The following is a 265900-nucleotide window of genomic DNA, read 5'->3' on the forward strand; positions in this document are numbered from 1 at the left end:
TAGTCAGTCAGTCACCAGTCAGTAGTACTGGCTGCGTGCAGCCAGGCATGAGGTGCTATGGGGAGAGGAGAGGATGGGGTCTTGAGAAAATCCTCTTCTTGGCATCAGGGAGTCTCATTCCAATTAGGGTCCCCTCCCTTTGTCCCTCCAGAGGTCCTGATTCATCTCTGGCCACTCCCTGACAAGGACCTGGAGTTCTCTGTTCTGGGAACACAACCCAAATCTAATCCTAATCACCTGCGACGGAGCCCCGGAAGGAGCCCAGTGGCAGGGTGGTCAGCGGTTCAAAACCACCAGCTGCTCTGGGGAGTAAGATGAGGCTTCCTCCTCCCGTCAAGAGTTACAGTCTCAGAAACCCACAGGGGCCGTTTTACCCAGTCCTATGGGGTCGCTGTGAGTTGGAATCAACTCAAGGGCAATGAGTTTGGTCTTGGAGTTTTGATGGAGCCCCTGAGAGCTCACAGTACCCTGAGTCCGCCTCACTTCATACACACTGAGAGGCTTGGGTGACAGGAATCACTGCCATCTCTGTGTTCCCAACAAATTGAGGTCCCAAGAACTGGGCGGCAGCTAACACATGCAGATACTTGACTTTAGACTCAACACATCCTGTGTGCTTCCCAATCCAGCTTGTGTCCTTCTGGGAACACTAGTGTGCTGCTCCTTCTCCGCCCCCCCCCCCCCCCCCCGCGCTGCTGCTCTCTGGAATACCTTCCGAAAGACCCATCTGCTTTATGGGCTAGATCTATCCTCCTTAGCAGTTTCCATTTCTCAGCATGAGCCTGCAGCATCATGCCCTCAGCAAACGGGCAATGACAAAGGGAGCTTCTTGGGAAATTGATAAATGCATGATGCACACACAGAGATAAAGCTCACCAACAGGCAGAAGTTAGCCATATGTTCTTAAAAATAAATTTAATAAGTATGTGTTAGTCTGGGTAGACTAGAGAAACAAATCCATGGACACATATATGTGTATAAGAAAGAGGTTTATGTACAAGAACAATTGTACATTAATAAAACATCCCAACCCAGTCCAGTCCAAGACCATAAATCTGATATTAGCCCATATGTCCGATACCAATCTATAAGGTCCTCTTCAGACTCACGAAACACATGCGATGATACCAAATGCAGAATGATCACAAGCCAGTGAGTAGAAAGTCTTTGGATCCAGTGGCGTTGTAAGCATCTCAGTCTCTGCGAGGCTTCTCCGGCGTCAGAGGTCTGGTTGCATCAGGGTAGGTTCATGTGGCTTCTCCAAATGAGGGCACTAGCGTAGTCCCATGTGTCTGGTCAGCTGCAGTGTCTTCCAGGGAGTGGCAGAGAGAGAGAAGTGTTTCCCACCCAAGGAGGACGTAACGGGCTTCCCAGAATTCTCAGGAGAAGGCCATGCCCACACAGAGGCCTCACTGGCTATGATCTGATTGGCAAGCTAGACTCCACCCCTACACTCTCAATCCTCAAATTGACAAACGATTCTTATCTACCATAGCCATCTTATTTTAAAAACAATTATATTTTATCTGGTCCAGGAATCTTTGCTATAAAATAGATAGCATTCTGATGTAAGTTTATCTGATGGAAACCAGAAAAACACTCAACCAATTTCACAGCAAAGATTTCTGGAGGCCGTTCTGGGCGTGACAATCAGAATAAACAGTTGCGTTGTTATAGTCTGCGCATATGTACAGGAATGTATTTAGAGATGCTTCATGTTAAAAACACAGAGAATGTCATGCCTGTGTTTCGTGCTGAGTAATTATTCAATATATTCTTCTCCGCAGTTTAACTCAACATTTGCCAGTATTAAAGATGAATATGGGCAGACTGTAATTATTGAAGTCAGGTAAGTTTGCTGTGGACTGATAAGGTATTTTGGAGGCGGATGTGTGTTTGCCTAATTGAAGAGAGAACTGGGAAGGAGGCAGCTGAGGGAGGGCTAGGAATTCTTTCAGGGTATTAGGTTTGATTTAGTGAACAATAGAGAGTTTATGAATACAAGGTGAGGATTAAAAACAACAATAGCGAAGTATGTGAGAATCAGCCACATCGGGTTTGAATCAGGGCGTCCAACTGGTTCCATCCAGTTCAACCATTGATGTTGTAAGCTAGGACCACGTACAGCCACCAAAGCCTTCGTTTGATATTTTCACTCAGGAAACAAATAGCAGTTCCCCTGCCAATAATTCGCCCCCCTCCCATGGGGGCTCCTGAGCGTTTAGGGAGGAAAGATGGGGGCAGGACTTTTGGTCATCCACATTATGGGCAAGGCTCTGGAGACACATTCAAAGCAAGAGTGAGCACCGTCTTTCATCAGCACACAGCTGTCTGTGACCCACATGGGTTAAAATGCCCCTGGCAACAGCTGGGGTTGCTATGGTATCGAGATGTGGTCCTTGTTTCTAATGGCAATGACTGGGCTCCTTTGAATTGACTCCAAGTCCTGGTTTGAACCAAGGTTTCCAACTGGTTCTTCCCAGCTCAGTCATAACGCACAGAGTGAAACCAGAAGGGACCCAAGTTTATAAAAGGTGCACGTACTGGAATAATAGCTGGAATGGGAAACAATATGGATGGATAATCTGCTGAAACTGAATTTCCGTCTTAGAAAACAAGGGCAGCGTGCCCACTCTGTAACAACCAAATAACTCGACAGAGTCAGAAGCCATCATGTCCCCCTCATAGACAGTAGCCCATCATGCCGTTTGAAGGTGTGCCTGTCGTCACTCTCCACAACCTTGGCGAAGCCCCTCCTGCCTCGGGCTCCTGAAAGAGCTCACGGGGTCTCTTCCCGTTCTCCCAGTTCAAGTCTTTGGTCCAGCACCTTTCCCGTTCCAGTACTGGTACATCTCACATACCCAGCTTTGTCCCAATGTTGCCATCACCCGCCATGAACAGACCCGTTGAAACCAGTCAGACAAAATAATAATTGACAAATTATAAAGGGCTCATGAGGGAGGGGGGCCCAGAGAGCGAGGGGAAAAAATGAGGACCTGATGCAAAAGGCTTAAGTGGAGAGCAAATGGTTTGAGAATGATGAGGGCAATGAATGTACAAATGTGCTTTACACAATTGATGTATGTATGGATTGTGATAAGAGTTGTATGAGCCCCTAATAAAACGATGAAAAAGAAAAAAAAAAAAGGAAAGATAGAAACCAGTCAGAAACCCTGGTCTGTAAGCTGGCTTGGCTCACTGCATGATGGGGCAAGCGTCCTAACATTTTTGAACCTTGGCTACTGTGAAAGCACGACACACGTGAGGAGTAAGGAGATGATATGAAAGGGTTCATGAGGTGGGGGGAGTGGGGAGGGAGGAGGAAATGAGCAACAGATATTAAGGGCTCAGGTAGAAGGTAAATGTTTTGAGAATTATGATGGCAACAAATGTATATTTGTTCTTGACACAATGGATGGATGGATGGATGGATTGTGATAAGAATTGTATGAGCCCCCCAATAAAATGACTTTAAAAAAAAGAGTAAGGAGATGATGCTGAAAGATTTCCCCTGCCCAGTGCCCAGCACATAGTAGGTTTCGACGTGTTAGTTTTGATTTCCCAAGTAGGTTGTGGGACCACAGAGTCATTTGGGGGTTCCCTGAAACTGTGGCACTCCTGTAATTCTTCAGGAGTTACTCAAAGGGAACCAGGAGTGCTTGAAGCACACTGTAGCCTGTGATCTCCGGGATACAGAAGCGAACTAACCCCTCCTCTTGGGACGCACGCAGTAGAGCACAAGTTGCCTGTGGCTCACCCAGAAGGCTTGCCGACAGCTCACAATGCTGTCTCTCTCCTCTGAATGCCCAAGCCCTTCGACGACGGTGCAGAGGTCGGAAATGCAAAGAATTTCTCATCTCCAAACTTCTCTTTGAATCAGGACATCCAGCTGGCTCATTCCAGTCTGACTCTCTGCTGAGAATTTCCACACAGATGTCCTAAATCAGAATCTGCATTTTAGCGGGCTACATAGGCTTAAGTGGGGAGATTTCAAAAACTTCCTGGGAAAGTTCCACGATCATTAAATTCATTTTGTCCGTGAACTTTTTGAAGCCCTCTCCTATTCTTGTGTCTATACGTAAGAAGCACCTGGCGGCCTATCAGAATCACAAGGGGATTTGTGACACCGGAGTCTCTGATTCAGCACATCTGGGTGGAAATGCAAGCTCACAGGAGGAGGTCCAACTGCAATGAACCAGTGCAGAATTATGCCTTAGACTTCTGGCCATTGCCAACCTGGCCAGAAATGAGCATTTCAACCCACGGTCATTTCAACCTGCATAAAGTACTCCTGTCTCACTCCCGTGTATATTTCATTCCCTCCCACCCCATTCCATCAGGGCAGAAAGCAATTTGCAAAAACCTTTCTTCTAAAAGCCTTTTGAGTTGAGAGGAGTCCTGGAGACATAGCGATGTACATATTCAGCTGTTAAATCTTAGGCTTGTTGTTTGAGAGACAGAGGTGACTGTTTGGTGCACATGCAGGCAGGAGGGCTGCCCCTCTGTCTCAGAGATGTAACCGCCCAAAAGCTATGGGACCAGGGACCACGAGCTATTTCAAATGTTGCTTGCTCTCATCCTGGCTACCTCCAGACTCTTGGCTCCTAAAAATGATGGCCCGCAATTCTCCTAAGTAGTAGGATCCCCAAAGGTCAGCAGTTCAAAACCATCAGCCACTCCACAGTAGAATGATGAGACTTTCCATTCCGGGGGAAGAGCTACCATCTCAGAAACTCGTCCGTCCAGTTCTACCTGTCCTGTAGGGTCCCTGTGAGTCAGGAACAACGGAATGGCAGCGAGAGGGAAGTTGTACTCAGGAGTGCTCTCGTCGTTTTAATCGATGAGACATGTTCCAAGCTGATACTTTGGCATCACTATGAAGAGCGACAATATGCATTTAAAGTAAAAGCCAAACCAAACCCTAAAAATAAAGAAGAGGGAGAGAGAGAGAGGGAGAGAGGGAAAGAGGGAGGGAGGGAGAGAGAGAGAGAGAGAGAGAGAGAGAGAGAGAGAGAGAGAGAGAGAGAGAGAGAGAAAGAGAGAGAGAAATATTTGGGGACTGTACAGATTATTTCAGGACAGTTTGTAGTTGACAGCTTGGGACCTTATTATCTAGGAACAGTGCGAAAGCCGAACTGTAGCAGAGTCGTCCTGCTCCACTATAGTTATGGAAATACATCGGGGCATCAGGCAGTTGATTTTTCAGTGTAACTTCCAATAGGTTGCCGTTTGAGTTATAGATTTCTTCTGAGAGAGCATCGAACAGCCACCTCAGGGCCCATGTGTATCTGATTACAACCCCGTGTCCCACGTGGGGGTCCCAATTGTGGAGGCGGAGCAGGGGGACAGGACCCCGAGTAGGAGATCTGGGTGCCTGGGAAGTTAGGAGGCCTGTGTGTTGATCCTTTGACTCTATTCCCCAAGTGACACCGATTCATTTCCTCTTCAGAACCCCTTCTTCCACAAGATCTGGAGTGCGTGCTGCCACGACTGTTGATGTGTCCATAGTAAACATTTTGATAAAAAATACGAACCAGAATGAGATATCTGTGTCTAAAATGATTGACCAAGGAGTGGCCATCAGTCAAGGTGCCATGGAAGGATACACTTGTAAGCATCATAGAATTTTATTCCAAATTTACCACGAGACCTACCTTCCTTTCTGAGAACTGGATCATTACATGTGAGAAGTGGGGGGCGAAGTGCTGTAGGATTGTACCCAGAGATGTCTCCTGATTATCTTTTAGCCAATCGGTTCTTCACTTTCTTCTCCGTTGGCTTCGATACCTTCTTTCCTGCCATCTCTCCAATGAGCAAATTTCCTGGCTTGTACTCTTCTTGGGAAAAATAGAAATGACCAGGAAAATAGCCCATGGACAGAAGAAAATGAAGGGAGGAGGGAAAAGAAAACCGGTTGCCAAGTTCGCGCTTCCCGAACGATGATGGGGTGTCTCACCTGCACGGCTGCCCTTCAGGCTGACACAGAAGCCCCGAGAGCACCGTCACAATCGGCATTTGCTTTGCTACCAGCCACCCCAAACTCAGTAACTGAGGAGTGCCCATGGCAGCTCCATCATTCTGGGGGTCAGAACTCATCCTGGCCGCAGCTGGACTATTCTCTCTTGAACTCACTTCAGCTGCTGGAACGTCTGGGGGATGACTGATCAAGGATGGCTCAGCGGGATGCGTTGGCTCTGCTCCACATGGTCTCGCACCCTCCAGCAGGACAGGCAGACAGCGTTTCAAGAGTAGCGAGGGGGATGTCAAAACGCACAGGTCTATGTGTCCCTCATGCTGGCCTGTTGCAAGGGCCCAAACCAGCCACAGGACCGAGCACAGGGTCCATCCAAAAGGCAGGGCACTGGGAAAGGTGAAGAAGTTGGAGGGAGGCAGACGTCATGAGTTCATCCTGAGGCACCTAGTCAGGCCAGCCTCAGTGGAGGCTTGGTGTCGCCGTTCGCAGCCCGGGCTCCCAAATCCAAATCAGCCGGTTGTTGAGCTGACTTCTCGGTGTCACTTGAATGGTCTCCCTCTGTCCTGAAATCCCCTTCTCCCGGGGGCTGTCTACCACTCTCCTCATCTCCACCCCGACTCCTCCCCCCACCTCCACCGTGCCCCCCCTCCTCGTTTGCGTTTTTAAATGATGGTGACCTCCCAGGCCTGGCGTGTGGAAGCTCGGGCTCTTTTCCCAAATGTCATCCTGCCCCTTGACAGCTGCCCCACCTGTTCGCTCTTTCTTCACCCTCTCACTAAGATGCTCAGCATTGCCTTTTCTCACCTGGGAGGGAAAGGCTCTGCGACTGAGAAAACAACCGAACCCCACAAACCCTGCAGACAATTCTGCCAAAGCAGGGTGGGGGGCTCCCCTGCCCTGTGAGCCCCTCCTCAGACTCCACCCCTCCAGGCAGTGTCCATCAGTTCTTCCTGGCAGAGATGACGTGGGAAATGCCCATCGTGCTTCAAGTGTGGACCTCGCAGCCTCGCGCTGGATGCGGAGTGGTCCGTGCGGGGATTCTCTCTAGGTTCAAATATGAGTCGACACCGTTTCATTGCACTGATTGAATTCATTTGGGTCCAAGGACGGAAGGAAATAGCCCTAGGGAGCTGGATTTTAGAATCCCAGCTATTCACTGGAGAAATCCCTAAACGTATTAAGAAGCAAATTGGGGTGCTTTCACAAAACAATCAGTCTATGCACCTTGCTGGGAGGCCCCTGGTGGCATAGTGGTTACAAATCAGGCTACTTACCACAAGGTCAGCAGTTCCAAACCACCAGCAGCTCTTTGGAAAATGACAAGGCTTCTTCTTTTTTTTCTTTTTTTCATTTTACTGGGTGCTCTTATAACATTCCACACATCAATTGGATCAAGCATCTTTGTACATAGGCTGTCATCATTTCCAAGACATTTTCTGAATGAGCTCTTCATATAAGCTCCTCTTTTCACCCCCTCCCTCCCACTCTCCTGTATCCTTGATCAATTATATATTGCTATTGTTACTTTGTATCTTACGCTGGCCTTTGTCTCCCTTTACCCACATTTCCGTTATTCGTCCATTTCAAGGGGGAAGAGGACTATGCGGCTTTCTATTCTAGTGAAGAGGTACCCTCTCAGAAATGTTGCTAGGACTGGAGCATACGCTCACTGGCGGTGGGTTTGAGTCTGTGTCTTGCTAACTGAGTTTTTGCCTTGTCTGTGCCTCCCACTTAGTTCAGCCTCGGTGTGACTTTTACGGCTGTAAAGAAACCAGTAAAGATGCCTGCAACAGCGGGGTACAGTGTGAGTGCAAAGATGGATACCAAAGACCCAAACCTCAGATGGATTTCTGTATTAGTAAGTGTTCTACCTGCTGAAACGCCTTTCCCTTCAGATGCCCGCCCCTTAGCTCTCCTACGAGGATTTTGCTTGAGGGCGCAAGACCTTGAGCTTATTTCTGAGTCTGCTGGAGCCCCGGGAAAGAGGCCTTAGACATTGGCTGCCGGCTGGGGGCTTCAGCTAGGGGCTTCCTTGGGCAGCCCTGGGCAGTTACCGGGGAGCATGTTCTGTGAGCGTTTTCACCTAGAAAGGGGAATATGAGAAAAGATGCATTTTGTGACCTGGGACTTTGGGGGCTGAAAAGGTTTGTCTGGAAGTGACTTGGAAACCAATCTGTTTGTTTAGAATATCCCGACTGTCCCAACTGCAACCCGGAGGACAACAAGCAGTGTTTGCTGCAGGCAGACGGCAGGACCTCGGAGTGTGTGTGTCTCTCGGGCTATCAGTGGACAGACGACAGGAAATGTGTCGAGTAAGAGCACTCACTCATCTTTGTCATTGGGCAGTAGCTGGAGATAGGTAGGCAGGCTCGTGCTTGCCGGTGTACGTAGAGTGAGGATGTTGGTAAAGCGCCGCAACCTGGCAGGTAAAGAGCATCGTCCTCATCATCAGTGGCTGTGAGCAGCCTCTGTGCTAATGGAGTCCTGTCAGCAGTCCACTGATAACCAGAAGGTGCGTGGTTCGAACCCATCAGCCACTTCACCAAAGGAAGCATGGCCGTTTGCTTCCATCAAGATTTCCAGCCTGGAAACCCTAAGGCAGCAGTTCTCAACTTGTGGGTCGCGACCCCAAAGGGGGTCAAACAACCCTCTCAGAGGGGTCACCTAAGATCGAATTTCCGATGGTCTTAGGAACTGAGACACCGCTCCTCTATCGTCTCCGGGCAATCCGCCCCATGCAGAGACACCCACATATGGGGTCACCACCACATGAGAAACTACATTAAAGCGTCGCGGCATTAGGAAGGTGGAGAACCACTGTCCTATGGGGCAGTTCCCCGCTACAGTTGCCGAGTTGTAGTCACCTGGACAACAGTGGGTTTGTTCCGATTTGGGTCCATGTGCTTAGGGACCCACACTAATCATACCCATCTCACGATGTCCCCCACCCCCACCAGGACTGTGTTAGCTCCCCAGCTTCAGGGGAGGGGGCTTAAATCACATGCCTAAGCTCTCGGGGCTGCAAGCGGCAGAGCCCGCGTGGGCTCACAGCCTGGTGTCCCCGTGTGCTCCGGGCCTCCTGCCCTCAGCTTTGCCCGACTGCAGAGCACCTTCCCGGGCATTCAGTCATGGGGAGAATATCCCAAGGGCCTGCACACCACCTGAGCCCCATGGAAGGGACCCCCCCAGAAGAAAGGGGGTGATACGCAAGAGTAGTTGGCGCAGATGCTTGAGGGCTCTGCTAGCTGACAGGTTGGCAGTCGGAGGCCATGTAGCGTCTCCCCAGAAGACGGGCCTGGTGGTCAGTTTTCCAAAGGCCACAGCTTTGAAAACTCGATGGCACAGTTCGGCTCTGCACGCCCGGGGTCTTCATGGGTTGGCGTCAAGGCCACAAAAACGAGGAAGAAGAGAGCAGAGAGAAGGCTCCGGGGTGGGGGGTGAGGTGGGGGGATGGAATCAGGGACAAACCCTGGCTGCACATTTAGTTCACTCATGGCGGTCCCATGTGCTCAGAGACCTCAGAGCGGAACTGCCCCACAAGGGGCTCCTGGCTGTCATCTTGACAGTAGCAGGCCACCGCCAGCTGGGCTCACACTGCCAACATACAGCTTAGCACTTGATCATAAGTCCTATGTGCCACCCAGGGGCCTAACTGAAGGACAGGACAGACAGAATGGAGAGGGGGTATGGGTGTGTGTGTGGGGGGGGGTTGTCTCTGACCTGATCCCCTAAGGAAGCCCACTCACATTGCTTCCTCTTTATGTGTTCAAGGTGCCCGTTTGGCTACAGTGGAGTCAATTGCACAGACCGTGAGTATAAAATCTGACTTTCTCATCGAAGCATCTGAGATGCGAATGTTAGCTGTATTAAAAACTTTGTCCAGGCCCCTAAAGTCTCGGGCTCTCTTCATGAAAAGAGGGGAAAGTCTGTCCAGAGTCTGTCTTCTGATCCAGGCTATCCGCTGCCCGCCCTCCCCAGCCCAGCCCAGGTCACGGGCAGCAGCAGCACCTCTGACGGAGGACATAACAGAACCCAGCCCAAGGGCTGGCCTGGTGCTTCTGAACTTGCCCCGGACCAGAGGGGAATACCCCTTGATATTCTCTAACAGTATGTTTATTTCCTGTATGAGGTTAAATCTATTTCATTTTTCTGAAACAAGGGGGGCTGAAAAAGAGCAACACATACCACACATGTAACTCCTCCCGACTCGCCCTTGTCGCAGAGCGGTGGGCTGGTTTGGAATGTATCAGCCCACAGACAAAGTTGACTTTGTTCTCTCCCTGCCCCCAGCCCCCAGCCCCAGCCCCAACTGACTGGAACAATAACTCACTCTAACTCACTGCCATCGAGTCTGTGATGACTCATAGCAACCCTATCAGACAGGAATCGAAGTGCCCCTGTGGGTTTCCAAGACTGTCACTCTTGGCAGGAGTAGCAAGTCCTCTTCCTCCCAAAGAGCACCTGGTGGTTTCGAACTGCTGACCCTGCGGATCGCAGCCCAATGTGTAAGCACTCTGCCACCAGGGCTCCTTGGGTGGAACAATAGTGGCTGTATATTGCGATGTGGACATGATAATCTAAAGGTGACTGGTTCAAGAGGAAGGCGCACACTGTGTCTCTGCTGGCCTCCCAGCAAGCCAAACGTTAACCAGGAGAAGGGACCTCCAGTCTTAGTGTAGTTTGTTGCCAGGGTAAATCTGGGGACTCATGGCTTCCTCTTGGCCCTCCACTTTCCAATACCTAGGAAATGAGAGCTGTGGGTCAGATGCCTTTAGAGGTCGTTTCCAGACTAAGTGGCTGTGCACCGTCCAGCCAGTCATGAGCCATAGCCGCCCCACCTGGCAGGGTCCAACACCCCATAGCACCTCCAAGTTTGCGCTCGTTACAAGGGCAAGCTGCCAGGCCCTCTCTCCAGGGAGCCCCTGGTTTGAACAGCTGACCCTAGGACGAGCTGCTGAGCACACGTCACCAGGGCTCCTTTCCTGTGGCCTCTTTAAAAAATAAAAATGTCGTTGAGTCCATTGGGACCATAGCGACCGATAGGGCAGAGTAGATCTAGTCGATAAAGGAGGCGGCTGGCGAGTCTGACCTGCCAGCCTTTCTGTTAGAGCCAAGTGCTTAACTGCTGTGCCGCCCGGGCTCCTACCTGATGATCGCTGGCACCCCGTACCCAGGTCGGAGGTGGCTTAGGTGGCTGTCCCATAGCAAAAAAAGACACCGCGAGGGGTCTGGTGGCGTGCAGCCTTGGGAGCCCTGCGAAACAGTTCGACTCAGACGTGGTTGCTCACTAGGAGTCGGAAAGGACTTGAGAGCAGTGGGTTTGCTTTGTCGTGACAAGGGGGGTGCTCCTTTACCTGCCAAGGCTGTCTTTCCTGACTGAATTCTGGAGGAGACAGAGAGGGCAGAAGGAGACAAGTCACCCAGCAGCCTGGCCCTGGAGGAGGGGAGCGAGGCCGACACCCGATGCTCCTCCCAGCCAGGATGCGTGGGAATGAACGAACGCACGCAGACCTGTGCTTAGACAGCCGGGAGCTGCTCGTTGAGGGCCATTTCCACCCGTCTCTTCCCTTTCAGAATTCCAGCTGATCCTCACCATTGTGGGCAGCATTGCTGGTATCATCATCCTCGGCATGGTGATCGCCTTCATCGTCACAAGGTACGGATGCAGTCGGGTGTCCTTTCCCGGCGCTGGGCGCCAGCAGCCCTGCACTCTGCTTGGCAAACCTCTGCCTTCCCCACACAAGCCAGGGGGCCTTGGGAAGCCTCTCTCCTGCCCAAGGACCCCTGGTGGCGTTGCAGGGACATGCCGGGCGGCTCACCGCAAGGTCAGCAGTCTGGGCCCACCAGCAACTCCAAGGAAGGAAAATGAGAGTCTGCTCCAGGACAGATGTGCAGGCTCAGAGACCCGCGGGGCAGGGCAGTGCCACCTGCTACCTGGGGTCACTGGGCATTGGCGTAGATTCGATGGCAGTGAGTTTGGTTTCTGAGTTTTCTCTGATGCCGCCGGCTTCTTTTCTTCCTCTTTCATTCTCTTTTGATGGCATGAGGGAGAATTGAACATTGAAAACAAAACAAAACACACCCTAGAAAATATAGAAACATGTAAACAATTAGAAACTAAAATTCTCCACAAGTTTGGGTATAGATTCCTCTAGGTTGTTTTCTGTTTCTGAAAACGATACGGCAGATGCGCGTCCCACAGTCTCTTCTGTGAGACAAACAGCCACCCGCCCACCGCTGCGCGGCCCATCCACACTCACGTTGACTGTGACCGCAAAGAGCCAGGTAGAGCTGCCTGTGGGTCTCCAAGGACAGGCTTTGCCTGTTGCTCAACCAGGTCTCAGATCGCTGTGAAATGTGACCAGGATGCTGTGCAAACACTATACTACATATAAAAGACAGACAGGATGGTCAAGGGACATGACCTTTAAGTTCACCTAGCCCCTCCCACCATTCCTCACCTCCTCCCGCCCTCCCTCTCCCTCTCCCTGTCCCTGCTCTCCTCCCCCTTCTCCCTCTGCCATCCTACCAATGCTCCAAGGTAGGCAGGGCGCCAGGGGCTGAGTGGGACAGCGATGTTGGTGACTCCAACAGTGTCTGAGGGACCCCTACCTGAGTGGAGAGCAGTGGGACAGCCAGGGATGGCCGTCAGGAGCCCCTCCCCCTTCCACCCGGAGTTAGGGCCAGGGAGGACTACAGATGTGGAGAGCCAGCAGCAGATCTGATTCCCTTACCCAGCCAAGCCCACCTGTTGTGTCTTTGGTAACCTTCTGGAGAAAAACTGGGCTTTCTCAGAAATCAGTGAAGGACTGTGAAGCCCGCAGGGGGTCACAATGAGTCAGTATTGATTCGAGAACAGTGAATGAAGAGTTGGTTCAACCGTGGTGCAGTTGTTAAGGCACTCTGCTGGCTGCTCACAGAGAGGCCCTCAGCCAGCACCCAGCTGCCCGGCAGGAGGAGGATGTCCCCGTCTGCTTCCATAAAAACCACAGCCCTGGGAAATCTCTAGGGCAGTTCTCTGTCCCATGGGGTTGCTATGAGTTGGAATTGTCCCCACAGCAGTGGTTTGTTTTATTAGACTATATTATTGGATCGTGGATGTGTGTACCAAAGAGTGCGCACAGATGTTAAGCAACACACACACGCACATATATACTTGGTTTTGTTTACTTTGTGTTTGGGCAAGGTTTGGTTCTTTATGCTTAAGATATGTATGTTGGGACATAGGCTGCGTTTCCTCGTGGTATTAAAAAAAGACTTTAACAATATTGAACTGCACTTATATTGTCAAACTTGATTTCCATCAAACTATTCATTCTCTTGCTCAGGACCCAGCAGCAAGCGATCTAAAATCAACCTTAATTAAGGCTCTCGTTTTAAAATAAGGAGAAACGTCATCTCTACATGGTCATTTCTTAGCATGGTGTCTGAAGATTTCTTCTCATAAGGGAAGGGGATTTGTGTCCAATTATTTATTCATTACTAATTTTAATTGATCAGCACATTTCATTAAACATGTATTCCCATTTAAAGCTACCTGTGGCCACTGAGTTGCCGCTCACTCCTGGTGACCAACCCCAGGCGCGTCGAAGCAGAACCATGCTCCACAAGGTTTCCATGGCGGGTTTGGGCGGTGGTTGATAGCCAGGTCTTTCCACTGAGCCCCCTCTTGGTGGACTCAGACTGCCCACCTTCCAGCCCGCACCACCCAAGGTCTCCCTGACCTTCGTCCCACTGCCCATGTGCCAGGATCTTGCCTTTGATTTTTGAAAAAACAGCTCCTTTTAAAAATATCTAGCTAGAACTTATGTTTGGCCAAAGAGGTACAGAATTTTCCCACCATTATGTAAGCAAATAAGCATATGCTTGACTCCCAGAGAGTTTTGTTTCTTTTGGTTTTCTACCTTTTTATTCACTCTTCTCCCAGGACACAAAGCTGGGAAGCAGAAACAAAGCACCACGATTTCTATTTCAGTCTTGGGCTCTGAGCGTGAGCTCTTCTTTGAGGGGCCGCAACAGAACCTGGGAAACTCCTGTTTCTTCTTTAACACCTTTCTTACCTGGACTTGCTCCTTCCACCCACCGTGGGGCTACTGTAGACCTTGACTTTCCTCTTTTCTCTTTGACTTCGACTCCTTGCCTCACATAATTGAAAGGCACACTTGAGAATGTTCACATTTGTGTTAGTCCAGGTAGACTAGAGAAACAAAATTTATAGACACTCATACATGTACAGGAATGAGCTTTAAATATTGAAAAAATATCCCCACCCAGTCCAGATCAAGTCCATAAGTCCAATATTAGCCCATATGTCCAATACCAATCTATAAAGTCCTCTTTAGACTCACAAAACATGTGCAATGATGCTAAATCCAGGAAGATCACAGGCCAATGGGTGAAAAGTCTTGTGGATCCAGTAGCAGTAGAGTAAGGTGACCAGACATCCCGCTTTTGCCGGGACAGTCCCGATTTTTAACAATTTGTCGCCTGTCCCGTGGCGTTTTTAAAAAGTTCCAATTTTTGTAAAGAATGCATGACAAGCTAGGATATGCGGTTTTCAGCTGCAATGTGTCTATTTTGGAATGGATATGAGTTTTATCAATGGTGTCCCACTTTACCAATGTTAAAATCTGGTCACCTTACAAGAGGCATCGCAGCATTGGTAGGGGTCTCTACATGGTTCATCCAGCTCACTAATGTAGTTCCATGTGTCTTCTCAGTTTCAATGTCTCCCACCTCCATGGAGGAATACTCAGGAGAAGGTCATGCCCACACAGAGGCCTCACTGGCTACCTATGGACAGGCTAGACTCCACCCCTTCACTCTGAAGCCTCTCAAATTGACAAATGATTACATAATGACCACAACATTACTGGCAAATTTTGACTGGCGGCCAGTGGAATTATATGGTCATATCGGGTTCATGTCAAAATCCTGATTGTGATGGTCACACAGTGCTTATTGAGTAGACTACCCTATGTTTAGAAACTGCAAGAAGTGCTGCAGGTAATGGGCTTCATGAGCTCTGTAAACCCAAAACCAAACTCACTGCCATCAAGTCAATTCTGACTTCAGGGCGGGGTCGGACTGCCCCTGTGAGCTTCCGAGACTGTATAACCCCGTACGCTGGTTTCGAACTACTGACCTTGCAGGTTACAGTCTGCAACGTATTCTCAAATGGTCCAGAAATGTCAACAGTTGGGGAATCTGAGTGATAGGTGCATGGGAGCTCTCTGTAGACATTTTTGTAATTTCTGTGTAAATTTTAAATGATTTTAAAATTCAAACTATAATTTTAAACATGAACATTTATTCCCAAGGATGCTCTGCCCCTGTCAGATCCTAATTCTCATTGCCGATTTCAGAATAAAGAGAAAAAGCAAGGATGATGAAGAGGAAAACTTGATTGAGAAAAACTCTCCACGATTAAAACTGCAGCAGACAGAATTTATCAACTTCGGAGCCAACAACAGTGGGGCCATCTTCCCCAAAATCAAGACTGTGTCCAATCAGCCACAAAATCCTTACGTGAGCCAGGGAAGGCTGCCCCACCCTGACTACTAGGTAAGAGTCCTTTCGGCTACCTGACTTTTAGGCAGGTGAGGCTTTCGAAAGCCATAGGGTTGGCCCTGCGATTGTCAGTAAAGCCTTGGGACCCCGCAGAGGGATAGAGCTGCCCTACAGGATTTCCAAAGCTCAATCCTAAGAGAAGCTGACCCCCCCTTAACCCCTCCCACCCCACCCCACCCCACCACCACCACATCTTTCTCTGTTGCCGATGAGTTCAAACTGCTGGCTTTGGGGCAGGCAGCTGGATGCAACCATGTGACTTGGTATGGGTCCGTTAATTTCTCTTGTCTTTTATTTCCTTGTCAATACGTGTAAAAAGCTTCATCTAGGTGGTGAGATAGGGTAAGCGCCAGATGGCTAACTGCAAAGTCGGCAGTTTGAATCTACCAGTCACTAGAGCGTTGAGGCTGTCTGCTCCCATACAGATTTACAGCCTCCAAAACCCTATATAGCAACCCCTTTGGGGGTCGAATGGCCATCTTTCCAATGGTCTTAGGAAATGAGACACCGCTCCTCTGTCTCCAGGCGGGTCCGCCCACATACAGATACGCCCACCTATGAGTACCCGATGTGAAGATTGTTACCTATGTTACACCATGCTTCAAGACAAAATTTCATGTATTTGTCAACAGAAATAAATATTTCACAATATGTAAGGACATTACTTTTGTGATGAATCACTATGCATTACTTATGTTCAACTTGTAATGTTGAAAATACATCCTGCATATCAGCTACGTACATGAGGATCCATAACAGTAGCGATATGAGAGTTATGAACGACAATAATGTTGTGGTTGGGGGGTCACCACCACATGAGCGACTGTATGAAAGGGTCGCCGCATGAGGAAGGTGGAGACCTACTGCTATGTAGGGTTTTGCCATGAGTGGGTGTTGGTTTGACGGCAGTGGGTTTGTCTTGCGTTTTGGTAAGGTCCCTTTAAGAGTCCCTGAGTGGTGCAGACAGTTAACGCACTTGGCTGCCAGTCCAAAGGTTAGAGGTTTGAGCCTGTCCAGAGCTACCTCATCAGGAAGACTTGGCAATCTCTTTAAAATTAAAAAAAATAAAAATCGGTCATTGAAAATCCTATGGGGAAGCAGTTCTGTCTACTTGGACACACAAAGGACCGCCATGAGTCTGAACTGATTTGGCGAATGGTTAAATCCATCGATGTGGAGCTGATGCTGACTCATGGCTCCGGCTGGGCATGTCTCTCTCCTGGGAGGACTTTTGAGGAGAGTAGCTTGTGTGGGTTAGGTATTTATGGGAACGGTAGCGAGCATGACTGAATGAAATGTTGTAAGCAGGCAACCTACGAGAGATGACTCTGGAGAATGTGATGGTGGGAAAGGGGCCTAAGGTGGAATGGGGGAACAATGGGGATGGAGGAAGGGGACCAAAGAGAGATAAGGAAGAGACACAATGGGGAGTGGCTTAGACGGGGTTGACTAGAAAAACAAATCCAGTAACAGTCATATATGTGTAAGGAAGGGCTTTCTATCTAGAAGTAATTATATATCAGGAAAACATCCCAGCCCAGTCCATCTCAAGTCCATTACGTCCGATACTAGTCCATCAGTCCCTCTTCAGACTCACACAGCCACATGCAATGATGCAGAATGCAGGAAGGTCACAGGCCGGTGCATGAAAAGTCTTGTGGATCCAACATCAGTGGAAGCATCACAAGGCTCTCACAGGCTCAGTGTGGCTTGTCAACAGGAAGGTGAAAGCAGGAAGAGGGGGTGTTCCCATGACCCTCCTTATGAGAAGGCCAAGGCCACAAGGAGGCATCATCAGGCTGTAACCTGATTGGCAGGTTAGAATCCACCCCTACGCTTTATCAAGTTGACATGAAACTTTCTAACTACCAGAGGGAGAAATGAAAATTTTTTTTGAATAAATTAAATATGAGTAGGGAGAAGGGAGAAAGAAGGTGGGGCAGGAGTAGTGCAGACGCGGTACAGCAGAGAAACAAAGAGAGTAAGAGAGCCGGGACGGGTACAGTGAGAGGCTGGTACAGGGAGCCTGAGAGAGGGGTAGAGGCTCTGGGGACTGCTGAGCAAGGCTCTCACTTCCACTGACCTTTGAGGATCTCGGCACTTTATTGTGTTTTCCGTGAACACAGCATATTAGGTCCCCATTTGGCAATCCCTACCCAAGACGTTCAGCGGCATTAGTTCCGTTTCTCACAGTGTGTCAATATTCTCAAAACTGTGTTCTGGTTGTTCTGTTTCCAGAATGCTAGTGTCCCTGTCCCCGCTCCATCCGTCTTTGCTTTAGAGCCCTTGTCGATATTTGGTCTCATAGAGATGTGTTTTTAAATGGAGCCTCGCCTTTGAGATGTTTATTTTGAGGTCTCCTGGCTTGTCTGGGACATAAAATTTCCTTCGGCCATAGAAGTCTAACTGTTTAGTGTGTGTACAAAGAGAGGATCTGCACAAAAGACACCAGCTGGCTCAGACACAGCAGGGTATGTGGGGGGACGCGCGCTCTAGGAGAGGGCCTCCTGGCCCCACCTATGGTGAAGCTTAAAGATCAAGCTCAGCAGAAATTTCCTTTCCTTCTTGTCAGTGAATGGGCAGTCACTTCACCTGCTTTAACATAGAGCTGTTAGAAAGAATCTCTTCAATAGTCGATGAAATGTGGACTTCAGAGTCAAATCTAGGGTCAACTCCTATTCCTTCTGTCATGGGCTGGGTGACCTTGGACAGCAGGCTTCACCTCCCTGGGTCTGATGTCTCACCTGACAAAGGGACACACGAGTGAAGCCTGTTCCATAGGATAAAGGTAAAGTAAGTTAATATGTGTAAACAGTCTTCAAATAATGTTCATATTTTATTCATCTAAAGCTTCACATATATATTGGAACACATCATTTCTAAGAGTCTTACCTTTCTCTCTCTCTTTTAATTTCTGTTCTAAATGGGTAAAGCTTCAGGACCATCCAGGACTCTCAAGCCATTGAGTATTTAGAAAGATTGATGGAGCAGTGGACATGTATGAAGACCTAGACGAAGACCTGGGCACTGGCATTTCTCTTCCATCCAATACATTCCCGGCTCTCCGAGTGGACATTGTGGACAGATCCTGTTTGCCAACCAAGCACCTAAGAACAGTCCCTGGCTTACCGATGTCTGGCACAGGGACAACTTGGACTTACTTTTTAATGTCATGAAAATTTGCCCTCACTTGGAAAGTTGACCCAGTCCCTCATGGCGTCAAATTCGTCACAGTCACCTGCGTGTGCTGTCAGAGCCACTGTCAAATCATCGAAACGGCTCTTTGACTTCTTGCTCTAACAGTAAGGCTATTTAAATAAGAACCTTAAGCACCTGTTTTGACTTACCTACAAGTCCGACTGACAGGCACGCTGCGGAGTAGACCTGGGAGCTCCCTGGCATTGCTTGCACAGAGTCTATTAGTCCCCGTAAGATCATTGGCTTTCTCAAATTTGTCCCAAGTTCTAAGTCAAGGGCTCGTATTTGTGTTCTTAGTGGGGCTTTAGGAGTTAATTCTAATCTAAAAGAAAGCTCCCCAGCGTTGTCCACTCCTGAGAAACTGGCCTCTTGAATTGAGAGATACAGATGGTGACCACTTCGTCTGGGACCATCCTTGGACTTCGGTGGTGAAGTTCAAGGGCGAAGAGAAGAGATTTTGTCTTTCTGGGGTCTCAGGTTCACTCTCTGACAAGTTTTAGTGCTTATGTCCTTCAAATTTAGGAATTTTGATTAGCATTCGTTGAATTGCTAAAGGCTTGCAACCCAGCCAAAACATATAAAAGACAGGAGAGAGACATGTATCTCGATATTTTGGGAAAAGGTCTGATGTAGGGGCATCCAGAAACTTTTAGAGGCTCATTAGAAATCTTGGGCTAGAGAGGCCACCATGGGGGTGCATGCTAGAGCTTTTAAATTGTTAATGGGTGTTGTCAAAAGGGGGAGAACTCATGACCAGGAGTATAAAGGGCAAGTAGGGTTGGGAGAATGCCCAAGGGAGAAGGGACCTTCAGTCTTCACTAGAGTCCCCAGCCCGGTGAATGGATGGCTATGTCTTCTAACGTGCACCCCATCCACAATGAGTTGAGTAGGAAACGGTAAAATCAAGATCTTCGGGAGCAAGAACAGGTCGTCTTTTGATTTGCGGGCATTCTGTTTGGCTGAAGGTTCGAGAGCCCAGTGTCCAGCTTCTGATGCAGAATCCAGCCACCTTGCCAGGGCCTCAGCGTCTCTGGGCACAGATGTTTACTGTGACAGCCAGCGCAGCCCCAGCCCAGAAGAGGGCAGCCCAGGGGTTCTTTCATGTTCCTAGTGCCCTTTTTGTGTCTAATGTCAAGTTTTATTGTAACTTTATTTGTTATTATTTTTCATTCTTGTATGAGAACTGCAAGAAGGAATTCAATTAAGTATCTTTGGTAGAACATGTCCTTTCTTGTGTTTGGGGATCTGGGGTCTCACTTTAATGGTCATGACACATGACACATGGCAGACTGCGTTGATTAGCATCTACTGTCTTTATTATGGGCTGTTGGGTTATTCAAGGATTTTTGTTTTCAAAGTGGTACCGGTATTTTTGGCTACTCCCCTGATACACATCCTAATCTCCCATCTTGAAGCAGCCAAGCGTGAGTGGGGCTGGCCCCACTAGACCGAACCAATCAGTGGAATCCCATCTGTCCCTTGCCATGGTGACTGATGTAAGAGCAGCACATACAGGGGTGGATTATCTGGGAAACACGGGTAGCGTGACACAGGATTCTGTGATATGGCTCTTGTAGTCATAGTCTTTGTAAGTCCGACCAAACAACCTTGTCCTGATAGGTCTGAGGAAGGGAAGGTGGGAGAGGATGCTTGAGCTTTGGCCCTTCTAGCCATAGTCCTACCCTTTTGATGTAAATTCTAGCTTCTACACCTGTGGTTATACTCCCATTTTGGAGGGAGCTGTGTTCTGCTAATGAGACAGGATTAAGGTGGGATCTTTTTTGAGTTCCCACCTTACTAGAAGGTGTGAGCAAAGTCACTACATTCGGGGCACGGACTCCAGAAGGCAAAAACCACCCTCCACCAATACCATCTTTGTTATCTCCTGTCCCTGACTGAGCATGTGCAGATTAGTACTGAGTCACCGGTGAGGAACACCAATCAGATGCCAGTTACGACCCAAGAAGACTGCTGGTCCGAGATTCACAGAGCATCTTGATGTGAGGCCCAGCACCCTGGGTGGCCTGGCCATCCAAGTGAGACCAGACATTTCTCTCTCTTGCTCTGGATCTCACGTCTGCTTTGCCTCCTTCTGATCGCTAGATATTGTGATTTGAATTTTGACCTTTTGTCTGACCTGATTTCACTAAATTCCACGGCCTGGTGGGTGAGAAGAATCCTCCAGACGGAGGTCTGAACATATTTGGGCCTTAGCGGCCCTCACAGCCACATGGGCCCTTTCTGGAGTGGTTCGTGAGTTCCGAGAGACATTGCAGCAAGGTGCGCAACCCTGGGACAGGAGGAGATGCACTAAGGGGAGGAGTGTGGGTAGTATCAGGGATACATGGAGTAGCATCATAATTTTGAAAAGTCAAATATTTAGGGGATCTCTTATCTCCACTGCATTGGGACTAATCATGCATTAATCTTTCTAAAATAAATCATTTCACAATGCTGATTATCTGATTCAGTCATGAGTGATGGTGAGCAAGTTAATTGTGGATTGTAAAAAGTTAGAATTCCACCATGAGGATTGGCTGATCGGGCCATCTTCCTCAGTATAAGATGAGCTCTCTGCTGTAGGGATCGGTTATCAGACATCAAAGAACAAAAAACCATATCATTGTGTGATTACCTCCCTGATATGATCACTGAAGACAAATGGGTGCTTAAGCAAATATGGTGAAGAAAGCAGATGGTGCCCAGCTATCAAAAGATATAGCATCTGTGGTAAACAAGTGGCCATCTAGCTCAGAAGCAACAAAGCCCACATCGAAGAAGCACACCAACCTGTGCAATCATGAGGTGTCAAAAGGATGAGGTATCCGGCATCATCAGAACAAAAAAATCATATCATTGTGAATGAGGGGAAGTGCGAGTGGAGACCCAAAGCCCATCTGTAGACAATTGGACATCCCCTTACAGAAGGGTCACGGGGAGGAGACGAGTCAGTCAGGGTGCAGTGTAGCAATGATGAAACATACAACTTTCCTCTAGTTCCTAAATTCTTCTTCCCCTGCCCACTGTCATGATCCCAAATCTACCCTACAAATCTGGCTAGACCAGAGGATGTACACTGGTACAGATAAGAACTGGAAACACAGGGAATCCAGGGTGGATGATCCCTTCAGGACCAGTGGTGAGAGTGGCAATACTGGGAGGGTGGAGCGAAGGTGGGGTGGAAAGGGGGAACCGATTTCAGGGGTCTACATATAACCTCCTCCCTGGGGGATGGACAACAGAAAAGTGGGTGAGGGGAGTCATCAGACAGTGAAAGATATGACAAAATAATAATTTATAAATTATCAATGGTTCATGAGGGAGGGGGAGAGGAAAGGGAGGGGAAAATGAGGAGCTGCTGCCAGGGGCTTAAGTGGAGAGCAACTGTTTTGAGAATGATGAGAGCAATGACTGTACAAATGTGCTTTACACAATGGCTGTATGTGTGGATTGTGATAAGAGTTGTATGAGCCCCTAATGAAATGATTGAAGAAAAGATGTGCTCTCTCAGAAGCAGGCTGAGCCCTCTCACAAGTGGGACTCTCACTACTATCAACAAACAAGAGCCAGGAGTGGAGTATGTCCTTTGGCGCCCGAGATCCTTAGTTCTGAGTCACCTGGATCAGGAGACAGAAAGCTGTGACACCAGGCAGGGGAGAGACCACCTGTGTTAGCCTGGATACTTTCGAGAAACAAATCCACAGAAACTCATGCATAAGAGAGTTTTATATAAAGGTTAAGTGCACATCAAGAAAACATCCAACCAAGTGCTGCCCAATCCCAAAAATCCAACATTAGCCCATTGACCCATATGTCTGACACCAATCCACAAAGTTAGTCCTCCTCCATCTCACAAAACAGATGCAAACATGCCGACTGCAGGAAGAAAGCCGAGTCAGTGAATGTGTAAGCATCCCGGTGCTGGCAGGGGTCTCCACACGGCTGCTCCAGCTCCCAGGGCTGCTTCGGTTAGGTTCATGTGGCTTCTCCTCAGGGATGTCTTGAGGAAGTGAGCCTTGCCATTGGCGAACTTGCTAAAGCAGCTGCACCCTGATCCAACTATCAGCAAGCAAGGGACCCGAGAACTAGAAAGGAGAGGCTCACTGAGCCATGTATCCCTCTACCCTTCAATTAACCCCACATGTGTTTATCAGCCAGGTTGGCACAATAAACTAGCTACCTCACCACCACAGAACCAAGAGCCAAAGCATGAGACAGATCTGTGGGTTAAGCTAAGTGCCTCTGGGCAAGAGGCTCACTCATAGAGTGGGGTGACCTGCAGCCATGCAGAGCAGAGACCATCTGGCCCAGTACTGTATCCCGACCATTTCTGGTGTTGAAATGTAGCCTGTTAACTTCCCTCATAACCTTCTTAACTGTGAGTACTGCCTGTGAGTTCTGTGTAGCCTATGCAATGAGTTTCTGAATCCAGCAGAGACATCAAGTGGTGCAGGACGAGCAGTGAGCAGCAGGCGCTAGAATTGGTAAGGAGGTTGGAGGTTGGAGGCATGTTTGAGCACCGCCTCATAGGAATCAACCGTGGATTAAGATGGAGCTTGATCCTCCAACCCCCTTTTGAAGACAGAGGAAATCATATGCTGGCCCTGCCATGCTTTTCACGGTAGCGTACAGGCTCACATGTTTTTCACCACATCAAACATCAGAGACTCCAGCAGTCATGGCCCTACCCTTTGAGACTGAGACAGCTCTGCTGCCCAAGCTCCTTGTCTCTTCAGCTTCTGTCTCCTTTGTCTCCTCTCCATATCTGTGGACCCATTGTTGCAGAGAGATGTCTAAGGAGATTGACATGCATCTTCCCCTAGGTCTAGTTGGTTCTCAGCACAGGGACCCAGGGTCCAAAGGACATGCTCCACTCCTGGCTCTTCTTTTTCAGTGATCAGCTGTGATGAACCCCCTATGAAATTGTTCATTACAGATTAGTAAGAAATTGTTCACTACAGATTAGTAAGCTGTGTGCTTACCTGGTGTGTTGGGTAATACACTCCTGAGCACATGGCAAAAGGGGATATAACTAGGGAAAAACACTTCTGTAGAGTGTTCTGAGAATGTAAGACCTTGACATGCTTTCACTTTTCTGAGGGCAAAGCTGAGGCACAGAGGAGAGCAGAGGAATGGAGCTGGAACCCAAATCAAACCATACCCGCAGTCTTGTCCTTCCCTGAGAGTCCAGTTTGAGACATTTCCCGCCCACCCATTATATACCATTGAACGCATCCTCCCTAGTGTTCACCCGTATATTCAAGATTAAATCCAACCTACATCAGTGAGTGAATTCTGCCTCAGACTGACCCTATAGGATGGGGTAGAATTGCCCCATCTGGGTTTGTAAGGCTGTAAATATCTACAGGGGCAGAAATCCCCATCTTTCTCCCTTGAAGTGACTGGTGAGTTTGAACTGCTGACTTTGCAGTTCGTATCCAATGAGAAATCCACTACACCACCAGGGCTCCTTCAAGGCTAGACAGTGAATAGATTAAGAGACGTATACCCTTATGAGCTATTAAAACCCACCATATAGGTATTAGTCATCAACCAATCCATTAACAACAGCAGAAATAATTCAGGCATGACTAAAAGTTGGCTGACCACTGTAGTTGATCATTAGACTTTAATTCTTTTTTTTACATTTTATTAGGGGCTCATACAACTCTTATCACAATCCATGCTTATACATACATCAATTGTGTAAAGCACATCTGTACATTCTTTGCCCTAATCATTTTCCTTTTTTTTCCTTTAGACTTTAATTCTTACCCGTATGTTATACTGTGCTATGGTTGGAGCATTCTCTTGGGTTACCCTTCTTTGAAATGGGCACACATCTGGAGCTCTTCCAGTCGGTTGGCCAAGTAGCTCGCTTCCAAATTTCCTGGCACAGACGCGTGAGTGCTTCCAGCGCTTCACCGGCTTGTTGAAAGGCTTCCATTGGTGTTCCATCAATGCCGGGAGCCTCGCTTTGGGTTGATGCTTTCTGTGCATTCTGATCTTCTTCCTCCAGCGCTGTTGGGTTTTGCTCACGTGCTACCTCCTGCAGTGGTGGACTGCCCACTTGTTCTGTTTGCAACAGTGACTCCATGTAATCTGTCCATCTTCCTGCACCGTTTAATATTTTGTCCATACAAGCTTTCAAGATTACACCTGTCTTTAGTTCTTTCCATTACTCTATGATTAAGAGTGAAGTTTCGGAGCCGCTTCTGACTTCCGCTTTGATCGTCTCTTTCTTTCTGTCTTTTTAATGACTTTTGGCTTTCTTTATGAATGATGGTCTTCTGTCATTCGAGTTCAATGCAGCAAAGCTGTTCTTGAGATGTGAGATATATTCAAGCTCTCATAGACTTCTTTTCATTTTCTTCAGCTTCAATCTGAACTTAGATATGAGCAATTGATGGTCTGCTTCACAGGCAGCTCTGGCCTGGTTTTTGCTGCTGACATCGAGCTTCTCCATCCTCTCTTCCCACAGATGTAGTCATTGTGGTTTCTGTGTATTCCATCTGGAACACTCCATGTGTATAGTTGCTATTTGTTGCTGAAAAAGGTATTTGCTGTGAACAAGTTGTTGGTCTTGCAAAACTCTACCATAGGACCCCCAGCTTTATTTTTTATCCCTAAGACCATATTTTCCAATCACTGTTCCTTCCTCTTTGTTTCCAATTTTCATATTCCAATCACTGATAAAATTTTTAATGCATCTTGACTGCATGTTTGATCAGTTTTGACTGATGTTGTTAGAATTCTTCAATGTCTGCATCATAGCTTTCACGGTTGGTGTATAAATTTGAGCAATAATTGTTTTGATTGGATTTCCTTGAAGGTGGGTAGATATGATCCTATCACAGACAACATTGCACTTGAAGATAAACCTCGAAACATCCTTTTTAACAATGAATGCAATGTGTCTTGATAGTGTCATGCCCAGCCTAGAAAAGCATATGATTTCCCTGGCCAGTACAAGTCCATTTCAGCTAACTAATACCTGTGATATTGCTCTTTATGCATTCGTTTCATTTTGGATGACTTCCAACTTTCCTAGATTCATACTTCATGCACTTCCAGTTCTGATTATTAGTGGATTCTTGCAGTCGTCTCTTCTCATTCTGAGTTGTGCCCCATCGGCAAATGAAGATTCTGAAGGCTTTCTTCCCACGCAGTGAACTCCATCCCCATCACCTTGGCCGACTCTACGTTGAGAAAGCGGCTCCTCCTCAGTCACATGTCCAGTGCCTTCTGACCTGAAGGGCCCATCCTCTGCACTAACTCGGACACTGTTCTGCTCCCGTTCAGTAGGGGGCTATCTGACAATGTTTCGATGCCACGCATAAGGTTTTCGGTGGCACCTTCCTCGGAAGTAGACAGCCAATCCCTTCTTCGTTGTCTGTTCTTAGTCTGGATGCTCCGCTGCAGCCTGTTCGCTTTGGGTGACCCTGCTGGCATGTGAAAGACAGTGACATCGCTTCCAGCATCTCAGCAACACGCCAGCCACCACTGCAAGACAAATGGACAGACCAGGGGTGACGCCCAACATAACAACCTGCATACGTACAGCACAGTGGCTTTTGCATTCAAAATTGATTTATATATCGCATTCAACTAATTGATAATTCAGTCCATGGGCAGAATTGTTGCTCGCTGGAATTTCGGAAAAGTTTGCTGATTGTCCATGCTTGGAGGCCTGTCAGAAAACCCGTTCTATGTGAAATCTGATCTTGATACTCCCTGGCTTCGGGGACGTTCCCTAAATTGTATTCAGGGGGATGGAAGTCGTGAGGATCCCACGCATGTCAGAGCGGTAACGTGCTGCATCGGGTCTCAACAGCTGATTTGTCAGAAGCGTATTGTCAGACATTTTCCCCAAGGCTCCTCTGGGTGGACCCGATCCTCGAACCTTTTGGTTAGCACTTCTGTTGTTATTTTGTGTCGTGCGTCAGTTTTGACAGAAGGCAATCTGATGGGCCAGAGTAAAATTGTTCCATCCATAGGGTTTGAAAGACGCCACTTATGGGAACAAGTTGCCCAGTCTTATCTCTCATGGAGGAGCTGGTGGCTCCCACCGGGGACGTTGGTTCGCTGCTGCTGCTTAGCCGTTCATGTCACCAGGGCCCCTTAGTATCGCCCGAGCTTTCAGCTTTTCCTATTTCTTCCCTATTGGAGTTTACACGCTGTGCAAGTTACAGAATTTCCCACAGGCCGCCAAAGAGCAAAGCAATCTGTCGCAGAAGCAGTGCAGCCAGAGCGTTCCGGAAAGGCAAGATGGCGAGAGTTGGTCTCACACACTTGGGACATGTGATTGGGAGGGACCAGTCCCTGGAAAAGAACATCCTGCCTGGCAAGGTAAAGGGACAGGGAAAACGGTGAAGACATGCCGCAGTGGCTGCTGTGCCAATGGGCTCAAACATAAACAATAATTGTGGGGATGGCACAGTGCTGGGTGGTGCTGCGTTCTGTACTAGGGGTTGACACTGACTCCTATCAACGTACCATAACCAGGAGGTCCTGGTGGCATAGTGGATTATGCATTGGACTGCTAACTGCAAGGCTAACAGTTCCAGTCCACCAGGTTCTGCTTTTAAGTATCCAAACAAACAACTCCCCCTCACTACCATTGAGTCAATTCTGACTCAAAGCGAGCCTATGAGAAAAGTGGACTAAATCTCGAGTGCAGCAGACAGCCTCAGCTTTCTCCTGGGGAGCAGCTGGTGGCTTCAAACCACTGACCTTGTAATAAGCAGCTCCATGCACAACCCACGATGCCAGCGGAGCTCCTTGCCTAAGAAGCTGGAATTATTAAACTAGTAAGAAGCTGGAATCGGTCCAAAGCAGGTAAGGGCAGTTGCAGTGTCTCCTAACACCTGGTACTCAACATATAACATAGAGGAATCTAAAAATAAATTCTACTGAGTAGAAGAAGCCAGAACCCAACGAATGTACAAAGGTGCTTGACACCACGGGTGTATGCATGGGTTGTGATCAGAGTTGTACGAGCCCCCAATAAAATGATTAAAAAGAAGGGAACCTTCACCCCTTCCTCACCCACCCCCCACCGCGCAAGCAAGTCCGTGTGCAGGGCGCCGCTTGCGTGCAGTCCTAGGACGCGCGAACCCCACTGTCTGTCGTGGCGCACAGCGGGGAGCCCAGCGGGGTGGGGGTGGGAGGGGTCATGGGCTGGAGGAAAACTGAGAAGCGCTGCGGCTGTTTGGTGTCTTCAGGTTGTTTACTGTTTCATAGGTGTCGTGTATGCCCAGATTTCAAAGAGGGACACTTTATAAACCACGACTCAACAACGATGCAGAAGAAAGGACGAGGGCAGGGATGACGGCCGGACACGCATGGTCACACGAGTGGGTTTCACACGGGGCTGGGAGGGGGGCGACACAGAGGAGCGCGGGCCCTGTGACACCAGCCATCAGTGACTCTGGACAACTCCGACTGGCAATGGGACACAGGGGCTGCGGCTTGGGGCTGGGGGGCTGCGGCGGGGGGTGCTGGGGGGCTCCAGCGGGTACTGAGGGGCTGCAGAGGGGAGGGCTGGGAGAATCAGGGCCTTCAGGTACTGCGCTGGTGGAGTGGGCGGGGGTGGGGCCTGCGGCTGGGAGCGGGGAGTCCAGGGACTGCAGGGGCTGGTGCTAGGGAGGGGGCCTCGGGGTGACCAGGATGGCTTCACAGGCGTGTACGCTTATCGGAACGCACAGGTTGACACTTCAAAGAAACACATCTCGCTGACGGACATTAGACCCCAATCCAGTGCTTTCTGGGTTTTGTTTGGAAGTCCTGGGTTTAAAGCTCTGTGGCCCGAGTCTTTCTCCCTGAGAATAACTCAGCGCGATATGGCGGTCCCTGGCGAGTCTGGATCTGTGAAGAACACCTGCAAACCCCAGAGCTTAGTCCTTCACGGAGACTTTGAGGACAGCTTTCACACAACTTGTACATTAACACACACACACACAAACACCCCAAAGACACACACACCCCAAAGACACGCAAACGCACACACACACACCCAAACACACACACCCAAGCGCGCACACACACCCCCAAACACACATACACACACACAAACACACCCAAAACACACACAAACACAACACACACACCAAACACACATACACACATACACAAACACACCCCAAACACACACAAACACAACACACACCCAAACACACACAACAAACGCACACACACACAAACACACCAAACAAATCAATTTATTTTCATGACAGTCAAAATCAAAAGGCTGGCCCAAATTAGTAAAACGTCCCTGATTTTCAAAAAAATCTCTTTGGTTGAGCTTCATCAGAGAGAGACTTTCAGGAGGGGGAAGTGAGTGAAGACCCTCATGTCCGGCGGGGAGACCAGAGCTGCAAGCACAGGGGATCCAGGACAGTTAATCCCTTAGGGATCAAGAATGAGAGTAGCCTCACCTGGAGGGGAAGGGGAAGGTGGGGGAGAAAGGGGGAAGTGATCATAATGATCTCATAAACCCCCTCCCAGGGGGATGGACAACAGACCAGGGGGGTGGGGGGAGACATTGGACAGTGCAAGACATGAAAAAATAATAATAATTTATAAATTATCAAGGGTGCGTGAGAGGGGGCAGGGAGGGAAGGGGGAAATGAGGAGCTGACACCAAGGGCTCAAGCAGGGGAAAAATGTTTTGAAAAAAATGGTGGCAACAAATGTACAAATGTGCTTGACACAATGGATGGATGGATGGATTGTGAAAAGAGTTGCATGAGCCTAGATTCAATGGAGTACTACTCATTGCTAAAAAGCAGTGATGATGAGGGGCCAGGGAGGTGGTGCTGAACAACCAAGGGACAGGGGAGAATAAGTGATCCAAAATCAGTAGCAAGGAGGGTGTGAGTGGCCTGGTAGGGAGTCAGCTAGGGCAAGGTAACCGAGAGGAATTACTGAAACCCCAATGAAGGCTGAGCATGACAGTGGGACAAGAGGAAAGCAAAAGGAAATAGAGGAAAGAACTAGGTGACAAAGGGTATTTATAGAAGTCCAAAGACTGGAAAGTACATATGTAAATATATTTATATGAGTGTGGGGAAACAGATCTATGTGCATATATTTAGATGTTTAGTATTAAGGCAGCAGATGGACATTGGGCCTCCACTCAAGCACTTACTCAATGAGAGAAACACTTTGTTCTAATAAATTGGCCTTCCATGATGCACACCTTCCCGACACAATTGCTGAAGACAAAGTGGGTACATAAGCAAATGTGGTGAAGAAAGCTGACAGTGCTCAACTACCAAAAGATATACCGTCTGGGGTCTTAAAAGCTTGAAGATAAACAAGCGGCCATCTAGCTGAGAAGTATCAAAGCCCACATGGAAGAAGCACACCAGCTTAGCTGAACACGAGGTGTAGAAGAGACCTGTTGTCAGACATCAAAGAGCTAAAAATCATATCAGTGGGTGCTCACCTTTCTGACACAACCACTGAAGACAAATGTGTGCATAAGCAAATGTGGTAAAGAAAGCTGATGGTGCCCGGCTATCAAAAGACACAGCACGTAGGGTCTTAAAAGCTTGAAGATGAACAAGTGGCCATCTAACTGAGCAGCATCAAAGCCCACAAGGAAGAAGAACATGAACCTGTCTGACCACATGGTGCAGAAGGGACCAAGTTATCAGACATCAAAGAGCTAAAAACCATATCAGTGGGTGCCCACCTCCCTGATACAATCAATGAAGCCAAACATGTGCATAAGCAAATGTGGTAAAGAAAGATGATGGTGCCCAGCTATCAAAAGATATAGGGTCTGGGGTCTTAAAGGCTCAAAGATAAACAAGTGGCCATCTAGCTCAGAAGCAACAAAGCCACATGGAAGAAACACACCAGCCTGTGTGGCCACAAGGTATCGAAGAGATCAGGTATCAAGCATCAAGAAACATAAAATCATATCATTGAAAATGTGGGTGAGTGCAGAGTGGAGACTCAAAGTCCAAGGCTAGTCAACCGGACACCCCTTGCTGAGGGGTTGTGGGGAAGAGATGAACCAGGCAGGTTGCAGGGTAGCAACAATGAAACATATAACTTTCCTCTGGTTCTTGAATGCTTCCTCCCCCTCACTATCATGATCCCAATTCTACCTTACAAATCTGGCTAGACCAGAGGATGTACACTGGTACAGATAGGAACTGGAAACACAGGGAATCCAGGACAGGTGAACCCTTCAGGATCAGTGGTGAGAGTGGCGATACCAGGAGAGTGGAGGGTAGTAAAGGGGAACTGATTACAAGCATCTACATATAACTTCCTCCCTGAGGGACGGACAACAGAAAGGTGGGTGAAGGGAGATGTTGGACAGTGTAAGACAAAATAATAATAATTATCAATTAAATAATAATAATTTATCAATTATCAAGGGTTCATGAAGGAGGGGGAAAATGAGGAGTTGATATTAAGGGCTCAAGTAGAAAGCAAATGTTTTGAGAATGATGATGGCAACAGGTGTACAAAGGAACTTGACACAATGGATGGATGTTTGGATTGTGATAAAGTGGTACGAGCCCCCAATATAATGATTAAAAAAGAAGAAGACCTTCATCTAAGGGACATCACGGGCTCCTAACACTGAGGTCGGGGTGGGAGCTGAAGCGCACAGTGGTGCGTGGGAGGGACCTGGGAGGTGGGACACCTGGCCGCAGACCCGCCAGGCCAGAGGAGCTCCAAGGGCCTGCTCGGCACTCATTCTCTTGCAGCAGTAGGATGTGTGGTCCCCTCTTTGACAGGTCGTCCTGGTGCCTTCAGTGAGGTTAGCCTAATGTTATCATTTCAGCATCACGAGAGCTGGGCACAGTCATGGGTGTGGCGGTGGGCACTCCTGTCCAGGTTACTGGCACGGATCAAGCCGTGGAAACTTGGGGATGTGATTTACAAATTGCCTGATAAGAGGTGACATCAGAGAAGTCCAGAGAAGCTGGTCAAAAGTGAACGATGACAAGAAGCGGTGACAGCTGCTGGGGGTTGGGGTGGGGGGGGCTGCTGGGTATAACTATCCCTCAGCGGTTCTCAGAATGACAGCAGGGGGAGGGGGGAGAAGGGGGGGAGACTGGATCTCCTGTACTACAACAGGGCACGCCACACGAGAGGGTTCCCGAATGGGAACACGGAAGGACAAGATTGAGGGATTTTCCTGCAGGCATTTTGGAAGATCCACTGCCATGACTGTCAAGTGTGATTCGTGGCCAGCCTGGCATCTCTCAGAGGGGCACTGCGCTCTAGAGATGGTCAGCCGCTGATGTTTTGGAATTTGTTCCCTGGGGCTTTTCCCTGCCCCTGTGGAGGAACTCGGCCCTCTGGCCTTTCAGTTAGCCACTGGGCGCATTCAGGGCTAGTCCACGGACCATTTTCGCTGGGCGTTGAAAGGGATGGCGAACTCCCAGAAGGTGGTCGCTTGCAAAAATGACAAAGAAAATAGCCAAACTTGTCCACCAGCCTCCCGGGGAGGGAGAGCAGGTTCCCGAGTGAGGGAGGACTTTGAGTCAGCCTCATAATCTTCAACTCTGAAGCCAGGGGAAATATCTCAGCAGAGACCTGTGCAGTGTGACCACACCCTGGGTCCCAATTGCCTGTGGCAGGTTGACGTCAGCTAATGACCAGACTTTGTACCTGGAAGACAGTTAAAACTAAAGGGAGTTGGGAGAAAGCTCATTTCTCCAGTGCCTCCCGAGCAAGAGCATCTAAAATGAAAGGCCTCATTCTTCTCGGTCTCCTCGCCCTCTGTTTGGCAGTCCCTGGTAAGGCGTTTTAATTTATTTCAATTCTTCTAATCAGGTCTGACAGGAATCCTGGCTGCACAGTGAATCTACACTGGGCAGCTAACTGCAGGGTCCGCAGTTTGAAATCACCAGCAGCTCCTCTAGAGAACGATGAAGCTTTCGACCCCCGGAGAGAGAGTTCCTGTCTCAGGAAACCAGTGAGGCAGGTTGACCCTGCCCTGAAGGGGTGCTGCGTCGGCATAGACTTGACGACAGCGAGGTTTTTTAAAATCATGTCAAGCCTACAGCTACCGATTCGCACAGTCCAAGAGGACAGGTTATTTTGTCCTTAGGGCTTCCTCTTGGCCTTGGCTCATGCCCAAAGGCCTGTCCTGGGAGTGGCCCTTTTTCCACAAACAGACTTGACTGCGAGATTATTAGACCAGCAGAAATCATGGCAGTGTCGATTGGACTTGAGAAATAGGCTTTTCTCACGTGTTAAAGCAAGCTTACAATCACGGAGTAAATCACCGCTCCTAACCACCCTATAGGGCAGAGTAGAGCTGTCCTTGGGGGTTCGGAGACTGTACATCTTTGTGGGCGCTATTAGCCTCATTTTTCGCCTGTGGTGTGGCTGTTGGGTTTGAACCACCAACCTTGTGGTTTGCAGCCCAATACTTAACTCACCGTGCCACCAGAGAGCCCCCTGCATGAAGAAGGTTTATTGCATGTGGGTGAGAAGGTTGTTTGTTTGTATACCAGGTAAAGACGTTTGAAATAAAATATCATGTCAACCCTATATTAGAAATGGATTGGTTTATTTACTACATGATTTGCAAATCTGAGTGATATATGAATGAAAGTAAAGTGTTCTGAGGATGAGGGACCAAAGACTCACATCCCTGGACTGCAGAGTGACGGAGAAGGTTAAAGGGGACCAAGATGCAGGGCACACCACCGGACGCAGAGCAAGGGCTCAGTAGATGCTTGAGGGCAAACTTCTTTGGCGCGCAAGCAGGAGGCTCTCGACGCCGTGCCCGTCAGCTGGCCGGACGGCCTGGCAGGACTGAAAAGGACGACTCGTCCGCATACGCTGTGTACTCATTTACTGACTCCCTTTCTGGAAGGGTACGGGGCAGCGGGTGGGAAGGAAAAGCAGACAGAGGGATTTCTTTGCAAGTCCCTGGCCCTCCACCCAGAGGAGGGAAGGGACTCCTGGTGTTGGAGCCAAGGGTGAAACCAGGTTCCTACAGGACAGTAGGATCTGAGGGACACTTGGGGAGGTCAGTGTGGCTTGTCCCAGCAGAGGATGGCCAAGGGAAAGTTCCCAGGTGAGAGTTGGGGTGAAGAAGATGTGCAGTTTGAAGAGGGGACAAATAAAGTCCCCAAACAATAAAATCTCACCGCCATCCAGTGGCTGTTGACTCATAGCAATCCTCTAGAAGAGGGCAGAGCTACCTTGGGGAGGTGGGGGGGACAAGTTATAATTAACCTACAGTAGTTGAGCCTACAGATGTAGATTTCATCTTTCTCCTGTGGAGTGGCTGCTGGCTTCAAACTGCTGACCTTGTGATTAGCAACCTAACGTGTCACCACCTGCAGTGAGGGCTTTCTATGGAAAGCACTGGCTTTTGAATTCTGGATTTTGAATTAGAGGCATTTTGATTGCATGCAGAGCCTAGGGCCCAGAAGAGGCGCCGGAAACTGTGTCCACGGGACACTCTGGCCAATGGTTTTAGTTTTCTTTGCACTTGAATCCAAATGTGACGCTTTGGTTTCTATCTGATCAAGATGTGCATCCATTCCCGCTGTCCTCTAAAACATTCACGAGTAGCATGGACCCAGAGGAGGCCTGGTGGGGGCAGGTGTGTGTGTGTGTGTGTTCCGCGTTGGGCTGCCATCTGCATGGTTGGCAGTTCTAAACCATCAGCAGCTCCTTGGGAGAAAGCCTGGGCTCTCTACTCCCGTACGCAGATAGATTCTTGGACCCCCACAGGGCCTCGCTATAGATGGCGGTGGCTTTGGTTTGGGTGTTTAACCGGAGAGCTTCTGCACCGAGTCTAAATAATGCAGGAGTGTATGACCGGTCCCCTCGTCCATCTCACCCCAATCCCAGCAGCTCATTCCCGGCTACTGCTACTATGGACAGGTGGGTGGGTGTTAAGGTTTATTTGAGAGAGAGACAAAAATCCCCCTCTTCCCTGCCCTCCCCCATCTCCCCTCACACCATAGAATGCTAAATAGTAAGCAGGTGTGTGAGGGGGGTGCTTATTTCAAGATGAAGTTCCCTCTCTGACCAGGGCATGAGGTGGCCCCTGGGCACCTTCCCGTGCTCTCAGCGCCTCCCCTGGGACTCCCTGCAGGGCCCGCGGCTGAGTATGTACTGTTGAAAATGACAAAGAGGTGGTGACATTCAAGCCTCCTCTGACAGGCCACACTCAGCAGGCTGTTCCGCGTTCTCTGAGATGCCCTTGCTGTGACTCGCTGCTTTCCAACAGCTGCAGCTCAGGGCAACCCGATACACGCCCCCAAGATCAGACCAGGAAGATCAGACCAGGGGCTCCCCAGGGTGGTGTTTGTAAATTTCCATCGTAGTGAAAATATGTCTATCAAATCACACGCGCTCATGGCACTCCCTACACGGACAATCCACGGACATTGGTTATCTTCTTCAAGTTGTTCATCCATTCTCTGTGTTCTTTTCGCAGTTAGTTTACCACCGTTAACGAAAACACTAGGCCCCCTGAGCAAATGCGTCCCCTCCCCCTCCCCTGCCACCCTGCTAACAGCTAACATGCATTGATCTCCAGATGTATCTTTATTTCATATCGTGGAGACCGTATTATAGTTGTCCTTTTGCAACTGATTTATTTCCTTCAGCATGATGTGTTCAAGGTTCATCCAAGCTGTGGCATGTGGCAGGACTTTGTGTCTCTTTATGGCTGCTAGTATTAGCATTCGTGTGTGTGTGTGTGTGTGTGTGTGTGTGTGTGTGTGACATCTCCTTTCTCCATTCATCTGCTGCTGGACAGGTGGGTTGTTTCCATCTCTTGGCTATTATGAAACGTGCTGCAATGGGTACTGGTTTTCATGGGCTAACTTTCAGAAGAAGACCGCCAGGCCTTTCTTCCGTGTTGTCTTAGTCTGAAGCTCCACGAAAACCCATCTAGAACCTTAGCAACACACAAGCCTCCACTGATGGCAGGGGGTGACTGCACATGAGTGACGTCAGTCAGGAACTCACCCAGGTCTCCCACGTGGAGAATTCTACCATTGACCTGCCAGCGCCGGATCTTCCTGCATGCCGTCAAGTCAATTCTGACTCAGAAAGATTCCATGCGGCACAGTGGAACTGCTCTGCAGACCTTCCTGACTGCAGCTTTTTTTACTTCATTTAGGAACCCACGTTTCATGAAACTGAAGAACAAGTGTCTAGGGGAAAGGCATTTTGTTGCCATTGCTGTTATTAAAACTTCAGCCAGCTCTGCCTAGAGCAGCCACAGATGCACCCTGGACTGGGGTGGTGAGTGTGGTGTATTCTCTATGAAGGGACTGGGTCAGAGAATATTTTCCATTCAAGTGTCTGGGTTGCACTTCATGGACATTGCGCTTTTACAAAGCTGTTTAGAAGCTATACATTCTGAGTAAATAAAAAGATTGAATCTACTTGCACTCTGCTGATGTCTTGATATATTTCTATAACTATAGTTGAGGACAACAGACTATATCACAGTTCCTCTTGGGTGTTGTTACTGCATAATAAACTCCCAAGCTGTCAGTTCCACACCGTCTTTCTCAAAAACTGTATAATCCCCAAATCTGTAACACACACGCTTCTTTATTTTAGGGGTTTGTTTTTTTAATTCACATACATATTGTCACTCTGCACAGGGATGCATAAGAGCCGGTGTGGAACATGTCTCATTGATTAAAGCTCCTGAGTACAACCTCCCCGGGAAACAGAAATTTGAGAGCAAAGGGAATAAATCGCTGTGTCCCACATTCCTTGCTCTCATCTATCTCTAAGACCCCTTCCCGGCTGCCATGGGGTTGACAGAGTAGAGCTGCCCTGGGAGGGTCTGAGTCTTACCATCGTCACGGGAGCAGACGCCCTCTTCTGTCTCCCACAGGGCTGCTGATGGGTTTGAACCACCCCCCTTGTGGTTAGCAGCTCAACTTGTAACCAACTAAGCCACCAGGGGCCTGGGAAGCCCTCCTAGGAAGTTCCCATTAATTTGGGGCATTTCTACAGTTAGGTTCACCCCCTCAGTCTCTCACTGCTGCTCCGGCGACAGGGGGCGCCATAGAGGTGGCATCTACGTCCCCTGCTCCCCGACTGACACAGAGTTCGCCCTCTTCTCCTCTCTGGGGTTGCCTCTCTCAAATTCTTGGCTTTTTCATCAAATGAAACACAACTCCCTGAGATGTGGTCACTAAGGAGTTCTGACTGTGGCTTTGGGCAGGCCACGTCTTCCCCATGAGTGTATGTGTGTGTGTGTGTGTGTGTGTGTGTGTGTATTGAGGGGGGACTCCATCAATGTGGATACTTGGATGTACCCCACCCCCACTGTCTGGAACGTGGCTGTCCCTTGATAAATGAAAGAGTGGCAGTAACAGCAATCACGGTCAACGTCACCGGCCGATCGCCCTTTCCTGGCCCCTAGGAAACCAATTGTGGATTCCTTTAACACTCACTCACTGCCCCGAGTTCATGCTGACTCACGGTGACCCTACAGGACAGGGTACAACTGCCCCTTATGAGTTTGCAAGGCTGTAACTCTATGGGAGTAGAAAGCCTCATCTTTCTCCCTGGGAGCGGTTGGTGGTTTCAAACACCAGATCTTGCAGTTAGCAGTTGCAGTTAGTAACCACTGTGCCACTAGACCTCCTTCAACGCGTAAGAGAGAGATTTACCGCCAAGCCGTATTCAAGGTGGAGAGCCAGGCTGTGCCTTCGAGGGCCTCACAGGTGCAGGGGAGAATCAGGAACAGGGGGAGCCGAGAGCCATATCAAAGGACGTCGGGACTGCTTCCTCACGAAAATGTTTTGCTTTGTTAATTATTCCTGTGTATACTCTTGTCCGTGTTGGAGTTTTTAGAGACCATCGAGGATTCCAGCAGGCTGCACACTGGTGATGAACACTTCACTGCCCCAGTGCGCACACGGACGCCAAGAGGAGGGCTCCTCTATGGGCCCCCGAGCCCCTACAGCCAGGATCACTCCTTCTTCTTGTCTCTGAAAGCTCATCTGACTAGGAATTCTAGCAAAACACATCGTTTTTGTTACCAGGTGCCACCAAACGGGTTCTGACTCACAGCGACCCTCTGAAGGAAACACGCCCCAGGCCGTTCCATTCGCACCATGGTTGTTACATTTACGCCCAGGGTTGCCTCTGCGTCGACAATCCACCTCTTGAGTGCTGGTCCTCCGCTTGACGGGGCAGCCGTGCTTCTAAGGAGCATGCTGGTTATACTTCTGCCAAGACAGATCTGCTTCCTCTCCGGGCTGCCATGGCTCTTTCCGTATGCCTCCCTGTCACCATAATTCAAATGCACCAATACATTCCGAAAGAGTTTAACTTTGATTCCACCATCTAAAAAGAAATCCTTTCCTTAATGTTTAGCCACAGAGAAAATGCATGAAAGGACAACCGCATTAAAGAGCGTAAGTGGGTTACACACCTGGCTGCTAACCATAAGGTCAGCAGTTCGAGCCCACCAGGCACGCTGCAGGGTAAAGATGAGGCTTTCTGCTCTCAGAAAGACTTGCAGCCTTGGAAACCCAGAGGATTTGGTTGGGTTGGGTTTAGCGTCAAGGCTAGAAAGTCTATTCCCAGGTAGAAACAGCGCCACCTGGCGGCATTTCAACTCGCCGCCCAGGGAAATACGAACCCCAGGGGAAGAGTTTTACACTAAAAACATCAAAAAACAAACTCACTACACGGTGTCAGTTTCAGCTCACAGCGACAGGCCGTAACGGCCCATTCGAGTTTTTGAGAAAAGAGTAGAAAGCCGCATCTTCCTCCGTGTGTCTGTTGGTTCCGAACTGCCGACACTGTGATAGATGAGAAGCCCACTTTGCCACCAGGAATCTTCAATTAAATGCATAAGTGACATTGATGCGATATAATATGTAATATGAGATGAGAAATAACAACTAAAGGCATAAGTGATAATATTTCTCATCTGCTATTGTGTATTATATGCACATTTAATAAATATTAATTCCTTATTTGAGATGGTTTTAAATAACATACCTCCAACTTTCCCTGGACATTTTCAAAATTTCATTTATTGTGTCTTTTGTGCTTATAAGTAGTCACGTGCTTTCTTTTTTAAAAAAAATATAACAAATACACAAAACTGAGTTTATTAACTTTCTCAAACTCAAGGCCCTTGAACCCATGCTGACTCCTTTAGAGGCCCTCGTGGGTTTCCGAGACAGTCACTGTTGATGGGAGCAGAAAACCCAGTCTTTCTCCCGTGGAGCTGCTGGTGGTTTCGAACTGCGGGCCCTGCAGACCATGCAGATCAAAGCGCAGCCACTGCCTAGCTTTTCCATGACCAGAGCCATCGTATTTTGAAATATCCCATCTAGCGTTGTGCTACACCAGCGGTGCTCAACCTGTGGATCACGACCCCTTTTGGGGTCCTATGACCCTTTCACAGGGGTCGCCCGATTCATCACAGTGGCAAAATGGCAGTTATGAAATAGCAACAAAAATAATGTTATGGTTGAGGGGTCACCACCACATGAGGAACTGTATGAAAGGGTCATGGCATTAGGAAGGCTGAGAACCGCTGTGCTCGATGATTCACACCACAACTACTCTGTTTGGCACTGAAAGGTTCCTTAATTTTCCGAAGTCAACTATTTGGTGAATTCATCGTTGATGTTAGTGGTTAGGAGGGAGGGGTTAAGATAGTTATACAAGAGGCCTTGAACAAGTTTGGGGAAAATAGAATGAAAATGTCCTGTTTTCCATGGACTTTTTGAAGCGCCCTCATATAAGAATTGAAAACGGTATAGGACAAAGTCTGTGTCGCCCAGGTCTGCATACGATATATTGAAACAAGAAAGAGTCTTGGTGAGACCCAGTACTGATCAGTTGTACTGGGGCAATTTAAATGGCTATCAACTGATGTGTGTGAGAGCCACGTGGGTGTGTATATTTACTGTGGGTGAACGTGTATGTAACAATTACTTGCCATTTCCACATGTACAATTCAGTGACATTGTGTTCATCATGTGCAAACATAGTATTTATTCATAAATTTTTCCTCCACCCTTAACAGAAGCTCAGTGTTGTCTTAAGCACTGGCTGCCCTGCTTGCTTTCTTCCCTATCAGCACCTGCAGGCCATGGACACGTAAGGCCTAGAATAGACAAAGGGGGTCGGTGGCCTAGTGGTTATTCATTGGGCTGCTCACTGCTGGTCAGTATTTCTAAACCACCAGCTGCTCTGGGGGAGAAAATGGGGCTGTCTACTCCTGGAAAGATGTCGCAGTGGCAGTTCTACCCTGTCCTATGGGGTGCCCCTGAGTCAGAACCCCCTCAATGGCACGGAATTTGAGAGTGGGCAAGTATATGCAGATCGAAGATTATTAGTATTCTCATTTTAATGCTGTTTTACATGTATTTTTTAAAAGAATGAGCTGTTAGTATTAAGTCATAGTTACTGCCGTCGTTTAGTCAATGTGTTGTTTTCTGAAACTTGTTTTCTTTACTCATCTAGTCATCAGCAACTCAACAACCGCAGCTACAATCACAGTTACAACCCCGGCTACAAACTCGGCTACAAAATTGACTACAAACTCGACTACAACTCCGACTACAAACTCGACTACAAACTCAACTACAAACTCGACTACAAACTCAACTAAAACCCTGACTACAACCCCGACTACAACCTCAGCTACAACCACGACTACAACCCCGACTACAACCACGACTATAACCACGACTACAACCACGACTACAACCACGACTGCAACCTCAGCTACAACCTCAGCTACAACCACGACTACAACCCCAACTACAACCACGACTACAACCCCAACTACAACCCCCACTACAACCACGACTACAACCACAACTACAACCCCAGCTACAACCCCGACTACAACCACGACTACAACTCCGACTGCAACCTCAGCTACAACCCCAACTACAACCACGACTACAACTCCAACTACAACCCTGACTACAACCATGACTACAACCACGACTACAATCACGACTGCAACCTCAGCTACAACCCCGACCACAACCTCAGCTACAACCCCGACTACAACCACGACTACAACCCCAACTACAACCATGACTACAACCACGACTACAACCCCGACTGCAACCTCAGCTAGAACCCCAACTACAACCCCGACTACAACCTCAGCTACAACCCAGACTACAACCTCAGCTACAACCCCTACTACAACCACGACTACAACCCCAACTACAACCTCAGCTACAACCATGACTACAACCACGACTACAACTCCGACTGCAACCTCAGCTACAACCCCAACTACAACCACGACTACAACCCCGACTACAACCTCAGCTACAACCCCGACTACAACCACAACTACAACCCCAACTACAACCACGACTACAACCACAACTACAACCACGACTGCAACTTCAGCTCCAACCCCGACTACAACCACGACTACAACCCCGACTGCAACCCCGGCTACAATCCCGACTACAACCCCGACTACAAACCCGGCTGCAACCTCAGCTACAACCCCAACTACAACCACGACTACAACCCCTACTACAACCACGACTACAACCCCAACTACAACCACGATTACAACCACGACTACAACCCCGACTACAACCCCAACTACAACCACGACTACAACCCCAACTACAACCACGACTACAACCCCGACTACAACCACGACTACAACCATGACTACAACCCCGACTACAAACTCGACTACAACCCGAGCTACAAATGCAGTTACAACGGCAGCTACAAACACAACTACAGCCGATGCTCCAAACACAACCAAAACTCCCACTCCAATTCCAAACTCAATGAGCCCTTCAGAAACTCTACCTCCTACAAGCACCCCTGGTACAGGTACAGGTAAGAGCAGTTCCCTCCAAGACTTCTTAGTGGGCGTGCATAGCATTGTGGAAGGTGAGGAGTCAGTGTGGTCTGGTGGGGTAGGGAAATGGGTACGAGGAGACTCAGTTTCCTGAGATGTGAACCATGGACTTAAAAGCTGAGTCACAGCGGCTAATAGAGATGGCAAAGACCCTGAAAGATCAGCTGCGGTTCCATCCTGTTCTCCTCCTGCCCTTCCTCCCCTCACCGCCTCCTCTCATCCCCCTCCCCCTCCCACACACACCACGTACACCTGCCCGTGCTATCTCGACCTAGTTGCCCAACGTGGAATGCTTTTATGAGCTTGAGTTTCTGAGGCCGGCCTCTCTAGCTTTCCCACCACAGTGTCTACTGCAAATGCTTCCACGACAACTTGGGGGATTTGAGAACTCGCCTCAGCTTCTCTACGAAGGCCAGGTCCATATAAGTATTGGCTCTCTAGCTAGGCCTGCTGGTCCACCTCCTTGATCTACCTAAGGAAGGGGTCCGTGGTACCCAAAGTTATGGTGACAGATCGCCTTCTGGAATTTGAACTAAGTGTTGAGCTTTGAGCCTGAGGAATCAAAAATCAAAGCAAAACCGGACTCCGACAGGCCTCCGTCCAAGCTGCACCAGCATCAAAATGATGGCTAGCTGGTGGTTAGTGTCTGAAACAGAAAGATGGGGCTCAAACAGAAATGACTGGAACAGAAACCTCATTTCTCAAAGCTTGCTCTATCACAGAGACCAAAAAAAGGTTATCTGTATAGGGCCAGAGAATACATGTTGGATCACACATGGTCTGCGTTACAAGACATGGTAGCACGAAAACAACTACATGAAGGGGCCTCACTGGGCCCAGTTTGCAAGTCTTATGTGCAAAAATAGAAGGTGGGACAGTGAGGGCCCACGAGCCACAGTTCAACAATTTTGGTCCAGAAGATCTCTCAAACTTTAGAGCTTGAAGTTCTTGGCTTGAGCTTAGTCATCTGTAAAAAACAAGCCAACAAAGCTCACTGCCATCGAGTCCGTGCCAACTCCCAGCGACCCTCGAGGACAGGGTGGAACAGCCCCTGTGAGTTTCTGAGATTGGAGTAGAAAGCTCTGTCTTTCTCCCCCAGTGCGGTTTCAAACTGCTGACTTTGCAGTTAGCAGCCCAACGCGTAGCCAACACGCCGTGAGGAACTTCCATCTGTAACAAGGGGAGCTACATTACACAGGCACCGAAGTCCTGGCCCACCGCAAACGCTGACTAGCATGTCCCTTGCCTTTGGAGAGAAAACCCACGAGCGGTTATTTGCCGGAGATCTCCAGAGGTGCCCTCCATGTGTTCCCTGAACTTTCCACGTCATGCTCAGGACTGAAGTTTTTGAAAGCCCAATGGGTTTGCTCAGAGTCCTGGTTCACGGTTTGTCTGGGGGGTGTGATGGGGAGGGCATATTGCCTCCCTCTCAGACAGGGTAGAACTGCCAAAAATCTATTTTATTGTTTAATAAAAGTAAAAGAGGCTCGTGGTTATGATCCAAGTACCTCAAAGGGTACAAAGTACATATGGTAAAAAAGTAACTCTAGTGAATCTGTGTAAACTCTCACTCGAAACATAATCAAAGAATATTTAAGGGGGGGGGGGAATTAAAGTCACTTTCCCTTCCAGCCCAGACCCCCAGTCTGCTTCCCCCAAGGCAAATATTGTAGCCATCTTCTTGAGAGGCCCTCCAGAGATCATGTCATGTCGGCAGGGCCAGCATGCATGCTTGTGTGTTGCTGCATACAAGCCTCCCTCCCCGTTGTTTACACAAAAGAGGAGCATGCATGTGCTAACGCTTATAGAAAGAGATGTTGGAAAACCTGCGGCTTTACTTCGAGATCCATTTGGAAGACTCTCTCTCAACAGCCCTGAAGGCTGCCAGACCCTTGAGTTAGTCTGGAACCACAGTCCAGGGTCACGATTCTTTGGCAGGTGCGCAGGGACTAGCCAGCCAACATGACCAGTGGCAGGCTACCGATCCAGCTCCCTTCTTCAGATCAAATCCCTTCTCCGGAGATAGGAAAGATGGTCCAGCCTGCCTGAGCGGGAAGTCCCTGTCAGGGGCCAGAAGGTGTTTGCACCGTGCGCCCACACCCCCTCCTCTCCGTCCCTCTCCTTTCTCTCTGACTGTGGCATGAGGGGGGGGGGTGTTGGGAGCTCCTTGCCCGACCCTCTCTATAAGACAGTGATCATACCTTTCCAAACCTACAGCACTTTATATAAAATGGTTTGGGGAACCCTAAACCCAAACGGATTGCCATCGATTTAATTCTGACTCATTAAAGCAACTCAACAAAACAAAACAAAAACACACTGCCACGGTGTCAGTTCTGACTCATGGCAACCCTAGAAAGGTTTCCGAGGATGCAACCCTTTACGGGAGCAGGCAGCCTCGTCTTTCTCCCACGCAGCAGCTGGTGGGTTTGAACTGCGGACCTTGTGTATGGTTAGCTGTCCAAGGTTGATGGGACAGCGACACCAGGGCTCCCTTCACCTAGGATGAGGCAGAAGAGTTCTGGGCGATCTTCAAGTTTCAGAGATTCTGGACAGCCTCAAAAAGGAGGCCTGCTGTCTCGTTCCCTGAGAAGACCCTTGCCCACTTAGCCCTGGCCTCTCCGGCTGCAACCTCATGGCTCCCGGATTTCAGCAGCTAACTCCCTTGCGATACTAGAAACGGGAACCCCCAAACTCCACATTGTTCTAAGTGTGCACCAAGGAGCGCTGGTGGCCCGTGTTGGGTGGCTAACTGCAAGGGTTGGTGACTCAAGCGCATCCATGGCTCCACAGAAGAAAGATGAGGCTGTCTGCTCACATCAAGGTGCTCTGTCTCTGGAACCCTAAAGAGCAGGCCTTCTCTTCCCTCAGGGGCCCCTAGAGTTAGAAGTGGGAAGAGATATAGGGAGTCACATGGGCAATGAATGAAAAGTACCCAGGAGGGAGGCCTGGAGATTTAAGAATATGTTTCTCTTTCTACTCCATTTAAGAGCCCATCAACTGGTGCCACAAGACGCCCTGTGAAGATGGTGCTTCCTGTATTGCCCTGAACAGCAGCTCTTTCTGCCTGTGCTCCACCAGGTACTACTACAAGGAGGCCAAGTGTCAGGAAGGTGAGTTTGGGGGATGGAGGGCGGCACAGCTCCGAATCTCGGCATAGAAAACTCAAGAGAAATTCCTGAATACAAGTGTGAGACCAGAAAACCTAGAGGCATCAAAAGCCAGCCAAGAAGTGAAGAACAGGCTCCTGCCTGTGTCTCAGGGAGAGAGGAAAAGAGCAGGGGGAGGGGGGTTGTGTGCACACGGCTGTGGGTGTGGCCTTTGACTCGACCTAGTGGGGTCACGGGGACAAAAAGTGAGCGAGATGGGTGAAGCTGTTGAACAAAGATGACAGCAAAAAACAATAGCGCCATCAAGGCCATCTGACTCTTGCCAACTCAAGGGGGGAAGTCCGAGGGGACCAGCGTCCATGGGTGAGTTTTTTGGAAACAGACCTGCCCAGGTCCCTCTGGGTGGATGAGAAACTGCTCGCTCGTCTGTACATAGGCATTGGCACAAGAGACTCACCCACAGTGAGGACAACGTAGGGTCGGAGGCAGCATGAGGGGGGTGATGTGCCTGCCAGCACACCTTCAGACAGGCCCTGGAGCCTGGTCTTCTGGCTCCTATGCCACAGGACGTGCTCCCTCTAGAGGGCTCTCAGCCTCTCAGCTGGAGAGTGGGCTTTCCCAGCAACCCTTTGCATACCCTTTGTAGAATGCTTTCTTTTGGGGGCCAGGGGAGTAGAGGAGGAGTTAGATTACTAGCTGTCACGAAGGTCCAAGGCTAATAGGTAAAACCTGCTCTGTCTCATGAGTGGCCGGAACAGACTGGTTCTGTGGGCTAGGAGCGCGGAGCAGACCGGTTCTGCGGGCTAGGAGCGCAGAGCAGACCGGTTCTGTGGGCTAGGAGCGCGGAGCAGACCGGTTCGGTGGGCTAGGAGCGCATGGTATTGGCCATGAGCGTTAGTTAAGAGATGCATCAACAACCTTAAGAATGCTCATCTCTTTTGCCCTAAGAATCTCATTCCTGGGAATGTGCTTGAGGACATTCCCCCAATTACCCAAAGAAAAGGTTTGTACACAAAGATGGTCATTGCAGCCTGTGTTTAACAGCAGAAGGTTTTAAGTCCTACGACCAAAAACAAAGTGTCAACATCAGTGAACGGTGCACATGCTTCAGAGACTAGGGTGCAACCGGTGAAAAGTCGGCTGTGAGAGGAGGTAGTGACTTCAACAATAAGCTGATTATGTCCTAGGAAGAAGCATTATGGAAACTCAGGAGGGAAACTATGCAAAAATGCACATTAACATGAAAAAGAGCTGGGGGAAAAATCCCCCAATGAAAAAAGTTGTGTAAGGTGGGGCGGGATGATGGGTTACACTGTCAGTGTTTTCAAAGTTCCCGTCCTGTCACTGTACTGTTATTTTTCTGTGTGTGATAATTTTTACTATAAGAAAACCGTCTGCGTGGGGGAAATGGTGACACCGTCAGTGTACACAATGCATCACTAACTGCAAAAACTACTCGGATGAACATATGCTTCATTGGGTATATTTCATCCATTGCTTTTAAGATATTTTGGACACCAAAAATACCTGGTTTGTAACAAAACCAACATGACTCTCTATCCATCAAATCATACAGAAAGGTTCTTTTTGGATTTCAGGAACAATATTCCCTGGAGTCATTAAAATGAAGGAATCAGATATATCTGCTTTGACGGATAAAATGTCTAAGGCCTATGAAAACCTACATGAGAAAATTAATGACTTTGTAAGTATGTGCTTACCTTCTTTTATGTACAAAGGAGCCTCTGCTAGCTCGGGGGTTACACGTTGGGCTGCTAACCTAAGGTCAGCGGTTCAAACTCACCAATTTCTCTGTGGGAGAAAGATGAGGCTCTCTGCACCTATAAAGATGTGCAGCCTCACAAACCCCAGGGAATCGTTCTCCTCAACCCTATAGAGGGGCTGTGAGTTGGCATCAACTCGGTGGCAATGGGTTAGTTTTCTTGGTTTAAGTATGCGTTGTTCTAACACCTGGTTGGCTCATACTGGTCCAGCTGTGTTGGTTGTTCCAATGGGGAAAGGCAGCCTTACTGGTTGGTAAACAACAGCTTCCCTGAGTCCTCTGGATGCACCTGCCCGTCACTGGCCAAGTGTCTTGGATCTCTGAGAAGGTGTGCGTAAGGTTGTGCACCTGAAATAGGAACTTCAGCTGAAGTAACATCTGTTACTTGCCACCCCCACCCACAGCTGCCAAGCAGGATGATAAAAAACAACCGCTTCACTACATTTGGAGAACGATGACGGAGATCGTGTTGGCGTGAAAGGAATTGGTATTCCATTGTGGTCCCACAGGGTTACATGTGGAGGGCCCTCAGAGAGTACCGTGCCCATGGTTCTCAGAGCTGGGGGTTTGGAGAGGCTATACATGCATCTCGAAACCCTTGGTGGAGAAACTCTTTAAAAACTGAAGTCTCAGACTTTGGCTATGTCTTACCATTAAGAATTAGATCATCCACAAAGATTGACGTAGGACACCCCGCCACAACCGTCCCTCACTCCCGAGGGGGATGACCAACAGAAAGGTGGGTGTGCGAAATGAAAGCAATAATAATTTCTAATTTATCAAGGGCTCATAAGGGTGGGGGGAAGGAGGGGAAAAAAGAGGAGCTAATACTAAGGGCTCAAGTAGAAAGAAAGTGTTTTGAAAATGATGATGGCAACGTATGTACAAATGTGCTGGGCATAATGGATGTATGGATTATGATAAGAGCTGTAAGAGCCCCCAATAAAACGATCTATTAAAAAACAGTAACTAGATCATCACTATAGAGTTTGGGGATTGGAGCGAATCCCACTTATTGAATGCTGACGGGAATGGTTTAGGAGATGAACAGAGAACGGGTACTTGCGACTGACGAGGAGGGGTTGGTGCTGTTTGGGGAAAACCCTTTGACGAGCCACATCTGCTTGATGGGCCACTGGCACAGGCTCACCCTCATACCCTGGACCCACACCCAACTATCAGCCTGTCCCTACCTCAGTGAGGACATTGGCAACGTATTTCTCCCTCGAGGAGCTGGGTGGACTCATGTGGTTTTCCTCCTGAGTGCTGGCCTGCTTGCTTTAGGTCTGCGAGTGCCGCCAAAGCCGCACGCCTCTTCCCTGGTCTTCACGGCCTGGCTTAGAGACACGCTCTCTTCAAGGCTTCACGGCCCCAGGACGAGCGCGTCGGAGGGGCTTTGAATCAAAAGGCATAGGCCAGCACCCCCTTGGAATCCCTAAAAGAAAGACGGGAAACTGGAGGCCACTTTCTTTCTGCAAGATCCTCTTAGCAGACCCTTTGACCAGGGCAGAACCAGCTCAGGCCCTGGGAATTCTCCCAAGTTCATTTCTGTTCAGCGGGGGCCAGAGGGACAGTCCCGGTGGGGATTGGGAAATGTCCCATTGCTCCCATTTATAGGGTTCTCTGCCTGGTATTTTACACAACATAATTCCAATGATGAAGACAGCCCTTGGAGCGAGGTAAGACTAGTGGGTCCATTTTACATGTGAAACCATCGAGGCCCAGCCAGGTTAAGGCCCTGGATGAAAGTCAGCCAACTAATAAGTGGGGAGAATAGGATTTGAACTTGAACTCTCTTGAGGTCGGGGCTCCTGGCCTGCTGGTTCTGTGTGTGACAGAGGTGGGCAGGTCCATTTGCATAAGCCCTGCCTTCTTGTCCAACTTAAACCCCTTTAGAGATAGATGTATGTACTGTCTCAACGTCGTCTGGCCTGGAAGAGAGGGGCAAAGGGCGTTGAGATGCTCTATTCTAAACCAGATGTTGGTGTCTTCAGCTCATCTTTGGGATGAAGAGGATTAAATGGACAACGGGCAATAGGGGAACGAGGAGAACTTCCGGAGATCATCCAATAGACTCATTCCTAAGTGGAACTGTTCTTTCTTTTAATTTAATCATCTAACTGGGGACTCAGACAGCTCTTATCACATCCCAGCCATCCATCCATCGTGTCAAGCACATTTGTACATCTGTTGCCATCATCATTTTCAAAACATTTGCTTTCTACTTGACCTCTTGGTATCAGCTCCTCATTTGCCCTCACCTTCCCCACTCTTGGTAATTTATAAATTACTATTGTTATTATTTCATGTCTCACACTGACTGATGGCTCCCTTCACCCATCTCAGTGGAACCTTTCGAACTGTCTCCAGGAACACCAATGCTTTCTCATAGCTAAAGCATGACTAGAAAGGAGTTTAGGTTGACCTGGAGAGAAGGCTGCCCAGACTAGCCAGAGGGTGAGCTGTGTTTGAATTGGACTAGAAGAACACAGGAAGAATCTTACTGCGCCTTTTAAATGCCAGAGATAGCTCTGCTCTTTTACAATGGGAGCTACCATGAGGAGAAAACAGTGAAATATAGTAAAAAGGTTCAACCCTGATCTGGTTCAATAGTCATACCTCCTAAAACAGCCCCCCACCCCCACCCCACCCCCACCGGATCATGCTGATGTCTTGCACCTTAGTCAGTCAGTCACCAGTCAGTAGTACTGGCTGCGTGCAGCCAGGCATGAGGTGCTATGGGGAGAGGAGAGGATGGGGTCTTGAGAAAATCCTCTTCTTGGCATCAGGGAGTCTCATTCCAATTAGGGTCCCCTCCCTTTGTCCCTCCAGAGGTCCTGATTCATCTCTGGCCACTTCCTGACAAGGACTTGGAGTTCTCTGTTCTGGGAACACAACCCAAATCTAATCCTAATCACCTGCGACGGAGCCCCGGAAGGAGCCCAGTGGCAGGGTGGTCAGCGGTTCAAAACCACCAGCTGCTCTGGGGAGTAAGATGAGGCTTCCTCCTCCCGTCAAGAGTTACAGTCTCAGAAACCCACAGGGGCCATTTTACCCAGTCCTATGGGGTCGCTGTGAGTTGGAATCAACTCAAGGGCAATGAGTTTGGTCTTGGAGTTTTGATGGAGCCCCTGAGAGCTCACAGTACCCTGCGTCCGCCTCACAGCATACATACTGAGAGGCTTGGGTGACAGGAATCACTGCCATCTCTGTGTTCCCAACAAATTGAGGTCCCAAGAACTGGGCGGCAGCTAGCACATGCAGATACTTGACTTTAGACTCAACACATCCTGTGTGCTTCCCAATCCAGCTTGTGTCCTTCTGGGAACACTAGTGTGCTGCTCCTTCTCCGCCCCTCCCCCCCCGCGCTGCTGCTCTCTGGAATACCTTCCGAAAGACCCATCTGCTTTATGGGCTAGATCTATCCTCCTTAGCAGTTTCCATTTCTCAGCATGAGCCTGCAGCATCATGCCCTCAGCAAACGGGCAATGACAAAGGGAGCTTCTTGGGAAATTGATAAATGCATGATGCACACACAGAGATAAAGCTCACCAACAGGCAGAAGTTAGCCATATGTTCTTAAAAATAAATTTAATAAGTATGTGTTAGTCTGGGTAGACTAGAGAAACAAATCCATGGACACATATATGTGTATAAGAAAGAGGTTTATGTACAAGAACAATTGTACATTAATAAAACATCCCAACCCAGTCCAGTCCAAGACCATAAGTCTGATATTAGCCCATATGTCCGATACCAATCTATAAGGTCCTCTTCAGACTCACGAAACACATGCGATGATACCAAATGCAGAATGATCACAAGCCAGTGAGTAGAAAGTCTTTGGATCCAGTGGCGTTGTAAGCATCTCAGTCTCTGCGAGGCTTCTCCGGCGTCAGAGGTCTGGTTGCATCAGGGTAGGTTCATGTGGCTTCTCCAAATGAGGGCACTAGCGTAGTCCCATGTGTCTGGTCAGCTGCAGTATCTTCCAGGGAGTGGCAGAGAGAGAGAAGTGTTTCCCACCCAAGGAGGACGTAACGGGCTTCCCAGAATTCTCAGGAGAAGGCCATGCCCACACAGAGGCCTCACTGGCTATGATCTGATTGGCAAGCTAGACTCCACCCCTACACTCTCAATCCTCAAATTGACAAACGATTCTTATCTACCATAGCCATCTTATTTTAAAAACAATTATATTTTATCTGGTCCAGGAATCTTTGCTATAAAATAGATAGCATTCTGATGTAAGTTTATCTGATGGAAACCAGAAAAACACTCAACCAATTTCACAGCAAAGATTTCTGGAGGCCGTTCTGGGTGTGACAATCAGAATAAACAGTTGCGTTGTTATAGTCTGCGCATATGTACAGGAATGTATTTAGAGATGCTTCATGTTAAAAACACAGAGAATGTCATGCCTGTGTTTCGTGCTGAGTAATTATTCAATATATTCTTCTCCGCAGTTTAACTCAACATTTGCCAGTATTAAAGATGAATATGGGCAGACTGTAATTATTGAAGTCAGGTAAGTTTGCTGTGGACTGATAAGGTATTTTGGAGGCGGATGTGTGTTTGCCTAATTGAAGAGAGAACTGGGAAGGAGGCAGCTGAGGGAGGGCTAGGAATTCTTTCAGGGTATTAGGTTTGATTTAGTGAACAATACAGAGTTTATGAATACAAGGTGAGGATTAAAAACAACAATAGCGAAGTATGTGAGAATCAGCCACATCGGGTTTGAATCAGGGCGTCCAACTGGTTCCATCCAGTTCAGCCATTGATGTTGTAAGCTAGGACCACGTACAGCCACCAAAGCCTTCGTTTGATATTTTCACTCAGGAAACAAATAGCAGTTCCCCTGCCAATAATTCGCCCCCCCCCCATGGGGGCTCCTGAGCGTTTAGGGAGGAAAGATGGGGGCAGGTTTTTGGTCATCCACATTATGGGCAAGGCTCTGGAGACACATTCAAAGCAAGAGTGAGCACCGTCTTTCATCAGCACACAGCTGTCTGTGACCCACATGGGTTAAAATGCCCCCGGCAACAGCTGGGGTTGCTATGGTATTGAGATGTGGTCCTTGTTTCTTATGGCAATGACTGGGCTCCTTTGAATTGACTCCAAGTCCTGGTTTGAACCAAGGTTTCCAACTGGTTCTTCCCAGCTCAGTCATAACCCACAGAGTGAAACCAGAAGGGACCCAAGTTTATAAAAGGTGCACATACTGGAATAATAGCTGGAATGGGAAACAATATGGATGGATAATCTGCTAGAAACTGAATTTCCGTCTTAGAAAACAAGGGCAGCGTGCCCACTCTGTAACAACCAAATAACTCAACAGAGTCAGAAGCCATCATGTCCCCCTCATAGACAGTAGCCCATCATGCCGCTTTGAAGGCGTGCCTGTCGTCACTCTCCACAACCTTGGCGAAGCCCCTCCTGCCTCGGGCTCCTGAAAGAGCTCACGGGGTCTCTTCCCGTTCTCCCAGTTCAAGTCTTTGGTCCAGCACCTTTCCCGTTCCAGTACAGGTACATCTCACATACCCAGCTTTGTCCCAATGTTGCCATCACCCGCCATGAGCAGACCCGTTGAAACCAGTCAGACAAAATAATAATTGACAAATTATCAAGGGCTCATGAGGGAGGCGGGCCCAGAGAGCGAGGGGAAAAAATGAGGACCTGATGCAAAGGGCTTAAGTGGAGAGCAAATGGTTTGAGAATGATGAGGGCAATGAATGTACAAATGTGCTTTACACAATTGATGTATGTATGGATTGTGATAAGAGTTGTATGAGCCCCTAATAAAACGATGAAAAAGAAAAAAAAAAGGAAAGATACAAACCAGTCAGAAACCCTGGTCTGTAAGCTGGCTTGGCTCACTGCATGATGGGGCAAGCGTCCTAACATTTTTGAACCTTGGCTACTGTGAAAGCACGACACACGTGAGGAGTAAGGAGATATATGAAAGGGTTCATGAGGTGGGGGGAGTGGGGAGGGAGGAGGAAATGAGCAACAGATATTAAGGGCTCAAGCAGAAGGCAAATGTTTTGAGAATGATGATGGCAACAAATGTATATATGTTCTTGACACAATGGATGGATGGATGGATTGTGATAAGAATTGTATGAGCCCCCAATAAAATGACTTAAAAAAAAAAGAGTAAGGAGATGATGCTTGAAAGATTTCCCCTGCCCAGTGCCCGGCACATAGTAGGTTTCCACGTATTAGTTTTGATTTCCCAAGTAGGTTGTGGGATCACAGAGTCATTTGGGGGTTCCCTGAAACTGTGGCACTCCTGTAATTCTTCAGGAGTTACTCAAAGGGAACCAGGAGTGCTTGAAGCACACTGTAGCCTGCGATCTCCGGGATACAGAAGCGAACTAACCCCTCCTCTTGGGACGCACATAGTAGAGCACAAGTTGCCGGCGTCTCACCCAGAAGGCTTGCCGACAGCTCACAATGCTGTCTCTCTCCTCTGAATGCCCAAGCCCTTCGACGACGGTGCAGAGGTCGGAAATGCAAAGAATTTCTCATCTCCAAACTTCTCTTTGAATCAGGACATCCAGCTGGCTCATTCCAGTCTGACTCTCTGCTGAGAATTTCCACACAGATGTCCTAAATCAGAATCTGCATTTTAGCGGGCTACATAGGCTTAAGTGGAGAGATTTCAAAAAATTCCTGGGAAAGTTCCACGATCATTAAATTCATTTTGTCCGTGAACTTTTTGAAGCCCTCTCCTATTCTTGTGTCTATACGTAAGAAGCACCTGGCGGCCTATCAGAATCACAAGGGGATTTGTGATACCGGAGTCTCTGATTCAGCACATCTGGGTGGAAATGCAAGCTCACAGGAGGAGGTCCAACTGGCATGAACCAGTGCAGAATTATGCCTTAGACTTCTGGTCATTTCCAACCAGGCCAGAAAAGAGCATTTCAACCCACGGTCATTTCAACCTGCATAAAGTACTCCTGTCTCACTCCCGTGTACATTTCATTCCCTCCCACCCCATTCCATCAGGGCAGAAAGCAATTTGCAAAAACCTTTCTTCTAAAAGCCTTTTGAGTTGAGAGGAGTCCTGGTGACATAGCGATGTACATATTCAGCTGTTAAATCTTAGGCTTGTTGTTTGAGAGACAGAGGTGACTGCTTGGTGCACATGCAGGCAGGAGGGCTGCCCCTCTGTCTCAGAGATGTAACCGCCCAAAAGCTATGGGACCAGGGACCACGAGCTATTTCAAATGTTGCTTGCTCTCATCCTGGCTACCTCCAGACTCTTGGCTCCTAAAAATGATGGCCCGCAATTCTCCTAAGTAGTAGGATCCCCAAAGGTCAGCAGTTCAAAACCATCAGCCACTCCACAGTAGAATGATGAGACTTTCCATTCGGGGGGGGGGGGGGGGGGGAGAGCTACCATCTCAGAAACTCGTCCGTCCAGTTCTACCTGTCCTGTAGGGTCCCTGTGAGTCAGGAACAACGGAATGGCAGCGAGAGGGAAGTTGTACTCAGGAGTGCTCTCGTCGTTTTAATCGATGAGACATGGTCCAAGCTGATACTTTGGCATCACTATGAAGAGCGACAATATGCATTTAAAGTAAAAGCCAAACCAAATCCTAAAAATAAAGAAGAGGGAGAGAGAGAGGGAGAGAGGGAAAGAGGGAGGGAGGGAGAGAAAGAGAGAGAGAGAGAGAGAGAGAGAGAGAGAGAGAGAGAGAGAGAGAGAGAGAGAGAGAGAGAGAGAGAGAGAGAGAGATTTGGGGACTGTACAGATTATTTCAGGACAGTTTGTTGTTGACAGCTTGGGACCTTATTATCTAGGAACAGTGTGAAAGCCGAACTGTAGCAGAGTCGTCCTGCTCCACTATAGTTATGGAAATACATCGGGGCATCAGGCAGTTGATTTTTCAGTGTAACTTCCAATAGGTTGCCGTTTGAGTTATAGATTTCTTCTGAGAGAGCATCGAACAGCCACCTCAGGGCCCATGTGTATCTGATTACAACCCCGTGCGCCACGTGGGGGTCCCAATTGTGGAGGCGGAGCAGGGGGACAGGACCCCGAGTAGGAGATCTGGGTGCCTGGGAAGTTAGGAGGCCTGTGTGTTGATCCTTCGACTCTATTCCCCAAGTGACACCGATTCATTTCCTCTTCAGAACCCCTTCTTCCACAAGATCTGGAGTGCGTGCTGCCACGACTGTTGATGTGTCCATAGTAAACATTTTGATAAAAAATACGAACCAGAATGAGATATCTGTGTCTAAAATGATTGACCAAGGAGTGGCCATCAGTCAAGGTGCCATGGAAGGATACACTTGTAAGCATCATAGAATTTTATTCCAAATTTACCACGAGACCTACCTTCCTTTCTGAGAACTGGATCATTACATGTGAGAAGTGGGGGGCGAAGTGCTGTAGGATTGTACCCAGAGATGTCTCCTGATTATCTTTTAGCCAATCGGTTCTTCACTTTCTTCTCCGTTGGCTTCGATACCTTCTTTCCTGCCATCTCTCCAATGAGCAAATTTCCTGGCTTGTACTCTTCTTGGGAAAAATAGAAATGACCAGGAAAATAGCCCATGGACAGAAGAAAATGAAGGGAGGAGGGAAAAAGAAGCCCGGTTGCCAAGTTCGCGCTTCCCGAACGATGATGGGGTGTCTCACCTGTACGGCTGCCCTTCAGGCTGACACAGAAGCCCCGAGAGCACCGTCACAATCGGCATTTGCTCTGCTACCAGCCACCCCAAACTCAGTAACTGAGGAGTGCCCATGGCAGCTCCATCATTCTGGGGGTCAGAACTCATCCTGGCCGCAGCTGGACTATTCTCTCTTGAACTCACTTCAGCTGCTGGGCCGTCTGGGGGATGACTGATCAAGGATGGCTCAGCGGGATGCGTTGGCTCTGCTCCACATGGTCTCACACCCTCCAGCAGGACAGGCAGACAGCGTTTCAAGGGTAGCGAGGGGGATGTCAAAACGCACAGGTGTATGTGTCCCTCATGCTGGCCTGTTGCAAGGGCCCAAACCAGCCACAGGACCGAGCACAGGGTCCATCCAAAAGGCAGGGCACCGGGAAAGGTGAAGAAGTTGGAGGGAGGCAGACATGAGTTCATCCTGAGGCACCTAGTCAGGCCAGCCTCAGTGGAGGCTTGGTGTCGCCGTTCGCAGCCCGGGCTCCCAAATCCAAATCAGCCGGTTGTTGAGCTGCACTGTATCTGACTTCTCGGTGTCACTTGAATGGTCTCCCTCTGTCCTGAAATCCCCTTCTCCCGGGGGCTGTCTACCACTCTCCTCATCTCCACCCCGACTCCTCCCCCCACCTCCACCGTGCCCCCCCTCCTCGTTTGCGTTTTTAAATGATGGTGACCTCCCAGGCCTGGCGTGTGGAAGCCTCGGGCTCTTTTCCCAAATGTTATCCTGCCCCTTGACAGTTGCCCCACCTGTTCGCTCTTTCTTCACCCTCTCACTAAGATGCTCAGCATTGCCTTTTCTCACCTGGGAGGGAAAGGCTCTGCGACTGAGAAAACAACCGAACCCCACAAACCCTGCAGACAATTCTGCCAAAGCAGGGTGGGGGGCTCCCCTGCCCTGTGAGCCCCTCCTCAGATTCCTCCCCTCCAGGCAGTGTCCATCAGTTCTTCCTGGCAGAGATGACGTGGGAAATGCCCATCGTGCTTCAAGTGTGGACCTCGCAGCCTTGCGCTGGATGCGGAGTGGTCCGTGCGGGGATTCTCTCTAGGTTCAAATATGAGTCGACACCGTTTCATTGCACTGATTGAATTCATTTGGGTCCAAGGACGGAAGGAAATAGCCCTAGGGAGCTGGATTTTAGAATCCCAGCTATTCACTGGAGAAATCCCTAAACGTATTAAGAAGCAAATTGGGGTGCTTTCACAAAACAATCAGTCTATGCACCTTGCTGGGAGGCCCCTGGTGGCATAGTGGTTACAAATCAGGCTACTTACCACAAGGTCAGCACTTCCAAACCACCAGCAGCTCTTTGGAAAATGACAAGGCTTCTTCTTTTTTTTTTCTTTTTTTCATTTTACTGGGGGCTCTTATAACATTCCACACATCAATTGGATCAAGCATCTTTGTACATAGGCTGTCATCATTTCCAAGACATTTTCTGAATGAGCCCTTGATATAAGCTCCTCTTTTCACCCCCTCCCTCCCACTCTCCTGTATCCTTGATCAATTATATATTGCTATTGTTACTTTGTATCTTACGCTGGCCTTTGTCTCCCTTTACCCACATTTCCGTTATTCATCCATTTCAAGGGGGAAGGGGACTATGCGGCTTTCTATTCTAGTGAAGAGGTACCCTCTCAGAAATGTTGCTAGGACTGGAGCATACGCTCACTGGCGATGGGTTTGAGTCTGTGTCTTGCTAACTGAGTTTTTGCCTTGTCTGTGCCTCCCACTTAGTTCAGCCTCGGTGTGACTTTTACGGCTGTAAAGAAACCAGTAAAGATGCCTGCAACAGTGGGGTACAGTGTGAGTGCAAAGATGGATACCAAAGACCCAAACCTCAGATGGATTTCTGTATTAGTAAGTGTACTACCTGCTGAAACGCCTTTCCCTTCAGATGCCCGCCCCTTAGCTCTCCTACAAGGATTTTGCTTGAGGGCGCAGGACCTTGAGCTTATTTCTGAGTCTGCTGGAGCCCCGGGAAAGAGGCCTTAGACATTGGCTGCCGGCTGGGGGCTTCAGCTAGGGGCTTCCTTGGGCAGCCCTGGGCAGTTACCGGGGAGCATGTTCTGTGAGCGTTTTCACCTAGAAAGGGGAATATGAGAAAAGATGCATTTTGTGACCTGGGACTTTGGGGGCTGAAAAGGTTTGTCTGGAAGTGACTTGGAAACCAATCTGTTTGTTTAGAATATCCTGACTGTCCCAACTGCAACCCGGAGGACAACAAGCAGTGTTTGCTGCAGGCAGACGGCAGGACCTCGGAGTGTGTGTGTCTCTCGGGCTATCAGTGGACAGACGACAGGAAATGTGTCGAGTAAGAGCACTCACTCATCTTTGTCATTGGGCAGTAGCTGGAGATAGGTAGGCAGGCTCATGCTTGCCGGTGTACGTAGAGTGAGGATGTTGGTAAAGCGCCGCAACCTGGCAGGTAAAGAGCATCATCCTCATCATCAGTGGCTGTGAGCAGCCTCTGTGCTAATGGAGTCCTGTCAGCAGTCCACTGATAACCAGAAGGTCCATGGTTCGAACCCATCAGCCACTTCACCAGAGGAAGCATGGCCGTTTGCGTCCATCAAGATTTCCAGCCTGGAAACCCTAAGGCAGCAGTTCTCAACCTGTGGGTCGCGACCCCAAAGGGGGTCAAACAACCCTCTCAGAGGGGTCACCTAAGATCGAATTTCCGATGGTCTTAGGAACTGAGACACCGCTCCTCTATCGTCTCCGGGCAATCCGCCCCATGCAGAGACACCCACATATGGGGTCACCACCACATGAGAAACTACATTAAAGCGTCGCTGCATTAGGAAGGTGGAGAACCACTGTCCTATGGGGCAGTTCCCCGCTACAGTTGCCGAGTTGTAGTCACCTGGACAACAGTGGGTTTGTTCTGATTTGGTTCCATGTGCTTAGGGACCCACACTAATCATACCCATCTCACGATGTCCCCCACACCCACCAGGACTGTGTTAGCTCCCCATCTTCAGGGGAGGGAGCTTAAATCACATGCCTAAGCTCTCGGGGCTGCAAGCGGCAGAGCCCGCGTGGGCTCACAGCCTGGTGTCCCCGTGTGCTCCGGGCCTCCTGCCCTCAGCTTTGCCCGACTGCAGAGCGCCTTCCCGGGCATTCAGTCATGGGGAGAATATCCCAAGGGCCTGCACACCACCTGAGCCCCATGGAAGGGACCCCCCCGGAAGAAAGGGGGTGATAAGCAAGAGTAGTTGGCGCAGATGCTTGAGGGCTCTGCTAGCTGACAGGTTGGCAGTCGGAGCCCATGTAGCGTCTCCCCAGAAGACGGGCCTGGTGGTCAGTTTTCCAAAGGCCACAGCTTTGAAAACTCGATGGCACAGTTCGGCTCTGCACGCCCGGGGTCTTCATGGGTTGGCGTCAAGGCCACAAAAACGAGGAAGAAGAGAGCAGAGAGAAGGCTCCGGGGTGGGGGGTGAGTTGGGGGGGATGGAATCAGGGACAATCCCTGGCTGCACATTTAGTTCACTCATGGCGGTCCCATGTGCTTAGAGACCTCAGAGCGGAACTGCTCCACAAGGTGCTCCTGGCTGTCATCTTGACAGTAGCAGGCCACCGCCAGCTGGGCTCACACTGCCAACATACAGCTTAGCACTCGATCATAAGTCCTATGTGCCACCCAGGGGCCTAACTGAAGGACAGGACAGACTGAATGGAGATGGGGTATGGGTGTGTGTGGCGGGGGGGGTTGTCTCTGACCTGATCCCCTAAGGAAGCCCACTCACATTGCTTCCTCTTTATGTGTTCAAGGTGCCCGTTTGGCTACAGTGGAGTCAATTGTACAGACCGTGAGTATAAAATCTGACTTTCTCATTGAAGCATCTGAGATGCGAATGTTAGCTGTATTAAAAACTTTGTCCAGGCCCCTAAAGTCTCGGGCTCTCTTCATGAAAAGAGGGGAAAGTCTGTCCAGAGTCTGTCTTCTGAGCCAGGCTATCCACTGCCCGCCCTCCCCAACCCAGCCCAGGTCACGGGCAGCAGCAGCACCTCTGACGGAGGACATAACAGAACCCAGCCCAAGGGCTGGCCTGGCGCTTCTGAACTTGCCCCGGACCAGAGGGGAATACCCCTTGATATTCTCTAACAGTATGTTTATTTCCTGTATGAGGTTAAATCTATTTCATTTTTCTGAAACAAGGGGGGCTGAAAAAGAGCAACACATACCGCACATGTAACTCCTCCCGACTCGCCCTTGTCACAGAGTGGTGGGCTGGTTTGGAATGTGTCAGCCCACAGACAAAGTTGACTTTGTTCTCTCCCTGCCCCCAGCCCCCAGCCCCAGCCCCAACTGATTGGAACAATAACTCACTCTAACTCACTGCCATCGAGTCTGTGATGACTCATAGCAACCCTATCAGACAGGAATCGAAGTGCCCCTGTGGGTTTCCAAGACTGTCACTCTTGGCAGGAGTAGCAAGTCCTCTTCCTCCCAAAGAGCACCTGGTGGTTTCGAACTGCTGACCCTGCGGATCGCAGCCCAATGTGTAAGCACTCTGCCACCAGGGCTCCTTGGGTGGAACAATAGTGGCTGTATATTGCGATGTGGACATGATAATCTAAAGGTGACTGGTTCAAGAGGAAGGCGCACACTGTGTCTCTGCTGGCCTCCCAGCAAGCCAAACGTTAACCAGGAGAAGGGACCTCCAGTCTTAGTGTAGTTTGTTGCCAGGGTAAATCTGGGGACTCATGGCTTCCTCTTGGCCCTCCACTTTCCAACACCTAGGAAATGAGAGCTGTGGGTCAGATGCCTTTAGAGGTCGTTTCCAGACTAAGTGGCTGTGCACTGTCCAGCCAGTCCTGAGCCATAACCGCCCCACCTGGCAGGGTCCAACGCCCCATAGCACCTCCTAGTTTGCGCTCGTTACAAGGGCAAGCTGCCAGGCCCTCTCTCCAGGGAGCCCCTGGTTTGAACAGCTGACCCTAGGACGAGCTGCTGAGCACACGTCACCAGGGCTCCTTTCCTGTGGCCTCTTTAAAAAATAAAAATGTCGTTGAGTCCATTGGGACCATAGCGACCGATAGGGCAGAGTAGATCTAGCCGATAAAGGAGGAAAGGACTTGAGAGCAGTGGGTTTGCTTTGTCGTGACAAGGGGGGTGCTCCTTCACCTGCCAAGGCTGTCTTTCCTGACTGAATTCTGGAGGAGACAGAGAGGGCAGAAGGAGACAAGTCACCCAGCAGCCTGGCCCTGGAGGAGGGGAGCGAGGCCGACACCCGATGCTCCTCCCAGCCAGGAGGCGTGGGAACGAATGAACACACACAGACCTGTGCTTAGACAGCCAGGAGCTGCTCGTTGAGGGCCATTTCCACCCGTCTCTTCCCTTTCAGAATTCCAGCTGATCCTCACCATCGTGGGCAGCATTGCTGGTATCATCATCCTCGGCATGGTGATCGCCTTCATCGTCACAAGGTACGGATGCAGTCGGGTGTCCCTTCCCGGCGCTGGGCGCCAGCAGCCCTGCACTCTGCTTGGCAAACCTCCGCCTTCCCCACACAAGCCAGGGGGCCTTGGGGAGCCTCTCTCCTGCCCAAGGACCCCTGGTGGCGTTGCAGGGACATGCCAGGCGGCTCACCGCAAGGTCAGCAGTCTGGGCCCACCAGCATCTCCAAGGAAGGAAAATGAGAGACTGCTCCAGGACAGATGTGCAGGCTCAGAGACCCGCGGGGCAGGGCAGTGCCACCTGCTACCTGGGGTCACTGGGCATTGGCGTAGATTCGATGGCAGTGAGTTTGGTTGCTGAGTTTTCTCTGATGCCGCCGGCTTCTTTTCTTCCTCTTTCATTCTCTTTTGATGGCATGAGGGAGAATTGAACATTGAAAACAAAACAAAACACACGCTAGAAAATAGAGAAACATGTAAACAATTAGAAACTAAAATTCTCCACAAGTTTGGGTATAGATTCCTCTAGGTTGTTTTCTGTTTCTGAAAACGATACGGCAGGTGTGCGTCCCCCAGTCTCTTCTGTTAGAGAAACAGCCCCCCGCCACCGCTGCGCGGCCCATCCACACTCACGTTGACCGTGACCGCAAAGAGCCAGGTAGAGCTGCCTGTGGGTCTCCAAGGACAGGCTTTGCCTGTGGCTCAACCAGGTCTCAGATCGCTGTGAAATGTGACCAGGATGCTGTGCAAACACTATACTACATATAAGAGACAGACAGGATGGTCAGGGGACATGACCTTTAAGTTCACCTAGCCCCTCCCACCATTCCTCACCTCCTCCCGCCCTCCCTCTCCCTGTCCCTGCTTTCCTCCCCCTTCTCCCTCTGCCACCCTACCAATGCTCCAAGGTAGGCAGGGCCCCAGGAGCTGAGTGGGACAGCGATGTTGGTGACTCCAGCAGTGTCTGAGGGACCCCTACCTGAGTGGAGAGCAGAGGGACAGCCAGGGATGGCCGTCAGGAGCCCCTCCCCCTTCCACCCGGAGTTAGGGCCAGGGAGGACTACAGATGTGGAGAGCCAGCAGCAGATCTGATTCCCTTACCCAGCCAAGCCCACCTGCTGTGTCTTTGGTAACCTTCCAGAGAAAAACTGGGCTTTCTCAGAAATCGGTGAAGGACTCTGAAGCCCGCAGGGGGTCACAATGAGTCAGTATTGATTCGAGAACAGTGAATGAAGAGTTGGTTCAACCATGGTGCAGTTGTTAAGGCACTCTGCTGGCTGCTCCCAGAGAGGCCCTCAGCCAGCGCCCAGCTGCCCGGCAGGAGGAGGATGTCCCCGTCTGCTTCCATAAAAACCACAGCCCTGGGAAATCTCTAGGGCAGTTCTCTGTCCCATGGGGTTGCTATGAGTTGGAATTGTCCCCACAGCAGTGGTTTGTTTTATTAGACTATATTATTGGATCGTGGATGTGTGTACCAAAGAGTGTGCACAGATGTTAAGCAACACACACACACACATATATACTTGGTTTTGTTTACTTTGTGTTTGGGCGAGGTTTGGTTCTTTATGCTTAAGATATGTATGTTGGGACATAGGCTGCGTTTCCTCGTGGTATTAAAAAAAGACTAACAATATTGAACTGCACTTATATTGTCAAACTTGATTTCCATCAAACTATTCATTCTCTTGCTCAGGACCCAGCAGCAAGCGATCTAAAATCAACCTTAATTAAGGCTCTCGTTTTAAAATAAGGAGAAACGTCATCTCTACATGGTCATTTCTTAGCGTGGTGCCTTAAGATTTCTTCTCATAAGGGAAGGGGATTCGTGTCCAATTATTTATTCATTACTAATTTTAATTGATCAGCACATTTCATTAAACATGTATTCCCATTTAAAGCTACCTGTGGCCACTGAGTTGCCGCTGACTCCTGGTGACCAACCCCAGGCGCGTCGGAGCAGAACCGTGCTCCACAAGGTTTCGATGGCGGGTTTGGGGCGGTGGTTGATAGCCAGGTCTTTCCACTGAGCCCCCTCTGGGTGGACTTGGACTGCCCACCTTCCAGTCCGCACCACCCAAGGTCTCCCTGACCTTCGTCCCACTGCCCATGTGCCAGGATCTTGCCTTTGATTTTTGAAAAAACAGCTCCTTTTAAAAATATCTAGCTAGAACTTATGTTTGGCCAAAGAGGTACAGAACTTTCCCACTATAATGTAAGCAAATAAGCATATGCTTGACTCCCAGAGAGTTTTGTTTCTTTTGGTTTTCTACCTTTTTATTCACTCTTCTCCCAGGACACAAAGCTGGGAAGCAGAAACAAAGCACCACGATTTCTATTTCGGTCTTGGACTCTGAGCGTGAGCTCTTCTTTGAGGGGCCGCAACAGAACCTGGGAAACTCCTGTTTCTTCTTTAACACCTTTCTTACCTGGACTTGCTCCGTCCACCCACCGTGGGGCTACTGAAGACCTTGACTTTCCTCTTTTCTCTTTGACTTCGACTCCTTGCCTCACATAATTGAAAGGCACACTTGAGAATGTTCACATTTGTGTTAGTCCAGGTAGACTAGAGAAACAAAATTTATAGACACTCATACATGTACAGGAATGAGCTTTAAATATTGAAAAAATATCCCCACCCAGTCCAGATCAAGTCCATAAGTCCAATATTAGCCCATATGTCCAATACCAATCTATAAAGTCCTCTTCAGACTCACAAAACATGTGCAATGATGCTAAATCCAGGAAGATCACAGGCCAATGGGTGAAAAGTCTTGTGGATCCAGTAGCAGTAGAGTAAGGTGACCAGACATCCCGCTTTTGCCGGGACAGTCCCGATTTTTAACAATTTGTCGCCTGTCCCGTGGCGTTTTTTAAAAGTTCCAATTTTTGCAAAGAATGCATGACAAGCTAGGATATGCGGTTTTCAGCTGCAATGTGTCTATTTTGGCAGGATATGAGTTTTATCAATGGTGTCCCACTTTACCAATGTTAAAATCTGGTCACCTTACAAGAGGCATCGCAGCATTGGTAGGGGTCTCTACATGGTTCATCCAGCTCACTAATGTAGTTCCATGTGTCTTCTCAGTTTCAATGTCTCCCACCTCCATGGAGGAATACTCAGGAGAAGGTCATGCCCACACAGAGGCCTCACTGGCTACCTATGGACAGGCTAGACTCCACCCCTTCACTCTGAAGCCTCTCAAATTGACAAATGATTACATAATGACCACAACATTACTGGCAAATTTTGACTGGCGGCCAGTGGAATTATATGGTCATATCGGGTTCATGTCAAAATCCTGATTGTGATGGTCACACAGTGCTTATTAGTAGACTACCCTATGTTTAGAAACTGCAAGAAGTGCTGCAGGTAATGGGCTTCATGAGCTCTGTAAACCCAAAACCAAACTCACTGCCATCAAGTCAATTCTGACTTCAGGGCGGGGTCGAACTGCCCCTGTGAGCTTCCGAGACTGTATAACCCCGTACGCTGGTTTCGAACTACTGACCTTGCAGGTTACAGTCTGCAACGTATTCTCAAATTGTCCAGAAATGTCAACAGTTGGAGAATCTGAGTGATAGGTGCATGGGAGCTCTCTGTAGACATTTTTGTAATTTCTGTGTAAATTTTAAATGATTTTAAAATTCAAACTATAATTTTAAACATGAACATTTATTACCGAGGATGCTCTGCCCCTGTCAGATCCTAATTCTCATTGCCGATTTCAGAATAAAGAGCAAAAGCAAGGATGATGAAGAGGAAAACTTGATTGAGAAAAACTCTCCACGATTAAAACTGCAGCAGACAGAATTTATCAACATCGGAGCCAACAACAGTGGGGCCATCTTCCCCAAAATCAAGACTGTGTCCAATCAGCCACAAAATCCTTATGTGAGCCAGGGAAGGATGCCCCACCCTGACTACTAGGTAAGAGTCCTTTCGGCTACCTGACTTTTAGGCAGGTGAGGCTTTCGAAAGCCATAGGGTTGGCCCTGCGATTGTCAGTAAAGCCTTGGGAACCCGCAGAGGGATAGAGCTGCCCTACAGGATTTCCAAAGCTCAATCCTAAGAGAAGCTGACCCCCCCCTTAACTCCCCCCACCCCACCCCACCCCACCACCACCACATCTTTCTCTGTTGCCGATGAGTTCAAACTGCTGGCTTTGGGGCAGGCAGCTGGATGCAACCATGTGACTTGGTATGGGTCCGTTAATTTCTCTTGTCTTTTATTTCCTTGTCAATACGTGTAAAAAGCTTCATCTAGGTGGTGAGATAGGGTAAGCGCCAGATGGCTAACTGCAAAGTCGGCAGTTTGAATCTACCAGTCACTAGAGCGTTGAGGCTGTCTGCTCCCATACAGATTTACAGCCTCCAAAACCCTATATAGCAACCCCTTTGGGGGTCGAATGGCCATCTTTCCAATGGTCTTAGGAAATGAGACACCGCTCCTTTGTCTCCAGGCGGGTCCACCCACATACAGATATGCCCACCTACAAGTACCCGATGTGAAGATTGTTAGCTATGTTACACCATGCTTCAAGACAAAATTTCATGTATTTGTCAACAGAAATAAATATTTCACAATATGTAAGGACATTACTTTTGTGATGAATCACTATGCATTACTTATGTTCAACTTGTAATGTTGAAAATACATCCTGTATATCAGCTACGTACATGAGGATCCATAACAGTAGCGATATGAGAGTTATGAAGGACAATAATTTTGTGGTTGGGGGGTCACCACCACATGAGCGACTGTATGAAAGGGTCGCCGCATGAGGAAGGTGGAGACGCACTGCTATGTAGGGTTTTGCCATGAGTGGGTGTTGGTTTGACGGCAGTGGGTGTGTCTTGCGTTTTGGTAAGGTCCCTTTAAGAGTCCCTGAGTGGTGCAGACAGTTAACGCACTTGGCTGCCAGTCCAAAGGTTAGAGGTTTGAGCCCGTCCAGAGCCACCTCATCAGGAAGACTTGGCAATCTCCTTTAAAATTAAAAAAATAATAATAATCGGTCATTGAAAATCCTATGGGGAAGCAGTTCTGTCTACTTGGACACACAAAGGACCGCCATGAGTCTGAATTGATTTGGCGAATGGTTAGATCCATCGATGTGGAGCTGATGCTGACTCATGGCTCCGGCTGGGCATGTCTCTCTCCTGGGAGGACTTTTGAGGAGAATAGCTTGTGTGGGTTAGGTATTTATGGGAACGGTAGCGAGCATGACTGAATGAAATGTTGTAAGCAGGCAACCTACGAGAGATGACTCTGGAGAATGTGATGGTGGGAAAGGGGCCTAAGGTGGAATGGGGGAACAATGGGGATGGAGGAAGGGGACCAAAGAGAGATAAGGAAGAGACACAATGGGGAGTGGCTTAGACGGGGTTGACTAGAAAAACAAATCCAGTAACAGTCATATATGTGTAAGGAAGGGCTTTCTATCTAGAAGTAATTATATATCAGGAAAACATCCCAGCCCAGTCCATCTCAAGTCCATTAAGTCCGATACTAGTCCATCAGTCCCTCTTCAGACTCACACAGCCACGTGCAATGATGCAGAATGCAGGAAGGTCACAGGCCGGTGCATGAAAAGTCTTGTGGATCCAACATCAGTGGAAGCATTACAAGGCTCTCACAGGCTCAGTGTGGCTTGTCAACAGGAAAGTGAAAGCAGGAAGAGGGGGTGTTCCCATGACCCTCCTTATTAGAAGGCCAAGGCCACAAGGAGGCATCATCAGGCTGTGACCTGATTGGCAGGTTAGAATCCACCCCTACGCTTTATCAAGTTGACATGAAACTTTCTAACTACCAGAGGGAGAAATGAAAATTTTTTTGAATAAATTAAATACGAGTAGGGGGAAGGGAGAAAGAAGGTGGGGCAGGAGTAGTGCAGACCCGGTACAGCAGAGAAACAAAGAGAGTAAGAGAGCCGGGACGGGTACAGTGAGAGGCTGGTACAGGGAGCCTGAGAGAGGGGTAGAGGCTCTGGGGACTGCTGAGCAAGGCTCTCACTTCCACTGACCTTTGAGGATCTCGGCACTTTATTGTGTTTTCCGTGAACACAGCATATTAGGTCCCCATTTGGCAATCCCTACCCAAGACGTTCAGCGGCATTAGTTCCGTTTCTCACAGTGTGTCAATATTCTCACTAACTGTGTTCTGGTTGTTCTGTTTCCTGAACGCTAGTGTCCCTGTCCCCGCTCCATCCATCTTTGCTTTAGAGCCCTTGTCGATATTTGGTCTCATAGAGATGTGTTTTTAAATGGAGCCTCGCCTTTGAGATGTTTATTTTGAGATCTCCTGGCTTGTCTGGGACATAAAATTTCCTTCGGCCATAGAAGTCTAACTGTTTGGTGTGTGTACAAAGAGAGGATCTGCACAAAAGACACCAGCTGGCTCAGACACAGCAGGGTATGCGGGGGGAATGTGCACTCCAGGGGAGGGCCTCCTGGCCCCACCTATGGTGAAGCTTAAAGATCAAGCTCAGCAGAAATTTCCTTTCCTTCTTGTCAGTGAATGGGCAGTCACTTCACCTGCTTTAACATAGAGCTGTTAGAAAGAATCTCTTCAATAGTCGATGAAATGTGGACTTCAGAGTCAAATCTAGGGTCAACTCCTATTCCTTCTGTCATGGGCTGGGTGACCTTGGACAGCAGGCTTCACCTCCCTGGGTCTGATGTCTCACCTGACAAAGGGACACACGAGTGAAGCCTGTTCCATAGGATAAAGGTAAAGTAAGTTAATATGTGTAAACAGTCTTCAAATAATGTTCATATTTTATTCATCTAAAGCTTCATATATATATATATATATATATTGGAACACATCATTTCTAAGAGTCTTACCTTTCTCTCTCTCTTTTAATTTCTGTTCTAAATGGGTAAAGCTTCAGGACCATCCAGGACTCTCAAGCCATTGAGTATTTAGAAAGATTGATGGAGCAGTGGACATGTATGAAGACCTAGACGAAGACCTGGGCACTGGCATTTCTCTTCCATCCAATACATTCCCGGCTCTCCGAGTGGACATTGTGGACAGATCCTGTTTGCCAACCAAGCACCTAAGAACAGTCCCTGAGTTACCGATGTCTGGCACAGGGACAACTTGGACTTACTTTTTAATGTCATGAAAATTTGCCCTCACTTGGAAAGTTGACCCAGTCCCTCACGGCGTCAAATTCGTCACAGTCATCTGCGTGTGCTGTCAGGGCCACTGTCAAATCATCGAAACGGCTCTTTGACTTCTTGCTCTAAAAGTAAGGCTATTTAAATAAGAACCTTAAGCACCTGTTTTGACTTACCTACGAGTCCGACTGACAGGCACACTGCGGAGTAGACCTTGGAGCTCCCTGGCATTGCATGCACAGAGTCTATTAGTCCCCGAAAGATCATTGGCTTTCTCAAATTTGTCCCAAGTTCTAAGTCAAGGGCTCGTATTTGTGTTCTTAGTGGGGCTTTAGGAGTTAATTCTAATCTAAAAGAAAGCTCCCCAGCATTGTCCACTCCTGAGAAACTGGCCTCTTGAATTGAGAGATACAGATGGTGACCACTTCGTCTGGGAACATCCTTGGACTTCGGTGGTGAAGTTCGCAGGGCGGAGAGAAGAGATTTTGTCTTTATGGGGTCTCAGGTTCACTCTCTGACAAGTTTTAGTGCTTATGTCCTTCAAATTTAGGAATTTTGATTAGCATTCGTTGAATTGCTAAAGGCTTGCGACCCAGCCAAAACATATAAAAGACAGGAGAGAGACATGTATCTCAATATTTTGGGAAAAGGTCTGATGTAGGGGCATCCAGAAACTTTTAGAGGCACATTAGAAATCTTGGGCTAGAGAGGCCACCATGGGGGTGCATGCTAGAGATTTTAAATTGTTAATGGGGGTTGTCAAAAGGGGGAAAACTCATGACCAGGAGTATAAAGGGCAAGTAGGGTTGGGAGAATGCCCAAGGGAGAAGGTACCTTCAGTCTTCACTAGAGTCCCCAGCCCGGTGAACGGATGGATATGTCTTCTAACGTGCACCCCATCCACAATGAGTTGAGTAGAAAACGGTAAAATCAAGATCTTTGGGAGCAAGAACAGGTCGTCTTTTGATTTGTGGGCATTCTGTTTGGCTGAAGGTTCGAGAGCCCAGTGTCCAGCTTCTGATGCAGAATCCAGCCACCTTGCCAGGGCCTCAGCGTCTCTGGGCACAGATGTTTACTGTGACAGCCAGCGCAGCCCCAGCCCAGAAGAGGGCAGCCCAGGGGTTCTTTCATGTTCCTAGTGCCCTTTTTGTGTCTAATGTCAAGTTTTATTGCAACTTTATTTGTTATTATTTTTCATTCTTGTATGAGAACTGCAAGAAGGAATTCAATTAAGTATCTTTGGTAGAACATGTCCTTTCTTGTGTTTGGGGATCTGGGGTCTCACTTTAATGGTCATGACACATGGCAGACTGCGTTGATTAGCATCTACTGTCCTTATTATGGGCTGTTGGGTTACTCAAGGATTTTTGTTTTCAAAGTGTTACCGGTATTTTTGGCTACTCCCCTAATACACATCCTAATCTCCCATCTTGAAGCAGCCAAGCGTGAGTGGGGCTGGCCCCACTAGACCGAACCAATCAGTGGAATCCCATCTGTCCCTTGCCATGGTGACTGATGTAAGAGCAGCACATACAGGGGTGGATTATCTGGGAAACATGGGAAGCGTGAGCACGGGATTCTGTGATATGGCTCTTGTAGTCATAGTCTTTGTAAGTCCCACCAAACAACCTTGTCCTGATAGGTCTGAGGAAGGGAAGGTGGGGGAGGATGCTTGAGCTTTGGCCCTTCTAGCCATAGTCCTACCCTTTTTTGATGTAAATTCTAGCTTCTACACCTGTGGTTATACTCCCATTTTGGAGGGAGCTGTGTTCTGCTAATGAGACAGGATTAAGGTGGGATCTTTTTTGAGTTCCCACCTTACTAGAAGGTGTGAGCAAAGTCACTACATTCGGGGCACGGACTCCAGAAGGCAAAAACCACCCTCCACCAATACCATCTTTGTTATCTCCTGTCCCTGACTGAGCATGTGCAGATTAGTACTGAGTCACAGGTGAGGAACACCAATCAGATGCCAGTTACGACCCAAGAAGACTGCTGGTCCGAGATTCACAGAGCATCTTGATGTGAGGCCCAGCACCCTGGGTGGCCTGGCCATCCAAGTGAGAGCAGACATTTCTCTCTCTTGCTCTGGATCTCACGTCTGCTTTGCCTCCTTCTGATCGCTAGATATTATGATTTGAATTTTGACCTTTTGTCTGACCTGATTTCACCAAATTCCACGGCCTGGTGGGTGAGAAGAATCCTCCAGACGGAGGTCTGAACGTATTTGGGCCTTAGCGGCCCTCACAGCCACATGGGCCCTTTCTGGAGTGGTTCTTGAGTTCCGAGAGACGTTGCAGCAAGGTGCGCAACCCTGGGACAGGAGAGGATGCACTAAGGGGAGGAGTGTGGGTGGTATCAGGGATACATGGAGTAGCATCATAATTTTGAAAAGTCAAATATTTAGGGGATCTCTTATCTCCACTGCATTGGGACTAATCATGCATTAATCTTTCTAAAATAAATCATTTCACAATGCTGATTATCTGATTCAGTCATGAGTGATGGTGAGCAAGTTAATTGTGGATTGTAAAAAGTTAGAATTCCACCATGAGGATTGGCTGATCGGGCCATCTTCCTCAGTATAAGATGAGCTCTCTGCTGTAGGGATCGGTTATCAGACATCAAAGAACAAAAAACCATATCATTGTGTGCTTACCTCCCTGATATGATCACTGAAGACAAATGGGTGCTTAAGCAAATATGGTGAAGAAAGCAGATGGTGCCCAGCTATCAAAAGATATAGAATCTGTGGTAAACAAGTGGCCATCTAGCTCAGAAGCAACAAAGCCCACATGGAAGAAGCACACCAACCTGTGCAATCATGAGGTGTCAAAAGGATGAGGTATCCGGCATCATCAGAACAAAAAAAAATCATATCATTGTGAATGAGGGGAAGTGCGAGTGGAGACCCAAAGCCCATCTGTAGACAATTGGACATCCCCTTACAGAAGGGTCACAGGGAGGAGACGAGTCAGTCGGGGTGCAGTGTAGCAATGATGAAACATACAACTTTCCTCTAGTTCCTAAATTCTTCTTCCCCTGCCCACTGTCATGATCCCAAATCTACCCTACAAATCTGGCTAGACCAGAGGATGTACACTGGTACAGATAAGAACTGGAAACACAGGGAATCCAGGGTGGATGATCCCTTCAGGACCAGTGGTGAGAGTGGCAATATTGGGAGGGTGGAGCGAAGGTGGGGTGGAAAGGGAGAACCGATTTCAGGGGTCTACATATAACCTCCTCCCTGGGGGATTCAACAGAAAAGTGGGTGAGGGGAGTCGTCAGACAGTGCAAGATATGACAAAATAATAATTTATAAATTATCAATGGTTCATGAGGGAGGGGGAGAGGAGAGGGAGGGGGAAAATGAGGAGCTGCTGCCAGGGGCTTAAGTGGAGAGCAACTGTTTTGAGAATGATGAGAGCAATGACTGTACAAATGTGCTTTACACAATGGCTGTATGTGTGGATTGTGATAAGAGTTGTATGAGCCCCTAATGAAATGATTGAAGAAAAGATGTGCTCTCTCGGAAGCAGGCTGAGCCCTCTCACAAGTGGGACTCTCACTACTATCAACAAACAAGAGCCAGGAGTGGAGTATGTCCTTTGGCGCCCGAGATCCTTAGTTCTGAGTCACCTGGATCGGAGACAGAAAGCTGTGACACCAGGCAGGGGAGTGACCACCTGTGTTACTCTAGGTACTTTCGAGAAACAAATCCACAGAAACTCATGTATAAGAGAGTTTTATATAAAGATTAAGCGCGCATCAAGAAAACATCCCAACCAAGTGCTGCCCACAAAAATCCAACATTAGCCCATTGACCCATATGTCCGACACCAATCCACAATGTTAGTCCTCCTCCATCTCACAAAACAGATGCAAACATGCCGACTGCAGGAAGAAAGCCGAGTCAGTGAATGTGTAAGCATCTCGGTGCTGGCAGGGGTCTCCACACGGCTGCTCCAGCTCCCAGGGCTGCTTCGGGGTAGGTTCGTGTGGCTTCTCCTCAGGGATGTCTTGAGGAAGTGAGCCTTGCCATCGGGGAACTGGCTAAAGCAGCTGCACCCTGATCCAACTATCAGCAAGCAAGGGACCTGAGAACTAGAAAGGCGAGGCTCACTGAGCCATGTATCCCTCTACCCTTTAATTAACCCCACATGTGTTTATCAGCCAGGTTGACACAATAAACTAGCTACCTCACCACCACAGAACCAAGAGCCAAAGCATGAGACAGAACTGTGGGTTAAGCTAAGTGCCTCTGGGCAAGAGGCTCACTCATAGAGTGGGGTGCCTCTAGGGACTCAATTGGGGAACAAGTTTTGCTGACCCAGGGAAGCTAGAGCCAGAGCTTTGAGCTAAGGTTTCTGGTGAAGTAGAATGCCTCTGGGCATTTATCAACAAAGCTAGAAGAGCTTTGCAAAATGCCTGAGCCAAGCAGGGGTCAGGACAAGGTGGTGAGAGCCAGAGAGCGCCTGACCTGCAGCCATGCAGAGCAGAGACCATCTGGCCCAGTACTGTATCCGGACCATTTCTGGTGTTGAAATGTAGCCTGTTAACTTCCCTCATAACCTTCTTAACTGTGAGTACTGCCTGTGAGTTCTGTGTAGCCTATGCAATGAGTTTCTGAATCCAGCAGAGACATCAAGTGGTGCAGGACGAGCAGCGAGCAGCGGGCGCTAGAATTGGTAAGGAGGTTGGAGGTTGGAGGCATGTTTGAGCACCGCCTCATAGGAATCAACCGTGGATTAAGATGGAGCTTGATTCTCCAACCCCCTTTCGAAGACAGAGGAAATCATATGCTGGCCCTGCCATGCTTTTCACGGTAGCGTACAGGCTCACATGTTTTTCACCACATCAAACATCAGAGACTCCAGCAGTCATGGCCCTACCCTTTGAGACTGAGACAGCTCTGCTGCCCAAGCTCCTTGTCTCTTCAGCTTCTGTCTCCTTTGTCTCCTCTCCACATCTGTGGACCCATTGTTGCAGAGAGATGTCTAAGGAGATTGACATGCATCTTCCCCTAGGTCTAGTTGGTTCTCAGCACAGGGACCCAGGGTCCAAAGGACATGCTCCACTCCTGGCTCTTCTTTTTCAGTGATCAGCTGTGATGAACCCCCTATGAAATTGTTCATTACAGATTAGTAAGAAATTGTTCACTACAGATTAGTAAGCTGTGTGCTTACCTGGTGTGTTGGGTAATACACTCCTGAGCACATGGCAAAAGGGGATATAACTAGGGAAAAACACTTCTGTAGAGTGTTCTGGGAATGTAAGACCTTGACATGCTTTCACTTTTCTGAGGGCAAAGCTGAGGCATAGAGGAGAGCAGAGGAATGGAGCTGGAACCCAAATCAAACCATACCCGCAGTCTTGTCCTTCCCTGAGAGTCCAGTTTGAGACATTTCCCGCCCACCCATTATATACCATTGAACGCATCCTCCCTAGTGTTCACCCTTATATTCAAGATTAAGTCCAGCTTACATCAGTGAGTGAATTCTGCCTCAGAGTGACCCTATAGGATGGGGTAGAATTGCCCCATCTGGGTTTGTAAGGCTGTAAATATCTACAGGGGCAGAAATCCCCATCTTTCTCCCTTGAAGTGACTGGTGAGTTTGAACTGCTGACTTTGCAGTTCGTATCCAATGAGAAATCCACTACACCACCAGGGCTCCTTCAAGGCTAGACAGTGAATAGATTAAGAGACGTATACCCTTATGAGCTATTAAAACCCACCATATAGATATTAGTCATCAACCAATCCATTAACAACAGCAGAAATAATTCAGGCATGACTAAAAGTTGGCTGACCACTGTAGTTGATCATTAGACTTTAATTCTTTTTTTAAACATTTTATTAGGGGCTCATACAACTCTTATCACAATCCATGCTTATACATACATCAATTGTGTAAAGCACATCTGTACATTCTTTGCCCTAATCATTTTCTTTTTTTTTTTCCGTTAGACTTTAATTCTTACCCGTATGTTATATTGTGCTATGGTTGGAGCATTCTCTTGGGTCACCCTTCTTTGAAATGGGCACACATCTGGAGCTCTTCCAGTCAGTTGGCCAAGTAGCTCTCTTCCAAATTTCCTGGCACAGACGCGTGAGTGCTTCCAGCGCTTCACTGGCTTGTTGAAAGGCTTCCATTGGTGTTCCATCAATGCCGGGAGCCTCGCTTTGGGTTGATGCTTTCTGTGCATTCTGACTTTCTTCCTCCAGCGCTGTTGGGTTTTCCTCACATGCTACCTCCTGCAGTGTTGGACTGCCCACTAGTTCTGTTTGCAACAGTGACTCCATGTAGTCTGTCCATCTTCCTGCACCGTTTAATATTTTGTCCATACAAGCTTTCAAGATTACAACTGTCTTTAGTTCTTTCCATTACTCTATGATTAAGAGTGAAGTTTCGGAGCCGCTTCTGACTTCCGCTTTGATCGTCTCTTTCTTTCTGTCTTTTTAATGACTTTTGGCTTTCTTTATGAATGATGGTCTTCTGTCATCCGAGTTCAGTGCAGCAAAGCTGTTCTTGAGATGTGAGATATATTCAAGGTCTCATAGACTTCTTTTCATTTTCTTCAGCTTCAATCTGAACTTAGATATGAGCAATTGATGGTCTGCTTCACAGGCAGCTCTGGCCTGGTTTTTGCTGCTGACATCGAGCTTCTCCATCCTCTCTTCCCACAGATGTAGTCAATGTGGTTTCTGTGAATTCCATCTGGAACACTCCATGTGTATAGTTGCTATTTGTTGCTGAAAAAGGTATTTGCTGTGAACAAGTTGTTGGTCTTGCAAAACTCTACCATAGGACCCCCAGTTTTATTTTTTATTACTAAGGCCGTATTTTCCAATCACTGTTCCTTCCTCTTTGTTTCCAACTTTCATATTCCAATCACTGATAAAATTTTTAATGCATCTTGACTGCATGTTTGATCAGTTTTGACTGATGTTGTTAGAATTCTTCAATGTCTGCATCATAGCTTTCACGGTTGGTGTATAAATTTGAGCAATAATTGTTTTGATTGGATTTCCTTGAAGGTGGGTAGATATGATCCTATCACAGACAACATTGCACTTGAAGATAAACCTCGAAACATCCTTTTTAACAATGAATGCAATGTGTCTTGATAGTGTCATGCCCAGCCTAGAAAAGCATATGATTTCCCTGGCCAGTACAAGTCCATTTCAGCTAACTAATACCTGCGATATTGCTCTTTATGCATTCGTTTCATTTTGGATGACTTCCAACTTTCCTAGATTCATACTTCATGCACTTACAGTTCTGATTATTAGTGGATTCTTGCAGCCGTCTCTTCTCATTCTGAGTTGTGCCCCATCGGCAAATGAAGATTCTGAAGGCTTTCTTCCCACGCAGTGAACTCCATCCCCTTCACCATGGCCGACTCTACGTTGAGAAAGCGGCTCCTCCTCAGTCACATGTCCAGTGCCTTCTGACCTGAAGGGCCCATCCTCTGCACTAACTCGGACACTGTTCTGCTCCCGTTCAGTAGGGGGCTATCTGGCAATGTTTCGATGCCACGCATAAGGTTTTCGGTGGCACCTTCCTCGGAAGTAGACAGCCAATCCCTTCTTCGTTGTCTGTTCTTAGTCTGGATGCTCCGCTGCAGCCTGTTCGCTTTGGGTGACCCTGCTGGCATGTGAAAGACAGTGACATCGCTTCCAGCATCTCAGCAACACGCCAGCCACCACTGCAAGACAAATGGACAGACCAGGGGTGACGCCCAACATAACAACCTGCATACGTACAGCACAGTGGCTTTTGCATTCAAAATTGATTTATATATCACATTCAACTAATTGATAATTCAGTCCATGGGCAGAATTCTTGCTCGCTGGAACTTCGGAAAAGTTTGCTGATTGTCCATGCTTGGAGGCCTGTCAGAAAAACCGTGCTATGTGAAATCTGATCTTGATACTCCCTGGCTTCGGGACGTTCCCTAAATTGTATTCAGGGGGATGGAAGTCGTGAGGATCCCATGCATGTCAGAGCGGTAACGTGCTGCATCGGGTCTCAACAGCGGATTTGTCAGAAGCGTATTGTCAGACATTTTCCCCAAGGCTCCTCTGGGTGGACCCGATCCTCGAACCTTTTGGTTAGCACTTCTGTTGTTATTTTGTGTCGTGCGTCAGTTTTGACAGAAGGCAATCTGATGGGCCAGAGTAAAATTGTTCCATCCATAGGGTTTGAAAGACGCCACTTATGGGAACAAGTTGCCCAGTCTTATCTCTCATGGAGGAGCTGGTGGGTCCCACCGGGGACGTTGGTTCGCTGTGCTGCTTAGCCGTTCATGTCACCAGGGCCCCTTAGTATCGCCCGAGCTTTCAGCTTTTCCTATTTCTTCCCTATTGGAGTTTACACGCTGTGCAAGTTACAGAATTTCATGTCAACTTGGAGATCTATCAAAGTGGAGGGGTGGAATTTAGGCTGTCAGTCCCGTCACAGCCTGATGGTGACTCCTTGTGTGCGTGACCTTCTCAAAAGGCATGCCTGGAGAACCTCAGCCCTCTCTCTCTCTCTCAGCCTTCACCTTCCTGCTGCAGAACCACCAGCCTTGGGTCCACATGACTTTACACGCACCAGGCAGTGATCTTCCTGCACTCTGCATCATTGTACGTGGCTGCGTGAGTCTGAAGAGGACTTGTGGACTAGTATTGGACGTGCGGACTTGAGTTGGACTGCGCTGGGATGTTTTTGTGATATGCAATTACTTCTTGATAGAAAACTCTTTCTTACACATATAGGAGAGTTATTGGGTTTGTTTCTCTAGTCAACCCGGTCTAACCCACAAGCCAAGAGTCCAGTGTGTGGGAGCTGCTGCAGATTCTCTACTGAGAAGGTGATCCACCAGGCTTCCAGGGGGCAGCAAGCACCCAGCCTCGGAGTGTTAAAGCTCTCACAGCAGTTTCACCCAGTCTCTGATCCAGTCCGGTCCACTGACCCCCCTGCAGAGAGCATGCATTTCCTCCTCAGATCCCAGGCTTTAGCGCCAGAGCAATGATGACACAGGGCTGGCGGTGTTTCCTTCTGTTGTAAGCGGGTTCACTACCGTCAGAACTGACTCAGCAGCACGCCTCCTCAGGATGAATGAACCCATCTCAACTGTCACCAGAAGCTACGCTTTCCATAAGAATCACCAGGCCGGGGGCGGAGCAAGTCCTAAAAGAATCTTCTGGAGATCTTATTAGAACATAGATTCTGATTCAGTATCGCTGGGCTAGAAGCACACACATCCCTAGCCAGGGGTTGAGCGGGAATGAATTCACCTAGCTAGTGTTTCACCCCTGAACCATGCCTTCTTCCCCTTCCCAGATGCTGTCCAGTAGGTGGTGCTGTGTCCCACAACTTGCAGAAAGTCCCGCCCCCCCCCTCCCCACGTGCTCCTCCCCCATTGAAAAGCACACCAGCTTGTGTGATCAAGAGGTGTTGAAGGGACCAGGTATCAGGCATCAAAGAACAAAAATTCTTATCATTGTGAATGAAGGGGAGTGCGGAGTGGGGAGCCAAAGCCCATCTGTAGGCAACTGGACACCCCCTTACAGAAGGGTCACGGGGTGGAGATGAGCCAGTCAGGGTTCAGTATAGCAACAATGAAACATACAACTTTCCTCTAGTTCCTAAATGCTTCCTCCCCCCACTATCATGATCCCAATTCTACCTTACAAATCTGGCTAGATCAGAGGATGTACACTGGTACAGATAGGAACTGGAAACACGGGCAATTCAGGACAGATCATCCCTTCAGGACCAGTGCTGAGAGTAGCCATACCTGGAGGGTGAAGAGAAGGTGGGGAGAAGGGGGAACCGATTACAAGGATCTACATGTGGCCTCCTCCATGGGGGACGGACAACAGAAAGGTGAGTGAAGGAACAGTGTAAGAGATGACAAAATAATAATAATTTGTAAATTATCAAGGGGTCATGAGGGATGTGGGAGGAGCGGGAAGGGAGGGGGGAAATGAGGAGCTGATGCCAGGGACTTAAGTGAAAAGCAAATGTTTGGAGAGTGATGAGGGAAACAAATGTACAAATGTGCTTGACACAATGGATGGATGTGTGGATTGTGATAAGAGTTGTACAAGCCCCCACTAAGATGATTTAAAAGAAAAGGCTTGTTTTCCAACCACTCAGTTTTTTAATGCACCAATTCTAAATACGATCTCTTGCTTTTTTATGGTCTTTTAATTCCCTACTCTTGTGTTGGGGGACAGTGCCTCTTATTCTGGTCACTCATCTTGAAACCCTCGGGTCATGTTTGCTGGGTCATCACAGATCATACGTTGTTCCCTTTATTGGTTTCATAATACATCTCCTGACCTTTTCAACCAATAGTGAAATCCTATTAATAGCACATACAATTAGTACACTTTTTCAGAGAGTTCACTTTTAATTTAATGGTCATTTCCCAAATTTAAAAAGGGGATAAATCCATTTTCATTGAAGCCAAATGTCACTGGTGGGAAGTTTCTTTCTCTCTTTCATCAGTTTCTTATGAGGTGAGCAAGGTCTGGATGGGTTTTCCCCGAGTATGTCCTTCGGAGTTTCGTTTTTCCATTCATTGAAAACCCACAGCACAAAGGTCAAGGTTAGAGAAGGAGGTTGGGCTCCTGCCCTCTTCTCGAGGCTGTGAAACCTGGGTTGTTTTATCCAGAGACAGATGCTTGGAATAACTCATCAAAGGCCTCATAATTCCTGCGGTTCTGGTACTATAATTTTTAAGTCTACAACCACAACAAGTGGGCGCATAAAGAAATGCCGTGCTGCTTCCAGGGTTAGCTTGACAATGCAAACCTAATGACTTTATTTTGGAGAAAGTCGGTATGAGTTGGAATTGACTCCGCAGCCCTGGGCTTACCTGGCACATGTCCTGGTGCTTTACAGAGATGCACCTTTTAAACTCAAATGATCTCTGTGGAGTGGGCACTATTGTCCCTGCTCAGCCACTGGGGACGTGGCGGCAAACGACTTGCCTGCTTTGGGCTGTGTCCTCTAGAGAAGCACCAGTGGAGCTTATCCATGTGTATCTATGAACCCAAACCAAACTCCCTGCCATCAAGTCCATGCTGACTCAGAGCCACCCCTTCCTGTGGGTTTCCGAGACCATCACTGTTTACGGGAGTAGAAAGCTCAATCCTTCTCCCATGGAGCTGCTGGTGGTTTTGAACTGCCTACCAAACGGGTTGCAGCCCAATTCGTAACCACCACACCACCTCCTTCTGTGTATGTATAGAGAGGTTTATGACAAACAAATGGCTCACAGAGTGGTAGAGTCCAGCATGGCCCAAATCTGTGGGTCAGATGTCAGGCCGGAGGTTTCTTGAGTCAAATAACTAGAGGAGTTGATGATCCCACGATCAGCAGGTCAGAAGACAGGCTATTGGTTGCAGAGGTGAGTGGTAAGATGATGGGCTGCTGATGACTCTAAGTATCAGCAGGCAACGAGGCAGCCGGTTGACTCAAGTCCAAAGAACCAGAGAAGCAAGCAAGCTTTTCCACAGCATCCACTTACATTGGAAGCAAATTATACCCCCGAAGTGATTTCCTTTCAATTGATTGTACCAGGGTTGTGACCCGAGTAAGGGTGTTGTGGGCCGCCCTAACGATTGGCTGCTGATAGCAGACCCCCGGATGGAGGTGATTACATTGTGTTAGATTACATGTTGGGGAATCACGTTAAAACACAGAGAATCCTGAACCAGCTGAATTGGCACAAACCTTAAGTACCATCCTTGCCCAAAGTCATAGTAATTTACTTTGTAAGTCACAGCAAATAGCTAATAAGTGTCACAACTAGGATCTGGACCCAGGCAGTCTAGCTCCAGAGTCTACTTCTCTGTCATTAAGTACCATTATCCTGACATATGTAGAACATCTTAATGGTCAATAGGGACAATGAGACGTAATATTGGAAGTGAGAGTGTCATGTGCAAGGGGACACCTGAGCTCCCCAAGGAACACTCGTCTATTTTATTACTGTGGAATGAGAAGGTACTAAACAAAGGTAGTGAATAAAAGCATAAAGATCCAATTTGGATGAAGTCAAAGTCCAGAGCAAAGAACATCCTGGAATATGTAGGCAAATCAGTAGGATTAGGGCTAAAAGAAATGTCATAGGAGACCTGATGGCTAGTGGGTTATATTTTGGGCTGCTAACCACAGGGTCAGCTGTTTGAAACTGCCAGGAGGTCTGAGGGAGAAAGACAAGGCTTTCTATTCCAAAAAGAGTTGAAGCGGACTTGATGGCAGTGATGTTAACTCTTTTTTAAAAGAATACCAGAAAGATGCAGGCTGGGGTATGACATAAACATCCTGTTCATCAGCCCGAGGTGGTGATGTGGACGACACACTGAGCTGCTAAGCACAGGTCTGAGTCCACTAGCCCAGCAGTTCTCAACCTGTGGGTCACGACCCCTTTAGGGGATCGAATGACTCTTTCACAGGGATCTCCTAAGACCATCAGAAAACACATCTTTCCGATGGTCTTAGGAACCGAGACACCGCTCCTCTATCCGTCTCCAGGTGGGTCCGCCCACATGCAGGTATGCCCACCTAAAAGTACCCATGCTACACCATGCTTCAAGACAAAATTTCATTTATTAGAAATAAATATTTCACAATATATAATTACATATTGTTTTTATGACGAATCTCTATACTTTAATTATGTTCAATTTATCACAATGAAAATACATCCTGCAGATCAGATATGTACATTACAATTCATAACAGTAGCAAAGTGACAGTTATGAAGTAGCAGCAACAACAAGAACAACAAAAAGTAGCAACAAAAATAATTTCATGGTTGTGGGTCACCACAACATGAGGAACTGTATTAAGGGGTCACGGCATGAGGGAGGTTGGGAACCACTGCCCAAGCACCTCCATGGGGGAAAGATGAAGCTGTCAACTCCCATAAAGATTTTTTAAATAACAAAAATTTAGTTGTGCTTGAACAGCATTCTCCTGTGCCCGAAACACATGGGCCTTCCCTACTCCTCTCCCCACCTACACCCCCACTGTGAGACGACCACTGAGTGGCACGGGGTGGTTTGGTGGCTGGTCTGCCCCTTCAGTTCTGGCTGAGGGCTCTCGGGTTGGCAGAAGAAGCCACGAGTCCAGCCACAGAAGAGCTACCCCAGGGGAAAGGCTTGAGCGAATGCCATCATCGGTTCCTCTGACCACTCAGTCCGCCATGGAGACTGAAGATAGTGCTTATTATTATGGAAACCCAACAAGCATTAGCCCTAACAGGCTGTGAAGAAGCTCTAGGACATCGACAGAGCCAAGGTCAACACCTTGATCATGCCTGATGGAGAAAAGCAAAGCCTATGTTCGACCGGTTCCTGACTATGATTCTCTAAATATTGCCAATGCAATTGAGATACTCTAAACTGAGTCCAACTGGCTAATGCTAAACATAAACTTTTCACTACAAATAAAATAGTGTCACCATTAAGTGACATTTGGGCCATCGGCCCTAGTAAATGAATGTTATCATTAAGAGAAGTCTACTCTTGCTCATGGGCGTTCCTGATGAGTCCCTGCTTCTACCAGTGGCAGTACAAAACCTTTCAGCCTATGGTTCTGCTATCTTTAAACAAGGCTCTCAAAATCATTGTTCTCATGGACATAAACCTATGTAAGGCAAAAGAGCGTGGGAAAGCCGTGAAAAAGAGGTTTCTGTGGATCAGGACTGGTCTTCATGTACCTTCTACTTTCCACCGGTGTTGGTCTCAGTTACATAATCACACTTGCAGATCAACTGTCCAGGAAAAAGTGGGAACTAGTGCTTTGTGGACACTCTCCGTTCTCTGGTCTTCCTCCTCCCTTCACCTAACAACGCCTTCTCATCTTCCAAGGCGCAGCATACACATCTCTCTTCTGTCCCTGTCCCTCCAACAGTGTGGACATCGTGGACCTTCCATGAATATGTGTTGAATAAAGGAGTCAGTCCACAAATACTTTTCCAGGGCCTGCTCACACGGGGTGAAAATGAAATCATGGAACTAGAGGTGTCGCACACTAGTCACTTCAGCCACCGCTCTTCTGATGTAGACCAGGCCAGAGGGCTTTGGGCAGATGGGAGAAAGCACTCTCACAATAGTCCTTCTGAAAGGCTTCCAGGACAGGCACCATCAGAGCCGGTGCTGAGAGATGAGTAAGAGCTGACCAATCATATCTGCAGAGAAGCAGCCTGAGCACACGATGGTTAGGTGGGGCTAAACCTTCTAGGTTCCTGCGTGGGCACCTGAAGTGCAGCCATTGGTCTCTCTCTGCCCACTGGAAATATGAGCAATGGTTATCAAAAGGCACATGAAACCAGCTAGTCCGATGGGCTAATGTAAGCAAACTTCCATCTATGCTACTCTGAGAACAGGAGGACTAGACAGTGTGGGGGACCAGCCTCCACAATTGAACGGGCCCAAGGGGCGGTTGTGTGATTGAGGGGAAAAATTAAAGAGACATCAGACAAGATAAAGCATGTGAGTGCTCCCCTCTGGGACGGCCTTGACTTTAGGAGCCAGATCCATGCTGAGAGACAGAATATATTTCCAACCAAGGCTTAGATACACTCTAGGGGTGTACCAGTCCCCCTAATTACAGCTAACCACATGTATAACCGGAAGGTGTTGTCCAATAGGCCTATGCGTGACAGGAGGGGGAAGAGCTAGGGGTGTGCACACATAGGAAGGGGAGGCATCAGAGGCATACATGTGACAGGAAGGCATAGCATAACAAGACAGGGGGCTCTAGAGTCTAGATGGCAGCCCAATCTTGGTCATCCTTGACTTAGGTGTCTTTGGACTCTCCTTCCAAGGGAACAGTCCATTATCCTTATTAGAAGGGAGTGGGCTCTACTTAGGGTGGGACAGACTATAAGGTCTGATTGCTCTAGATGGTTGATAACCTTCAAGCAGTTGACCTCGAGGTGTGTAGTCAGTGATTATATGTTGGCAGACAGCACCTTAGGTTTGGCATTATTCTGGGGGACCGCATGGAGAATAACTTTTCCCAGTTCTGGTTCCTACCATCTGTGCCTAACTACCCTATCACTACCATCTGCTCTGAAAAGGATCACATCAGAAGGTCCTGGATAGAGCGGGAGAAAGGGGTCAAATAACACAATCATGAAGAAGACCAGGTTTCCTGGTGGGTGGATACTGGTAGAACCCCATATCTGTGGTGCTTGGTCCATGTGCAGGTCTGGAAGAGAAATCTCTCCTGCGGCTCGATTTTCAGCCACAGGGTGCAGGTTTATAAGGGGAGGGACAACACTTGCATATACTCCATAAAGTAATCACCCATTGTGAATCCAAGGGGCAGCGTTTACCCAAGGACGACGTTCAGAAGGGTTAGGAAAGAGACAGAAATGAAGATAAGGAATACAGGAAGAAGGTGGGATGAGTGACTTTATATAGAGGGGATTTGCAATTGTGATCGTTACATAATTTCATGTCAATTTGATATATAAACGTGTAGGCGTGGAGTCTATCTTGTCAGTCAAGTCACAGAAGGATGGTACCTTCTTGTGGGGGTGGCCTTCTCATACCACCCCTCTCTCTCTGGCTTCACTTTCCTGTTGGTGAGCCATTCTGGGACCTGCCAAAGCCCTGGAGATGAATCTACCACCATTACATCCACAGGACTTTGCACCCACCAGCCTGTGATGCTCCTGCATTCTGCATCATTGCATATGGTTTCATGAATCTGAAGAGGAACTTATGGACTAGTATCAGACTTATGAACTTGAGTTGGACTGGGATGTCTCCTTGTTGTACAATTACTTATTAAATTACTTATTAAAGCTCTTTCTTACACATATATGAGTGTCACTGGATTTGTTTCTCTAGTCGACACAGCCTAACACAGCAGTAAATGAGATTAAATAGAATGAGTATGAATCATTGAATGTAAAACTGGGGATCTACTCTTGTAGAGCCTCACCCAGTTCACAATAAAAAGTTTTTGTTTTTAAACCATTCAGCTGCATATTAAATTGAAACTACTAGGCAGTAAAATATTTTGACCTGAGTGAAAATTTAATTTTACAATATGACAACTCACTGTGAAAGAGAATTAGTATGGGAACCAAATTTTTAGAAAATGTTTACCTAATCAGAATTTTAAACCAACAGTACAAAACATGACGTTCCCTTGAGTGACACATGCACATCCCCAACAGTCAAGCCCAATCCAATCAGCAGCTTCCTTTAGTTCCAGAAACTCAACCGTGATCAAAGATGGGAGGCTCCCAGGGCAGCCACATAGGAAACTGTCCCGATAGCAATGCAGAAGTATGGCTTTGTCCCTCTTTCATGGGAAGTAAAGGCATTTGAAGGGTTTAATAAAGAGAATGAAGGATTCTGGGGCAGGAAAAATAACTTGGCGCAAAGCAGAAAGCAAATGCCTTGGAGGCATTAGAGAAGGAATCTCTAAACCAGTTTTATAATGGAACCTGGAAGAATGTTGTATTTACTTGGAATTCAGTGACTTAAGGCAGGTCTAGGCAGGAGGGAAGGGTGGGCAACTACCAGGTGGGACAGGAGGTGGGTTACAGAGAATGGGAACAGTGTCAGGTTTCATCTTGCACTTTCCAGTGCACTACAGGTAAATGATGGTCTATGCTGAGTGTGAGAAAAGATAGTTCTGATGATTAAAGTTGTGTGTCAAACCAACCACCTGAGCCCTAATTCCCAGTGGTTTGGCAGGTATAAAAATATGTGGTTTGGTAGTTATGTCATGATACGATTTAAGGGCTATGAAATGATGTAATCATCTTCCATATGGCATCTGATGTAATTACCAAGCAGTTATAAGGAGAGTTTCCTCAGTGGTGAGACCTGGATCCAAATATATGCAGGGTTGGCAAAGCTTTCTCCCTTTCTCTGGTTCTTGCACCTGGCTCATCATAATCTTGCCTGCTGACACGGTATTAGTTGGCCTCCTCAACCAGCCTGTCAGCAGCCTGCTAGCTGACCAGCTGACCTATGAGTCAGAGATGCAGCTATGTGAGTCAAGAGAAACCTCGATGTCTCTTGTTACACATCTTCCAAATCCAGCCTGTGTTTCCTGGTTGAGGTCCTGCTGCAACTGTTTGTGAGCGATCGTCGGTATAATTGTATTTGCACGTGGTAATTACATCGTTTGACAATGTCCACATTCTGTTGGATTGCCCATCATTGGCGTGAGCATGAATGTGGATCTCGTCCCTTTGGCTGGTCAGGTAGCTGTCTTCCAAATTTCTTGGCAGAGACAGTGAACCAGCGCTGTATCCATTTCTTAAAACCTTTCTACTGAGAAGTCTTCTAGATATGTTCCGAGAGCCTTCACTACCGTGATTCTGGAGCATATACGTCTTCTGAAATTGCTGAACACCGGCCAATTCTCCTAGCTGCAGTGATTGTGTGTTTCCTCCACTCTCTTTGGATGCTTCATTCTCCAATATTTCAACGTGAGACATGACTTTTTCTTCACTTCTTTCAACTTGAGAAACGTGTAATGTGTTCTTCCCTTTGGGTTTTCTAATTCTAGGTCTTTGCAGGCAGATTTCATAGTAATATTTACTTTGCTTTCTTGAAATTCCCTTTGAAATCTACTCAGCTTATTAGCTGCACCATCTTTTATTCTTGCTTTAGCTCCTCTACAGTAAAGAGCAAGTTTCAGGGTCTTCCGGCATCTGTTTTGCTTTTTTATTTATTTCCTATGTTTTTAATAACCTTTTGTTTTCTTCATGTCTGCTGTCCTTCATGTCATCCCACAATTCATCTGGTCTTTGATCATTAGTTTTCATTGCAACAAATAAATTCTTGAGGTGGTTTCTAATTTCAGGTTGGACAAACTCAAGGTTATACTTTGGCTCTAGTGCAGTGGTTCACTCTAGTGCAGTGGTTCATGACCCCTTTGGGGTCAAACGACCCTTTCACAGGGGTCACCCAATTCATTACAGTATCAAAATGACAGTGATGAAGTAGCAATGAAAATAATGTTTTGGCTGGGATGAGGGGGTCACCACAACATGACAAACTGTATTAAAGGGGCGCAGCATCAGGAAGGTTGAGAACAACTGCTCTCGTGGATTTGTGATAATTATCGTCAGCTTCAACTCCCATGTGAATTTATTCGATCTGTATTCTGAAGGAATGTGTTAGACCAGGTGGATTAGAGAAACAAATCCAGAGATATTCATATGTGTGTAAGAGAGTACTTTATATCAAGAAGTAATTATGCATCAATAAAACACCCAGTCCAGATTAAGTCCATAAATTCGATATTAGCTGATAAATCTGGTATCAGCCCATGAATTCCTCTTCAAATTCATGCAGCACATGCAATGATGCCAAATGCAGGAAGACCACAGCCTGGTGGGTGCAAAGTCCTGTGGATCCAAGGACAGTGGAAGCATCTCCAGGGCTCTGGCTGCCATGAGCATGACTCCAGGTGGCTTGTCAATAGGAATGTGAAGCAGAGAGAGAGAGTGGGGGCAGGACAGGGGCTAGCCTCCAGTGAGCTATTTATCTCTCTTGAGCCTCCAAATGAGGCCATCAAGCTGTGACCTGAGTGACAGGCTAAAATCCATCCCACTCACTCTTAATACCCTCAAGTTGACAGGCGATTATGTAACCACCACAGACCACCCCATGTCAACTTGACATTTTTACACAACTCTTTAGCCAGACATAATTTTAAAACAAACAATAATAAAGTCATATTTGTACCTAACAGGATAAAAACAAAATGCATACCACTCAAAATGTGTCAGTCTCATTTAAACATAATATTCTATAAGTGAACAAAAAAATTCTATACTTAACAATTATAGTATGTTAACACCTATACCATAATCCTATAATCTATGAATATGTTCCCTCACCTATGAAAGTTTGAACACCAGCCAATTCATGCCTTTCTTCCTCGCCTCCTCCACCATCACCCCCGTCCCCCGCATTTTGGGGTATCCAATTTCTATACTGCTCACTTATATCAACCCAGTGCTGAGAAGACAAGTGTGTTCTTTGATGTGAAAAATCTTCACTATTGTGAGTCTGCATCCATTAGCATAGTCAAATCGGGGTAGGCCGTCCATAAAGTCAGCAGCAATAGCAACAATTCACAGGTTCAAAAATCTTCTCTTCATCTGGTCAGGTTCTGGTCAACTCAATGTGGGCTGCCTCACTTAGCCTCACCAGGATGTCCATTGGTCATCTCACCTTTAGACCATGGACCTCATCACAAATTCTCAACAACCCTAGCCCCCTTGTGCTAGGCCATGCACTTCAGACCAGCCAACCTGCTCTCGTCTTCTCCTCTAGCCCCTGTGAGTCAGGTCCATGGGTGTCAGTGACAGACCACACCACAAGTGGATCCAGGTGGTCACTTATCAAGCATTTCAGGCTGCCTGCAGTCTCCCTCGAAGGACATTAAGTCCTACAAAGGAGAGTTCCTTCAAGGCTCCACATTTTTCCAACCACTAGCTCAAAATTTAAAAAGCCAAAGGATTCATATTTTCTTCTGCTTGTCAACAGCACTCTAGGCAAGTGTCTGCAAGTGCAACTATCCTAAGTATTCCAAAGCACTGGGCGGGACTTATCTTTTCAGGGATGGCTTAACCCATTTAAAGATTCGAATTGATGGCTGAAGGTAAGTAGGCTTTCAAACTCTATTTTTACTTTGCAATCATCATTTCTATCACGCATTTTATCAATAACACTAGTCAGAAGAAAACAGTATAAAGCCAGTTCCTAAACGCAATTCTTAAAAAAAATTTTTTAATTTTAAATCATTTTATTGGGGGTTCAAACAACTCTTTTTTAGTGTATTTAAATGTTTTTTTAAATCGTTTTATTGGGGGCTCAAACAACTCTTTTTTAGTGTATTTAAATGTTTTTTTAAATCGTTTTATTGGGGGCTCATACAACTCTTATCATAATCCATACATACATCAATTTTGTCAAGCACACTTGTACATTCATTACCCTCATCATTCTCAAAACATTTCCTCTCCATTTAAGCCCCTGGCATCAGGTCCTTATTTTTCCCTCTCCCTCCCCATTCCCTCCTCCCCCCTCCCTCATGAACCCTTGGTAATTTATCAATTATTATTTTGTCATATCTTGCCCTCTCCGACGTCTCCCTTTACCACTTTTCTGTTGTCCACCCCCCAGGGAGGAGGTCACATGTAGATCCTTGTAATCGGTTCCCCCTTTCCAACCCACCCTCCCTCTACGTTCCCAGTTCTTATAACCGTCAAGGTCAATCCCTTTCTATCTTAATCCTTATCTAAACTACTCCATTGATACAAAATATGGCCTTAGGCTTCTGACTGCATCAAGCCAGGGGGGGGGGGCTTCCTTCTGTCAGCCATTTTGACCTTCTGTCAGCCATTTTCACTCAGCAGCATGGTCTCTGAGAAATTCAAGGGGTGATTTCTCCCCCTCAGTTCAAAATATAGATTAATCACATTCATTTTTGCCATTTCAAACAGGAATAACCAAACACAACTGCCAAATAAAATCATCCAAACGTTAACATCCCATATTCTTTCCAGAAAACAACCCAGTAAACTGCATGGTCATATCTGACCTCTGGCTAGCCAAAGGAGAAACACTACCACAAGGCAGAGGTCAAACAAGCATCCACTCTCCATCTTTATGATTGGTTTCTCTAGACCCCACTCCAGGGACCAATTTTGCTAGGCAGTGTTCTCCAGAGAAGCAAAACCAGAACACTTACGATTACTGATAGATATACAGACAGGTCTATACAGCAAGAAGAACTATAACAGCTAATTAGTCCACACTGCGGTAGAGAGGGTTCAGTTCAACTAACTTTCCTAGAACAGTTAATATACTGGAAGTCCTTTGACGTGAGTGGGCTGCCAGGTCCAAGGTCAAGGAAGCAGACAGTAGAGTCTTCCCTCAGTCAAAGCAGGCAGAGTCTGCCCGCGGGCAGCAGACAGCATGGTGGGTCAGCAACAAAGAACCTCAAGCTCTAGGAACATGATCCACAGGTTGGCTCGGCCCTCAGGTAGTATAACACACAAGCTGAGGCAGAGAACAAGCTAAAGTAACAGCACAGTGGTCCAATCACCAGGGAGCAAGAGGGAGATGGGATGCTGGCTGCCTTTACTTATTTCGGTCATCCTCCAATGAAGCTGTGACCCAATCAAACTCTGCCCACCTGCTCCCGTTGGCCTAGTTGGCACAATAAATCCAACTATCACAAGGAATAATCTGAAAAGCTGGAGTATATGAAGAAGAATGCAGCATAAGGGTTGGAGGAAGAATCATTAACAATTTATAATACGCAGATGACACAACCTTGTTTGCTGAAGAAGAAATAGATTTGAGGGTCTTATTGATAAAAATCAAAGATTACAGTCTTCAATATGGATCACACCTCAATATAAAGAAAATAAAACCTCTCTGAGATAGTTAAGCTTTATTGTGCCAACCTGCCTGATAAACACATGTGGGATCAATTGAAGGGCAGAGCTATAAATGGCTCAGTGAGCCTCGTCTTTCTAGTTCTTGGGTCTCTTGCTTCCTGATGGTCAGGCCAGGGTACAGCTGCCTTAGCCAGTTCCCTGCTTCCGCTAGCAAGGCTCACTTCCTGCAAGACATCCTTGAGGAGAAGCTACATGGACCTACCTACCCTCATGCAGCCCTGGGTGCTGGAGCAGTCGTGTGGAGACCCCTGCCGCACTAAGATGTTTACACATTCACTGACTCGGCTTTCCTCCTGCAGTCAGCGTCATTGAGTGTGCTTTGTGAGATTGAGGAGGACTTTGCAGATTGGTGTTGGACATACAGGCTAATGGTGGACCTATGGGCTTGGGTAGCACTGGGTTGGGATGCTTTCTTAGTGTACACTTACCCTTTCTATAAAACTCTCTTATACATATGAGTTTCTGTGGATTTGTTTCCCTAGTTTACCCAGACTAACACACTCTCTCAGCGGAACTGAAAACAACATCACCATACACAGAAATGGTCCAAGGACTCCTTGTTACTCGGACTCACAATCAACTCCAACAAAAGCAGTAGTCAAGAAATCAAAGGACACATGGTATTGGGTACATCTTTATAATGCAAAAAAACAAAACATTCCTAAGAGTATTTTCAGTCACAACATATGCATGTGAAAGTTGGACAATGAATAAAGAAGACTGAAGAAAACCGATGTCTTTGAATTTATGGTGTTGGAAAAGAAGATTAAGTATACGATGTACTGCCAAAAGAACGAACACATCTGTGCTGGAAGAAGTCCAGCCAGAATGCTTCTCGGAAGTGAGGATGCTGTGTACTTTGTCCCGTTTGCTTTGGGCATGTTGTCAGGAGGGGCCTGAAGGAGAATGTGGGATCGAGGAAGAACCTAATAAAAAGGAAGAACTTCAATGGAAATGGCTTGACGTAGTGGCTGCAACAAGGGGCTGAAGCAAAGCAGTAATTGTGAGTCTGGCACAAGACTGAACAGTGCTTGCTCTGTCGTCCATCGGGTCACTGTGAAACGGAACTGGTGGGACTGCACCTACAGAAAATAGCAACGGCTTCAGTAGGGTTCATCGGAGCCAACGATAGTAGGGGCAAATTAGTGGTGCTTAATTGACAAAGATAAAATGGTTGTAGCTACCATAATGGACAAGAGAGTTGATGCAGTATTCAGTGTGGTCCGACTTGTATAGATTTCATGGTGTTGCTTACTTATTCATAGTATTCCCAGCAGTGAAATGTATGGGACATCTACTATTGGTCTGTACAAGCAGAGGAATTTTAGGTCAAGAGAATGGCAGTCTAATTCAAATTACTACAATAGTCACAACCGTTCACTCAATTCCCAGACTTGAGCCAGTTCACAGACCTACAGCCCCTTCAATGAAGGGGAGGCCTAGTCCCCTTAAGGAAAGACCTTATTCCTACACTGCATATACATACTATTAATCTCTCATCCTACCCTCAAAGAAATCGCTGGTCTTCCATGAGAGTGACTGTTCACTGGGGCATAGTAAATCATCAGACTTTTCAGGGATTCCTGGACACTAGCTCTAAACGGCCATTAATTCCAGGAGACCCAACACACCACTGCAGCCCACCAGGCAGAGTGGGGGCATATGGAGGTTCGGTTATTAGTAAAGTATTAGCTCAGGTTCATTTACCGGGAACACATCCTAGAATGATTTCCTCAGTTCCACAATGCATAATTGGAACAGACAAACTCGGCAACTAGTAGAACCCCCACAATGCCTCCCTGACCTGTAGAATAAGGTTTATTATGGCAGGAAAAACCAAATGGAAGCTATTAGAACTGTCCTTACCTAGAAAAACAGTGAAACCAAAGCGATGCTGTATTCCTGGAGGGATTACAGAGATTAGGAAGATCACCATCAAGGACATGAAAGATGCAGGCGTGATCATTTCTACCACCTGCCCCTTCAACTTGCCTATTTGGCTCGAACAAGCAGATAGTTCTTGGAGAATGGCAATGGGTTATTGTAAACTAAACCAGGTGGTGACTCCAATTGCAGCTGCTTTTTTACACGTGTTTCCTCTCTTAAACAGATTATTACATCCGCTTGTAACTGGTTTGCAGTTGAGTTAATCAGAGAAATAACAGGTTATATGTAATTCAGGATCAGAAACTATTTAGGATACAGTTCTTCAACCAAGGTAGATGCCTCTCAGTGATTTCTGTAGGCAAGCCTCTCTCTGACCCTCAATCCCTTGACCTGATCTCTAGTCTGACCTCAACCCTGCTTGAACAAGTGTTGCAAAGACTTTTAACTCTGCCAATAAGTTCCCAGAAGCACCAGTAAGCCTCTGCCTGAAGGCACTCAGCCATAGCACTGTGGTCAGCAAACTTGCTCCCTTCATAAACCAAAGACACCCTACTCAGCCAGCAACTTGACGGCACTTAATAATAATCACATGAACTACCAGCGGTTCATTTTCATAGCCCCACACTGTCATTTGAGAGTTTAAAAAACTATATAGCTAGAAGGAAGAACCCAGGATGTAACTTTGAGGATTAAGGGTAGCGTGCTCCAAATCCAGACACTCATATATGTGTTACGGAGAGCTTTACATCAAAGATAATTGCATATTGAGAAAACACCCCAGCCCAGTCCAGATCAAGTCCATTAATCCAATATTAGCCCGTATGTCCGATACAGGTCTATAAATTCCTCTTGAGACTTACACAACACATGCAATGATACCCAATGCAGGAAGATCACAGGCCAGTGGGTGGAAAGTCTTGTGGATCCAGTTGCGGTGGAAGCATCTCAGCGCTGGCAGGGGTCTCCATGTGGTGCCTCCAGCTCCAGGGCTCTGGTTCCATCAGCATAGCTCCGTGTGTCATGTCAACAGGAATGTGTAGCAGAGAGTGTGTCCCACATCTGGGGAGGAAGACAGGAATTCCCAGAATCCTCAGGCCATGCCCACACAGAGGCTTCATTGGCTATAACCTCATTGAGAGGCTAAACTCCGCTCCTTCCTCAAGTTGACAGTAGGTTATGTAACCGTCGCAACCATAGACTGCCAAAAGGACACACAAGCCTGTCTCGGAAGAAGTACAGCCAGAGTGTTCCTTAGAAGCAAGGATGGTGAGACTTTGTCTTATATACTTTGGACATGTTCTCAGGAGACACCAATCCCTGGAGAAGGACATCATGCTTGGTAAAGTAGAAGGGCAGCGAAAAAGAGGGAGACCCTCAAAGATGAGGACAGACGCTGTGGCCACAACAATGAGCTCCGGCATCGGAACAACTGTGAGGATGGCACAGGACAGGGCAGTGTTTCGTTCTGTTGTGCATAAGGCTGCTATTGGTCAGAACCGACTCAACACCTAACAACAGCAGAGCGACCATATTAAGTAATTCACTGTACACCAAACCTAATAAGGAAAAAGTATCGATGACTCCAAGGAGCCCTGGCGGTACTGTGGGTTAGATGTTGGTCCACTAATCTAAAGGTCAACAGTTCAAACCTGCCAGCTTCTCCACAGGAGAGAGAGGAGGGTGTCTGCCCCCATAAAGATTTACAATCTTGAAAACTCTCTAGAGGGCGGCGATAAGTTGGAATCATTTAATGACAGTGGGTTTGGTTTTGATTTGGTAACGATGAGATATATTGGTAAGACAGTTATGTTGTAGAGCAGCAGTTCTCAACCTGTGGGTCGAGACCCCCTTGGGGATCAAATGACCCTTTCACAGGGGTCACCCGATTCATTCAATGGCAAAATGACAGTGATGAAGTAGCAACAAAAATAAATTTATGTTTGGGAATCACCACAACATGACAAGGGTGGCGGCATTAAGAAGATTGAGAACCACTTTCTAGAGCGTATCTGAGGAAATGTCCTAGAAGCCACACCTGACCTTCTCTGGCAATGAAAGGGAGACGGAAAACCCAGTTACACATCGCCCCACCCCGATTTCCACAAGGCAGAGGCCAGGGTTTCTGTTTTAATCACTCGCTGCCATCGAGTACATTCCAACTCCCAGGGGCCTAGAGCACAGGGCAGAACTGCCTTTACAGGTTTCCAAGACTGTCCCTCTTTAGAGGTGTACCAAGTCTCACCTTTCTCCCACAGAGTGGCTGTTGGTTTTGAACTGCTGGCCTTAAGGTTAGCAGCTCAACAGGTAACCAGCCACTCTGCCCCCGTATAGAGCATTCCCCCTTACCTCTTGTAAGGAGAAGGCATCTCCTTCTCTTCCAGGCAGTATGGTCTGTTGAACGACAAAAATCACACTTCCAGCAAAGTCATTCTCAGAGTATACGGGAGCCATTTGGAAGGGGGACAGAGAGAGAGAGAGACACCAGTGGAGTGATTGCATTCATGGTAAATGAAGAAATGCTGGACGTTGTCAAGGACTTCACCTTGCTTGGATGCACATTCAATGCTCGTGGAAGCCGCAGTCCAGAGATCACATGATGCATTTCATTGAGCAAGTCGGCTGCACAAGACCTCTTTAAAGTGCTGATGAGCAAGGATCTCACTTTGATTGCTAACGTTGTATGTTAGTCTGGGTTGGCTAGAGAAACAAATTCATAGACAGTCATATGTGTGTGAGAGAACTTTATATCAAAGAGTAATTAAGAAAACATCCCAGCCCAATCCAAATCAAATCCATAAGTCCAGTATTAGTCCACACGTCCGATACCAAGCTATACATTCTTCTTCAGACTCACGTGACACATGCAATGATTCTGAATGCAGGAAGATCACAGGCCAGTGGGTGGAAAGTCTTGTGGATCCAGTGGCAGTGGAAGCATCTCAGCGCTGATAGGGGTCTCCACATTGCTCCTTCAGCTCCAGGGCTCTAGCGTAGCTCCATGTGTCTTGTCAAGAGGAATGTCTCGCAGGGAGTGTCTCTGTGTGTCCTGCCTCCAGCAAATTATTTATCTCCATGGTTCCTCCAAAATGAGGTCATCAAGCTGTGACCTGATTGGCAGGTTAAACTCCACCCCTTCAAGTTGACACCAGGTTATGTAACTACTACAGTTGTGTTTGACCCAAACCGTGGTATTTTCAATCATCTCATATGCATGTGAAATTGAACAATGAACAGGAAGACCAAAGAAGCTACGCATTGAAATCATGGTTTGGGCAAAGACTATTAAAAGTGCCATGGGCTGTCAGGAGAACAAACAAATCTTGTCTAGTTACAGACTGCCTCCACAACTAGAATGCTCCTTTAAGCAAGCGTGGTGAGACTTCAACGAATGTACTTTGGGGAGACCAGTCCCTGGAAAAGGACATCGTGCTTGGTCAAGCAGAGGGGCAGTGAAAAAGACAAAGGCTCCCAATGAGATGGATTGACACAGTGGTTGTAACAATGGACTCCAACCTAACAACTGTCAGGATGGTACAGGACAGGGCAGTGTTTCGTTTTGTTGTACCAAAAGGGAGCTATGAGACTTGACAGCACCTAACAACTCCATCGATTTTTTAAAAAACATTTTATTGGGGACTTATACAACTCTTTATCACAATCCATACATACATCAATTGTATAAAGCACATCTGTAACAACTCCATCGATTTATCTAAGCTGTTAGCTTTGAGTGGAGCCCAGAGCAAGAGCAGGCTCTGCAATAGGTTTAGGCTACAGTACAAGCCACTCTGCTACTTGGGCCATACGATTCAGCTGATCTACTGGCGTTTGAACTCTCAGTGGCAGAGAGAGAGATGTATCCTATGACATTCTTCCACCAGCATCTGGACTTCACCCAGAGTTTTTCCATTCTCCACCATGCAAAATAGACCCTCTCTTGGTTTATCTTCAAGGTCTTCCCGCCTTTCCTGAAAAGGTTTTAAATTCATCTAAGAGCTGTTGTCTTAGGTGGCCAGCACTCCTCTCTATGCATTGCAAAGCTCCAATAATTTGGGAAGATTTCCACTTGAGTTTTGTTAACAGTTTTATGTTAGCCCTGACCACACAAGAGGATTTTGTTTGTTATAAGTATACTTATATTTGAAGGCACCGAGTGAGATCAAGACAAGTGTATTACTGAGAAAACCTAGCTTCCCATTGCAATTTGTACTCACTGCGCCTCACTCACTGCCACTGAGTTGATGCCAATTCACAGTGACTCTATGGGACAGGGTAGAACTGTCCTTCCAAGTCTCTGAAACTGTAATTCTTTATAGTAGTAGAAAGCCTTGTCTTTCTCCCTCAGAGCAGCTGGTGGTTTTGAACTGGTGAACTTGCAGGGCTGCTAACCACTGTGTCTACCATGCGGATAAGAGTAGCCCCAGGCGACTGCCTTGTAGGACAGGCCAAGTGGCTCCAAGACAAGTATGAGGCAGCTTCTGCAGCACTCAGTTCATGAGAAGTGTTTGGGGACAGGCAGGGCTTCTATCCAAGGACAGACGCTTGGATGTCACAGAAGAGAATGGTATTTGCATGAATGCTTGAGGGCAATGTGGAGCTCGCTATGGCCTACTGCCTCTCCAGGCCCCCTACAACAGGGGGGTGTTTACTTTCTCTAGTACTGACACACCATCGTGGTAGAGTTTGGGGACCGAGATGTTGGGTTAAGATCCAAACCCTGTAAGCAGGGCATTAAGACTGTCCCCTCCTTGCCGTTCTTCCAACTGGTTCCGGACTTTCAATTGTCAGACTGCGTCCACTTTGTTCTCTATTCATTCCTGTTTCTGTTTTTAGGCTAGCCCTTGGAACTTCTGGACAAGACATCTTAGCTACATCACTCCCTCAGGCAAATTAACCCTGCTTCTATTTCATGGGATAAAAACTTTGATTTTGTACTTACAACCCATTATATCTTTGGTAGTTGCTTCTGATGAAATACCCTGATTTCTCTTTCAGAATTAAAAGTTTCATTGGCATCCAATTCACATAGCATTCCTTCCAATCAAGAAGAATTGTGCAGTCATCACCACAATCAATTTCAGAAAGTCTTCTTCTTTCTTGTACTCATTGTGGTCAGCTCTTCATTTTCCCCAACCTCTCCTGCCATGACCCTAGGTAATTATTGATCCAGTCACTGTCTCTATCGAGTTACCTATCGTGGTACTCTATAGAGACACTACAGAGAAGCGTACAAGACAAAAACGAGAAACACACAAACCCAACAACGACAAAATAAAACAGGAAAATCTCAATAGAAAAGAAAGCAGAAAATAGCAAAAACTACCAAATTTAAAATAGGTCAACAGGGAGATAAGGTGCTACATTTTAACCTACTTACATCTGCCACAAGAGTCCTGGCTGCTAACTGTAAAGTGGTTCAAAACTCCTTGGGAGAAAGATAAGGCTTTTTCTTTCCACCAAGAGTTTCATTCTTGGAAACCCAGGGGGCAGTTCCACCCTATCCTATTGGGTCCACATGAGTTGGAATCGACTCAGTGGCAGTGAGTTAGTTGAGTTATATCTGCCATGTACTCTGTCTGACAATGCTCTGTCTGGTAGCTAGGCTATTGGTATTTCTGGACAATGGTCCTAGGGGATTCACTGGTGGCTTAATACACGTGGGGACCCTTCACTTGAATTTTGGGCTTCCACTGTCATCCACAATCTTCTGCAATCCAGGGGTTCACAATTTAAGCTCTGATATCATTCCCTCTTCCAGATTTGAGTTTTATAATTTACAATCCTTGGATCCTCCATCTGAACTTAGTTGCCGCCTCACTTAGATGACTGCTTGGTTTAACATAAACCTTTAAGACCCCAGATGCTATTCGTTCTGATAGCTGGACACCATCTGGTTTCTTCAGCACACTTTGCTATAGCACCCATCTCTTCAGTGACTTCTTAATGGGGACGAGGACCGAATAGGGCCACATCATAAGAACACATTGTTCTTACGTTAAGGCTGTGATGAAGCGGGAGCTCCAAATCCGTTGATACATCTATGGTTTAGATATGTCCCTGGCTCATTTTAGACATCATTAGCGTTTTATTGGGAGACGTTAAAAAAAAACATGCCCATAGAAATCAACCTTCTTTGCCTCAGTTTCTTGATCTGGGTAGCAAGATGGTCGTCTGGATGAAATCAATGTATATGGACACAGACTTTTAGCGTGGTGCCTGCTCCACGGTGTGTTCTATATAAATGTCAGTTACTTTACTGTTTTTATTTCCTTCTGAAAGATGCTAGTTCTACTTAGACATCATTCCAGTTTTAACTCGGTAGTCGTGGCTCAGCCGGGGCCGTCTTTTGAAATATCTGCCCACCCCAGACAACGTCAGGTTCACTTCGGGGGTAAAGGCTTCGATGCCTCATCGCGGGAGCTGCTGGGGAGTCCAGGTGAAGAAACGCCACAGTGGCGTTACGGGGCCGGTCGCAAATCCCTGAAAAGAAACAGCATTCAGGAGTAGGTTTGCGCGCGCCTCCGCGCCCAGGTGCCCCTCTCTTTCCCATCCCAGCAAAGAACCATCGCCTCCACTCCCCCTGAGGGGCGGCTGGCCAAGGGGGGGCGGGGTGTGTGTGATGTCGCTCCAGTCCCACCGAACCGGTTCGCACGACGCCCCGACGACCAGCCGCCCCCTTACCGGCGAGGCAAACTCGGATCGCCCAACGGAGCGTGCCCAAGGGACAGTGGGCTGGCACGGCAGAGAAGACCCAACCCAGCGACCTCGCAGTCCCCCAGGTCCGCGCGTGGGGACTCCACCTGGGTGTCCTCCCGCGCCAGTGTCGCCGCCGGTCCCAGCGCGGGGCGGAGCCGGCCGGCCGGAGCCCGCCCCACCTCGCCCCGCCCCGCCGTAAACTGACCGTGTGGCGGTGGGGGGGAGGGCGGGGACCGGGGGGAGGGGCGGGGCGGAGGGGCAGGAGGAGGGGAGGAAAGTGGAGCCGCGGGCGCAGGGAGGAGGAGGCGCGGGGCGGAGGCGCAGGGCAGAGGGTGCTGAGCGCTGGAGAGCCGCCGCGCGGGGCGCGTCCCGGAGCCTAAGTCGCCGGGGGAACGCGGAGCCGCTCTCCTCTGCCCAGAGCCTCCGGGGGCGTGGGACTGTCCCGGGCGGCGACACTTCGGGGTCGGAGCGCCGTAGAAGGGATGGTGGCGGCGGGGCGCGGGTCTGTGCAGCCTCCAGCGCCCCCCGCCCGTCTCCGGGCACAGTGAAGCCGGGGCTGCGCGCCCGGCATGCGACTGTGCCCCGCGAGCCTACCCCGCCGCGCCTGGGCCGGGCCGCACACCCCCCTGGAAATTGGTCCCTGGCGCGGCCGCTGAGGCCACCATGCCGCGGGCCGCGGCGCCCCTGTACGCCTGCCTGCTCGGGCTCTGCACGCTGGTGCCCAGGCTCCCAGGTAAGCCGCGCGGGGGAGCCGCGCCGCCAACTGTTGGGAAGAAACTTTGTCGGGCAGGGAGCCACCATCCGGCGTCTGGGAGGTGCCCGGTGGGAGGGGTTGTGGGAGGGTGAGGAGAGCCCCCAGGGCACTCCCAGGTGGGCGACGCGGCGCTGCCCCTTTGGAGCTGCTTTAGAACAGCCAGCGCCACCCCGCGCGCGCCGCACACAGCGGCCCGCAGCCCGGCCGCGGAGCCGGGTGTCTGCGGGCTCCCAGCCCTCCCCTCTCCTCCCCTCCCCTCCGCGGCTTAGGAGGAGCCTTCCTCTCCTGTGTAAACAGACTGGCCCGTCTGCTGACCGGGGCGCGGAGCGTCCGCGCCCAGTGCGCAGGCAGGGTGCCGCTGCCAGCCCCTGCGTTTGGACCAGGGCTCTCCATTCCCCGGGCACAAAGCGGCCCTTGTGGCCGGCCGGGGGTAGGCAGGCCTCTGGGCGGCTCGGAGCAACACCGCTGGTGCCCCGGCCCAGAGGAGGCAAAGGGCAACTAGAGGCACGAGATCTGGCGTCTTCCTTGAAGCCAGAAGTTGGGGGGCCACTGTAACCGAGGAGGACTGGTCTCTTGGAATTGCGGGAGTCTGGGGCCACAGAGCGAATTCTCGAGTTTCACTGCTCGTCGGCCAACCGTCTTCCTTTAAAGATGCAATCTCCCTCCCCCTCCCCAAACCGCTGCATACCAAAGAGGGTGGGGGGAGGACTCCGTCCCCAAGTCTGGGCCCACCAGGGACTTTCTGATCGGATTCCTTCTGCCAGGCTTTATCTTGCTATTTAGAAAACTGCGCCCCACGCTGCCCTAACTGTGAAGGACTCTGGGGCAGAGGGCAAGGGGTGTGAAATTGCAGCAGGCAGGCCCTGCGGTGGACCCTGCCGCCGCGTAAAGAGGACACCCCCACCCCCACCCCCAATCCCGCGTTTAAGTTTTTGAGTTGGAAGTTGGGAGGCCCCAAAGGAAAGATATTCAGTTTGGCACTGGAGCTCTCCTGCCCCTCTGCCCAACCCCCAAGCTGGGAGAACGCTCCAAACTTTCTCCTTCCCCAGAGGAAATACTGGGAGTTGAGGTGCTCAATTCACTTCCAAACTTAAGATACAGGATTGCTTTCCGGAGCCCAAGTGGTTGCCTGGTTGCCCGAGGGGCAGACTGTTCCCCGCCCCCCACGGTGGCTCATTTACATGAGGGCTGCTTAGGTTTACGTCGGAGAGAGAGCCGAGGAGGCATCTGGGCAAACAAACACTCCGTTCAGGCCCTCATTCAGATTTAATACTGTAGCGAGGTTTCTTTGATGGGAAAATAATCACTGCAGAGCTTGGAGTGGATCAGTGCTTTCCACACACCCAACTGGCAGCCGGTGCCCCACTGATGTTTTCATCGGTCCCCAGGGAAATGCAGAGAAGGAGCTCCAACTTTTCTCTCTGTCTCTGTGTCTCTCTGCTCCTCTGTCTCTGTCTCTGACACACACACACTCTCACACAAGTGGCCCAGTGCCAATGGCTACTGCTTTCCAGGGACAGGACTTTGACTCGAAATTATATTCCAATAACATGAATGACTTATTTGGGGGGGAGGTAATTTTTATTAATATCTGGTCATCTGCATTAATTCTTCGGTTCCCTCTTTTTCGGACTCTCCTAAATTTTTTTTTATTTAACTTTTTCTTGTGAATTGAGTAAGGTTTTGCACCCGGATTGCAATGTCACAATGTCATATCAGGTATCCCACTTTCTCCCCGTGTTTCCTGTTTACCTTCCTCCTGCCTTCTCCCCAGCCCTTCCAAACAGGGACCTTTTTTCCCTCCGAATCTCCAATGACGGGTTATTCCAAGGTGTGCTACCTGGTTGCAGTTCTTGTTCCCCTTCCAGGCCTGTCTATTGTTTGGTTGAAGGTTGAGCCTGTGGGTGAGTTCCATTCCTGACCTGGACGGTGGTGACAGGCTGTCATCTCAGGGGGGTACCTCCAGCCTTTTGAATGCTTATTTTGGTTTTGTTTTCAGATCTTGGTATCCGGTGAAATCTCAAAGTCTGGGAACTGCAAAAGTAGTTGAATTAGAAGTTCCCCTTCCAGGTTGACATTCCGGGATTCTAATAAAAACTCGAATATTTCCAATTGAAGGGTCTTCTTGAGCCATCATTTCATGCCAACAGTGTGAGTTTTCTTTTGCAAAGTTCATATCCAGGCTCCCAGTGCTCTCCACTTTCCCACCTGGGCCCTAGGGTTCAGTGACTCACCCACGTGGGGAATCAGGGATCGCTTTTGGCCCAGTGCCCATTGCTCCTCAAGCTCACTGCCGTTGAGTCAGTTCTGACCCATAGCGACCTATAGTACAGCGTGCAAGTGCCCCTGTGCATTTCCGAGACTGCAGCTGTTTACTGGAGCAGAAAGCCTCCTCTTTCTCTCACAGAGCCGCTGGTGGGTTCAAACTGCTGCCCCCTACCCCTTGGGGTTCGTAGCCCAGCGTGTCATCAATCCACGAAGCCATTAGGGTTCCTTTCACTTATGGTAGGTGGGAGGAAAGGGCCGTATGAGTTTATCTCCAGCTCCTCCGGGCTTCCTCTTCCCCAGTGCCCGTCTCTGTGACGGCAGGGTTCATCTTCTGCAGTTTGCTGGTTGAGCTCAGCCAGCCTGCAGTGGGTCCGCCACGGGGTGGAAAGAGTGAGTGTGCTGGTCCCTCGCCTGTGGACCTCACCGTCTCCCGCTCCCTTGGTGCCCGGGAGCTCCGTGTGGCTTCCCAGGTCAGAGGCTGGCCCACGTCTGTGTGATTGCTCCTCATTCCTCAGAGTTGTGGAAGCAACTCCAGGAGATTGGCATCTCCTGGCCTACTCCATCCTTCTTCTTTTGGCTTGGCAGGTACTTTCTCCAGAGCTCGCGTCTGTCTCACTGTAGGGAACATGATCTGAAAGACAAACCTCCGTTACCTGGGGAAGGAAAGAGGGTGGCCCCAATGCCTCTTCTATCTGGGCCTTCATCCCAGCCTGTACCTTTTCATCACACTTTCATCTTTGCACTTAACCCAGCAGGAAGCAGACATTTCGTTCAAGGGGTCCCTTTCAATCAGTCTCCCGCAGGCAGAAGAATGCCCCTGTCTCTCATTACCCCATGGCTCAGCGCCTCCTGGACAGGGTCCTGAGTAATGAATGGTCTTCCCACAAAATCCAGGAAGACTCTCTCAGAGTGAAGCCTTTCCAAACGAACCCTGCCTTGAAAATGGAGGAGGGCAGCATTGACATGTCTTTGTGACTAGTCATGTTCGCTCGTGTTAATTTATTTGAAAAACCAATTGTTTGTTTTGCGAACGATTGCGCTAAAACCTAACCCCCCACCCCACTGCCACTGAGTCAATTCCGACTCATCTGTGTGGGAGCAGATCGCCTCATCTTTCTCCTGAGAGGTTGGTGGGTTTGAACTGCTGACCTTGCTGTTAGCAGCCCAGCACTTGACCCTCGGCACCACCAAGCCACCTGAATCCTAAAAACCAAAACCCAGATTCATTGCCATCAAGCTGGTTCAGACGCCGAGAGACCCGACAGGGCAGGTTACAACTGTCCCTGTGGGCTCCCAAGGCAGTCATTCTTCACGGAGTAGAATGTCCCCTCTTTCTCCCGAGGAGCAGCTGGTAGGTTGGAATTGCTGGCCCCGTGGTTGGCAGCCCAGTGTGTGACTTACGGCCGCACCAGGGCTCCTTTCTAAAAAGTGGCCTCAATTTGGAATGTATGCACACACACACGTGCATACACATACACAGACCATCGCACCCCAGGGTCTGCGGTGGGCCTGCTTGGCCTTTGGCATGTCGCCAGACCTCTGTTCAGAAAGGACAGGACAATGTGATGCTAACAGCCGGCATAGTTTGTAGACTGCTGTTTACTGAATGGATTTACCTTTTAACCCTTTATCTTGGGGCTGGGGGGCTTTTTACAAAGAGGACTGAGGCAGAAGAGGGCAGGGTCTAATTAGCTCTAATTAGTATTCCTCTCCTGCTTGTTCTCCATGCTTATTTAGCTTCTGAGGCAACTGGAGAATTAAAATATCTAAGTAGTTTGGCAAAAGGCCCCTTTGTGCCCGCTTGTCCTGGTAACTACTTTGTTTCACATCAGCCTGGCCATGGAGGTAAGCATTCTGAGCGGCCTGAATGCCATCAGGGGGGTGGGACAAGTGCACAGGACTTGAATCCTAGTGTCCCTTGAGGGTGTTGGGGTGCAGCTGGCTTGATGGGAGGGCATGTTTCCTCAGGGGTTCTTGTTGGCTCAGGCTGAGAGCTTTGGAAAGCCCTCTGTAGTGAGTTGTTTTCCATCGTTCCAGTTGGATCAGGATCAATGGCCTTTGTAGGTAGAAAGAAGGGCGCTCTGGTGGTGCAGTGGTTTAGGTGCTGGATTGCCAACCAAAAGGTCTGCAGTTCAAACCCACTATCCACTCTCCAGGGGAAAAGGCCCTGTGCTCTTCTGTATAGATGACAGTCTTGGAAACCCTATGGGACAATTCTACCTTGTCCTATAGGGTCCCAACTCATAGGGACCCTATAGGACAAGGCATTGACTTGACAGCGTGAATTTAATTGTTTTGTTGTTAATATTTTGGTTTAGAGGAGGCATGAAGGAGCCCTGGTGGTGTGTCGTGGTTCAGTGCTTGGCTGCCAACAGAAAGGTCTGTGGTTCAAACCCACCAGCCACTTCACTGGAGAAAGATGCAGCAGCTTGCTTCTGTCAAGGTTTACGGTCTTGGAATCCCTGTGGGGCAGAACTCTTCTGTCGTACGGGGTTGCTATGAGTCGGAATTGGTGCAATGGAAAAGGGTTTAGTAAAAAAGCAGTACTTTATTTACAGGCCCCCAGCCCTGGTGGTGTCCTGGTTAATTGTTAGGCTATGATCCGCATGGTTGGCGATTCAAAACCACCAGCACCTGCTAGGGAGAAAGACTGGGCTTTCTACTCCCATACTCAATTATGTCTTGAAACCCACCTGGGGTCTCAGCGAGTCTTTATTTGTTGTGTGGCTTCTTGTTTGCATTGAATGAAGGGTCTGATTGCCCGGCTGAGTGGTGAAACTATGCCCCAGGACACGCCCCCTGGGGCTGATGCCTTGAGAGGCTCCCTGTGTCACCCCCCTCTCTTTCATTGGGTGCCTGAGCTCCTCCCCACCAAGTTGGCCAGAGCTGGTTGCCCAGCTCTTGTAAAGCCAGGGCCTACTTCCGCCCGTGTCCACATTTCTGGTGTTGGTCCCAACCCTGAATATAACCGAGGGAACTACTGCCCCGCCCTGCCCCAGCTCACTGCTGCAGCTACTGTGCTGCCCGCGAGGGGCCCCTCCCAGCTCTGTGCTGACCCTCTCACTTACCAGGCAGGATGCCCGTCTCCAAGAGGCAGTATCTCAGGATAACGTATCCAGAGGACATGAGATGAAGTCTTTCAGTCGTCACTTCTAAGGAGCCTTCTGGCTGTCAGACAGCTTTGTGCTTCTAGCCGTCCGTGGTCATGTTCAATATGCTTCTTCAACACCGTAATTCAAGCGCATCAACCTTTCTCCCGCTTTTGTACGCATTTGGGTCAAGCCCACTTTGATCTTCAAAGCGACACCTTTGCTTTTTAACACTTTAAAGAGGCCTTTTCCTGGTTGCAGCTTCTACTAGAGTTGATCCTGAGTCCAATGGAAGCGTCGATCACTTGAACCCTTTCTCCATTTATCATATCACTGGCTCAATTGTGAGGCTTTCCGTTTCTGCTGCACCTAGTCTGTAATCTTCATTGGCAAGTGCTTCACGCCCTCTTCACCTTTAGGAAGCAGGGTTGTGTCACCTGCTTATCGCAGGTTGCTAAGGAGTCTACCTCCAATCTTGATGCCATGGTTTCATATGGTCTGGCTTCTTGGATGATTTGCTCAGCGTACGTAAATCTGGGGCAAGGATGCGACCTTGACATGTATTTTCCTGATGCACCCTGTAGCGATTCTCAACGTTCACTTCAGTTAAAATTCAAGTCAGAACATACTGCTGGGCTCAAAACCGTTCAATGTGTCTTTGATACAATTAATGATCCTTCCCACTACCTTGTTATCAACTGGTGTATATAGTTTATTGAGATATCCTTTGTTTTGTCCATATGTCCTCCTGTTCCAGGGCTCCATCCAGATGGCGCATTATGTTTAGTTAGCTGTTGGGTCCTCTTGGGCTTTGGGGGAGGCTCTGTCCTCTCTTTCAGTTCTTGACTAGGGCAGGCTTTCAAAATGCCCTTGCTCTTGATGACCTTGACACTTTGTAGCATGCCCCTCTACTGTGATTTGTCTGATGTTTTTTTGTCACTATTAGAGTGGAAACATGATGCGGTGGTGATTGTTGTTGGATTTCTCCCTTCAGTTTTCTCCCTTTGCTGTTGTTGTGAAAACACTGAACCAAACACACCCCGAGCCCACGGTTCAAGGCGTGCAGTTCAGGGGCATTACCTTCCTGGAGCTGTGCAGGCCTTCCCACACTCCCTCGTTAACGTCAGCTCACTGTCCCCTGGCTGTTGTCTGTTTGATCCCAGATAGTTCTCAAATGAGCAAAGCGATCAAGATAGACCTTAAAACAAACAAAACAAAAAACTAGTTAAATCAAACTTTTGTTCAGTTTTTAAAAGATCTTGAGATATGTGTTGGACTAAGATTTAACAATTCTCATAGAGCAGTCATTTCAGGGATTCATCCCATCTGTATTGCCCCAAGAAGTCGAGTTCAGGAGAACTTGAAATTCTCCCCTGGGATTTCTCACCTTTGATCAGGATTTTTCCATGGCGTCTTTGATCAGAATGTTCCATAGCAGTAACCACCACCATCCAGGTCTGATCTCGTGATGAAGAAGGTATTTCTTTGTGTATGGAAGCCATTCACCACACATTCCATTCTATTCCTGACTCTCCTTCTCCCTCTGTTGTTCCAGGTTTGGGGTTATGGTTTTTTGAGCGGAAGACTGTAGAAGTAATGAATTAAGTGCCTTTTAAGTGAGTTTCGCAATGGGCAACATGTTTGTATAATTACATGTTTGTATAATTTAAAAACAAACAAAATAAAACCAAGGAGGTATCTCATGAGAAATCTCATTTCTGTGCCATCAGTCTTAGAATCTCACGGGGGCGGTTCTACCCTGTCCTGTGGGTTCACTCTGAGTCCGTTGGCATCGACCTTCGATCTCCGCAGACACATTATTCCTGCTGGGTTTTCATGCGTGCAGTGTTTCGATGCACGCTGTTCAAGTATCCTTCCTCCCTTTTCCATTTTCATTCAAAGACAGCACACTAAACACACCGTCCTGCATCCTGCTCTGAACAAGCAGCCGGTTTTCACAAAGCTTGTCTTGTGAAGCCTTCTTCGGATGCCTGATGTTCAGAAAGCCGGTCTTACGTGATCCTGTATGGTGAGAACCACATGAGAGAGAGAGAGAGAGCCTTCAGGCAGCGTGCTTTCATTGAAGGGGCTTTTCTTTTAGACAAGTGGATTTTCTTCTGCTTTTTTTATTGCAAATTGGGTGGATTTACATTTCGGATCATCAGCTTTGTATTCAACAGTTTAGATGCTAGGTATCAACCCCTCAATAGTTTGCCCTCCACCTGCCCCTTGGTTTCTCTTCTCCCCTTAACCTCCCCGCCCCCCCAAGCTGGCGCCCATCTACAGATACGCCCTCTGCTTTCTCTCCCTCCTGCCTCCGCACCCTCGGCAAAGGCTGTGCCCTTTGGGTTGAGTGTCTTGATCTTGTTTGGTTTCCCCCATTGACAGTGGTTTCACGTGATGTGCCTCCTTCTGGGTGACTGACTCGGTCTCCGGGCCATGAAGTGTTTCCTGGTCTCACCACGGCTGTTTAACGATGCGTTGTATTCTTCTGGGAGCATGTGCCAGAGTCTCCTTCTCCGTCCTTCCACGGAGGAGCATTTAGGTTGTTTCTGGCCTCTTGCTGTTGGGATCAGTACTACAGACAAGTGGATCTTTATTTCGTCGCTAGGCTCTGTACCGTAAGTGCTTTGTGTGACGGTGTGCAGCATGCGGTTCGGGGCGTTAAAAAGTAGCCTTCCTGGTGCTTTGCCACCTTCAGGCCAGAAGGGCCTTTTCAGCTCGGTGTACCCCCTTCTGTGGATCAGAAGAAGAGTTGCTGCCCTCCCTCCAGGAGACCAGATTTGCTTCTCCGACAGTGGACCTCAGGTACAGCCTGTCCGTGGAGGCCCGTGTGTTGCTCTCATAATCAAGTTTCAGTGCAGCTGCCAGACTTAAACCAGGAATAAGGGCCTGACAATCTTCTAAACGTCAGCCAACAAAACCCCCCTTGGATCAAAACGGATTGTGACCGCAGGTGGTCATGAAGATGTGCAGCATTGGGCTGGGTTTTGTTCTGTTGTGCAAGGCGCCCCTGATTTGGGGCCAATGGGATGGCAGCTACTAACAACACCCAGGATCTGCTATCCCCTTGACTTTTCACTCAGGAAACTCTAAACCGCCGGCTGGGCGCTTTAGTAGAGTTGTCTGATCTTGACCCTGCAGGGCGGACAACAGAAGGGAGAGGCCAGCCAGACGGCCACTGCAGGAATCCAGATCCCAGCTCATTGCAGGCTCAGGTGTAGGAACAATTGGGAGGTACCCAGAGGTGTCTTGTGCTGCTGGGCAGTGGGCCTGGCCTAGGCTCTGTGGGCTGGAGAGGAGCAGACAGGAAGGGCGGGATTCGCAGCAACATTTCATGCATCTTGAAGAAACAGTTGGCTGGACATGATTGATGAAAGGGCAGGGTGAGTCAATGCCTTTTGGAATTAGTGAGTATTTTTAGATCATGGTTCCCAGTAAATTCTAGCTTCAGAGACTGGAGGGAAAAGGGCTGCAGGGAGAAGAAGTTGAACTTGGAATCGTTCACTCTGCAGACAGATCGCTGAACAGCCAAGAAGGGGGCTGACTATCATGGGAACTGCTGGGGTAGCGGTTCTCCACCTTCCTCAGGCCGCCACCCTTTCATACAGTTCCTCATGGTGTGGTGACCCTCCTCCCCCCAACATAAAATGATTTTCGTTGCTACTTCTTCACTGTCATTTTACTACTGTTATGAATCTGGTGACCCCTGTGACAGGGTTGTTCGACCCCCACAGAGGTCTCGACCCACAGGTTGAGATGCACTGAGCCAGTGTCTATTTCCATGACCTAGACACAACACTGTGACTTTGAACTCCGGCTGCTTGGCTTTTCATTCATTACTTCCTTCCTCTCACAGTGTTTACCGGTGCTCAGTGACTCATCCAGCCAAGTGCAGATGATCTGAAACATTAATAGGTGGGGAGAGCGAGCGATGCCAGAGGGAGGACTTTGGCACAGTGATGTGTATAGCTGCCACCCGGGGGTGGGGTCCATGGCACTCCCGATTGCTCCTGGCGGACAGACTTCGAGTGCCCAGGGAGAAGGGTCAAGCCACTCATCTCTGTAGCTCCAGCATGTCTCCTGCCCGCTGCTCCGTGCAGGGGCTGAGACATGGCAATCGAGGGTCCTCCTCGGGCTTCCCTCTTGCACGAGGCAGAGGTCAGATGAGCCTCCACAGCCCAGGCTTCTTTACCTCTTCCGACACCAACCATCCCTCCCACTCTACTCCACATCGAGGCGATGCTGGGGTGGGGGTTCGTTGTAGCTACACAGAGCTCACAGACAATGCTGACAATTAAGGGGGCTTGTTAGAGAAACCGAGAGGTGGCCCTAAGACAGGATCAGCAAACAGTAAGGACACAGTCACGGTCTCATCAGCCAGCAGCCAAGTCTCTCTCCGGCCCTCAGCCTCGTAGCCACATGGTCCCTTGGCTTTGTCTCTTTGGGCCAGGAAGCCAGCCGCCTGTCCCTGTGCCCCACAGTTCCACCCGCTCAGGCCAGATGAGGAGGGCCTGCATAGCCTCGGCTCTGCTCCTCTGAGCCTCGTGTCGCCGCCTGTGATACGTCTGCTCTCGGGGGCCTCCCCCCCTTCAGACAGAGATCTGGGTCATGCTCTTCCAATGTCCTCGGGGGGTTCTCATCCCCCACTGCTGCGGACATGGCTCACCCCGTTAGCTGAAGTGTCGGAACGAACATGAACCAATCCCGCTGTTAGTGTTAGCACGCCCTATTTCCCATCCAGTCATTTGGTGGGAGGCAGAGAGACGAGGAGAAGAGCCGTGTTGACCAGTTTTACTCCGCCACACAGAGTTTCTGGAATTTGGATTTGTCCCAGTAGCAATCGAATGTTAGAGAGACAGTTTGTGGGGAGTGATTGTTCAGTGGTAGACTTCTCACCTTCATGCGGGAGATCTGGGTTCAATTCCAGGCCAACGCCCCTCATGGAGAGCCACTACCTCCTTCTGTGTCCGCGGTGGCCATGATGCAGTTGCTGTGGGGTGAGCAGGTTTCAGTGAAGTTTGCAGACAAAGATGAGAAAGAAAGGCCGGATGACCTGCTTCCACAGCTCTACGGAGCACAGGGATGTGACCTACCCGTGATCGGGCTGGCACAGGGCCGGGCGGCGTTTGGTCCTACTGTGCCATGACTTTGCCATGAGTCAGGAGCCACGTTGACCGCAACTAACAAGAACCAAACTGTTTTGCTCCCGCCTGTGGAAGTTCAGTAATAAGAGAGATAATATGTCTGATAGCTTTACTTAAATGGCTTGGGTAATTCCCCCCATGTTTTCACTTAAGATGTCTATTCTATCCTTCAACCTTTTTCAACATGTGTGCCCTGTCATTCAGCCTGGCAGACCAGAAGACCCGAATGAGTCTGTTCTGGGTCAGAACTAAGGGGCCGGGTCCCAGAGCAAGTTCTCAGAGTCTAGGGATAAAGCTGTCATAAGGACAAAGCATTGCTTGTGCATTGGCGTAGATTTGAGCAGCGTCCGAGAAGGGGTATTGGACACCTGGCTCCATTTCTTGGTGCTGCTGTAACAGAAATTCCCCCACGCGGTGGCTTTCACAAACACATTCCTTCTCTTTCAGTCCAAGAGCTTACAGTGGGCGTTCGGGCTGCTGGCTCTAGAGAAAGTCTCTCTCTCGCTGTCCACTCAGGGGAACTCTTTGGGCTTCCTGCTGCTCTTCTCGGTCCTCCTTCCCAAAACTCAACTGCACTGCCATCACACTGATTCTGACTCACAGTGACCCAACGGGACACAGTAGAATTGCCCGGTGGGTTTCCAAGACTAAAGCTTTACTGGAGTCGAAAGCCTCCTCTTTTTTCCATTGGTGTTCCTTGGGGAGCTCTAATTTTGCTCCCCTCTATACTTACTTAGGCATTGAGCTGTGTGATCGTTGCACAATTTCACGACAACTTGATATAAGAATGAAGGCATGGAGTCTAACCGGTCAATCGGGTCAGAGCCTGGTGATTGCTCCTTGTGAGATTTCTGGGAACTTCCTCTCTTCTTCTTTGGAGTTGGGACACACTCTCTGCTTCACCTTCCTGTTGACAAACCACATGGAGCCACGCTGATGGCAGCCAGAGCCCTGGACATGCTTCCACCGCCCTTGGATCCACAGGACCTTCCACCCATCAGCCTGTGATCGTTTTGCATTTGGCATCATTGCATGTTGCTGCGTGAATCTGAAGAGGAATTCATGGGCTGATATTGGACTTACGGGCTAATATCAAATTTAATGGACTTGATCTGCCCTGGGCTGGGATGTTTTCTTCATACACTATTACTCTTTGATATAAAGCTCTTTCTTACACATATATGAGTATCTCGGGATTCGTTTCTCTAGTCAACCTGGTTTAACACAGGCTGCAGTTCAAAACCACCAGCTGCTCCTTGGGAGAAAGATGAGGCTTTCTACTCCAGTAAAGAGTGCAGTCCTGGAAACGCTCGGGGGCAGTTCTACGCTGTCCTGTAGGGTCACCGTGAGTCAGAATTGACTTGTGGCGGTGAGTGGTATACTCACCCTTGCTTCTGTGTGTCCAGTCTACTCCTGCATCTTACAGGGGATTGTCTTAAGACTCACCCTGCGTTGAGATGGCTTCACTAGCAGCAAAGAATCCAATTCCCCAAAGGAGTTGTATTCACAGGCATCAAAGAAAACAGGACTCACCGCCATGGAGTCAGTGTGGCCTCCTCGCCACCCCTGTAGGTTTTGGAAACTGCGACAGTCTTTCTCCCTCGGAGTTGCTGGTAGTTTCGATTGCTGACTGTGAGGATCACAGCCCAACCCGTAGCCACTACACCACCAGGGCTCCCTAGGGGTTGGGATTTACCAGACTCAGTTTTTGGAGACACAATTCAATCCATAGCATCCTCAAATGCCTCTCTGATGGAGGAGCTGTTGGTGGTCTGCTCCAGAGGGCCCGGGAGCACACGGGCCTGTCCGGCCTCAGTCTGGGATGGACAGGAGTGCAGGGCAGGCATTTGAAGGGGGCACTGGCTGGTCAGAGCCCTTTCTGATCTTTGAGACAGGGTTTCCTTCTTTCTTTTCATGAATTTTTTATTATGACTTAGGTGAGGGAATTTACATTTAGACCATGAACTCTGCATTCAACAATTTAAACGACTCGTTACCACCACCACCAACACCACCCCCATTTCCCTTCCCTTGGTCCTGAAGGGTTTATCTGTCCTGGATTCCCTGTGTTTCCAGCTCTTATCTGTACCCGTGTACAAGCTCTGGTCTAGCTGGATTTGTAAGGTAGAATTGGAGTCATGATAGTGGTGGAGGAGGAAGCATTAAAGAACCAGGGGAACATTGTGTGTTTCATTGGTGCTAGACTGCACCTTGACTCTTCCCTGTGACCCTTCTGTAAGGGGGTGTCCTCCTTTGGATTTCTCAGACTTCAAATCTTTCCTGGAGCAGGCAGCTTCCTCTTTTTCCTGTGAAGCAACTGATGGGATTGAACCACTGACCTTGTAGATAGTGCCTCCGGGCTCACTGGAAAGTAAAATGATCAGTTTCACCAAGGCTCTCTATGCTGTTGGGGCCTAGAGAGTTGAGAATGGACTTAGCCGCCCCACTTGCCCTTGGAGACCCCTCCCTATATGATTGCAGTTGGAGGGGGCGGGGCTGTGTTTGAAAGAAGTCACTTCAGCTTGCTATCATTAGGGACGTCCTTGATCTGAATCCAGCCTTGCCTTCCAAGGAGTGTGGCCACCGCCTCCACCCACACTGCATATTCCAATGTGACAGGGACTGGATTTAGGATTTTCCTGCCTTTTGTCTGAAAGAGAGAGATCTGCTCTTCCTCTTTCTCATGCTTTTTTTTTTTTTTTTAAATCAGGGCTGGAGTAGCCTAAGTGTAAAGGGTTCTTGTTCCCTATCAAAGAGGGAAGATTGACTGCTTGGCTGGAAGGGAATGAGCCCAGCTGAGGAAAGGGCTTCCCTCCCACCCTGTCCCCACAAAGAATGAAAAGATAATGAATTTTTCCATGAACTTCTGAAGTCTCCTTGTAAAAGTGGAAGGAGTCTGGCGGTTCACTGGTTAAAGTGCTTGCTGCTAACCCCCAAAACTGGTGGCTTGAACCCACCAGCCCCAGAGATTACAGTCTTGGGAGTACACCCCCACCCCCACCCCCGCCTGTGTGGCTCTTCTACCCTTCCCCCCAGGGTTGCTGTGAATTGGAATGGGCTGAAGTGTGCACCATTGGTGGATGCTTAGAGAATGGTAAGTGTTTAGATTTGGCCAATGAACCATCACCGGCCGTTAGCATTGGGCCTGTGCCTTGGGCCTTGGAAAGATGCCCTGCTGCCATGAATTCCTACCCCACCTGTTCAAAGACCTTATGGGGCTTTATAGGCAGGAACTGAAGGGTCATCTCTATCTTTCCTTGAAGGCCTCAACATCTGCACCAGTGGGAGCGCTACCTCCTGTGAAGAGTGTCTGCTCATCCACCCGGATTGTGCCTGGTGCTCCAAAGAGGTATGTGGGGGTGGGGACCGTGGTAGAGGAAGGCTGGTATACTTGGTTACTAACCAAAAAGTTGGGGGGTCAAGCTCCCTCAGATGCTCCTAGGGAAAAAGGCCTGGGTGATCCATTTCTAAAAATATGTCCTGTGAGAGCACAGTTCTACTGAGACCCACAGGAGCCGAACTGACTTGATGGCTGCTGGTGCAGATTCTACTCACTGCCTCTCCCACCCCTACTCAGGTCACTGAAAAAGAAAATTGTCAGGGGAAGCCAGCCCCTAACACATCATTACGGGTCCGGTAGGTGCAATTGTACAGCGATAATAAGTAAAGATCATAGTAAAGTTATAGAGAGCATGAGAGATAGAAGTGAAGTATTGAAATAAATGGAGTCATATATGATTCATGGTAACATGCTCACCTCAGCCCCACTCGATGGTCCACGTGGAGGGAGAGAGTCTCCTCTTTAATGTTAGCCCAGGCTTTTGATATTCACCAGGGACGTGCAAGCCCCCTAGTTACAGGTGAGGACATACATCACAGGGAGGGGTTGTGACATAGGTAATACCGTAATGAGGGGGTGGTCTAGGGACGTACATGCAATAATAAGAGGAGGGATTGGGGGTATCCATGTGATAAGATGGACAGATAACTTAACTTTGGATGTCACAGTCAGTTTGGCCTGTTCCCTGACTCAGTTGATAGAGATCATCATAGGTAGGGCGAGAATGCTTGGTCGCAGGCCTCAGGGAGGAATAGTTTATTGTCCCCAGTAGCAGGGAGTGAGACCTACCCTGTAGTCTGGTGACTAACTGCCCTCGGGGAGGATGTCTGTAAGCGTCTGACCTCTCCCCTCAGAAAATGGTTTCTATCTCTGAAACAATAAGTTGAGCAGGGTCCCTTGATCCTGTTGAATGCTTTCGTTCTGTTTTAGGAAGGAAAACCGTCTTCCTCTTTGGCCAACTTACACTGCACCCTCAAAATTCACTGCTGTTATGTCATTTTGGGAGAGTTGAATGGCCCCTGTGGGTTTCTGAGATTTTAAATCTTTATAGGAGTAGAAAACCTCATCTTGCTCCTACAGAGCTGCTGATAGTTTTGAACTGCTGACCTTGCCTTTCACAACCCAAGGTAGAGCCCACTATACCCCCAGGCATCTTTCCCTCCAGTATGTGAGTCAGTTATGATTCTGCTATGTCTGGCTGCTCTTTGGTGTGAGAACTTTCAAAGATAGGAGTTTGTGAAGTGAGTGTTGGGCAATGATACAACACACTCCTGGTTCAAGGGCATGTGATGGAGAGGTGCCTGCTTAGTGTGGCTTGTTGAAGAGATGTGTTATGAATTCCACCGTCTGTCAGTTTGTCATACTGTCTGGGGTGGCTTGTGTACTGCTGCGATGTTGGAAGCAGTATCACTGATATTCAAAACACCAGCAGGGTCTTCCCAAGGTGAACAGGCTTCAGTGGAGCTTCCAGAGGAAGAACAGACCACAAAGAAGGAGCAGGCTGTCCATCTTGGAGGGAATAGCAGTCACTCATTGCCAGAGATTCTACAAACCTAGTGGACAGCAGGGGAAGCTAGTCAGAGAAAATGAGTTCCTCAGGGGGGAAGACACTCAAAATACGACTGAGGAAGAGCTGCCTCCTCAAAGTAGACTCGACCATAATAACATAAAGATCATGTTCTAAGCATTAATGAACTGAAATGACTGGCATTGGCTATTTTGAATCAATCAATCATAAGGTTTACAACTCTGGGAATGACAATTTCAAGAGGAATGGTGCTATATTCATTGTCAAGAAGAACATTTCAAGATATTTCTTAAAACACAATGTTGTCTGTGATAGGATATTTATACATAACAAGGAAGTCCAGTTAATACAGCTTTATTCAAATCTCCGTCCTACCTACTAAAGCTAGTGATGAAGACATTGACGAATTCTACCAATAGCTTCAGTCTGGAATTGATCCAATATCTAATCAAGATGCATTGATAATGCAAATTATGTACCAATAAAACTGTTGGGGGGGAAAGTTGCATAGATAATTATTAACAATTGGAATGTGAAAGTTGGGAACTAAGAAGGATCTGTAGTTGGAAAATGTGGCCTTAGTGATAGAAATGAAGGCGGAGGTTGAATATTTGCAAGACCAATGACTTGTCCATTGCAAATACTTTAAAAAAATCATTTTATTGGGGGCTCCTATAGCTCTTATCATGATCCATCCATCCATCCATTATGTCAATGACATTTTGTACATATGTTGCCATCATCATTTTTCAAAACATTTTCTTTCTACTTGAGCCCTTGGTATCAGTTCATTGCCCCACCCCCTACAGGAACCCTTGATATATATATATTTTCAGGTCTTACACTGACTGCTGTCTCCCCTCACCCACTTTTCTGTTGTTTACCCCCCACAAGTACCTTTTCAATATCATAAATAGTGACTAAACACATAGACTTCACCAGATAAAATGCAGAGGAATCAAACTGGCAGAACGAGGCCAGGGGTTGACAGTAGAACAGACCATCAGTCCCTCATATGTAGGTTCAGGGTGAAGTTGAACAAGTTGAAAATTAAACAAGGCCACGAGAACCAAAACACAACTTTGTGTCTATCCTTGTGAATTATGCGACCACTTCAAAAATAGATGTCACCCATTGAACACCAATGACAGAAAGCTAGATGCGCTGTGGAATGGCATCAAGAACATCATTCGTGAAGAAAGCAAAATGCCACTAAAAGACGGGAACGAAAGTAAAGATCCAAGTAGATGTCAGGAGAGACTCCGAAACTTGCTCTTGATTATAGAGCAGCGAAAGCAAACGAAAGCTGATGAAGTCAAAGAGCTGAACAGAAAATTTCAATAAGGAGCTGGAGAAGTCAAGTACTGTGGAGCGCGCAAAGACCCGGGGTTGCAAAACCAAAGAGGAAGAACATGCTAAGCCTATCTTAAGCCAAAAGAAGTGAAGCAAAAATTCAACTCTAATCGAAGGGTTCCCGGGGCGAAATAGTGAACGATGCAAGAAGTATCAGGGGAAGATGGAAGGAATATACACAATCACTGTGCCCAAAAGAACTGCTTGACAGCCATCCATGTCAACAGGTAGCACATGAGCTAGAACTGATGACGCCACGGGGAGACGTCCAAGCTGCACCAAAGGCGTTAGCGGAGAAAACAAGGCTGCAGGCATGGATGGAGTACCAACTGAAACGTTGCCCCAAGCTGATGACCCACTGACCATACTCACTCATCTAGCCCCCCAAATTCGGCAGCCAGCTACCTGGTCAGCCAACTGGAGGAGATCCATAATTGTACCTATTCCAGAGAGAGGTGACCGAAAGGATGTGGGAATTATCAGAACAATATCAGATGCAAGTAAACATGTGCTGGGCATCATTCAGCAACGCTCACAGCAGTACACCGATAGGGAACGGGCAGACGTTCAAGCCAGATTGAGAAGAGCAGGTGGAAGGAGGAATACCATTGCTGGAAGCAGGGCACACCAGAAAGGTGTTTGCTTGTGCTTTATGGACTGTGTGAAAGGCAACTGACTCTGGACTACGACAACCTGTGGACAGCATTGAGAAGAATGAGGATTCTAAAACACTTCGTTGTGCTCATGCAGGACCTGTGCAGGGACCAAGGGACGGTCGTTGGAACAGACTAAGGGAAGGCTGCATGGCCAGGCTTGTGTCCTTTCACCACACTGGCCAGTCTGTACGCTGAGCATGTGTGTGAGAAGACGGGCCATACGAAGCGACATGCAGCTGATGCAAACTGGCCTGCTGAAAGTGAGGTGGTCCTGAAACACCTGCTGAGGAAGATCAAGGACTGCAGCCTCCAGTGTGAACTACAGCTCAATGGGAGGAAGACCCATAGCCTCACAAGTGGACTACTGGTTACCATCATTGTGGGGGAATTGAACTTACTGTGGGCTCGATTATAGTCAAGTCATAGAGAATAAGGAGGGCTAGAAGAGAGACTGAAATAATGGAGCCAGACACATTTCATAGTAGCATGCTCACCTCAGCCTCACTTGGTGGTCCATGTGGAGATGGGAGATAGGAGGGCAGGAGAGAGGGTGAAGGGAAGGAGGACAAGGGGAATGGGAATAGGGGAGCAAGGACTGGTGGAAGAGCAGACTCTTTATTGCTAACCCAGGCTTATATATCTTTGGGGGGGCATGCAAGCCCCCTAATTACAGGTAAAAACATACATACATCACAGGAAAGGGTTGTGCTAATAGGTACTACAGTAATGAGAGGGGGAGGATCTAGGGGTATCTACACAATAGGAAGAGGAGGTATAGGGGGTACACATGTGACAAGATGGGAGGATCCTACATACAGGATGGCAGCCTGACTTTGGATGTCACTGAGCTGGTTTGACCTGTTCTCTGGCTCTCCATGGAAACCATTATCAGTTGGGTGTGAACCCCACCTACAGGGACCAGACTGATGGCCGCAAGCCTTTAGGGAGAAGTAGCTCATTGTCCTTAACAGCAGGGAGTGGACCCTACCTGTGTTGGGACCAGACAGTAGCTCAATGCCTCCTGGGAGGAGGATCTGGCCTCCTATGTGAGGCTATATGCTGACAAGTAGCCTCTAAAGTTTGGCCTGTCTTTGGGGGAGAAAGAGCTGGGAAAGCCTCTTTATAATCCCACACATCGTGATGGAGAACGGGTGGACGGCGTCCAGGGTCCCATCTTGCTGGGATCTGCAGTCTCCATATGTTCCTGGATAACAGCAGCCATCAGGAGGTGGAACAGTGGATTGCGATGAGCAAATCTGTCGCATAAGACCACTTTAGATGGGTTGACAAGTGAGGATGTCAGACTGTGAGGACCTGACCCAGGCCGTGGTATTTCCAGTCACCTCGTATGCATGGGAACGTTGGACCATGAATCAGGAAAACTAGCGAAGAGTTGAGCTGGTTGAATTCCGCTGCTGGTGAAGACAATGGAAAGGACTTGGGCTGCCCGAAGTACAGATGAAGCGGTCTTGGCAGAAGTACAGCCACATGATCCTTTGAGGCGAGGATGCCTAGACTTAGTCGCCTGCACCTCGGACACGCTGTCAGGAGAAACCAGGCCCTGGAAAAGGACACCGTGCTTGGTGGAGGGGCCCTGAAGGAGAGGAAGACTGGAGGAGATGGAGCGACACGGGGGCTACAGGGGCGGGGAGCTCAAGCATTAACAATTGGGAGGCTGACCCAGGAGTAAGCGGTGATGCGTTCTGTTTGGACCGGACTTGATGGCATCTAACAACAGCGTATTAGGAGCTGGCCTTTAAAGAGGGGTTTGTTTTGAAATGAAGGCTGCGTTTGTTTTAGAAATCCTGTAAGGAGAGGTGTACATTTGTGGTACTGTTAGGCACCTTGTTATCACAAAGCGGTACACAACCTCAGGCGTGAGCCATTTGGGCGATGCATATTTAACGTTTGGTGCTGAAGGACACTCTCTGGATCACTTTCTAAAGGATTCTGAGACCCTTCTTGCACCAGAATCCAACTCCTGCCCTTTGGGATGGGCCGTGTCCCAGAAGCTCAGTGTGAGGCCCCCACCAGTGGACCTGGCTGCTGGGAGACTGCGCTGCTTCTTCATGGCGGCAGTCTCAGTGGTCTCGTGGTTGAGTGGTCATGAGGGGAACTCAGCTAGGTGCCACACACTCTAATCTTCGTGGCCGCCCTAAAGCATGGGCGGTCACCTTCCCATTTTACTAATACCCATCTGACATTCAGAGAGAGAAAGCGACTCGTGAGAACCACAGCGGGCCAAAGCTGGACTCTGTCCAGTTAAACTTCTGAGCCCAAGTCTGTCCTTTAGGCTGCGCTGCTTCTTGACATCTGACCTCTCTCGAAGTTGTTTCCAACTGGGAGGGAGATTAGTAAACAAATTAGTTTGAGAAATCAATCTCCCTTCTGTACAAAACTTTCCAGTAATGGTGTCAAGTTGCAGGGACTTTGTTCTGGGGGCTTCAGACTTACTTCTGGCTTCATGGGCCAGAGACACGAGATGCCCCTTGTCAGTGAGGTCAGGCTATGGGGCTACCGCCCGCCAGCACAGCAGACCTCCGCTCCCACCCCTTGCCCTCCTTGACGCACTGCTGGGCCGTTGGTTCCAGCCACTGCCGGCTGCCTGCTTCTCGGCTAGCGGGAACTCTCCCGGAGCTGATGGTTCTGCACAGCACGAACCACCCCATACATGCCGGCGCCTGTCTCTTTTGTCCATCATTTTTAATGTGAAAGTGTGCCTCTCCCATAAGATCACGTGTGACAGGGTCCCTGTCGGGAGGAAAGTGTGTGGTCTCCTGGCCAGGCCTGGGAGCAGCCCGCACGATCTCTCCCCAGTCATGTCGCCACACATGTGATTCTTGGGCTTATTCTGTCTTGCAAAGGGAAGGAAGTGGATCAGAACTGTTCCTGAACCTTCCAAGCTCACCTCCCTGAAACACACTCAGGCCCGAGAGGGTGGGAAGCTGCATTCCAGTTCAGGGATCCAAGAATGAGGCTGTGTATCTCATAGAGGGAGCCATTGGGCTGGGCGGAGACCCAGTGTGGGCCAGTCGATGATAACACAATGATGATGGGAAACTGAATCTGGCTGTGTGTCCAGGAAGAAGGGGAGGAGGAGCTTGGTGGACTAGCAGCCTGCACCATCGGCAGGGAGGCCAGTGGAGCCTGCAAGAGGCCAGTGTTTGGGAGAAATGGGCAGGGTTAAGGGACTAGGGCTCCCCAAGAGAAAGCAAGTTTGATGGGGCTGGGAGAAGGAATGCGCTCACGGGTAGGGGATTGGGGAAGTGGTTAGGGTGTGGGCATGAGAGCCTGGAGTGATGTTGCCGGGCATGGTACCAAGCTCCTGTGACAGCCAGAAGGCAGTGGAGTGGGCCATCACTATGCAAGCTGAGAGTCAAGGACAGAATAACAAGGGGCCAGGCTACACTCTTTGAATGGGTGGAAATAGGGGCTGGGGCAAGGTGGACAAGAAGGGTGGTGGGGTCTGCGCGGGGCGGGGTGGGGGGTGGTAACGGGAAGAGGGCTTGCAGGGGAGCATGGCGGGAAAGGGCTGAAGGGTCCAGCAGGACTGGAGGCAGGAGCATCAGGACGGGGACAGATTGGAGACTGGGAGGAAAGACATGGACGCTGTGGTAGCTGGGAAGGTGGGAGAGAAGACGTGTGTGCGCTCCTTTGAGCCGGGGAAGAAGTGAGGGGGGGTGTAGGGAGGGAATCTGTATTCAGTCCGGCTCACAATAAAATATAGATGTGTTAAGGCAATCCTCTTTGTGGTCAGACAAAGTAAAGGGAGTGCTCGGCCACTGTAGAGGCTTCATACACATTGGCCCAATGAGGCAATTGGAGGCTGGCAGACGGATTTTGCCATCTGCCAAGCAGGGAGTAGAAGGGGGAGCGTGCTGCTGGCATGATCATTTTAGATGGTCATCCGTCACCTGTCCTCCCAAACCTCTGCCCCAGCCTCTAAGTCCTCAAGGCCTCTGCCAAGTGGGGGCTGCAGCTTTGGCTGGGCTGAGGACTTGGCCCTGTCGTGCCCCAGACAGCAGCCAGCTTCCTGCCAGTGCCCACTTGGCTGCCTGGTTCCTTCCTGCTTACTGGCTTGTTCTTCCTGTCATCACTCTGGGGATCAGCTGCTGCCTCCTCTCTGGCCTCTGAGCCTCGTATCGTAGGACCCACACATTCTCCCTTCCTCTGTGCTACCCTTTCAAAACCCAGCCGCGCTCCGTTCTTCCCCTGCAGACAGCCAGCCACTCGTGTTCGAGCCTCTGCCTGTGCCGCACCAGGCAGGGTGCTGCCTCCGACTGGCTGGTGCAGCACAGGCAGGCGCATCTGAGGGTACTGGCCCTGATGCCACACTGCCGGGAGGCAACTGAGCATACCTAAACCTGAGCAGACTTGTTGCTTCATAGGGTTTCCCTGGTGACCGAGGGAGGGCGATCACCAGACCATTCTTCCAAGGCACTCTGGGTGGGTTTGAGCCAGGTTCCAGGAAGCCCTGAGTGTGTCCAGCAGCTGCACCTCCCAGGGACTCTGTGACTCCTTGTGGCCTCCACGGGATGGTGATGGAGCAGTGAGGAGGCGGACCAGTTTTCGAACAAACTGAAAGATTGCTAGATTTGGAACACCTCCCCCACCCTCCACTCTTTTCTTTTGACATTTCTCACACAAGTGATTCAAAACCACAAAGGATGACAGGATTTCAGTTCCCATTCTGTGGCCGGACATGTAGGTCTTCCTTATGCATTTCTTGGAGAGGTGGATGAGGGCATTTGGGGAGAGGGGGGCGTCTGAGGACAGAAACTTCATTAATGCGCTTGAAGCCTTTCGAGCAGGGAATACTGGGATTGGGCTGGGGCTCCGTAGAAGTCCACCCTGAAACGAGTTTCCATTTCTCCTTACTGGGACCAAGTCCCTCGTCTTCCTCTTTGAGGGCCGGACCCTTCCTTCCCTGGTTCTCAGCACCAAAGATATGTATCCCCGTAACTTTGCGAGGTAGGGGGAAGGGGCAGCAAAGACTCACTGCATCTGAGAATGAACTGTGCGGAGCCCTTCAGGGAGGTTGGCCCAGGAGGGCGTGGCCAGTTGCGAAGATCATGGTGAAGCCAGGGCCAGACAAACTCAATCTGGGGTGAACGTCTTGGGTGAACTTTGCCATGGATTTCAGCACGTGGGCTGTATTGATTTCCAAGGACTGCTGTAACCACAGACTGGGTGGCTTATACAAGAACCACAGACTGGGTGGCTTATACAAACAGGTATTTACTGTCTCACAGCTCAGAGGCTAGAAGTCCCACCTCAGGTCAGCTGTGTGGATTTCTTCTGAGGGATTGAGGGAGAAGACACCTCTCTTAGCCAAGAACCCTTGCTGTGCTGTGATTTGTAGATGCTTCACTCCGATCTCGGCATCTGTCCTCCCCCTTCTCCTCTTCTTAAATAAGGACACTCCTCAGATCGCAGCCCACCCTGTTCCAATATGACCTACTATTATCTCATCTGCTGACATCTTCCAAGGCTCTGTTTCCAAACAAAGTCTCACTCCCGGCTACCAGTGGCCGGGACTTCCGCGTATCTTTTGTCGGGGATGCAGTTCCTGGCTGGGGCCTCTGACTCCTCACCTGCAGATGTGAGGGACTGACTGCTACCAGGTGATGCAGCAGCGGAGGATCTGAAAGCTCAAAACACACCAGATACCAGGGTGTTGTTTCTGTGAGGCTTTTCTTCATCACGAGCCTTCCATCTCCGCAGGGGTTAATAATTCAGGACATCTGTGTTGATTGACTCGTAAGGAGCCCTGGTAGCATAGTGGTTACAGTTGGGCTGCTAACCCTAAGGTCAGCAGTTCAAAACTGCTAGCCGTTTCTCGGGAGAAAGATGGGGCTTTCCATTCCCGTGAAGAACTGCAGCCTCGGAAACCTGCAGCGGAAGTTCTACACTGTCCGGGAGGCCACTGTGAGTTGGCATCGACTGGATGGCAGTGCGTTTGGTTTGGGTTCATGTTCATTGACTCACAGTGACCGTGTAGGACAGAGTAGAACTGCCCTTGTGCAATGCCTAGGCTGTACATCTTCACCAGAGCAGAAAGCTTCAGCTTTCTCCCGTGGAGCAGCTGGTAGATTTGAACTGCTGATCTCGTGCTGAGCAACCCGATGGAATTGATTGGGTGGCATGAGTTTGCTTTCTGAATTTATATTCATTGCATTTGGAAATGTAGGCATTGAGACATTTTTTTTTTAATGTTTGTGTGCCTAGAAGGTCATAACTGTTATAAGGCACACCCCTAGTCTCTGATTCTGGGGTCTTCTCTTTAAATGTGCATAAATCCTTGTCTCAAATGGAAATTTCCAGAAAGGAGCTTAGGGGAATAGAGAGGAAAGCTCTTGAGTTTGCTGGGCTGTCACACCCCATGCAGCAACCTCTGTCTCTTTCTTGAACGGCAAGAATCCCTGACTAGAAATTAGGCATGGCTACTTTGAGGTTCTGGGCAAGAGAAGTGTTTAATTCTCGTGGAAATCCCACTGCTGAAGAGGATGACTTCAGCTCCAAAGGTCTCTTCAGAACTGCCATGCTCCACGGTCCTTCTGAAGCCCTCCAGCTCCAGGACAAAATGAGAAGCCTCAACAGATGGGTGAAGTTGCTTCACCCATGAGGTATTTGGCTGTACACAGGCAGCCGGGGCACTCACTGTGTTTGGGGTTGTTGTTATACACACACATTTATCAACTCAGATATTTACAGGAGGACAGCTTATTGACATCAATGACTTCAGTTGTTCACCCCCTCCCCTTACTCGAGCACTCTTTCTATCACATGAAACGGACACTCGGTGCTCCATCCACGACAGCTACCCTGCCCCTGTAGACATTTACCTAGCCTTGTCTTTTTAGGTGAGCTCACACGGTACGAGTCCCTATATGATTGACTTACTGTACTCAGCTTAAGGAATGTCTTGTCCCATCCAGGTCATGTTCTTTCAAGTGGTGATGCCGTTCCCTGCGGGGTGCTGGAGTGATGGGGGTGGGGGTGGAACAGGCAGACACCTGCACTTTATCTTGGATGATGGGCTCTCGTATAAAAGTTTTTCATTGCCAGGGAGTGCGGAGTCATATTTTATCTGAAAAAAGGATAGGCCAAATCAGTTTGGGAACCTCTGCTCCATGTCTGGAACGCATCATAGAATTTCTCTTTTAGTGTGATTTTCTTGCCGTGAATTCCCAGGACTGCACCATGAGGTGAAAGGGCATCATGTAAACTGCCAAGCTGTTCTCTGGGGCAGTGGTGCAAAGTTCAAGGTCCGCAAAAGAGAGACGTGAGCAGCTCCCAAAGTTAGCTCCCGAGTGCCCGAGTGAGGCTTATTCAGCTTCTGACATCCTTGTCATCTTTTATAATTTTTTGTTATACACCTTTTTGACCGTTTCAGTTACTTTCTCCTGCTAATCACACCAGCAGGGTCTTTTTTCTTCATTTTTTAACATTTTTATTGGCACCTAATCCACATGCCATACAACTCAATAGTTCAGTCATATCAAGAATTACACTATCATTCCCACAATCAATTTTAGGACATCCTCCGCCCCCCACGGTTAATCGCCTTTAAAATGAGTGGTGTAATCACAATCCGTTCTAGTGCTCCTTCCCTCCTCTCACCTTCATTTTCGTTAAGGGAGCATTTGGTTCATTCAAACAACCATGACTTCAAACATTGTTATTAAGCGTTTATAGTCTAAAGGGCGTTCATAACCAGGGTCTGGATGCTCGTGATGCCTGGTGAGGCATTTAGGAATGGGATTATCATTTTATCCATGTTCGGCACAATGAGAATGGAATCGCAGCGGCTTAAGGTCGAGCCAGGTGGAGAAAGAGTCTACAGCCTCAGAGGGCTCGCTGGAACCGCCGCCTGCTTTCTTCTCCTGTCCCCTTGCACAGGACTTTGGCAGCCCGAGATCCGTCACCTCTCGGTGTGACTTGAAGGAAAACCTCATCAGCCACGGCTGTGGAGACCAGCTGGAGAGCCCCGGCAGCAGCGCCCGCGTCATGCGGAGCCAGCCCCTCAGCTCCAGCTCCGCAGGCTCAGATGTCATCCAGATGACGCCACAGGAGGTCATGCTGAACCTCCGGCCCGGTGAGTTGCCCTCAGCTCGGGCTGGGTGCTGAGGGTCCAGGGAATTGCATGAAGGGCTGTGGGGCAGCTTACTGAAGGGAATGGGTGGGGGGAGCAACTGAATCCCCCAGGCTGAGATCAGAGCCAGGAGGAGGATAACGATGAAGGACACTTGTGCCTCTGGCTGGAACTTGGAACCCTGTCTCACTGTCACCTAGTCGATGTGGACACAGGGTGCCCCGACTCCCTGCTCCTCACTCCCTGCCCCCTGGGTTGATGAAACTGTAACGTTTTACAGGAGCACAAAGCCCCATCTTTCTCCCAAGTTGCCGCTGGTGGTTTTGAACTACTGATCTTGGGGATCACAGCCCAATGTGTCCACCACGCGCCCAGGGCTGGGCAGGTGGAATACTTGTACTTATTGCCTTGTGTGGGAGGTAGCAGTTCACGCATGGCATCTGAAAGGAAAACATTCAGATGTTTGTTTTGTGGCCTTGCTGCCCTTGTGAGACAAGGAGTCGATTGTGATGTCAGGGGAGTGTAGGAGGGAATGTAACTGTTTTTGCATACTTAAAAAAATAACAAAAATGGTGTGATGAAGTTAATTCCCAACTCCCGGCACCCCCATGTATCACTAAGTAGAACTGGCCCATGGCTCGTCCTGGCGGTCACCTTTATAGACACCACGGGTCACCAGGCCTTTCTTCCACAAGGCTGATGCATGGGTCTGAACCACCAGCCCTAGGTCCGTGTGTGGGCACACACCATTGCTGCCACCCAGCAATGACTTGCCCGGCTCTGAAGTGGGCAATCCCATTTTGTGCTTGAGGAAATGGCCAGCCAGGAAGTGGCAACGTTTGCTGCGATCTCGGGTCCTGAGACTGCTAAGCTTCTGCTTGCTTCTGGTTCTCCACTTCTGAACGTCTAATGTTCGAAAGGCCAGGTCCTCGAAATGTCAAAGATTAGTGGAAGGTGTGAATGGGGCTAAACGTGGCAAGTGTCACATTGCTGGGAAGGGGACAGCTCTCCCCAACCCCCAAAAAAGAAATGTCATTGGGTCTTAGCCTTTTCTTCTACCGCGTGGTCTAGAAATAGGTGCCCTTGCTGTGTCTAGAAGGCGTCTCTAGACTTCAGGGCAGCTGGGAGTCAAGAAAGGATCGTGGGCTGGATTAAGCATCCTGGATTCTAGCTCCAGTTCAGCCACTAGCTTAGAGGCCCTGGGCAAGTGACTCTACTCCTTGATATCTTCGATTCATTGCTTGTCACTTTTGTTCCTCTCAGGCATGTTTGGGAATCTGAATTTGGATGTGTATAGATATACAGTAGAACCCCTAGAAGGAGCATCGAGATGCGATGCAGTCGAGTTCCGAATCCATATTTCCCATAAGAAATAACTGAAAACGGATTAATGCATTCCTGACCACTAAGGTTTTACCCTAGCCTTGCCTTCTTATACATAACGTTACACAGATATTTCAAAGTAAATAAGTTCAGCGTTAAATAATATAATTTAAATAAGAAACACGACCTTAAGAAAGTGTTTAGCAACTGCAGTATGACCCATCCCTTGAGACTGATGAGGATCTGGATCTGCGGATAGGGATGTGGAGAGGAGGGATGGAGAGAGTCCTTGTTTGGAAGGGGAATCCCCTTCCATGAAATCAACAGGTAGCTGCTTTTCAGGAGTTTTTTCCCCCCTTCTTTGCCTTTTTCGATAGAACCTGGCTGGCATTCTCTTAAAAAAAAAAAAAATCTGTCTAATGTGGTCTGCTGCTGGCGGTTCCTTAACTGTTCTCTAAAAGGGTTTATAAATTATCATCAACAATATTGATAACACGGTTAACCCGTTCCTTATCCCTTATCATGATGCTTCTTGTAAAAAACTTTTTACGACCGTTTTTTTTCATCTAAAAACAGTACAAAAAGCCACAAAAACTAAGAAAATTATGACAAAACACTTGGAACACAGCCGCAAAAGGTTTAAACAACGCATACCAACAATGCCAACACTGAGTGAAACAGGAACTGCTTTTGTTTACAAAAGTCATGTGTATTGGGTCGAATTCAATGCCGATGTTTTGTTCCAGCGCTGATACAAAGTTTTCTCCACCTTTTGCTTTGAAATCAGATTATGTCGATACATGTGCAATATATGTATCCACTTCACGAGTTAACATTGTTATTCTTTTCAAGGAGTAGTCCCTCCCCAGTGGGTGGAACGGAGGCTTGGGCAGGGCGCCTGTCATCTGACACTTGTGCCCAGTTGGCTCGGCCGCTGGTGGTTCCAGGTGTGTCCCAGAGACCTGTGCTCCGTGGGGTTTTCAAGGGCCGAATTTCCCGAAGTAGATTCCCAGGTCTTTCTTCTGAGATACCTCTGAATGGACTTGAACCTTGGACCTTTTTGTAAGAAGGAAAGCGCTCACCCAGCGCTGTCCTGCTACACTAGTTGGTGTTGAAAATATGATGATGGAAATTACAAGGGCTAAGAATTCCTGGTGTGCCTTCAACGGGGTAGAGGAAGCCCAGGCTTGGAGCAGACAAAGCTGGCTGAAAACGGCTATGCGACTGGAGGGCCTCTGACAAAACCACGTCGCCTTCCTCCGGAGCTGGGCCAGAGCATGTCCGCAGGCTGTCTCTGGCTCCAGGGCTCTGGAAGCCAGGCCCTACTGAGGCAGAGGTTTCAGGCGCAGTTTGGTTCACGCTGAGATGCCCCTAAGCTTCTATACACAGTTTCTCCCTGCGTCTTTCTCTCCTCCCATCCCACTCATGGCAGTTTTGAGCTGCAGGGCCTCAGGCTGCGTGGCAGCTGGGAATCCAGAGCCGGTGTCACTTGCTTGGTGCTGCATGTATGTCTTTCCCCGAATCCCTGAGCAGCAAGGCCCTGCTTCCCAGGGGCCACTCAGAGACTTTCCTTGGGAGAGGGGACACTCCGAAGCTGCCACCTCACTCACGCTCAGAATAATCAGATAGATTTTCTTACTATTGTCATAAATGCAAGATGTCACAACTGCAGGAGGCCCATAAGCCAGGAGTCTGTGCATTGAGTTGTTTTGGAAATAAACAAAAGAAGCGGATGAGTGAGTGGGTCTCCTGGAGAGAGAAAGAAGCCCAGAGCCCTGTTTGCCAGGATATCAGGGCTGCGATGCACAGAAGTGGCTGTGTCTCCTGACCATCCCACTGCCCGTGGTGGCACCAGGCCTTTGTGTTTCATGTGTTCCCACGTGGTGAGATCACAGTGTGAGTGAACAGAGGTCTGGCCAAGTGCCCTCTGGGAAAAAGACTCTTCTCCATCGTGAGGACAGGTGTGGGCAAGGAGGGAGGGGGTGGTCATCTAGGAAGGGATTTAAGAGTCCTCATCTACTACTAAGATATGGCAGCATTAGGTATAAGAATGGCTATCAAGAATTATCAGTGACTTATTGTCCTTTTTATCTCACTAGTATGAGAACAGGAACTTCAAAGAAATTTTTGGGAAAAAAACCCATCCACCTTAGCAGACAATAGTTTGGGATTTTTTTGCTCTCTGTCCTTTGTCGGTAGCCACATGCATTCGTAGTTTGTACAGGTTATAATCTTCATGTATCATAATTGCATATTGCTTTTACTCAATAGTGAAGAAAGCAAACCCAACCCAAGCCTGCTGCCCTTGATTGATCCTGACTCTATAGCTACTGTTTAGGACCATTGTAGAACTCTGTGTCCCCTGCTCCCCCCCATCCTCCCCACCCCACATATTCATACACCTACACACACACACACACACACACACACGCGTGTGCGCACGCACACACACACAGAGTTTCTGAGGCTGTAAATCTTTAGGGAAGCAGACTGCCTCATCTTTCTCCTGCAGAGCAGTAGTGGGTTCAAACAGCCAACTTTGGGATTCACAGAGGAGTGCTTTAATCTCTGTGCCACCAGGTCTCCTCCAATCTTTGAAAAGAGGGCTCAAGTTCACACCTCCCAGTGAATCCATAGCCTCAGAGTCACCATCGATCCAGGGGGACAGAGTTTACATTCTCGGAACTCCTGATCTAGAGCCGCTCCCTTCCACGAATATCCTCCGAGACGACCCATCCTTATTCTGCATAAGTACACTCAGTTAAAGGAAGAGTTGAATGTCACACAAAGCCAAACACAGCGCCGTTCTAATGGTCCAGTTTTAAAATCAGAGTTAATATGTGACTATGAGGCAGGGCAACCACTGTGTTGGTGTGACTACTCTATCAGCCGGCTTTTCAACCACCGTGCAGAGGAGTTGAAGAGCTTTGAGCATTGGCAGCTTCCTTGGGCAGTTTTCTTGGCATGAATCAATGCACGATAAAGTTCTCATGGTATCGGCACATCGAGCATTAGCTCACAGTTTCTCATATTGGAAATAAAACACAAAGCCCGAGTCTCTGCTTATACAAAGTGGCGGTACAGGTGCTGTGTGCAGCCCCAGTCCCGTGGGAGATGTAGCGATGGGCACATTGCTGGCGTCCCAGGGAAGACTCCCTGAAACTGGAGATTTCCAGTCTGTAGAGGGAATTTGATGGAATCTCAGGTCTAATACTGTTGGGAGGACATTTCCCCAAAAGAGACATGCTTGGACCCAGTGACTCCTCTGGGAAATTTTAGAAATTTCATCTTAAAATTGATGGAAACAAGTACAGACAAACCCCAGATACTTATTTCCTGGAGGGTGAAGGAGGGATGATAACTTGTAGTCAACAAATGTCCCGTCAAGTGCATAACATAGTTGCCTCGGGTCAATTCCCCCTGTGATTCTTGAGTAAGGCTTTCAGGTATGTTGAGATTGGTTTTCCCCATCTTAGACCTTCCAAAGGCTCCAGTGTCTCCTCCCCATAGTCTGTAAGAGATCTTTGTGGAATGACCTGAAGCCCTTTGCCTGAATTACCAGGCTGATCAAGGACAAGCCCTGGCCCAGGAGCCAAGAAAGACGATGGTTCCAGGGTAGGTAGGCCTGCGGACAAAATGAAAAATGACCCTCTGCTTTCGGCAGGGTTTTGTGTAAATACAAGATCATGTTTGCCATTCCCTGGCCCAGGCTGGAAACTCTCTAAGGACAAGAACCCTAGCCAATTCCTTAACAAAGACTGGGATCCTTAGGAGAGGACACAAACTTCAGGATAAGGGTTGTTGAGGTGCTAAGAAGCTAGAGGTAGTTTTGAAGCCTCACGGTGATTATGAAACAAACTAAATGGAAAAAAAACACCCCACCAAACCTATAGCAATCCAAGAGGACAGGGGTGTGGCCTTTCCAAGGTTTTAGTTGTGACAGAAGCAGACTGCCACATCTTTCTCCAAAGAGCAGCTGTTGGGTTTGAACTGCTGACCTTTAGGGTCATAGCCAAGCTCTTTACCACTGGGCTACAAGGGCCCCTATTGCGGTGATTCAGTCCCCCAAAAAAGAAACCCACTGCCATAGAGCCAGTTCTGACTCTGCGACCCAGTATGGAGTTTCCAAGGTTGTAAGTCTCTGAGAACAGACAGCCTCTTCTTTCTCCCTGGGAGGAGCTGATGGGTTTGGACCACTGGCCTGTGATCAGCACCTCCATGTGGTCAGCGCCTCCACGTGGTCAGCGCCTCTACGTGGTCAGCGCCTCCACGTGGTCAGCGCCTCCAGGTGGTCAGCGCCTCCATGTGGTCAGCGCCTCCAGGTGGTCAGCGCCTCCAGGTGGTCAGCACCTCCATGTGGTCAGCGCCTCCACGTGGTCAGCACCTCCACGTGGTCAGCGCCTCCAGGTGGTCAGCGCCTCCACGTGGTCAGTGCCTCCACGTGGTCAGCGCCTCCACGTGGTCAGCACCTCCACGTGGCAAGCACCCCCACGAAGTTCCCTTTGGGGATGATTAGAGAGACCTTACAGCAATTCTTGCTTCGTCCCGTAGCCTTTTTAAAAAAAAGACCCTGATTGGGAGCTTTTCTGTTCATTTAAAACTCTTTATTTTGAAATAATTTTTGACTCACAAGAAGTTGTGAAACGGAATATGAAGAAGTCCCCAGTGCCCATTCGCCAGCATTCTTAATGATAACACCTTACAGAGTCAGAGAACATTAACATGGCATTGATTACATGCTATTGATTAAATCACAGGTGCTTGGTTGCTTTTGATGTGGGTTTCAGCTTTGCACTCCCAGCCCCCGTCATCCCTCTCCTCCCACGTTCTACTGTGGAGGGGCCAGCTACCTGCCTGCTCGTTGCCATTCATGCTTACAGAGCCGGTTCTGGTTCACAGCCACCCTTTGGACAACAGAGCGAGACACTCCCTGGCCCTGCGTGGGTACAAGCTTATTTAAATGAGGAAAAAAACATACATGCTTTTCAAGGTTAGGAAAACACATTTGATGATGATGGATAAGGGTCTCTTTTAAAAGAAATGAAGAATGCAGGGCCATGATGCATAGAGAGAGAGGAGACCTGGTGGCACCGTGGATCAGCACGGGGCTGGTGCTAATGGAAAGGTCAGCAGTTTGAATCCACCCAGCAGCTCCTTGAGAGAAAGATGGAGCTTTCGGCTGCTGAAAATATTACAACTTTGGTAACCCTGTGGGGGCAGTTTTCCTGTCCTATGCCCACACACTCCCCGGCACACAACAGGAGGGAGTCTTTGGGTAGCACACAGAGTTCACGGGCTCAGCGGATCACTGAAAGCCCAAAGGTTTGATAGTCCACTCAGATGGGCCTTGGACTCGAGGCCTGGCGATCTACTTCTGAAAAAGCAGCGTTGACATCTGTAGGAAGCACAGTTCCACTCTGACACACGCGGGCTGTCCTGTGTCCGAGGGGATGGGTGAGACAGCAGCTGGCCAATCCGAGGTCAGCATGACTTTAGGTGGCTTGTTCCTGGGTACCAGTGCCCCAGGTCCAAATTCTGAGGTGAGGTGTCAGGTGCTGTGGTGGCCTTGTTTGAGCCCTATCAGGCAGAGTTTGGGGTCTCGGTCTGGATTTAATTGTGAGCTACTCATGACCTTCTGCAGCAGTGAACCAATAGCTGGGGGTAGTCTTAGAAGCATGCCCTGGGGTCTCCGTTCCTGTTCACCTAGAGTCCCGTTACACCTTCTTTCTTTCTTCTGCCAGTTTTACAGCTCAGAAAGGTAACTCTGCTGAGCTAAAAGGCAAAAGCAGACCACGTTTCTTTGGGGGCGTCCGTATTCTTTGTCCTGTGATACCACCTTGCCTTCACACTTGAACAGAAATCGGTCTTCTTAAAATAACAGAAGTTCATGCTGAGATCCTTTCCCGCAGCTCTGTAGAAAGAACTAGCACACTGGTATGTGTCCTTGGCAGCAAGGAGGAGGCTTTGAGAATATGTACCGGATAGAATGCAGGTGGATATTCATTTATACTGAGTAAACTCGCACCTTTTCCCCGGGGGAAGAGAAAACCGACATCGTTGAGTTGTATGGAGGCAGCAGTGCTGTTCCAGTGACATGGGGAAGAACCCAGAGGGGGCCACCTATGAACAAGGTGCATGACACCATGGACGCATGGATGGATCGTGGTCAGAGGTGTACCAGCCGCCAGTAAAAAGATTAAAAAGAAAAAGAACCAAGAGGATTTGAGAAGCCTGCTGGCAGGACTGGCTTAATCCTCACAGGTGTGAGGAGACAGCTTGGTCTTTGAGTTTGCTTGATCCCATTTCTCTGATCCGCCCCCTGGCCCCCGGGCAGGATTACCTGAAATAGCCCGGGTGCAGCCCACAGGGGGAGAGGAGCCTGCCCGGATGGGAGGATCATAGGACCCTGTGGGGTGAGGGAGGAGGGGACCACCCAACAGATCTGGATAGGCAGCCAGGAATCGGGTCCTAGAGACAGGCAGAGACCCAGCACTGATGGTGCCGGCAGGAAAGTCCGTGCCCTGAGGGACACGTAGGTGTGGTGGCCTCCTGACAGCCTCAGCTGGCCCAGGATAGCCGTGTGGCTCAGAGACAGAGAGACAGACAGACAGTGGGGAGCTTCTCTGAAGAGAACACAGTCCATATGCAGGGGCAATGGCTTCACCTTCTGTCTGCTAACCTTGGAGAGCTGGAGCCATGGCAGCTTGACACCCACTCTGAGACTCACCAGGAATGCCACCCTCCAACCTGCTGACACACATTCCGTTATGGCCAAGGTCCGGTGGCAATACACAGACAGCATCTAGAGCAGTGGGTCCCAACCTTCCTCATGCCGCGGCCCTTTCAGACAGTTCCTCATGTGGTAGTGATCCCCCAACCATAAAACTATTTTCATTGCTACTTCATCACTCTCTTTTTGCTACTGTTATGAATCGGCCAACCCCTGTGAAAGGGTCGTTCGACCCCCCCAAAGGGGTCGTGACCTATAGGTTGAGAACCACTGATCAGAATCAAGTCCTTTTTTCAAAAGGCATGTACAAATTTAACACATAGTTTTTAATGATTTTAAATTGAGAATTAGGTGGGGGCTTTACATTCCAGACCATCTCCTCTGGATTAAACTGTTTAAACCACTCATCAACACCCCTGCCCTACCCCACCCTCAATTCCATTTTTGTTTTTATAAACGTTTTATTAGGGGCTCATACAACTCTTATCACAATCCATACATACATCAATTGTGTAAAGCACATCTGTACATTCTTTGCCCTCATTATTTTCAAAGCATTTTCTCTCCACTTAAGCCCCTGGCATCAGATCCTCTTTTTTCAATTCCTTTTTTCCCTCCCGTGTACCCCCATCCTCTCGTTCACCAGAGGCAGCACCCATCAGCCCTCTAGTCTGTTACTTCCTCTCCCTCCCTCACCACCTCCCACCTTGATCCCTGCAAAGCCTGGTCCCGTGGCTGCGGGTCTATGTCTTGGTGTGCCTCTCGATGGTAGTGGTCCGGCCACGTTTATCCTGTTCTGATGGACGGACTTCAGTGAGTGTCATCGTCTCCAGGTCCACCGGGGCCAGGAGGGGCTTCGTGGTTCCATCACCAGTTTTCAGCGATGCCTAATCTTCCGCTGCGTGTAGGTACCCCAGCTCCTCTATTCAGCCTGCTACTGCTGAGCGTTGGGGCTACTTCTAACCCCTTGCCATGGGAAACAGTGCTGTGTTGAACATGGATGTCCATCTGTCTGTCCCCTCCACGGGCCTTACTTCTTTAGGGGACACACCCAGCAGAGAGATGGCCGGCTTCTGTGGAATTGCAGTCCCCAGTGGCCTTAGGCAGAGCCGTATTGCTTTCCACCGGGGTCGCAGATCGAGGGTCGCAATAAACAAGCATTCTGCGCAGCAGCATTAAGGCTATCGCTCTCTCTGGAAGCGAGAGGAGTGCTCTCTTTAACACTTGCAGCTTCCCTATGAGGAAGCGCACGCATGCATGAATGTATGTGTGCATGTATGTCTGTAAGCACGCGTGTGCGCTGCATTTTCTTTTTTCATGGGTCATCTCTCTCAGAACCTCATGCCTCGAGATTTCTTTCTTCACAATAGAGGGACCCTGCGCTTGTAGCAGAGAGGGTGACCTCTCTCTCATATCTTGTTTACCCGCCCACTGCCTTTTGCCTTCCTTTCTGGAAAATTTGGAGTTAAATTTAACGCCTGAGGCTGTAGCCGGTCAAGCTCAAGTTTCTGGCAGGATTTTCCCTTTCTGTCCCCACCGGAAATTGCTTTAATCCTTCACTCGGGGAGGACCGAGGGGAAAGCCTCCCTTGCGAGGGAGCTTTGGTGCAGTGCATATGCACACCATTTCCTTGCGTCTCTGCAGTCGTCAGTCAGCACCCTCCCTATCATCACTGCAGGGATGAACAGCAGTTTCAAGGAGCCTGAGGTCCCCGAGTCTTTGGAGAAAGGGTCTGGATTCCAACCCAACTCTGCCATCTCTCCCAGCTCAGCATCTCCTTCCCTCTCCGTCAGGGAGCCCAGCCAAGCCAGTTCCCAGAGTCCTGATCAGAGAATGCCTTTCTGTGAATTACACATAAGCCTTAAAAGGTGGAAGTGGATTCTGGGTAAAAGGGAGGGGAGTTAGGACATTTAGGACCCCTGGCAGCATAGTGGTTACGCGTTGGGCTGCGATCTGCAAGGTCAGCAGTTTGAAACCACCAGCTGTGCCTTAGGAGAAAGGCAGGGCCTGCTGCCCCGCAGTTAACAGTCTCTGAAACTCAGGAGGCAGTTTTACCCGGCCCTCTAGGGTCACTCTGAATCAGCCCCAGGACGGAAGTGAGTTAAGAATTTGGGAAGAAAGAAGCAATAAAAACAAAAAAATGCAAAGGACCCATGAAGAGGCCTTGGGATTGGACTGATGGATCTTGATTGCCGTCTCTATGCACCCAAATCTGTTGCCTGTCTATATAAGGGTCAAGGAGGGGCCTCCCCTCCCTCCCATGATGGATGTGTCCTGAAGGCTGGGAGGGGCCCTGTGGAGGCAGGCGAGCGGCTGCCTCGCCTGATGGGAGCCAGATTCAGACTGTGGCAACCCAGATGCATTCTGGAGGAAATCTCGAACATTCCTCCATTTGAGCTGGACTTGGAAGGCTTTTCAAAACAGGCTCACACCACGGGCAACAGCAACGCAGACTGGCGGCAGCCAGCACAGGACAGGCCAGGACGTGCCAGAGGAAGCAGGCTCGGAGCTGTCACTTAGGTTACAAATAATAATTATACTAATCATACCTCCTGCGTGCAGGCCTTTATGCCTTTTGAAGCCCTCCTCTCCCCAGGAGCGCATTGTAACCAAGCCTCCTGCCAGCTTGGTGGGGTTCTGATTTCCTTTCATATTTAAGGGGGGAAATCCCTGGGCATTGCAAATAGCTAATGCTCTTGGCGGCTAACTGAACGGTTGGAAGTTCAAGTCCACCCAGAGGGACTTCTGGAATTTCCCTATGGAGCAGAGCTCTACCTGGGCCCGCAGCTTTGCTATGCGTCAGCGTCCATTTGGTGATAACTGGTGTGTTGAAGGAAACTGAGCCTCAGGGTTCACACTTCATAAGAGTGACAGGGAACTGGCACTAAGACCTGCTGGTCACTGAATGCTCTCTAGTGAGGGAGGGCAGGCGGGAAGGAGGGAGCAGGGAGAGTTGTCTTCCTTAGCCTGCCAGCTCCCAAAGGCTTGGGCTCCTGGCTGCCAGTTTGAGGTGACCGGTTGGTTGCTCTGGATCTTGGCTGCAGGCAAGTCAGGTGTGGACCCCTCAGGCAGGTGTGAAGCTGCCTAGGCTTGTGCAGCTTTAAACACGAAGACTCCATCCAGCTCGCACAGGTGTGTGGACAGATCATTCAGAACCAATTTCAGGGTGCAGATCATACTGCCTGCTCTGGAACTGACTGAACCCTGGCCTTTCAGGGGCGCCAAGAGATGCCCAACCTATCCTAGAACAGAGCCACCCACCAACCCCCTAAATCCAAATTGCCCTCGGGTCAATTCTGACTCACAGAGACCCTATATGATGGGGCAGAACTGCCCCTGTGAGTTCGGAGCCTGCCGCTCGGTACAGAGTAGAAAGGAAGGCTCGTCTTTCTCCCGCAGAGCAGCTGGGGATTTCAAACTGTGGGCCTCGAGCTGTGTGCAGGAGCAGCCCAGCGAGGGCTTCTGATGAGGCTTGAAATTGGTTCTTACGGATGTGTCTTTTTTTAAAAAAAACAATTTTATTGGGGGCTCGTACAATTCTTAACACACACAATCCCTACATCCATCCATTGTGTCAGGCACATATGTACATTTGTTGCCATCATCATTCTCAAAACATTTGCCTTCTACTTGAGCCCCTAATATCGGCTGCTCATTTTCCCCCTCTGTCCCCTCTCCCCCTCCCCCCTCCCTCATGAACCCTTCATTATTCATAAATTATTATTAGGATGTGTCTTTAGAGCTCATTAGATGACTTAGGAATCCTTGTCCTGGTCTGAGAGCTCCGTGCTCTCGGTGACCTCTGTAGGGAGAGGGCAGAGGCCACCCCCACCCCCACTCCACCCTCCAGGCTGCTTCCTCTCCCTTTACTTCCTCAGAGTTAGGTCCCATTTCCTCTGTCTTTGGACTGCCTTAGAGGAGCTGGCAAAAGGCACCTTTTGTTGCGCGTGGGTTATAACAGCCTGGGCCTGCTAACTGGGAGAGCGGTGGTCTAGGAAACAAGCACTGTGGGACAGTTGTGCTCTGTCTGTAGGATCGCTATACATTCCCTCTATTTCCAAGAAAAACGTCCCTTCTGGTAGGCACGCAATCACACCCACACAGTAAGAGGCAGACTGGCATCGGAAGCAAAATCCCTCCCCCTCCACTCTTCCAAAATCACAGGACCTCTGACCTGTGGGACCTCTCTGTTGGCACAGGTGACAAGACTACCCTCCAGCTGCAGGTTCGACAGGTGGAGGACTATCCTGTGGACTTATACTACCTGATGGACCTCTCCTTGTCCATGAAGGATGACTTGGACAGCATCCGAAACCTGGGTACCAAACTCGCTGAGGAGATGAGGAAGCTCACTAGCAATTTTCGGCTGGGGTTTGGCTCTTTCGTAGACAAGAGCATCTCCCCATTCTCCTATACAGCACCGAGGTACCAGACCAATCCATGCATTGGGTAAGTGATCATCTGTCTTTCTGCTGGACATCTGAGACGGGGGGATGGAATACCAGGGAAACAGCCCAAATGAGCCCCTGGGGGAGCATACAGATACTGAGGAGGGAGGACCAAAGTGATGCATGCATTTGATTCATGATGAATGGGCTCTGTTCTTCCTCTCCATGTGAAAGGCCACCCCCCCCAGGTTGCATAAAGATGACATGATCAGAGCCCACGGACTTACCTGCCAGATGCATGCAGCACTGGTTTTGCACATTAATGGATTTTCAAGCATGTCTTCAGGAAGTGGCAGTGTCACATGGTCTGAGAGAGAGCAGGCAGTCATTCCCTTTGCTTAGAGTCACCGGAGGAGCCTGGGGGGAGCAACCTCAAAAGTCTGTCCCTGTTGTTTATACATATCACTGATGCCATCAAAACTACATGTCAGCTCTGCGCTTAAGTATGAGTTATTATTTTTTACAAATCATGCAACCGCTAAGGAAATGACACAGAGGCCACCTCTGACCTCCTCTGACAACACATGGCGGAAGTAGAATCCGATGCCACATCTGCCCAGGGATGATTCCCACGAGGCCGAGGTCAGACAGCCCCCACCCTCCATCCTTCCTTTTCCCCTTCGGACACCAATGGTCCCTCCCAGGATGCCCTCCTAACCGCTGGGTACGAACCACAGTCTGTGGCACTGGCCACCCGGAACTCATGAGGCAACGTGCTGATGCAGGTTTCTGAGGGGAGTCTATAAGCTACAAGGCAGGAGCAAAGTCATATTAAGGATGCAGTACTTTTGTCTGTAGCTCCTATACTCAGCCCTGCTAGCAGCCACGTCTGTCTCTCTCCCGTCTTCAGCTTCTCAGTAACGTGGCCCCGTGGCCTCCGTCCTGCTCAGCCAAGGACTACAAAGCCCCTTCAGTGCTGATAAAGGTCCAGAGGTCACCTCACTCTGTAAGCCAGCCACTCTGTAAGGCAACTCAGTGTCGCTCGGTTCACGGGCTGCGAAACCGGTCACTGTGTCATTGGTTTCGGTTGGTGCTTCGGCCTCCAGTGTCTCTGTTTTCATGCCCACTTCACTCGGGGATCTCACACATGCTTTGCTGATAGCTCTTTTTTTCTTTATTATTATTATTTTAAAATTTTTGATGATTTACTTTTTTGGATTGCTCTTTTTTCTTAATGGTCCAAGGTTCACTCTTCCTGCTTCTGACCTGGCTTCCTTTACACCCAACGGAATGGCAGACTGGACTGATCCCCTGCTTAGAGGCCTCTCCACCTTATTTGCATGCCCCGCCCCCTCCCCCCCACAGGCATTTGGTGGAAGTAACAAAAACCGGATGCAAGGGCCAGGCCAAGTCTTTTCACTTCACTGCAGTTGCAAGAGAACACATTTGACACATTGTTTCTTAACTGCAGCAATGGAAAACTGCCAACCTGTATAGAGGATAGGACTTGGGAAAGTCTGTTATTTCTTGTCCAAAGTGGGGGTGCGTCGTGTTCTTCAGCGGACGCCTCTTCTCTCAGCAGTGACTCGGGACCCACGCTCTTTCCACTGTGTGCTCCCCCCCCCCCCCCCCCGTGGCTTCCGGAGAAACACACACAGGAAAGTCTTATGGACCACAGCTCAAGTGACCTTGGCCACCTGTCTGCTTACATCCCATTAGACTGCACTGAGTTCTAGCCAGGAAGCTGGGAGCTGGGTTAGCAGAATACCAGGATGAAGAGGAAATGTGTTTGGCAAACAGGTCCCTATCTTTGGGGGTTGCTGTGTGCGTGTGTGGCCTGGGGGTGGGGGATCATAGTCCCAACCCCACGAACTCATCCTTTCCAAGGCTAATTTGTTTCTTTTCTAGTCTTTCAAGTGTCCCCCTAGCCACCACGATTATGCATTGTAGACACAATGACCAGTAAGGTCCAACTCTTTCTGGCCTCATTGCCACGTTCACTTTCCATGAGACTGGCTGGTAAGCTCCCAGGAAAACCACTAGGTCAGGAGCAGCTAGCTAAAACTGCGGTGCTAATTAAGTGGAAACTTAATATCAAACACTCTATATGAGCTATCTCATTTAAATCTCTTCATAACCATCTGTAGTTTCTAGGGCAAGTGTCCCACCGGGTTGGTTACAACAGGATGGCAGTAGGCTGGGTTGGTTAAGTGTGAGCCAGATGTTCCAGATGAGGAATCTGAGGTCCCGAGAGAATAAGTCACCTTAACTCACACAGTAGTGAGCAGCTTCCCCTGGAAAGGTAGGCAAGCTAGTTCCTTTCAGAGTCTGGAATCATAGACTGCCTATCTATTTCCCATCCAAATCCTAGTAAAACACAAATACCTGAAGCTGAGAATGCTCCCCCTTCCGGCACCACCCCTCCCCTCGCCCTCCAGGCACGAGTCTCAGGGTTACGTTAGGCTTTGCTGCAGAAAGGAAACGGCCCACAGATCGCAGTGACTCAGTGCATGCAAGTGTCCTCGCCGGCTGATGAGACCGCGTTCTTCGGTAGCTCTCCTTCCATCGTGTGATGTCATTCTCAACCCTTGGTCTCCTTAGCTACCACCAAGGGGAAAATCGAGCTGGAGGTTCCCATGGAATGTTTTTCAGCTCCTGAGCTTGCCTGTACCTGCAGTTCAGCTCTGGCAGCGTGAAGCACTCCCAGCTTGGCTGGGCTGGGAGGTTGGGGTGAGGTGGGGATGGTGCTGGCGGTGCTCTAGGCCCTTCTGAATTATTCCTGCTCCTGTATCCATCCCTAGAAATAAACTTACATCTTCCCAGGGGTTGGGGAGATCATGTTTCCAGGAAAGCCATATACATATAAATGAGCGGATTCTAAGTTCCCAACCATGAAGAGGCATTAAAATGCCAAACCAAGTCTGTTGGCATTGAGCTGGCTCTGACTTCTGTTGAACTGTCCTGCAGGGTTTCCCAGGCTACACTACACGCACACACACTGCCACCTCTCTCTCCTGGCGGGTTTGAGCGACAGACTCTTTGTAAAAACAGTTTTCAAAAAAAAACCAAACCAGTTTTCATTAACATACACTTCTCTTATTAGACACCGAATCATTTGCTCGTTTTACGAGTTGTGCAGTCATCACCACAACCCCTTCAGGGCATTTTCTTCTCTAACTCATTGCCGCTAGCTCCCCATTTCCTCCCAACCCAACTCCCTGCCGTGCCCCTAGGTCATTAATTAATAATATTTTAATCGACATACCTTATTCGTTCCAATGTATCCATTCATACAGGTCGGTTGTTCAGTCCCATTGGCCGGGGTTATACAAACATCCATGCTATCCACTCCCCTTCACCCCCCTAGGTTAATAATTAATCCAGTTACTGTCTCTGTAGATTCACCTATCCTGGATTACATATAAAGAAAATCATATGAAACACAAACAGGAAGCAAACAAATGAACAAATCCAACAACAACAGAATAAGACAGAGAAATACTTCAATCCACAAGAAAGCAGAAAATATTTAAAACTGAAACAACTCTAAAACGGGCCACAAGGGAGATAAAATAATAAAGCGTTACCTTTCATCCTAAGCACCTCTGCCGTAACAGACTTTACAAGGCTGTCTGATAAAGAGGCTCTTCACATCCCTGTACTGTGGTCAGAAAGGATTCACTCGGGCTTATTCTATTCTCTGGGACCCTGCCAATGGATTTTGGCTGCTCCCTGGTCATCCATATCCTTCTGTAAGCCAGATGTTCATAATGCAAACTCTGATACCATTCCGTCCTTCGGATTTAGATTGTATTATTTACAATTGTTTCAATCACACAGGCCGGTGTTGAGGCCTCACTTAGATGCCTGCTTGTTTGGAGCCAAGCCTTTAAGAGTCCAGGACTTTTCTTTCTCATAGCTGGGCACCATCGAGCTTCTTCGTCACACTTTGCTATTGCCCCACACCTGCATGAGGGCCAGTGTGCAGTAGAGAGAACTGCCCGTCTTAGTCAGCAGCGCAGTGCTTAACCACTGTGCCACTGGGAGGCGCTTCCTCCTGGCCACAAATGGCTGCTGTCATTGTGGTTACATTGATCCTGTCTCTAAACCTCTTTGTCCCCGAGTCCCAATGTCAAATGCCCTGCTGGTGAAATTTTGCTTCTTAACGGAAATAGCAGCATCTTAACCACAGAACACTTTCCCGGTTCATCCAGACAGTGATTCTCTCTTCTGTTTCCCTCTGTTCTCTGACTTCGGCCCCTTCCCTAGACAGAGAGGGTGGGTCTCCAAGGGCCGTCCACTGAAGAAGTTACTAGATTAGAAATGGGCAGAGGATAAAAGCCTGGCCCTGAGCACTCAGCCCTTGCCTGTTCTGTGCTGTCACCCACTGCTCATTCAGAGCTCTTTCCCTAAGCCCTTGAAGGGAGGGCCAATTGCAGACAGTACATACAATTCTTGACCAGTGAGTACAAGGCACATAGAGAAGCCGCTGGTAAGACAGGAAATCCGGTGAAGAATGGGGGTCTGAAGCCAAGTCCAGGTCTAGGTCACGGATCCTTTCGTTTCTAAGCTGGGCAATCTATGTGGGAATCACCCTTGCTCGGAGCAGGCCGAGACCGACCTTCCAAGGAGTCCAGGCAGTGGAACTGGTGTGGCATTCTGGATCTGCCCACTGCTCCTTGGAGAGAACCGCACAAGCCCGGCAATGGGCACTGTCCCGTCCTGAGCCTGACCAGCCTCTCCTGAGCCAAACTTGTGGTTTCTCTGCCCTCTTGTCTTGCAGGCAGACAGCCTTCCTGGTTCTTCTGTGCTGCTTCCGATGATGTGTGTTTGTGAGCTTTACCGCACTGTTCACTTTCCCCTGCTCGTGTGCAAAGGGAACGACCAGGCCTTCTTAGGCTCCAAGGCCACCTTCACTTTCTCTCCGGTGGGGATGCTGTTGGGAGATGGGGGTCAGGAAGAGTGTGTGGGACATCTCAGAGGAGAGTGCGGGGCTTTCCTGGGCTTGGATAGTCCTTTCGTTCTAGATGTTTCTGTGAAAGGAGTCAAAACGGCAGCCTCATGGTTTTCCCTCTTAGAGTGCATCACCAAGGCCAGAATTGCAGTAATACCAAGGTTACAGGGGAAAAGGCCCGGGTGTTGGGTCATCGAATCGTCAGATTAAAGAACTGCTTGTTGCTGTCCTGAGCTATCGGAAATGGTTTCTGTGGGAGGAGGCAGATGATAGATGAGTTGAAGGATCCCTCTGGCATGGTATTTCCAGTCCTGAAGAGTTTATGTTGTTAGAGGTACTGCATATCCCTGAAATGTGCATCCTCGGAAAGTAACTGAGGTCAAGGGAACTTCATCCTTACCCCTGGTGTCTCTTCCAAGAGGTCATGATATTTGTTCTCGTCTCCGTGGTATGGATGATAGAGAAGGAGAGCTGTAGAGAAACTGACTGTCGGTCCAATTGGCATTTCTCCAGCTACTTTGAATATGTTCTTTATTGTGTGTGTGTGTGTGTGTGTGTGTGTGTGTGTTCTAAGAGGATGTGCTCTGGGCTGGTCTTCACCATCCTCGGAGCTCGGTCTGCCTGTCACGCTGAGAGTGCACACATCTCGGTGCCCAACATCCTCGGGCGCCCAAGCCTGCTTGCCCTCCTTTTGTGCCGTGCTCTGATGCCAGCCATCTCTCCCACGGCGCTTCACTCTGGAGCTGCATTCAGTTATTAACTCACAGCCGGTGCCCTCCGTTACGGGGCTTCTTAGGGGAGTTCATGGTTGCCATTCAAGTGAGAGATGCTCAGGATACACTTGTTCAGGCAGGACGGTTTCTTATCGACTGGCTGTTGGCCTTTCGACATGGCCTCTGCCCCGTTTGGGCAATGTTACAAAGCGCTTTGAGGGTTGGCAATAAAAGCCTGGCGGGCATGCCATGCACTGTATGCCTCAACCCACAGGCGCTCAACTTCAGCTTCCCCAGTTGAGCGCCCAGTGTCAGCCCACTCCAGAAGCCACTGTGATGCCCAAAGACATTCAGCTGTCATTAGTGTGCGGGCTGGGAAGTCCACTGCTCTGCTTCTTGGTTCTGCCACGGTTGTGGCCCTGCCACTCCTCTGGCGGAAGCCGCCTCTGGGACCAAGGAGGTTCCCTACACTGGATCTCAGGGTCCAAAAGACGCGCTCTACTGCTGATGGGAGATCCCTCCTCCTGCTTCCGAGATGTGATATTTCATAGCCGGTGGGGTGGCCATCACAATCAACCCTCTTAACAGTCACTCACAACTGAATCATGTAATCAGTCCATATCTTCCCACCACCTTCTCCTCCAGGTTCATCAGGACCATGAGGGTCTTTGGGGGTGGGAGTCACAAAGCCTATGGCCAGAAGAGTCACTTAAATCAATGCATTGCAATGGTCCGTTCTTGTGTTAGGCTGGGTTCTCTAGAGAAACAAAACCAGCGACACTCATCTACGTCTAAGAAAGAGCTTGATCCCAAGAAGCAATCTTACCTCAGGAAAGCATCGCAGCCCAGTCCAACTCCAGGCTATGGATTCTATGCTAGCTGGAGCCCTCTTCAGACTCACGCAGCTGCAGGCTGCTGGTATGGAAAGGTGAAGTGGGAAGCAGGGGGTGCCCAGGATGGTGGGTACAGAGTTACGTAGGTCTAAGGTCCGTGGAAATGCAGGAGGGTGGTGGTAGGTCTGCAGGTTGGCAGCCCGCCTGGAGCTGCCCCTAGAGGCGGGTACGCAGTCCTGCAGGGAGGAAGGCAAAGGGCCAGAGGAAGGGGCCACTCCCAGGGTTACTCTTCTATGTGAGCCAGCCCCCCAAGGAGGCGCCCTCAGGCTATGACCCGATGGCTAGGTTGGGCTCCACCCTTGTACTCTTACATGGAGGTAAGCTGACCCCAAATCTAACCACCACCATTCCTACATTCACAGAGATTCTCTCTCTGAACCTTACTTCTCTGCTCTTATCCCCATTTTCCTTCTGACACCCAGGTGCAACCTGGCGCTCCCCCCTCCCCGGTTTCTGTCTTTCTCTCCGAGATGGAGATCTTGCTTTCTCTCCTCATAGGAAATATCTTTAGGTTCACTGCTGTTGTGTGTATTTCAATCACTATTTTAAAAAATTTATATAATACTTACATGGTTCCTTTTCAGACCCATATGTTTTTGTTTCTTTGAAGATCATTTTATTGGGGGCTTGTAGGGGAAAGGCCAGCCCCCACAAGTAAATCACGGGTTTGATAGGCGCAGTTGTATGGTTATATATATACATATATTATCATGAAGTCATAGAGAATAAGGAGAGCTAGAAGAGAGATTGAAATAATGGAGCCAGACACATTTCATGGTAGCATGCTCACCTCAGCCCTGCTTGGCTGTCCACACGGAGATGGGAGACTGGAGGGCAGGAGAGGGGGAGGGGAAGGAGGACAAGGGGAATGAGGAAGGGGGCAAGAGGAAGTGAGAGAGAGAGAGAGAGAGAAGAGCCGAGCTTCTTTATTGCTAACCAAGGCTTATATATCTTTGGGGAGCGTGCAATCCCACTAATTACAGGTAAAGACCTAAGTCACAGGAAGGGGTTGCGCTATAGGTTCTACAGTAATGAGTGGGGGACGATCTAGGGGTACACACTCAATAGGAAGGGCAGGGATTGAGGGTACACATGTGACAAGGTGGGCGGATCCTAGATACAGGATGGCAGCCTAACTTTGGAAGTCACCAAGCAGGTTTGACCTGTTCTGTTATCAGTAGGGTGTGAACCCCACCTACAGGGATCAGACAAATGCCTTTAGGGAGAAGGAATCCATTGTCCTTAATAGCAGGGAGTGGGCCCCTTTTGTGATGGGACCAGACAGTAGTCTGACAACTGACTGCCTTCAGAGAGGATGTCTCTAAGCATCGGACCTCCCAACATGTGCTGGCAAACAGCCTCTAATGTTTTGCCTATCATTGGGGGAGACAAAGCTGGGGCAAAGTCTTTCTGTTTCCCACAGGGGCCCTTACAGCTCTTAAACAATCCATACATCCATTGTATCAAGTACATGTGGTGCCATCATCATTTCCTAAACATTCCCATGCCCCATGTATGTTTGTAATTTTCTCCAGGGCCTTCTCCCCTCCCCTAGTAATACCTAGTAGGGCCTTTGGCGTTTCCTTCTTCATCTCCTCGAAGGCTTCACATGGCCTGGTTTGAAAGTATTCCAAGCGATTCTGCCAGCTCTGTTGCTCAGTGAGTTAGTGCTGCTGCGGCAGAAATAAATACCACAAGTGGGCGGCTGTAACAAGCAGAAATGTGCTTTCTCACCGTCTGGGAGACTAGTAGTCTGCACTCGGGGTGCACGCTCCAGGGCAGGGGTCAGTAAACTTTTGAGACCGAAGAACCAATTGAAAAATTATCTGAGAGCCATAAATATATTTTACAAATGAATGAAATCACCTGTATCTTAATAATAGCCTTTACAATTGTTCAGTTGTCCTCCAGAGGCACATGTATGTATGGAGAGGGCCACATGGCTTCATGTTCTCCCATCTCTGTCTACTGGATTGCTCGTTTGGTCTCTTGTGTCTCAAAAGAGAGTGACTCAAGCCACGTGCTACAATATTGCACATAACAAAGACAGCTACAATATTCCACACAACAATATTCCTGGTGGGGTTATAACCACAGGCATAGCAGTTCGGATTTACCGCACCTATTTGGGGAGGACACAGTTGGGTCCGTAATGCCTGTTTCTTGACCTGTAGCCCCTTCCTTGTCTGGGTTTTCTGGCCTTTGTCCTGGGCGGTGAGTTCCGTCGTGGGGTCTGTCACGGTCCCGTGAGCGCAGCTTCATCAGAGATGGCTTCCTTCGGACGATCAGATCCTCCCGGTGTACAGCCATCCCTGCAAGACAGTTTGTTGGCTTCTAGTTTTTACCTTGGGACTCATTTTTTTAAATTAATGTATTTGTTATTGTTTTGATTTCCCTCACTGCTGGTGATGGTGTCGGTGGTGGCAGTGTTGGATGCCACCGGGTCAGTTCTGGCTCCGGGCCGGGAGCTGGGGGTTGATAGCACACACAAGGAGGAAGCAAAATGCTGGTGGGCAAAGGGAATGAAGCCGACATGGATTTTTCCCACAGCAGTTGGATGCCATCTTGTCTTTGAGGGGCATCAATTCATTCATCGCGTGGCCCGCTGGCATTTCTTGGATACCATCTCACTGGAACCAAATTGCTGCTTCTTTCTCCCCCACAGTCACCAGGTGGGTTTGGACCACCAGCCTCGTGTTGTAGCACCGTCCCCAGAAAAGTAGCAGGCTCGGCCTTGCTCCGACGCAGGCCTGGAGTTAACCTTTCTGACAGGTGATTCTTCTCACTCACCGTGTCTTTCCTAGGCCAGTGACTGGGGGTTTTCAGTTAGTGGTTTGTGACAGGGCATGGGGCCCTCTGTGTTACTCAGGCCTGAGGCTCATGAGTGCTGGGAGGGCTCCGCCCCCGCCCCCCACCCCTCAGCCCTCAGCCCTGCATTCCAGTTCTGCTTTGGCCTGTGGCCTGCTCATGTCTGACTTTTCTTCCGAGGGAGCTCATTCAGTTGCGGAATGATTTCCTCTTCCTTTCTGCCCCCTCGGCTTTCCCTTTATAGCTCATAGTTTGGGCTACATATTCAACAATCATACTCAAATGATTTCCTATCCAGCATTTCTGTTTGTCTAGCGTAGGAAGGGCATTCTTTCTGGGTCAGCAAGGTCTATGCTGTCATCCTGAAGTGTGGGCACCGTTTTCTCTTCCTGCCTGCCTCTAGCGTCTTAGAATTGGGCTCATGACTTAGATGCACACCCTCCTTTAGGACCTTTAAGCATGTATATTTCATTTTGTGTGCTTCTGATGAATAACCTAAAGTTAGTAATTCTCTGTACATGATCCTAAACTAAGGCCCTTTGGGTGACGGTGGGCAGGTCTGTAGGACCCCAGATACCTGCCTGACACCCCCCACCCACTCCAATCCCGGGTCAAACATCTTAAGGCTACTTAGCTTTTCCAGGTGCTTAAATACCTAGTCACTGGCCACCTCTTGAAGGAGGCCTGGTGGCCAGTAGGCTGCCAGCAGCAAGGCTTGTGGTTCAAGACCACCAGCTGCTCCGCAGGCGGAGGAAGAGGCTGTCTGTTGCTGAACAGTTACACGCTCAGTAACCCAAGGGAGTCATTCTATTCTGCCTGGAGGACTGCTAGGGGGCGGAACTGGCTCAGTGGAGGTGGTGGAGACCCCATCTTATCAATGCCCAATACCAAGACTCGCAGGGTCTGCATGAGAGACTTATTTTCCTTCCTCTGCGAAATGACCGATGGGGGTGGGGTGGGGGGTATAATAAACCTTCTGTAATAAACCAACACATGCTCTGATCCCCAATTACTTCATTGTAATTTTCCACCATCAAACCATGTCAGCCACCTACTGTTGTCGGAGCAGAAGGAGAGAAGTTCAAAACCAAACCCACCCGAGCTTTCATTGAGCGAGTCACGGCTCTCCTGGTTTTCTCCTTCCATAGCAATGGCTCTTCCGTTCTCCTCTCCCCAGCGACCATCCAGCCTGGGATGGTTCACACACACCTGCAACCCTACATCACGAACGGGAGTGGCCCACAGAGCTTAGGGGTTGGGAGGGGGGAAAACGCGGGTCATGGGCATGCATGCGTGCTTCCTCCTCATCTGTCCATTTGTCAAGGAGCTGCAGTCGGGGCCTCCCCTCAGCCCTTCCTCCAGCTGGACGTGTAATTTCCATGCAGCAATGAAAAGTTTGGGTGGCCCGGGGTGTTGCGTAAGCCCAGTCTGGTCTGTGTACGTACAAGGTGTCTGTGAAGCTGTTGGAGAGGGAGGGACCGTGACACCTGGAGAGGCTGTGCAGGAAGCTCCCAGCTGCTGCCCTCCATCTGGAGAGGGCGGTGACTTTACGGAAGTGCTCAGGATTATGTGCAGAGCCCTGTGGCTACGACTTTGGCGGACGGAGCAGGGGCGGTAGGCCCCCATAAAGAAATGGAATGGTCTCTTGCACCAAGTCAAAGATTGGCTCTTGCAGGGACAGGGGGAGCCTGTCCTGACTTGCACTGACGCAGCGTTGGCAGGCAGGGTCCGCCAAGCAGTTGTTCAGCCTGTTTGCCTTCCCCCTGCAAACCGCTTGGATTAGACTATGAATGCCTTTCTGTGGGCCTCAGTTCGTGCTTGCTTTTTCACCTTTCATCTCCGAGAGAGGTGGCTTCTTTAATGCCAGCTCTCCACCCTTGCTGACGGCAGCCTCCCTGGTCTGCTCAGCCCAGGGGCTCTCTGTGCCCCCAGCTGCCTCAGGACTCTTGCCTTCGCTTAGCCCTCTGCCTGGAACACCTCTGTCCTCCTCATTTTCCTGATGAACCATTCATCCTGTAACAGTGGCAAGTCGCTCTATTCCATCGGCTACATCCCAGCACCGACATATGAGGCGGAAACCCCTAGGACTGTCATCGATAGGGGTCCTATCTTTGCCCCAGGAGTGGGGTCACTTGTGGGATCCCCTCTTCAGACTGCAGGGAACACTGCTGGCGCAGGGGTTAAGCGCTCAGCTGTATAACTGAACAATTGGCATTTGAGCCTTCCACTTCTCCATGGGGGGGTGGGTAGAGATGTGGCAGCTTGGTTCTCTAATGATTTACAGTCTCAGAAACCCTATGGAGTGAGTCTGCAATGTCCTACTGGGCAGCTAGGTGTCAACCCACCCAACAACAATAGGATTTTCTGCAGACTCAGAGGGGAATCTCCCAGGAATTCAGGGGGAAGACATGGCCATGACCCACTATTGAAGTGCAGTGCTCCCTTCTCAACAAGTCTCCAGGGTTGCTGCTGGGGTAGCTTGCAGTTGCTGTCTCTACACGGCTCCAGAAACCAGGAGGGCCTCTTCATTTCTACCCATGTAGCACGGCATCACTGACTGGTCCATCCAGGGTCTGCTGTGTGTGTGGGGTCGTCAGGACAGCTGCCCTGAGATGCCTGGTTCAGTGAGCCACGTGTCACCCTGCCCTCAGCTAGGCCCCCCTTCTTCAGCCCCTGGAGAGCCTCTCTCCTCCACTCTGCCTGGGCTGCACCCACAGTTCTGGTCCCACAGACCTCTCAGGGCCCCCACCATGACTCTTTTGTTTTTTCCCCCTAAAATAGAAATATTTCATTATTTACATATTTGTTTTAATTTTAACATTTATTTTCCCTTTCAGACTATTTTTTATTAATAATTTTATTGGGGCTCTGACAAATCTTATAGCAATCCATCATTCAATTGTATTAAGCACACTGGTATATATGTTGCCATCAACATTTCTAAAACATTTTCTTTCTACTTGACCCCATGGTATCAGCTCTTTTCCCTCCCCCCCCCACACTCCACACCCTCATGAATCCTTAATGAATTATATATCATTGTTGTTATTTTGTGTCTTACACTGTCTGTTGTCGCCCTTCACCCACAACCAGGACTCTTTTGTGATGTCTTCCTCTAAACACTACAGCCTACTGTGATTGTGATCCCCAAAGAACATTATCTCTATGCCGGAGAAACCATTATCCCCATCATGCATGTGTCTAGCCATTCATTGAGCACTTACTCTATGCTGTCTTGCATAGATATATATGTATGTGGATCAAACCTTTAACAGACTCAGCTGCTAGCTGGAAGGTTGGAGGTTCAAGGACTCAGAGGCTCCTTGGAAGAGAGGTCTGGCAGTCTGCTTCTGACTGGTTCACCACCACAACCTTGGGAAGCACAATTTCACTGCTGTCACATACTTGCAGTCACTCGGGTCGCAGTCAACTCACAGCTGATGGGTGGCGTCTTGCCTGCAGCAGACGCTGGATGTTTGCAGAGCAGGGGCGGTGTCGTGCTCCCGCAGCCGTGTCTCAGGGGCATGTGGTAGGTGCTGCACACATTCTGAATGGATCCCAGGACCTCTGCGAGGACTTGCTGACACACCTTCTAGAGACGGCAGTGAAGAAGTGACTCTCCTCTTCTTTTTTTTCCAGTTACAAGTTATTTCCAAACTGTGTCCCGTCCTTTGGTTTCCGCCATCTGCTGCCTCTTACGGACAGAGTGGACAGCTTCAACGAGGAAGTGCGGAAACAGAGGGTGTCCCGGAACCGAGATGCCCCCGAGGGGGGCTTTGACGCCATACTCCAGGCCGCCGTCTGCAAGGTAACCTTCCATTCTGGTCCTGCCCCGGGTGTTGGGCCCAGTGAGGGCGCTGTGGCTTCCTGCAGGAAGAGGCAGGCTTGGGTCACCTCAGCCTGTGGCTGCCGTCACTGACACGTCCCCAGTGTGCTCTCAGTCTCAGGGTGTGGCTGTGTCTGCGCAGCCGCGTCTTTGCCAGAAGTCAGCCAACGGCTCTGTTGATGCGCTTGTTGTTGTTGTTGTTCCTTAGCTCCTTCTAGGGGAGGGAAAGGAAAAGTGGAGCACTAGACTAGCCACTTGTACCGTCTCGTGATCTGCTTAGGACCAACCTTCAAGCTCATGTCTGCATCACTCTGCTGGGGCTCCCGCAGAGCCCGAGAGCATCGCGCTGTCATCTCTGGGTGCACGCCTACTGATTGCTTTTCTCCTGCACGCCTGGGACCTATGACCCCAGAGGGAGGGCAGAGCCTGAGGTCAGAAATGAACTCGTGCTCTGAGAGGTTCCAGTGGCAGCAGAGTGCGGGGATGCGGGAATGCAGGAAGCGCACGGCCAGCCCTGCAAACAAAGCCCTTGCAGCCTTGCTATAGGAGACTGTTTCCTGGGGAAGGTCGCTGGAGAGGGAGGGGAGCATGTGCAGAACGATTCTGTTTCCTCCGCCAAACGGGGGAAGGAAAGAGGGAGGGAAGGTAAGGAGACGGAAGAGAAATAACGTAGACCTCCGTGGTATCCGCAGTTGTCTCTGCCGACAGGATTATGCACGATTTTTCTTTCTTTTTTTAAACTAAATGTTCTATGATGACTTTCATGGGTGTATATATGTATACACCCATATATATTATTGTGAAACGTTTCAGACTGTCGTGAAAATGCCGCCCCGACCCCCGTGCCCGCCAGTCGCCTTGTTGAGCCGTTGCCCTCCCGGGTCTGATGTGGTTTCGTTTGCGAGTACGACCACCCTGTGCCCCAGGCTTTCGAGCAAATCCAGGTCGCGTCGGCAAGTACCCCTTTTCACTGACAGTTCGAGGGATAAAGGTTTGGTTTGTTTCTAAGTCATTGTCCCGGGTTGACAGGTCTGCGATCTCCTGGGACTGACATTGGGCCCGGCCGGACGCTCTGCTTCCTCTGCCCTCTGCCCTTGGAGAGGGACGGGCACCGAGAGCTGGCCACAGGGAGCCTTTGTTCTGCATCGTTCTCATCCGGCTGCACGCAGTATCAAGTCGTGGGGTCTGGGGTCCAGGGTAGTCACGGGACCACTGACTTGCAATCCAACCTCTTCTGCCTGCTTGTCGTTCCCTGAAAAGCTGTTCTCAAATAATGAAAAATGCTGTCTGCTCCCGTGTGGGGTCTTGATCCGGACACTCCTGGTGGGGGCGCCAGTTGTGAGCCTTTGAGAGGCAGTTGAATCCCCATCACTTACGCGGGTACTTGTTCCAATGCCGTGTACCTGGCCGAGGCTAGAACATGGATTTCCAAACTTGCTTAGCCTATCAGCCCCATTTCAGAAAAAAAGAAAAACAGTCAGCGCCGCCCCACCCCCGGCAATCAAAACCGTCTGTGCTGGAGCCTGTAGTCTTGGATAAAGTGTAGGTATCTGCTTTTGCAGACCCCCTGGGTCATTCCAGTGCCCCCCAGGAAGCGCTGTCACCCACTTTGGGAAATCCTGGTCCAGAAGAGAGAACCCACTGCCTTGAATTTTCTGTCTTTACCCTGAAATCTAGTGCCGAGCCTTGACCGGACTGCTGGTTTGCCTCCTCACCGCTTAGACCTGCGCTTCTCAACCATCCTGATGCCGCGACCCTTTCATACAGTTCCTCATGTTGTGGGGACCCCCCAGCCATAAAATTATTTTAGGTGTTACTTTATTACTGTCATTTTGCTACTGTTAGGAATCGGGTAAGCCCTGTGAAAGGGTCGTTCGACCCCCAAAGGGGTTGCAACCCACAGGTTGGGAACTGCTGGCTTAGACGGCTCTCTGGGAGTTCCCTAAGTTGCCTATTCAGAGTTTGTGCAGGTAGAAATCAGGGTGTGCCAATCCAGGGAGTGAGAAAGGAGGGAGGGGCTGGCAGGAACTGTGCATTCCAGGGTGTCAGTCATCCCTTGACCGGTCTTCGTGGCTTTCAGGTTAAAGCTGTTTCTTGCATTTGACCTTGGCTGGGCACACCCTGGCTTCCCAGGAGTCTTTGGGCTGCTTGCTCTGGTTGGCCAGAACATTGGATCTGTGCAGCTCAGGGCATCTCCCCGTCTGCCTCGGCTTCTAGCACCCAAGCAGTTACCCTTCGTGTCCTCTAGGCAGATGGATGCGTTTTAATCCTGCGGGGCTAATGCTGCCCGGCGTGTTCGCTTTTTCAAGCTCTGTGTCTCCCTTCAAAAAAAGGAGGCGTTAGGTCTTGAAGCAAACACTCGGTGACTAAAACGACTTTGGCATTAGTGGAGGAGCATCCCAACCTAAAGGGACGGGGCCACGGTCCCGGCGGTGGACGCTAGTTCTAGGGGCGACCTCAGAGTGGGAGCCTTTCTGCAGGAATGCACATGCAGTGTCCCCCATCCCCCCCCAGAAGGAAGAGACGGGCTGCCCTGGCTGGACACGAGGCACCGGTGACTCTGGTGGAAGGCCCCTCTCCTTGTCGGAGGGCTCCATTCTCAGCGAAAGCAGCCCTTGCACGGCCACCAGCTGGGAGGCCCTGGGAGGCTGTGTGACGCTGACCGGGTTTCAGTGGAGCTTCCAGACAAACATAGACAAGAATGAGCCTCTGTGAGCCACTAATCAGCCAGGGAAAGCCCTGTGGATCACAATGGTCAGATCCACAGCTGGTCCCGGCGGTGGTCCAGGGCTGGGCAGCCTTGAGCTCCATTGTGCACAGGTCGCCAGGGACCAAGGCTGACTTGAGAGCAGCTTACAGTGACAACCACCATGGCCCCGCCACCACCTGTGTACCAGACGTGTGTACAGTCTCTCACATTCACAATAATCTTACAGTGTGTCGGTGCCGGATTGCATTGACTGGTAGTGGGGAGGAGAAGCAGGTCTGTCGAATTCGGAAGCCCACGCACGCCCTTTCCATTAGCCGATGTCGGGTGCTGTGGGAAGCAACATCCAAGCAGTGTGACACGAGGAGCCTTAAGCTGTTAGCCACCTCTTCAGCTTCCTGTGGGGCCACTTGTCCTCTCTGGGCCTCTGCGTGCTCCTCCAGCGAGCGCAAGAGGATCTCTGGGATGCCTTCCAGCTCTGTGGCTAGTGCTACTTCTCACAGAGGGCTTGGTCCCAGCCCATGCCCTTGCTCACCGTCAGGGCTGTTTGTGTTTTGGCTCTGAGCCTCGGTCCAGCAGTGCCGCTGTGGATACCGTAAAGCGTGCCAAATTGTCCAGCTGTTGACATCAGGCACCACTCAGAGAGGCTCGCCCCACGCCCTCCCTGCCCCAGCCTCTCGCAGTGTTCATTTGGTACCTGTTGACTTGTGCTGGGTTCTTTCGGACCTCAGACATGTGCGGTTTAGTTTCTTTTCCTCTAGCCTGGGTGGAGAAACTTAGGAAGTGGTGGTAGCATCTTGGGGTGTATGTCGGACCCTCCGAGGGAGAAAGATAAGGCTATTTATCTGCTCCCACTAAAATGGACAGTCTCAGAATCCCCAGGAAGCAGTTCAATCCCCAGTAGGTTGTGGGTCAGGAGGTTGAGTGTGAAGTCCTTGCAAAAGGCAGCCATGGCCCCGTCCTGTCTCAAAGGTCTCCTCCAGCTTCCTGGCTTGTCTGTCTGTCTCAGCGTGGACAAGCTGCTTCTGCTAGAAGATGACATCCCAACGTCTGGGCCTGGCAGTCCCTTCCTGCTTGTTCTGCAGCTGCCAGATCCTTGTCCAGTGTTTCCCTGAGGGTCCCTGTGGCCGGCCACGATGGGGGGTGAGGGTGTGCAGCCCTGCCCACTCAGAGTTGTGGTCAGAGGAACAAGGTTTGCCTATGTTGGCAAATGCGCATGTTGAGTCGGCGGCTGCTTTGGCCTCTAGGTGTGACCCTTCCACTCCCTGGCCCCGGCTTCCTGGCTCTGCTCTCTGCCTGTGGACTGGGCTGTGGGACAGCTGCTCTGAACTGGTGGGAACTGGCTGAGTGACAGTCAGCACATTCAGTGAGACACTTTGAGAATTAGCGTTTCTTTCCGCTAGTCCATGGGCTTCCAAACCTATTTGAACTTACCACCTCCTTTCCAGAAAAAATTTTTTTAAATTCACCCACTCTATCCTGGCAATGAAAAACCTCTGTACTGTAGCCCGTCCTCCAGGGTAAAGTATAGGTATCTGCTTCTGCAGCCCACCCCCGTTGTCCCAGGGCCCCCGGGGCAGAGTACCGTCCCTGTTTGAATCCCTGCTCTAGTGGAAACAGTCATGCATGCATGGCTCTTGCCCTGCATTGGACATGGCTGCTTGCTTGACAGATGACTGTGGGGGCATTATCTGCGCTTCTGATGGCTGAGTCTGTGTCTCCACACCTGATGCTCAACGGCAGTGTTTCCAGTTGTGGCCCCTGGCTCTGCATCAGCTCTGACTCATGGGGTCCGAGCACAACAGAACAGCATGCTGACCCGTGCTGTGTTGCCCAAGTGCTCCCTGGCCCGTCTCGTGGGATGTGTCCAAAGTCAGTGGTGGTCAGCACTGAGATCCGCAGGGTGGTCGCTGGTTGATTTTCAGAAGCGGATCCCCGGTTTCTCTTGTGCTGAAAGTTCCACTGAAACGTATTCCCATTGGACGGCCCTGCTGGTGTTCGAAACACCAGTGCCGTGGCGTCTAGCTCCACAGCGACACAGAAGCCCCACAGAATGATGACCAGCCAGGCAGAGGTGGGGCATTTCAAGTGAAAACCTGAGAAACCCCACCCTCTGCTCTGGGGTCCAGTTCCCCTCTCAGTGACCCCGTAGGACAGAGCAGGACTGCTCCAGGGGCTTGGGGGCCTGTGACTCTGCTGAAGCAGAAAGCCCCCCAGCCCCGTGGACAGGCTGTCAAGGATTACAAACTGCAGATCCCCCACGGCGCTGCACTTCCAGGGCCTGCTTCTCAAGTGAGGGGTTCGTAGCTGGTTGAGATTCCATTTGGCAAAGAGAGGAAGGGAAAGAGGGGTGGTTCTGGCTCAGCCCCCTGCCAGCCCCGCCTCTTGACCTCTGTATTCCAGCCACAGTAACCCCAGTCTTCATTCCGACTTATGCGAGACCCTTTGCACACATCATTTCCTCTGCTTGGCATATTTCTCCCTGTATCCTTTCTGGCCTGATTCCTGCCAACTTCTGTTTCAGACCCCAGGTTCATTGTACAATGGCTGGACAAGGAGGATGCCTGCCGACCTGGCCCTTTGTCTAGGGCAGAGCCCTGGGCACCAGGTCCCGGGCCACATCTATCTGGGGGTCCTGTTTTGAGTTGGGGATACTTCCTGAGTGACGGCTACCTCTGCTTTGAGATGGGAGGCTTCCTGGAGGCAAGCTTCTGTCTTCTCAGCTCCGTGTATTCCAGCCCTGGGCTCACTGCCTGGCCCCTCCTGGGAATAAACCAACATGCTTTACTCATTGATGGATGCCTTTGGGCTTTGGGATCTTGAGCAATCCCCAGGCCTCCCGGATTCCAAGCCGTCCATCCTTCCATGGTCCCTTCATGGGCTGAGAGCTCCCTGCACATCCACTAAAGCAGATGTACGGTTCCTGGCCAGAACTTTCCAACTGAGAGAGATGAAAAAAGAAGTCTTTAATCAAAAGCATTTGCTTTGAACTTGCATGAATGTACATGAAACAACCTGCGTGTAAACATTAGATCAGATCCCATGGCATGATTGAAAGTTAACCGTTTCCTCCTTCAAAGAGATGGAGAACACTTTGTGGTTGAGCCTCGCCTCCTCCCCAGCTTGCCTTCCGTTCACACCAGCCCTCTCCCTAGAGTCCAGTGCTGGGTTTGGGTGCTCGGCTCGATGCCTTCTCCCCAAGGAAAAGACACACTTCACTTGGACACTCAGGTTAGCCGCGGGACGGAGTTGTTGATGGTTCTGTTGGTGTTCTGAATGTTTTCATCGCAAAGTCTGGTGGAAGCAGGGAAAACAGGGAACTCATTTATTGAGCTGTTTATTGATCTAAAGGACTGGCATGTCAGCATGATGCAGGCTGCATGTGACTCCTGTGCTGTGCTGCAGGTCAGGAACTCGGTCCCCACGCTCTGACCCATTGTGGGCTTGTGGGGACTGCCTGCTGGCTGTCAGGCCCACTCCCCTCCAACCTTCCCTCCTCCCCGCCCCTCTCTAGGTGCTTGTCTGAAGGTCAATGCCCAGACGTCCTGACTGTGTGCTCTCAGGGGCTCTTTAGGTGCTGTGGCAGACACACAAGGGGACTTCCAAAGAATGCACCTTTCCCATGAGCCCTTTGAAGTGCCGTAGGTCCCACCTCCCGTCTCTGTGACCATCACCCTCACTTGAAGACGGATGCCAGGCCTCAGACAGACCAGCTCCTTAGAACCCAGAGCCTGCACAACCAGCCACAGGCTTCCAACCCCTCCAGGGGCCACCTTGGTCTCTCTACCTCCCCTGTGGCCGGTGAGGTCTGATGCCAACAATGCTATCGATTATCCCCATGCTTTTTGGGGAGCCAGGCTCTGTGACAGGCATTAAATGGGGCTTATTCACTCGTGCCTTTGAAGGTGGTTTACTGTTTCCTTTTGACTAGGAGAGGAGCCTGGGGAGGGGAGTGACTTCCTGAGGTGTTGGAGCTAGAAAGAGAGCCAGAGAGAGAAACTGGATCCGCACGCCTGCCTCCACCGCCGGGGTGCTTCGCCTTCTGCTAGAGTGTGTGCTGTCTTTTGAAGTCACAATCTCATGGCCATTTTGTCGATGCCAACTCAGAGCGACCCTAGAGGGCAGGGGAGAACTGCCCCCGTGACTGTTCGAGACTGTTCACTCTTTACGGCGCCCCGCCTTTCTCCCTGAAGTCACCAAGGAGCAGAAGAGTGGGAAGTGCATGCTTCCCAAGAGAGAAAAACCAGGTGCATTCCAGCCAACTTGGATTCATGGAGACCCCCATGGTTGTCAGTCTAAGACTGGGCTTCATGGGAGTCTTCTTCCCTGGCTGATCTTCAGAAGGATTTTCCTCTGGGCTTCCAGGTGGACTCAAACCATTGGCCTTTTGGTTAGCAGCCTAGTATATTAACTGCACCATCCGGGACTCCAAAGAGAGCCAAGTTTTAGCCCAAGGGACCATCGCCATTCCCCACATGACCCAGTGTCCGGCAGCTGTGGAACTGGACTGGACTGACTGCTGGTGGAAGATGATTACCTGTGCTGCTTGTCTTGGGGCTGAAAGGTTGCAGTTTGTCAGAAGTCGCAATACTATGACTCAGACAGCCCTTGGGATTTTCCAGGGAGGCCACTAGTACTTCCTGGAAGGTTGGAGTGCTGACAGCGCTGTCCTTTGGTGCAGCAGGTTTCTCTGTGCCCTTTGGCTTCCTTCGCCATAAAATGGAAACGACGGTATCAGCCTTTTCGTTCATAACCCAGCGGGTGTCTTGTATTCACCGGGCTGGCTTTCAACCAAGGGTGTTGCGAGAGAGTTTTTCAGATGGGGAGTTACGCGCGTGTGTGTGTGTGTGTATGTGTAATTTCTAGCAGTCGAGGGCGCACGTGGCTGGTGTTGACACCTGGCCTGAGGATCCTCTCCCTCAGATGACTGTTCATTTTCATTAACTGACTCGAGCTCCGTGGGAAGACTGACCCTCAGCTCCACAGACCTTGTCACATAAAGCAAATGGTCCTGCCCTTGTTGAGACCATGTCTGTGTTCTTAGACTCCCTCAGAGAGCATATTGTAAGCGTTCTCTGTACCAGCAAGCCCAGATCAGCCACGCCAACCCATGTTCCTACAGGCAGACCTCACCTCTGTTTCTTTTCTTTCTTTCTTCCTTTTAAAAAAATCATTTTATTAGGGGCTCATACAACTCTTATCACAATCCATACATACATCAATTGTGTAAAGCACATTTGCATATTCATTGTCCTCATCATTCTCAAAACATTTGCTCTCCACTTAAGCCCCTGGCATCAGCCCCTCATTTGCCCCCTTCCTCCCCACTTCCCTCTTCCCTCATGAACCCTTGATAATTTATAAATAGTTATTTTGTCATATCTTACACTGTCTGACGTCTTCCTTCACCTTTTTTTTTTTGAGAGCCAAGATTTTTACTTGTTCACTTATTACATTCAACCTGTTCTTCAAAGGCTTCCTTGGCCTGAGATTTTGGGCCATGACATAGTCCTCTCGAGCCACAAAACAGTGACTGACCACTCTATGGTTCCCCAGCCCGTCAGTGTCACAGACCCCACGCCCCTGTTCTTGTCATCCTCACCCTGAACCAGGGTGATTAGTGTTCATCACAGGGAGCCGCTGCGACCTTGACATACTTGGGCTCATCACATTTGGGGGTCAGCATTCAAAGGTCAGCTTGGGGCCTGTTACTGACCCAGGCATCCAGTCAACGTTGTGCAGCCTGGCCAGTGTGCAGATGGGGCAAGAACCCATAGGTGGACGTCCAACAAGGCAAGCTCTGTTGTCAGTCATTCACCTGGCACCCAACTGTGTCGGGCTTTGCCAGCTTCATGGATGCCACAGATGACGGTGGTCTGCACCTCTCGTAAAACAGTGTGAAGGGCCCCCTACGCCTCCCGGGTTAATGCCTCCCTGTGGGGGCTCGGTAGCCTCCACCGCCTCATCACTCAGTGGTGACAACTCGGTGGGAGAGGCCCACCGGTATTTTCTGACACCTGAGAGTGACATCAGCGTCTCTGATCCCTGTTAGAGTGTCAGACTCCCCCCCCCCCCCACACACACACACTACCCACACCCCAGGCCCCTCAGGCATGTCCCCGAGTCCACCCTTTTCATTCGCGAGGCTGTGCTGTGGCCCACGTGTGCAAACACAGTCATATGAAATGGATCCGGGGGCGCGCAGCCTTAATAGGAGCCAGTTGGGAGATCCAGCTGCCAAGCACAGCATGTGTGTTCCAGGCTAATGCTGAGCCCAGGAGGGCTGCACTCCTAGCCTGCTCTCCTCTGCGCTGTCAGACCACTCCTGGGGAGCGGTCGCCTCTGGAGCTGATGTTGCCAACCAAGGGGACTGCACGGATGGTTCGGGGCATTAGAAACCACATCCTCTGAAGGTTGGCTAAAGATTGACCTAGAAGTGAGATACCCAGAGAGGAATGCCTGCCTCATCTCAGAGACCTGGAGCAGGGAGGGAAGCCCTGTTCTGGCCATTCCAAGGGAAGCAGGTTTGGGTGCCAGGTGAGCATTTTCTACCTGTGGAAGGGAGCACTAGGGGAGGCCACAACTGTGCTCTGCGACACCGGGCCTGCGTGCTTTGGGTGCCAAGTCTTTGTCCTGGGTAAGAGACTGAATTGGATAAACTCTGAGTTTTCTACCAAACTTCAAGGGATACTTAGCTCCTCTACGTCCATCTTTTTCTACCCAGCAACATGCCTGACAGCGTAGTGGTTATGCACTAGGCTGCTCACCGCAGAGTCAACAGTTTGAAACCCCCAGCCGCTCCTGTTTTGTATGTGTGTCTGTTGATCGGTATATAAAATCCAGGGTGGGTGACTAGAGGATTAAAGTTTCCTCGAGAGTATGGTGGGGGAAGTTGGGGAAAATGGAGATCTAATAACAGAAAAAGAAAGTATTTTAAAATTGATTCTTGATATGATTGAACTGAGTTGTGTGATATTTGGATTATGAGCCAGTACAACTGTTTAGATAGGTTGATTGATCGGAAAAAAGAATTGCAGTGTCAGAAACGCACAGGGGCAGTTCTACCGTGTTCTACAGGTCTCTCTGAGTTGGACTTGACTGGGGGGCAGCGAGTTGGGTTTGGGTTTACTGTCTCCTCTAATTGCCCCTTCTGGTCTGTGGTTTGGAAGCCCCGGGTGCTAGTCTGCTACAGAAAAGATCGGAGGTTCAAACCCAGCACGTGCCCCGTGGAAGAAAGGCCTGGTGATCTACTACTGGAAACACAGCCACTGTGCTCAGCTGTGCGCTGACACCCACGGGGCCGCCGTGAGTCAGCAGCATCTCGGGAGCAGCTGGTTTCACTGGTCTCTGTGGCGTCTGACAGCGCCCCCTCCGCGAGCTGCGTTTGTGTCTGGCCGCCATGAGCTGGGAAGCTCTGCCACAGACATTCCTTCTGTCTGCCGAGCCCCTTACGCTGGTGCCCGGCTCCTGTCTGCTTCCCCAGGCAGCCACCTTGCCATGTGGGTCAGAGCCCGAGAGGAAGCTGTTCAGGGGTGGCCGGGAAGCCTGTGCAGCCGGGTGGAGGGATGGAAGCCTGTTGTTGGCGCCCTGGGGTGACTTCCTACCTTGTCAGAGCTTGCAGCCAGTTAGTGTGACCCCTTCCACCCCAGCAACCCGTGTCCACAGACTGGAGGCTCGGCTCTTCACACTAGAGAGACCAAGTCCTCTAACCTGCTACTCTTGGTTTCTCTCGTTCCCCAAGTGCAAGGCTCTCCAGGGCCAGGGGTTAGAGGTGAAGAAGGCAGCAAGTCCATCTGGGGGAAGCCAATTAAGTTCTCCCCCCACCCCAAGAATGGAAAGTCCTGATCCCCCGCCTGCATCTCCTGGACCCCAGTCGCCATGTCTCCATCTCACAGAGTTCTGCATCCTCCATACTGACCCCAGACCTGCGCTGCCCAGATCCGCCCAGCAGCCACCCTGCACCAACTGCCCTGACCCCTCCCTCCATCGACTTGTCTTCGAGAGCCCCACGCCCCACTCACGACCTCTGCTTGCGTTCTCCTTGTTCCGTCAGAGCTCAGCCAGATGACAGATGAAGAGTACTCGGCTGAGGCCAGCTTCTCCTTACGCTGCCCCTCTCATGCTCCCCATGGGCATAGATTTAAAAGAAGATGTTTGTGAGATTCCAAAGTATATTACAAAGTTCATGGGATTGTGGATGGATGCCTTCTAGGTGTTGTGGGGAAGATTTGGTTGCAGTGTGTGCATTGTGGTGTTGTTGGGTTTTGCCCCATATTGTAGTCACTTACTCGGGCCTTCTTTCTTGAGTGTCCAGTCTATGCCAAGGGCTGGGCTCTTGTGACCCAGGGTTTGGGCTCTCTAGCCTTCCCTGTCTTTCACTGACTCACCGTTTCTGCTGCTTCTGAGGACAGAGTTGAGGTTTGGCCCCTTGATTCGCCACTGAGTTTCCTCTCTAAGAAAGCCATCTTCTGCTCCAGCCCTGGTGGGACCTCTTGGGGGATCAGAAAACTAGGGGGTTTGCCATGCACCCCATCACTTCCAGGGAACACTGTCCGCCTCTGGAGCTGTGCCTAAGACCCGGAGGGCCAGTGCAACAGAGCCGAGGGGCTGGGTGGAAGGTGTTGTTGTGGAAGCCGTGACCTGTGAGGGTAGCTGACGGTTAGCCAGGAGGGAGTGTGGATGGACTGGACTCTGGACTGTTGGAGATGACCCTCACAGCTCCCCTTCCACCCATTGCTAGGTGTCCGAGGCCACCGTGGATTTCTTTTCCCATAAGGTTGCCACCCCCTCCCGTTACCTACTCACCAGGTGAGCAGCTGGAATAAAAACAGGTCATGGAACATGACCTGAGAAAGACAAATCCAGGGTCTCTCGACAGGGCATGGACTAGACCCACTGTCAGAAATGGGGAAGCCTGGGGGAGAAGTTTACTTGGGAGTCACAGAGAGGGGGATGCTGAGTCAGCTTTCAGACAGGTTGAGGTCATTCGTGAGTCATCCCAGTGGATCCTTGAACCTGGATAATCTCCAGGTTGCATTTGGACTTGCATAGCTGTAGTCAGAGCGGCAGGAGAGATCAGACAATGTCCTGGGAGCCCAGGGCCAGGCAGCTCAGCAGAAGCCCCGGCCAGCTTCAGAGAGACCACCAGAGTGAGGCCTGAGGGAGACTGGGGGGCTGGTGTGGCTCTCAACCTGTGCTCTGCAGGTTTACCTGTCTCAGACCCAGGTGACCAGCATCTCAGCCTGGTTACACCAGAACCTCTGGGCATCGGACAGGGCAGTCCGAGGGCCACTGCCTTAGAGCATGGAGAGCCCATGTGCAGGGAGAGGCCGGGCCTTAAAGACCTGGAGGTCAGGGGCAGTTACTCTTAGAGGGGTCAACCTCACAGTGGCAGTTAATCATAAAACCCACGAGAGAGAGAGAGAGAGAGAGAGAGACACGGAGTCGTAGGATCAAGAGGCTCACTCTCAGTGGACCTTGAATCGATTTTTAGACACGTGGGAAGGAAACTAGAGAAGAGAGAGGCTAGTGGAACACATTCTCCAAAGACAGTGGGATTTGCAGGCTGTCTCCTCAGGGAGAGAAGAACTGTTGCCTTTCCTTTCGGACAGTAAGAGCGGAAGGGAGACCAGGAAGACGAGCTGGCTCTCTGAGGCAAAGAGGAGGGTCCAGCACCACTAGGCCTCCCAGAGATGATGGCAGCAGACCCTGCGAGCCCTCACATGGACAGGAGGGAAGTCCCGTGGCACGTCTTTGTCGGACATCTGTCTCCCGGGGCAGAGTGGGAACTGGCAGGTGGCGGTGGAAGCTGACCTTGTGGCGAATGTGGTAGAGTTTGCCCATAACCCAATGAGCAAAGAGAAGTCAAGGGTTTGGTAGGTGCGGGTGAGGCAGCAGCGGACTTCATGCTTCCTCCTCCTCTTCCTCCTCCTCCTCCTCCTCCTTCGCCTCCTCCTGTTTCCACTTCTCCCACCTCGGGTGTTTTCATCAGAGGGCAGACCTCTGCCACATTTCATCTAAGTAAAGTGGCTTCAATGTTGTGTTTACTCAGAGGCCTGGAGAAAAGTCTAGCTAAATAATTTTTTTCCCTTTTAAAAATGGTTTAATCTTAAATTTTAGAAAATGTAATTAAGTAGAAAGGAGGTGGATACCTTGCCAGACCTCAAAGATAAGATTGGTGTGCCTCTGAATGACAGGTGGACGTACCCGTGGTTTAACTCCAGGGGAATGGTGATCACAATAGCTAGTAATTTCTTAACTGTTTCCTGCATTCCAGGTACTGAGCTGGGTGGGTGCTCCAGGTGTGTCATTTGGTTTAATCTTCTCAGCAACCCCGATCGACAGGTGCTGTAATTATCTCTGTTTTATAGATGAGAGGCTGCTGAGCCAGGGGGAAGATTAATGCCCAAAATGCAAATGACAAGATGGGGCGGACGGGGTCTCAATCCGGATTTGCCAGACACCTGAGCCCAAGACACCTTTACATCAAAGGATAGATTTATAAGTGGGATGGGGTGGGTCAGAAAGTATCGCTAGTAGAATGCTAGTTTCTGCATGCATGTTTCTGTTCCCAACAACACATGTCTGAGCGTGTCTGTCTCTGCAGTCGGTAGATGGCTGCAGGCAAGTTCAGTAATACCCTTGTCCCAGTCTCCTGAGGGTACCCCAAAACAAAACAAGTCCAATCCAAGCGGTGTCTTCTGAAGGGATCTGCTGGGACGGTGAGATGCAAGGTGCAGAGGGGAGACAGCTCAGAAGGTGGTGGCAAATGTTTGGGATACCAAATGGGGTGATCTTGGTAGGTTTTCTCAAAGGACACAGGGTGATCATGGAGCTCAGGAGGGAGAAGTTTTAAGAAAATTGAAAATTGCTTTGGTGACAAAAAGGGCAGGAAAGTTGAGCTGGCTAAGTGTTTTTCCATAACGACAGGCACCTGCTAATTCTCAGGGGGTAGCAAGCCTTACACCCCCCACCCCAGAGCCCTGATTCTTGTCCTTCAGACTTCTTTTTGGTCCCCAAACTCAGAGAACATTCAAGAGGAACACAATTGTAGGCCCTTGAAGTTGCTGAAGCTGCTATTTTGACATGGTACACCGACCTAGATGGAGGCTGTGTTGAGAAATAGCTTCATGTTGTGATGTTTCTGTTTCAGAAAGGTTTCTGTGGTCCCCCTGGGTTCTGCCTTGCTTACGCAAACATTATAAAACTTCTTCAACACTAGAAAATTCCTGAAGGGCACCCCACCCTGCAAGTCAGCCTCCTGCCCAAAGGCCCACACTTTTCCTTGTTCTGTGGGTTGAGGCTCATGGCTCTGCCTCAGGTCTCAGCGCTGGTCCTGTGCCATGTAAGGGTCGTAGATGCGCTTCACTTCCAATTCTTTAGTCTCTTTTCCTTCCTCTGGAATGACTCATTTTATGCTGGGTGCAGTGGCAACAATTGTATCAGAATTTCACACACCCTATTTATATGCCCCGCCCTCTGGCTGCCACCGCTGCAGCCTCCCCCACCCCCAGCTCCAAATCCTCTGGTGGCAGTAGCAAAGACAAGGCTTCTGTGTCATTTCACTTCACCAGGGCTTGCTGTCCAGAGTGGCCATCCCACTCTCCAGTCCATCAGCATTATATAAGAGTCTAAGCAGGGAAACAACAAAGCCCACACATGGAAGAAGCACATCAACCCGTGTGATCACTAGGTGCTGACTGGATTAGGTACCAGGCATCAGAAGACCCAAAACAAGCAATCATATCAATGGGAACAAGGGGGGGTTGGAGTGGAGACCCAAAGCCCAAAAGTGGAGACCCAAAGCCCAATTAGAGATCCCCTCACAGAAGGGCCACAAGGGTGGGATGAGCCAGTCAAGGTGCAGTAGAGCACTGACGAAAGACACAACATTCCTCTAGTTCTTTAATACTTCGAGGTCCCCCCCTCTCCCCACCCACTATCATGACCCCAGTTCTAGCTTACAAATCTGGGTAGATCAGAGCATGTACACTGGTACAGGTAAGAGCTGTTAACACATGGAATCCAGGATAGGTAACCCCCCTGAGGACCAAGAATGAGAGTAGCGATACCATGAGGATGGGGGATGTGTAAGTCTGGGTAGACTAGAGAAAGCAAATTCATAGACACTCATGTGTATAAGAGAGAGTTTTATATAAAGGCTAATTGTACATGAAGAAAGTATCCTAACCTAGTCCAGTCCAAGCCCACAAGTCTGATAGTAGCCCCTATGTCTGATACCCATCTATAAAGGCCTCTTCAGATTCACGAAACACATGCAATGGTGCTGAATGCAGGAAGATCACAGGCCACTGGGTGGAAAGTCTTTGGATCCAGTGGCATTTTAAGCATCTCAGAGCTGGCAGGGGTTTCCATGTGGCTTCTCCAGTATCCAGGGCTACATCAGGGTAGGTCCATGTGGCTTCTCCTCAGGGATGTCTCACAGGGAATCAGCCTTGTCAGTAGTGAGTCTCCAAGGGAGTGAGCCGAGTGAGAGAAGGTCTCCCGCCTCTAAGGAAGAAATACTGGAATTTTCCCAGAATCCTCCGGGGAAGGCCATGCCCACAGAGGCCTCATTGGCTGTGACCTGATTGACAGACTAGACTCCACCCCTTCACTCTTAGTCCTCTGAAGTCCCAAATTGACACCAGATTAGAAAGGGGGCACCAATCGCAATGATTGACAGATAACACCCCCCCGCCGCCACCACCAAGGGGACAAAGAACAGAAACATGGGTGAAGGGAGACAGTGGCAGTGTAAAATATGAAAATAAAAATAATAAATTATCAAGGGTGGGGGAGGAAGGGAGGGGGGAAAAGGAGGAGCTAAAGTAGAAAGAAAACTTATTGGAAATGATGATGGCAACATATAGATGTACAAATGTGCTCGACACAGCTGATGGATGGATTGTTATAAGACCTGCAAGAGCCCCCAGTAAAATGATTTATTAAAATTTTTTAAAAAGGAAATAGTTGCCATCCCCCCACAAGTTTGCCAGCTTTATTTACTGTTTTTTTCTTGTGGTTTGTGTGCTCCTTGCCATTTGTGCCCGTGTGACACGGTATCTCCTCACAGTTCTGATGTGTGCTTCTCTGCAGTCTGACGGTCACAAACCGTCTTTCACATACTTGCTGGCTGCCTGCCGGAGTGTCCTCTCTTGGCAAAGTGTCTGCGCATGTCCTTTGCCCATTAAAAACATTTGCTTGTCTTTTGTGGTTGAAATGTTTTTTATGGATACTTTAGAGATTAGACCCTTATTAGATGTTGCCACATTTTTTCCCAGCCTATAGGCTTTTTGTTTTCTTTTATTCTTTCCCCCTTCTTGGTAAAAGTCTTTTATTTTTTTCAAATGTCTTTTTTTTAATTAAAAGACCATTTTATTGGGGGAATCTAACAACTCTTATGACAATCCATACATCAATTGTATCAACCATATTTGTGTATATGTTGCCACCATTCTTTTTCTAGACATTTAACTTCTATTGAGCGCTTGGTATCGGGTAAAAGTCTTTTGAATAGCATAAGTCTTTAATTTTTAGGAGGTCCAAGCTACCTAATTTGTGTCCAAGTTACCTAATTTGTATATTTTTAGTTTTATTTGATAGGCTATTTATGCTGGAAATCAAGTCCTTTAGCTTTGATTCTATGTTATCATCCAGGAACTTTGTGGTTTTAGTGTTAACATTAAGCTCTTTGGTCTATTTTGAGTTAGTTTTTGTGCATGGCTTGAGGCATGGATACAGTTTCATTTTCCTACAAATGAATATTCAATTTTGCAGTAGCATTTGTTTAAAAATACTGTTTCTTCCGCACCAGGTGGACTTGGACCCTTTGTCAATGATCAGTTATTTGTAGATGCATTGATTTACTTCTGGGTTTTCAGTTCTATGCCATTGGACTGTGTCTGTCATGGAACCAGTACCAGACTGCTTTGATTACTGTGGCTTCTTCCAGTTTTGAGATCCGGAGATGTAAGGCCTCCTACTTTGTTCTTCTTCAATATTGGCTGGGCCGTTCAGGGCCTCCTTCCTTCCCATATGAAGTTGGAGGTTCATTTTTCCCTTTTATTAAAGGATGTTGTTGAGATTTTAACTTGGATGGCATTATATATCTAGATTATTTTGGTAGTATCGACTTTTCACTATGTTAAGTCTTCCAGTCTGTGAGCATGGGAATGCATTTCCATTCATGTAGATATTTCTTTTTTTAAGTTGTGGCTTATTTAACTTTTTAACAGCATTGAAACCCGCAGTGGTATATTGAAACTGCTCATTGGTGTTCCTCTCAAATGTGAAGGTTCCAGTTTCTCCCCAACCCCATCAGCATTTGTGCTGGCCAGTCGTTTTAAATGTTAGTCATTCTCATAGGTGTGCAAGGAGCCCCAGTGGTATAGGGTTTCTGCACCGAGCTGCTAACTGCAGGGTCTGCAGTTCAAATCCACCAGCCGTGTCGAGGAAGAAAGATGAAACTATTTACACCTGTCAAGATTTCACATCTTAGAAACCTGAAAGGGCAGTTCTACCTTAATTCTATAGGGACGGAATCGACTCTATGGCAGTGGGTTGAATTTTATAAGCTTGCGGTGGAATTCCATTGTGGTTTCAATTAAGGCAAGGTTCTAAAACTGTATTACAATTCTGAATAGTCCCTTCATAAGATGGGCCTCATACATCAAAGAGTGAGAGGGATGAGGAGACGTTGCTAATGGTTCTGGAGTTGTGATTATAACTCTCCCTTCTCAGCGCCTTGTAGGGGCTCAGTGCCGTTCATGACTTCTCTCTGAGCTTCGCAATACTGCGCACAGCAGCAGAATCATCTGCATGTTGTTGCTGCTAGGGGCCGCCGGGTGGGTTCCGACCTAGCAGCAGCCCTAGCACAACCGGATGAAACAGTCTGGTCCGACACCATCTTGAGCCCATTGTGACGACCACGGTGTCACTTCATCTTGTCGAGTAAGTGAAGACACGAGGCTGAGAGAGATGAAGTGCGTGGCCGAGAGGAGCAGAGACTTGACCTTGGCCTTGTCTGTGCTGGGGTTCATAGACTCTGGCCCCCACAACATACTCTATTTTGTATATCAGTGTTTTGCTTTAAAAATATATATATATCTTATATAGTACTATTGCTCCCCACCATGTCCATGGTTACACAAGTTTACCCTTCAAAAATGAGTAGCTCTTCTGTCCGAGCCTGCAGTCAGGATCACTGTTGCCAATGAAAATACTCCATGCAAGCAAGCACAGCGGGTGAAATCCCCGAGCCCCAGCCACCTGTCTGGACTGACTGCATACCTGACTCACCCGAGCCCGGCCTCCAGATCACACTTGTTAGCATCATTTTCAGAACAACAGAAAGCAGGATGTTCTTTTTATGGTGCCACTCCTGCACGTGGCTGGCTGTTGATGAGCCGTCTTCTGTCCTGATGCCGTGTCTCCTCCCGGTCCCGTAGTCCAGTTTTTTTTATTATTGCTCAACAGATAGACTGAGTACTGCGGTGAAAGACTATAACCCTGGCGCACACCTTTCCTGATTGTAAGCCATGCAGTGTCCCCTCGTTGTATTTAAAGTATTGCTTCTTGATCTACGTGCAAGCTGCCCAGGAGCGCGGCTAAGTGTGCTATTCCTAGTCTTTGCAATGTAATCTAAACCTTACAATGACACGCAGTCACATGCCTTGGCACGCTCAGTGAAACGCAGGTAAACATCTTTCAGGCATTCCTCTTTTCAGCCAAGATTCACTACCGTTAGCAATAATGTCGTTAGCAATAATATCCCTTGTTTTCCATAGCCTCTGTGGATATGCTAATGAAATCCTTTGGAATTATCTTCAGCAAAATTTTACTTATATGTCATATTAATGATATTGTTCGATAGTACATGGATCTTTTCGAGTTAATGTGGAGCCCTGGTAGTGTAGTGGTTATAGTCAGGCTGCCATCTGCATGGTCCGCAGTTCGAAACCACCAGCTGCTCTGCTGGAGAAAGACTGGGATTTCTCCGCCCATAAACAGTTACAGTTTCAGAAACCCACCAGTGGGGTCGTTGCTATGAATGAGCGTTGACTCGGTGGCAGTGAGAGAGCTCTACTCAATTGGTCAGGTGGCTGCCGTCCACCGATCTTGGTGTAGACTAGTGACCACCTCCCTGCATCCACTTGTTGAAACAGTCCCACTGGCGTCCTGTCAATTCCTGACGGCTTCTTCCTTGTTCCTTCCGTCCGTGTAGCTTGGACTTCTTCCTTCAGCACCACCAGTTCTTCCTGAAATGGTTGAGTGTCCAGTACTTCTTTTTTGGTGCATTGATTCTGTATTCCTTGCACTTTCGGCATCATCCAACATTCAGCCTACAGGATCCTTCGATAGTCCCTTCGTAGGCCTGTTCTGGTTTGGCTGAAAGATGGTCTCTGGGTTCAGATCCAGGTGTGAAGGGTGTTTAAGGGCTACTGTCTTAAGGGTTCCACCAGGCTTGATCAGAGCAGTAAGTCTGATCTTTTATATGATTTTGAACTTGTTCTACATTCTCCCCCCACTGTCTGGACCTTCTACTGTGTCCTGATCAGAGTGGTGGCTGATGATGGTCAGACCCGATCTGGTCTCAGGCCAGTGGAGGTTCTGGTTGCTGTGGCCCATTAGTCTAGCGAGCTAACGGTTTCTGTGAGTCTTAGGTTTTCTTCACGCTTCCTTGCTCGAGGCAAAGAGACTAATAGTCATATGTTGGCCGGTTGTTCAACAGCTTTTAAAACCTCAGTCACTGCTTCCCAAAATAGGATGTCGGCCATTGCCTTTAAGGACCGTGTTAGTCAATTGATGTCACTGTCCCCTGAAACTATGGTCCTCAGCCCTCAAGCCCAGTCTCTCACAACATTTGGTCATGGTTAAGAAATTTATATCACTTTGCCCCCTGTATGCTCTGCCACACCATCCGGGCATCTACTTGTACACTGTTTGCGTTTACTGTGGTTGTGGCCTTGTGAAGTTGACGATGATTCCTGTGGATGCTGTTTGCTCTCGGTGCTCTGTGCATCTTTCTCAGTCAGGGTCTTGTGCTGCCTTCCCTCTATCGTGTCTTGTCTTACTTCCCCAAGGTCACAAATATCCTCTAAGTCAGCAGTTCTCAACCTGTGGGTCAAGACCCCTTGGGGGTCACCTAAGACCATCGGAAAACACATAAATATTTCACAATATACAATTACATATTGCTTTGTGATGTATCACTATGCTTTAATTATGTTCAATTTGTAACAATGATAATGCATCCTGCATATCAGATATTTATATAATGACTCATAACAGTAGCAAAATGACAAGTTATGAAGTAGCAAAGAAAATAATGTTATGGTTGGGGCGGTCACCACAACATGAGGAACTGTGTGAAAGGGCGGTGTCATGAGGAAGTTGAGGACCACTGCTCTAAGTGGTTCGTGATTTTTCTCTCTTACCCTCTCCCTTCACTGGGAACCAAACAAGATTTCTTTCTATGAGGAAGCATCTTCTTGACTTTCTGCCAAGATGGTCAGATACAATATTGTTTTCCTCTTGTGACTGACCTCTTCCACAAAACATCGTTCCCTCCAGGTTCACCCATGTTGTGGGACAGTTTATACACTCATTGTTATTCTTTAATGGTGCATGGTATTGCGTTATGTGTTTGTACCATAGCGTGTTCATCCATTGATGGGTACGTAGGTTATTTCTATCCCCGCCCTGCTGTTGTGAATACTGTAGGGGTGTGATTATGCCTACTTGTGTCATTTACACACTTTTTCCAAATAGAATTTCTAACAGCTGTCAAGTGGAGAGCAAGGACAGCGATGTGTTTCTCCTTGTCTCACCTTTGGGGTACTTCTTACTGATGGATCCTCCTCAGGTGGGGTGACTGGGCTAAAGGGATAGCCTTTGAAGCAGCGATTCTCAATCTGTGGGGCACGACCCCTTTTGGGGTCAAATGACCCTTTCACAGGGGTCGCCGATTCATAACAGGAGCAAAATGACAGTGATGAAGTAGCAATGAAAATAATGTTATGGTTGGGGGTCACCACAACCTGAGGAACTGTATGAAAGGGTTGCAGTGTGAGGAAGCTTGAGAACCGCTGCTTTAAAGTGTTTATGTTTTGTTTTGAACTCGGGTTTTTAGGATATAACTGACACATAGTAAAATTCACTGTTTTTAGGCTCCCCCACCCCTCAAAAGTGAGATACAGACTATTTTCACCATCCAAGAAGGCCTCCTTGTGTCCCCTGGGGTCTTGGTTGTCGCACACAACAACACCCCCCACTCCCCAGGCCCCCAACGATTGGTCAGCCTCAGCCTCCGGCAACCCCGGGTCGGGTCTGTCTTTCGCCCTTGAGGGTTGTATTGCCCTGAAGACCAGAGGAACAGCTTCCTGCTGTGAAGTCGCCCTTTGAGTGTGGCCTTGGCCCTGTTTCCTTGGGGATAATACTCCATGGTTTATCTCTTTTCCAGTCGATGGGCATTTGAGCTGCGCCTCGTTGCCGGTGATAATGAATGAAACATCTGTGAACACTGGCACAGAGGTTCTTAGATGCGCACAAGCTTTCCTTTATCTTAGATACGTGCCTGAGAGCAGGCTGCTGGCTTGCCTTATAGAAAGATGCCAGGCTCTTTCCTCAAGCTGTGGAGCCATTCCGCCTTCTCACCAGCAGCCTGTGAGGCTTTACTGCCTCTGCGTCCTTACCGGCAATGCGCATGAGAGCGGCTTGTTTGGCTGCCAGTCTAATAGCTCTCTAGTAACTCTCTTGTTGGGTTTTCATTGACATTTCCTTAATGATTGGTCGAACTGAAATCCCTTCATGGGCTCACATTTCTATCCTTTGGCAAGGCGTCTGTAGAAAGGTGTTGCCCACTGACAAAACTCAGTTGTTTCTTGTCGTATTACTGAACTGCGAGTCCGTGGGAAGGTGACCAGATCCCCACATAGGGTTGCTCTGCACCCAGGTCTGGCTGCTTGTGTCATCGTGACCGAGAAGCGTGCTTGTGCGGTGTCGGGGCCGTGGTACAAGCCCGCCGAGCAGCGTGGGCCATGGTGATTGCGTTTAAGGGAACAATAATGAAGCACCAAGTTCTTTCCATTAGAGACTGTCTGTGACTGAGTCTCGGGAGGAAGACGGGTACATTTCACACGGTAAAGCAGGACTAGGAGAAAAGAGCTGATCCGACAGACTCGGAACAGATGGGATTCGATGAATGATTAACTCCTAAAAGTGAAAAGGTTTCCTAACTCTCCAACCCACCAGACTAGGTGGCAGGCTTTACCATTTCTTGGTCACTGGAGCATTTTGTTTGGAAGGGTCCACAGTGAGCAGGGGACTGAAGTCTGCTCTCAGCCAGTCCGCCAACCAGAGTGTGTGGCCTGGTGGCTGTTACTCTGTTGTACTAGGTGCTGTCAGTTGCTCTGACTGGCAGCCGCCCTGTGTCCAGTGGCAGGAAGCACTGCTCCGCCCTGCGCCACGCTCACAATTGTTGCGGCCCTGCTGTCTGTCCATCTGGTCCAGGGCCTTCCTCTTTCTGGCTGCCCCTCCGCGTTACCAAGCGTGATGTCTTTCTCCAGGGACTGGTCTCTCCCGACAACAGCGCCGAAGTCGGTTAGACGAAGTCTTGCCACGCTTGCCCCTGAGGAACATCCTTGCTGTACTTTTTCCAAGGCAGATTGGTGTGTTCTTTCAGCAGTGCCCGGGACTTGCCATTTTCCTCCTCAACAACAGAGCTCAGAGCCAGAGGGGGTTGATGAGGTGGTGAGGGTGAATTAAAAGTCGTCCTGGGAACGGGAGGCTAGGTGAGCCCAAAGAGCATGCACCCAGCAGGATCACCCTTCAGGAATCATTGAAGGGACCAGCAAGGCAGGGTGTGTGGGGTGGGCTGGTGGGGAGGGGTCCTGGGTGTCTGGGGCTGTACAAGCAAAGGCTCCCAGGTTTGCCTCCAGGCAGTTAGGGTCCCCTTGCCCACACTGCGCCTTCTCTGAGCCTGTAGACTCTCTCCGCAGTGGTTTGGGCCTCATTCAGGTGGTAATTCTGGGAGCTGTGCCGGTACCTTGCCTGCCGTCCAGTGCAGGGCCAGCTCGGAAGGTTGCTGTACACTTGGCCTTTTTGTCCCTCAGGAGAAGATCGGTTGGCGAAAGGATGCGCTGCACCTGCTGGTATTCACAACGGACGACGTGCCACACATCGCGCTGGATGGGAAACTGGGGGGCTTGGTGCAGCCCCACGATGGCCAGTGCCACCTGAATGAGGCCAATGAGTACACCGCATCTAACCAGATGGTGAGGATCGGGGCCTAGGTGCCTGCCACCTCTCCTTGTGACCCCACCCGGGTCTGAGGGCTCACTGCTTTGAAACCGTCCTCGGACACTCGGGGCTCGCTGACTTTCCGAGTCACTCGTGGGCTCGGAGTTCATTTCTGCAACTTTTCCAGCTGGGTCTGCAGAACTGGTCGCAAGGGTTTCTTTAGCCGGTTCATTGCACACCTCAGGGTGAGTGTGCTCAGTCCAGGGGAGGGGTGACCCCAACGATCTCACAGGAGGGCAGGGATTGTGCAGCTGCAGAGCTGGGACAGGCATCACAGAGGGGGCCAGGCAAACTGAGATGAAAGCATTTCCTGCAATGCAGCATGTGAGTTTAAAATAACACGAGCCTCTGCAGAGATGCCCCAAAACCGTTAAACAAAGGCCAACACCCTTTTGCGATAAAAGTGTCCAGCAAACTAAGATTAGCACGGAGCTTTTTCCACCTGCTCCAGGGCGCCTCTCAAAAACCACGAGTAACATCAGACTTCGTGGGAAAGACCGGACACTTGCCCCTCCGTTCAGGAACGCGGCAAGGATGCAAGCGCTCTCCCCGTCTGCTCAACGTTATATTAGCCATTCTAGCCAATGCAGTAACCCAAGAGAAGCAGACGACTGGAAAGGAAGAAGTCACATCATCCCTGGGTAGAGACCATAGGATTTAATACAAAGAAAATCCCAAGGAATTTCTAACACATGGATTTAAGCAATTAAAACTAATAAGTAAATTCAGTAAAACTATAAGATTCAAAGTCCATATGGAAAAAAAAAAACCAGTTCTGGTTTGTTTGTTGTTGTTGTTTTTAACAGAAAGAGTGAGTTTATAGTTTATTAAAGGGGATATTTGGAAAAGAAGTCCAAAGAGCGCTTAGCTAGTCTCAAAGGCCCGCTCAGTTATATCCTTTTACAATCTGAGAGTACAATTAAGAAAACAATTCCATTCAAAAACAATTTATAAATAAGAATAAGCACAGATGTCCTGGCTCCTGGTGGACAGTGGACTCTGTCACTGTCATTGGGAGCGGGGTAGGTGGCACCCTGCCTGGAAAGGGACACCTGAAAGACTTCCACCTCTAATAGCCGTGACCATGTAAAAGTAAAAGTAACTCAGGCAGCATTGTAAATGTGCACCATGATGACAAGTCATGTGAACTTGCACAGACCTGTCACCCAGACCCAGTCATGACCAAGTTGTCACTACCCTTACTGTGTAATTGTTCTTCAAGGAATCACACACACTACGGTACTTTCCAAAACCCATTCTAGTGTCTAGCCAGAGGGCAATTCTTTCTAACTTTCTTCACTGGATTAAGTCTATGTTTTGGAGACTTTTAAGAGGTAGCCAGTGCCCGGTCTTCGGAATTATTGGGGAACAATTGAATCTGAATAAAACTTCCTATCTCTTGGGTGTTGCTTGATGTGGACCCCTGGGCACATCATTAGCTTTACAAACCCTTTCGGACATGGTTAAACTGCCCGTCAGCCTTCTCCCTCTCTAGTCCCCCACCACCACCACCACTGCACCCCCATGGCCCAGCCTTTAGTTCAGAGATCAGCAGCTTCTTCTGCCGGTTCTAAGCTGTGAGCAGGACCCCCAGAAGGCCCCTGAGAAACCGAGCCACTGGGCATGGAAGGACAAGAGACCAGGGCGAGGCTGGAGGAGAAAGAGCCTTGGGGAGAGAGTCAAGACAGACAGACACCAATGGTAGATGGTGGCCTGTGGTAGCTGCTCTTTTTGGAGCCACCCCAATTCCCCCAGGAATTTCCACCCAGGAAATCTCCATTCATTACACTCCCCTCCGGGTTGGGAAGGGTGGGAGGAGGGGCTCTAGCTTGATGGGTCCTCTACACATTTCCTCCATTTAGGAGTTTGTTTATAAGCGGCGGGGGTGGGGGTGGGGGTGGCAAGTGATAAGCTCCTGAGAACACTGAGTGCCTGCTGGAGCTGGCGCTAGAATCGCAGCCTGTTTGGAATTGTACCCACCTTGACTTTTCCCTTTACCCCAGGACTACCCATCCCTCGCTTTGCTTGGAGAGAAACTAGCCGAGAGCAACATCAACCTCATCTTTGCGGTGACCAAAAATCATTACATGCTCTATAAGGTACGCCTGGAAGGAGGGAGGAAGGGAGGCGGGGAAGTGGTGGGGGGAGGGGGCAGGGAGCAGATAGCCATGCTGACCCTGAGATAAAAAGGGAGGTGAGAAGGTGGGACCGGGTGACGTGTGGGGAAGGTAGGGACGGTTCAGCTCTATGTGCGGGGGACTCAAAGGCGGGGCGCGTCATCGTAGTGCCTTGATTGAGGGAAGAATAGTATGAAGAGACATCACGGTGTGTGCCTCCACAAGTTATGTAAACATGCGTGGTCTAATGTGATTTGGAAAGAAAACTTGATAACCGTGTGTGAATTCACCGATTATAGATGATGAGTGGGTAGCACTTCTTCTAATAGGGAACAAGAGCATCAATAAAAAGTGTAGAGAAAGAAAGTTAAGGCTTCTAAGCAGGCAGAACCACTGTTTCCAAGGTTACAGTTGTGCGACTCGGGGGACTTTGGGAGACCAGGAGGGGTAGTCTGAAGCAACAGTTCCAAAGAGTCCCCTAAATAAACATCCTGAGTGACTAGAGCAATCTGTTCCATCTAGAAGAGCCTGTTCCTGGGTCGCCCGTGGGCCGTCTCTTCTAAACTCCCCCCGCGAAGGCGCTCTTCCCCACAGCCGCTCTCTGAACTACAAATCTTGTCCCAGTTACATCACAAATGCTCATTTAGCTCCATGGAAAGCCAGCTCACCTATACGCCGAACAACCGTGAACACTTGTTCGGGAAGCGCTCCCCACCCCCCCAGCCGAGCAGGTCTGGGGCCTCTCTTTTCTGCCCCTAACGGTCTGCAACAGAAGCTGAGTCCGATGCTGTTTTTCCACCACTTCTGCCTGAACTGATGGTCGCTACAATGCTGCTTGCATCTCCTTGAGCTCTTTTAGTCGGAATCCGTTTAAAAGATGAAAACAGAGAGAGGAGAATGTGGGTATGCTTGTTTAGTGGGAAATGGCCAGCTACCGTTGAGTCAATTCCCACTCAGGGTGACCGCATCCTGTGTGGCAGAGAGCCAGATCCAACTGCAGGCCTTACCAAAGCGGTCCTGGAGGGAGCCGGTCCACAGACTGTACTGGGTATGCCGCCAGATGTTTCACGGAGGAAAACAGTCCCCTTAGCTTAACTGACAGCAAAGCACGCCTTGCTCAGGTAGTATCCCATCCCTCCGAGGCAGGCGTGCATGTGGGGTGGTGCATGTTTGTGGAGGCATCTGGCATGCCCTGGTGTTCATATGCATGAACGAATCGAGACAAGAACTCAGGGCTACCTTCTTTGCCACAGAATTCGTTCAGAATACCCAGAGGTCCTTAGGAGGGCACTGTTCATGTCGCTCTTAAGAAAAAAAAAGGTTATACTTGAGACCCTTGGGGACATTCCCTCATGGGAGGTGGGTGGAGGGGACACGAAGTGGAGTCTTGGACTAGCTTTATAGACCCGGGAGGAAATGGCAAGAAAACCACGAGGCGTCTGCGGATCTGCCTCACTGCCATCGGGTCAGTGCTGACTGGGCGGGCCCCTGTGCATTTCTGAGTCTGTCACGGTCTACGCGAGTAGAAAGCCCAGTCTTTCTCCTGCGGACCTGCTGATGGTTTTGAACTGCTGACCAAGCGGATCGCAGTCCAGCTGGTAACCGCTACACCTAAAAGAAGGGATTGCTGCCGGTTGTCTGTGGCGCACCAGCGGGAAGCTAGGGCTCTCCGGGAAGGAGATCCCGCCAGGCCTCAGGTTCAGATACTGTCCGCCGGCAGGGCATTCTTCAGCACACTGCTCCCTGGGACAGTCCTCGCTGTCTTCTCCTGCATGTGGTGTGACAAGACTGGGAGAAGACAAGGGAGTTTGAAAAAGCTTGTGGGGGGAAATGACGTTATCTTTTAAACTCACCTTTCCATGAGCTCTTTGGAGCTCCTTTGCCTAGCTCTTGGACCTCCTTCCTGGCCGGGCTCGGTATAGCAATATTCTCTCCTGGAGGGTGTGGAGAAGCAAAATGGATTTATCGTTTCTTTGTTTGTTTCCCTCCAAGAATTTTACAGCCCTGATACCTGGAACAACAGTGGAGATTCTACATGGAGACTCCAAAAATATCATTCAACTGATTATCAACGCGTACAATGTGAGTCACTGATTTCTTCCTCAATACCTCTCTCCCCTCGCCCGACACCACCATCCCTCTCTTCTCCCACTGAGGCATCGGGAGCTGATGTGGCATTTGGTGCACATGCGTTGGTGCACCTGGCTGTTTGGCCCCTTCTCAGAACCTCATCGCTCAGGTTCCGGGTGGAGAAGGCCATTTGCTTGATGCTTCCCTCACCCACTCCCCTCCCCCTTTTCCCCTCCTCACCTCGAACCTGGCCTGTCTGATGCAAGTGCCTCCAGGAATGGACCTGTCGGGCTGGTGGTCTCCGGGCACCTCTGCACTCTGACTGCTGGGATCACCCACAGTCCCATCAGAGCAGCTCTGGTTGCTTTCAGTGACCTTGGTCGACCCTGCCTCTCTGTTCCTGTGAGCTGCATCGGTCACCCCAGCAGAACGAGAATGATGACAAGTACGCACGGTGAACTGCCCTTACCAGACAGCGGACAGGCTGCAGCATGGCCCACATCAGCACCCCAGCCTCCTTGCTGCCTGTCTGCTACTGGACCCTGAGCGGTCTGCTCCAATTCTTATATCCCATTTTTGTCTGCACCCCGATGCTGAGCTGGCCATGCTGCAGGGTGGCTGTACCTCCCAAGGCCCTTCACTGTGGCGCCGTAGGGCCCTTCAGGCATGTTGCCCTTGATCATGGGCCAGATCCTCAATAGCCGCCTGTTCCCGGACCCTGAGCCCCTGGGGCCAGCCACAGCCCCTCCTCATCTACCAAAGGCCTCCGCTGTCAGCCACTCAGAAGGTCTGGGGTTGGCGTTTTTGGTTTTGACTGATTTTGTATCTTCCAACTCTCTGTACTAAAGAGATCACTCTGGTTACTGCCCAGAAATTACATTTCAATTTAAGGGAGGAACAAAAAAAAGGCAAGACAATTTCTTTTGAGACGAATCAGCAATGAGGGGTCTCCTCTCTAAGCCATGTGTCTATACACGCGGGATCAGAAAGGTGTCAGGTCCTTCCAGAGGGACCCTGAGCGGGTTTGTCACGCTCTGTGCCAGTCTAACGCCCGTCGCCCACTCCTGTTGAACTGACCACCGGGCACAATGGAACACAGCACTGCCCAAGCACTCCGCCCCGGGACCTGGCAGACAGCACTCTTGGGATGGACCTGTGCCGTCCTCCTGGCCTGATCGTTTGGCAGTTTCTCATCAGCCTCCCCCTCCCTGCTAAACCCCAGTGTGGTTCCGGCTCCCAGGGTCGAGGAGAAGCCCACATTTGACTTTGGACTCCATCCGTTATTGCAGAGCAGCCGAGCTTAAACCCGTGTAAATATATGCTAAGTAGACTTTGAGAGACTAACCTGGGAACCTGATGAACCACTGCACAAGACATGTGTGTAAAAAAATGATCTTGCTTTCCATGTAGGGACTCATTTACAGAGGTCTATTTTGGAACCCTGTCCTGCCCAGCCTTGACTTTGTCAGTCTGCTGGTGTGGCACTGTCTTTGTTTTTAAATCATATTATTGGGGGCTCGTACAAGTCTTATCACAATCCAGACATCCATCCATTGTGTCAAACACATTTGTACATTTGTTGCCATCATCATTCTCAAAACATTTTCCTTCCACTTGAGCCCTTGGTATCAGCTCCTCATTTTTCCCCTCCCAGCCTCCCCCTTGATAATTTATAAAACTATAATTATTTTGTCATGTCTTACACTGTCGGATGTCACCCTTCACCCACTTTTCTGGTGTCAGCCCCCCAGGGAGGGAGTTATATGTAGATCCTTGTAATCGGTTCCTACTTTCTACCCCACCTTCCCTCCACCCTCCCAAAATATCACCACTCTCACCACTGATCTTGAAGGGATCATCTGCCCCGGATTCCCTTGCTTCCAGTTCCTATCTGTACCCATGTATATCCTCTGGTCTAGCCAGATTTGTAATGTAGAATTGGAATCATGATAGTGGGAGAGAGGAAGCATTTAGGAATTAGAGGAAAGTTGTATGTTTCATTGTTGCTACATCACACTCTGACTGGTTGTCTCCTCCCTGAGACCCTTCTGCAAGGGCATGTTCAGTGGCCAACAAATGGGCTTTGGGTCTCCACTCCACACACACACACACACACACACACACACACACACACACACACACACCCCATTCACAATGATATGATTTTTTGTTCTGGGTCTTTGATGCCTCATATGTGATCCCATCGACACCTCATGGTCACACAGGCTGGCGTGCTTCTTCCATGTGGACTTAGTTGCCTCTCTGCTAGCTGGTGTGGCCCTGCTTTGAGGTGCAAAATGCCGTTCTGCTGGGGCTGGAGCCCAATTAGTGCACTCCCCTTGGGGAGCCCTCCCCTTGGGGAACTCTCACGTTTGGTGGGAGCCAGCTCCGCGCTTGGTCACCTGGGGTGGACTGGGCAACAGTGGGACATTTTAGATTGTTGTTTGGCCCATCTTCCCCCTCTGTCCTTCTGCCTCCCCATCTCCCACCTTCATGTTTCGGTGGGGGGTGGCAACTAAAGCTGTCTTTCGCTCACAGGTTCTCTGATTTCGCCTCATTGTGGAACTTCTTGTTGAGGGAATCCAAAGACCCCTTTCACCTCGGCAGCCCCACACCCCGCTTCTCCCAGCTTGCTCTTTGCTCAGCCCTGACCTTGATCCTCTCAGCCCCGCCGAGCCCAGGGAGACAGGCTCAGAGATGAACGGTGTGCTTCCGTGCTTTTCCGATTCCCATGGGCGTTCACTTGGTTGGCAGCTTCAGGACAAGACGGACGGTGTGTGCCTGCTCCGTGGCACAGCAGCTGGACTGTGAGGACAGACGGAGGGGTGAGGGGGCACTCCAGGAGGGCGCCTGCATGGAGGGCCCGGGGCATGATATGATAGATGCCTGTTGCTTCTTCCCAAGAGCCACTTCTCACTCTCGACCTCATGGGCCTCAAGCTCTGGACCTGGAACTAAAGAAACCAGAGTGACCCGGCACCCGTGCCCTGTGCTGCTCTGCCCTTCCCTCATGCAGGCCAGGGCTTTGGTGGGGGCCATCCTCCCGGCAGGAAAGCAGCGCTTGCCTCAGTCCAAGACAGGCCAGGGCCATTGAGGAAGGCCTGGCTATGTGCCTCTCACCCTTGACTTTGTGGGGTGAGGGGTGGGGGTGAGGACCTTCTCCTGGGCTTCTGGGGAAGGACCTCCTCCCAGTGTCTCCATCCTCAGGTCACCTAAGGAATTCAGACTCCTCCAGGCAGCAGTTAGGACTCCGAAATGCCCCCCAAAAGCATTTCATGGTGAAGGCCCCATCCTGCCCGGCCAGCCCAATGAGGTGGCTGGCTCTGCACGCCCGTGCTGGACGTCAGGGCAGCACAAGGCTCCCAGGTCGGAGGGGACCTCACAGAGCGACCTCACTAGTGCGCTTTCCTCCTCAGGCATTCAAGGCCTTGGTCCTGCATGGGATTCCTTATCTGTGTTTGCTTTCTTAGTCGAAATCCGGGAGCCTGGGATCGAGGAGTAGGAAGGAGCAGCATCCTCTGGGTGGGAGGGGAGCAGACAGGGGCCTCTTTGCCGGGAGGGATGAGTAGATGTTAGTGGAAGACTTTCAGCAGTGACTTTTCAAATTCAGTGGAAACAGTTAGAAATAGATTTATGGAGATGTGTAGTAGTCTGAGTAGACTACAGAGACAAATTCATAGACACTCATGTGTAGAAGAAAGAGCTTTATATACAAGAGCAGTTTTAATATTCAGAAAACATCCCAGCCCAGTCCAGATCAAATCCAGAAGTCCGATAATAGCCCATATGTCCAATACTGATCCATAACGTCTCTTCAGACTCATGAAACACATGCAATGACACCAAATGCAGGAAGATCACATGCCAGTGGGTGGGAAGTCGTGTGGATCCAGTTGTGGTAGAAGCATCCCATTGCTGGCAGGGGTCCCCACGTGGCTCCTCCAGTTCCCAGGTCCCAGGGTCTAACAGCGTAGCACCATGTGTCTTGTCAATGGAGTATCTCTCAGGGAGCAAGCAGAAAGAGTGTGTGTCTCCTGCCTCCAAGGAGGAAATACTGGAGTTCCCAGAATCCTTAGGGGAAGACCATGCCCACACAGAGGTCTCATTGGCTATACAATGATTGACAGGCTAGATGCCATCCCTTCACTCATAATCTAACCAAAATCCTACAAGTGGGCGGCTTTAAGGGGCACAGATTGCCTTCCTCATAGTTTCTGAGGCTAGACGTTTGAAATCAGAGCTCCGGTCCTAGAAATCTCCCTGTGGACGCCGGGGGTTGGGTGTGGGGGGGAGGGCTTCTCTCAGCCTTCCTCTCTCCTTGGCTTCTACATCCCCAACCTCCTTATCTGTCTACACTGTCCCTTACAGCACCCAGGAGGGCCCAGGCCCTGGCGAAGGGTGTCATGTTTGATCAGGCAGATGGGCGGTGACGGAGAAGGCTCTGAGGGAGATGGACTGACCCAGTGACGGCAACGAGGGGCCCCCACGCCGGCGTGGCTGTGCGGGTGATGCACAGGGGGTCGCTGAGTACAGGGACTCATCCGACCTGCCTTCCAACAACTTTGCACTCCGACAGGAGTCGATGTAGACGCCGCTACACTAGGGCGACACCATTCCCATAACAGACAGCCCTGCCCCACCTGGGACCCCATCCACAGGTATAGGGTTCAACCCATGTGGGCGAGAAATGCATGTAATTCCTAGTATTAGGAATTCCTTGTTCCTGCCCTGCCCTTCCCGTGGAAATTTCAGAGAAATCATTAAATGCAGACATGTGGGCCTGGGAGGGAATCGAGAGCGGGTCCACTTAGTGAAACTTGCCCTTTAGGGCATGTTGGAGTGCTGTCTTGATTCGTGCCTGTTTTGCTGGCCGCTGTTGTTCCGTCAAGCGGGTGGCCCAGGGCTGGGCCACAGCCACCTGGCACTTTCCCTGTGGTGACACACAGAGCTCGTGATCCGGAGGGAGAAGCTCTGGCCCCCTCTGATGATCCTCTGCTTTGCCGTGCCTCTGTGTCCCTGGCCATGGAGGCGGCTTGTGGTGGGGCTTCGTGATGCCTCACGGACCAGCTGACTCAATGGGCGGCTTGCCGTCTACCTTCCCTGGCCTGCTGGCAAAGGGCTGGCGGAGGCATTCGGAAACGGTTTAGGTCGGCGTCTGTGTAACAGATGGATTGGCTGTGCTATTTGGCTTGGCTGAGGAGGGAACAAAACAGACCAGGCGGATGTAATTTATTGTCTTGTCCACTCTGTTGGTTTGCAAATTTCGGAGTGTGAAATCTCCCCTCTTGGCTTTAACTTATCAATCAAGCTTTGGCTGCTGGATTCCTTGCTGTGAGCCTTCGCCCAGCCACCCTCAGGGAGCTCCGCAGTGTGGCGTCTTGACCCAACGTGCTGCTGGGAGCTTCTCTTCCAGGCTCAGCCACAGGGCCCAGTCTGTCCTCCTCCTGTGGCGTTGAGAGGGTGCGTAGGGATCGGCGAGCCACCTCGGGGCCTCTGGGAGTGGGGCCGGGGAAGTGGCAGGAAAGTGACATCAGAGGCCGCGCTGCCTCTCTCCCCGGCGGGGCACATGCTTCTCTTTGTGTTGTGGCCGTCCAGTCTGCGCACGCCCGCACCACAGCTGGCCGCCTGGAAGCAATTCCAGATGTGACCCAGCCTGAACTGTTCCCAGCCTCCAAACTACTGGCGTCCTCGACACCGTCTCCTCTTCCGAGGACAAGTCACACGATTATCTTCAGGGGCAAACGTGGTAGGAGTTCCTCGAAGCTCGGGTGCCTCTCACGGGCGTCTCCGTGTCTAAGAGGCGCGTGGTCTGAATCCCTGGTATCCCTCGTGCTTCATTCATTTCTCCGACACACACCCTCCCCATCCCCAAAGGCCTAATGTAGGTCAGGCAACGCGACCAATGGCAATGCTTTATTTCCAAGTCACGTTTCTCTGGGCGAAGAAGACTGAACCGCCCTGCCCTCGAGGAGCTTGTCCTCTGGGAGAGCCGGACCCTTACAGCCTGGCTAGGCTGACAGGCCAGACGAGCGCCAGTTCTTGAAAAGGGGGTTTGGGAATGGGGATTGGAAAGTGCCTTGGGGAGCGATCCAGGAGCCTGCATCTGCTCCTGCCTCCGGCAAAGGGGAGAGCCCTTGATGAGGCCTTTGCTTTGGCCTTGGCTCCGGCTTCCACAGAATGAGCGGTTCCAACTGAACGATGTCCACTCTGGCTGCCACTCATCCTGTCTTAGGCATGTCTTTATGCTGCCTCCGGGTCTGATCGCCTGAAAGAGGAGGACACAGCCTGCGGGTCTGATGGCCTGAATCGAACACACGACGCTCTTGTCATCTCACTATCCTCAGAGGGTAGGGACCCGCTCTAGACAGTCCACTTAGCTCTCTCATTCCTCGGTAAGCCCCCCTCCCCGGCCCCTTCCAGGTGGCGACTGCAGCCCGTCTGGGTGTGGAGTGCTGACGGCCCTCCTGTTTGGGAGCCTCTCGGCCTGTGGCCGTCAAGCTGACTCCAGCTCATGGTGACCCGCGTGTGCCAGCGTCGGACTGGGCAGCCCTGGGTTCTCGATGACCGATTGCTTGGCCAGAGATGACTGGACCATTCTTCTAGAGTGCCTCTGGGTGGGCTGGAACCTCTGACCTTTCTGTTAGCCGCTGAGTGTGTGAGCCCCGACTCCATTCAGGGACTCCTTCGTGAACCACATCACCCCCACATTTCATGGACTTCCCAAGTGGCATAGTGGTTATGCATTGGGCTGCTCGCTGCAAGGTCAGCAGTCTGAAATCACCCGGAGAAGGTGAAGCTTTCGACTCCTGTAAACAGTCAGCCTCAGACACTCACGGGGGGCAGTGCCACCCTGCAGGGCGGCTGTCGTGGGCATCGAGTTGCGACCAGGGCTTGATTCCCAAGTGACTTTGCAGAGCCCCAATCTGCCTAGCTCCCGCCCGAGAGACTGTGTCATGTTATGTCTTCCTCACTCTGACTCCCCCGCCGTGGCAGACATTTAAAATATATATATTACCTTGATTTTACAATTAATATTTTTCAGTTTTGTCTACCAGACCTAAGCCCCTTAGCCCTTGGAACTGACAACCATGCGGTTGTGTAAAAACACACAACCTTCCGTGTACAGGTCCATCCAGTCAGTCAGAGCTCGTACTGAGTGTCCAGAGAGAAACAGGATCTGGCCTTGGGGATCCACGCGCCACTGGGGAAAGCAGATTTGAGAATAATTAACCAGGGCCCGTGGGAGAGTGCGGGCTGCAGGTGGCCCGTCTGGCTCTCCCCACCTCGGCCAGGGAAGGCTGGCACCAGAAGGGGAGTGAACTGAAGGGGAGTTGTATTTTTAGAGCTGTAGGAGCGCTTGGGAAAGTTGTTGCTGTAGGAGAGATTTTTTTTAAGTCTTTTCAACGAGCTGTTAATACGTGGGGGCTGCATATCTCGCTTCTCCTCATTTAACACTACGTGCTCAGCAGAGAGAGCTCACAGAAGATTCACAAGAACGAGAGGCAACTCTGGCGGCGGTTCTGCTCAGCGGCCATGTTCCTTGGGGTGTATTTGAGAGGCGAGATGGGAGTCGTCGGAAGGGACATCTGTTGGTCTGAGGTGGCATGTGCCCCTCGGGATGTGAGCATCCCACCACGCGGCATGTCTCGTCTGTGGGGATATGTTGATTTGCTTTGGTGAAATCTGGCTTCTAAAAACAAGCTAATTTCTTCATTTGGCCCCAATCTCCAAAGTGACCTTATCTTCAAAACCCTCCCGAGAAGATTCCCAATGGTAATTTTTTGGAACAAACGTGCAGAAAATTACGCACATTAGAATGGCCTTTCGCGAACGGCATATACTTGCGTGTCTGGTGCTCAAATTCAAAACAAACAGCATTTAAAAACCAGAACTGTACCAGCATTCCAAAAGCCCTGATTATATCCACTCCGTTTGTAATTCTATTTAGATGGGTAATTTGTTGGCCCAAAGGCTGGCGAACACACGGCCAACTGTGAGGAGTTGTGTGTCTGAAGCCAAGGGCGGGGCAGAGATGAGTCTGCAGGGGCAAGCAGGGGGAGAGTGGGTGGCAATACGTGCAAGAGACAGCCGCTAGATGCGGACTGTTAGCCCCTCCTCCGAGCTTGATCCCACAGGGGGACCTCAGGCCAGGATGCTGGGGTGGGGATGGGGTGTGGGCTGTGGTCATTGCAGGAGGCCAAGGGGACATCGGAAAGGCAGGGTAGAGTGCATCATAGCTGTCTCCCTTACTAAATGACTCGGGCTTCATTGTTTCTCTCTGCTCAGAGTATCCGGTCAAAAGTGGAGCTGTCAGTCTGGGACCAGCCTGAGGATCTCAACCTCTTCTTCACCGCCACCTGCCAAGACGGTGTGTCCTACCCCGGTCAGAGGAAGTGCGAGGGCCTGAAAATCGGGGATACGGTAAGTCCCCCTCCTCAGTCTGTCGGAGCGCTTGTTGACACTGGCCGTCACCATCCTTCGTTATGATGCATTATGACTTATGAAAACCCCCTGGAGTTTGCACCCTCCCATCCACCTCTGTGTCCTGGAGGAATCTCGTAAGTCTACTCTGTGTGGAGTCTTCAAGGTGGACTTGTTAGAAAGCTCTAGTCAGTAGACAGACCTCGGTGCCCTGCTACCTCAGGCTTCCTGGAGTTGGCATTCTCCCTGGGTCTTTAAACCATCATCATCTCAACTTGACAGGGATGTCATCGGGTCCAAGAGTTCAGGCTGGGAATCCGAGGGAGTGGTCTGCCTCTCCTTCCAGGTGTCTAGCTTGCTCTGTGGTCGTGAATAATGTGAACCGTACTTTCCCTTTCTGTGAAACATGAATAAAATCACCCATCTCGTCTGAGTTGATGAACTGGACTAGAAGACTCTATAGCAATGGAGGGCACTCGTGCCTGGCCCAAGTCAAGTAAACAAAATTAAATGGAGAAGAAACATAGTCCGCTCAGATGCACACCTGTGCCCCAAACCAAGGCTCTGAGCGTGGGCGCAGGGAGGAGGGAGGATGTGTGGGAAGGAATGCAGGGGCAGAGGCAGGCCAAGTCCTGAGGGAGAACTGGGGATCACTGCTACCAGAGGAAGACCATTAGATCAATCCTTGACTTGCCTGGTTATCAGTTTCATTGCTTAGAAGATAGAAAAATCAGTAAAGGAAAATTCTTTTCTGCTCTTAAAATAATCAGGTAGGAAGTGGGAAAAATTATAAGGACCTTAAAATAAAGAGTCCAATCTCTAGGCATCTTGAGCTCTCACAATGGGCAGGGTGGGTGGAAGCCGAGGGCCCTGGGTTCTAGGTATAGGTTGCGTGGCCAGTTAGATCACACCAGTGGTTTCCTGGGATTCTCTCCCATCTCCTCTCCCAGTCTGCTGTTTTATCCTTCCTGGCTGGGGTGACCTCACGTGCTAAGACCAAACGATGCTCCCCGAGGTTCTCAGTGGAGGAAGTTCTCGGGCTTTTTGGAGGAAGATCAGTGGAGCTGTCTCCCTAGGCATCTCTGGGTGGATTTAGACTGCCAACCTTTGGTTAACGAGGGTGGGTCTTTTTTGTTGTTGTTTCCAAGTACCACTATCTTTTTAAAAAATCATTTTATTCGCGATTTGTACAGCTCTTATCACAATCCATCCATCCATCCATCCATTGTGTCGAGCACATCTGTACATTTCTTGTCCTCATCATTCTCAAAGCATTTGCTTTCTACTTGAGCCCTTGGTATCAGCTCCTCATTTTCCCCCTCCCTCACTGTCTTCCCTCCCTTATGAAACCTTGATAATTTATAAAATATTATTATTTTGTCATATCTTACACTGTCCGATGTCTACCTTCACCCACTTTTCTGTTGTCCGCTCCGCAGGCAGGAGGTTATATGTAGATCCTTATCATCGTTCCCCCTTTCCACCGCACCCTCCCTCCACCCTCCTGGTATCAGCACTCTCACCACGGGTCTGAAGGGATCATCTGTCCTAGATTCCCTGTGTTTCCAGTTCCTATCTGTGCCAGTGTGCATCCTCTGGTCTAGCCAGATTTGTAAGATAGAATTGGGATCATGATGGTGGGGGGGTGGCGTAGAGGGGAGGAAGCATTTGAGAACTAGAGGAAAGATGTATGCTTCGTCATTGCTACCCTGCACCCTGACTGGATCGTCTCCTCCCTGCGACCCTTCTGTAAGGGGATGTCCAGTTGCCTACAGATGGGCTTTGGGTCCCCACTCCGCACGCCCCCTCATTCACAATGATATGATTTTTTGTTCTTTGGTGCCTGATACCTGATCCCATCGACACCTCTTGATCACACAGGCTGGTGAGCCATATTTTTTGACCGACCTTTCAGAACTGAGGTTGATATCGGTCTCATTTAGCAGTAAGTAATATTAGTTTACAGTTAACGCAAACTCTTTAAGAGAGGCATTTCCGATAAAATTCTACTTTTTAAAAGTTGCCAAATTTTCCAGTTGTTCGCGTCGATTGTGATGATTACCTAACCCAGATGAATTTTTACAAAACACTGAGATACTTTGCAGAGTTTTAAAAAGAGGCACGTGAGAAAAATGAGAGCAGAACATACATTACCAAAAATCCCAGCGCAGGTACGTGAGTTCTGTAGCTGTGCAGGGGAACGTTTGGTGCAGTGTATAGAAACCTACAGAGTGGTTCATGATGGACACCCAAACCGAGGAGCCTTCAACTTGGAAAACTAGTGGATACTTGAAGACACATTGCAGCAGAAGCAAGAGAGTGAATGTGTGAGTCCGAGTGGACTAGAGAAACAAAGCAGAGACACTCTTGTGTGTATAAGAGAGAACTTTGTATCAAAGAACAATTGTACATTAAGAAAACACTCCAGCCCATCCCAGATCAAGTCCTTAAGTCCGATATTAGCCCATACATCGATACTAGCCCATAAATTCCTCTTGAGAGGAAAGTCTTGTGGATCCAGTGGTGGTGTGGCTCCTCCAGCTCCAGGGCTCTGGCTGCAATCCGCATCGCTCCACGTGGCTTGGCATCAGGAAGACGAAGCAGAGAGAGAGTGCGTCTGGCCTCTAGTGAGCAATTTTTCTCTGCCACAGCTCCAAATGAGGTCATCAAGCTTCAACCAGATTGACAGGCTAGACTCCACCCCTTCGCAAGATGACAGGAGATCATGTAACTGCCACAGTGAAGTTAGCCCTCTTTAATCAGACACACGCCATACAAGACACATGGAGTTTGGGCAGCTCTTGACAATTTCCAGTGACATCCCAATGAGTCAGACAAATAATAATACGGATGATGACAGCCTGGGGAGGCAGACTGTAGCTGAGTAACCATGCTTTCTAAGAGAGTTCAGAAGCAACATAGCTGGAGGAGAGACTACCGTGAGGGCCTGACAGGTACCTGTGGGGAATGTGTTCAGGTTTAATACTGGCTGGTGTTGAATTCAGGGAAGACCGACTTAAACGCTGGGAGGTCACAAAGCGAGAGAAACTAGTTTATCTCATGGTGCAGGGAAAGCAGAATTAGTTTGTCAGCGTCGTGAGTAGGTTGCAATCCTCAGGGTTAGCGGCTTGCGTTTAGTTTGGAATGTTCGTGGCGTAAAGGGCATCGGCATGGTTTGGTGTTGAGCCTGTGCGCAGGAGCACACACACCAGTCCAACCCTCTCGACAGGTACAGTTCAGCCACTTCGGTTCCATTCCTCAAGTGGAGCCACCTTCCCCACCCTCCTTCCCCAGCCTCTCCCCCAATGATCATGAGCTCCCTGTGCCTTGATCCAACACCCACAGGTCACCGCCATTGAGCTGATTCTGACGCACAGCGACCCTGCAGGGCAGGCTGGAACGGTCCCTGTGGTTTCTGAGACCGTCACTCCTTAAGGCAGTAGAAAGGCTCACCGGTCTCCCTCGGAGAGGCCAACACGTAACCTACTCCCAGGGCTCCCTTTTGCCTTGCTAGCTTTTAAGAAAAGGACCAGGCAGCTCCCAGTGGCTCCCACTTCCATGTGGATAAAGTGTTCTTTTCAAGAGCAAGCAAACAACAACAAAATATAATTTGCGTTAATGGAAATACTTTGAAACATCGGAGATAATGGCTCCTTTATGTGGAGCCAACCTCACCTGCAGTTCTTTCTATTCAACTGGAAAAATAGCAGCCAGTCATCAGAGTGAGCTGACCTCAGGAAGGTCAGAGGGCCTGGTGTTTCTCCCCAGTAACAGCGTGAAAGAGATCTTCTTCTTGATGCAAGCAATGGTAACCAATGCTACTGCCTTAAGCAAAAGGGGCAGAAAGTTGGTCTAAGAAGACTGCAGGAGCCAGGAGGGAGATACAGTCGCTCCTGAGAAAGACTGGAAGCAACTGGATGGTTGCCACACTGCAGCGGGCCCTGCCCCTTCTCCTGTGAGGAAGGGTGTTCTCTACACTGACAGGTGAGAACGGGAGTGTTAGGTAGTCAAGCGTGGGCGCTGGGGCGTCCATTACGCATGCCCAGAGGTCCGAGCTGCAGAAACAAAGGAGTGGCACACTGCACATGCTCAGAGGTTCAGGTTTCCCACCAGGTACACCTGGGTGGGCGCTGCACCTGGATTGGCCCACCTAGGCCAGGTGAATTCAATTCAGCCAATGGGGTCAACCACGTCTCCCTGCAGAATAATTGAAAAGGCAGGAGCCCGGAGTCGACCGCGTGACTGCGAGCAGTTTCCAGGCAGGCTGCAGGTTCGTGAGCAGCCCTGCAGGTGCCTGTGTAAGCCTGAAACTTCTAACGCTCATAAAACTCACTTGGATCACAAACCAGGCTTCGGCGTGAATTCTTTCTCACGCGGAGCCAAGGACTGAGGTAGATCCCTCCCTCTGAGAGATCTAACAGGAGGCCCGAGTTTCATTCAATGACCAAGTACCAGGGAGGGGATTCAAAGCCAGCCTTTCTGACTCTGAAGCCAGCAACCTTATTTTAAAGACTCATTGCAGGACGCATAGGAACCCTGGTGACATAGTGATTATGTACTGGGCTGCTAACCACAAGGTCAGCAGTTCTAAATCACCAGCCGATCCTTGAGAGAAAGACGTGGTTTTCCACTCCCGTGAAGAGTTCCGGTCTCAGAAACCCACAGGGGCAGTTCTGCCCCGCCCTACGGGGTCGCTTTGAATCACATGGCTGCGGGGCAGGGAGTTTGGGTCTGGATCAGGCTTTTAAAGCAGAACAAGAAAGCAATGAAAGCCCTCCGCTTGGGGAGAATACAGCTTGGGGAGGGCCTTCATGGGCTGTTAGGGCATGTCACCCAACCTGCAGCTGGACAGGGGACCATGGCGCCACCCTCTCTGCCGATGGGCGGTCTGGGATTTGGGCCTTACCCACGGTTATTCAGCCAATAAGTGATGGACGTATACCAAGTCATACCAAGGCCTCTTCACCTTCACGCCAAATCAAGTCATCCTCTCACCTCATTCCCCCCTCATTATTCATGTGTTAATCCCCTTGTGGATGCTGTTTGTTGAGCATGTAGCCTATAACGAGTTGGGCTGCTAGGTGCACGGAAGATGAGGCTGTCTCTTTAAAGATTTGCAGCCTTAAGTAAAGCACCTATGAAACACACACTAGTCCTCTGGTTCCCTGAGACTTCCTCACCCCCCACTACCATGACCCCAGTGCTGCCTGTCACTGGGGGCTAAGCCAGAGCATGTACACAGGTACAGGTAAGAGCTCACGCACGCAGATCCAGGTCAGATAAACCCTCAGGAACAGAAACAGGGATACCAGGAGGGTAGGGAGAAGATGGGGATGGGGGTGGGGTGATGGGGTGGAGGGAGACAGCAATTGGTGTAAGATATATATGAAAATAACAATTTATCAAGAGGTCACGAGGATGGGAGGAGGGGAGGGAGAATAAAAAGAGAAGCTGATACTAAAGGCTGAAATAGAATGTAAATGTTTAGAAAATAATAATGGCAACATAAGTACAAATATGCTTGATATAATTGATGTATGGATTGTGATGAGAGCTGTAAGAGCCCTCAATAAAATGATCTTAAAAAATATATATCTACAGCCTTGGGAACTTAACGGGACAGCCCTCCTCTGCCCTGTAGGGTGATCTGAGTGAGAATTGACTGTGGCAGTGGGTTTGGTTGGGGCTTTTACAGGGCACCCCTTACTGTACTAAGAGTTTTGCCGATACTCTGAGCTCCCCACAGCAGCTTTGAAGATAGTCAGCATTTCCCCATTTTATGTAGATGCATAAGCGAGGCTCAGCTGAGCAACTAGTCAAGGGTCCTTATTCCCCCACCCGCACCCCAGCTGGTGAGCCGCACAGCACGCACCAGGACTCAAACGTGTGACTGGCGGATGCTGGGCCCGTGCTGTTCCCTTCGCCTCGCTCACTTTGAAAGTAAAACCAGCCCCAAGCAACCCCTTTTTAAAAAACACATAAATTGTGGCTAGCTCACGGCTGTGCACAAACAGGCCACTAAAGCCCACCGTTTGCTGGCTCCAGGTATAGAGCATTAGTATTTATTCATATGAGTAAGGCCTGGCCCTCAGCATGTCATCACACCGTGCATCTTTTGGGGACCTTTGTGAGCTTTTGGACAAGTGTTTCAGATCATGATTGAAGCAGTATTCTTTCAAAATGGTGTACTATTTTGTAAAATAAGAACTTGAAATGTAAAGACTGTGCTGTGAGAGTTGTATATTTCAAAAACTGAAATCTTCTGGGGGAAAAAATCAATAGGTGCTGAGATAGTTAAAGTTTATTGTGCCAACCTGGCCGATAAACACCTGTGGGGTTAATTGAAGGGTGGAGAGATAAATGGCTCAGTGAGCCTCGCCTTTCAAGTTCTTGGGTCTCTTGTTTTCTGATGGTCGGACCAGGGTGCAGCTGCCTTAGCCAATTTCCTGCTTCAGCTGGTAAGGGTCACTTCCTGCAAGACATTCCCAAGGAGAAGCCTACCCTGGACCTACCCTGATATAGTCCTGCGTGCTGGAGCACCCGTGTGGAGACCCCTGCCAGTGCTGAGATGCTAACACGTTCACTGATTCGGCTTTCCTCCTACAGTTGGCATCATTGCGTGCGTTCTGTGAGATGGAGGAGGACTTTATGGATTGATGTTGGACATAAGAGCTAATGTTGGACTTGTAGGCTTGGGGAGCACTGGGTTGGGATGTTTTCTTGATGTGCACATAGCCTTTATATAAAACTCTCTCTTATACATGAGTTTCTGTGGATTTGTTTCTCTGATGTACTCAGACTAACACAGGTGGTATGATTGCCATATCGATGTGGACCTTCTGAGTGTCCAGATTTTGATTTTTTTCCCCGGGAATACTTGGGCTAGGATCTTTTATATTATCTATCTATCGAGAGAGAGGGAGAGAGACCTGACTCAGAAAACGCAAAGGGAGTTTCAAAGGGACCGCTCCCAACACATAGGAATGGTTTTAGAGCCCTGGAGCCGTGTGAGAGGAAGGTGCCGCCCCCTGCCGGTTCCTCTGTGTGAGGCTGGCCAGAGCCTTCCTCCTGCTCTGATAGGCCGAGGCCAGGTCCTAACCGCAGAGGGGCCCACGGCAAGCCTCCACAGGGGATCGTTTGTTTCTTCACCCTCTTCTTGTGTTGCTGTCTCCTGTCCAAAGGCCGCAGCCGCATGACCCCTGGTCTCCTGCAAGGGCTGTGAGGCCTTTGTTTTCTCTTGTATTAATTAGTCTGGGTTGACTACGAGAAACAAATTCCTAGACACTCGTGTGTATAAGAGAAAGCTCTATCTACAAGAGCAATTGAACATTGAGAAAACAGCCCAGCCCAGCTCAGATCAAGTCCGTAAGTCCGATATTAGGCCATGTCCTATAAATTCTTCTTCAGACTCACGCAACACATGAATGCAGGAAGATCACAGGCCAGTAGGTGGAAGGTCTTGTGGATCCAGTGGCAGTGGAAGCATCTCAGCGCTTGTAGGGGTCTCCACATGGCTTCTCCAGCTCCAGGGCTCTAGTGTAGCTCCATGTGTCTTCACCCCTGTATCTTGCAGGGGTGAGTGTGTGTCCCGCCTCCAGTGAGCTATTTATCTCCTTAGCACCTCCAAATGAGCTCCTCAAGCTGCAACCTGATTGACAGGCCAAACTCCGCCCCTTCCCTCTTCAGTCTCAAATGGACAGCAGATTATGAAACTACCGCATCTGTGGATAAAGACAGGCTGGCCCAGGGCAGCTGCTGCTGTGCTCGGCAGCCCAAGTTGGATGTTATGCTGCTTACAAGGGCCACACCGAGCCACAGAGGTGCACTTTCCTGAGCCTGGATGGGCCTGGGCAGAACCGGCTGCGTATTTAGAGAGGCCACATGTGAAAGAGCCTGCTGACGGCCCTGGGTAAGCACTGGGCTGCTGACCGAAAGGTGGGCCTTTCGAACGTACCAGCTGCTCCATGGGAGACAGGTATGGCCACCTGCTGCAGTGAAGTTCTAGCCCTGGAAACCCAGTGCAGCAGTTCTGCTCTACTCTGTATGGTCATTGTGACTTGGCTACAACATAGAAGGTGGCCCCTGGGAGGCGAGAATGATTCGTACTTGGCGATTTGAGAACAGTGGATGAGTTGATCCCAGCGGGAGCTACGGCTGATCATCCATTTCCATAAAGGTCACAGCCAAGAAACCCCACAGAACTCCAATCGATCTGTCGTCCCTGGGGTCCCCGTGAGTCGGACTGGACTCCACCACAATGGGCTTACGGGTCTTTTTCTGAAGTGAAAATGCAGGACCCTTATTAAAAAATTATTATGATTTTCAAGGTAGCTGTCAAAGCAAAACCAAACTCACTGCTATTGACTCATAGCGACACTACAGGACAGAGTAGAACTGCTGGCATGGATTTCCAAGACTAGTCCTTTTTTTTTTTTAAGATCAATTCTTTATGGAGGTAGACAGCCTCATCTTTCTCCCATTGAGAGACTGCTGGGCTTGAACTATTGGCCTTGTCGCTAGCATTTCCGTGCATAACCCTCTATGCCACCAGGGCTCCTTGAGATAGCAACAGCAGAGCTTTAAACCAAGCTCGGGTCCTTTCTGAGCCCCAGAACCCTGTCGGACCTCCTACGCTGCATGCCGTGAAGCCTACTCTGGTTGGGGCGGCATTGGAGGCTTCGCCTCAAGTCCATTTTTTGCTGAAGAAGAGGCTTCTGCCCATGCCTCTGATCCCTGAGACAGGAGAGGATCCTACCAGTTGGCACCAGCCTGATTCTCTTCTGGGCCAAAAGACAAGCCTACTGTCTCACCCCTCAGCTTGAACGGTCTTCCTTCAAAGAGTTTTCTGGCGGGCTTCTCCCCTTGTTCCAAGGTCGTACATTTCACAGCTTGGCCACGGGCCCTGCTGAAGTCCAGTCACGTTCAGTAACTGGTGGCGTGCCAGATGCTCACCCAGGATATAAAGATGAAGAAGATAAGAACGAATAAACATGCAAATAAGTCAGCCCCAGGGGGTGCTGGGAGGATGCAGAGGGCAGAGTGGGGTGGGTGTGAGCTGAGGCTCAGAGGCTGGGTGTTAGTTCTCCAGCTGTAAGCTGGAGGCCCGGCTGGGCCCGTTGGGTGTGTAGCACATAGACAGAGCAAGGTGAAAGGTGTGGTGAAAACAACCGAGGGTGAAGGGCGGTATTTTAAGAGGAGGGGGTAGGGATTGGGGGCAGAGTGATCCGAGCTGGGGCTGAAGCTGAGCCAGAGTAGGATAAATTTGCTTATGAAAGGATCTGGCCACTGTTTGGCAAGTGGGTTCCATTCTCGGATGCCTAGGTGGGGCAGGCCGTGCACAAGTCAGAGAGTGATGGGGGGCTGGACGGATGGTACAGGGCATAGCTGAAGGGCTGGGGCATTCACCTAGAGAAATGGGTTGGAAGAAAAGTGGACAGGGGTAGTGGTGTCATCAGGTGGCCCAGGGGCCCGCACATAGGGATGGGGAAGGCAGCCTTGGGACACATCCTAGTGACCTAGTGCGGCCGTAATAGAAATACTGCTTGTGCGTGGCTCTGAAGAACAGAAATGTAATCTTACGGTTCAGAAGGCAAGAAGTGGTTCTGGGCATGATTCTAAGGGAGGCTCCTTCATTGTCTGTTTTAGCTTCTAGTAGCTGCCAGCAATCCCTGCACTTAGAGATGCGTCTGTGTCTATTGTCTACTGTGCTTTCATAATTGAGCCAGCAGCTCAGCTCTGCTGTGAGTTGAAATCCATCCAACAGATTTTGTAACTCAGAGGTGATTGGGTTTAGGACCCACCCTACACTGGTATTTGGCCTCCTTAACATATAAGAAAACCACCTGCTTCCAAAGAGGTTCAGATTCACACATCCAAGGGTTGGGATTTCAACTCGTTTGGGGGGTGGCATGGTTCCGATGGATAGCAGGACAAGAGGGTTAAAGTTTCAGCCAGCTAGGTCGTATCCTGTCGGAGGGGAGCTTATGCTATAGGTTGTATAGGAGCTCTGGTGGTGATGTGGGTGAATTTTGAACTGCTAACCACAAGGTCGGCAGTTCAAACCCATCATCTGCTCAGGGGAGAAAGATGAGGCTGTCAGCCCCTGTGAATAGTGACAGTCTCCAAAACCCTGTATAAGCGATGAGTCAAAATCGACCTGGTGGCAGTGAGTTCAGTTGGTGCTTCTGTGACTTGATCGTGTTCCTCTGGGTTCAGAGATCTGTCGTCAAGGAGCAGGGCAGGCGCCAGGAGTTTTAAGGGACAAAGATGTCCTCCAAGAGAACCGTCACTTCGTAAACCTGGAGAGCCAGACTTGCCATGAGATTCTCTGTTCCCATGAGTTTCGCTTTTTCCTGAATCCTTCTTCATGAGTGGGCCTGGCCACTGGGAATTGGTTTTCTCATTAGGTGGTTCTGACAAATCAGTATGCAAGTGGCCAGTCGTGTGGCTAGCACAAAGGGCCCAGTGAGCCCCTGTCATGGCTTCCCACGGTGGCCCTGCCACCCCTCTGGAGCTGTATACCCTCGGCCCATCCCCGGGGCTTTGTCTCGTTGAGCTCCGAGTGGACTTGGCATCTGCTCAGCTCTGGGTATGGGGGGTTGGGGTGGGGGCTGAGCAGCTCTTTGAAAGGGCGGCTCGGCCTACAGCCCTGAGGGGTAACCAGAGGCATCGCAATGAGGCTTGGAGAACAAGACGAGAGGGTCTGAGGGGCCTCTGGAATCTTGGCGTGAGAGACTGGAGAGTCTCCGGAAACTGGGAGCCTTCAGTATCAGTTGGCCTCCCTGGTGATCTTGGGAGCAAGGCAAAGGAACTTGCATTCCATCCATCTGGGATTCTTTTCTGATCCCATGGGGGAAATCAGAAAATCCTACCCTCAATGAGGAGCGGGAAAACAGGCCGTCCTCCTGGTCCCCGAGAGCTTTTAATAGCCTTCCCAGGCCCTGCAAGGCCTGCTCTCCTGCCACTGAGCTAGGCTGGGCCGGGAGCATATGCCCAGGCCTGCTTGAAAACCAGGTCTACCTCACTTTCCTGGCCACACCCACAGCATGTGTTCCTAAACCCAGCGCAGACGCGTCTGCCGGGAGCGCCTCCACGCAGGCAGCTCTTCCTGGGGGAGGCTCCTGCTCGCAGAAGGGCACTCCCCACACCTATTTGAGAATGAAATGCGTTAGGCTGCTGGTCCAGGTTCCACTTTTGCAGTGTCATCCATTTCTAAAGGTTCTTTCATTGAGCAGGTCCAGCGAAGTTTGTTAGCAGATGGTCACTTCAGGGCGAATCACTCTCCTCTCGGGGCCTCAGAAGCAGGAAAACCCAGGGACTGTGCCCTTAGCCCATCCTGGGTGTGCGGCCTGCTCACCAGAGGGGGCCGCTGGCAAGGTGCTCATCCCCACCCTGCCCTTGACTCTCATTTGTGGGATCTCACTGCCTGACTACCTGGCAGAGCTGCTGAACCATCAGAGAAAGGGCTAGCCTTCTGTGATGGCCTCGTGGACTCCGGAGGCAGACTCAACCTCTGTCCCCCGGCTCACCTTCAGGGTCAGGTGCTCCCCGCCCCAGGCACGAGTGGGCCCCACCCTCACTCACAGCCGAGTGGTTTGCGGTGGCGTTTTAGCAGGATATCCGTGCAGCCAGTCTGTGGGTTTCCACAGGGCTGACACAGCACTGCTCTGAGGGGGATGCTGAGTGATCGGAGCCCCGCCTGGTTCCTTTTCTCAGGGGGAGGAGGAGGATGAGGAGGATGAGGAGGAGGAGGGACAGATGGAGGAGTTCCGCTCCATATCCTGGGCCATAGAGCCAGGCGTCGTCCTGGCTGCCCTCGTCCCAGCCATGTGGGACCTCACCGCGCCACCAGCTGCGCCCCAGCCAGGTCCACCTTTCTTCCCGTTTCCAAGGCAAGCCTGGGGAGTTGGCAACACTCCCTTGCCTGCTTCCTTTGTGTAGAGAAAAAGGGTCTGCAGGTATGGGGCATGTGTCTTCCGAGGGAGCCCTGCAGCCAGCCCATCAGGGCCAGGGGCTGTCAGTAAAAGGCTCAGCTGTGGGAACCACTGCGGAGGTGAACGTGGGGCACAGAGATGCTCGGGGTATACCTGTGGAGTCAGACCAGCTGGAAGGACTGGTCATCTCATCTGTCTTCCAGCAGAGAGGACACCTGCCCATCAAGAGCTGGGCAGTTGGCCCGAGTCCTGATGCCCTCCAGGGTGGGCGCTCACCCCCCAGAGCTCATGGGTTCAGGCGGCACCACTGTGACTGCTGCATCTACAGCACTGGGCACAAGGGGAACCAGGGCCGGCTGCTGCCTCGTGGATTCTGCTCAGAGTGGCCCTGGGAGGGTCAGAGCAAATCACTGCTGCGTAGGGTCTTCCATGGCAGGTGCTTCCGAAGTACACCAGGCCTCTTCCCACGCCTCTCTGCTTCAAACCGCCAACTTGCGGTAGCAGCTACACACGATCAAAAGACTTTGAAAGTGGGGTGGGGTAGGAGAGAGCTCTATAGTGCAGCCAAGGCTGAGGAGAGGGCAGAAGGGGGATAGGGAGGTTGGAGGAGGAGGTGGAGGAGGAAGAGGAGAAAGGAGCCGGGTGAGCCTTTACCTGCTTCCTTTGGCCTTTCTGCACGAGCCCATTTCTTCGGGGCAGTGAGGGTTAAAAGGTGGCATAGTTGGTAACACATTGAGCTGCTGACCACGAGGGCAGCAGTTCGAAACCACCTTCATCTGCTCTAAGGGGAAAAGAGGAAGCTTTCTAGACCTGTAGAGCTACAGTCTCAAAAACTCAGTGGCAGTTCTGCCCTGCAGGGTTGACATGAGTCACAATCAACTCAACAGCAGTGAGTTTGGTTCAGATCACAGCGACCCTATAGGACAGGGTAGAGCTGCCCCGTGGGTTTCTGGGACTGTAACTTTCAATGGGAGTAGTAGGCCTCATTCTCTGCTGACCTTGGGGTTGCAGCCCAGCAGATGATGAACATGAAAGGCCGCAGCACGGTGCTGCTCAGCACCAGTGCACTGAACACTCCCTTCATTGACAAACCACCCAGTGTCGTCGAGTGAGTTCCCAATCATAACCTGGACAGCCCTGTACATCTTGATGGGTGCAGACAGCCTCAGCTTTCTCCTGAGGAGCAGCTGGTGGGCTTGAACCAGGGATCTTGTAGTTGGCAGCCCAATGCCACCAGGTCTCCTTAAGACTAGACACATCCGTGATTCTTGGTCTCTTCCTTCTTGAGTCACTTCAGGGGCTCAGCGTGTGTGTGTGTGTGTGTGTGTGTGTGTGTGTGTGTGTGTACGGACACGCACGCGTGCAGAAGGCTGGGTCAAGCAGCCCTGCTCAGCCATTGGCTTTGGCTGTGAGCCTTCAGGCAATGGAGCTGCTGGTGACTGGGAGGCCAAGGTCGACGTCCCCTTGACACACATGGTCATGATGTCCCCTCTTTTCCTTCTGCCCAGGCAACCTTTGATGTTTCGGTGGAGGCCCGGAGCTGCCCAGGGAGAAACGTGGAGCAGAGGTTCACGCTGCGGCCTGTGGGCTTCCGGGACAGCCTGGAGGTGGGGCTCGCCTACCAATGCACATGCAGCTGCAGCGCCCGGCCGGAGCCAGGCAGCGCCAGATGCAGCGGCAACGGGACTTACGTCTGCGGCCTGTGTGAGTGCAACCCCAGCCACCTGGGCACCCGCTGCGAGTGCCAGGAAGGGGAGAACCAGAGCGTGTACCAGAACCTGTGCCGGGAGGCCGAGGGGAAGCCCCTGTGCAGCGGGCGCGGCGAGTGCAGCTGTAACCAGTGCTCCTGCTTCGAGAGCGAGTTCGGCAAGATCTACGGGCCTTTCTGCGAGTGCGACAACTTCTCCTGTGCCAGGAACAAGGGCGTCCTCTGCTCAGGTAGGCGTCCCAGCAGGCAGGTGGGCTCGGAGCCAGCCATGGGCCCAGGCGCCAACAGGGCATCCCCCGGAGCCTGCCTTTTGCCCCTCCTCCCACTTCCTTGGCTCTTGTGCCAGGGAGAGTCGCCGGCTCAGGGTGGTGATGGACACGCCACTCCCACTGATGTCCTGGGAAAAGCAGTGGGCACGCCTTCCCCACCTCAGGCATTGGGGCGGGCGGGGACCAGCATGTCAAATACAAAGCAAGACCAGGCACCGCCATGGAATGCAGACTCTCAGAACCAGGGGGAAGTCTGCTGTCCAAGCTTTCTCCCCATCTGAGGCAAGAATCGCCCGCATGGTGCACCTGAAAGGTTCACTTCTTCTTGATGACTTCCTGGGACGGGAAGTTCAGCTAGCCCAGTAGAGGCTGCTTCCCATTAGGCATTGCCTACCACTCCTGTAACCAATCATGGCCAGTTCAGTGGCTTAACACACACAGGTTCATTCCATCACAGCTCTAGAGATCGGGAGTTCAAAACGAGGCCTAGTTGGCTAAAAAGTCAGGGTGTCGGCGGGCTGCAGTCCTCTGGTAGCTCTCTCTGTCTCTGCCAGCTTCTACCAGCTGTCTGCAGTCGTTGGCTCGTAGCCCCCTCCTCCCTCTTCAGACAGGTGCACTGAGGCCTGCAGCCTCCCTCTGAGTGTCCTCTGCCTCAGTTGTCACATCTCTCAGACCCTCCTGTCTTATAAGGACCTTTGCGATTGCGTCGGACCCACCAGATGATCCAGGACAACCTCCCCTCTCCAGCGTCTTCCTTTACCCATAGGTTCTCAACCTGTGGGTCTCGGCCCCTTTGGAGGTCGAATGATCCTTTCACAGGGGTCACCCGATTCACAACAGTAGCAAAACGACAATGATGAAGTAGCAACAAAAATATTGTTATGGTTGGAGGGTTCACCACAACATGAGGAACTCTATGAAAGGGTCGCAGCATTTGGAAGGTTGAGAACCACTACTTAGTCTCTGCTGCCAGTAGATGACTGAAGACTCCCTCTTGACCACACGAGCTAGCGTATGCACAGGATGAAGACAGGGTATCTTTAGGGCGCTGTTCGCCCGCCTACCCCAGGCACGTGTAAAATTCTTCCTTGTTGGACACTCGACGCTTGCTTCCCAGTGATGTTCCTTCCACATGAGAACCGGTTGCGATCAGAAGTCGGCTTTGCTGTTCCCTGTTCCCACCTGGGCTGGCCCTGTGAAGCTGGGACCCTCTCCGTGAGCCCCGCGGCCCGCCGCCCAGAGGCAGGGGAAAGCAGGCCCAGCCACAGTGCAGCCGAGCTCCCTCCTGGCCCTCCGCTTCCGAGAAGGCACCGGTAGAAGGCTTGCACGGTTCTTCTCCTTGAAACACTTTTGAGACGTTTACATTTTTGAAGGAACTACAGAACCAAGCCAGCTTTCTGGGTGCCCGCTGGAGGGCTTGACGTAAGAACAGGACTCAACATGGATTCAGGTTAAACGCGGGCTGGCATTTCCCTTTCCGGAGCCACATTCGGCTGAGACGCCTTAAAATCTGGTCTCAAAGGGGCCTTTGGGTTCCAGGCCGTGACTTCTGCAGGCAGCGTGGGCGGGGCTCTTGCTCTTCCTCCTTCAAGTGCGTGTTCCATGGCTGCAGAGTCTCCGCCTCTGGAACCGTCTTCAGATGGGACGTGTGGGCGCTGAGGGAGGGTGAAACACGTGCACGTGAGACAGATGGGGGCAGCATCCCTGATGTGTCCCCGTGGCAGGAGTCACCATCTGGGCTGAGGGGGACACCTCAGGGGTCTGCAGGCGGGACTTCTTGGAGAACCACATGAAGAAGTGAGTTTGAGGACGCCCATGGGTGTGTGGCGACCAGGATGGCACTGCCGTGGTTGCTCTGGGAAAGCAGATGTCACAGAGGAGTGAGCCAGATGCGAGGGTTAGGGCTGAATGTGCCAAAGGCACCACAGGACTGACTTTTTCTCCGATGAGGACTGGGGACGATCGCCAGGGTGGGGATAGTCTGGCATTCGCTGCATGGCCCTAGAAGGCTTAGTGGGTGATGTGTTAGGGTAGACTAGAGAAAGAAATCCATAGACACTTGTGTGTATATCAAAGAGAGGTTTATGTACAAGAGCAGTTGAATGTTGAGAAAACATCCCATCCCAGATCAAGTCCATAAATCCAATTTTAGCCCTTATGTCCAATACTAATCTATAAAGCCCTCCTCAGACTCGTGAAACACATGCAATGATGCCGAATGCAGAAAGATTACAGGCAGGTGGGTGGATGTATTGTGGATCCCATGGTGGTAGAAGCATCTCAGCACTGGCAGGGGTCTCCATGTGGCTCCTGCAGTTCCCAGGGCATGGGCTCTATCAGCTAGTGCCATGTGTCTGGTCAGTAGCATGTCTCTCAGGGAGTGAGCAGGGAGAGAGTGTCTCTTCTGCCTCCAAGGAGGAATCCAGGAATTCCCAGAACCCTCAGGGGAAGGCCATGCCCACACAGGCCTCATTGGCTCTCACCTGATTGACAGACTAGACTCCACCCCTTCACTCTTAATCCTCTCAAGTCCCAAATTGACACCAGCTCATGTAACTACCACAGTGTAGGAGCAGGCAGGCCTGCTCTAGGTCCATGAACACCGCAGGTTGCCTATGTGACATGGAGGGATGGTTGCTGCGAAGATTAAGAGGGTGTTTGGATAGCAGTTAGCACATTACCTGGCACTGAAGGAGGACTGGCTGGATACTGACACTTTTACCACCCAGGGCCACAGCGGGGGGGGGGGGGGCTGCAGCTGGTGCCCCGGGTGAGGGAGGAGCTGACCTTGCCCCTGGACATCACTGTGCTCTACTGAAAAAATGCCAGCACCCCACACACACCTTCTAGACATCATCCATTCTTGGAATCAGCTTTCAGCAGTACTTTGCTTTGAGAGAGATAAGAAGATACTATCACAGAATGGACCCTCTAATTCCCCCTCAGTTTCCCAAAATAATGCTCTGATACATTTTCATCCAAAAAACCTGCATCTCCGGGCTGCCTAGGACCAAAGGCCTCCAGGCCAGACCACCACACGCAGGTCTGACCCCACAGGTCACCAGCATATGACATTGGTTGTCTTGCGCTTCAAATGTCCTGTCTCTAGCAATGGGCCCACAGCACGTGTTTTGGGGTTCCTGAGGCCTGAAGGAGGTGTTGTCATGGAGCCCCTGCCCCAGTGCCTAGCGTGTCTACTAGGTCCCCTGCCTGGAAGATGCTGTTTCTCAGAGACTAGAGCAGAGCCTGGGAAAGGTGGGAGGCGAGGTGTGAGGGGCTTGCCGCCTGGGAAGCAAGAATCTTCTGTGGCTGTTCCCACAGTGCTTCTGAGTGCCTCTCACATGTCAGAATTCTGCCAGATGGTCCGTCCAAAAGCCCCTGGGCGCTTTTTGTGTCACTCCCCCCATCCCCACGCAATCCTGCGGCATTGGGAGCGTCTCACATGTCACGGGGCAGGGGCAAAGCCAAATCCGTGAGGCTCCCAGCTGAATGATGCTTCAAGTCACTAACTTGCCTGGGGTGACTGAGATGGAGTGCCCCCAGTGGAAAAGCCACATGCATTCACTAAGAATTTTTAAATCAGGGAAATTACTGGCAATGTGGTCAGTCTGACGGTTTTGCCTGCCTCCTTCTTGGTGACCAGGATTAATTTGGACCAGCTGGTAAAGCAGACAAGAAGTCTTCCCCCGCCCCTCCCTCACCGTGTGCTCAGTGGGAAGAATGACCTGCCCCGGGAGCTAGAGGGTGGTTCCGCACGCAAGAACACTCTGGGGTCTACAGAAAGAAAGGGGGCCATCCATCCATAACTTCATCATTCGGGTTTAAGAAGTTATATCTCCTTCCAAGCGGTTTTCCTTTTAAGTCAATATGGCAAGTTACATAATCTGTCAACTTGAACGAATGGGTGGAGTCAAGCCTGTCAACCAGCTCACAGCTTGATGGCCTCATTTGGAAGTGCAACGGAGATAAATAGCTCACTGGAGGTCAGACCCAGTCGATCTCTGCCTTCCCTTTCCTGCTGCCAAGACACTCAGAGAGCTGGAGGAGACCCGTGCCAGCGCTGAGATGCTTCCACTGCCACTGGATCCACAAGACCTTCTACCCACTGGCCTGTGATCTTCCTGCATTCAGAATCATTGCATGTGCTACGTGAGTCTAAAGAGGAATTTATGGACTGGTATCGGACATATGGTACCTTGGGATTGGGGTATTAGAGAAACAAATTGTGAAGACGGAGCACGGATACTTGTTTGACCTCTGCCTCATGGTATGCTTTCTTCTTTGGCTAGCCAGAGGTCAGAATGGCCATCCAGTTTACTGAAGTGTTTTCTCAATAGACAATTGCTCTTTTATATGACAGCTCTTTCTTATCCACATATGAGGGTCTATGAATTTGTTTCTTTAGTCAACTAATACAGTTAGTGTGTGTGTATGTTGTATAAAATGTTGCGACTTTTTTCATCTGTTGTATCCTGTGAAGAACTTGAAGTGGAACTATTTTTATAGATCATTAATTAGAACATGTGGGCTCTCGCCATTGTACCCCTACCCCTACCCCCAAATAGAGTCCTCTCTTCCTTCGCTTCCAAAGGTCAGATACTGAAAAGCAACAAGGAATTAAAAGGTGACACCATCTAAGCCTTCCTGGGGAGAAGAGTTTGGGGAATGAGGTCATTGTTGTATGTTGGGCCATTGAGGCACGACTGAAATTGGAGCCCGGCTCCAAGCTGGGCTTGGTAACCCTCCTCATCCGGCAGTTCCCTGGACATTGCTGTCTCCCCAGCAGGGAGGCTTGCTCAGGGGGCAGCTGTGAATGGTGGGCAAGGAGTTCACACCTCAGTTCCTCAGCACCTGTGGTCCACGCAGGGTTCCTGCTCCAGAATTATGCATATTGGTTTTGAGATTTGGGGTTGCGTGTGCAATTGGACTTCCCATACGCGAGAAGCTTGGTTTCCAACGATCATTTTGGTCTTGAAGTTGCTGACTCAGTGACTCACAAGCAGCAGACTTCAGCGTTTTCTACGTTTCCCTCACCCTTTCCTCTGCAGTTTCTACCTCAAAGGGGATGTGTGCTGTGGTCTGTCTTCACACGCATTAAGCTGGCAGAGAGGTGACCTTGAAGAAGGGACTGAAGAAGTCAGGGCCAGAACTGGTAGAGATGTGCTGGAGAAACCCTTTGGTTCTCGATGGTTTTTCCATCCACAAAAGGCCTGTCATCCTGGCCAAGACAAGAGGGTAGGCTTGTGGCATGTTGTTTGCTGGTGTTGAGTTGGTTCCGACTCACGACACTCCCGTTTGTGCATAGATCCGCTCCAGATGGTGTTCAAAGTCATAGAAATCAGTAATGAACACCGGATCTCGTTAGGTCTAAGATTTGGGATAACTTCAGCTTTGTCGACCTTGCTTTTGCCACACAGTATCGTGGGGAGGTTTGTGACCGGCACTGTGGTGTCTCCCCCTAGTTGTTAGAAGCAACCACTTGGAGAATGGTTCCATCCATAGACTTTGACCCTTATAAAGTCCCGACCTTTCTCAGTGCCTTTGGTAATTGAATATGAGGAGAACGGCCTGGTCTGTTTAGTAAAAGATTCTTGCTTGGACTTAGTTGTTCTTTGTTCGTTTCTCTTAACCAAACAATGCATTTCTTGGGATTTGAGTTACTCCATTGTGGTAAACTGTGGAAATCATTCTCATTCCTGCCCGGGGGGGGGGGGGGTGAGGGTGACATGAATATTTTACTCATGATCAGCCAACTTCTTGGATTTCATATATTGAGAAACTGAAATAGAAAGAGACTTTAAACAGAACGCTATGGTCTCAGGACTTGGAGAGCCGGAAGGTACATCAAAGTAAGTTCCCATCGACTTTAGTTTGTCTCAGATGGAGCTTGGCTGGTCTCTCCAGATGGATGTGTGTATACACGGTACTCTATTTCCTGTAAAGCTGATGCCTTTGGAAACCTGATGGGGCCACTGTGAACTGGATTCTACTCGTGGCAATGGACCGGATATAGAAAAGGAAGTCATTCGGGTGAAGAGCGCCTGCTAGTCTCTCCCAGACATGAGGAGAGAGAGAATGGCACTGGCGTGTCATTTCTAATGGGCCAGAACCAGGAGCCATGCGCAGCCTGGGTCTGGGCTGACATTTCCCAGCAGGCTCAGCAAAGTTCAACTCAAACTCTTCAGGCAAAGTCCCTCTGCTATTCGGGCTGGCTCCGAGCCTTTCGGGTTCTGGCCAGTTGCAACACCTGTCGTGGCACCAGCTGTCTAGATAGGTTTTAGGATCTAGTTCCCAGCACTGTTTTATTGGTGCTTATTTTTCAGAAATATAAATGTTCACATTCAGGATCAGTAGCCTGGTGGAGGCTATTCCGGGCCTGTGGGCACAGGAGTACCTCCCGTCACTGTGTCCCAGTGGGCATATTTCTTAAATGCCTTGTTACAGGGCCATCTTGAATATCGCTTCCTTGACCAAGGTCGCCAAAGCACCTTTTGAGTGGCTCAAGTTCTCGGGCAAAGAGGCTTCTTGGTGAAGCTGCCCTCACTCTGTGCCTCAGATGAGAGAGCCCAGAAACAGTCTCAGGGTATCCTATTGATTTACCTGTGCTCAGTTGGTGGATGGTTATCCAGGTACTATTTGAAAATGCAAAACACAACAACAACACCAAAAACCCAACTGACTGCCCTCAAGTTGACACTGACTCAAAGCGATCCTATAGGAAAGAGTAGAATCACTCCATGCGTTTGCGAGACTGTAACTGTTCCCAGGAAATGAAGGCTCATCTTTCTCCCTGGGAGCGGCAGGTGGTTTCGAACTGCTGGCCTTGCCATGAGCAGCCCAGCAGGTAACCGCAGCACCACCCCACCGGGGCCTTGTGGAAAAATCAAGGATGCAATATCTAAGAATTTTCTGGAGGAAGGGCTCCCTCTCACCTGGCTTGATATAAATACTAATGATTTACGTGACATTGGATCCCAGGAGGGTCCTGTTCCATTTGGGAGGCTGGGGGTATGGTGGCCCTGGAAGCAGGACTTGTTAGAGGACTTCTCAGTCTCCATAAGCAATGACACAGCTGCGGTTGGTGAAGAGACTGCCACATAAAACCCATGGCTGGGGACTGGTGCGTGGCCCCCTCGGTGACCGTGAGATAGTGTGGGCAAAGGGTCCAGAAACGGACACTTCCAGCACAGAGCTCTTTCTCCTGGTTCTTGCCACGGGGACACGACTCCGACCTTCTTAAAGAAATCGTTTCCTTGTAGGATACAGTTGTGTGACGTTGCGTTTGCCACACAACTCAGTGCTGTTGGCTACCTCTTGTTGCGCCCCCAGCCCCATAGTTGCTTCCCAGTGAGTCCCCATTCACAGAAGCTCCATATCCCCCAAGCCAATGCGCCTTCCTTCCCCCCTTCTCTCACCCCGGGTCGCCCCTGACATGTCGGTCTCTAGACATTTGCCTAGTTCATAGAAGGCGTGCGGCCAGTGTGCCTTAGAAGCGAGGGTGGTGAGACCTCGTCTCAGACTGTGGACCTGTTGTCAGGAGAGACCAGTCCTTGCAGAAGGACATAATGCTTGCTAGCGAGGAGGGTCAGCGAGGAGGTGAAGACCTTCAACGCAATTAATTGTCCCAGTGGCTGCAACGGTGGGCTCAGCAGGCACAGTTCATGATAGACCTCTGCTGTTTGGTGCTCCCTGCAGGGTGGGGACGGGACTGACTGGAGCCTCGTTTTGCTTCCAGAGAAGTGTTATTCACGATTCTCAGAACACTGACCTAAGAACTCCACCCACGTACTCCCTTGGGTCTGGAAGTTGCAACAGTGAGTGTGACCAGCTGGAAGCTGAGCTTCCTGTTTCTAGGCACTTGCCGAGCTTCAGAAACAAAAGGAATCGACCTCCTGGCAAGTGTGTTCTCTAACGGAGAAAGCAGACCTTCGGTAATTGTTGATGCTGTCCCCATGGTGGGGAACAGCCTACCGAGCTGGTTTTCTTAGGAATGAAGTAAGGCTCATTGGTGAGCAAGCCCAGAAAGAGAAGGATGCTTTCGATCTCAGGCCTTTTCTAAAGAGGACCAATCCCACCGTGGGTCAACTGGGAATGAGCCACTTGGATCATTGTGGGGAAACTGAGGCCCCACAATCTGGAATGGGGCTCCTTGTGACCCCTGACCACGGAGTGGGATCAGCAGGCCTTTGTGCTGCCTTTCACAAGGAGACAACCCTTGTCTCCCTGCTTGACTTCACTGAATTTCATTAGCTTGAGACCCGTGGTAATTACATCAGTTGGTGTCAGTTTGAGGATTCCAAGTGAAGGGGTGGAGTCTCCGCTGTCAATCAGGATATAGCCAATGAAGCCTCTGTGTGGGCATGGCCTTCTCCTGAGGATTCTGGGAACTCCTGTATTCCTCCTTGGAGGCGGGAGACACTCGCAGATGCCCTGTGAGACAGACATCCCTGTTGAGAAGACACATGGAGAGAGGCTGATAGCAGTCAGAGCCTTGGAGCTGAAGGAACCACGTGGAGACCTCCCCCCACCCCACCCCCGCCAGCGCTGAGATGCTCATGCCACTGGATCCACAAGACTTCCCACCCACTGGCCTGTGATTGTCCTACATTTGATGTCATTGCACGTGTTTCATGAATCTGAAGGAGACTATAGATTGGTATCAGACATATGGGCTAATACCGGATTTATGGACTTGATTTGGACTGGTATGGGAGATTTTCTCAATATTCAATTGGTATTGTATACAAAGCTCTTTCGTATACACATATCAGTCTCCCTGGATTTGCTTCTCTGGTCTACCCGGACTATCACAAGGCCCTCCCTACTTGAGCCTTTCTCCCACCACCCAAGCACAAAGCCTGTATTTTCACAGTCTCACTCCAGTAAGTGCTCCTCATCTTGATCGGAATTATAGGAAACACTCCGTCCCTGTTTTCCTGAGTGAGTTTCCCTGGGTGACTAGAGGCCATGACGGATGCAGCCCCCCAGGCCTGAAGGTCTCCCTCAGCCGTGACTGGCTGGGGCGCCGTCGTTTTCTGAGTACTGTTGGATGCAGGGCACAGAGCGATCTTCTTAGGGCTCGGTGTGGTTCCTGACTCTGCTGAATCCGCCTTCCTTGAACAAGCCTTCGCCAGCCTTGATGTGAGTGATTCACGTAGCTGGTGTTACCGGCCGGGAAATTGCCGTTGCTGTCATCCTTACTGCCCGTGTGGGGGAACCTAGCATATGGGCCTCACTCCCCATCAATGGGGAGCCCCAGGAAGGCCCACCTCCCCTAAACCTCAACAGCTGCTCTTCTCTGGGAGGCTCTTACCCAGGTTTCTCGGGGCTTGACTGGGCTCCTGGCTGCCAGCCTTCCGTGTGGCCCACACATGTAATATTCCACGCCAATGCCATCCTCTGAGAGGGCTTCACCAGCCCCAGCGCATGGGCCACCTGGGGGTGGGGGGTATGTGGTGGCCGTGGAACTGCCTCAAGTGCATGACAGCTGTCCCAGTTGAAAATAGCAACCCTCTCCTCCGGTTGCAGTGACCAAGGGTGGGGGACTTACCCCTCTCCAGATGTGGTGGGAACGTCCCCAGCAGTTCCTGCCACAGGACCCCTGGTGGCGTCGTGGTTGCGCGTCACGCTGTCATCCACGTGGTTGGCAGTTTGAAACCACCTAACCACTCCGAGGGAGACCGACTGGGCGTTCTGCTCCCGTAAACAGTTACAGGCTCAGAAACCGCCAGGGGGTTGCAGTGAGTCAGCATGGACCCCATGGCAGCAGGCGGGTCCCCCAAGGCAGGCTGGTGGGTCAGGTGGGGATCAGCCCTTGGCGTTGGCCGGAGGTACAGCTACTTCTTTAGGTGGTGTGCCTTCATAAGTCAGTGCTCTCGGGGTGCACGGTGAGGACCGACGCTCTTCTCAGGTGTTTCCAGACCCCTTTGGAGCTGGAAACGTGAGCTCATTGAAGGTCACAGTATGTCTCCATCTTCCTTTCATTGCCTTAAGTGCTGTGTGGCCGATAGACATGGGCCAAAGATCAAGGCCTCTCCCTGCCGCCCTACTGTGAAATGCAAGTCACTTGATTGGCCGTCGGACATCAGCGTACCAAGTACCAAGACTAGAGAGGCAGAGATGCCCTTGAGGGGGCTCTCTTGCTTTGGCAGTGGAGTCTTTGCTTTCTAACCAATGGTGGCATCTCACAAAGAGATGCTGAGGTGTAAGGGGATCTTGGCTTAAATCTACACTGCGTTCCTTCTTTGGCAGGGCTCCCAGTTCGCTGGTCAGGCACATCACACAACCTGCAGATAGGGGACAATAGATGAGGGACATGTCGGCATTGCCAACTGGGAAGTGCCATCAGTTGCCCCTGACCAGGCTGCCTCGTTACCCCTGGCCCTGGCAGGAATGCTCCCCATGGATTCCTTCTCTGAAGGGCCTTTTGCTGAAGAAATCTGAAAATGGGCAAGAGCCATAAGTAGTGTGGCACAGAGCGGATAGCCCTTACTGAGCCATGACCCACCCCGTCCTGCTAAAGAAAGTGGAACCGTCGTCGATTTTTCCTTATATTACCCTAACGTGTGTGCAGGTTTCTCAGACAGCTGCTAAGAACTTGAGCTATCTCAGGGATAAGTTCCATAAATATCCAAACCCGTTCTGTTCCTTTTCTGATTTCTACCATTGCGTGCCCACCCTCAGGACTCCGGCGCCACACGCTGATCATTGCTGACTGTCAGTCTGCTCTGGGCAGCCCCTGGAAAGACTGAGCGGCTGGCTGGGATGGTCGGCCACCAACCCTCTGCAAGGCTCCCTACCAGCAGCTCTCAACCTGTGGGTGGAGACCCCTTTGGGGGTCGAACGGCCTTTCACAGGGGTCGCCCGATTCGTAACAGTAGCAAAATGACAGTGATGAAGTAGCAACGACAGCAATTTGATGGTTGGGGGTCACCACCACATGAGGAACTGTATGAAAGGGTCGCGGCCTGAGGAAGGTTGAGAACCGCTACTCTACACAAAGCATACCTGTGGAGGAGGCTGTACCCCAGGTGGGGAGGACCCGTTTAGGATTTTAGCAAAAGAGCTGTAGCACCTGGTTTTAAAGTTTAGGAAAATGATTCCGGAGGCTGCATGGAAACGGACTTGGGAGAAAAGACAGACCAAAGGACGGGAAAGGCGTGAGGAGGAGGATGCAGTGTCCAGGCAGAGCCTCCGGTTACCTCAAGGGACGGGTAATTAGTGTAAGGCCGCCTGGGTCTGAAAAGAGGAGATCTGACTCCGCAGCTTAGAACCCAGACCTGCTCACTCACTCCACGATCCACTCCCCATCCACACTGACGCCCACCCGCCATCACATGTGGCCCCCTTTTACCTCCTCATTTCCCTTTCAAGTGCAGCTACGTGCCACTCAACGTCCACGTTACGTTTTATGAAATAGGACGTTATGGGGTTCGGCAGTTGTACAGGGGCCATGCTCAACCCCTTAAGGGAACACTCTTCTTGTCTATCATGTCGCCGTCACTGCGGGCGCTGATGGAGATGCTGCTGGCAGCGGACAGAGGCATGGTGGCTGCCAGTGGAGGCAGCTGCGAGGGTCGGGGCAGAGATAGAGGAAGCCAGCAGTGAGGGAGCTGAGCGTGCCCGGCCCTGCTTGCTGTTCTAGGCCCCAGAGCCGCAGGAATAGCTCAACTCCACTGCAGCAGCTGCTGCTGCTCCCGCCCCCATCTGGCTGCCAGACAAGGTCCAAGAGCTCATACCCAGAGCTGTGTCCCACCCATGGTCCACGGCTGTAAGAGGCTGCGTGTGGGATCTTCAAAACGATTGGGAGGAAGGAATAAACAAAAGAGCCGCTTTTCCCCTTTAAAAAATCCAAACAGTAAATGAAACCCCAGTGATGGACGATGGCTGTTCTCTCTCATGAAGAGATTTTAGTGTCTCGAAGTCTCCATAGCAGTGGAAGTGGCTGAAAGGCAGTTGTAAAGGCGGCGTGCATCTGGGGAGCATCTGACTTCCTCTAGCTTCCCAAGGAAGAGCGGCGAGACCCACAGCCCACGGCTGGTTCCTATAGATCCCTCTCCCCAAGCGACTCTGCTAACCAGCTGCCCCTTCCACGACGCCACGACTGCTCTGCCGGGTTGGACCATTGATTGTATAGCCTCACAGACCTCACTGGCCAGACTCACAGCTCGGGGCTTAGAAGGGGAGCCCTGCCCTGTAGTCCACTCCAACTGATCAGGTTTCCGAGGCTGTCAATCTTTTTTTTTTTGTTCAATCATTTTATTAGGGGCTCATACAACTATCACAATCCATGCATACATCAATTGTATCAAGTACATTTGTACATTCATTGCCCTCATTCTCAAAACATTTGCTCTCCACCTAAGCCTCTGGCATCAGGTCTTCATTTTTCCCTCCCTCCCTGCTCCCCCCTCCCTCGTGAACCCTTGATAATTTATAAATTATTATGTTGTCATATCTTACACTGTCTGACGTCTCCCTTCACCCACTTTTCTGTTGTCCGCCCCCCCCAGGGAGGAGGTTATATGTAGATCCTTGTAATCGGTTTCACCTCCCTCCACCCTCCTGACATCGTCACCCTCACCACTGGTCCTGAAGGGATCATCTGTCCTGGATTCCCTGTGTTTCCAGTTCCTATCTGTACCAGTGTACATCCTCTGGTCTAGCCGGATTTGTAAGGTAGAATTGGGATCATGATAGTGAGGGGGTGGGGGGAGGAAACATTTAGGAACTAGAGGAAAGTTGTATGTTTCGTTGTTGCTACACTACATCCTGACTGGCTCATCTCCTCCCCAAGACTCTTCTGTAAGGCGGTGTCCAATTGCCTACAGATGGGCTTTGAGCCTCCACTCCACACTCCCCCTCATTCACAATATGAGTTTTTTGTTCTGATGATGCCTGATACCTGATACCTGATCCCTTCAACACCTCGTGATTGCATAGGCTGGTGTGCTTCTTCCATGTGGGCTTCCCGCTCAGAGCAGCCAATCCACAGAGAAGACCATAGGGCCGGCCCTACTATGAGACATGACATCCCTCACTGACCCATAGCCCTACAGGGGACAACACTGGAGACAGTGTGGGAATTCCGATCGATCTGATCCCATCCCACTGAGGTAAAACACTAAGGGTGTGGAACAGAACAGCAAGGGGAATAGAGCAACGAATTCCCTAGGGAATACCAAAAATAGACTTTGGGGCAGGGGCTTGGCACCCCATTAGACTCGACCGGAAAACACTCCTAAAGACCAACAAACAGTCCTTGAACCACCTATAACCTTTTCGTTCTTATTGGGTTTTGTTTTGTTTTTTTGTCATTGGCTTGCTGGTGGTATTGTTATTTTGTTTTATTTTGCTGCTTGGGTTTGCTCTGTCTTGTTTTTGTGCATGTTATTATCTCTGCAGGTCTGTCTAAATAAAATAGGTTGATGAACAATCTGGAGGAGAAAACCACGGGACCGACAGTTCCGGGGGGACATGGGAGAGGGGGAGGTGGGGGAAAGGAAGTGCTGTTAACAAACCCAGAGACAAGGGAACAACAAGAGGCTGTCAATCTTTATGAAAACAGACGGCCTCATCTTTCCCTACGGAGTTGATGGTGGGTTTGCACCACCGCCCTTACGGTTACAGCCTAGTAACTTTGCCTCCAAGACGCCTTGAAAGGGAAAGGAACTGGTTACCGTTCAGGAACAAAGAAATGCAGGATGCAGTTCTCAATCAGGATCTTCTCTGCTCAGTTATGCCCACTGGTAGGCCACTCTCTGGCTCTTGGCCTCCTAACCCCTAAACCCTGGCTCTGGTTTCTGCCCCACTGGGGCCTGTATTGCAACGCTCTCTAGCAATGCCAGCTAGTGCCCGGGCGCAGCCCACCCCACCAGTTAGCCTTGGCCTGCAGGTCCTCCACTCTCTCCCCTTTGTGGGCTGGTGCATCAACCTATAACCACCTTGCTCCGTGCCCCAGGGAGCCCCCTGCTCTCACACTGGTCTCTGGTCCTGTTGCTGTTGTTTCTTTGCCACAGCTTCTTACTCTCTTAGGCCACCTCTGTATTTTCACACGCTCCGTCTCTGTCTTGGGTCTAGAAATTTCTCAGCACAGGGACCTTGGGTCCAGAAGATACCAAGATACCCTCCATTCCCATTGCTGCTTCTTGGTGGGAGTGAGGCCCTCCTCCTGTGCCTCTGGGATGACTCATTTCTAGCCTAGCAGGATGGCATCACTAACCAATCCCCCTTCAGGGTTCCATACACCTTATTTGCATGGACCTTACCCCCATAAATTGCCACAGACTTTATTTGCATTTTCAGCAAGCTATCTAATCCCATTGGTGAGACACAAGCACCTCACTTGCATAGTCCCACCCAGGGGTAGATTACTGAATTAGCATGGTAAGCACAGGCTTGCTTGTGCTTGCTTACTAATCTATAATCTTTCCCCACCACATCAAAGATCAAAGATTGCACACCCATCCCTCTCCCCACCCCATAGCACCTTCCTACAGAACCAAAGTCACTTTTCAAATTTCCAATCCCTGAGAGATACTGAGCACCCAGTAAGCACAAATCAGCCTGTGCTTACCATATTGGGTAATCCACCTTTCATTGATGTGTTAGACTGGGTTGACAAGAGAAAAAAATACAGACACACATATATGTATATGAAAGAACTTTATATCAAGAAGTAATTTTATATCGAGAAAACATCCCAGACCAATCCAGAACAAGTCCATAAGTCTGATACTTGTCCATAAATCCCTCTTCAGACTCACGCAGCCATATGCAATGATATAGAATGCAGGAGATCACAGGCTGGTGGGTTCAAAGTCATGTGGATCCAATGGCAGGGCCTCTGGCAGCAATCGGGTGAGATGCAGGAAAGTGAAGGCCAAGAGAGGAGGGGAGGTTTCCAGGACCCTCCTTATGGGAAGGCTACGCCCGTGAGGAGGCATCTGGTTGACAGGCTAAACTCCACTCTACACTTGTATACAGCTTCAAGTTGACAGGAAATTAGATAATGACCGTCCTTGGACCCCACTAGCTATTTGGTGGGTGTTACAAGAGCATGGTCAGAAACAGCGCATAAAAGGACCCAGCGCCCGGCAGCAGTAAACACAAGCTCCGTACAGTTTTCTGAGGCATGCAACCAAGAATCCCCCGGTCAGCCCAGTCCTGTGAGGCAGACAACGTACTATCCCTCTTTATTGAGGAGGCAGCTGGATTGCTGCCCAGAACCTGTAGGGCGGTGGGGGGCGGGGAGTGGGCAAGATTGTGCAGTGGACAGAACGCTTTCACAAATGCTTCCCCGACCGAATCAGCCCCGAGTGGGTTTGGAGTAGAGAGGTGACGGTAGGAGGACAGGACCGGGCTGATCGGGGAAGGCTTTCTGCTGGAGCTGAGAGAGAGCTAGGTTTCCTTGGTATGGGGAGCGGCCCTAGTAGGTAAGTCTTTCAATCAGTAGCTCATCCTTGGAGAGATACTGTTGTGTCTGTAGGCTCAGGAAAGCCAAGGAGAGATGTCCAACCAAGTTTCCCAAATGTTCTCTGTCCCTTCCCTCTGGCCCTGCAGGTGCCTGGAGCCTGCTGAGAACCCCAGCTAGGGGGCAGTAACAGGCCCTCCCATTGTCCTGGAACCAAAGCCATCATGTGTGTGTGTCAGGGGGTGGGGTACTGTGAGGGGGTGTGTGCATGCATGAAGACCAGACTTGAAGATCCTCTGAGGTCCCGGGGCAGCACAGGGACATGTCAGGACACGGGGAGGCCCCTTAAGTAACCCTAACCTGCTTGTCAACAGAGAACCAAGAATAGCACCTGCTAGGAAGGGGCCATTTCCTCTTCCTGTACAGCACCCCAACTGAAGTGGTAGTAGCCCTCGGACGCTGTGTATCCGGCTGCAGTGAGGTCAGCTCATGACTGGCTCCGGTCTCCAGAAAGGAGTCTCCGCGAGCTAGCTTCAAGGGTGTGTGGCCCAGGCCAGCTCTCTTCGGCCAGGCATCCCGCAGGCTCAAAGAAGGCCCCAAGCACCCTGCCCCTGGGGTGCTAAGGAGGGCAGGGCTGGCCCAGTTACACCTGGCTGCCCCTGGCTCGGTCCAGCAGGGTCACAGGGCACCAGGGTCACACAGATGCTGGTGACCTGAAGCATAGAAGCCTGCTGACTTGTTCTTCTACCCTTTTTTGTCCCTGTTGGGGAGGTACCCGGACGAGTGACGTCATCATAGATATCATTCATGGTGTACCCCACCTCCCCACCGTTACATGGTCCACTCCCCCTCTCACCACAGCAGCCAACACAGAGACCCTCCTTTCTGCCTGGTAGTTGGCACCACAGCCTCACCAGCACCCTGCTGGGTGAGGGCGACGGGAGTGGGGAGCAACCCCATTGGGCGGCAGCTGACACCCCCTCCTAGTGATGCCACTGCGGTGGGGGGGACCTCTCCCTCTGAGACATCAGCCACCCACCACAACGACAGACTCCGGGTCATTGTGTGTCACCCCCTCTGACAGTCTGTCCACCAGGCCCCTCTAGTGCTGCCACTGACTGGCCCAGAGCTGTCGCCAACACACAAGATCAGACTGTTGGTGGTGGAGGAGTCTGCTCCAAGGAGCAAAGGCCTTCAGCAAATCTCCCTTCTTCCTAAAACCACTTCCTGTTTCCATGGCTGCCTCTTCGGGGAAGAGAGGAGGGAGGGGAGACTGTGGGCCGGAGGGACTGCTGGCGGAGAGGGCTGTGGGAAAAAAGTGGGGGGAGGGAAAAAGACAGGGCCCCCCCCACCCCGCCTCCATCCCAGGAGCTATGTGAGAGGCTACAGAGAGCGCCCAGAGGGGAGGCCCAGCCCGGTACAGAACACGGTGTCTGAGACAGGCGGAGTTGGAAGACTGGATGTGTGTCTGTGCATGACAGAGATTGATAGTGTGCGTAAGGGGAAGCGCTCCTGACCACGAAATTTCGTGTTTGCTCTTTATGGCTTCGGTTGGGCTGACCCGTTTGTGAAGCCCGGACGGAGTGAATGCACACAGACAAGAACTGGGGCACGGGCTTTTTGTAGGGGGTGGGGGGCGGGAGCGGAAATGGGAGGGGGGACTTGGGGAGTTGACAGCGAAGGCTAGAGGTGGAGGGAGGACTGGACCTGAATGTGGTGATGCAAATCATTTTAAAGGTCATGCGGGGGGCGTTCTAGAAATGTAAAGAGGAAGTGCCATATAAATGTGTCCAGAGAGTGAACAAGAAGCTGTGGGGTTGGGCAGAGAGGGAGGAGGGATGTCCTGAGTTCAGAGCACCCCATTCCTCAGCGCTTGGGAGCCGCGCAGAGGGGAACTGGGTGGGAACTGCCTTGGATCAGCTGCAGAGGATGGTTTGTGCCCTGGGGCCTGCCGAGAGGATCTCCTGGCTCCTCAGCTAGGTGAGAAGAAGAGAGCTGTTTCCCATCCCTGGCCTCCCCGGCCAGCCCCTTCCACTCAGGAATCCACTGTCCTCAGCCAGCTCTTTGGAACTCACCCATGACTGGGCCTCTGCAGACCTGGAAGCCAGCCCGGCCATGGGGCAGGGGCCCGGAGCTGGAGGCTGCACACAGCCCGCCCTGGACATCCCGGTCACTTTGGGGACCGTAGACCATCTCTGAGGTGCCGACCGGCCTGGGAGCAGCTCCGTCAGGCCCAGGGGATTCTGCAGGGGACCATGGGGTCTCAGCCCTGAGCCTGCAGACTCGCGTGTCAAGTGCTGGTGAGCGCTGCCATGGGGTCGGCACCCACCTCACCGTGGCCCCAGCCTCGCACCACAGAACCAAGCGCTGCCTGCTCTGAAACTCCTGAACCCTGCTGAGCCTCGGAGCAGTACACCATAGCTTGTAATTCGGCAAGTCTCTGCTCCAAGCTGGTAAAAAAGCACTCCCTGATCTGGGAAGGTCGATCCCCAGTCCGCCCAGTCACTTGCCCGGCGGCAGTGACAATGACGGCATCTGTGGTCCAAGCTCTGTCCATTGGTTTTCCTGGGGTGGCCGGCATGCAGCTGTGGTGCCGGAAGCCCCATCTTTGAGAATCAGGTGCCCTTGACCTGAGCCAGGGTGAGTGTTTCCATGTGAAAGTCAGGCGGGGGATGAGGAAGAGTGGGGAAGAGCTGATGGCGCTGGAGCGAAGGCATTGGTGAAGGACGCTGAAGGACAAATACATCTGCCCTGCAAGACGGACCGCCAGAGCTCTCCTTAGAGGCGGGGAAGGCAAGCCTGAGCCTCATACACTTCAGGCGTGCTCTCGGGAGAGCACATTCGTGCTTGGTAAACCAGAGAGGCACATGCACTCCGACCTACCGAGCCGGGCGCTGTGTCGCCGTCACACACAGGGCTGTGTGAGTCCGAACCACACAGTGACAAAGCACTGTGGTGAAGACAGGCGACACTGGAGGAGCACTTCCTATCGGCAAACACGACTGTAAATGCTCTATGTGGGTTTCGGCGATTTCACTTGCGCCATGAGCCCACGAAGGAGCCACCCTTCTTGGCCCCGTTTAAAAATGAAGAGACCACGGTTGACTGAAGCGAACATCAGCCCCGTCTGGTAAAGATGCGAGAGGCCGCCTCCAGCAATTTGGCCTCAGCATCTGGAATCTCCCTTTGAACCGGTACAGCGACTGCCCCGTTCAGAATCTTTCCTGCTCATCCAACTCTGGCCTCTGCCACCGAGTTCTCCGATCAACGGGCTCCCCTACATCCCCCTCCTTGAAACTGAAGATCCTCAAGCCCACCCCGGCGCCTGCCTCACAAGCTGACACCGCTGTGCCGGCCCTTGCAGCTCCCCAGGGACCAGCTGTCCGGTGCACGGGGCCCCGCCTTCCTCAGTTGTTCGGCCACGGCCATAGTCACAGCCGTCCTGGGCGCTCTCATGCACCGGTTGCCACATTTGGGAAGTTACACGCAAGAGGGCCATGATTTCCAACAACCTATCCACAGCGGAGCGTTGTCCTTGTTCACCGACGAGGAACTGGGTCGTCGGAAAGACTTGTCACGGCTGCGGGGTAGAGGAAAGACTTGACTGTAGTCCAAGCCCACCCCTTCAGATCTTCATGCAGTTCCACCCCCTGACTTCAGACATGACCCTGAACTCCTCCACTGACCCTCGCTCTGACCACAGCAGGCCCGTCAGCCCCCAGCCCACCTCGTTCTTTCTCTGCTCCCGGCTGCAATTTCTTTAGAGGCTGCCGTCCCTTTGAGTGCTCCATTCCCTCCTCCCCAAACTCCCTCACCTCTAAATCTTTCTCTTCCTTCGGAAGAGTATGCAGGTGTACCCCTCTCTCCTCCCCACCTCTCTCTTTCCCTGTACTCACACTGCCAGGTGATTTAGGGGAGTCATCTAGACCGGCGACCACCAATTCTCCCCTCTTTACATCCTGGCTCCTGTCCTCACGGGTCCTCCAACCTCCTATCACCAGCCAGTGGTGAGATCCCATGGCCACCCCTGGCTTTGCCTTTCCTGGCGCTCAGGCCCATTGATGCTACGGCTTCCTCTCCCCCTTCTCCCCTTGGCCCTCAGGCCACTGTCTCCTCCCTCCTCTCCAGCAGTTCCTTCCAAGCCCGCTGCACGGACGCCCCTTCCGCTGCCCATCCGGCTCTCCGCTTTCTGAAAAGAGGCAGGGGCGCGTGTTGGCGTGCAGCCCGCGCAGGCACGGTTTTGCGGATGGAAAGCTGCCGAATTCTGTCGAGCTGAGACGCCATGTAAAGAGACACATTTACGGCTTCCTGCCCATTTAGCTGTCAGTCATCCTAACAAAGGTGGTACTCATAATACCTTGCACGAGGGCAGCCTTTCACAGCTTACTGGCTGTTTTCACATGCCCTTCAGTGCCCGGTCGCTGTGCAGTGAAAATATTTGTATGGCTGCCCGGAACTGAAGGGGTGTCATTAAATGCCACATGCTTTCCCAAGGTGCCTGGGAGAGCTTTGTTAGATTCCCCAGCCGTCTTAGCCAGGACCGCGGTTCCAGCTTCTCTGCAATTGTCATGGAGTGATAGGTTCCTGATGCTGGGGACAGCGGCAAATGACTCCTGCCACTTCAATGGTCCGTGCTCCTCCAGGGCATCTGGAGAGGCGAGGGGCTGGCACCAGATGTGGAAGAACTCCGAGCTTTCAAGCGGCAGGAGGGTTGGCAACTGCAGGCGCTGGGCCGTTTGGATTGGCAGAGAGTGTAACTAGATCGCATCCTGTTTGCCCATTTCTCTGGGACTTGTTTTCAAAGGGGATGTTTTGAAACTTTAAGCCAGGCTGGCGAGTTAGTCATGTCTGCGTGCCACCTCCCACCAGCTGAGGCCCTGTGTGGAGGAGGACTGGGAGGCCAAGCCCAGGCTCTGCAGAGAGGAATTTCATTAGATTGTTTGTCGCGTGTGCTGCGGGGACCCTCTCTGTGATGAACTGCCCCCACAGAAACTCAGTTGGAGCCGTCACAGGCATCCCCGAGGTCAAAGAGTCCGGTTGCTTCACCGCCTTCACCCAGGGTACAGCCCGTGCACAGGGTGTTTGCTCCTTTGGTTTGCTGAGTCACAAATGTTTGAAGCCCCAAAGCCACGTGCATGAGGCTTTTCTGATGTCCTCCAGCCCCTCCTGGGCTGCCCCCGCTGAGGGGGCCGGAGCAGCTCGTCTCTTGTTCTCTGCACACCATGCCCCCCTTCTCTTCTTTAACTGCTTATTGTGAATTGAGTCAAGAGGCACCGAGCAATCCGTTCTCCGTTCAACACCCCTAATGTACGCGGTGTCATGGCATCCACCCCCGTCCTCCCAAGGTAGCATCGCCCATCCCACTTCTTCCTTGGGCTTTCCCGTGTCCATTTCTCCCCTTTCCCTAATCCTCTCTGCCTTCTGAACTTTGTCCTGGGGCAAATGGTGCCTCTGGGATCCCACACGGTTGGTTATTCTGAGTGTGTGCACCTCCCTAATATTCCTGCTCGCCTGCCAGACCTCTCTCTGGCTGGGCGGAAAATGAGCCATGGGGCGCGTTCAGTTCCAGGCCTGAAGGGTGGCTGGGGGTCAGAGGCTCGGGGATTCCTCCAGGCTGTACCCAACCAGTGAGCCTTTTCATCCACTTTATCTGGGACATCCTCTGTGACCTCTGCCAGAGTGGTGAGCAGTGGTCACCAGGGTCGAGTCTCAAGGTCACAGAGACGCAGGTGCCCATGGTCCCCTGGGCCTTTGGACTCGTGATCTCCTCGTGTTGTGCATTTTCTTCACTCGTCCTAGCTCTGCACAGGGCGAAACCGGTCGTTGCATCTGAGGATGTCCGCTGGGAAGCTTTTAAGACTCCACTTCCTACGCGCTCCAAAGTAGGAAGTGGAACCTTGCCTTTGTGACGATGGCATGCCAGTGACCTTGTGCACTCCCTGTCTTGTCATTTCCCTGGGTGCTCAAGTGTTGAGGGAGACTTCCAGGAATGGCCTGTGTCTCAGGCAGAGGGTCCTGTCCCTCTCCCAGGAGCCATAGCGGACTTGGATGAACCACCAGCTTCTCCTCTGTGTTGCTCTCTGCCTCTTCCTCCCCTCTCTCTGGGATCGTTGAGCTGCACTGGCCTTGGGCTGGGCAGTGGAGAAATTAGCCTACAAGAGGTCAGACTGACCGGAAGGCCCCGGGTTTGCTGGCTGACCCCTGCCAGGCTGGAAACTCAAGAGGAGTAGCCCCTACCCCTCTCCAGTGAGCAGAACTGCCACATCGATGCCCAGCCACCAACGAGACCAGTGTACGTCCAACACCTGCACACAGTTCTCCCGAAACCCGGCCTGCCAACAATAACATGCCGTGTCCTTTTCAACCCTTGGGCCCTGTAGACGAGACTGTCGGAGAGTTGTGTGTCGCTGCCAGATACAGTTAGAACGGACACGGCGCTCGCGTCTTAGAAAAGGCGGCCCCTCCAGTCAGGCCCGAACTCGTGCTCAGGGCTTGTCAGTGCAGACTTCCCTGTGCCCTTTCACTTTGGGTCGCTCTGCTTCATGGGAGATGTGGTTCACAGGCCACTGGAGAGGGCCAGAACCCTGTGAAGAAGGCCATCCCCCAGAAACGCGCCGATCCCTGCAGCTCACGTGGAAAGGCACTTCCAAACGGCTGCGTTGATGGCTGGCTGGAAGTGGGGTGTGGGACACGACCAAGGAACAGCCTGTGCAGTGCTCGTGGTGCAGTCCCGGTGGCGGGCGGGCTGAAGGTGGCTCGTGATAGGATTCTTTCATCTGTGCTGCGGTTTGCAAATGTTCCTAATATGTTATGGGCGTGGGGGGAGAGTGACCCTACTCCCCTTGCCCCCTGTAGTGAATCATTTTCATGGAAAACACTCTTGACCCATGAAGTCCCTGAGGTCCAGTTATGAGGGCGCTTCGGGATTGGTTCTCTTCCATTTGGGAAGCGGGGGAGGGTCAGAGCTTGCTGTGTGTACTGAGGGAGGCAGGGACAGGGCCACCTGCCAGGATGAGTGCTTTCCGGTCCCCCAGCCCCACAGAGGTGTAACCTGTGAGCTTCAGGGGTCCTGCTCTCACCTGTGACTCATCCAGCACCCCAGCTTCTAAGTAACCAAGGCCGCATTCCGCAGCCTCCTCCTGGTCTGGGTCTGGCTTTCCTCCACTGGGCATAGGGCATATGCCCCCGCTGCTGCCTGGGGAACACGAGGGAGGACAGGCTGCTGGGCTGCCTCACCCCAGAGCCTGTCCACACACTGGGCTGGCAGGCTGGGCCCTCCAGATGGTCTCGCTGCCACCCACAGATCCAGGCTGGACAGAGCCAGGCAGGCCCGGGGAGGGGAAAGGGGGTCGAGAAGTAAGGGAAAGCTCCCGGAGTGGGGGTTCTGACCTATATTGTGGGTCGCACCTTTGGTGGTCACAGAGAAGATACTGGGGTAATTGACTTAGATGTGGAAGTAAAATGAAAGGGACCCCTCCCCCTTCATGTGCATACACACACTCACATACATACACACACACACACACATCATCCCTTCTCTCTCTGGTCCCCCACTGTTTGTAAACACAGACGCATGGTTGGACTCCTATGGGTCTTGGCAGGCTGGCATCAGGAAGGGAAGTTGGCTGCAAACACAGCACGGGGGCGAGTCTTTGGGAAACAGCGCAGGTACCTGGAGCACTGCCCTCCACCCCTGTGAGCCTGGGCATCGAGTGCCCGCTCGCTGTCGGACTTGGGGGCTGGCCCTACTTTGCACTGCGCAGCGCACATGTCTGCAGAAGCTCGAGGTGGTGCCCAGCCCCTCCCGATGGCAGCCTGTGGCGAGGCTCCCTCCCGCCTGGAGGAGCAGGGCCGTCCTCCCGGGGCTCTCATCTTGGCCATTCCATGCTTGGCCCTCGTCCGCAGAAGGGACCCTGGCTCCCACACTGAGAACCCTGGACTCTGATGCCAGTTGTCTGAGCTTCAACTAGCTGCAGCCCCGCCCCCCATCTCTGACCCAGTGTCCGCTCTCGTAAAACGAGGAGGATGACCATACGACCCCCACCTCATCTGATTTGTTTTATTAACCATTTTGCTGACCTGTAGTGCACTCATTTGTTGTCTGGTGCCTTCCAGTCTGTTCCAACTCATCACGACTGTGTGCAACAACACAGTCTCACGTGGCCCTGCTCCCACTAACCCGCCACCAAGGTGGCGCCTCCGTCTGGGAAGTGGCCCACCCAGTTACCTGTCCAAAGTACGGGAGGCACAGTGGCACCACCCTCACTTCAAACAAGCCTCCTGACTGTATTTCTTCCAAGCAGACTTGTTTGTTCTCTGGCAGCCCTTGGGATGGTCTATATTCTTCACCAGGCCCCTAATCCCAGTCCCGCAGTCCTTCGTCATCCGTCCACATTCAGTGTCTGGCCTTTGCCTGCATGGGAGGGGATTGAAAAGACCACGGCTTGGGTCTAGTGTGCCTTAGGCCTGTCTCGTAGGATTATTGTGAACATGAATTTGGTATGTGACCCGTAAAATGCTCAGAATAGGGTCTGGCACACATGTGTTGGGGGGGGGGGGAATCTTTAAAAGGGATAATTTCATTGTTTTAAAATTTCCTTTTCCATAAGCTTTTTGAAATCCCCTTGCCTACACGTCCCTGGGTAGTATATACAGCTAACACACTCGGCTGTTAATTGAAAGGTGGGCGATGTGAGTCTGCCCAGGGGGCACCTGAAGAAAGGCCTGGTGATTGACATCAGCATGAAAATAAACCTTCCTGGAGCTCGGTTATTTGTTTTATCATTTTATTGGGGGCTCCTCCAGCTCTTATCATAATCTATCCATCCATCCATTATGTGGAGCACATTTGTACATTTGTTGCCATCATCATTCTCAAAGCATTTTATCTCTACTTGAGCCCTTGGCATCAGCTAGTTGGTGGAGCTCAGCCGTGTTCTGACCACAGAGATGCCCTGATTTGCTTCAGCTCAGGGCCAGCCGGCACCTGGGTGTCAACTGCTATTGTCACACTGCCTCCTCCCTCTGGGTGCAAGTCTTCTCTCTGACCATCGGGCCCAACCAGCCCACCCAGAGCTCCATTCCCTGGCTGGTAGCTGGCCCTGCTCCATTTCACAGCCGGCCAGACGGCATCTTGTTCCTGCCATCACACTGCCTCCTCCTTTTTAAGGGAAAAAAAAATCATTTTATTGGGAGCTCTTACAGCTTTTATAACAATCCATCCATCAGTTGTATCAAGCACATTCATAAAAAGGTTGTCATCATCATTTTCTAAACATTTACTTTCTATTCGAGCCCTTGGTATCAGCTCCTCGCCCCCCTCCCCCAACCTTCATGACCCTTGGTAAATGATAAATTATTATTATTTCCCTGTCTTACATGGACCACTGTCTCCCTTCACCCACATTTCTGTCCATCCCCCTGGGTGGCAGGGAGGGGGTTATGCATCACTCGCTGCAATTGGTTCCCATGCCGCCTCCTTCTGTAGTCAAATCTCCCCTCTTAGAAGAGATCCTGTCTTTACAGCAGAATAGTCCTTCAGTTTTATTGCATCTGCAAAGTCCCCCTTGCCGTGTAAGGGACCATTCCCGTGGTCCAGGGATTAGGACTCGGGCATCGTTGGGGGTCACTATCCAGCCAAGCGCAACCACTGAGGCAGGTGGCGGAAAACCCTCCGAGCCCTGGTCCTGAGGTGTTGACCTGGCCAAGTTCCAGACCAACTTGGGTTCAGCCAGGCCACACACCTGCAGCAGCACCCCCTGCTGTCAACCCTCTGCTGCTGTAGGGTCCCCCGTCTCCGCCGCAAGCTCGCTGCTGCATCGAGGAGGCTGGCCACGACCCTGACGCTCCACGTGTTCTTTCAGGCCACGGCGAGTGCCACTGTGGAGAGTGTAAGTGCCACGCAGGCTACGTCGGGGACAACTGCAACTGCTCGACGGACATCAGCACCTGCCAGGCCAAGGACGGCCAGACCTGCAGTGACCGCGGACGCTGCATCTGTGGACAGTGCCAGTGCACGGAGCCAGGAGCCTTTGGGGAGACGTGTGAGAAGTGCCCCACCTGCCCTGATGCTTGCAGCACCAAGAGGTACTGGACGGGGGCACACACACACAAACACACACACTTACACACTCACGCGTGCACACACTCACGCACACACACGCATACACACACGCATCCTGGGGCACTCCAGCTTGTCGCCCCGATCGATCACAAGTCTCGCTCGGCCCTTGTCTCCCCGCCAGTGGCCCACAACGTCCCCATTTCCCCACAGCCTAGGCTTCCCCCACCCCCACCACCCTTGCCTTGCTGGGGAGCAAAACTCGTACAAATGTTAACGCAGCTGGCGTTTCCCAGAATAGCATCTGAGAAACACTGGTTCCAGGGGGATTTTGTAGGAAAATAAAAATAAAACAAAACGCCTCCACCGTGATTCTAACCCTAAACAAATTTAGAAATGACGGCACGAATGAGTGAGTTCAACGAAATGAAACTGGTGAACACCGAAAACAGCCTCTCCTCCGAGCCTTGAGTGCGCTGGTGTGACCCTCCCCGTGACTCTCTCCCAAACAGCGTATTTCACAGGGCACTCACCCCGGAAAGGCTGCTCTTCAGCAAAACACGACGAGAAGGTACATTGGATGGGAAAAGACAGCCGACCAAATAAGGCGTGCCAGAGACAAACTGCACGGACATTTGGATTTTCTGCTCCATTTGTACAGATAATGGTGCGGTGGCTCTGTGCTGCTGCGGGGCGCTGGGTGGGCTGTACCCCCAGCCCCATGGCTCTGCCCTTCACACCCCGTAGGAGTGTGAGAGGAGGGAACTCGGGCTCTGGGAGCCAAGGCCTTCTGGGGAGCAAGGGTGACGTTTGCTGTGGAAATGTGCGGCCCAAACAGCTGTGTCATCATGATTGGTGCCCAGAAGCCGGGGGTAGGGCGCAGATCATGAGAAACAATAATAGCACAGCGGCATTTCTCTGGCCGGGGCAGGCAACTGCATGATTTTGTTTTGGCGGAGCTCCCTCGCCAGAGCGTCTGGTTCACGCCGCCGAGAGAGAAAGGAGTTCATGTCCCTGAGCCGCGTGGCTGCCGGGCACCTGGCACCGTGCTCACAGCTGCTCTGGGAGCAGTGAAAGCCAGCCCCGGGGTAAGCACACACTTGCCTCTAGTGGTCCGGGCTGCAAAGTGTGAGGCAAAACAGACAGAACTGGGTTTGGCTTGGTTTGGTTTGGTTCATTGTTTGGTGCCTGCTGAGGTGCAGAGACAGGCAACGTGGTAGAATTCTCTCCTTCCAGGCAGGGGCCCTGGGTTCCCCTTCTGGCCCAGGAACATCTTGAGCAGCCTGCACCCCTCTGCCAGGGGCATCTCTCATGTGGCTATGCTGAAGAGCAGGCTCCGGGGGTGCAGCCAGAGACTAGGAAGAAAGGTCTGGTGACCTCCTTTTAAAAACCAGCCAGTGGGAACCCAGCGGGCTGCCCCCCGCATGGGTGGGCAGCTATTTGTTCCTTGCACGTGAGCTCGCACCAGGGTGGGTTCGATGGCAGCCACCATCAGCCCAAGAGCACTGCGTCCGAAGCAGCCTGAGGAGGGAGCCAGGCGCCAGCGGCAGGACTCATTTCTGAGCATTGACATCATCGCTCCACTTGGCCCCGACAGGCGCCCCTCCCAGATAACCACCCCTCAGCTCCTGGTCCACGGGCACACTGGGTGAATGAGGCGGGAGGGCAAGCAGGGCAGGCACCCAGGGAATACATAAAAGAAGACAAATCCCTCTCCTTCCCCTCCTGGGGGGCAGCCGGATTTGTCCAGGTCAGGTTAGAGACTCCAGGGGCAACCACGGAGCCTTCAAAGTTTTGAGCACTCCCTTCAGGGAGACAGATGTAGCAGTTGACTGGACTAGCCGTTGATCAATCCCAAAGGAACCAAGAGACACCAGAAAGGGCGCTCCCTCTCCCCTCCCCTCCCCGTCCCTCCCTTCCCCTCTCCTCCCCACACTGACCCTCTGTCTCCTTCACAGCTTAGTTGTAGCTTTCTTTTTTTAAAAAAAACAAAGTCCTGATAGTGACTTTTTTAGGGCTGGCTTTGACTTGCCACTTTGTTGGGATTTACGTGTCCTTGAACTCCTAAGTCCCTTTGTTTCACCTGGGCTCTCCCAGCAGCCGCTTGCCACTTTCTGACTAGACTGACCTAAACGCTTCCGTGTGAGAGCCACACTTGGCCTCGGCTGGTTTCGATTAACATACTGTTCAAACAGCCTCTCAGCAGCGTGCTATTTTAAAGGCCAGACTTGTGTTAGCGCATGGCTGCAATGGAGTATAATCCTTGGGACATAGAAGTTAGACCGGTCGGCTCCGATGGATCATTAGGGAGCGTTTCCGGAAGTGGCCCTGAGCTGTAGATTAACGACAAAAGGCAGGGCGGGCAGTTGGAGGCCTGCTGAGTACCGCTGGGCCCTGGCCCGAAGCAGAGCCTTTCTTTGCCACATGTGAATCCAGAAGGCTGGAGGAGAGGCCGGCCAGCTTGAATGACCAGACCTGGAGCCTCCCTTCCCGGGGCCCCCACCAAGGCTCTCTAGCCTGCCCTCTGCGGCCCCGGCTCGTCAGTCATGGGGGGATCCAAACAGTACCAACTTCAGTTTCTAACTCTGAAATGTTTCCGTGCAGTCAGCCCTAGGAGATTGAGGCTTTGTGGCCAATTTTGGAATCTCGGAATTCTTAAACGTTTACAACTCTCCTTGCAAATACTCCTCCGCTTCCCCTTTGTGATCTGCCCACCCGCTTGCCTATCCCTTGCTTTTAATTTGGGGCAAGAACATGTAACCATTCAACCACTTGTATGTGTACGTTGGTTCCATACATCTCCTGTCACCAGCCCACAGTCTACCCACAATGCTTCACTGCTGTCCACTCCGACTCTCTGCCCGCGACGTTCTCATCCGTGCCTTAGAACGACTGTTGTGATTTTGGTCCTATATAGGTAATTCCAGTAAAAGGCTCAGAGAAAGCAGCCATTGAGCTCGTGTTGTTTCGTGTAAAGATGACTTCATAGGTGTGTTAGTCTGGGTAGACCAGAGAAATAAATTCATAGACACTCATGTGTATAAGAAAGACCTTCAACTACATGAGCAAGTGAACATTGAGAAAACAACCCAGCCCAGTCAAGATCAAGTCCTTAAGTCCAATATTAGCCCATATGTGTGATACCAGTCTATAAAGTCCTCTTCAGACTCAGGAAACACATGCAATGAAGCCAAATGCAGGAAGAACACAGGCCAGTGGGTGGGAAGTCTTATGGATCCAGTGGCCTTGTTAGCATCTCAGCGCTGGCAGGCATCTCTATGTGGCTTCTCTAGCTCCCAGAATTGTATCCATGTAAGTCCATGTGGCTTCTCCTCAGGGATGTCTCACAGGGAGTGAGCCCAGAGAGGGTGTCTCCCGCCTCCAAGGAGGAATACAGGAGTTCTCAGAATCCTCAGGAGAAGGCCGTGCTCACACAGAGACCTCATTTTCTGTGTTCTGATTGACAGACCCACCCCTACACTCTTGATCCTCGAATTGACACCAGCTTATGTAACTACCACAATAGGAGAGTTGGTTCAAATTTTTAAATGGTCTCTAGGTACTAGATTCAGGGAATCTTCCAATCTCGTAAACCTAGTTTCCATTAAGAATTTGAAGTTAAATTTTTTTTCTTTTTAAATTTTTTTAAATAAAAAGAATGTGAAGTTCCATTCCACAGTTTTCCTCCTTTTGATCAAGAGCCATCCACGCAGGTCCCTGGTCAGGACACTTAGCAATGGTAGCCAGGTGCCATCCAATTTCCTCTGGTCTCCTGGCAAGGGAGGATCAGGAAGGTAACCATAACTACAGGCTGGCTCCCTCTCTAATTCCTGGGCCTCTTTCTCCTGCTCTTACCCACATAGAGACCAATTGTTCTGTCTTGGGTGGCTGTTGGCAAGCTCTTAATACCCCACACACTAGACACTGGATTAGGAGCTATATCAGAAACTCCTAATATTAGGCCAATTGACTGGACAGGCCCATGAAACCATTACCCCTAAATCTTGGAACCCAAATAACTAACTCAGGTTGATTGTACTGAGTTAGTATCGACAGCTAGGTACTTAATTTTCCTGTAAAGTTACGTATGATGTTTGATTTGTCACCTGTCCTTTTCTTCTGATGTATAATTCAGTGATATTAATTATAATAGTCAAATTCTACAAGTGCCAGGATTAGTGTAGGGTGTGTCTTGTGTCAATCTCTTCTGAAATGCAAAAGAAGCAGAGCGATGGAAAGAGAACTGCCAAACCAAGGCCATGCCCTTCCTGCAGCGCCCACAGAGAGCTTTCTCCATAGCTAGCACCCTGAACCCACACTTCTGACCTAAACTGTGAGGAAGACAAAATTGACTCTTGCTGTTACTAGCAGCACTGGGCAAGTAAGACAAGCACTAGACACAGGAAGACAGTTAACTGAGATGTCCCATGAAGCCATCACGATAAACAGCCACGCTGGGGTTTGGCTTGTGGACGAGCAGCCTGTCGTTGGTGTAAATCTATCTATCACCCAACTTTTGTCAATTCAAGTTTGTATAGATGTACAGTGCTCAGCTGTACCTCTCCCCTTAAGCAATATTAATCAATATTATGTATGGTCATCATAAACTGAAACTCAGTGTGAGTTCGATTGCTGGGAAGTCACTGTTTGGTTGCATAGCCCCCGCTATTCCCACCTCCCTTCCACCCCGGGGTGAGAAAGACGAGGTCTTTGACTCCCGTGCTGTGACTGCCCGGAAACTCACCGGGCAGTTCTGCACTGACAGGGTCGCTGTGAGCCAGAATTGACTCGATGGCGGCGAGCTTGGCTTGGGTGGTTCTGCCCCTGGTAACCACTAGTACATATTGGGCTCCAGATGCTAGCCTGTTCTTCTCTTTTTATATAAATAAAGGCTAAGTACAAATTGATCCTTTTGTGATTGACTTGTTTACGTCAGCAGCCTCTTGCCACGCTGCATCGTGGTGTAGCGTGTGCCGGGCTGCGTTTCTCCTACGGGCGGAGCAGCAGCACTTTGCCCACTCATTGCTGAGGACGGGCGTTTGGGCTGAGCAGTGCTCCAGCGCACATTGCCTCTCTCTGCTCAATGCATTTGTGTAAGTTTCATGAGGTCCCCGTGATCTTATTTTGTCTTCTGTTGTTGTGCATTTTGGGTTCCATTTGCTACCCTACTATTAAAGACAGAGGCCCTGCCCTGGGAGCAGAGTGGTTACAAGTCGGGCTGCCAACTACAAGTTCAAAGCCACCAGCCACTCTGCAGGAGAAAGGACAACTTTCTACGCCCGTGAGGAGTGTAGAATCCATGGGGAGGTTCTGCCCTGTCCAGTAGGGTCACTGTCACCTCCATGGTAGTGGGAAGGAAAAACTCCTTGGCAGTGTTTAAGGAAACTAGGCCCCGTAGTTTTGCCCCTGTGTTTTCTTTCAGGAATTTTAGTCTTTGTCTTAACAGTTAGACCATTGGTTCATCGTGCATTTGTTTTGATGTATGGTGTGAGATTTGGCTCTGCTGCATTTGTCTCCATGTTGAAATCGCCTGTCCGCTTTTCATGTTCAGAGAGTGGTGTGAAGCTTGGAAGAGGCTTATCTGAGCCTAGAATCCAGTTTGTCACCCAGAAACTTACTTTCTGAGAACGAGTGTCTCTGGCCTTGGGTACACCAGAGGGCAGTTGGAGTTGGCTCCCGGTATCAGAATTTGGAAGGTCTGCAACGTGAGCTTTGGCAAATAGACCAGACATGCCTCTCAATTCACATATGGCCGTCCCCCACCCCACCCCAGCACCCCCCAGCTCCCCTGCCTAACAGAAAGCTTCCCTGGGGTGGCCAAACACTGTAACCGAAGCTGAAGAGTCGTTGTGGGGTGGATATCGTTTGGAGCACAGTGGGGTGTGTGGAGCTGTGTGTGCTACGCCGTCTAACATCCACGTGTTTCTTCTTTCCCAAAGAGACTGTGTCGAGTGCTTACTGCACCACTCGGGGAAACCAGCCGGTAACCAGACGTGTCACAACCATTGCAGAGACGAGGTGGTCGCGTGGGTGGACACCATTGGTGAGTGTGTACACGAGGGACGGGCCCTAGGCTTCTGCCCTCTTTAGAACCTTGTCAGGCGCCTAGAGATTTTCTCTCTCCAGGGGGCCATTGGGTAGAGAGGGGGTAGTTTGACTCTGGAGTTAGGACAGCCTGGATTTCGTGAGCATCACAGCTGGACCCCAGTTTCCGCCTTGTGCCCCCCCAGTTCTGGTGCCCAGTCCCTTCCGAGCACCGTCACTTTGCCTGTAATATCTGCTGGAGTACGTCATATCCTCTGCTATGCAAACTCAACGTAAGTTGATTGGCAAGTCCAGTGGAATGTCCCTGGTCGGCATGACCCTCCGTGTGGTCATTCCGGAAGGCAGGCACCCTCTGCGAGATCCGGAGAACCCTCTCTATCCCGCCAGCCAGTGTGTGTGGGGGGGAGGGATATGAGAGGAAAGAACCCGGGGAGATATTGTTTGCTCGCATGGGTCAGACCTAGAGTGGAGGCATGTTGCCCTACACACATGTCATGGCTAGACCTGAGTTGTGTGCCCACATGTAGCTGCAAGGGTGGCTGGGAAATGTGCTCCAGTGCAGGAGGAAGACTAGGTGGATAGCCAGCCAGCCTCTTCCACTTTGGACCACTGCCCAGGATGGTTCATGTAGGGCTGCAGTTAGCGGGGAGGCAGGCTTCGCAGTGGTATCCACGCTGGACCTGGGACTGAGTGCCACCCTGGCTCCTCCCCCACCTGCAGGACATCTGCTTTTGCCCCCACCCCCACCCCCCCTTGTTCCCTGGTCTTACCCTGCATTAACCCCTCTCCCCCCCTGTTCCCTGGTCTTACCCCGCATTAACGGCTTGGGTTCATCTCATTCTCAAGATCAGACACAGGCTCCAAGAATTTACTCCCCCCGGCCCCCCCCCCCCACCATCTCTGAGTTGAATCCATTTCTTTTCCGGTCCATCCTTGCTGTCAAGGCTGAGGAGTTTCCGAGATGCAGAGAAGCAGACCATAGGTGTTCGCCCTACATGCGTGTGCTTGGGGCTTACCTGGAACACTGGTTTTATCAAGTCAAAGTGACCACATGCCGGGACGCTCATATATGGCTAGAGGGCTTGTAAAATGGTTCGATCACTGCGGAGAACAGTTTGGCGCTTCCACCCACAGGGTGCCTTAGGTTGTCAGGTGATTGTTGTTGCTGTTGAGTCCAACTCATAGTGGCCTTGTATCGACAAGGAGGACTGTCCCACAGCGTCCCCTCGGCTGTGATCTTTAGGAGAACAGGTGGCTAGGTCTTCTCTCCTACAGAGAAGCTGGTGTGTTGGAGTCACCCACCTGACGACTGCACACCCAGCGGACGTGTCCGCGGATGCATGTCGCAGCATTGTTCTGAACAGCCAAAAGGAGGAAGCAACCCAAATGCTCACAGACTGATGGCTGCCTAGACAAAACATCTCCATGCCATAGCATACGATTCGGTCATAAAAAGACATCAAGACCGGGTGGAACGGGCTCTGCCAGTTTCTGAGACTGTGTGTCTTTACAGGAGTAGAAACTCCTGTCCTTTTCCGTCGGAGCTGCTGGTGGGTTTGAACAGTTGACTTTGCAGCTAGCAAGCCGATGTTGTAACAACTGGGAGCCCAGGGCTTGGTGACAGGGTGGAAGAGGATGGGAAATACTAAGCAAGACTGAAATCACTGCACACCCTCCGATGCCCTCTGAGGAAGCAAGCAAGGTCCAGAAAGTAGACTGATTTTATTCCCAAAAGAGTGTGAGTTAAAAAGATGTAAGAAGTGTTATCGTGTAAAAAGGATTTGGTTAAAATACATTTTAATTGTTTTTTGGGGAAAAAAGAAATCAAGTACTGACGCATGCTAGAACATGGATGAACCTTGGAAACATGTGAAGGAAAGAATCGACACAAAAGGTCACTTATTGTATACCTAGTTATCTGAAATGTCCAGAACCGCCCAGCCCCAGAGGCAGGAAGCTAGGTTGGTGGCACCAAGAGATGGGGGGAGTGCAGGGGTTCGAGTTTGGTGGTAAACCAGGTATGGGGTTGCTTTCAACTTTTTATTGTGAATTGAGTGAAGGTTACAGAACGAATCGGTTTTCCATTCAGCGATCCGTTCATACTTTGTTTCCTGTCATGGATTTTAGCCCACACAATGTAGCGCCATTTATCTCACTTGGGGGGACCAGCCCCACATTTGAATGGGTCCAAGGGGTGGCTGTGTAACTGAGGGGTAAAATTAAAGAGATATCAGACAAGCTAAGGTGTGTAAGTACTCACCTCCAGGACCCCCATGACTTTAGGAGCCACGTCCATGCAGAGAGAGAACAGATTTTCAAGCAAGGCTTATTTACACTCTACGGGCATGCAAGCCCACCTAGTTACAGGTGACCACATATGTAGCAGGAAGGGGTTGCACTAAGGGCCCACCTGTGACAGGATGGCAGACACGGAACCAGACAGACGGGCTCTAGGGTCAAGATGGCAGCCTAACCTCTGTGGTCCCTGAGTTGGCTTGACCTTAGGTGTCTTTGGGCTCTCCTTCGGGGAATAATCTATGATCCCTATCAGAAGGGAGAGGGCCTGCCCTAGGGTGGGCCAGACAACAGGGTCCGATTGCCTGAGATGCCTGACCCCTCCAGGCAGGTAACCCTCAAGCAGTTGACCTCCAAGTGTATAGTCGGCAACCATGCGTTTGCAGAGAGCACCGCATTATTAAGGGGGGCCATCGTGGGGAAGGACTGTTCCTTAGGAGAATGTGAGTGGGACGCATCTCCAACCAGGATCGTGAAGGTTCCCTCCACGGGAGCCTTAACCTCCCAGATTCTCATACACTCTCTCCCCAGTTCTGCTTCCCACACTCACTCTTCCCCAGTGTTACCTCTCTCTCTCTCTCTCTCTCTCTCTCTCTCTCTCTCTCTCTCTCTCTCTCTCTCTCTCTCTCTCCTCTTTTCTTAACCATCTGCCTGCTGACCTTTTGACCTCGGGCAAGTGCTGCCTTGTTAAAACATCAATGGCTTGATTGTTCCAAGATGTGCCTGCCTCCCCAGTGGAATGACTCACCTTTAGCTTTGTTCATCAGTGAGCTGAGGATTGAGCCCCCGTGGGTGAGTTCCTTTCCCAGGCTGAAAGGTGACTGAGGGCCTAGTCTCCAAGGTTCAGTGGGTCTCTATCCCATCAGAAAGCCTGTTTGTTTTAAATGAATTGGGTTTCAGTTCCCCATCTTTCTCCCGCCCTGTCCCAGACCTTCTAACGTGATCCCTTTCACAGCAGTTGGTAGTGGTCGCTGGGCACCTCCAGTTCTTTTGGTCTCGGGGTGGTGGAAGCTGGGATTGGCAAGGTTTATTAATCCATTGGATTAATTATTCACTCGTATCTCTAATTGTCTTCACTCTGCTGTGCCCCGGGCCAGAAGAGAGCTACAGTGGTAGGTGAGAGGGCCACTCACAAGCTTTTCAAGATGGCCAGCATGGAAGGCGTTCCGCTGGGCAGTGATGGGATGTCCGCGACGCTGTGTGTCAGAGAGAAACCTCTGACGTGTGCACTCTGAAGTGGTTAGACTGCTGGGAGGGGAACTGACCATGGTCCTCAGAAGCGAATCTGCCTCCCGGACGTCTCTTGCTCGCCCGGACCTCCCTTCTGCACAGCAGCAATCCCAGCTGCGTGTCTGTCTGGGCCCTGACTTGCCTTGCTGCCTACGTATGTGCTCCTGCGCATCTGGTTTCGTCCCCACAAATCATGGCTTTTGAGTACGTTGAGTCATGTAGTCAGCCGGCACACATTCATGAGGTTCCCACCCAAAGGAAAGAAAATCTGACTCACAGCGACTCTGGGGCAGAAGACCACTGCCACATCTGTTTCTCGCAGACCGCAGGCCTTTGGTAACACAAAGCACGTGATGCTTTAGCGGGCACCTCCTCCTCGCTCAGGGCTGTGGGGGACCCTGGGGAGTGCACCCGAGGACAGTCTCTCCACCCGCCTCTTCTGCCCCTGCCGCTCTCCTGCCACTCGGGCCGGACTCGTAGCGAGCTTTGCCTGCAGTCCTGGGTCGGGAGGGGAGACAAGCTGCCTCCCTGTGGCCCACAGCTCCAGTCACGTGGCCCAGCTCTCGGGGGGGGGGGGGGGGGTAGAACATTCGTGGTCCATCTCACCGTTTCTTCTTTCTACTCCTCTCTCTCTCTCACACACACACACACACACATACACACACACTCACTCTCTCTCACATACACACACATATACTCTCACACACTCACACGCACTTTCACACACTCTCTCACACTCACATGCACATTTTCACTCACACACACACTTTCACACACTCACATGTACTCTTTCACACACTCACACACTACACACACTCACTCTCACACAAACCTTTATACTCTTTGACACACATTCTCACACTCACACACACACTCTCTCCACACGCATGCGCGCGCAGTCCAGGGTTCTGCCTAGGGAGCTGAGAGAGAGCTATCTGAAGCGTCCGGTTTCCGTGACGGAAAGGTCCGGGCCTTCGTGTCTGTCCTCCACACTAGCTCACCTGGCCCCGGGTTAAAACTCCTCTACGCAAGGCCTCTGCTTCAAATGGAACAGAGCACCGAAAAGCACGTCTTCACGCCCTCCCAGGAGCCTTCTGTGGCTGGGAGGGGTCCCTGAGTGGGGCACCTGGCCACGTGCTGGCCTATTGAAGGTCGGTGGTTCAAACCCCAGGAGCAGTTCCGGCCGGTCACCATGAGTTGAAATAGACCCCGTGACAACGGTTGTTGGCCTGTTTGGCGCAGATGTGCCCTTGCTGGCTAGTTCCCTGGCCACTCACCTCCCTCTCACCTCCTAGAAGTCTGTCCCGGTGAAGCCTTGCAGTGAGTGCGCACGGTGCTCGGGCAGCGGACCCGGACTGCGGTGCCGGTGGCCCCAGCGCTGTGCGGCTGGGCCGAGCTGCGAGCCCGGAGCGTCAGGAGGGGCAAGGCCACGGCTGGCACCGGTTCACTCTCTCGCAGGGTGGGGGAGCCGCTGTGGGTGCCCACCGCTCATCCACATGTCCTCCTTCCCCAGCTGCTCTCCGGTTTCACATCCCTGGGAGCAGCGGCTGGCTCTCGGCCCGGCCGCCAGTTCTCTGGCTGCAGTAGACACACTCGGCCCCCGGGGTAGCGCTTGCTCCTTGGGCCGGCGGCTCCCTGTGGCCACTTCCACCCAGCTGCCCAGGCACTGGGGACACAGCAGACACTCTGGGGCTCTGAAGGTGCCCAGATGGATTCCACCAGTCCCCTGCCTCTAAGGAACTCACACTCCCAGAGCATTCGGAAGTTCGAGCCTGGGCCAGCACCCTCCATGTCCCAAACCAGCCTCCCTTTGAGACTCCCCACGCCCCGTGCCCCTCGGCAGCTCTGGACCTCACGGGCCATCTGGGCTGTTTCTGCTTGGCTCTCTTCCAGTGAAAGATGACCAGGAAGCTGTGCTTTGCTTCTACAAAACTGCGCAGGACTGCGTCATGATGTTCACCTACGCGGAGCTCCCCAATGGGAAGACCAACCTGACGGTCCTCAGGGAGGCAGGTGGGTGAGGGCTGGGTGGCCCTGCTGCGTGCTCACCACTCAGACTCTGGTGTCTGCCACCTTCCCCGGCTCAGAGGCTCCCCAGCTGCCCTTTACCACATAGGAGGGAGGAGATTGTACAATTCCCCATCCAGGGTCTCCCCGTTCCTTGGGTGGAAAAGGAGAGAGGTGATACAGTGGGGGTCGGTGCTGGGGCAGAGCTCCGGGAGGCAGGGGTGGTTGGGAGGTGGGCAGGAGGGAGGGTCTCGGGTTTGGGGGGGAGCAGGTGGGGAAGTGGCCCTTGAGTTGGGGGCATGCAGGACAGGACTCCTTGGGCTGCGGCTGCTGCCCAGGCTGGATTCTCAGGACAGATGGGAGGGGGGCACCTTCCTGCCTGCTGCTGCACTCAGCCCACCAGAACGAGGAGGCCAAACCGTCCCCAGACACCAACAGCTCCCTTCCTGCTTTGGGCCCTGGAACCCCATGGTCGGGAGACAGGTTTTCTTTCTTTTTAAATTAAAAAAAATTTTTTTTTTTAATTTTAGGGGGTGATGGGTTTTCTACCACCGTCCCTTTTATTCTGGCAGGGGTTGGGTGGAGGTGGGGGTGGGGGTAGGAAGAGGGGGCGAGGCAAACAAAGCTCTCCTCCGTTCAAAGCCTCACAAACTTGTTTTTCCAAGTTGGGTCAAGCCTCCTTGTGCGCAGAGCAGGGCTGCCATGGTGCAGGCCCAGGAGGGGCCCCTGACCGCAGCATGTCGACCGTGCCAGGCCCCCCACTGGAAATCCAAACCATGCTTGATTCCGACCCCGTGAGCGTGTGGGACAGAGAGCTGCCCTCTTTCTCCCGGGGAGGGCTTGGGGAGGGAGTGGGGGAGGGTACCAACCGTAGGCCTGTTGGTTAGCAGCTGGGCTGCTTAACCTGTGCGCCACCAGGCTTCCTGGGCTCCACAGTGGATGTGGCTTCATGGAACCTCTTGCAGAATCTGTCCTTGATGGGCACTCACATGACAACGGAGACATTGGCCAGCTTCCCCCCTGAGGGTGGGCTGGGGCTTGGACACAGACCCTGGGTGCCAGAGGAGGTGCCGTGTGGGCCTAGACTGGCTGTGGGGCCTGGGAGTGGTCACTATCCCTCTCTGATCTCTCACCACCTGTGACCGAGGGGCATCGTCTGCTCTCCCAAGTCTCCCAGGCAGGACGAAGACCTAGAGTGATGACAGAGGGAGGGAGGGAGGGAGGGAGGGAGGGAGGAGGTAGCCCTTTATTCTCGACGGTGCTAGTGGGTTGTGCTGCAGGAGGTCATCCGTTCAAAGCCGCCAGCTGCCCTGTGGGTGGAAGATGAGGTGGTGTGCGTCTGTAAACATGTCTCACCTTAGAAACCGTGCAGGCCATCTCTGTCGGGTAGACTTGCTGCGAGTGGGAACGACGGTCGGGCGTGAGGGGTTCTGCAGGTGGTTTGGCTCACCGTGCCTCCCTCTTCGCTCCAGAGTGTGGGGCCGCCCCCAACGCCATGACCATCCTGCTGGCTGTGGTGGGCAGCATCCTCCTGGTGGGCATCGCACTCCTGGCCATCTGGAAGCTGCTCGTCACCATCCACGACCGGAGAGAGTTTGCCAAGTTCCAAAGCGAGCGATCCAGGGCCCGCTATGAGATGGTAAGCCTGTGGAAAATCGGCTGTGGTGCCGGGCGGCCAGGCCGAGGGCTGGAGCTGGGTCCCGGCCCGCAGACAGTTCAGGCAGGCAGGCAGGCAGGGGAGCGAGCAAGGCTGCCTGGGGCTCTCACAGCAAAGACAGCAAACCTCAGAGGCTGTACTCGGCTCTGCATGGAGAGAGCACACAGCCCTGGGACCATAGAGCCCTGCACCAGGCCCCCAGGTCGGAGACCCAAGCAGGCACAGCCTTCAGGCTGGAAGAGTTTGACCCATCGTGGTGAGATGCCACAGCCGCTGGGCATGCCCTCAGTCTCTGAAAGTCTGTGGTTCAGTGTGTGTTCAGTCTTTCCTCCCCAGGTAACCCACAAGCTCCATTGCTCCCCAAAGCGGGCGTTACTGACTGACCACAGGCATGCTGGGATGATCCCTCGGGGCTGCAGCAGATGCCTGCACTTTATCCTGGACAGTGGGCTGTAATGCAGCTGTTTCTCTTTTCCAGGGGAGTGCTGAGTCATTATGTTTTCTGAAAAGGGGGCAGGAGGCCAATTAAGTTTGGGGATCTGTGTTCCAGAAGGTCGGAGCACATAGTGGGACCTACTGCGTTTCTATCCAAGTTGGAAGGGGCTTTCCAGGCGAGGTGACGCTCCGAGAAGGGCGGGGCTTGCCCGGTGCCCCGCAGAGGCAGAGCCGGGCCTGAGGCTGACCCAGGGAGGGCCCCCTGAATGCTCTGGCCCAGGGAGGGCCCCCAAGCCGAGCCTGCTCGAATGGATGAACTAACCGGCCCTCTTATGTCCCCTGTCCTGTAGGCTTCAAACCCTCTGTATAGAAAGCCCATCTCCACACACACCCTGGACTTCACCTTCAACAAGTTCAACAAGTCCTACAATGGCACGGTGGATTGATGGTGGATGGAAGTCTGCTCCTTGGAGCGAAGGAGGGGCGTGGACTGAAAGCCTGAGGCTAGCCCCTCAGGCAGCTGCTCCCCTTGACCCCGACCCCTCAGGAGGAGAGCCGGGAGACCCTGCAGGGAGCTGGGTCAGAAAGAAGCCTGCCCGGGAGCACCACCCCTGCTGTCCCCCCACCACACTCTTTGGGCACCCCTCAAGGACCTGGTGCTGGGCTTTTCTGCCTCGCTTTACTGGGGGTCCCATGAACTGCTGAGTCGCCCCTGGTCAAGTGACAGCGTGGGCCCCCAGCCCCCAGCCTGTCTTTCCCAGGGACCATTTTTAATAGATGCCATAAGGGCTCCTACGTGTAGGATGTCCCTGCTCTGATGATTGCTGGTGGGTGTAGGGCCATTGTTCTGCCCTCACGGGGTGGGGTGGGGTGGGGGTGATGTGCAATCCGCGAGACTGTGTTAGGCACATGATTTGCAAGTGCCAGCTCCCCCCTCTGAGTCCCCGTCTGTTGAGTACTTTTGTAATAAAAGGGGAAGCGATGGTTTGGGATCGAAGGTCAAGATTAAAACCAAATGTCCTTGGTTCTGCCTGCCAATTTCCTCCAGGTGATGATGATGATGATGATGATGATGATGTGTGTGTGTGTGTGTGTTTGTTTGTTTCTGAGTGGTCTTGCATGACAGCCCTGTGGGGTTCTCAGTGAGGGTACCTTTTCTCAGGGCACCCAGCCACAAGCCAATCCAATAAGCCACCCCAGGGGTGTACGTGAACACAGGCTCTGCGAGGCTGTGGGGGACAGGGCCGGGTAGCTCCAGGAAGAGCTGGACTGGTACCTTTGGACCCGCCTGGCTTTTATTTGAAACATTTGTGGGTTAAAAACTGAAAACGACACCCACCCCTGCTCTCTGCCTCCCTCTGAGATGATAGAGTTTGCAGAGACATGTAGCGGAGGGCAGCTGAGCTGGCGTTCACGTTGTGCTCAATGGCACTTCTCCCTCCACTGCCTGTCTACAGCACAACCCCATTCCAGTTCCCGTGTCCCTTCGGGCCCTGAGTCTCCGTGTCAGGGGTGATCAGGTCTGCCCCAACGCTCAGCGACGTGCGAGAAGCAGAAGGACGCGCCGCCTGGTCCTGCCGCCTCCCCACAGCTGTTCCCTGGAGCCCACCAGCAGCGCCACTCGGCCAGCCATCTCTCTGGGATCTTGCTCTCCTTCCCAGACTTTCTAGCAAGTCTGATGTCCTTTTCCATGGTCTCTCCTCGAGAGAAAGACAGGGCTTTCTACTCCCATAGAGTGACAGTCTTGGAAACTCACAGGGGGAGTTCTGCCCTGTCCTGTAGGGTCACTGCCCGTCTGAATTGACTCACTGGCAGTGAGTATGAGTTCGAGTCACTGCTAATAACATGTCCAAAGGACAAGAGACCAGGTCTCTCCATCTGTGCTTCTGAGCAGCATTCTGACGGTATTTCCTCCCCGACAGACATGTCTGCTTTTGTGGTACTTTGTGGTACTTTAAATATTCTCCAACAACATAATTCGAATGCATCGGTTCTTTTGTGGCCTTCCTCCCACTGGAAAGATAATGGTAACTGGAAGTACCACGGCTTGGATCACCTGCACCTCATTCTTCCAAGTGTGACATCTCTGCTCTTTAACATTTGAGTCTAGTCAATGCCTGTATGCACATCAGGGTCTGCATGTCACACACGCCCGTAGTCCAGTCGTAATAGAGAGGTGCACGCATCACACACACCCATAGTCCAGTCGTAATAGAGAGATGTGCATGCATCACACACACCCGTAGTCCAGTCGTAATAGAGAGGTGCACGCATCACACACGCCCGTAGTCCAGTCGTAATAGAGAGGTGCATGCATCACATACGCCCATGGTCCAGTCGTAATAGAGAGAGGTGCACGCATCACACACGCCCGTAGTCCAGTCGTAATAGAGAGAGGTGCATGCATCACACACGTCCATAGTCCAGTTGTAATAGAGAGAGGTGCACGCATCACACACGCATCACCACAAGCAGTTCCCGAGCATTGTCTTCCCTCTTGTCTTCAGAATTAGCTCCCCATGTCCCTCCAACCTACTCCCCTGCCCCACCCCGCCATGCCCCCAATAAGCCCCTAACCCAGTGACTGTCTCGATAGCTTCACCCATCCCAGACTTCATACACTGGAAAACAATGAAAAGAAAGAGAGAAAAGGCCCAAAACAATTACACATTAAGCAAGAGAAGAAACCCCAATTGAGGGAGGTGGGGGGAAGCAGGAAGTATTAAAAACTAGAACAAATTAAAGATGACTCAAAAGGGAAATCAAATGATCAGGTATCACATTTTAATCTACCATAATGAAGTTTATGATACTCTGATAGCAAGGCAATTCCCATCCCTCGAGGCTTAAACTACATAAACCCATAAACACCAAACTCACTGCTAGAGTCTCTCGTGACTCACAGTGACCCTGTAGGGTAGAACTGCCCTGTGGGTTTCCCAGACTGTAAATCTTTACGGGAGTAGAAAGCCTCGTCTTTCCCCGGTAGTGACTGTGAGTTCAAACTGTTGATCTTGCAGTTAGCAGACCGACGCATAGCTCACTGTGCCACCGGGCTGAGTCACAGCTGACGCAATAGCAAGGAGGGTTTGTTTTTTGGTTTGGTTTGGTTTGTGTTTGCCAAAATGATGTAAGGGGAATTAATTAAGTCCAAGCCTGAGAGGAGCCATATTTGGGATAAAATCCCAACAGCCTTGAAGTGATGCCGATGAACAGGTACAAAGGGGATAGTGCTTTGCCATGGCCAGCGATTGTGTGACTCAAGTCTTGGTACACATCTGTCATGAGGTAGCTTCCTGACACTTGGCAAGGCACTGCCCCTCTCTGTGACTCAGTTTCCCCAGCTGTGAATAAGGGTCTTAGATCTGACCTCTGGGGCTCCGTCTCAGATACGGAAGCCTAAGGAGACTTCCACCACACTTATCCAATCTGTAGGCTGAGCAAATCATCCCAGAAGCTGGACAATTGGAAGAATGTGGTACCAGGCTTGGAGGAAGACTCATTAACAGCCTTTAAGATACAGGGACACAACCTTGTTTGCTGAAAGTGCAGAGGATTTGAAGCCCTCGATGAAAACCCAGGACTGCAGCCTTTGTTGTGGGTTACAACTCCGTAAAGAAGGAAGCACAGATCCTCACATCTGGATTAGCAGACAACATCGTGATGGACAGAGGCAAGAGTGAAGTTGACAGGGATTTCACCACACTTGGCTCTATAGTCCATGCTCGGCTGCCCTCTGCTGGACCTGGTTGGACATGCTGTTGGGAGACCGGGCTCACTCCTTCCCCCAGAGATTCCCTTTTGTCAAGGTGAGCCGTGAGCTGGTGGCACCGTGGTTCAGTGCTCTGTTGGCAGGTGGAAAGGTTGGTGGCTGGGGCCTCCCAGCAGCACTGGGGGAGAAAGGTACACTGCTGTGACATTTCCAGCCACAGATGCTGTGCGGGGCGGTCCTGCTCTCTGATGTGGGGTCATTATGCTCTGATGTGGGGTCACTGCGTGTAAATCAACCCCATGACAAGCAGCAAACTCCAGCCCCCAGATGGCCATTTTATCATTTAAAAATACTATTTCTTCTGAAACGGGCCTTTGAACATATCTCTCCTGAGCAGCTACTGGGCCGTCTCCCCCTTCCTCATCCTCTCCCCCCGTCACAGGCCCACCCTTGATATCGGTCCCTCTGCTGGGGGAGCTGACATGACTGCCTGCTTGGCACGAAACAAACCCCAAACTCACCGCTGCCAAGTCCTGTGGGACAGGGTGGAGCTGCCCCTGTGGGCTTCCGAGACTGTAACTCTTTATGGAAAGAGACACCCCCCTCTTTGTCCCTCGGAGCTAGCTGGTGGTTCGAACCGCTGACCTTGCAGTTCGCAGCCCAATTCTATGCCACGTGGGCTCTTCCGTTCGAGAGACAGGCGTGGTTTTAATGCCGCTGTGCAAGTTGCACTGAACTGTTTTCATTGGTTTCTCTTTAACAACGTACTTTTTCCTACTTGAATATGTGGGAGCCAGGGGGTGGGGGTGGGAAAGCAAATCGGAGTGTAAAATCGTTGCTCACCCCATCACTCCGAGGTGAGTTAGCCGGGCCTGTCCGTGTGCTGTCGTCTTGTGTGCCGCTGAGCCCGTTTCCACTCGGAGTGACGGGGGACCCAGCAGACGCGCCCCAGCGTTCTAGGCCGTGATCGGTGTGGGAGCAGGCAGCCAGCTTTGCACCCTTGCAGCTGATGGGTGGGTGCAAGACGCAATCGTTTGCGTTAACAGCTGAGCCCATAACGATGGTGCCATCGGAGCATGAAGCAAAGAGCAACGGCCCTAAGTTTACGTGGGGGGAATGTTTGAGCACCCCCGGGCCCAAGATAAGAAGCCCCCCATTCAAAGCGGCACTAAAGGCAGGAGTGCTATGCTAAGTGCAAAGCCTAAGTAAAGCAGGGGATACACGAGAGCCAGTGCTCAGAGGCCCCAGTTCCTACGTGCGCAGGTTTATTCCCAGTGAACGTGCCGATCCTGTCTCAGCCGGTGGTCGGCTGCACACAAGTGTGCAGTAATGCACAAGCACTAGACCCCTAAGGGCGCCTTCCAAATAAGGATGCTTCTTCACAAACATATCTTCTTGTGATCTGGGCAGGTCAGTTTTCTGTTCCATGATTCATATATGTTTTCTAAAAATCGTTTCTTTGGCATATGCTTCACATGTCATACAATTTAACCATCCAGTCATATTAAGATTGTGCAGTCATCACCACAGTCAATTTCAGAACATTGTCTTCTTATCCTTGTTGTTAGCCCCCACTCCTCCTCCGCCGAGCCCCTAAGCCATGGTCAATCCAGTTGCTGTCTCCATAAACCTACCTGGATCTGCCGTATGCAGAAGCTCAGACAAAACACACAGGAAACAAACCATCATGACAAAACAGAAAAACCTCAATCATGGGTGCATAAGCAAATGTGGTGAAGAAAGCTGATGGTGGCCAGTTATCAAAAGATATAGTGTCAGGAGTCTTAAAGGCTTGAAGGTAAACAAGCTGCCATCTAGCTCAGAAGCAACAGAGCCCACATAGAATAAGCACACCAGTCTGTGTGATCACGAGGTGGCGACGGAATCAGGTATCAGGCATCAAAGAACAAAAAATCCTATCATTGTGAATGAGGGGGAGTGCAGAGTGGAGACCCATAGCTTATCTGTGGCAATTGGACATCCCCCTACGGAAGGGTCCCAGGGAGGAGACAAGCCAGTCAGGGTGCAGTGTAGCAACAATGAAACACAACTTTCTTCTATTTCCTAAATGCTTCCTCCCACCGCCCCCCCACCCCACTATCATGATTGCAATTCTACCTTACAAATCTGGCTAGACCAGAGGATGTACACTGGTACAGATAGGAACTGGAAACACAGGGAATCCAGGGCAGATGATCCCTTCAGGACCAGTGGTGAGAGTGGCGATACCAGGAGGGTGGGGGGAAGGTGGGGTAGAAAGGGGGAACCAGTTATAAGGATCTACATATAACCCCCTCCCTGGGGGAGGGACAACAGAAAAGTGGGTGAGGGGAGACGCTGGACAGTGTAAGAAATGACAAAATAATAATTTATGAATTATCAAGGGTTCATGAGGGTGGGGGAGCAGGGAGAAAGGGGAAAAAATGAGGAGCTGATGCCAGAGGCTTAAGTGGAGAGCAAATGTTTTGAGAATGATGAGGGTAATGAATGTACAGATGTGCTTTACACAATTGATGTATTGATGGATTGTGATAAGCATACAAATGTGCATTATACAATTGATATATTATGGATTGTGATAAGAGTTGTATGAGCCCCAATAAAATGAGTGAAAAAAAAACACAGCCTCAATCAAAGGGATTCAAAGGAGACTTAAACCACATAGGGACTCTGAAAAAAGAGAGCAGAAAATATTAAAAACTGAAACAACTTTAAAATGGATCAAAAGGGAAATCAAATAGTATTAAGTCTTAACCTAACTCAAACAAACAAACAAACAAACAAACAGGAAACCTGACTGCTATGGAGTCAATGCTGACTCGTCGGGTACATCAAGTCAGCTCCAGCCCCTAGCGATGCTGCGCTGGGGGTCCTGCGCCAGCCCCACCATTGTTCCTGTGTCTGAGCCGTGATGCAGCCCCTGTGTCAGTCCATCTCGTTGAGGGTCTTCCTTTTTCTCCGCTGTCTCCAGGGACCACCGCCTGTCTGTCAGTCTGTTGTGCTGCGGTGGCGTGTGACTTGCTGTGATGCTGGAAGTTATGTCGCTGCTATTGCACCTGCCAGCAGGGTCACTCAACGTGAACCCGTTTCAGGGGAGCTTCCAAACCAAGACAGTGAAGAAGGTGTTGGCTCCCCACTTAGGAGAATGAAGCCACGGAAAACCTTAAGCTTAGCTCCACGAAGCATTGCCAGATAATGAAAACCTGTGCTGAAGCACAGTGTCAGGGTGGAACTGCCCCCGTGGGTTTTCCAGACTGCAATTCTTTACAGGAGTAGAAAGCCTCATTTTCCTCCCGGGGAGCAGCTGGTGGTTTTGAACTGCTGACCTTGTGGTCAACAGCCCCATTCATAACTACTATGCCATCGGGGCTTCTTTAACCTAACTACATCTGCCATCATTGACTTCACAATGCTCTCCCGTTTGAGAGAAACTTCAGTCATGGAGGATTCAAAGGAGACTTAATCCTAGATGGGGACTCTTCAAATGAGTTTTGGGGTCCTACTGTCATTCCTAGCCTTCTGCCAACCAGGTGCTCATAATTAAAACTCTGTTGCTACTCCCTTCTTTGGATTTTGATTTTATTACTTACAATTCTTGGATCACACCGGCTGGTGTGTTTCTTCCATGTGGACTAAGTTGACTTACACCTCATTTCGATGGCTGCTTGGTTGAAGACAAGCCTATAAGATTCCACACTATTTTTTTTTCCAAATAGCCTGACACCACCTGGTTTCTTCACCGCACTTTGAGATAGCACCCATATATATCTTCAGTGGTCTCTTCAGGAGGGCAAACAATGCAGGACCATGCCACAATTGCTCTTAGATTGGGGCTGGAATTAAGTGCAAGCTCAAAATCATCTATAGATCTATGATTTATTTATGCTCCACTTCCCTTTAGCACCATGAGTATCATTTTATGATAGAGAATATTATAATCATCCCCCAGGGGCATAAGGTAATTCTATTGACAGTGTCATTAATTTAGCCAATGGTACAGCATTTAAAACACTGCTGAGGGTCTGTCTAAATAAGACAGGCTGGATAAACAATCTGGAGGAGAAAACAACGGGACCGACAGTTCCGGGGGGACAAGGGAGAGGGGGAGGTGGGGGGGGGAGGAAGTAGTGTTAACAAACCCAGGGACAAAGGAACAACAAGTGATCCAAATCGGTGGTGAGGAGGGTGTAGGAGGCCTGGTAGGGCATGATCAAGGGTAATGTAACCAAGAGGAATTACTGAAACCCAAATGAAGGCTGAGCATGATAGCAGGACAGGAGGAAAGTAAAAGGAAACAGAGGAAAGAGCTAGGAGGCAAATGGGCATTTAAGGAGGTCTACATGAAGACACATACATATGTAAATATATTACACTTGAGGATGGGGAAATAGATCTATGTGCATTGTATTAGTCAGGGTACTTTAGAGAAACAAATCCACAGAAACTCATGTATAAGAGAGAGTTTTATGTAAAGGCTAAGTGCACATCAAGAAAACCTCCCAACCCAGTGCTGCCCAAGCCCACAAGTCCAACATTAACCCATATGTCCAATACCAATCCACAAAGTCCTCCTCCATCTCACAAAACAGACGTAATGATGCCAACTGCAGAAGGAAAGCCAAGTCAGTGAATGCTGCTCCAGCACCCAGAGCTGCAATGGAGTAGGTCCATGTGGCTTCTTCTTGGGGCTGTCTTGCGGGAAGCCAGCCTTGCCAGCTGAAGCAGGGAATAGCTAAAACAGGCGTTTTGTGATGGCACAGAGCAAGAGACCCGAGAACTAGAAAGGCGAGGCTCACCCAGCCATTTATCCATCTGCCCTTCAATTAATCCCACATGTGTTTATAGGCCAGGTTGGCACAATAAACTAACTAACTCATGCATATATTTATAGGTTTAATATTAAGGTAGCAGATGAACTTTGGGCCTCCAGTCAAGTACTCTCTCAATGCAAGAATACTTTGTTCTGTTAAACTGGCATTCCATGATGCTCACCTTCCCAAAACGATCGCTGAAGACAAATGGGTACATAAGCAAATGCGGTGAAGAAAGCTGATGGTGCTCGGCTATATCAAGAGATATAGTGTCTGGGGTCTTAAAGGCTTGAAGGTAAACAAGTGGCCATCTAACTCAGAAGCAACAAAGCCCACGTGGAAGCAGCACACTAACCTGTGTGATTAAAGGTGTCAAAAGGATCAGGTATTTTTTTTTCATGGTACAAAAAGTATCCTTTTTTGGATTGCTTTGTGACCCAGAAGTATCACATAAGCACTATGGTAATGTTCCCTGACTCTCTTATGACCTATATTAACCTGATAGGCATGGCTCTGTCTTTGTGAATGAGTTTAATCTGTGTAAGTCAACAAGCCATGTATTGCGATTTGAAGCTGACCTATAAATGTAAAACTTCCCTTTCTCAGTAGTGTTTTATTTTTAAATCATTTTATTGGGGGCTCATACAACTCTTATCACAATCCATATATCCATCCATCGTGTCAAACACATTTGTACTTTTGTTGCCATCATCTTTCTCAAAACATTTGCTCTCTGCTTGAGCCCTTGGTATCAGCTCCTCATTTCCCCCCTCTCTCCCCGCTTTCCTTTCCTCATGAACCCTTGATAATTTATAAATTATTATTATTTTGTCATATCTTTCATTGTCTGACATCTCTCTTCCCCCACTTTTCTGTTGTCCATCCCTCAGGGAGGAGGTTATATGCAGATCCTTGTAATAGGTACCCCCTTTCCCTCCACCCTCCCGGTATCGCCACTCACACCACTGGTCCTGAAGGGATCATCTGCCCTGGATTCCCTGTGTTTCCAGTTCCTATCTGTACCAGTGTACCTCCTCTGGTCTAGCCAGACTTGCAAGGTAGAATTAGGATAATGATAGTGGAGAGGAAGTATTTAGGAACTAGAGGAAAGTTGTATTTTTCATCAATGCTAAATCACACCCTCACTGGCTTGTCTCCTACATGAGACTCTTCTGTAAGGGTCCATGTGGCCTACAAATGGGCTTTGAGTATCCACTCCGCACTCCCTCCACCCCATTCACAATTGTAAAAATTTTTGTTCTGATGATGCCTGATACTTGATTCCTTCGACACCTCATGATTGCACAGGTTGGTATGCTTCTTCCATGTGGACTTCGTTGCTTCTGAGCTAGATGGCAGCTTGTTTACCTTCAAGCCTTTAAGACCCCAGATGCTATATCTTTTGATAGCCGGGCACCATCAGCTTTCTTCGCTACATTTGCTGACGCACCCGTTTGTCTTCAGTGATCATATCATGGAGGTGAGCACACAATGATATGTTTTGTTGTTCTTTGATGCCTGCTAACTGTGGATCAGTGCTTTACTGCAGCCCAGAAGCTTTCACAGATCAGCCTCAAGTGGGGAAACCATCAACCTCGACAAATGAAGGGACCGGGGCTGCAGGCCAGAAGCTGGCAAGTGAAGTCTGGCAAGCTGCCCTGGATGCAGTAGCACCACTGTACTGCCTTCGCCCGTGGTTTGGCACTGTCGATGCTAAGCCTTGGCCCCTCAAGCCGCTGGCACAGTGTGTGCCAAAGGTGTTACATGATTCACTCGCTCAAAGAGTTTATTTTCCTGTCAGTCTTTTGACTGAGATAATTAAGGCAAATGTATGGACAAATCTTGATCAAGGGTGAATCTTGGATTGACTGAGAGGATCCAGGGAGAAAAAGTCTAAGCCACACAATGGCTTCCACGAGGGTGGGTTAGGCAGACAGTATCCAAACCCTCTACAGCTATGGTTCTTAACCTTCCTAATGCCTCCACCCTTTCATACAGTTCCTCATGTTGTGGTGACCCCCCAACCATAAAATTATTCTCGTTGCTACTTCATAATGTCATTTTGCTACTGTTATTAATCAGGCGACCCCCGTGAAAGGGTCGTTCGACCCCCAAAGGGGTCACGACCCACAGGTTGAGAACCGCTGTGCTACAACAAAAGAAACAAGAGAACAGATGAAACACAGCCAGATGATAATTTTGAAAAGCTGAGCTTCCGAGGAGAATACAGAGACGTGGATTGAATACCGGCCAAGAGAAGAAAGTGAGCGACATTGGCCAGAGCAGAAAGTGACGGGGACAAGGTTGGCTGGCCTGACACAGTATTGCCCTCATTGGCTCCACTTGTTCAGGGCCAGCACTAGCTGCCAGGGTGAAAGTTGGACTCCTCCCTCATTCCCCTTGTCTTCCTGGTGACCAGAGGAATGGCTACTCGCCAACCTCATCCCCCAGCTCCTAGCTATACTCCCCCACAGCCGCTCTGCCCAACTCCTGTTCTCTCTGAGGCCAGAGCCTCTTTTCTGTGGATCAGTCCTGGATGCACCACGGCTGGCTCTGGCCATGCATGAACCCCACTTCATCAGAGCAGTTGAACATGTGGTGTCTGACACCCCCGTTGGGCAAACAATTCTTCCATAACCTCCCACTTTGTCCCCAGCTGCTCCCTGGGCCCCAAAGAGTTCCAATCTGGGAATAACTTATCCTGACCTCAACCACCACCTGAGTCTGCTTGAAGGACTTGCAGCTCAGATCACGGGGCAGAGGTAACTGGTCTCACCAAAACCACACTCACTACCATCAAGTCGATTCTGACTCTTCGTGACCCTAAATGCTAGAGTAGAATGGCCCCTTGGGTTTCTCAGACTTTAAATCGTTACAGCCTTAGGAGTCCCCAATGGGTTTGAACCACTTACCTTATGTTAGCACTCCAATTCATAGCTGACCATGCCACCCAGGACACAGCAAATCCACCTGAGAAAGGCTTCCCACTCCCTCACAGCTCCCCACCTGCCCATGAGCCCCTTGGCTGGCAGAGGGTGTTGAACTAACGCAGGGCCCCTGCTGCAATGCAGTGAATTATTTAATATGGCTCGTCTAGCCATAGTATTTGTTATCCCCACCGAACGACCTTTGTTTCCATAATAGGATAAGACATGGGGAAGATACTGACGAGATCTACAAGTCAGCTGTGAGCGATTATTAATAGGGCTAATTATGATTTCCATCCTGTTGGCTATAAAATGAGCCACCTCAGGAACAGGAGTGAAGAGCCAGGAGTGGAGCATGTCTTTTGGACCCTGAAGTCCCCGAGCGCTGAACCTTCATTCAAGAGGCAGCTGTGACACCACACAGAAGAGCAGCAGCAGCACTGGCAGGAGCCAAAGTGGGAGGCAGAGCAGTGGACTCGGCAAGTAAAGCTGAATGTGCTCAGGAAAGAGGCTAGCTGGTGGAGAAGGGTGCTTCCACTGGATTTGCTGGCCCTTCTAGTTCCACCTGAGTGCCTTTGGGCTAAGGTTAATGACAGAGTGGCATGCCCTTTGGGCATTTATTGGCAGCCCTAAGAGTGTTTTGTAACACATCTCAAGCAAGACAGAGGCCTAGCCAAGAAGTTGAGCATCAGAGAGTCGCAGAGACAAAAAATAAACGAATGATCAAAGGATGGAAAACTATATATCATGCTAACGGCATCAAGGAGCAGAGTGGCATTTTTAATTTCCAGTAAAATAGACTATAAGGCAAAATCCAGCATAAGAGACAAAGTGCATTATCTAATGGTTAAAGGGCTAATTGAGCAAGAGGCCATAACCATAATAAATATCAATACACCCAGTGAAAGAACCTCAAAATACGTTAATCAGACACTGAAAGAATTGAATAAACAGCTCTACAGTGAGTAAAAAGACGTTAATACACCACTATGGGAGGATACAACAACTAAAATGAAATTCAACAGACACAGAAGAACTAAACAATATGGCTTGATCTCATAGACATTTACAGAACAGTCCACTCAACAACAGCACAATATATTCTTTTCCAGGGTACATGGGACATTCTCCAAAATAAGCTACATATTAAGTCACCAAGCAAGATTCAACCAATTTTAAAACACCAAGCGATCACAAAACATATTCTCAGACCATGACATTATAAGATTAGGAATCAACAATAGAAAGATCAATGGGGAAAACCAGCTAGAAATAGACAATACCCTCTTAAAATTACTGGGTAATAGAAGAAAATGAAATAAAAAATTCTTTGACTCAAATGAGGTCCTGGAGACCCGGGACTGAGGGAGGAAAAGCTTGTGAGCGCTGGCTGAAGTTTCATCTCAGGCGAAACTATTGGTCTCTCCTCATCCGGAGGAAATAACCCAAAACTGAAGCAGACTCACTGTCTGAGACCATTCTGATTCATAGCGACCCCACAGGTCAGGAGAGAACTGCCCCGTGGGTCTCCGAGACTGGAGCTCGTTAAAGGTGGAGAAAGCCTCGTCTTTCTCCCAAGGAGCAGCTGGTGCTTTTGAACTGTTGACCGTGCCGTTAGCAGGTCTGCCACCAGGGCTCCTTAGAGGAAATAAGAGTGGTGAAAACCCACGAACTCATGGATGGAGTACAATGGAATAATAAACCCATGTCAGTCAACCCTGAGCCCAGAAGAATTAGATGACTCTACCCAACTACCACTACCAAGTGCTCTGAAAAGAATTGTTTTAGAAGCTCCTGAGTAGAATGAGAGAAAATGTGGGATAAAATTCAAAATTATATGAGACCAGACGGACTGGTTGGAGATAGAGGGATCCCCAAGAGTCTGACCTTCAGATCTGGAACTAATCTCACCTTCATATTACAATAATCATGTCAGATCCAAAGAGCAGTAGTTACTCAAGGGCAACACACAGCAGGTGAGGAAAGAAGCTAAGAAGGGGATTGCAGTGGATGTAAAATATGCATGATCTGTTGAATGTGATCTGCGATCTGCTCTGGAAACCTGCACTTGATTCACAATAAAAGGAAAAGAAAAGATATTGTAGGAGAAGGAACACAAAAAACCAGAAGTGACCCAGAGCCATCAACAAGGGAAGAGAGATGACGTGTGAGGATTATCTACAAACCCCGGATTGCCAAGGGACCGAGGACCCACTGGAGCCGCTGGCCAGGAAAGAATCGACGAGGCTGGGACCCTGGTTGGGACCTTGCACCCCCTGAGCTCGGAAAAAAAAGTTGTCCGTTCTTGAAGCCAGAAGTAACAAGAAGATGGAGGCTTCCAAAGGGACTGGCTGGACCACTTAAATTCAAGGAGGAGAGGGGCGCTCAGAAGGTGAGGGAGACTGCCTTTTAGTGTTTGCTTTTGCTTTTTTTTTTTTTTAGATTCCAACTGGGGAGTTTGATGGATTCTCTGGGGAGTCCATTTCCATCAGGGTGATGTATCTCTCCTTCTCTGTAAGAATTTCACTGAGACACCTGATCCCCTCCACTCTATAGGTTTGCTCTTTCCTTTGTGTTTTTAACAGTTTTATTGGCATAACTTGCAATTCAACCATTCGGTCATGTCAAGAAGAGCTGTTCAATCATCACCACAGTCTGCTTTAGAACTTCTTCCTCTTCCTTGTGCTCTTCGTGATGAGCGCCCCATTTCCCCCCAACCTCCCCTGACCAGGACCCCAAGGAACCATTAATCCAATTACTGTCTCTATCGATTTACCTCTCCTGGATTTCAGTCAGAAAAAAATGTTTGAAAACAAATCTAACAAGAATAATAAAGTAAAACAAATAAAAACCTCACTCAAAAAGTAAGCAGAAAACATCAAAAACTAGAACAAATTTACAATGGATCACAAGGAAGATCGGATGATAAGGTGCTGCTCAAATCCACTTTTCAATGCCTTCTGCATGATAGCAAGGTTCTTTGCATCCCTGGTGTATGGCCAGAAGGGAATTTATCCGAGGCTTAATCCATGTATATTTCCCATCTACCCCCCCCCCCTTTTATTAACTGAAACAACTTTAAAATGAGTCCAGAGGGAAATCAAATGATAAAATATTACAGTCTAATCTAACAATGTGTGTTAGTCTGGGTTGACTTGAGAAACAAATTCATAGGCACTCATATGGGTATAAGAAAGAGCTTTATATAAAAGAGCAATGGAATATTGAGAAAACATCCCAGCCCAGTCCAGATCAAGTCCATAAGCCCAATATCAAGCCCATATTTCTGATACCAGTCTATAAATTCCTCTTCAGACTCATGCAACACATGCAATGAAGCCGAATGCAGGAAGATCACAGGCCAGTGGGTGGAAAGTCTTGTGGATCCAGTGGTGGTGGAAGCATCTCCGTGTTGGCTCAGTCCTCCACATAGCTCCTCTAGCTCCAGGGCTCTGGCTCCATCAGCAGAGCCCCATGTGTCTTATCAGCAGGAAGGCAAAGCAGAGTGGGTGTGGCCTCCAGTGAGCTATTTATCTCCGTAGTGCCTCCAAATGAGGTTCATGCTACAACCTGATTGACAGGTTACACCCCACCCCTTCACTCTTAAGTCTCAAGGTGACACCAGATTATGTAACCACCACCCTATGTCAGCCATAATTAAGTTTATAATGTTCTCTGTCTGATAATAAGACTGTTCACATCCCTCCACAATGATCAGAGGGAATTCATAGGAGGCCTAATCCATGTGTGGGCCCTACAAATGAATTTGGGGTTTCTATGTCATCCAGAGCCCTCTGTTCATAATTTAAGCTCTGACACCATTCCATCCTTTGGATTTGGGTTATACTATGTACAATCCTTGGATCACACAGGCTGGTGTGCTTCTTCCATGTGGATGTGGTTCTTGCCTCACTTAGTTGCTTGTGTCAAGACAAACCATTAAGAATACAGATGCTATTCTTTCTGAGATCCACACACACGATCGAGTTTCTTCAGCAAATTTTACTTACAGCACCCATGTCTTCCATGATTCAGATTGTTTTTTAATCCCCAAACGCAAAGAGGATCTTAAAGGAACATGATTTGGTACCCTCAAGGCTGCCCAAGCAAGTGTTTTAACATGGTATAACCTGAAGAATGCAGAAAGAATTATTTGGGGGAGGGTCAGAGGATGAACACCCCACTTTCAGAAGTGTATAGACCTAGATGGAGGATGTGTCACATTATCAAACTTTTTGTGTAATCAAAGTTTCCGAGATCTTATAGCAATATTTTTTGACTAGGAAATAAGCTTGGCAGCAGCTTGCTGCAGAACAAGCCCTGGGAGCTCCTTCGGTTATGTGCCGTTTTTTTAAACGCCAAAATCTTCTTTGGCATCCTCTCAATTATAAAAACAGACAAACAAACAAACAGGTACAATGTGGTCTTTTGTAAAAGCAAAGTGGCAGAAAGTAAACTTTCAAAAGGCAGGGGAAACCAGAATATAAGAAAGAACTTCAAAAAGTTGATGGAAATCAATCCTGAGACCCGAAGAACAAGACGGGGCCCAGCTTCACTACGACTTCCCTGAAAGAGACACGCGAGAAGGTCCTGGGAAGAGATGGAGAAAGTGTGGGACAAAATGCAAAGTCGTCAAGAGGACTAGCCTTCTGGTCCGCCAGAGATGGTGGGACCACCGACTAAAGCCCTCCATCACCCTTCAGGCTGGAAGCGAGCTCACTTGACTCCATTTTAGGCAAACAATGGATCTATGAGGGGAACCATAAGGTATGCACTCTAAGAGAAAAAGAAAATTGTGGGAAAATGAAATGGGGGGAAAGCCATTTTCCATGAACTTTCTGAAGCCCCTTCTGTAACAAAATTGGAATGCCTATTTAACAGCGCAGGGGATTCATTCAGTGTAGTACTTACTTGAAGTGACGTAACATGCGCCCCTCTTCCAGGGAAGGAATGTGGCTTTTGTTTGAGTCAGAGCAGGGCGCTGTTGTGGTTCGGTGCCGTTTCTGTCCAACGCGGTGGACAGCAAAGCCTACCACCGCCTGTGCTGTTCCGGCCTCACAATTATTCCCACGCTGGAGCCCACGGTGTCGCCATCTTCAGTGAGCCTCTGCTTTCCCACGCATCGCGTCCTTCTCCGGGACTGGACTCTCCTGACAACATGTCCCAGGTATGTGCCTTGAAGGAACATTCTGGGTGCACTTCTTCCAAGAGAGATGGGCTTGTTCTTCTGCCAGTTGTTTTAGAACTTAGTGTGAGTTCCCCGCGTTTGCAAAGGGCTATGGGTGGCAGTGACAGCCCCCAATCCATTTGCAGCATCTCCTCAGAGATAAACTTCCACTGAATTCTTTCTGGTAATTAAAGATGTAGATAATCTTGCCCTCAGGCAGAAAGCTTTGGAAAGTAGATTACTTCCAGCCCTTTCAACCAGCCCAGGGAGGGGGGCTTGCTTGAGCCCCGGGGGCTCAGGGCTTGTCCTTGAGGGAGGTCACATCACAGGGGACAGGACCACACCAAACTCACTGCCATTGAGTTGACTCAGACTCACAACTGCCCCTGTGAGTTTCCAAGACGGACTCTTTACAAGCCTGTGTTTCTGGTATAGAAATACAACATTATTCAAGAGTTCGTTGGTTAAAAATCCATAGTGTAACAACCCCCGCCCTTGCAGTAAAAATTCCTTTTAAGTTTAATCATTAGAGATATCTGTCTCTAGAAGGCTTAACTAGGGTGTTTGAAGCTTCAAGGGATGGTGGGCCAATGCCCTGGAGAAATGTAGGTCTAGATAATTTCCTAATGATCATTGCAAAACTCGCCTTCTTGGAGTATCTATTGTATCCTGTTACATCATAAAAGCCTGCTAATCTCTTTCTGTCATCTTTGTAAACAAAATGTGTTTCTTCTGGGGCAGGGAATGTGCAGATGTGCTTTATACAATTGATGTATGTATATGTATGGATTGTGATAAGAGTTGTATGAGCCCCTAATAAAATGTTTAAAAAAAAATAAAGTCAAGGGACACTGAAAAAAAAATGTGTTTCTTCATGAGAGCCAGACTGAGGCCCTGCCTAGAAGTAGTGCTACAGAGGACACACTAAACCTGCAGGCTGGGGAGAGGGGCCAGCCTGCCATGCCCATAAGGAAGCAAACCAAGAAGGAAAAAAAGAGATCGAGGGTCCAGACCCCATGTCAGGACACCAAGCCCTAAGGACATCTTCCCTAAGGCACAGAGAGGGCTGTAGGGCGGGTGCACAAGCAAATGTGGTGAAGAAAGCTGATGGGGCCAGGCTATCAAAAGATATAGTATCTGGGGTCTTAAAGGCTTGAAGTTAAACAAGCAAGCAGCCATCTAGCAGAGAAGCAACAAGCCCATATGGAAGAAGCACACTAGCCTATGTGATCATGAGGTGTCAACGGGATCAGGTAACAGTCATCAGAAGACCCCAAACAAGAAAATCATATTGTTGAGAATGAGGGGGGTTGGAGCAGAGACCCAAAACCCATCTGTAGATAATAGGACATCCCCTCACAGCAGGGTTGCAAGGAAGGGATACAGTATAGCACCAATGAAACACACAATATTCCTCTGGTTCCTTGAGGTTTCCTCGCCCCCCACCATCAAGGCCCCAATCCAGCTTTTCATTTCGGGCTAGACCGGAGCAAGTACACAGGTACAGATAAGCATTCACAACACATGGAATCCAGGTCAGATAAACCCCTCAGGAACAGAAATGGGAGTATCGATACCAAGAGGGTAGGGGGAAGGTGGGGAGAGGAAGGGGGAAGAAACCGTGGGGGAAGGGAAACAGTGGTCAGTGTATGATATGAAAATAATAATAATTTATAATGTATCAAGGGGTCACAAGGGTGGGTGGAGTAAAAAGAGGAGCTGATACCAAGGGCTGAATAGAATGTGAATGTTTAGAAATCAATGACGGCAACATGTGTACAAACAGGCTTGATACAACTGATATACAGGTTGTTTTGAGAGCTGTAAGAGCCCCAATAAAATGGTCTTTAAAAAACAAAAAACAAAATTAAAAAGAAAAGTGTTTCTTGCACCGTAACTTGTGCGGTCAGGACTGAACTCTTAAAGCCGCCCAGCGGAGGACGCTGGCTGCTCTCCTTCTGCAGCAAGGAACTTAGACCGCCTCCAGTCAACCTGGTCTCCGTTTTTGGCTGTGGGGGCAGGTTCTGCGGGACCCCACAGTCCTACATCTCTCCCAAGGAGCCACTGGTGGGTTCGAACTGCTGATCTTGTGGTTAGCAGCCCAGTGGGTGACTCCCACACCATCAGGACCGCTGGAGACAGTGGAAGGACTTGCAAAGGGGTGAGTCATGCCCTATCAGTCTCGCCCTCACTGCCTCGGTTGGAAGGCGCTGGACCAATCTTGTAAACCCTTCTTTCGATCTCACAGTGTACTTGTCCCTTCATCAGCTCCTGTAGTCTCACCTGTAACTGATGGACTGACCTGCCACCTGCCTTGAGTTTGTGACACCTCCCTTTGTTCCACACCTTATTTAACTGGCGTCCTGACTGAATCCTCGGAAGCCAGTGTGACCTCCTTGCTAACGGCCTTCTGCATCTGGATGGCGTGTCTGTGTCTTTGCCCTTTAAAGACAATACGTGTCTTCCTTAACTAAGGTTTGAGACTGGGGTCTCGGTTGTACCCCAAGACACAGGCCGTGGTGCTTTCAGTAGCACCAAAATTCAAATGGATCCATTCTTCTGTACTCTGTCTTGTTTATTGTCTGTTTTTTAAATGCACGGGGCGTTTGAAAACACTGTTGTGGGTTCCAGTCAAAGAAGACCACTACCATGTCCCATTAGAATGATGTGACGTCTTTGTTGTTTATCAGGCTCGCCCCGACTGCAGGGGGATGTTCAAAGGACCCATCCACCACACTGCAGTGCCCGTCTTCCCTGGCCGAGCCTCTGTTAGAGTACTCAGGGAGGGCAGGATACAGAACGCAGAAGAAAAGGCTAGTTAAAATTCATATATCACTAAGTAAGTGGATTTGACAGAAGTAAAACAAAAACATATTTAGGTAAAGTTTCACGATTCCATTTCTCGATTTTGTCTCCAGCCTGCCCTCCTGGCAAGGGGAAATGAACCCCCTGTGCCAGGGAGAAGGACTTCAGCTGCTCTTGCTACACAGAGAGGGGTTGCTATAGTTTATTGTGCCAGCCTGGCCGATAAACACAAGTAGGATTAACTGAAGGGCAGAGGGATAAATGGCTCGGTGAGCCTCGCCTTGGTTGTTCTGTGTGTCAGTTTAAAGGGGTACACTACCTGTGGGATGCCTAGCCTGTGGACTGTGTCGCTGTAAGTTGAGGTCCCTTTAAGCCCACACGATTGGAATGTTCATCTCTGGAGCTGGGGACCAACAGTTGATGACAGTTGGGGACCTGCCTTGCTTTTTGCTGCCTGGGTATATATAGCCCAGCTCTCTCTACAGAAGGGGACTGGCAACTGGCAGCTCTCAAGCCTTGAAGGACTGCTGGTATCTCACTGCTTTATAATTTAACTGTTAATTTCTTGTATTATCTATCTGTATATTATTTAATGGTTCATTTCTTGTATTATATATCTATCTTTATAAATATATTTATATATAATTACTAGCAATCTGGTTTGTCTCGCTAGAGAACCCTAACACAGGGGTAGTTTAAACAAGACGTGTCTAAGGGCATGGACAAACCTCCATTGCATAGTGATGTTAAAACAGTTTACATCAGGCCAAGCAGAGGGGGCAGGGAGGATGTCTTTTGAAAAGATGTTCACATGACATTTCTGCTCAAATGTGGTGACACAGCTTGTCTATTTCAATAGACATCTTGGGTCAGGCATACTTTAGCCGCCTCCCCCCCACCCAGTAACATCTTTGCATTTCAATGCTTTAAAGTATTTTTAAATCTGTGCAGCAGATTTACCTGAAGGCAGCATGTCCTGTGATCTCTGAGCTGCTGCTTCCATGAAAATTGATTATGGATCCAGGCAGGACAGAAACCTTGGCAATCTCAATATTCTCTCCACTTACCATTGTCTTAGGGTACAACAGAGACCCCAATCTCAAACCTTAGTTAAGGAGGACACATATTGTCTTTAAAGGGCAAGGCCATTAGCAAGGCGGTCACACTGGCTTCCGAGATTTCAGTCAGGACGCCAGTTAAATAAGGTGTGGAACAAAGGGAGCTGTCACAAACTCAGGGCAGGTGGCAGATCAGTCCATCAGTTACAAGTGAGACTACAGGAGCAGGACCATGATTGGACAAGAAAGGCTTACAAGATTGGTCCAGGGCCTTCCAACCGAGGCAGTGAGGGTGAGAGTGATAGGGCATGACTCATGACTGTGCGCCCCCTATACTCGCCCCAGTACAGTACAGTGACCTCCATCAAGGACACACACACACACACACACACACACACACACACACGCTCCTAAAAGAGGCTACCCCCTCTCAGGACTGGCTGGAGAGGGGTGGAGATACCGTATATACTCGTGTATAAGCCAAGTTTGGGGCACATTTTTAATGCAGTTTTTGTGGTAAAATTAGGTACCCCGGCTGATATTCGAATCTGCTTATACTCGATTATATATGATAATTTACTTTCCAAGACACTCCACCCTAGAGCAAGATTATCTACATCCTTGGCTAATGGTCGGGAAGAGTTCAGTGGGAGCTTCATCTCTGTGTGGACTCTGCAGAGGGACTGTGGACTGTCACCATCATCGCAGCCCTTTGCACGCTGCGGTGTTCAGGATCGAGGCTCTATTGTAGTCCCCCAGCTTAGCGTGAGGGACTTCCTTTCGTTTTTAATACCTTCACCCCTGACAGCAGCTAGCCTCCCTCCTGGCTCTCCTGGCAGACCTTGACACTCTGAGATGGCCTTCAGACTCTGCCTGTCCAATTAGCAGGAAATGCAAACAATCCTGTTAGACCTTGAACTATTGCCTGCAGCTGTGCTGTTCCCCACTCCCCCCTCCCCCCTCCTGCTCCAGCACCCCTCCACCCTGCCAGCTTGATAGGAATGTAACTGCTTTAATATTCCTCCCCTTGAGCCAGCCCACTACTTTGAACTATAACATTCCTGTGCTTTGTCCTGAGTCAAGAGTGGTTTCAGGGTGATATCCCCCCACCCCCCCGGAACCAGCTGGAATAAAGACTTTAATATTAGTAAGTGGTATGGATTGGCCTCACCTGGTACAACACTACTACATCATGTCATCTATGGGTTTTATTGTCTCACATATAATTTTAAAGAGAACATCTGTGGAGTCTTAAAAGAGACAAGACGCAGGCACATCATCCTGATGAAGGAGGCCACCACCGCGAGGTCACGACGGGGCTCAGGGGCTGCTCTTGTGAGGTGCCGTCCAGTCCGTTCACACCGAGGCGACCTTCTGCACCACAGAAGGGAACACCGCACGGTCTTGTGACACCTTCGCAATTGTCCCTGCGCTAGAGGCCACTGATGCAGTCACGGTGCTACCCCATCTCCTTGAGGGCCCTCCCCTCTACTCCCCTCCTTCGCTGCCCCTCCACTTTACCAAGCGTGATGCCCTTCTCCAGGGACTGGCCTCTCCTCTCAGCACGTCCAAAGTCTGCCAGAGCAGTTGTACCTGCTACAAACCTCTCCATAGAGCACTGAAAAACAGGGAGCTTACTTTGCAGACTAAGATGTGGTCCCTGTGTCAGGTAGCCAGACAGGGACAGGGGGTGGTCCCTCCCGTGCCCGCAAAGGACCCCTACAGGAGGTTGGGAAGGAAAATCAGACGACCCATAGCCACCCATAAAGACCTGATCTGGGCTTGCTCCCATTCAGGCCCCTGAGCCAGGTGGGCGCTACACCTGGGCAGACCCCAAATAGGTTCTGGTGGGCTTGACTCAGCCAATGGAGTCAGACAATACCTTCACCATGTCCCCCAGGCAGAGGTTTGAAATACCCTGGCAGCGGGAGGGCCAGTTTCTGTGAACCCCGCTCTGGTCGGTGGCAGGTCGGAGAGGATTCTCTCCTCTTCTTTCCCTGCTCCTGCGCCCACTTGACCGTGCTGCAGTCTCTCTGGCTTCAGGTCACCACAGGTGGGGCCCACAAGGTTGCCCTTGTTCAGGGGTGAGCCCCAGTGTGGCTGGCTGGCTGGCACGCAGTTGGCACACTTTCTTGAAACAGCATGTACTCTTTTGAGACTGTCAGACCTGAAACTTCTCCCGTCCTTCATAAAAACTCAATTGGATTACAAACCAGGCTTCGGTGTGAATTCTTTCTCACGCGAAGCGCAGAACCGAGGTCTGACCCACTGGAGAAGCCTCTCACCTGGATCCAGGGTATTTTCGATCCCCTCACCTGCATAGGAAAGTGGGAAGGAACAAAGGAGACCGAAGAATGGGAGCGTTTGAATGCGGTGCAGGTGAAGAATGGCGAAAAGATCCTGGGCGCCTAAAAGGTCAAACCAATCTCTTCTTAGCGGCAAGGATGGCAAGACATTACTTGTTGAGATACACCTTTAAATGGGGCACGGGAAGACAAAGGAAACTGTCCCCAGAGCATGAATGGTGGCAGGTCAACATGTGACAGTTACAGGTGGAACCACAGAAGGAGGGAGAGACCATGATTGGGACACGTACACTGACTTACAACATTGGTTCAGGGCCTTCCAACCAAGGCAGTCAGGGCCAAAGTGATGGGGTGTGACTTATGACTATTTGACCCCCTCTACCGTCCCCAATACAGTGACCTCCATCAAGGACACATCTAGGAGAGAGGCTACCCCTCCCTGAGCAGGCCAGAGAGGGGTGGAGGCAATCCACTCCCCAAGGCATTCTGCCTGAGAGCAAGACTAGCTACACTCTTGGTTGAAGATCAGAAAGCATTCGATGCAGGTTGAATCGATGTGGGGATTCTGCACAGGGATTTGGGGCTGTCACTGCTATTAAGAGCCTTTTACAACTCAGGGTGCTCAGAATCCAAGCTCTAATACCCCTCTTGGCCCACTTGTGACGCTTGTGGTCTCCCTTACACTGCGCTGTACCCCTCACTGAAGGCTGCCATCCACGATCGTCATCAAGTCCTCCTCATTTGCAGCAAGCAAGGTGGTGTCATCTGCATACCAGATTGTTAATAAACCTTCCTCCCATCCAAATGTCACATCCACGTTCCTATAAGCCCACTTCCCTGAGAACTTGCCGAGGATACAGATTGAGTAAGTGTAGTAAGTGGCTACAACCCTGCTGCACACCTTTCCTGATTGTAAGCTATGCTATCTCCACCACCACCACCCCCCCCCCCCCCGCGTTCTATTCACACAGCCGTGTACCAGGGCCTCCGGAGCACAGTGAAGTGTCCCGGATTCCCATTCTGCTCAAGGCCCTCCCTAGCTGGCTGTGATCCACACAGGTGAGTGCCTTGGCACAGTCAATAAACACAAGTAAGCATCCTTCTGTGATTTTCTGCCAGGATCCATCTGACATCGGCAATGATAGCCCTTGTTCCACGTCCTCTTTGGGATCCGCCCTTGACCTCGGGCAGCTCCCTGCCCATGTCCTGCTGCAAGCGTTGCCAGATGATTTTCAGCAAAACGCTACTTGCATGTGAAATTAAGGAGCGTGTTCTCCTGGGTCACCTTTCTCTGGCACGGGTATAAATGTGGCTCTCTTCCAGTCAGTTGGCCAAGTAGCTCTCTTCGAAATTTCCTGGCACAGACGCAAGTGCTTCCAACGCTTCATCGGCTTGTTGAAACCCCTGAATATTGGAATTCCATCAATGCCGGGAGCCTTGTTTTGGGCTAATGCTTTCTGCGCCGCTCCACCTTCTCCCTTTGTGTGACAAAACTGGGATGAGATGTCATCACTCTTTCACAGCCATATTGCGCTGCCTCTTCTGGGGCAGGAATGTGGCTTTTAGTTTAATTGGGATCAAAGCTTTAGACTGATTAGAATGAAACTTGGGATGAATTTCAGGAGGATAGATCTTTCTCTTGTTTTAAAGGTCACCTTTTAATGGAATAGCCCCTCCCTCTCTCTGGAGGGCTCCCGGCATGCGTGGCTCTCAGCCTGCATCTGAGAAGGGCACCCTTGTGCACTGGTGCTAACAAGGCTTTGTGACAGGCAGAGAAGGGCATAAAGACATAAAACGCCACGTTGACAGCCGCTTGAAGCCCCAGGCACCTGGTGGGGCAGGAGGTCATTACAGTCCTGCCCAGCTGCTAGGGGCTGCCTCCATGTTCACGTGTGGGCCTGGAGTCTGTGATGTCAGGGGACCAGGTGCTCCAGGGACCTCAGGTAGCTCTGTCATGAGCTGGGAGGCCAGAAGGATAATGGGGGAGCCTGGACACCTCTTTCACCCAGAGTGTCTGCTTCCCCCGGCCCTGGTCACTCACTGCTCAGCGTGGCCTGCTCTATCTCCAGTGGCCAGGAACCCGCCTCTGTGCTGCGGAGTTGCCGCCCTGCCCCTGCAGGTAGAATGAATAGAGCACCTGGACGAGTGGATAGAAGAAGAGAACCCTGGGCTCTGGCCCTGGATCTAGCTGGGGCTCATTTGTTCTTCAGGACCCATTTCTCTCTTGGGCTCAATCACACAAGTCTCCAGGGCCGGGTCTTTTGAGACTCTCCCTAGAAGTACATTCAACACTGATGTTGAATGGCTCTTTCCTTCCATGCCCAGGGAACAGACTAGCACCCAGAGGTTAGGGCAGCTGGTTACCGTCTTTGTTCAACTTAAAATGAAGACAACTCTGGAAGTTTCTACCAACTGGTCATGCCACAAACCATTGGGCTCTTGAGACATCCCTTCTTGGATGGAACCGGGGTTTAAAACAGGAAGAGGGGGATAGATGGAAGAGGTGAAGCTGTGGAGGCAGCCACAGTGGGGCCTCGGGGAAGTCAGCAGCACCAGATGGCTCCGGTGAAGGAGGAGCAGGAGGAGGAGCAGGGATAGCGGTGATCCACCACAGCTGTGTCCTTTTCCGAGCAAGTTCTGAGATCCATAAGAAATGTGAGGTCAACACCACTTCCTTACCCCCCCTACCCCCCCACCCCAAGTCCCCCCAAAACTGTCGGTCCCGTTGTTTTCCTCCAGATAGTTCATCCAGCCTGTCCTATTCAGACAGACCTGTGGAGTCACTAACATGCACGAAAACTAGACAGAGGAAAACAAAGCAACAGTATACAACCAGACAACAAAACAACAAAAACAAACCACTGACAAAGAACAGAATAAAACAGTTCACAAGAGAAAAGCTTGTAGTTAGTTCAGGGATCGTTTGCTGGCCCTTAGGAGCGTTTTCCAGTCCAGTCTGTTGGGGCACCACGCCCTGGCCCCGAAGTCCACTTTCAGCATTCCCTGGGGACCTTGCCACTCCATTCCCTTGCTGTTCCGCTGCACTCCCCCAGTGATTTGCCTCGGTGTGGTGGGATCAGGTCAGGTGCAATTCCCACACTGTGTCTCCGGTGCTGTCCCCTGTATCACCCTTAGTCACTGAGGGGCATCATGTCTCATAGTGGGGCCAGCCATGTTGTTCTCTCTGTGGGCTGGCTGCTCTACTCAGGAACATCATCATCACGGCCTGGTGGGCCAGGCTGTGCTCCACTCTCTCCTCCTGCCCCTTCATCTGCTCCCGTGTGCTCTGATCAAATATGTCCATCTCCCAGAGCTGCAGAGTCAATGTCGTCCTTTGGAAAAAATTCTTTTCGGGGGAGGGGCAGGAATCCACTTAATTTATGGTGCTGGGGCCAGCCTCCCAGACCTCTCCACCGGTTCCCTCCTCCACACCGGGATATTGCGTTCACACCTTGCGACACTGGGTTGAAGTCTGGTCCCACTTTCCCTGTGGAGATATAAACAATACCCTCCCCTTGGGTGGATTAATGCCCCATGACCCCACTACCCTTTTCTTCCTTGTATTCATCCTTTTGTTTTCCTTTCCCCACCTCCTCCACCATTGTCTACCATGTACATCCCTGTTTGGGAGTGGCAGGCCTGGTGGGAAATGATCAAGGGTAAGGTTGCTTAGAGAAGAGGTATACTCTAGCCCAGGTGGCGATGAAGCATGGTAGTAGGGCAGGAGGAAAGTCAAGGGAGATGGAGGAAAGAGCTAGGAGTCAAAGGGCATTCATGGAGGTCTAGACAAAGACATGTACATGCAAATATATATAGGAGGATGGGGAAATAGATCTATGTGTCTATACTTATAGGTCAAGTATTAAGGTGGCGGAAGGACCTTGGGCCTCTACTCAAACACTCCCTCAATGCATGAATACCTTCTTTTATTAAATTGGAACTCTATGATGCTCACTCTCCCGACACAACGGCTGGAGCCAAAGTGTGTGAACAAGTAAATGTGGTGAAGAAAGCTGATGGTGCCCGGCTATCAAAAGAGATAGTGACAGGGGTCTTAAAGGCTTGAAGATAAACAAGCGGCCATCTAGCTCAGAAGCAACAAAGTCCACATGGAAGAACACACCAGCCTGAGTGAGCGAGTGGTCCCAAAGGGATCAGTTACCAGGCATCAAAGAACAAAAAATCATATCATTGACTGCACACCTCCATGATAGGATCGCTGAAGACAAATGGGTGCATAAGCAAATGTGGTGAAGAAAGCTGATGGTGCCCGGCTATCAAAAGAGATAGTGTCTGGGGTCTTAAAGGCTTGAAGGTGAACAAGCGGCCATCTAGCTCAGAAGCAAATAAGCCCACATGGAAGAAGCACACCGGCCAGGGCGATCACGAGGTGCCCAAGGGACCAGGTATAAGGCATCATGCAAAAAAAAAAAAAAGATATAAGTGTGTGTAGGTATGTGTATATATGTGTATATGTATATATGTATGTATATATATGTATATATATATCATATTAAATGAAGGGGGAGGTGCAGAGTGGAGACCCAAGGCCCAAGTGTCGACCAATGGAGATCCCCTCATAGAGGGGTTTAGGAGAGGAGATGGGTTAATTAGGGTGTGAGGTAGTATCGATGAAGAACACAGCTTTCCCCCGGATCCTGGATGCTTCCTCCCCCCAACTACCATGATCCGAATTCTACCTTGCAGGGCTGGATAGGACAGAGGCTGTACACTGGTGCATATGAGGGTTGGAGGTACAGGGAATCCAGGGTGGATGATACCTTCAGGACCAAGGGTGTGAGGGACGATGCTGGGAGAGTGGAGGGTGAGTGGGTTGGAAAGG

The 265900-nt window shown here is 50.2% G+C and overlaps 1 protein-coding gene across 1 annotated transcript; it reads left to right on the top strand.

Moving 5' to 3' along the window:
- The first annotated feature begins 98039 nt into the window (after nt 1-98039).
- ITGB5 (integrin subunit beta 5) lies at nt 98040-239295 on the top strand. Its single transcript, XM_075556310.1, has 15 exons — nt 98040-98473; nt 112262-112347; nt 123778-123973; nt 136223-136472; nt 149419-149587; nt 172427-172588; nt 174617-174712; nt 176723-176812; nt 185086-185220; nt 198662-199091; nt 224406-224628; nt 230542-230645; nt 236066-236185; nt 237652-237818; nt 238622-239295. Exons 1-15 carry the CDS (start codon nt 98404-98406, stop codon nt 238715-238717), a joined length of 2394 nt encoding a protein of 797 aa, XP_075412425.1. The 5' UTR covers nt 98040-98403; the 3' UTR covers nt 238718-239295.
- Nucleotides 239296-265900: the final 26605 nt, after the last annotated feature.

This window comes from Tenrec ecaudatus, chromosome 8 (assembly GCF_050624435.1).
Source record: "Tenrec ecaudatus isolate mTenEca1 chromosome 8, mTenEca1.hap1, whole genome shotgun sequence".
Lineage (NCBI taxonomy): Eukaryota > Metazoa > Chordata > Mammalia > Afrosoricida > Tenrecidae > Tenrec > Tenrec ecaudatus.

What these genes read in the sequence shown, in the direction of transcription:
- ITGB5 (XM_075556310.1), top strand. Translation starts at nt 98,404, where the DNA reads ATGCCGCGGGCCGCGGCGCCCCTGTACGCCTGCCTGCTCGGGCTCTGC. An exon ending in CATGCTGAACCTCCGGCCCG is followed by an intron (nt 123,974 to 136,222) that starts GTGAGTTGCCCT and finishes CTGTTGGCACAG; the next exon opens with GTGACAAGACTACCCTCCAG. An exon ending in ACACCGCATCTAACCAGATG is followed by an intron (nt 172,589 to 174,616) that starts GTGAGGATCGGG and finishes CCTTTACCCCAG; the next exon opens with GACTACCCATCCCTCGCTTT.